The sequence below is a fragment of the Oryx dammah genome, unplaced genomic scaffold (genome assembly GCF_014754425.2).
Source record: "Oryx dammah isolate SB20612 unplaced genomic scaffold, SCBI_Odam_1.1 HiC_scaffold_21, whole genome shotgun sequence".
NCBI classification, from domain to species: domain Eukaryota; kingdom Metazoa; phylum Chordata; class Mammalia; order Artiodactyla; family Bovidae; genus Oryx; species Oryx dammah.
This window is the reverse complement of record NW_024070205.1, coordinates 43,247,468-43,515,881: the sequence shown is the minus strand read 5'-3', so window position 1 is coordinate 43,515,881 and position 268,414 is coordinate 43,247,468. Positions and strand designations below refer to the sequence as shown.

The following is a 268,414-nucleotide window of genomic DNA, read 5'->3' as shown; positions in this document are numbered from 1 at the left end:
CTCTCTCTCTCATGGCCTTGGAGATTTCTCTCTTTTCTCTCCTGGACTGTAGATGTCTGTCCCTCTCCCTCTCTCTGAGTCCTGGATTTCTTTCTCTCCCTCTCTATCTCTTCACTTTGGATAGCTTTCTTTCCTATGGAAATAAAAAGGATATTTAGGAAAATGAAGAACGCAAAGTCAAACAGTGTAAAAAAGATCATAAAACAGAACTGAAGTTGCTATCCTAATACTTACTGATATGGTATTAACTAAATAAAGCTTGTAATTCCTTCCCTTATTTAAGAAATTAGAGGACTTTCTTGGTGGTCCAGTGTTAAGAATCTGCCTGCTAATGCAGAGGACATGGGTTCAATCCTTGGTCCAGAAAGATTCACATGCTCTGAGGGTAACTAAGCCCATGCACCACAACTACTGAGCCTCCAAGCCTAGAGCCTGCACTCCACAAGTAAAGCCACCAAGTGAAAAGGTTGTGCCCCATAACTAGTGAGTAGGCCCCACGTGCTGCAACCAGAGAAAGCAGCAATGAAGACCCAGAGTAGAGAAAAATAAATAAATAAAATATTTAAAAAGACAGAAATTAGAACTAATGCAGCATGGAGTCAGTCACATCTATATCCGAACGTGCATACAACATCTAGACAGGAGCACAGTATGGCAGCAAGAAGGGCTTGCTGAGCAAGAAACCATGTGCACCTCTGAGTACTTCCTAACTTGAGGTTCCCCATCTACAAAATTTGGATGTAAGGCTAGATCAGTGGTTCACAAGCATTTTACTTTGTTTTCACCAAAACTTACAGTAATAACTATAATTTCCACCAAAACCAATACACACACACGCACACACACACACACACCCCACAACTGAAGAAAAGTTCTATCAAATAATTCTTATCCTCAGAATGTGCAGTGTACTGATATGTTACACTTTTGTAAAAGCAAATCACTATTCACAATTTAGAGTTCACAATCCACCAAAAGGCCTCAACCTCAGTTTCAGAAACAAAAGTCTCTTTCAGCTCTAAGGGTTTATGATTTCATACCACATAGAGCTTATATGATCTGGCCTCAGGCTACCTCTCAATGTTTCTGCTCTTTTCTCCTTCGCCCTCTCTGCTCCAATTTTATTGGCCTTCTTGCTCATCCCTGCAGGCTCCCACCTCAGAATCTTTACCCTTGGTATTCCCTCTGTCTCTTCTGCTCCACTGCTAGGATTACCAGGGTTCTCTAAGCATCACTGCATTCAGCTCTCTGCTCAAATGTTAGCAAGTGAGATAAGCTTCCCTGACCACCCACTAAATACCAGTAGAAATAATACTACCTTCTCCACTCCTTTTCCCATAATCTAATTTTTCAGAGCACTTATCAATAATTAACACTACATGTTTTTTTTTTTAATTGTGTGACTCTCTATCCCCAAATTTTAGCTCTATGAGGGCACAACTTTGCCAGACATTGCTACATCCTGAGCGCATAGAACACTATCTGGCAAATAATAGGAACTTAAAAATCATTTGAATGAGTTAATGAATCTACAGTTCTCTCTTAGAATAAAACAGCCTACCTTATGGCTCAGCTGATAAAGAATCTGCCTGCAATGTGGGAGACGTGGGTTTGATCCCTGCATTGGGAAGATGCCCTGGAGAAGAGAATGGCTATCCACTCCAGTATTTTGGCCCAAAGAATTCCATGGGGTCGCAAAGAGTCTAACACGACTTAGCAACTTTCACTTCACTGTTTTGAATTTGTTCAAATCCATGTCCACTGAGTCGGTAATACTATCTAACCATCTTATCCTCTGCTGTCCCTTTCTCCTTCTGCCTTCAATCTACCAAAGGGACTCGAAGGGAAAGAAATTCAATGGAAAGTTAACCTTTCTTCTTTTCTATCTTTGCAGAGCATTATTCTTCTTCCTTGAATGTCTGTACTTCTCTGCTCTCTACAGATTTTGATCTTCCTCCTCACACACAATTTCTATTTCTAAAGGACACTCTGAATTAGTTTAGACTTTTAAATGCCTTAAACAATGGAAAACATTATATAAACATCAGGCACTATCACTATTAAAATTGCAGCTGTGCAATGCTTTATCAGGAGCAGGTAAAGAATCCACCTACAAGGCAGAAGACCCAGGTTCAATCCTTTGATCAGCAAGAGCCCATAGAGAAGGAAATGGCAACCCACTCCAGTATTCTTGCTTGGGAAATCCCATGGACAGAAGAGCCTGACAGTCTATAGTCCATGGGATCACAAGAGTCAGACACGACTTAGTGACTAAACCACCAAGATGAAAAAAGGTGAAGAAGGGGAGGGGAACCAGAGTAACTGGAGGTGCTACTCTAGGTCGAGTAGACTAGGAAAGCTTCTCCTATGAGGTGTAAAGCTAACTAATCTTGTTTCTAATTGACACTCCTGCATACTGATTAGTCTCTCCTGTCTTCCTATGCTCAGTAGGTCTCTATCTCAACACCTGTCAATAACAACAAAAGTAATAAAAACAGCTAACATGTACTGGAAGCTTGCAATGGATAGAGCATTATGCTAAGCACTTTATCTCTTTTAATTGTAACAGTATCCCTATGAGGGAGCTAGTATTATTATCATGTTCATATTACAAATGAGGAAATTGAATTCTTCTTAATATTACAATGTTACCGTATATCATGTTTCTCTCTTCCCTGCCTTCCTTCTTCCTCCAAGACAGTGAGCTTCTTAAGAGAGAGATCTGGTCTAAATCATCTTTGTATCTCACATTTACAGCATGGAGCAGGAACCCAACAGTAGGGCAGAAGGATGAGTTCAAGAGGCTCTGCTCCACTTCTATATAACTACTTAGTAATTCAATTTTGGTTCTAAAAATGTTCTGATGATGCATGCCTGACCTATGTGTATAGCGAGAGACAAGATAAATTCTCAAGGTCATTACTAGATTTTAAAAGGAAATTCTGAGAAAAAGTGGGCTTCCCAGGTGACACTAGTGGTAAAGGAACCCACCTCCCAACGCAGGAGACGTAAGACACCCGGTTTCAGTTCCTGAGTTGGGAAGATCCCCTGGAGAAGGGAATGGCAACCCACTCCAGTATTCTTGCCTGAAGAATCCCATAGCCCTGGCGGGCTATGGTGTATAGCGTCGCAAAGAATTGGACACAATTGAAGCAGCCTCTCAAGCATGTACTGAGGAAAATTGAGCATGTTATTATAGGATCCATTCTCCCTTTGGAGATTAAATTTTTAATTATTTAATTATGAAAAACACTCAAATATCTAAGATGTACAAATATTCACCTTTCAGAGATTTGGGTACACACAGTAACACACTCAAGAAACTACTTAAAGAGCAAGATGGTTTACTAAAAATGATAGACCCATACTTGCCACTAGATGGAGGGATTTCCCATTTTTTCAAAGCCCTATTTCTGAGCCTCTTTAGCAAGAAACCGGAGAAGGAAATGGCAACCCACTCCAGTGTTCTTGCCTGGAGAATCTCAGGGACAGGGGAGCCTGGTGGGCTGCCGTCTCTGGGGTCGTACAGAGTCTGACACGACTGAAGCGACTTAGCAGCAGCAGTAGCAGCAAGAAACAGATTAGACCTGAAAAGGGCTCCTACATTTAGTTTCACAATCAAATCACTGCATAGTAAAATTTCAAGACTACCAGTAATAAAAGTACATGTTCCCAGCTAATCCATTTAAGTTGGACAGAAATTTATGGATCTCAAGATCTAATATTTGCTAAATACATATCATTCATGCTTAGCTGTCTCTTTCCCAAAAGTTTGTTGTTGTTTAGTTCCAAAGTTGTGTCTGACTCTTTCGCAACCCCATGGACTGTAACCCACCAGGCCCCTCTGTCCATGGGATTTCCCAGGCAAGAATACTGGAATGTGTTGCCATTTCCTACTCCAGGGGATCTTCCTGACCCAGGGATGGAACTCCTGTCTCCATGTCTTCTGCACTGCAGGGGGATTCTTTACCACTGAGCCACCAGGGAAGCCCCAAAAGTACATAAGAGCTATGAAACTGGATTAAGAACTATACCTGCCATCTTCCATTCCCTCCCTTTACCCTGACCTTTTACTATTTCTTAGGAAAATGAATCTATAACAGTAATTGAGGAAGATGCAATTTCATATATAAAAGGAAAAATTTTAAATATCCACAAAATTGAATAGTAACACCACAAAGCATGCCTCTGTACTATATCAAGTTAGAGGTTAAGAGAAATAGACACACTGGCACACTGCTGTGTGTGTGATAGTTGTTCAGTCATGTCTGACTCTTTTGCAACCCCATGGACTGTAGCCCTCCAGGTGCCTCCGTTCTTGGAATTCTCCAGGCAAGAATACTGGAGTGGGTAGCTATTCCTTTCTCCAGGGGATCTTCCCAACCCAGAGATCAAACCTGGGTCTGCTGCATTACATGCAGATTCTTTACCATCTGAGCCACCACGGAAGACCATGGCACACTGCTTGTAGAGTACAAATGGGTAATATTTGGAATTATCTTCTCTATTCTCTGTATACACAAAAGTAAATAAATTGATGACTCTACTATATTCTTTATCTTATCTTAAACAGCATGTATGGGAGACAACCTTAACTACAGTTGCCTATCTCTGCTTCATGAGATAAAGGTGGTTCTAAAATCTGAAACCTGAACCCAATTCTGCTACTAGAAGCTACAACAGTAACAAACCAGATGCAGATAACTTAATTGCAATGACCAGGAAGCCACACCAGTAAACAAGCTCCATCCTCAGTTGCTTATAGCAACCATCAGCTTTGATAGAGTACAGATGCCTGTGGCCAGACTGAACAGAGAAAGGACATCTGTTTCTTTTTCTAAAGGCCTACTCTTTCTCATAAAGGACTGACAGCAACTTACGTAAGAGAAAGATTTGGATGCAGAAACTTGAAAATTCTACTCTAGTCAATTTTATGCTTTCACTAAACTCAGAGTTTTTCCTGCCATACAATAAGATTGTCACTGATTCAAAGGAGGAAGAAAAAATCCCTTGAGATCTCAACTATCTTGCCATTTATAGTGTGTATTGCTCAAAGTATATTATATCTTGAACTTTGTGGATCATGACGTACAGTAAGAAATATATTCTACATCATAATGCAGTACACACAACACATACAGAATTTTTTGAAGTTTCATGAAAGCGACCCTTACATGCAATAAATACAGTTAAAGTCTACTTCATGTGTCTTCTTTTTTAATGTTGGCTACACACCACAAATTAATTTCATGACCCAATAATGGGTTACAACTATAGTTTGCAAAACACTGCTTCGTTCTTGTGGTTTACCCTTTGCCTACTTCTCTACTGGCATCTCATGCTATTCTCTACCGTACTCCCCTCACACCACTTCACAATCTAATTTCTATTCTTTGTTCACATTAAACCTTAAGGTCAGAGCTCAAAGCTCTTTTGATCAGTTGTTGGTACAGTCTAGAATCTTCCCTCAGATCACTGCACCGTAATATTCAGACTTGAAGACAAAAGTCACTGCCTCAGAGGAGCCTTCACTGATCACCCAATTTGAAACAGCCACCACACACACCTCCAGCCAGTGCAGAGAGTGCAGGGAGGAGTTCACTGCTCTTAGGGTTGTTGGAAAATCTGAATGGCAGACACCAAAAAACAGTATTTTGCAAATGTCACTTTTCATCTCCTTATGATACTGTACAGGCTTCCCTGGTGGCTCAATGATAAAGAATTCAACTGCATGCAGGAGACGCGGGTTCAATCCCTGAGTCAGGAATATTCCCTGGAAAAAGGAAATGGCAACCCACTCCAGTATTCTTGCCTGGGAAATCCCATGGACAGAGTAGTCTGGCGGGCTACTGAGCCCATGGGGTCGCAAAGAGCTGGCACAACTGAGTGTCTGAGCACCTACTTCAGCTGTCACAGAAAAGCTAAATAAAATAAATTTTGAGGAGAAATTACTGGATTTGGCACTTAAAAGGCCATTCAAAATTTAAGCAAGAACAACTTTATGATATCAGCAACCTCAGATATGCAGATGATACCACCCTAGTGGCAGAAAGCAAAGAGGAACTAAAGAGCCTCTTGATGAAGGTGAAAGAGGAGAGTGAAAAAGTTGTTGTAAAATTCAACATTCAAAAACTAAGATTGCGGCATCCAGTCCCATCACTTCATGGCAAATAGATGGGGAAAAATTGGAAAGAGTGGCAGATTTTATTTTCTTGGGCTCCAAAATCACTACAGAGGGTGACGACAGCCACAGAATTAAAACATGCTTGCTCCTTTGAAGAAAAACTATAACAAACCTAGACAACATATTAAGAAGCAGAGGCATCACTTTGCTAACAAAGGTTCATATAGTCAAAGCTATGGTTTTTCCAGTACTCATGTATAAATGTGAGAGTTGAAGCATAAAGAAGGCTGAATGTTGAAGAATCGATGGTTTTGAACTGTGGTGCTGGAAAAGACTCATGAGAATCCCTTGGACTGCAAGGAGATCAGACCAATCAATCCTAAAGGGAATCAGTCCTGAATATTCACTGGAAGGACTGATGCTGAAGCTGAAGCTCCAATACTTTGGACACTTGATGCAAAGAGCCAACTCACTGGAAAAGACCCTCATGCTGGGAAAGATTAAGGGCAGCAGAAGAGGGTGACAGAGGATGAGATGGTCAGATGGCATCACTGACTCAATACGCATGAGTTTGAGTAAACTCAGGGAGACACTGAAGGACAAGGAAGCCTGGCGTGCTGCAGTCCATGGGGTTGCAGAGTCAGACATGACTTAGTGACTGAACAACTTCACAAAGCTGTTAGAGAGGAATTCAGACAACAGAGTTTTGAGGATGCAAGTGAACAAGCAGAATTTGCTGAAAATGGAAGCAATATGCTTTCCAGCAGCTTACTGATAGGTGGGAAGAACAGATAAACACAAGATGGGGAATGGGCTTTTGTTTTATTTCATTTTCTTGAGATGTATGACTCAGACACTGAGGAGAAGGAAATGGAGAGGAAGAGGCTGAAAGTACAGGAAAGGAGAACGATAACCCGAAGCAAAAAGTCCTGTAAGGAGTGGGAGGAAATAAGATTTAGAGCAAAAATGAAAGCATTATCTTTCAACACCTGTTTCTATAAACTAGAAACAAAAGACCCAATGATGGGTAAAAAGAAATATCAATATATAGGTTGGAGACTTGGGGTTAAAGAAATTGACCATTAGACTCTGTCATCTGGTTGGAATGGAGGGAAAGGGGACAGGGTTTTTAAAAGTGAAGGTTTGGAAAGGAATCGGAATGAGGAGGACAGAGACAGACTGGGGTAATAAAATGGGTTGCTAAGTAGTAATGGAGAAAGAATGGGTAGTGGGAGAGTCTCTGACGTTAAGTTCATAAACTCATCTGACAATGGACATCCTTCTATCCTCCAGTTCCTTATTTGTAAATGTTTAAAATGTTTGGCCATTAAGTGAATACATTAGAACCCTGGTGTTTTCAAACATGTGACTGAATTAAAATCATCTATAGGCTTTTAAAAATTCAAATATGGAGCCCTATTCCTATTTATTCAGAATTTCTAGGGATGAAGCTCTAGCAAGTGCTGCTGCTGCTGCTGCTAAGTCGCTTCAGTCGTGTCCGACTCTGTGCAACCCCATAGACGGCAGCCCACCAGGCTCTCCCATCCCTGGGATTCTCTAGGCAAGAATACTGGAGTGGGTTGCCATTTCCTTCTCCAGTGCATGAAAATGAAAAGTCAAAGTGAAGTAGTTCAGTCGTGTCCGACTCTTAGTGACCCCATGGACTGCAGCCTACCAGGCTCCTCCGTCCATGGGATTTTCCAGGCAAGAGTACTGGAGTGGGGTGCCACTGCCTTCTCAGTGAATTTTCTATAAATGATCTCCAAGTGATCTTGAGGGGCATTCTTGTTAAAAAGCACAGAACTAGAAGGTAATCAACTGGCTAGAAGAGAACTAATGCAAAATACAGCTATTACTAAATGGCCCTTAGACAGGGTATGCGACAGTGGTTGACCACTCAAGAAAGCAAAGACTTCAGAATATAAGGATATTCAGATCAGTAATGAGAAAGTGGGGCTTCCCAGGTTGCGCTACTGTTAGAAGAACCTGCCTGCCAATGCAGGAGACTCGAGAGACATGGATTCGATCCCTGGGTGGGGAAGATCCCCTAGAAAAGGAAATAGCAACCCAGATCCAGTATTCTTGCCTGGGAAATTCCAGGAAAATCCCATAGACAGAGGAGCCTGGCGGGCTACAGTCCTTGGGGTCACTGAAGAGTCAGATACGACTGGGCGCGTACAGACACACACACACACACACACACACACGCCAATGAGAATGTAACATACACACCACAACACTGTTAAATGAAGCGCGTTAAGGTGAAGCTGAGAGCTTGGAGGAAAAAAAATGATTAAAAATAAAAACATTTTACACGTCTGTTCGAAACAATGTTTCACCTCAAACGGTTAGACTCAGCGTCTTACCCCTAAACTTTCTGTCACATTACTCTCAAGGCTTAGCAGTACGAAAGTGGGATTCATGATGCTACAAAAACCGGGAAAAACAAGAAAACTGCAGGGACGGCGCCCGGAAAGGGAGAAAAAGAAAACGAGGTGACGAGAGAAGGGACGCGAACTCCTCTCAGGACCCAGACGCCCCAGGACTTGGGACGCGACGTATACACGACCCCGGAGCCTTTCTTCTGGCCTCGCCTAGCACTCACCATAGCCTCAGGATCTTAGCACAAGGAAACAGGTATCTTTTCAACAGGAAGGAACCAACACCAACGCCGGGTTACTCCGGCAACAAAGCCCCGCCTACTGCCGGACTCTCGCCGGGGGGCCAGTGGCCCGCCCCTTCGTCTCTATTGGCTAGGAGTAAACCCACCTCCGCCCACTCAGTCGACAGTACTGCCTCTTCACTCCGTCGCCTAGGGTGACGGAACACCGCCTACCTCTTTCCCCGATCGTCACTTCCGTTTGGTTGACAGGTGACCGGAAGTTGAAGCTACTACGTGGCTAAGGTCCAAGTAATCTACATTTTTAAATAGGAGTTTATCCAGTTATCACTTACTGAAGTCTTACACCATATGTTCTATGTTACTTAAGTTTAAATGCATCGCAGAATGAGTTGACATTTTTCTTTTGGAAAATTTTCCGGAAACGAAACCCTGAGTAATCGGAAGTGATTATTTGTGAACCAGAAGCTTGATGTCACCAAGGCCTGGCCGGATCGGCTTCAGAATGCTAGAGGAGTGTCTGTCGTTAAACTAGTGAGATCTGGATGAAGAATCTGTAAAGTGAGGCCCCCTGCAATAGGAAGAGTAAGAATCTGAGAGGTAAGTCCCAGAACGGACTTGTGTAACTAAGGGGGAATTTTGGAAAGGGACGGCGGTACGAGTTGAAGTTTGGGTGTTGAGCCGCTTTGGATTTAGGGAAAGGTTGCCTGTTGTTCCAGAAAGGCTTGTACCGCCTTTAAGGCCATCCATACATTTCTGAAAGCATATACTATGCTATTTTAATTTTATTACAAAGAAATACAAATTAAGTTATGAATTTTTTTTGTCGCTTGTCAAACATCTGAAGAGAAGCTCCTCTATGATGTATTTAATGAACAGTGGGTGGTGGTGTTGGTGTTGGTGTTGTTAGAAGAAGCTCAGTCGTGTCCAACTCTGCGATCCCATGGACTGCAACCCGCCAGGCTCCTCTGTCCATGGAATTCTCCAGGAAAGAATACTGCCATTCCCTTCTCTGGGATTTAGTGAACAGAATAGTGTCAATGATGTCTCGTGAGGACTTAATTAGTTTAACTGCTTTTAAATTCCTGGTGTCCATCAGTGATACAAAAGCCCCTATGTTAACTATGGTACTATTTCTGAGCTAAATTTAAGGACACACATCTTATAATTTAGATTCTACTGGTGATAATTTAGAGTATACAGTGAAATTACCTCTAATTTTTTTAAGATATTTGGTAGCCGTACTATATTACCTTGTGAAAAGGGGCTTTAAGTGGCACTTCCAAGTGCAAGTTTACTAAATGCAGAAGCAAGTAGAATATCATAATATTAAAATTACAGGGACTTGGTGAATGTATTTATATGATACTGTTTTAATTCTTTCATTTTATACATTTTTAGGTTTTTCAGTAGAAGTCTTGGGGTACATTTTCATTGGTGAAAAACAATGACTACTCTTGAAAGCTTAGAAACCAAAGGTAAGTATTCTTCTTTTGGTGATAATTGTTTTTAAAACATGAAATTTATGATGATAAGATGAAGGAATGTTTCAGCCAGGGAACCAAACCCCAAAGAGCCCTTGGGAATCATCTGTGCTTCATATCTCTTCATGTTTGTTTTTTAATACAGGGTTTACACTTCAGCACTTCAGATATATGATTGAATATTAACATTGTTCAGTAGTATTTACTAGATGGCTACTGCTGTTAAACAGTAGTGAGAGCAAATTTTTACAGCTATGTTCTCTGTCCACTAGAAGATCAAGATTTAAGTAAATAAGAGCATACCTTTGTAAAGATTTAGGTAGATAGACAAACAACTGGCAGATACAGATAGAATACCTTTTTCTTATTGCATTGGTTAGGGATACTGAAAGAAAGTATCACAAACTGGTGACTTAAACAACAGAAGTTTATTGTCTCACAATTTTGGAGTCTGGTCGTCCAAGATCCGGGCTTCCCTGGTAGCTCAGCTGGTAAAGAATCACCTGCAGTGCAGGAGACCCCGGTTTGATTCCTGGGTTGGGAAGATCCTCTGGAGAAGGGATAGGCTACTCATTCCAATATTCTCATGCTTCCCTGGTGGCTCAGACAGTGAAGAATCTGCCCACATTGCAGGAGACCTGAGTTCGATCCCTGGATTGGGAGGATCCGCTGGAGGAGGGCATGGCAACCCACTCCAGTATTCTTGCCTGGAGAATCTCCATGGACAGAGGGGTCTGGTGGGCTACAGTCCATGGGGTAGCAGAGACTTGGAAACGACTGAGCAACTAAGCACAGCACAGCACAGTCCAAGATCACGGGCTTCTCTAGGCTCAGTGGTAGAGAATCTGCCTACCAATGCAGGAGACTCGGGTTTGATCCCTGGGTTGAGAAGATTCCCTTGGAGTAGGAAAAGGCAACCCACACATATTCTTTCTTGGAAAATCTCATGGACAGAGGAGCTTGGTGGGCTACAATCCATGGGGTCACCAAAGAGTTGGACATGATTTAATGACTAAGCATCAACAACAGCAAAGTCCAAGATCAGTGTGTTGGCAGAGCCATGCTACCTCTGCAGGCAGTAGAGAAGGATCTATTCCAGGCCTCTCTCCTAGTTTCTGGTGGCTTGCTGGGAATTTCTTGTATTGCGTGTCTTGCAGACACATCACCAGGATCTCTGCATTTTTGTTCATGTGGCATTTTCCCTGTGTGTGTATGTTTCTGTGTCCAAATTTATCCTTTTTTATAAGGACATCAATCATATTGGATTAGAAATGCACACTACTCCAGTATGAGCTCATCTTAACTAATTACATCTGCAAAGACTCTATTTCCAAATAAGGTCACATTCTGAGGTATGGGACAACATTATGAATATTTGGGGTGGGACAGAATTCAACTCAGAATACTTGCTAACTACATTAGTTACTTTTTAGTCCTGCTTTGCTTGTCCTTTGTAGAGCATTTCATGCTATTGCTCATTCCCACTTTTTGAAATTCTTTCTATGATTTCCATGAGTTCATCTTATTTTCCATCTACTGTGTGGCCCTTCACTGTCCAACTCAGTAGCGACATGTGGCTATTTGAATTTAAATTAATAGTTTCTTAAAAATTAAAAAAATTTTTAGGTTTTCGGTTTTTTTTCAAGTTTTCAGTCACACTGGCCACATTTAAGTGCTCAATAGTCACTTGTGACTGGTGGCTATTGTATTAGAAAGCACAGATGTAGAACATTTTCATCATTGTAGAAAGTCTTGTTGGACACCACTGCTCTGGCTGTAGTTGTTTGTGTTTTTTATTTGGCTGTGTTGGGTCTTCAGGGCTTTGCATCAGCTTTCTCTAGTTGCAGCGAGCAGGGGCTACTCTTTGTTGCAGGGCAGGGGCTTCTCATTACCGTGGCCTCTCTTGTTGTAGAGCACAGGTTCTAGGCGCGCAGGCTTCGGTCGGTGTGGTGCTCAGGCTCCCTGGTTGCCACCTGTGGATTCTAGGTGTGCCGGCTCTAGGGCGCAGGCTCAGTAGTTGTGATGCATAGGCTTAGTTGCTCTGGGATGTGTGGAATCTTCCCAGACCTGGGATCCAACCCATGTCCCCTGCTTTGACAGGCAGATTCTTATTTGCCACTGTGCCACCTGGTATGGCCTATAGTTTCTTTTTAATCCTCCTCTTCTTCTGGTTTACCTTTTCAATATTAATGTTTCTGAGCCCTCTTTCTCTTCTACTTTAACTGCTTTAATACTTATGACTTCCAAATCTATCTATAGCTTAGATCTCTTCTCTTGTGATTCAAACCTATACAGCCTACCGTCTACTATCTTCACTTAGACATGGATAAGTCTTAGCATGTCCCAAAGTGAGCCCCTCTGTTTCAGGTATTCTTGGTGGAGTGTAACTATTTTCTTTCTGGGGGGGATGGGGGGGGGAGGGCCAGGCGGGGTGGAGTGAGATGAGAAACTATTCTCTAGAAGTCAGTTTTGCAGCAAGCAGATCTCCAACAGCAAACTCTTTAAAGGGGGTTTAAATGTGTTTAGGAAGTGAAGATCATGCTAATAAATGTTTAATTGAATTCAGTTCAGCTGTGTGCAACAGCATTTCAGAATCACCAGAGGCTTTTTACAGTATTAGAATAAGCAACTTAGAAACTGAAATGAAAGTAATAAGCTGGGGATTAATGGGAAAAAGAGCAGTTAAATCGTAACTAATATGAAAGCAGTTAGGGTGATTCTTGGCAAAAAGAAAAGTTACATACGACATTATCATTTGTAATTAAAAGTCATTGCAAGGCCTCTGTGAAATTATTATTTGTTGTTACTTGTTTGTAATGAGGATTAGAGTTATAAAGCACTTTCACATACATTGTTTCATTTGATCTTAATTTTACAGTGAAGTAGATAATTCAGCTATTAGTCCTAATCCTATGTAATATCATGATAACTGTTATTAGTGAAGAAGAGTTACTTGTATCATGTGGCCTGAGAAAGGGTGAACTTATCATGGTTGACGTTTGTTGGTTGCTTGCATTTCCTATACCTGCCTCAGAAGAGAAGCAGGATTGGCTTAAGGAGACAGAACTTCCTCTCAGTGGACATTTGAGCAGTAGCCATCATGAGAGGGATGTGTCCTTGCTGCTAGGGCTGTTATTGAAAGGGAAACATTCAGTAAATAGGAAAAACTAGAAAATTAGAATTGGAATCCAAAACTTTTTCAGAGAGCAAAGTTGAAATTAAAAGTAAAGGGATTAAAGTCAGACAATTTAGTCTCACCTTCAAATAGGAAGGTCTGAGATGTTCAGATACTTTTAATTCCATAAATAGTCTAACTTTTAAGTCTAGGTCTGTAAAAGAATAGTTATTAGGTGAAAAAGGACTCCATGGGTAGATAAATTTGGGGAATGCTGGATTAAAGGAGAGATTATACTATCAGACCCCTCAGAGCCTTTAATATATTAATGTACATTGTGCAACTCCAAAGAGTTATAGTATGCAGCATTGCCCACACTTATTTGACCAGGGAACTCCTCATTTGTGGGGCCTATGACAGAAGGAATGTTTGGATTCCATGTCAGTACATGTGGGCCTAACTCTTAAATTCACTGCCTATAGTATATTTTTCTAATTAAATGGTAACCAAACTTTATTAGGTGATATTGGTGACATTTAAAAGAATATTAATTTAAAATCACCAAGTGATGATCCCTAATAACAGTTTTATAGCTGAACTGCATATGATCTGAAAAGTTTTTCAGATTATAAATGAGTAATTACTGATTTTGTGTAGTGGGAAAATATTCAGAAATTTTAAATAATTATTGGACGTTGAAATGAAATCTTCTAGGTGATGTGTTAATGTTAACATTGATGAACTTCAAAACACGTATTCCCCTTTTCTGCACCAAGTACCTTTAAAGTAAGCTGGTGCTACAAACTTTAGGAGGCAGTCCCTTCCCTAAAGATCTCTCAGCAATTTCATCTACAGGAGAAAAATACTCTTGTGTTTGCATTATTCTGAAAGCACTGTAGGATATAGGGGTTGTGGGGGTCATGGGGGTGAAGGTGTGTGCAAGTTAAATGGTTTGCCCAAGGTCATATAATAAGTGGCAGTAGAGACTTATGGCACCCCACTCCAGTACTCTTGCCTGGAAAATCCCATGGATGGAGGAGCCTAGAGGGCTGCAGTCCATGGGGTCCCAAAGAGTCAGACATGACTGAGCGACTTCACTTTCACTTTTGACTTTCATGCATTGGAGAAGGAAATGGCAACCCACTCCAGTGTTCTTGCCTGGAGAATCCCAGGGACAGGGGAGCCTGGTGGGCTGCCATCTATGGGTCGCACACAGTCAGACACAACTGAAGCGACTTAGCAGCAGCAGCAGCAGAGACTTAAGTTTTTGATTCAGAGTCCAGTATTCTTTCCCCTATACGATCCTGCTGACTTTGAGTATCTGTCTTCATAGATTGACAGTTTTATGAAAAAAGGAGAAACGTCTTTTTAATAACAAACTATAAAATGATGTTCTTTTGTTGCCAAAAACTTGGCCTCTGTTCACCAGTGCTGAATAGAAACATGAAGACAGAGCTTTGGAGGAGGAGCAAAGAGTAGCTTTGTTATTGGGTTGGCCAAGAGGTTCATTCGGGTTTTCCTATAAGATGTTGCGGAACCCAAGGAGCCTTTTGGGCAACCCAGTACTTTGCCAGGCAAAGAGGGCCACAGCAGGCTAATACTGTCCAGACTGTCCCTTTCCTGAGGGATGGCAAGGGGTCTTACAGTTTCAGAGTGGAAAATAGGGTTGTAAATAAGCATCAGGGCTGATATTGTCTTACATTCTTCTTTCCTCATGGAGACATTAATTAAGATCATTAGCACTGGCATCAGGTGGTTCTAGAACTGATTCCAATGGTCCTCAAGGTTATCATTGTATGACCTCCTTTCTGGAGTAAAGAATGCTCACAAAGGACAGGAGTATTTTCTTGACATCAGGTGCTTTCTAGACATCATGTGCTTTGTACAGCTTTAGCGAGAGGGCAGTCATTCTCGGGGTGCAATTAGGCAAGAAAGAGGGAGAGAACAAAACATCTGTAGGAGACAGGTTGAAGGGGCAGAAAGAATAAGGGCTATAACATAATAATGTGGGTGTCTCAACTAGTTTCTGCTACAGCAAATTTGCCTCAGTATTTTAGAGCAAGAGTTGGCAAATTAGGGATCTTAGGCCTTCTGAGAATATTTGCAATCAGTTTGATAATAGGGAACACTAACTTTGAATCCAACTTAAGCCTAGTGTTTATCCCAAATAAAAGGGCTTCCCAGGTGCCTGCCAGTGCAGGAAATGCCAGAGTTGAGGGTTCAATCTCTAGGTCAGGGAGATCCCTTGGAGTAGGGCATGGCACATTCCAGTATTCTTCCCTGGAAAATACCATGGGCAGAGGAGCCTGATGGCTACAGTCCATGGGGCCGCAAAGAGTTGGACATGACTGAGCATGCATGCAAACACACATCCCAAATAAAAAGAACTCTTTTCATTATTAGATCTATATTACAAAAAAACACACTTTTATTATTATAATTTGAATTTCATCATTAAAATTTTGTTTTTTCTCTTCATATATAAATGCCTATATAATATCCTTAATTTTGCCTCATGGTCCACAAACCCTAAAATATTTATTATCTGGCCTTCTATGGAAAAAGTTTGCCAGTCCCTGTTGTAGAATATTTGTTCTTTCCCTGCATGTTACCAATTTGGGAGAAAGGTAGAAAGAATGAGCCGTAAACCTTAGATATGTTTTCGTTCTTTGATAAATGATCACAAGTAGAAATTAATATTGATGTTGGTTCCCTTCAAAGAATGGAAAGGGGTTGATATTTTACTCAAACATTGCTCATAATTACAGAGCTTGTACAGTAGGTCGCTGTCCTCCCACCAGACTGAAGGTAATTGCTCTTGAATATGCCCTGGGTTGGGCCTAGTGCATATGTAATAAAGGCTTCTGTGGGTGTCACAGGAAAAGCAGAATTATGAAAGTAAGTTACCAGGGGAGAAAACATAAAGCCTTGGCTCCCCAACCTGTCTCCTTGCCTGTGCACATTAGCTAGAGGTATAGATGTTACAAAGAGGGAGCTGCCATGTGATACACCGTTCAGCTTTGGTTCTCACATATGCTTCAGTAAGTATAACAGTTTAAATAAAGTTAAGTGTAAACTGAGTTTGAACAAAGTTGATTAAATTTCTTGATTTATTTATTTATTTCTTGATTTTATAACATATTTTGTTTGAAAAGAGATTTCTGTTAATGTTTCTGTTAATTTCCATTAATGTTTCTTTGCCTTTTAAATTTAGCATTAACCATTTTGTGGTTTGTTCTTGAATCTTCATTACCTAAAATTCCAACTCAACAATGTTATGACTTGCTTAGAAATCATATTTAATCTTATTTCTTCAGGTTCAGTGGGCCTGAATGGTAGAGCTCTAGTGTCTTTTTGTGGTCTTTTAAATTATTAATCTGTAGTTAATTCGTGGTTCTACATTACTTCTTAAATGCCAGAATGTCCAAGTGACAAGATTAACTTTGCGCTAGGTACAGTTAGACAAACTTAAAACCAGATTTTGAGAGCATGGGAATAGGCCTTTATTTTTAAAACACTTCATTTTTGGGAATTGTCCTCCATGCTAATATGCATGAATTAACTACAAAACCCTTTCACTTTCTGAAGTATTCCTTTTTTCATCTGTTTGAAAGTAGAATCAGTCCTAAAGCCCAAGTGTCTTTGTTAACACTTAATACAGAAATGACAAATACTTTCAGTTCAGTTCAGTTGCTCAGTCGTGTCCAACTCTTTGTGACCCCATGAATTGCAGCACGCCAGGCCTCCCTGTCCATCACCAACTCCCAGAGTTCACTCAAATTCATGTCCATCAAGTCGGTGATGCCATCCAGCCATCTCATCCTCTGTCGTCCCCTTCTCCTCCTGCCCCCAATCCCTCCCAGCATCAGACTCTTTTCCAATAAGTCAACTCTTCGCATGAGGTGGCCAAAGTAATGGAGTTTCAGCTTTAGCATCATTCCTTCCAAAGAAATCCCAGGACTGATCTCCTTTAGGATGGACTGGTTGGATCTCCTTGCAGTCCAAGGGACCCTCAAGAGTCTTCTCCAACACCACAGTTCAAAAGCATCAATTCTTCAGCACTCCAGCTTTCTTCACAGTCCAACTCTCATCCATACACAACTACTGGAAAAACCATAGCCTTGACTAGATGGACCTTTGTTGGCAAAGTAATGTCTCTGCTTTTCAATATGCTATCTAGGTTGGTCATGACTTTTCCTTCCAAGGAGTAAGCGTCTTTTAATTTCATGGCTGCAGTCACCATCTGCAGTGATTTTGGAGCCCCCCAAAATAAAGTCTGACACTGTTTCCACTGTTTGCCCATCTACTTCCCATGAAGTGAGGGGACCAGATGTCATGATCTTAGTTTTCTGAATGTTGAGCTTTAAGCCAGCTTTTTCACTCTCCTCTTTTAGAGGCTTTTTAGTTCCTCTTCACTTTCTGCCATAAGGGTGGTGTCATCTGCATAGCTGAGGTTATTGATATCTCTCCCGGCAGTCTTGATTTCAGCTTGTGCTTCTTCCAGCCCAGCATTTCTCATGATGTACTCTGCATAGAAGTTAAATAAGCAGAGTGACAATATACAGCCTTGACGTACTTCTTTTCCTATTTGGAACCAGTCTGTTGTTCCATATCCAGTTCTAACTGTTGCTTCCTGACCTGCATATAGGTTTCTCAAGAGGCAGGTCAGGTGGTCTGGTATTCCCATCTCTTGAAGAATTTTCCACAGTTTATTGTGATCCACACAGTCAAAGGCTTTGGCATAGTCAATAAAGCATAAATAGATGTTTTTCTGGAACTCTCTTGCTTTTTCCATGATCCAGCGGATGTTGGCAATTTGATCTCTGGTTCCTCTGCCTTTTCTAAAACCAGCTTGAACATCAGGAAGTTCACGGTTCACGTATTGCTGAAGCCTGGCTTGGAGAATTTTGAGCATTACTTTATTAGCATGTGAGATGAGTAACTAATACTTTATTCTACTATAAAATATTTTATTAAATAGTACACCTTAATTATAGCTCAGATGTTATTCTACCTCTTGTCTAATGAGCATAACTTGGGATTCCCTGTCCATTACTACATACTTAAGAAAAACTCTACAAAAATATGTTAAATGAATAAATAGTTCTGGAGTATGGTGATATAACTTTGTAGAACTTTAGCGTAAAAGAATAAAAGGCAGCATTATGTTTTATCATATTAAGCTTTTTGTCCCCTTAATGATTAGCTCTGAAGTTTATCATTATCACCACTATTACGTGTGCTCATCCTTTTCCCCTTGTTACCATGCATTAATTGTTCCTCAGAGAGTCTTAGGTACAAGGCATTTTACCAAGAGTACGACGGTAAACACAAGGCACATAATCCCGCCCCTCATGGAACTTATATCCCAGTGGAAGGCAAAAACAGTATATTTCTAATTACACTGAACAAAATGTCAGTTAACCGTTTTGATAAATGGTAAAAAGAAAGGCATGGTCTTTGCTGTAGAAGCATATAATCTTGGAAGACTAGAGAAAAGCTTCCCTTGAACTGAGAGTTGAAAGGTGAGTAGGGAGGAGGAAGTTAGGAAGAATATTCCAATAAGAAATGTTTGCAGAGGAAGGCATCTGCTCCTATTGAGACACTAAAAGAAAACAAATAAGGCTGGAACTAGGATCTGAGGGAGTGAACCGCATAAAGTTGAGACCCAGGAGATGAGCAGGGAACTAGATCATCAAGGGCCCGTTAGGCCATGGTGAGGATCTTGGTCTTTCTTCTGAGAGTGATGGGAAATCATTCAAGGGCCCAGTGCAGATAAGATCTACATTTTTTTTAAGCTTGCTCTAACTGTTATATAAATTCTGTGGGCTTTTGCAACCTAACAGGGCTGTTAAAAGAGGCAGTAAGTTTAGACTGATAAGGTGCAATAGTTTGGTTTGTGGGAAGACCCAAAAATCTGCCTGCAATGCAGGAGACCCAGGTTCAGTCCCTGGGTCGGGAAGATCCTCTGGAGAAGGAAATGGCTACTCACTTCAGTATCCTTGCCTAGAGAATTTCATGGACAGAGGAGCCTAGTGAGGTACAGTCCATGGAGTCACAGAGTTGGACATGACCAAGGAGCTAATACAGTTTCCCAGACCAATTATCATCTTAGCTCTGGATTCATATTTGGATTGAAATCCTAGTTTGACACTGAAGATTTGGACAAGCTATTTAACCTTTCATTGCCTCTGTTTCTGTCTACAAAATGGGTACTATTGTGCAAAGTCATGAGACTTGTAAAACCAAATGATACTGATGCATCTGAAAGACTTAGTAGAACTGACTCCTTGGCACATAGTAAAGTAAATAAAAGCTAATTGTCATTACCATTCCTAGGTTTTGGCCTCCATTTTCTCAAATGTATTCTGGACTTGTAAAATGGCAGGAATCTCACTCATTGCTCACAGGAATGTTAGTGAATTTACTAATTCAGGAATTCCATGTCAGTTAGGTGTCATTCTAGCCATCTCTTCGAGGTTTGCAACATTTCCCATCCTCGCAGATCCTCAATTCTTTCTAAACTCTAAACCACTTATTTTCTTGAATCAATTAGTGAAAGTAGCCCTTTCTTAGGGACAGGTGACTAAGTGAAACTTCTTACACTGCTTAATTAGAAATAAGGTAAAATAGAAAAGAAACAATCTGTTCTTTGACTGGAGCAATGGTAGTATAGTAGTGAGCGTAGTTGCCTTCCAAATGCTATCTGAACTAAGGATGACTAGTTAGGTTTGGCTTATATGAGGGAAGATAATTTATTTCAGTTGAGCAAATGAGTAGACATGTGCATCATTGTATTAAGTGTTTCAGAGGAAGGGGGATAGGAGCTATCATTTATCTGCATTTACTTCTGTGCAAGATAGTTTCTACATTTGAAGGGGCAGTGTGTACAGTAGTCAAGGCCCTAATCTTTGGGATCAGGCTACCTAGAATTAAATTCTGCACCATCTACTTGGAAAAGACCCTGATGCTGGGAAGGATTGAAGGCAAAAGGAAAAGAGGGCAGCAGAGGATGAGATGGTTAGATAGCATCACTGACTCAATGGACATGTGTTTGAGCAAACTCCAAGAGATAGTGAAGGACAGGGAAGCCTGGCATGCTGCAGTCGATGGGGTCACAAAATATCAGATATGACTGAGCAACTGAATAACAACAACAATATTCTCTACTTACTAGCTGGGTGGTGTGACTGTGGGCAAGTTCCTGGACCTCTTTGTGCCTCATTTTCTTCATCTGTAAAGGAGAGCTAATTACACCTATCTCAAAGGGTGATTTTAAGAATTACTTATATGTAAAGTATTTAGAATAGTGTTTAGCATGTGCTAAGTCTTTATAAACATTGGTTATTTGTTACTTACCATTCTTTCATTGAAGACACAGGTAACCCTAGATGTACTGTTAAATCCATTTCATGGAGGCTAAAACTGAAGCTCAGATAATTTGCAGGGTTTTGTACAGGATTATACAGGAAGCAGTGGTGGAAATAGGACTAAGAACCAGATCTGGCTAATCCCAGAGTCCATGGCATTTCTCTAATGTCCTGCTCCTTCCATTTGTTTAGGGCATGGTGCCTCGCCACAGAGTGTTTATCAGACTTATTGGGAAAGTGACATTTAGCATATAATAAAACCCATAAATGATAATTATGGATCATGATTAAGATTCACACTGAGTAGTTGAGATAGTAAGTAGCATAGGCATTTAGAGTGTAAGCTAAAAGTTGGAAAATTTTAATGCAGAGTAGAGTTTAAGCTGGCTTTTTAAAGGGATAAGTTAGAATCACAGCAAGTGGTGGAAGAAGCCATCTAAGAGAATAAGAAATAGCAGAAACAGAGGCCTGATTAGAGGCCTAGGAGAGAGAGTAGTCCAGTTGGATAGTTTGTGAAGCATTCTTTGCTAAAAGTTCACAAACAGGTGAGTCTGTTCTAAGATAGACACTTTCAAATAGGTATATACATAGCCTACATTTATTTTTATATTTAACTAAGATTATTGAGTGTCCACAATGTGCCAGGCATTTGATCTTACTACAGTCTTTCTTACCACAACCTTGTAGCATATTTATTACATATTTGTTACTATCTCCACTTTTCAGATTAGGAACTTGAGATTCATAGAGAGTTACATTATTTACCTAGGATTATACTAGGAAGTAGGAGTTTCCTGGTGGCTCAGACGGAAAAACATCTGCCTACAATGTGGGAGACCTACAATGCGGGGTTCAATCCCTGGGTCGGGAAGATCTCCTGGAGAAGAAAATGGCACCCCACTCCCGTATTCTTGCCTGGAAAATCCCATGGACGGAGGAGCCTGGCAGGCTACAGTCCATGGGGTCGCAAAGAGTCGGACATGACTGAGCGACTTCACTTTCACTTTTATACTAGGAAGTGGGCTTCCCCGCTGGCTCAGCAGTAAGGAATCTGCCTGCAATGCAGGAGACACAGGAAACATGGGTTTGATCCCTGGGTCAGGAAGATCCCCTGGAGGGGGGCATGGCAACCCACTCCAGTATTCTCACTTGGAGAATCCCATGGACAGAGGAGTGTGGCGGGCTATAGTCCATGGGGTCGCAAAGAGTTGGACACGACTGAAGCAGCTGAGCACAGCACAGCACAGCATACTAGGAAGTAGAAGTGGGAACAAAATACCTTGATTCCAAATCTCTTGCAGTTTCTACCAAGAGAGGAACCATTTACTTAAGAAAGGTTTGAACCTATAAGACTTCGTTCATCCTTTGTTGACACAGGATTATTTTGAAATTTAATTTTTATTCGAAATTTTTTCTTTTTTTTTCAATGTCAGGAATTCTGAATGTAGGGTAAAGTATATCTTGGCATTTCCTGGCATTTCTTTTCAGCAAAGAGCTTATGTTTTGTTTTCCATCCTACAGTCATCCTTACTCCATCCCCAATCCGAGGAGCGGGAGATGGAATGGAAACTGAGGAGCCACCTAAATCTATTGAAGTTACTCCTGGAATCCAACCTATAACACATCACGTCCTTCAGAGTCCACGAAAGAAAGCAGTCCCATCAGAGAGCCCAGGAGTTCTTCAGCTAGGGAAGATTCTTGCTGAAAAAGCCGTGGAAGTCGAAGCTGTAAGAATATTAGTTCCAAAAGCCGCTATAACCCATAATATCCCCTACAAAAATGCAAAGGTTAAGTCTCTGGGACATCATAAAGGAGAACTCCTTGGCCAGCCAGAGGGAGTCATAGAACCCAGAAAGGAACTGTCCGAGGTAAAGAATACATTGGAAAAGCTGAAGAACTCTGAAAGGAGATTGCTACAGGACAAAGAAGGCCTTTCAAATCAGCTCAGAGTACAGTCAGAGGTAAGAACAGCCTTCATAGCTTTAATGACACTGGCTCTTTACACCTGGGCCTTCTAAACCTGCATGTTAGAATGAACATAGAGAATGTTATAAATATAGAATAAAATATATTTCCTCTTGGAATGTTCATTATAACTTGTCGTTACTCCAAAAGGCTTCCTCTTAAATTTCCCATTCTCTTAGTCCCTCTACTAGAATTAGTTTATACTGGGAACTTATATTCTAAACATGGTTGAAGATGACATGTAAGATACTTTGGACAATGTGAGGTACTTTGGACATTGTACAAGACCACCTGTAAGTTATTAAGGAAGTTATTACAGTTAAGAACTCACAGGCCAGCGATTAACGAAATCAACTAGTTAGTAATCCTTGCTTTAAGAATCCATAAATTCCAAGTATTTTTTCTATGTATAGATAATTCTTAGAATAAAGAAAATTGTGGAGTAAGCATTGGTATCTTCATTGTAAATTGTAAATTGGCAATGACCTATATTGCTTGATTTACTTTTGTTGTTGCTGTTCAGTCACTAAGCTGTGTCCAGTTCTTTGCAACCCCATGAACTGCAACACGCCAGGCCTCCTTGTTCATCACCATCTCCTAGAGCTTACTCAAACTCATGTCCATTGAGTCGGTGATGCCATCCAACCATCTCTTCCTCTGTCGCCCCCTTCTCTCCTGCCCTCAATCTTTCCCAGCATCAGGGTGTTTTCCAATGAGTTGGCTCTTCACATCAGGTGACTAACAGAGAAACAAAGTGAGGAGCGGTAAGGCAATATTTGCTAAAATGTAAAGTTTAAAGGCTATTAAAAAAAAGTTCATAGTCTTTAATCTTTACATCTTAGTAAATATTGCCTTACCACTGCCCACTTTGTTTCTGTTAGGTTATACATCTTTCTACTAGAGGTTAGTCTTTATAAGTGACACCATGGTTACTCTTACCCAAATATGTTTCTACTGTATTTAATAATATATTTTAAATAACTAATTTGAAATTAAAAAACTAGTACATATTTGTAAACATCTTAGAAAATACAGAAAAAAACAATGAAAATAGTATCACCTATAAATACCATCCAGCTATACATGCATAATTATACATATTGAGTTCATTTTTGCCTTGTAATTTACTTTTCTTAGTTGTTAATATTTTCCTATGTCTCAAGTTATTCTATTAAAATATCATTATTAATAGCAACAGTTTTTCAATGACTATACCACATACCAATACCTTTTACTGGACATTTGTTTCGTTTTTGATAACAATGTGAAGAACATGATTATAGACATCTTGAATTGCTTTATTTGCTTAAATTCTTAAAAATCCTAGGGCACAAAGAAACCAATTTTTATTTTATTTTTCTTTTTTAACAAGGGATGCCAAGCCTTTTTTTTTTTTCCTTTTTTTTTTTTTTTTTTTTATAATACTGTATTGGTTTTGCCATACATTGACATGAATCCAATTTTTAAATATTTTAAAAGATTTATAAAACACTGTCATACTTTTTAGCAAAATTTATTGGTTCAGTTTTTTAATTTTTTGCCTTTTTAAGTGTTGACAAGAGGCAGTTTGTAATTTTTATGATAATGATTTGTACTCTTAAGAGGCTCAAATTATAACCACATGGACTATAGATTAATACAGATATAGACATGGTATGTATATATTATGAAACTTAACTATTTGATATCACTTTTTGATATGTACTTGTAGTAATGGAGGTCCAAATTACATATGAAGCACAGTTTCTTTCCTGTTCATTTTGCTACACTGAACTCACTGGCATTATTTTGAACTTGTATTGGTCATGATTTCTTCCAGGTCAATCGTGAGTTAAAAAAGCTGCTGGTGGCTTCTGTTGGGGATGACCTTCAGTATCACTTTGAACGTGTAGCCCGTGAGAAAAATCAGCTTATTTTAGAAAATGAAGCCCTGGGTCGAAACATTGCTCAGCTTTCTGAACAGTTAGAACGGATGTCGATACAGTGTGATGTGTGGCGAAGTAAATTCCTCGCAAGCAGGTATTTTCTATTTTGTTTCCTAGTTTTTGCTCTGCCAGATTTGTTGACCCTCCTAATGCCAAAAAAAAAAAAAAAAAATGGATTGTAGTGTGAAAATTTCTGACTGAGATTGTCAGATTACCCCATACATTATTTAAGAGGTGGACTCTCCCTCCTCTGGATATGGTCATACAGTAAATAGTAATTCATTTCCTACTTTTTGCTCTGTCAGATTTGTTGACCCTTCTAATGCAAAAAAAAAAAAAAAAAAAACCACTGGATTGTAGTGTGAAAATTTCTGACTGAGATTGTCAAATTAACTCATACATGATTTAAGAGATGGACTTGCCCTCCTCTAGATGGTCATACAGTCTCCCTACATGGAAAAGTGCTAGCATAAAGCTACTCCCTCATTCCAGAATTCTGAGTTACTCTTCTGTAGTGGAAATCACTCTGACTACAATGTTTAAGATCAAAACAAAACTAAACTCGGATAGCTAATAAATATTTAAATTTTTAAAAGATTTTTCCCCACATTCTCTCTAAAAACTCACATATCATTGCCACTCCATAATGTCTTATTTTGTCTCTCAGACTCTGTTCTCATTGCTCATTTAAGTACATCATAATAGAGCTTCCCAACCTTTTTCTCTCCATGCACAAATAGAAAGCAATAATAATCTGCATGGCATACTGGAAGAGGCTGCCTCTCCAGTAGAGGTGAGAACTTTAGGCCCTTATAACCCCCAGGCCCATGAACACAACTGGTAGTTGGGAAGGTCTCTTATATGTTATGATTTTCTATTCATCCCCTCTTTCCAACTTTGAGTTACTGGAGAACAGAATCTGGGTATTATCCATCTGTGTATTCTCAGCATTTAGCTCGGTGCTTCACATATAATATAATAACATTGATTTAAATTTAATCATCTGGAGGTTTCTCACAAACACTAAAGGTTTCCAGTCTGTACCTTAAGAACCACTGATTGTAATGAATATATTTTTAGAAAGTTATTTCTTCATGTCTTAGTATCGGTGATACTTTCTAATAATTGATTACTCTTAAAATCCTTAATTTGTTTTCTAATTGTACTAATAAAGGATGTATTTGGAGAAATGAATTTACTGTTTATTGGCTTAGAATGAATAAGTTCATTTTTACTGAACAGCTTAAGAAGCAAATCATGCATGCATTTTACAGATTACTACAATATGTAACTTATTAAACATTCTGATCAATGTTAATAGTAATACTTTGAAGGCAATAATAGTGAAACCAAACTTTATTGATATTTTAGTTGATTTAATCTTTTAACATCAGAACTGTTTTCATTTTAAGGAATTCAGTGGTTACTCTGGTCTGAGACTTTAATTTTAGTTGTAAGATTTTTCAACTGAATAAAAATACTTTAAAATTTTGCTTCAGTTCTATCACTAGAGAATTGTTAAATACATTTTGCTACATCCAATCAGAAAACATGAAGCTGTTTTTTTTTTTTTAACCAAAAAGGAAACGAAATGGCTCTATATATGCTAATATGAAAAAAATCATCAAGGTAAATTATTAGGTGAAAAAGTGAACTACAGAAAAGTTTGTATCAGATAATTCCTTTTTGTAAATAAAATTAATATATTTATTTTTATACATACTTTTATGCTGATATACATATAAGTTACTTTTTCCTAGAAAAATATATTGGTTACTTTATTGATTCCTGATTATAAAAGGAGGGGCCGGGCTGCTGGACAAGAAGACTTTGTTTTCCCTTTATATAAACCTTTCTATATTTAATGTTTTTCTAATGTCAAAAGGTTAATGAGTGGTAGAAAAATAACTCTTGTTTTTTTCTAAAATTTTCTCTATTTGAGAACAATTAATGTTATTTGTCTTCCAAAACTTGATTAATCTAGAGTAAGACTGAAGTACATTCCAAAGTCACTGTACAGGAAAGTTAAAACACTGTTTTCTTTGTCATTTTGTAAACAGATATTTTAATTGTTATGCTTTTTATGCTATGTTATGCATTTTAAATATTATGCTTTTGAACTGTGGTGTTGGAGAAGAATCTTGAGAGTCCCTTGGATTGCAAGGAGATACAACCAGTCCATCCTAAAGGAAGTCAGTCCTGGGTGTTCATTGGAAGAACTGGTGTTGAAGCTGAAATTCCAATACTTTGGCCACCTCATGCGAAGAGTTGACCCATTTGAAAAGACTCTGATGCTGGGAAAGATTGAGAGCAGGAGGAGAAGGGGACAACAGAGGATGAGATGGTTGGATGGCATCACCGACTCAATGGACATGGGTTGGGTGGAGTCTGGGAGTTGGTGATGGACAGGGAGGCCTGGCGTGCTGCGGTTCATGGGGTCGCAAAGAGTCAAACACGACTGAGTGACTGAACTGACTGAACTGAAGTGAAGGTTTAAAAACTGAGAAGTAATTTGACAGTGGTAAATCTTTTTGTAAGTTTTTAAAAATGACAATCACAGAGGTAGTATATTAACTTTTTAACACTGTCTGAGAATTTATATGTAAGATTTTTATCTTTTCCAGGGTTATGGCAGATGAGTTAACCAACTCCAGAGCAGTTCTGCAGCGTCAGAACCGTGATGCACAGAGCGCTATACAAGATCTCCTGAGTGAACGGGAACAGTTTCGTCAGGAAATGATAGCTACGCAGAAGTATGGCCCTTGTTTACATTCTGAACCCTTCTACTTTCTCCTGCAATTTTTGTTATTGTTATAGTTCTTTCGTATTTCTACATTTATTAATTCACTCAGCATGTACTTTGAGTAGCATTTTAAAACAGCTGCCCAGGGAAAGGAGGAAGAATGAAAAAAACAGAAGACATGCTTCTTATATTCTTAATGGGGAAGAGATTAGTTATATCTATAGTGGAAGAAATTTTTGCATTTAAAAGTAGTTTTTGGTTACAGTTATAGCAGTTTTTTAGTTTTTGGTAGAAGCCAAAAAGTGAACTGGTCTTTACTTTGGAGGGAGATCTTTTTGAGAACTATTCTACAGTATGAGAGCTTAATTTTATGTCCATATGAATCAGAACTGTCAAAATTGAGAGTCTTCCTTAAAAACACTGTATGCTTTTATATAATTGATTTCTTACAAATTAAATAAGTAAAATTCAACAGAAAATTATAGAGGACATTAGAAGAATGAAAACACAAATATATCAAAATATCAGATTTTGTGGGAGGCAACTAAAGCAGTGTTTAGAGGGAATTAATAAAGCTATAGCTTTAAATGCTTATTGTAGGAAAGGGAAAAAAGGTCTCATCAATAAGCTAACCTTCCTTTTTTTCCTTTTCTTTCTTTATTTATTTTTATTTTACTTTACAATACTGTATTGGTTTTGCCATACATCAACATGAATCCTCCACGGGTGTACACGTGTTCCTTTTTAAGAAACAGAGCAAATTAAGCAGAAGGAAAGAAAGGATGAGAGCAGAAATAAATGAAATAGAAAACCAAACACTGATTGTTTGAAAGGATAGATTTACAAAACCTCCAGGCAGTACAATTAGGGGAAAAAGAAAAACAAAAGAAACACAGCATGAGAAGGAAAGGGGTACACTACAGAGTCTATAGTCATACGACAATAGGAGATGTTAAGAACAACTCTTTTCATGTAAGTTCAACAGCTTACATGGACAATCTACTTAAAAGACTCAGACTACTAGAATACTCAAGAACAGATAACCTGAATAACCCTGACCTATTAAAGCAATTTACTTTGTAGTTAAAAACCTTCTAATAAAGGAAACTCCAGGCCTACGTGGATCAACTGGTAAATACTAAAAAACATCTAAGGAAGAAATAAAACCCAATTTATACAAACTTTACTAGAAAATAAAAGAACAGTTTCTAGCTTATTTTATGAGGCCAGCATCATCTTGATACCAAAACTATACAGAGGTATTACAAGAAAACTGCAGGCCAATATCTATCTATAATGAATATAGATGCAAAAATCCTTAATAGAATTTTAGTGATTCAAATCCAACAATATATAAAAAGCTTTATACATTATGGCCATGGAGGTTTTACCCCAAGAATTATAGGTTGGTTTATCATTTAAAAATCAATCAATGAAATATAAAAAAAATATATATATACATACATATATGCACACACATAACATATATATACATATGCACATATGCATACACATACATATATATATACACCTACTATATAAGCATCTCAATAAATGCACAAATTAAGTAAGTAGTTCTATAATACTGCTGCTGCTAAGTCACTTCAGTCGTGTCCGACTCTTGTGACCCCATAGACGGCAGCCCACCAGGCTCCCCGTCCCTGGGATTCTCCAGGCAAGAACACTGGAGTGGGTTGCCATTTCCTTCTCCAATGCATGCAAGTGAAAAGTGAAAGTGAAGTCGCTCAGTTGTGTCCGACTCTTAGCAACCCCATAGACTGCAACCTACCAGGCTCCTCCGTCCATGGGATTTTCCAGGCAAGAGTACTACCTGAGTATATTTTACCTCTACTAAAATAAGAGAACCAAAAAGGTACTGTTTGTTGATTTCCAGATAACCATAAAATCAATTTAAGTGCTTTTGTAATTTACCAGACTTCCTGGTTTATTGAACTCTTGAGAGAAAGAGAAGAAACTATATGATTTCAGAAACATGTTTCTCAGCATTCTTGATTTTTATATTTTATCCTCTTACTAATGTTCACTGCTGTGTGTTGCTGCAGGTTGCTGGAAGAGCTCTTGGTCTCTTTGCAGTGGGGAAGGGAGCAAACTTACTATCCTAGCGGGCAACCTCACAGCACGGCAGAACTGGCATTAACAAATCACAAGTTGGCAAAAGCAGTAAATTCTCATCTTCTGGGAAATGTTGGCACTAATGGTCAAAAAAAGGTTCCATCAACAGTTGAATTCTGCAGTACTCCAGCAGAAAAAATGGCTGAAACGGTAAAATATTTCTCTTTTCATGATCTGTATAACCTCTAAGATCTGTATAACCTCTATATACATGTTATAATGAAAAGTGCTTGGCACTGGGAGTTAGGAAATATGGAATCAAAACTTGATCCTCATGTTAATGAGCTAGGAATCTTAGAGAAAATTATTTCCTCCTCTGAGCTTAATTTTCTCAAACTCTATTACTATACTCTGAGGAGAAAAAAGTGTAATTGTTTTTAAAGATGGCCATTCCTATCTTAGTTCAGCTGCTTGCCCTCTTGGTTTCTATACCCATCCAACTTGTACCTCAGATTCAGTATATGACTTTGGTTCCTCATTCACAGAACAAAAAGAGGGTAGAGGCAGAAAACTCCCTCCAGGTCCCAGCTTGGTCTCTCAAAGCCTAGCTATGTGGCCTCCAACCTTACATATATTTCTGTTACTGGAAAAGTGTCTCTTTGGCTCTCCAAAGCATAGCATATTCCCCCAGGCTCATCAGGCCTCTCACTAACAGGTACTTCTTCTGTTTACTCTTACCTTTTGACTTAAGAACATGTCCAAGTGTCTTCCATCTAAAAAGAAAACTGTTCCCTCTATCTTAAGTTCTCTACATATGGTCTTATCACCTTCCCTTCACAACCAAGAATCTGGAACAAGCAGTTCATATTTATTTCTACTTACATACCTCCCCTCCTCAACTCCTGCCATTGCTTATCTCAGTAGACTTCCGGCTCCACTGTCCTCAAAAAGGACTCGCATAAAGGCCATGAATATTTAAGTACTTTGTCACATTTTACTTGAACTCCCTCAGTTTCTGAAGCTGTCATACTCTCCCAATTCTTTGCTACTGCTGTGACTGTTCGTTCTCAGTATTTGGTGGGGGGAAGGGGAATCCTCTTCTTGTGCCCACTCTTAAGCCTTTCCTCATGTAGTTGACTTTCTGTATCATCTCGGGACTATCGTTAGCTAATCCCCATAGCTTTATGCTTGTGACTTCTTCAACTGAGACTTTTTTTTCTAGAATAAGACACATACCCAGCTGGACATCTCCATCAGTTCGTCCCATAGATAGCTAAAAATAGAACAACCTCTTGCTTTTGTATTTGTATTCCCATTCTAGGGGAAAAAAAAGTAAAAGAAAAATAACCTGTTTCTTCTCCTGTATTTCCTAGCTTAGTGAACTGTACCTACTACATTGGATGTTTTGAAGATTCCATAAAATAATACATATAAAGCCTATAGCCATTTTCAATATAGGTACAGTAATTTCTCAATAAATAGTAGCTATCATTTTTATTATTATATCCTTCATCCCCTAAACCTGTTGCCTTTATGAGTCCTGTCAGTTTCTTCTAATTTATTCCCTCTGCCAAGTTTAGACACCTGATTGCCAGGCTAGACTGTACAGTAGCCTCCTAACCAGTATCCCTCCCTTGCTTTTTTACTTACCTCCAGCCATCCTCTGCTGCCAGAGTGTTCTTTCAAAAATGTCAGTCGCATCATCTTGGTACCCGTGTTCAGAGGACTCCTAGTCTCCCTCGTTACTGAATCTGAATTATTTCATATTGTATAGAAGGCCTTTCATTAATCATTATTCCAGCTCCCCTTCCCTTGGATCACTTCCCAGCTCTGCCCACCCCCTGCACTTCACATCCCAGCTCTGCCCACCCCCTGCACTTCACATCCCAGCTGTGTTAACCACTTTGATTCCACAGACAGGCCACTGTATCTCATGCCTCTGTACATACTTTCCCTCTGCCTAGACGGCCTCCCAACAATCTCTCTTCTTGCCCAACCAATACACTGCCTTTAAGAATCAGCCTTCCCTGATTCCTTCAGGCAAACCTAGATTTTCCTTCCTCTAGGCTTCCAGTTCATCTTGTACATAAATCTAGTATAGCTCTTTATCATGGTACATTGCAGTTTGATTCTCTGCCTCCCAAACTGTAAGCTCTTCAAAGATGGGCACTATGTTTCCTCAAGTCTGGCACAATCCTTTATACATAGTAGGTGTTCAGCTATTTACTGAATGAATCAGTCCCTGAAACTAAACATTATCCAAAATTGTTTCTCCTTTTCTATTCTTTTTGTTGAGAAATTGTGTTGCTGCCCACTCGGTTGCTGCCAGTAGCGTCCGGTATAATTAACTACTTCTGATATCTTGAAACACTTGCTACCCTTGGCTGATGTAACCTTTCACCCTCCAGACTTTTCTCTTTTCTCTGACCATTCTATTTCACCATACAATGGTGGGTAGCCTCAGGGCTTGGTTTTGGTTTCCATCCTCTTCTTCCAGTCCTTTATCTACCATATTGTCTCACGGAACAAAACTGACAGTCCTCCTTCCTCAATGTCTCTTAGACCTTTCAGCCACATTGCTTCAAGATCAACCTTTCTTAGCTGAATTATTCCATTAAACTCCCTTTCTCTCTTATTCCCATTGTCTGCTTTGGTTCCCACCCCTTCTCTCATCTACCAGCTGTGTACAGAGTGATTGCTCTGAAAGGCACCCAGCTTAAAATCTTTATCACTTTCAGGCTAAAATCTGGAAACCTTTTATCCTATTGGTATCTCAGTCTCCTTTAACTGTATTCATTTGGCATTTTGTTTCTCTCTAAAGATACGTAATATAATTACAAATATAGAGAACAGGGTTACCTTTCTTATTTCCCCTTCTCAATTTATAAGCAGCTTTAAGATAAGCCCTTTATCTCTGTCCTTTAGCATCTAACCAAGCTCCATAAAAAGAAGAATATCAAAAACTAAATTGAAGAAGCAATAATCCTGTAGAAAAACAGAGGTATGGAAATGGAATGGTAGCTCTTAAATGATGCCAGGACATTTTTTAATTAGTTGTGGCTCCTTGGGTACATTGGTAACTTAGAAGGAAAAAATCCTGTTGGACAATATGAGAGCTAGGGAAACAGACATCTTGAGCCATTTCTGAATTGTTTTGACAAGCCTTACACAGAAGAGAAAGCTCCCTTCCACACTGCTTTTCCCAGTTTCTTTCTAATTCCACTGCCAATCTCCTTTGCACAGTAACTCATATTCATCATATGATGATGGTTGTCATTGTTTAGTTGCTAAGTTATGTCCAACTCTTTTGCGACCCTATGGACTGTAGCCCCCAAGGCTCCTCTGTCCATGACATTTCCCAGGCAAGAATACTGGAATAGGTTGCCATTTCCTTCTTCAGGGGATCTTCCTGACCCAGGGATCAAACCTACATCTCCTGCATTATAGGCAGGTTCTTTACTGCTAGGCCACCAGGGAAGCCCCATGAAGATGGTTAGGAGAATATGAAATGAGAAACAGGAGCTATGAGCCAGCCATGTTATCCTTGCCCTTAACCAGAGAATTTTTTTCAAACCAAGATTTCCTCTAGTTGTGGGTCTCAGAAAATGAAATGGAATAGAAAATTCAGAGCAGAAGAATTGAAAGTGTATGATGTCCATGAATCCAAGAAACAAAAACATGATTTTTAGCATAAAATATTGCATGTAAATTAGAAAAAAAAGAAAAGCCATTGATTTGACAAATAAATGATCAAAAACTTTGAAATACATTTCAATAGAAGAATAAAGGCAGAATTCCAGTTTCAAGCAGTTCAATGAAGGCCTGAAGGAGAAAGATAATAAGTATATTTTGATTAATGATAAAAATGAGTATCACTTATGATAAAATTGATATAACCATATCAATTTATTTTCTTCTATGTTTTCATATATTTTCATCAATATGCATGAGAACATTTATTTTTAAAAATAGGTAACCTAGGTAATATAACAACTAGACATCATTGTTAAATTTAGAGCTTTTTGAGAAAAAGCATAAGTTCTTGAGTCAAATTCATCACTCAGATCTTACTTTTTATGGTAGTTACATATTAATGAAATAGAACATATGAGTAGTTACATATTGGTAAGCCAAGGACTTCTGTAGTATATATGACATTACCTCTTATTTTCCTTAGGTTCTACGCATTTTGGATCCAGTTACATGTACAGAAAGCTCACCTGATAATCCATTTTCTGAGTCTTCACCAACCACCTTACTTGCTACAAAGAAAAATATTGGACGATTTCATCCCTATACAAGATATGAAAATATAACTTTCAATTGCTGCAATCACTGCCAGGGAGAACTTATTGCCCTTTAACAATCAATATGGTGGAGGCACACTACAGCCACTTGCTTTTTACCCAAGAGTCATTATTATTTGGGAGCTGGGGATCTTTGGATGCTAGAAGTATTATCACTTTCTATTTTAATAATATATATCCCCAAAGATGTTTCATGTACTGGACTCCAGATTACCCTTTCTTAATAAATACCTCAGAGTAAAGAAAAAAAATGAAACTGTATCGATATATATAAGTAGACAATACTTCCCAGGCATGTTAGGATGGTTTTTCCTAAAGGACTAGATTCTATACCTTTCTTTCAGGCCCTAATTTGTTATTTATCTTGCTATATATTTTACATAAACAGATTTAATTTCTGAACTCTAAAACAAGGATTGGCAGATTATAGCCTTGGGTCATATGCAGCCATACCCATTCATTCACTGTTGTCTATGGTTATGCTACAACAGCAGAATTGAGTAGATACAACAGGGTTTATATAACTAGCAAAGCCTAAAATATTTATTATCTGACTCTTTACAGGAAAAGTTTTCTGACCCTCACTCTAACACAAATTAGCTGCAAGGGTTGGGGAGGGAATGGGGTAAGGAGTGCTTTCTCTTTTTGGTGATTTTGGAGCAGAGTACAAAAGAGTCTTATTGAAATAACAGGTGGAGGAACTATTTTAAAAATAAATGCTAAATGTTAAAACAAATTTAAATATTTTACATCCACATTAACAAATGCTTGAGCAAAATCATTGTTCTTATTTTGGTTTTATGCCGGGGATTCTGTATTTTAAGTGGATATAACTGATCTACAGAAGAAACTTAACTATTGAGCTCAGTTTGGCAATTGCAGCACAATAGGAATATCCAATTTGATACTTATGAAATATAGCAGAGAAAGTATGATCTTTGGAGAACATTGCTCAAGCTCAAAAATGCAGTTCATCAATTGATTTTTATTATGTAACATGTTATTTATTTATGATGGGCCATCATAAAACACCTTTTTAGAGGCCTGTAAAAATGTCCACAAAAATGTTTATAACAAATTACCCTAATTGGTTTCTTTACCTATCAGTAAAGAAATCCTCAAAAGACAAATCTGATCAAGTAACAATATATTTTAATGTCAACTTAATGGGTTTTTTTTTTTTGGTCTGATTCATCCGAGTTGTACTTTCAAATGGGTGGCAATAAATTTCTTTACCTGCTTTAGTTTGAATATTGATTTTTTTCCCCTCCAGAATGATGTGCTTCAATTCTAGTTTATACTATTTACAACTTACTCTTCAGTCTGTCTTTTAAGTTTACATAGCATAAAACTCAGAAGAAAACATAGAGGAAAACCTTCATGACAGTGGATTTGGCAATGATTTCTTGGCTATGACACCAGAAGTACAGGCAACAAAAGAAAAAAATGGATGAATTAAACCTCATCAAAATTAAAACTTTCTGCATAGCAAAAGAAACACTCAACAAAATGAAAAGGCATCCTGAAAAATGAAGGAAAATATTCACAAGTCATGTATCAAGGGTCTACTGATGAGAATAAATGAAGGGCTGCAAATCAACAACCGAAAAAAAAAAAATCCAGTTTAAAAAAAATGGGCAAAATAATAGACATTTCTCCAAAAGAGATATACAAATGGCCAATAAGGACATCAAAAGATGATCAGCATCACTAATTATTAAGTAAATTCAAATTGCTGTCACTTCACACCCAGAATGGCTACTACCAACAAAGCAAAATAACAAGTACTGGCAAAGATGTGGAGAAACTGGAACCCTTGTGCATTGCTGGTGGGTGTGCATACAACTGCCATATGATCCAGGAATTCCACCTTGAGGTAGATACCCAGAAGAATTGAAAGCAGGGACTCAAAGGGACATTTGTATACCAATGTTCATAGCAGCATTATTCACAATAGCCAAAAAATAGTAACACGTGTCCTTTGATGGATGAATACATAAACAAAATGTTGTATATACATGCAGTGGAATATTATTCAGCTTAGAAGGAGTAAATTCTGATGCTACAGCATAGATGAACCTTTAAAACTCCATATTGAGATCCGACACAGAAGGACAAATAATGTATGATTCTACTTATATGAGGTACCTGAAGTGATTAATAGAAATAACAAGTAGAATAGTGGTTACCTGGGGTTAAGGGAAAGCAGAATGGAGAGTTTTTGTTTAGGTACAGAGTTTCAGTTTGGGAGGATGAAAAATCATAAAGACAAAGGGGTAATGGTTGAAAAACATGAATGTACTTAATGACACAATTACACATTTTTTAAAATGGTCAAAATGATAAATCTTAGGTTATATATATTTTACCACAATAAAAAAAATTCTATACATTCACTCTTATAACCACAAACTAGTGGCACACTTTGCAACTGTTGGTTAAAGAGTGTCAGTAATACTAACAATAGCTCGATAACAGTTAATCGAGCTAAACAAGAAAGAAAAAAAAAACAGACTTCATATTAACAACCTAAATACTATACCTGAAGGAACTAGAAAAGAAAAGCAAACAACCCAAAGCTAGCAGAAGGAAGACAATTGAAATTAGAGTGGAGAGAAAATAGAAAAATAGAGAATGAAAATCAAAAGCGGGTTCTGTGAAAAGATCCACAAAATTGGCAAACCTATAACCAGAGTGACAAAAAAAGTTGCAAATACCTAAACTCAGAAATGAGTGGGGGGACATTAGCAATCTCATTTAAATAAAGGAATAATTATATACCAACAAATAACCTGGATGAAATAGACAAATTCCTAGAAACACAATTTACCAAAACTGACTCAAGGAGAAATGGAAAATGTGAAAAGGTTTATGTATGAGTGTGCTTGGTCGCTCAGTTGTATCCAACTCTTTGGGATTCTATGGACCGTAACCCGCCAGGCTCCTCAGTCTGTGGGGATTCTGCAGGCAAGAAAACGAGTGGGTTGCCATGCCCTCCTCCAGGGGATCTTCCCAACCCAGGCATTGAACCCAGGTCTTCTGCATTGCAGGTGGATTCTTTACCATCTGAGTCACCAGGAAAAAGGCTTATAATGAGAGATTACATCAGTAATCAAAAACCTCCCAACACCAAGAGCTACAGATGTTGGATGATGATGATGTGTAAATTTAGGTTCATTAATTGCAACAAATGAACCACCTTGTGGGAGATGATGATAGGGGAGATTTTAAGGAGGGAGGAAGCAGGAGTTACATGGGAACTCTGTACTTTTTGCTCAGTTTCTCTATAAACCTAAAAGTGCTCTAAAAATCAAACTGTACTAAGAAACAAAAAACTCCCAACAAAGAAAAGTCCAGGGCCAGATAGTTTCACTGGTGACTTCTGCCAAAAATTTAAACAGTTAATAGCAATCCTCCCAAGAAAATAAAAGCAGAGGGAACACTTCATTCTATGAGGCCAGCATTACCTTGATACCAAAGCCAGACAAAGATCCTCCAAGAAAAGAATATTTAAAAAAAAAAAATCCTCTTAAAAATACAGATGAAAAATCCTCACAAAGTACTAGCAAACCAAATGGAATATCATAGAAAAGGGGATTTATATACCACCAAGAGGTATTTGTCTCAGGAATGGAAGGGTGCTTCAATATTAAGAAAGTCATGAATAGAACAAAGGAGAAAAAGCCCATTATCATTTCACTTGACACAAAAAGCATTTAATAAAATCCAACACACTTTCATGATGAAGTGAAGTGAAGTCGCTCAGTCGTGTCCGACTCTTTGCGACCCCACGGATTGTAGCCTACCAGGCTTCTCAGTCCATGGGATTTTCCAGGCAAGAGTACTGGAGTGGGGTGCCATTTCCTTCTCCAGGGGATCTTCCCAACCCAGGGATCGAACCCGGGTCTCCCGCATCGGAGGCAGACGCTTTACCCACTGAGCCACCAGGGAAGCCCACCCCATGATAAAAGCACTCAAAAAAAGTAATAGAAGAATAGAAATAAGTACAAGAGAGGAATAAGAATAGGACTTGACCTCAACTTTATAAAGGACATTTATGGAAAACCCACAGCTAACATCATGCATGTATGCATGCTATGTTGCTTCATGTCCGACTCTATATGACCCGATGGTCTGTAGCCCACCAGGCTCCTCTGTGGGATTCTCCAGGCAAGAATACTGGAGTGGGTTGCCATGCCTTCCTCCAGGGAATCTTCCTGACCCAGGGATCAAACCTGCATCTCATGACTCCTGTACTGGCAGGCGGGTTATCACTAGTGCCACCTGGGAAGGCCCAGCTAACACCATACTTAAGGCTAAAAGACTAAAAGCTTTCCTCCTAAGATCAAGAACAAGATAAGGATGCCCAGGCAGAGTGGAGTAGCAGTCAGAGATGTTCTGTTCTGAGAAGCAGCCAGTGGTGTGATGGTGCAAGCCATGGACCATTTACACCTGAGACAGACTATGGAAAAGCAAGCACTGGAGGTGGAAGTCCAAGTCAAACATAGAAGGACAGCCTCACTGAGCAACCAGGAGTGTCACCTGTACCTGAGGTAATCTCAGCAGCAGCAGCAACAAGTACCTGTGGTTGATTTCCAGGCAGAACTGAAACAAGCATTCTCAGCTGAGACACCAAGCAATGGTTAAAGCAATATTGGAACACCTGGGTGGCTGATTCCAAAAGAAACAATCAAATAAAACTGCCTTCTCTTAGGTCTTAAGGATCCCAAACCTTTGCCATGGGCATTGGAGTTGGTGGACTAGCAATCATGACTGTGGGAAGGAGCAGCAAGATGCGGCAGCACACTGACCATGGGACAGAATATATCCTGCAAGATGGCCGGACCTTCACTGGTACGTTTAAGACTTCTGACAAACATACGAACTTGACCCTCTATGATTGTGATGAGTTCAGGAGGATTGAGCCAAAGGATGTGAAACAGCCACAGCACGGAAAAAAGTGAGTTTGGGGTCAAGTGTTGCTCTGTGGGGAAACTTGGTTTCCATGACTCTGGAGGGAAAGATACTGGCATTGCTCAGGTACCTCTTGCTGGAGCTGCAGGAGGCCCTGGGGTTGGCAGGGCAGTTAGCGGAGATGTTTCAGCTGGTGTTCCAATTCCCTAGGTCCCTGCTGGAACAGCAGGCTCTGTCTGAGGGATTGAGGGGTCATCCCAACAGGTAGTGACCCCACAGGGAAGAGGCACAGTAGCCGCTGCTGCAGGTGCTGCTACTGCCAGCACTGCTGGAGCCCCAAGTAGTATCCACGAGGATGGGGGACTGCCCCTGCCGCCATCAGTTGGTCAAGCAACCCCACCTCCAGGAATTATGGCTCCTCCACCTGGTATGAGACCACCATGGGCCCACCACTTCCTTCCCCCTACTCAAGAGATATCAACAGGCATGCCCCCTCCAGGAATGAGGAACCCCCTTCACCAGGAATAAGAGGTTCACCTCCTCCAAGAAAGCATCTACTAAGACCTGAGGGTACTACTGATCCTTCTTAGTCACTTTTTTCCCACAATGAGTCTTGTGAAATATGTGGAGTGTTTGTGAACTTTTGTCTCCTTTGCTGCATTAACGAAAGTGAAAGTGTTAGTCGCTCAGTCATGTCCGACTCTGCAACCCCATGGACTATACCCTGCCAGGCTCCTCTGTCCATGGAATTCTCCAGCCAAGAATACTGGAGTGGGTTGCCACTCCCTTCTCCAGGGGAACCTCCCGACCCAGGGATTAAACCCGAGTCGCCTGCATTGCAGGCAGATTTTGTACCATCTGAGCCACCATGGAAGCCCTGCTACCTTAAGATCAACTAACAGACACACATGGGGAAAAAAATTATGTCCACTTTCACTACTCCTACTCTACATTATACTAGAAGTTTTAGCCAGAGGAGTCAGTCAAGAAAGATAAATAAAGGCATCCCATTCGGAAAGGAAAAATTAAAACTATCTCTATTTGCAGATGATATCTAGCCTACATGGGCATCCCTGGTGGCTTGGCCATAAAGAATCTGCATGCAATCCAAGAGATGTGGGTTCAGTCCCTGGGGCAGGAAGATCCCCTGGAGAAGTAAATGGCTACACACTCCAGTATTCTTGCCTGGGAAATTCCATGGACAGAGGAGCCTAGCGGGCTACCATCCATGTGGTCACAAGAATCAGACATGACTTAGCAACTAAACACCACCACCACCATCTATCCTATACAGAGAAAATTCAAAAGTTTTTCACCAAAAAATTTAGTACTAATAAACAAATTCAGCCATGTTTCAGGGTACAACATCAATATACACAAATCTGTTTGTGTTTCAAGTATAGAACACATAAAGAAAATTAAGAAAATTCCATTTGCAATAGAATCCAAAAGAATAAATATCTATGAATAAATTTAACAAAGCAGGTGAAAGACTTATCCACTGAAAACTATAAAACATTGCTGCACTAAATGAAAAGACATCCTGTGTTTATGGGTTAGAAGACAGTCTCATGATGGAGAAAGAAATGGCAACCCACTCCACTACTCTTGCCTGGAAAATTCCATGGATGGAGGAGCCTGGTAGGCTACAGTCCATGGGGTCAAAAAGAGTCGGACACGACTGAGCAACTTCACTTTCCTTCTTTCCCTAGTTCCTTTTGGAGAAGGGAGTGGCAACCCACTCCAGTGTTCTTGCCTGGAGAATCCCATGGACGGAGGGGCCTGGTGGGCCACAGTCTATGCGGTTGCAAACAGTCAGACACAACTAAGCAACTAACACACACACACACACAGTCTCATGAAGATGGCAATGCTACCTAAAGCAAATCACAGATTCACTGCAATCCTTATGAAAATTTCAGCAGCCTGTTTTGCAAAACTGTTGTGGAATACTTAAATGTCAAATTGGTTCTTATCATTAAAAATAAACATTAAACAACACAAGACTAGTTATAATGAAAAGTTAAATTGCCTGGTATATGCTCAAAGTGCTGTAATAAGCTGAAAAAGGATTGAATAATTCTGTTTTCTAATTTAGGGTCAAGTGATTAAGGTACAAATATCCACTTGTTAAGAACCCTGTCTTCTGAAGCTTTAAAAGAACTCCTACAGCAATTCTCCACTCTCCATCACACTTGTATGTTTGCCTTTGTCCTCCACTCCTCAAGTGCTCTTACACACATCAAAGATACTGTTTCCCCACATATGGAATTACAAATGTCTACCAAAGTATGTAGGCTTTATAGTAAAACTAAAAGAAAAAGACTATACTTTCAGGGATCATTTCTATAGTTTGTTACTAGAGAAGTTTCTCTGATCGTGTAGAGCACCCGAAACCACGAGGAGGAGGTGCAGTGTTCTCTCCTGAGCGTGAAGCCGGTCCTTGGTGCTGCTTCTGCAGCTGCCATTGGCCATTGATGATCGTTCTTCTCTTCTTTTGGGAGAGTAAGAGGGAGAGGACACCATCTGAGTGGTTTCGCAAAAAATAAATAAATAAATAAATAAAACTAAAAGAAAGAATTCTGCAACCATACAAATCTCAGAATCTGTGAGCAAACTGCTTACCTCTATAGTTTCTTCATCTGCAAAACAAGAATGACTAATAGGGTTGTTATAAGATCAAATTATTTATGTAAAGCATTTACGACAATACCAGGCACATTATGACTCTCAAGAGCTGTATGATTTTGTATAACATACCCAAAATAGTTATGCTTTTTGTTTTTTTAAAGAACATGTGGAAGTATGCCTAACCTATTGCTTAGCTTGCTACAGCTATTCAAAATTGACATAATTAGGACTGTATATGAGGCCTTGATCCAGACTTGTTTAAGAGGTCACTTCTCCTGCCTTATGAAATGTTCTACTGCAATTTTTTTAAATGATAATAGGAACTAAGAATAGGTACCTGTCCCTTTTTTGTGTTTGTTTCAGCTATAAATGTTAAAATAACTTAGAAGTAAAGGAATGTAGAGTTCATTTGTTCGATTTTTTGCATGGACTAAGATGGTATAACACATTACAATGCTGCAAGATAAGAAATTTATTTTGCTCTACTATTAAAGGAAATAAGATAAATTCACCATCAACACCATCAAAAGATAAGTAGCACTTCCATAATTTAGAGTATAACCAAAGCACACAGGCCATAAGAAATGATATCCAAAATTTTGAGGATAGCAGCTTCCAAATGAAGTATTTAATAAATACCTTCAGTTGTAATGATCAGTAAAACGGAAAGATTTGGCTTCTGACATATTATATAGGTGGCACTGTAACTGTTTAGACCGCTTTGCTTCTAGTCGGAGCTGTCTAGCTCTTTCTTTGACAGCTTGTTGCTCTGCTATTTTTTCTATCTGTTTTCTTCTTAGCCATCTGTAGAGAGACACATAATCAGATCTGGTATCAGCCTGGATATATCTTCACACTATAAAGTTATTACTATAGACAATTACAGGAAATTGGACTTCTTTATATTGAAATGCTCTGGTCACAACACAAATTAGTATTAACTGAAAAATTTCATTCTTATACCAAAGGCTCACACTAGGAAAGCATGGTAACATTTACAATCAAATATTTGAAATAAAGTTTGTCTTATAATGAAACTGCCAACTAAAAAACTTTTTAAAGTGATTTACAAACTATTTTACATGTGGCATACATAGGTCATATGTAAAATGAATTTTAAACCTTTTTTAAAATATGATTTTCTAAACAACTAAGTATTTGACTGGTTCCATATGATTTATTTAGCAGCATGCAGAAATGCTGCTTTGCTATTCTTGGTAGAGAAATCACAGAGTTCTTGCTTTTCAGTAAATAAAATTATTCTTCCTTAAAATGGAAAAATAAGCCTAAGAAGAAAAAACATCAAAAAAGGTGAAGGGAAAGGCCACATTCTAACAAATTTAAGTCTATAAAGCTTGCTTAGGTTAAATAACATTAAAAATAACTATATATATTACCTCTCTGGTATGAAAGTGCATATGTGGTATGTGCATGTGTGTATATATGTTTTCAGAAATAAATCCAAACAACTAAATGACTGCACTAGCATAAAAGGGACTTAAGAAACCTCTAATCCAATGTTATATGGTCTTGAATTGGATAGTAGTTTGAGCAAGTTAACTGCAGTCCCTTAGGGGTCAACTGGGAAAGGAAAGAAAGAGGCAAAGAAACTAAGAAAGAGAAAGATAGCAGAAAAGAAAGAAATGAACTTCAAACAATGGATTAAATTTCCACTCCCTTTCCCAAGTCTTGCTGGCAAAATTATGAAGCCAGATCTGTTTCCTCAGAATAAGCCAGGTATTACACCCTTACCCAGGCAACTGAAAGGAGACTGGGTTTGCCTTCAATTACCAAAATAGGTTTCTAAATCCTCTTTTCATCTGGTCTGTACAGATCTTCCTCTTCTTTACAGAAAAAATACTTACTGGTTAAGTGCAACTCTTTATTCAGTTTTCTGAGGACTAAGTAGGAGAAGCTGTAACCAATCTTGGGCCCACTTCTCCAAGCAATGAACAAATCAATCAATGGGAGGCTATCAAAAGTTATCACACTGGTGCCATTAAGAAATAGTTTTAGTATTAAAACATATCTTGAAAGAATGGTATAGATATTACACAAAGCATGGAGTTAAAGAATTTTCTCACATATTTTTAAAACTATGGCTTTAAAACTGTATAGGTATATAATGTAAGGGATTAATTTTTTTTAAGTTCTATTGACTATATAATTGTCTAAATTGCCCCTGAGGAGGGGAAACACCCTTCTTTTGACTTACTGTTTAAAGGCTCTGTCACGGCCTTCTGTTCCTTTAAGGAAGACTAAGCACTCCTCTTGCTTTCGCAGTTCTTCTGTCTTTCTTTCTTTCAGTTGTTCTTCATGCTTTTTTTTAAGCCATAATCGAAAAGCTTGCTGTGGATCTCTGTTTTCCTGCTGTTCACAAAAGTAAGTTTTGCTTAATTTGAAGAAATGAAAACTACTTTTTAAGGCCCTGCCAATAGGACCCTATAAGAATACATGTCCTATTCACAATTGTTCATAATAATACCAGTCTCATTACTTGCACTCTTAGCATCCAAACCCAATATATGACCTCTGAATCAACACTCACTGCCCTCTGGCTTCTTTCAAAAGTCTTACTGAGGTAATCAATAAATGGAGAATGTCAAGATGCAGTGATTAGCAAACTTTTCAAAACTGAGCCCTTTGACAATTAAAATAATTTTGCACACCAACACAAGCATATAAAGTCAGTATGAGTGACGTATTGGTATCAATTACTGAAGGAAGCTCCATTGGAATTGAAAATCAATGACCCAACATTTGTGTTATTCAACCTTTCTTTTAAATTCTTCTTTCATTTTTAAGAGCATCTGCCAAGCCTATATGCAATTATTACTATGGAACATGGCAATAAGGATTTTCAACCATAACAATTTTTTCATAAGGATAACTGCCATGAGGATTTTGTCATAAGAACGGGCTAGTGGGAATAGCTTATTGTATGGTTCTTCAAACTTTATGATGGATACAATCCTCAAGGACTTTTCAAAAGCTGAAAGAGCTCTTATTTGGGAGAGTAAAGAGAGCAAAGGGAAAGATTTTGGGGCTCTTCAGCCTTGGAAAAAGTATGATTCATTATATGGATGCCTGGCTAGAATACAAAAGGAAAAGATGCATTCATTTAATACTTTTGCCACATCTGAGTTCTGTGATAGCTCCTACACCTTGCATTTTCCTTTATCTGTAGCCCACACTGCCAAGTATGCTCCAGTCTAATTTATTTAATTTATATAACCTAGAATCTTTGGTGTATAATGCAGAACTTTGTGAAGAGGTCCTATGGACCTACAAGACCATTGCTGAACACCTGAAAGTTTGGGAGTATCTGGAGATTACTAAAAAGTGTTCAATCTGCAACTATAGATTAAAAGAGTTAGGAATGCAGGGACAGACAGGATTGATGGATATCACTGTTCATCTATTCATTCAACAGATATTCACAGAGCATCTACTACATACAGCATCTACCTGTACAGAGCTACTGCTGCTGCTGCTGCTGCTGCTGCTGCGTCACTTCAGTCATGTCCGACTATGCACCAAAGGTGGGGGGGGGGGGGGAAACAAGGCTCCCTTTCTCATACATTCTATACCTGCACTGTATGATACATAGCCACTAGTCGCAAGTAACTACTTAAATAAAATTAGAAATTCAGTATCTCGGTCACATTAGCTACATTTTAAGTACTTAACAGTCATATTATGACCAGTGGCCACTTTACTGGACAGTGTAGATACAGTGTTACCATCGTCACAGAAAATTGTATTGGGCAGTGTTGTTCAAGATAAGATGAAATATAGGATTGATTGACTGTTATGTCAGGTTCAAAAGAAAAGTATGGTAAGGAAAGACAGTAATAATGGGAGATGTGAGGAGAAAGGAATAAACTCCTAGGAACATAATATCTACCAAGGCTGAATCAGGAAGAACAGAAAATGTGAACAGGTTGATTACTAGTAATGAAACTGAATAATCAAAAATCTCCCCTAAAACAAAAGTCCAAGACCAGATGGCTTCTAGAAAATCTAAAGAAGAATTAATACTGATCATTCTCAAACTCTTCCAATAAACAGAAGAGGAGAGGACACTTCCAATCCATTTTAAGAGGCCTGATTACTGTCATACCAAAGCCAGACAAAGACAATACAAGAAAACAAAATTAGAGGCTGATATACTTGATGAATTCTTTAAATGTAAAAATACTCAACAAACTATCAGAAAAGCTAATTCAGCAGTATATTAAAAAAGATCATACATCAATGATCAAGTGGGATTTTATAGAGATGCTAGGATGGTTCAAATCTACAAATCAGTGTTCTACACATTAACAAAGTGAAAGATAAAAATCATATGATGATCTAAATAGATGCAAAAAAAGCATTTGACAAAATATATATTTTCATGATAAAAATTCTCAAAAATTGGGTACAGAGAGAATATACCTAAATATAATAAAGATTATATATCACAAGTCCACAGCTAACATCATACTATCAGGGGCAAGATAAGAATCCCCATTCTCACTACTTTTATTCAACACATACTTGAAGTCCCAGCTGGAGCAATCAGACAAGAAAAAGAAATAAAAGGCATTTGAATTAGAAAAAAAGAAGTGAAATTGCTCTATTTGCACATTACATATTATTATTATATTCAGAAACCCTAGAGACTTTACCCCTCCCCACAAAAAAAAAAAAAAACAGAACTAATAAACCATTCAGTAAAGCTGCAGGATACAAAATCAATATATAAAAATCAACTGTGTTTCAATACACTAAAAACAAACTATCTGAAAGAGAATTAACAGGGCCTTTTAAAATAGCATAAAAGAAGAATGAAATAGATACCTAGGAATAAATTTAACCAAGGAGGTGAAAGACTATATGCTGAAAGCATAAAGACGAAAGAAACTGAAGAAGATACAAATGAATGGAAAGATACTCCATGACCATGGACTAGAAAAACTAATATTGTTAAAATGTCCATACTATCTAAAAATTGTCCATGCAATCTAAAATTCATTACATAAAAAGTTCCAGTGGAATTTTTCACAAAATTGAAAAAAAACTCCTAAAATCTGCATAAGATCCAAACCTCCAATGTAACCCTGAGAAAGAACAACAAAGCTGGAAGCATCTCACTTCCTGATTTTAATCTATATTATAAAGCTGAAACAATCAAATAGTATATTAATAGTACTGGCATGAGAATAGACACATAGATCAATGGAAGATAATAGAGAGCACAGAAATCAACCCATGCATATACTGTCAATTATTTTCAACAAAGAAACCAACAATAACAATGAGGAAGGAACAGTCTCTTCAATAAATGGAATTAGGAAAACTGAATTGCTACACATAAAAATTACCTCATTTCCTTTTCTCTTAACATACTGGATAGAACTCCCAGAATGAAATTATTTATTATATAAGGGAGACTTACCTGTCTCTGACTTTAATGAGTATACCTATAGTATTTCCTAAGGTAGTATTTATCCTGTAATCCACATTTTATTAGAAAAAATTAAAAATAAATGCTAGTCAATACAAGTTATACTTTTTCTATATCTTTCAAGATAAACAAATTTTTTTTATTTACCTATTTGTACTAAATATATTAATAGATTTGTTATTATTGGTCCATAATTTCCTTCCTAAAATAAACTATACTTGGTTATAGCATGCTATTATTTTACTATACAGTTGCAGTCAAATTTCTCAATATTTTCTCTTTTAGTTCATGGTTTCAGGTTTACTACCCGAAAAGATATTGTCCATCCCAAGATTATAAAAGCTAAATTTCTATAAATAGAATAACAAATAATGTAAAAGTACATCATTTTGTTAGTCAAGGAAAACATATTTACAGACATAATAGACAAGGATTAAAATCTGTACTGCCTGCAATACAAGAGACCCTGATTCAAATACTGGGTCAGGAAGACCCCCTGGAGAAGGGATAGGCTATCCACTCCAGTATTCTTGGGCTTCCCTGGTGGCTTGGTTAGTAAAGAATCCGCCTGCAACGTGGGAGACCTGGACTCCATCCCTGGGTTGGGAAGATCCCCTGGAGGAGGGCATGGCAACCCACTCCAATTTTTTTTCCTGGAGAATCCCCATGGACAGAGGAGCCTGATGGGCTATAGTCCACGAGGTCACAGAGTCGGACATGACTGAGCAACTAAGCACAAGAAAAATAAAACTGATAAAAAAGAAAAGACTACAAATAGGAAATTCACAGAAAACACATGCTCATATACATTCATATATATTAATAATTTGAAAAAAATAAACTACATACAATGTTAGACACAATATATTAAACATTCGCTCTTACATACTGCTGGCTGCTGCTAAGTCGCTTCAGTCGTGTCCGACTCTGTGCGACCCCACAGACGGCAGAGCCTGGTGGGGGGCTCCCCACCAGGCTCCCCCGTCCCTGGGATTCTCCAGGCAAGAACACTGGAGTGGGTTGCCATTTCCTTCTCCAATGCATGAACGTGAAAAGTCAAAGTGAAGTCGCTCAGTCATGTCCGACTCTTAGCAACCCCATGGACTGCAGCCTACCAGGCTCCTCCATCCATGGATTTTCCAGGCAAAAGTACTGGAGTGGGGTGCCATTGCCTTCTCCATACATACTGCTGGAAGGACTATGAATTGATACAAGCTTTTAGGAGACTAACTTTGCATATTTAACCACAACTTTCATTCTGGATATCCAATAAGTCATAAATTTCCAAGAAACCCTCTTATAGAATATTGATGTTCTCCTATAGAATTTACATGTTCACAACAGCCCTGTTAATTAATAGAGCAATATTAGAATCAATCTAAATATCTACAAATGAGGAAATGGTTCAATAAATTGTTACGTCTGAAAGTAGAATATCATGCAGCTATTTGAAAAGAGATCTAAATACAATGATCTAGAAATACGTCCTTGATGAATGAGTGAAAAAAATCTAACCATATAATACACTTTTAGCAGATAAACATGTAAATAAAAATAAAAGCTAGAAGGATTTACAGTACACTGTTAAAAGCAGTTACCACTAGGAGATGAGCCTGGAAGGGGTTAGGATTGAATTTTCAATTTTCAGTTTATATACATTTTTTAAATAGTAGGGATATAGATGACTTTTTTACTTTCTCATGGGTTTTTTGTATATTTCAAATTTTTAAAAAAATAATATGATGGCTTTGTTAGTTTTCACATAAGATTCCTATATATCTACTCTTAAGTGAGACCAATCTGTAGAGATTTTGTGTGCATTGTCCTATTTAAATATCAAAGTTATATATCTTGAAAAAAATGAATTGGTAGCTTTCCTTTTTTCTGTGCTTTAACTGTTTGAATAAAATAAGAATCATTTGATTTTTACAAGGCTTCTTAGAATTTAATTATGTAATAAAGTCATCTGCATGTTGCATCTTTTGCAAGGGTAGTTCCTGGACCACTTTTTCTACTTCAGGCTTTTAGTCTGATAGTCAGACTCCCTTCTGTATGAACTTATTTTTCATGAAGAAGGATTGCTTACTCTACTGTTCATGTCTTCAATCTGCTTTGCTCGCTGAATTCTCCTCATTTCTTGGACCTGCTCTCTCTTCTTTTGCAACCATGCTTTAAATACCATGTCGTTCTCTTTTTTCTTTTCTTTTTCTTCTTCTATTTTCTTTTCATCTTCCTGGGGGAAAGAATATCCAAACACACTAATGAAAAATTAATAAAATTATATATGTTATCAAAGTAGAGAGATATATTTTGATGTCTGACATTAGAATTCCCAGCCTCTAAAAATTTCCATCTGTAAATTGGGCCTCCCTAAAGAAAACAGGGCCTCCAATTTTCTTAGGGAAAAAAAGGAAGACTTCAGATAAATTGTAGAGGTAAAGTCTATAATTACATAAATCTACACTATGCAACATGCTGTTCAAGAATTTCTTGGATCTCTCCTTAACTTCCTAGTTTATTCTTTGTATTTAACTCCTCAAAAACCACAGCTATGCAAAAGACTGCCCCCAAAACACACACATACACACACACACTCTCTCTCACTCTACAAGCATGAATATGGTGTCTACAGAAGCACTATAAATGCCTTAAACATTTTTAGATGATTGTTAAATTTGTTAATTGTGACACATGACATTGTGATTATGAAACCAGTGCTATAATCATTTTCTTTCTGAAGTATACAATCATCTCTGAAGTGTACAAGTGAGCAATGATTGGATGTCTAGGACTTGCTTTGAAAAAAACTTCAGCCAAAAAAGGAAGAGATGAAGCAAATCAGCCAAAATCTCAATGACTCTTGAATCTGGGTAATGGAGACATAAGGGTTAACTGTACCTTCATATGTGTTGGAGATTTTTTATCATACTGTTTAAAAATATTTTCAACTAGTGTACATTGATAAAGTAACATTTTTGCTATCAGAAAAAATATTTAAACAGTTAACTATAAGAACAAAATGAATTTTTTTAACTGAATTATTAAAGTGATGTTATAAAAGAGAGTTACTTAAACTTTAAGGGAGGTATTTACTTAAACCAGTTATGAAGAGCTATAAAACAGTAACTGGGAACAATGCAGCATGTCTTAGTGGAAATATCACCATGGTAGAAGTGAAGAGATCTGAGTAACAATCATACTGCCATCATACTATGTTAATTTGGGCAAACCATTTAACTCTGTATTCTCATCTATAAAATGAAGTTGTATTAACAAGCTCATAAGTCTCTTTCAATACTAAAATTTTAGCATGGAAATAAATTGAATGATAGAATCCATGCTTAAACTGTTTTCAAATAATGAATTCAGAGTTCTTTCCACATGTTTTGACAGTATAGCAAGCCCTTTTTGATAGAATAAAATGTAGAAGGAAAAATTCTATACAATTAATAGCATAAAATGTCTTTTTAAACACTTGTTACCATTTTCTAAGCCCTTATAATGGAGCTTACATAATATGTGAATTTACTAAGTTTTATATTTTATATTTATTTTAGCTCCCTTTTACCAAAGGATTTGGGATGCCTTGCATGAATAATTGTAGGACAATTATTTTTCCAGACAGGACATCTGGATTAAACAGATGATATTAGCCAAAGCACAGACACTGCAGTTGCCAAAGAGAACAGTGAGTTGATACACTTAGTGTAGAGAGATGGAGTAGAGCAGCCCTATTTGCCCCTAGGAAATATTTTGCAGGGCATCAAAAAGGAAAGCCTTCTCCTGAAACCAGCTGAAAATATTTTAAAGTCTTAGCACTTAAAGACCATGCCCTGAGCTAGTACATAACCAAAGTGAAACTTAGTTATGAGGATCCTGACATGAGAAAAGTATATCCCAAAACAGTGTGTGACACCCAAAAAAGAGGATCAACGAACTATCCATTAGTCATACCCATTAAAGATTACCATTAGTTCATTAGTGAAAAAGACACTGACATTATATAAAACCTCTATATAACTTCTACAGAAATATATACAGAAGCACACATGTAAACATGTGTGTGTGTATGCAGCAAACAAGTAGTTCAGTTATTCTCAACAAATTCTTTTATATTATCACGCAGTTCTGAGTTAACAGATCCTTTTACATACCTATCATATACCTGAACCAAGGAAGCTGAGTCTGACAGAGCTCAGATTTCAGTAGCCAACTAAGCTAAATTTTACTAAATATGCATCCTTTCAGATTTCCTGCCTAAAAGTGTGCTATAGGTTACCTGTTCTTGGTAACTTCATTTCTTAATCTTTTTCTGCTAATTTGAGTTCCTGATTTAAATGCCAGAAATTTCCATTGATCATTTCCTACATAAGTGGAAAACAGACCACTTATCAACTTCTCAACATGACAGGAAAACTGGGATTTTGACTTTGCTACAAACAAGTCACGGGACTTTGGTAAAGTTATTTAAATTATCTGGACGAGTTTTTCACCTATGAAATAATCTTTTAAGGTTTCTTATGTTCTATTAACTGTGATTCTTTTGCCGTTAGGTATTTACAGTTAGACATTTTATGTGGTTCAGCTTAATGCTATCTGGTATTCAGTAAAACAGAGAATCAGGGCACTGATTTATGTAGTTCAGAGAAAATTCCCCAGTTTTAGTACTTAGAATTTTCAATTATAAAACACTTTTATTCTCTTTAGTAGCAACCCCCCCTCAAAATAATAATAATTTTGGATTTGGTAGGGCATCTTGGAGACATTTCAGTTAGGTTATTATGCTCTATTCTTAATTAAAATGAAAATCCCTGAAATCAAGAAAATGTAGTGTTGATAACAATCTCTAAGAGGAACAGAGGAGTTTTATTCCAGCCACACTGAGGACTATTGCCCAGGAGACACAAATTCAAGAAGCACCTGGATTGTGTTCCACAGCATTACAAAATAGGGGAGGCATTATATAGGCAAAAAATGCAAATCACATAAGTTGTTTGTCAGGAATTAGGATTGAAGCTAGCAAGCAATAAGGGTGCTTCTTAAGCAAGGATTGGCTGGTATCTGAAATGGTTAAGAAACTACAAGGAGAGGCCTTGAGACCATAAAGTTGAAGCTGGCAGATGGTATTTCAAAGATATACTTGAGTTTGACACAGTTCAGAAAATTCAGGTTCTCAGTGATACAGGAACACATCTGAAACCATATCCACAATGGCCACCCAGCTCCATTCTGGATGCCTGAACCACAGTTTTTTATCTTGTCAGAACAAAGAACATGAAATATCAAATATGACAGGGGTACATTCCTTCAAGGTTTCAGAAGAGACAGATTAACATGTACACAGGAAGTCAGTATGGCCTTGGTGTCTGGGAAGGGAAGCTCATCTTCAAAGGAGAACTAGCATGAGTGTCATGGGAAGGTGGGGAGCATTTATCCTATCTCCAAGGAGGCATTCTAAACAATCTGGTAAATATTCTTTTTTTTTTCCCCCAATGGTGAAAGCAGAGGTACATAGTATGTTTGGCAGGCTGTTCAAATAGATAGGCTGTTCTAGTCAGCATAAAAGGCTTCCCAGGTAGTGCATAATGTTCAAGACAAATCATGTATAAGCCAGAATTCCCTGTACCTCAATATGTGAAACTTTCTTCCATCCAGTAGTCCTGGAAGATATATGAAATATACACACATCCATACACACACACCAGAGAATTATAATCTAATTCCTTTGTTGGCTTCTAAACCCCAACAAATTTGTGCCTTCATTTTTTTCATCTGACATCTGATTTTCACCTATCTCATATCAAAATTAGGCTTTCCTGATAGCTCAGCTGGTAAAGAATCCACCTGCAATGCAGGAGACCCTGGTTTGGGGGTTGGGAAGATCCCCTAGAGAAGGGATAGGTTACCCACTCCAGTATTCATGGGCTTCCCTGGTGGCTCCGATGGTAAAGAATCCACCTGCAATGTGGGAGACCTGCGTTCGATTCCTAGGTTGGGAAGACGCCCTGGAGAAGGGCATGGCAACCCACTCCAGTATTCTTGCCTGGAGAACCCCATGGACCGAGGAGCCTGGCGGGCTACAGCCCAAGGGGTTGCAGAGTCAGATACAACTGAGCGATGAAGCACAGCACAGCATATCAAGATTATTTTCAGGAGTCACTTAACTTCTCTGAGCCTCACCTTTAAAAGGAAAGGATCAGATGAAACCATCGCTGAGATCTCCTCTAGCTCTAACACAAGTCATTCATTACTATGCTTTTGTGATCTTCACAAGAAATGACCAGGGTAATCAGGGTGCTTGTTCCCTAAATACAGATTGTTAACACTTAACCACTTAATTTAACAACAGGAAAAAACAAGCAAGTACATGTATCCAATCATTTGAAGAACCATGTCAATTCTTACTGGATTTATGAAACACAGAAACATATTCTACTTTCAATATAATGCCCACTTGTGCTCTCACCTCTTTCTTCAGCTTCTCTCTCTTTTGTTCTAGTCGTTTTTTCAGTTCTTTCTGTCGAGGAGAGAGACAGAATGTTGAGGTCGCTAGAGACACATCTGCAGACTGGGTCCTACGGTTAGATTTTCCGTTCCCCTTACTTCGATCTGAGCTGGCAGCAGAGCTTGGGTAAGTCTTGGGGTTGGGTGGTGGCTGAGGGATGTAAGTCAGTGGCTCTTCTGTTGAGGAGGGAGCAAGAGCATGTACTTTGGCTACTGGCTCTTCTCTCTTGACTCCACTGACAGACGAATTGGGAGATCTGGGTAAAAACTGCTGAGGTTCACCTTCTGTACTATTAGCACTATTAATGGGGGGCAAAACCCCCTGACTCTTAATGTCCTGTAAATTCACAAGTTCAAACTTTCCATCTCTCTCCATTAGGATTTTCCTATCCTTGTTTTCTTCACAGTTTCCATCAGTAAGTGACAGGATCACATTTTCTTGTCCAAATTCATTGGAAATACATAACTGAGACAGTTTTCCAGACACATTACTTTCATAATTTTTGTAAGTATCACTGTCTTCCAGAGGAGGAACTTCTAAATCAACTAATTTGTCCTTGAATTTAAGTTTGCGTTCCCTTTTATCATTCACTGGTTCTTGATTTTGTAGAAGTCTGTTGGCTTGTATAATTTTCTCCATAATATATCTCCTTACTTCCTCATCCTCTTCCTCCTCCAGGTCTTGATGGCTTTCTAGCTTGGATTCTTGCAAAGAGTTTTCACTATCTGAATCTGATATGGGGTCCAAAGGTTGAATACTTGGTACAGAAATAAAGTCATTTCTTCTTGGTGAAACCTCATCCTTCAGAGATTTATCAGGATCAGAAAGCTGCTTGGTGTGTTCTATTTCTGTTTCATCCACTTTTAAGTCTTGGTTAATATTCTCTTCATTCCCACAAGCCATCTAGAAAAAGAGAGATGAGATTCATTTTCAGTAAAAATCGAGACTCTTTGTCCATTCATATGTAGACAATCCAAAATGGATGTTCATGCTCGTAATTTATTTTATGAATGGGAAAAGTTACATGCTTCCTGCTCATATTTCACTCATAGTTTTCTAATTCATATTTTACTTCCCCCAAGAGAAAAAGCAAAAAAATTGGGGAAAAATTTACATCTGAATTTGATGTTGCTAAGTACTAGAGTGATTACTTTTTTTAAAGATTCCATGCCAATGTATAAAAGTGTAACTACAAACAGTACAATATTAATATCCCGCCCTCTATAAAATGTTCCTTTTACATTTTCAGAAGAATATACTTTTAAATGTTTTCTCCTTGTAATATTTGTACTTTTTCAAAAAGATATCTTTCTCCCCAGGACCATTACAAGGTCACAGCCTTTGGTCAAGTCCTTATCATTCTGAGTTTCCTATGATCTTTTCAAATTATTACTGCTGCTATTTTCTGCATGATCTATACCCAAATTCCAAGTCAATTTTTACCTCTGGATCAGATTTTCCCTCCTCAATTATATTCAGAGGCTCCAGTAATCTATGTTAAACACCATTATATAACTTGGTCTTACTTTTTTTAAAAAAATGTAATTCCACATGAACCATGAACCAGTATTTTCACAAAACCCTGCTCCACATCTACTAAGTAATGGCTATTATGTCCTGCTCTCATCAACCCCTTAAAATTCCCTTCCTCTTTTACTAGCTTAGTCACCAATTCTAACAGCCTCTTCTTCCTAACCTGGACAACACTGCTGTATGTCCAATAAGCAAATCAACGTGGCCCCCTAAAATGACTATCAAGTAACTAAAATTAAACTAAGATCTCTGCATTGTAATTGTTCTTTTTAGCCTTATTTTATTCTCTGGTTCATTTCTACAGTATCTGTTTTCAAATTCTCCTTTAGCTTTTACTTCTTTTTAAAACCCACTACAATACAATCTTCCCCTAACCTTCACCCCTGTTTCTCTGTCATCCATTTTTTCCTACCAGCCTCAAAGGAAAAAGTGATTTTAATAATCCACTGGAATGAACAAGATTCATTAGAGCACTGTGTTTTAACCACTGCTGTATCCACAGCACCTAGAATAGCCTCTGACACATGGCCAAGTGATCACTGCTTTATAATGAATGAATAAGCAATAAGGCAATGAATTATCATTATAATTTCTCTAATTCTTTAACCTTGTGCTGTGGATCTCATACCCTTCTAGTCATGAGACCTTGGTTCAGCATTATTGCTCTGGTATCTCTTCCTCTGGGCTTCCTTGGTGGCTCAGATGGTAAAGAATCGCCTGCAATGTGACAGACCTGGGTTGGATCCCGGGCTGGGAAGATCCCCTGGAGAAGGGAATGGCTACCCACTCCAGTATTCTGGCCTGGAGAACTCCATGGTCAGAGGAGCCTGGCGGGCTACAGTTCATGGAGTCGCAAAGAAGAGGATATGACTGAGCGACTTTCACTTTCACTTTTCTTTCATCTCTTCCTCTACTCATTCTGATTATTTTTCTGTTAAAGATGCATAAAACCGCCATGTAAAAGCCATCTTAGAAAAGTCTTCACTTTTGACTCTGTTGCCTTTTCCAAATGTTATCTATCTCATCTGTCTTCTCCACTGCATAAGAAAGCAAGATAGAACCAAGAGAGAGTTGTGATAAAAAAAACCTGCAGCCTTCATTTCCCTGTAGTCTTTTCCTTAACCCTCTTAAAACTGGCTCCTGCTGTAAATACTTTGATCAACATCCCTCTCAAGTCACCTATCTTATCCCAGTCTTGGTCCTTTTCTTCATTACTTCCCTATTTATTGACACTAATTACATTATGTATAATAGTTATATATTTTAATAAAATTATATATAATTAGTGTCAATAGGAGCTTCTCTGATGGCTCAAATGGTAAAGATGATCCCCTGGAGAAGGGAATGGCTACCCACTCCAGTATCCTTGCCTGGAGAAGTCCATGAAGAGAGGAGCCTGGCGGGCTGCAGACACAACTGAGCAAGTAACACTTTCACTTTCTTTCATTTTCAGTGTCAATACATATGCATATATATACACTCATATATAGATATACATACACACTGTATATAAGTAAAAAGAGACAGAACTTTCTATAATTCAGAAACTAGTTCATTTTCCTAGATAGCCCTATTACATGTCTGATAAATAGTACAGAATCATGATTAATGGATCCACTTTTTTCTACATATATTCCTGTGTCTCAGTCTTTGACCTTTATTTTTTTTCTGTATATTCATTCCCCTAAAATTCACTCTTAATGTTTCAAATATTAGCTGAAAGACCATGTTTTTGAGGATTTGCTTTATTTTTCATGTATATTGAAAGTAAATCCCCTGATTTTACCCAAGTTCACATAAAGTAGAAATTAGTTGTATTTGCTTTTTACTTCTGATGCAACAAATTGTATTATTGAATTACATAAATTATAATTTTATTTTTAATTATGATTTCAGCTTTAAGTGCTAATTTAATCACTGTTCTCTCACTAACCCTATGCTTTATGACACAACATTTAAACTCTATATGCTTCAATTTTTTCATGTCTAAAATAGGAATAATGCTACTCATTCTATGTATATCAAAGGAATTTTGTAGGGTTTAAATGAGATAATACATGTGAAAACTCCTCAAGAACTACAAAACACTTTGTTAATATGATTACTACAAATGCTGCTGGCAATTTATATGTACCTCCATTATGCTGGCACTGCTTTTTTCTTTTTCATTAATCAACCACTCCAGGTCCTTTTCAAAGTCATCTTCATATTCTCCACTGTCTTTTGAATCAGTATCTTTATTTTCATTCATTTTCTGTTTGTTAAAGAATAATGCTGTAAGATTAAAAGAGATAAGGTATTACATCATGTCCACTTTAGGGGCAGTATGGAGTGTGAAGATTAATGCTAAAGGTAAGATAATTAACACATAGAAACACAAATTATGGGATGTTCAGAATAAACATATCAGTATATCCTAAAAGAGAGACTTACAAAGGCCAGACATTTTCCAGGAATACCACTCCTAATAACCATTGCATCTCCCCCCAGTTCCTGTCAGCCTAATATACAAGGAGATTTAAAAAGGCAGACATAAGACTATCTGAGTATCAGAGAAGGATTTTCCACATCCCCTGCCAATCATTAAAACTCCTTGTCCAGGTCTGAGCTGATGAATCAACAGCTTTTTAGTCTCACTCACACACATTTTCCTATATTCAAATTAAAATGATTATATTAATTGTTATCCTCAGTTTCTCAATCTTTCTGGTAATTTATTCAGTGTAATTATAATTTCTGATCTGAGAGGTTTTTTTAACTATGTAACAATTGACCCTTAGTTATGGTATAAGCTAATTTCCACAGAAGTCAAACTGCTGTCAATTCAAAATAAAATATTTTTTTATATAAAAAACAAACTGTGATACCTACTACTATCTGGAAGGCAGTGACAATAAATAATATCAGGTGAAAGTTAATAAATGTTTGTGAAAATGGTATATAATTTAGTCATTTTTAAGAAAACAAACCATACAATTATCTGAAAATTGAGGTCAGTTCCAAGCCCTAATTTATTGGCCCATAATATTTCAAATGAAAGATGCATTTCAATCTTTACATATAACATGTCTTTGTGTGTGTGAGCATACTATGTATGTATGTGAATATACAATACAATGTTAACAAACCTATTTGTTGAATACCTACAACATGTCTCTAAAAATTATAAAATATGCTCTTGAGCCCTGATACAGAAGACAAATGTAAGTCAAATACACACATTCCAAACGTAGACAAAACATAAACTGAAAATGTAGGTAAGTGGAACAAAGGTATAAAAGGACTGTGGAAGGAAGAATAAAAAAGCAACTAAGTTTAAAATTGGAAATATCAAGGAAAGTTGAGATGTGTTTTGAATATTGAGTATAAGAGTTCATCATCTACTCCAGACAAGAGAACAGTCTGAAAAAGAACAAACATAAAAGTGCATGGAATTTCCCAGTATGACCTGAACATAAATGTGCCCCTGGAGAAGGTTCTAAAAGGAGACAGAAGGGGTCAGTTTGATGTCATATTATCTTTTCAAAAAGAAAAAGCGTGAGGGAAAATTGTTTATGTATATCTAATTGTCATAAAATAGTCAAAGGTAGAAATATACAGCAATAATCTGCATACTTTCCACTACTGACTTAAACAAAAACAAAAAGAGCAATGCTCGGTAAATATACATAGAATTTTAGGTCCAATTTCAAAAGAACTGTAGAAATATGATTTGCAGGGCCCCAAACACCTGGGACCCTGTTTCTAAACCTGCCTTTTCTTGCTCTAACACCAAGATTAAGTTACCTAAAAACTTCTGTGGAAGTAGAAAGTACAGATGTCAAGAACACATGAAATCTAGGCATATTTTTAAAGACATAAAATGAGAGGTATTATGTTTGATTTGATAAATATCCACAAGATTTTTGTGGTCATTAGCTTCACTTCTTCCAAAAAGTTTGACCAGACCACCTAACCAGGTACCAATTTTACTAAAGCAAGATTTCTATTTTTTCAATCAAATGATAATGAAAGCATGTGGGAGACCATCTTTCCACTAGCTATACCAGCACTAGCTAAAAGAAGAGATAAGGGTTTTCAGTACTAAGTGTGATATAAGTTAAAAGAATGAGACAATTCAAAAAGACACAGGCACCCCAATGTTCACAGCAGCACTCTTTACGATAGCCAAAACATGGAAGCAACCTAAGTATCCATCAAGAGATGAATGGATAAAGATGTGGCACATATATACAGTGGAATACTACTCTGCCACCCAAAGTAAGAATGAAATAAAGCCATTTGCAGCAACACGGATGGATCTAAAGATTATCTTACTAGGTGAAGTAAACCAGAAAGAGAAAGAAATACCATATGATATCACTTATATGTGTAATCTAAAGTATGACACAAATGAACTTATTTACAAAACAGAAACATAGAGACAGAGAAAACAAACATATGGTTTCTAAAGGGGAAAGGGGGTGGGGAGATAATTAAGAGTTTGGGATTAGCAGACACATACTACTATATATAAAACAGATAAACAAGGCCCTACTGCATAGCACAAGGAACTATATTCAATGTCCTGCGATAAACTAGAATGAAAAAGAATATAAATGTGTATGTATTTATGTTTGTGTATATATGTGTGTGTGTGTGTGTATCACCTTGCTGTACACCAGAAACTAACTCAACACTGTAAATCAAGAATACTTCAATCTAAAAAATTATGAGAACAAAAACAAATGGGCTCTAAGACTGAGACTTGGCTAAAGAACAGATAACACAAAGCTCTGTATCCAGTTTTCTACAGTTTAGAGAACAAAAGAAACTGGAACACATTCAGAGGTTGGTAAACCAGGAGAAAAAGGGATAAAAGACAAGGAGAAGGGACAAAGGCAGGTTATGAGGATAAAATGCCTTAAAGCCAGATTCTGAGGACTACTTGAAAACCCTAGGAATGTTAGCCTAAAGAAGACAAATCCCCTAAAGAAGAGTCATGACAACTGCTTTACAATATTTAAATAGTCATTATGTGAAGGAGGGTTGGACTTGCATAATTTCCAACAGTAAGACCAGTACCAAGGACTAGAAACTCAGGGGCAAATTTTGGCATAATTTACAGTTTCAAACTTGTCCTGAAGTGAAGTGAGCTGCATTCTCTGTTGATCAAATGTTTATATATAGCTCAGAAGGTGATCATAGCATGTTTTAAAGGGAGACTGAAGCTTTAGAAAAAGAGGTGAGCTAGATGGCCCTTACGGAGAAGGCAATGACACCCCACTCCAGTACTCTTGCCGGGAAAACCCCATGGATGGAAGGGCCTGGTAGGCTGCAGTCCATGGGGTTGCAAAGAGTCAGACAAGACTGAGTGACTTCACTTTCACTTTTCACTTTCCTGCATTGGAGAAGGAAATGGCAACCCACTCCAGTGTTCTTGCCTGGAGAATCCCAGGGACGGGGGAGCCTGATGGGCTGCCGTCTATGGGGTTGCACAGAGTTGGACACGACTGAAGCAACTTAGCAGCAGCAGCAGATGACCTTTAAGGTTTATTTTAACCTTTATTATAAGATGCAAATTAGCAAACAACTGCCAACTATGAAATGCAAGAGAATGTTCAAACAAATGTAGAGTACCATCGTAATGCTTAATCTAAAATAAATGATCTCAAACTGGGGCTCTGTAATAACTAGAGGGGTAGGAATGGGCAGGAGGTAAGAGGGAGATTTGAGAGGGAGGGGACATATGTACACCTATAGTTAATTCATACTGATATATGACAGAAATCAAACCAATATTGTAAACCAATCAATGAAAAATAAATATTTTTAAAAGTCAAAAATAAAATAAATGATCATTGTCTGGATAACTAAATTCAAGACTTAAAATTCTATTTCACTTAAATGTCACCTTTACCCTGCAGAGTTCTTAATATTACTTCTCCTTAATGCTCAAGACAAAGTTAGTTTTAGGTACACTGAATATTAATTATTCAACCACATAATTATAATTATTTCTACTGTATTAGTTGTACTGTAATTCTATTTATTTCTTTTCAGCTAAAAAATAGGAAATAGACTTTCTTAAAAGACTCAAAGTAATGCTTCAATAATTCATAAATCAGAGGTTGAGAGTAATAATATTTTGAAGTGATCTGAAGAAAACAAATCTGTATTCCAGAGTGAGTTTATCATTGCCTGAGCTTCTCTAGTGGCTCAGTGATAAAGAATCCACCTGCCAATGCAGAAGACTTGGGTTTGATCCTTTGACTAGGACGATCTGCTGGAGGAAGAAATGACAATTCATTTCAGTTTTCTCACCTGGGAAATCCTATGGACAGAGAAGGCATGAAGGCTGTAGTCTACTGGGTTGCAAACACAACTTAGAGACTAAACAACAAGCCACAAGAAGACAGGCTAAATCATGCAAGCTGTTGTGTTTACGTACCTAACCATTCAAAGTAAGGGTGTCATGAATGATGTTTAGTTCAGTCGCTCAGTCGTGTCCTAGACTAAAACTCACTGTAACCCAAAACACTTACATAAATAAAACTTTTTTCACAGTCACAAATGCCTTAGGATAATATGCTTCATTTTCTGATCAGAAATCTGGAAATTTATTAGTTTAAGATGTTTAAGTCACATAACAAATTGTTAGAATAAGAATTCTACAGAACTCAACAGTGCTTTTCCTTAGTTTTATTAAAACATGGTCTCAACTATAAATAAATGGTTGCCTGAAAACTTTAGTAAATATGTGTTATTATTTACAAAGTATCTCACAACCATGTGAAAACTCAAATTCAAAACTAAAACACAGAATCATCAAAATAAATAAAAATCAAATAATTATAAATTAAACACATTAGGTTATTATGAAATTAAACTATTATGCTGTAATTTAAAAGAAAAAAGCCATAGTTGAAGTGACTCAGGGAAGTAAATGAAATTCACCAAACAAGAAGGGCCATCCCTTCCCTATAACTTCAAAAAAGTCATGGCTGGTTCCCAGTAAACAAAGAACATATATCATAAACTCGCGTTACCAAGTCCCTTAAGCCTTTTTCAAATGCGTCACAGGATAATCAGTCCCCTTCACTTCTTTTAATCTTCATCCCCACGGTACTGGTCATACGGTACACAATCAACATTCTGGAACAAAAATACATCTCACACAAACTGAATCATATTCAGTTTCATACACAAACTAACACATATTCCTTATGAGTTTCACACATTCAATGTGTATCATCAGCAAAATTCTATATACCTGTTTTAGGCCAGAACAACCCCCTTAATAGGGAACTGAAGCAAGAGACAGAAATTAATTCCCTCCTCCTATGTGTCTGCTAAATCCCATGTGGGTATGTGACTGCAGATCTTTTGAAAGAAAGTGAAAGTGAAGTCACTCAGTCGTGTCCAACTCTTTGCATCCCCATGGACTGCAGCTCACCAGGCTCCTCCGTCCACGGGATTCTCCAGGCAAGAATACTGGAGTGGGTTGCCATTGAGTCTTAAGTCCATGTGTTAGTCGCTCAGTGGTGTCCAACTCTTGGCCACCCCATGGACTGTAGCCCTCCACGCTCCTCTGTCCGGTGGAATTCTCCAACCAAGAATAAAGGAATGAGAAGCCATTCCTTCTCCTGGGGATCTTCCCAACCCTGGGATGAAACCCGGGTCTCCTTAACTGCAGGCGGATTCTTCACCGTCTGAGCCACCAGCGAAGCCCAACTAGGTCCACAAATACACACAATTTTTGAAACTTTCTTTCAGGATTCAAAAAACTAAATCATAGTTTAATTCATTGACTCCTGTCTTATACTATTTTAAGCTCAAAATCTAAGAAAATGGGAGGAACGTCAAATAGAACTCCTTTATCATATAAAATAAGTACTTAAGCAAAAGCGAACCCATAACATCTCGAGACCATATGGCCCATTCTTCTACATCCGGCCAAGACTGTGATCCCATGAGTATATTTTTTAAGTCATAATAATCTGCAAAATAGTATGATGATAAGTAATATTTTACAAACATCTGTGGTAATTTTCATTTCTATACGGGGTCCCAAGGTACCACCAACTAACTCAATGTCTTAGCCTCTTCATGGAAGCTAACATTTCAAGAGCGACTGTTTTTTCCTCCCAGGGATGAGGCGAAAGACTATGACAAAAATTAGAAATGAAGCTACCCTCCGAGGGGCTTCCTTCAAACAAAGCTAAACAAGGAGAAACTGCCAGGCTTCCGGGCCAGAGCCGAGCTCTGTGGACCCCAGACTCAGAGGATGAGGAGCCAACACAAAATCTCACTCGCTGCTCTACCCACCCAGCTGTCCCAGACGATTATCTCTTTACCCTCCCTCCCTCCGTAAATATCCCTGCATCATCCTTCCCTTCGCTCCCTCTATATCCCCTCCTGCCTGTGTAAGACGCAGCGGCTGGAGTCACAAAAATGGCCGGGGGCGTGCGCCTCTCCTCCTCTTTTTAAGCTCTGACAACGAGGCGAGGGAAACCCCAGCACCTCAGCCGCAGCGGCCAGGACCCGGCTGCCATGGCAACGGCGCGTCTCCCTGTCCTTCATCCGGGCCTCTCAGTACATGGGCGCAGTGGGCCTGCGCAGGCGCAGGACAAAGCCGAAGAACACCTGTCTCTACAGGCGGTCCTGAAGGTGCGGGCAAACGACGTGTGTGGCTGCGGTTTCCTGGGAAACGACCAAGAAATCCACGCCTCACCCGCAAGTTTCACAGGTTTTAGTAAGAATTGGGAGGAAGGTTATTCTTGTTTATGAGTTTTCCCAGGTTTTAGCTGTCTCTTGCGGAGTATGTATTCTGTTAAGTTCTAGAAATATACTGTATATTTTCTTCACTGTTAATGTCCAAAAGTAGTTTCACTCGTTGATAAGCACGTTAATTAGTTACCAGTTTTTTTTACCCTAAGATTCTCCATCCAATTAAAACAAAACATTTACAACTAGAGATTATCATACTAAGTGAAATAAGTCACAAAGAGAAAGGCAAATACCACGATATCACATATATGTGGGATCTAAAATATGGCGCAAATGGACATACCTAAAAAACAGAAACAGACCCACAGAATTAGAGAACAGGCCCATGGTTGCCAAGGAGGGGTGGGATGGGAGAGGAAAGGATTGGGAGTTTGGGATTAGCAGATGTAAACTATTACATAGAGGATGGATAATAAGATCCTAATGTATAGCACAGGAAACTATATTCAATTTCCTGTAATAAACCACAAGTGAAAAACAATATTCAAAAAAAGAGTACATCCATATGTGTAAACGAGTCACTTTGCTATACAGCAGAGATTGGCACAACACTGTAAATCAATTATATTTCAATGAAAAATTAAAAGAGAGTGAATGGTCCAAGAGAATGGTCAAAGGAAATAGGATGTTTGTTTCCACTCTCAAGCATGTCAAAACGGTCATCTAGAATTTTCCAGATCCTTAAACGTCCTCCTTAAAGGTCATCTTTATGTATAAGAAAGGAGCAAGATGATTTTTAGATTGAGGTGACAAATGGCAAGATTTAAGGATTTGTCCCTTCCATGCCAGAAGTAACACAGAGAAAAGTGAAAATATTTCCTCAGTACAATATATTCAGATTATTGGTTTTTATTATTAGGATTTCTGTCATTTGGTATAATGGAGAGCATCTTTTCTCCAAAGAGGAGCAGTATAAAATTGAATTTTTAAGTTTTCTCCAAACTGTACAGTAGACTAAGTTCAAAAAAATTAAGATGAATTGCAATAGTAAGCACACCTCCTAGCTACAGTGTAGAATGTATGGTTGTAATAACCTAATGTTTCTTCTGCTGCAGGACTTTGGTCTTAAGCCAAACACTTGAAAAAGACAAAAAAATATATAAAATTATCAACTGTTGAATGTCAAAGGAATTTTAGTCAGATCTCCTTTAGTGAACATGAAATTACTTCCTAAGCTAAAGTGGACCTTTTAGGTTTCTGAATTCCTAGTCAAATGTTTTTCGCACTGACCCTTCTAAATATTTTAAATATTTTTGCAAGTATTAGTAAAATAGTACCATTGTTTATAATAGACAAAAAGCAGAAACAACCCAAATAGCCAACAAATGATGAGTGGACAAATTAAGTGTAGTATATCCATACCATGGAATATTTTAGCAGTAAAAAGGAATGAAGTACTGATAAACATTACAACATAATGCACCTTGAAAATGTTACCGAATTGGTCATTCGTACCTGTGCTGAGAGAATAGATATTCAGTGTTAGCACCAAAAGAATAAAAATAACTATGGGAGGTAATAGGTATTTAATTGACTATTGTAATCATCTATATTTATAAATTACATATACTATAATCACATTATGCACATTAAAATTGTATAACTCAACTATATATAATTGTTATTTATAAATTATACCTAGTGAATCTGAAAAAATAAAGTCCTCTTTTCTCTTCTCTTGGATATGAGCCCTCTTGCACTATCAGTGACTATACAGGAAGGAGAATTTAGGAAATATAAGAACAGAGTAGTTTAGGTAAAACCTGGTACAAAAAGAAGACATTTTCTGCTATCATATAGATGGACTCTATATGCTATTCAAAGTCTGAAAATGTTAAATGTCAATAAATGTATTTTAGTTATAAGGAGCAGAAATGTGTGTTTGAAATTAATGACTCATCAAAGACAATGGGATTTTATAAATAGAGATCACTGTATATATGCATAGGGCCATGTGTTTTTCCTCTTGACTGGTTAATTTAATACTAATTATAAATTTTGAATGCTCACTCTGAAAAAAGATCCAAGAAATAGATAAAACTCCAGTTTTCTGTCTTTATTCATTACACATGATATAGAAAAAACTACACAATATGAGGAAGAGACCAAAGTAGAGTAACTCTCTTTCAATAAATAAAAACTTTGAAGGAATCCTTTGACTTAGAAAAGTATTTATTTAAGTAACTAAGAAGAGATTAAATAAGTGCCAAGAATTAAGAAGATATGACTATACATGTGTTCTATAAAACTGATCAAAGGAATATATTTTATAGATAATATTCAGATTCTGCATAGAGTCACAATATTCTAAATAATTTCAACAAATAATTATTACTTATATGGCAGACACTATTCTAATACTTGGGATATATCAATGAATTATAATATACATATATTATATACCATAATTATATATTATAGTCAGAGTTCCACCTAGCTCAGACTCCTTGAACCCAGTTGCCAAAAAGAAAAGTGCAAACATCTCAGAGTCATTTGCCTTACTTTATTCTAATAAGTTCAGATCTCTGAGTTCCCAGGCCCAGAAATTAGAATGTTATCATTCGAAAGAAAGGGAAAAAGAAGAGGTAAAATATTTTAGTATTTTTCTGAGTTTTGTATATACATATTCCATTTTTAAGGCTCAATTATTTATAGAGCACAGAAGCTTTATAATACTAATGTTTAACACACATATATTTAAAATCAACACCTTAACGTCTAGGTCTTTTGTAAATTTTAAAAACTATTTTATAATATAGGGAATCCTCATTTTAGGAAGTCAAAAACTCACTGCCTTCATAGAGCTCACATTCTAACAGGGAGAAAAGACAATAAATAACAAACATACTAAATAAGTAAATCATATTTGTCTTAGAAAGTGAGAAATGATATATAAAGCATAAAGCAAAAAAGAGAATTAGAAGTGTGGGGCTAGGTTGTAGTAATAGGTTGGCTGTTTCAAAAGATGTATTCAAGTTAAGCCTTACTGAAGTGACATTTGATACTTTTAATATAATTATACACATTTTATGTATAATAATATCAATTATATATGTATATTATAGTTATAATAAAAATAGAGCAACTGCCAAAATAAATCAAGACATTCTTTCTGTAAAGGGCTATTAGGGTGTGTCAAACTAAAGGATGGAGGGCCTGACTTTGCTTATGTCCCTTAGCAGCAGGACAATCCCTTTTCAGGGTGTATGCCAGCAATAAGTACATTCCTTAAACACAAAAAGTTATTTACGCTATAATTATTTTTGTTTGTTCAGCAGATTTGTTCAGCACTTGTTTCATGTGTTCAACCCTCTGAGTGCGTGTACAGCCCCATATAGGCAGAAGTTTAAGGAACCTCCTGCTGTAAGGCTCTAGCTTACTCAGTGCATGGTTTGTTGTTGTTTTAGTTGCTCAGCGGTGTCCAATTCTTTTGTGACCCCATAGACTGTAGCCCACAAGGCTCCTCTGTCACGGAATTCTCCAGGCAAGAATACTGGAGTGGGTTGCCATTTCCTTCTCCAGGGCATCTTCCTAAGCCAGGGATCAAACCCACATCTCCTGCAATGGCAGGCAGATTCTGTACCACTAAGCCACCTAGGAGTACCAAAAAACTATATTCCAATAAAATTTAAAAAAAAAAAAAGAAAGAAATCATGTGTTCCTCAAGAAAAACCTATTGTCCTGGCATTTATTTTTAATTTCTTTGGTGGGATTTTTAGTAGGAGTAGTCAGTGAGGAAAGGGACAAGTCAAGGTATAGACAGGTTCTTTATGGCTGTTCAGATTTTCTTGAGAATAATAATGTTTTAAAACTATAAAACAATGACTCAATTCTTGCAGCTTTTTCTCTTCACCTATACCTGGTGTAGGTTTCTCTTCACCTTTACCTGCTATAACCCTTATGGCAGAAAGTGAAGAGGAACTAAAAAGCCTCTTGATGAAAGTGAAAGAGGAGAGTGAAAAAGTTGGCTCAAAGCTCAACATTCAGAAAACTAAGATCATAGCATCTGATCCCATCACTTCATGGGAAATAGATGGGGAAACAGTGCAAACAGTGTCAGACTTTATTTTGGGAGGCTCCAAATTCACTGCAGATGGTGATTGCGGCCATGAAATTAAAAGACGCTTACTCCTTGGAAGAAAAGTTAGGACCAACCTAGATAGCATATTCAAAAGCAGAGACATTACTTTGCCAACAAAGGTCCATCTAGTCAAGGCTATGGTTTTTCCAGTGGTCATGTATGGATGTGAGAGTTGGACTGTGAAGAAAGCTGAGTGCCGAAGAATTGATGCTTTTGAACTGTGGTGTTGGAGAAGACTCTCGAGAGTCCCTTGGACTGCGAGGAGATCCAAGCAGTCTATTCTGAAGGAGATCAGCCCTGGGATTTCTTTGGAGGGAATGATGCTGAAGCTGAAACTCCAGTACTTTGGCCACCTCATGCGAAGAGTTGACTCATTGGAAAAGACTGTGATGCTGGGAGGGATTAGGGGCAGGAGGAGAAGGGGACGACAGAGGATGAGATGGCTGGATGGCATCACCAACTCGAGGGACATGAGTTTGGGTGAACTCCGGGAGTTGGTGATGGACAGGGAGGCCTGGCGTGCTGCGATTCATGGGGTCACAGAGTCGGACACAACTGAGCAACTGAATGAACTGATACGTAGTGAATGTCTCCTGCTTTAAAGTGACAATCTAATAGCAGTGGAGGCTATCTCTATTTCTTCTCTGGGATTGGCAATATTGTTAAAGCTCATTATAAAACTTGGCTGTGCAAAAGTACCTTTGGCATTAACTGGGAATGAACTCATCTTGTTTTCTGAATAGATGTAAATAGTGAATGACTCCCAAGAATATACATAGCCACACCTAGAGGTTCATGTCAGCAAGCAAATGTAAATCAGACCATACCCCTCTCTGACTTTCCAGTGCTATTAGAATAATATTCAAATTCCTTACCTTACTTCCCATGTTCTGAATAATTGGGCCCGTTCTTACTCCTATAACCTCACCCCCTACCACTTTGCTGTTCATTCATGATACACCAAGCTCCCTGTTCGCTTCTCTGTTCCTCAAACATGTGACCCTCTTTTCCATTTTTGCTTTTTCCTCTGCCTGGAATGCTCTTCCTTGGATATTTGCGTTGCTAACTCCTTCTCATCATTTATGTAAGAGTGGACATCCTTGCCTTGTTCTTGATTTTAGGGGGACAAGTGTCCCAATTTCTCACCGTTAAGTATGATGTTAAGTGTAGCTTTTCTGTAAATGTTCTTTATCAAGTTGAGGGAATTCCCCTCTATTCTTAGTTTAGTGAAAATTTTTGTTTTAGTTTTGTGTTTAAACATGAATGGCTGTTGGATTTTTCACTTTCCATTAGAGTTCTTAACATAGTGACCATAGTTAAAGGCCCAGTCTGCTAACTCCAGTTAACAGTTAACTCTCTCAAGCTGGGCCTAGTCCTGTTGCTCTCTTTGTTTTTTCAAACTGTGCTTTTTCTTGACTTTTATCATGACTTGTTGAAAACCAGACATGATATATTAGATAATAGGGACTGAAGTAAATAGGCTTTTAGCTTGAGATTTTATGTCAATATGACTAGAATGTAATTGAGCCGTGTGTAGTGTTTTCAGTAGCTACAGGTGTCACGTCCTTTTTCTCTCTCTAGTTTTTGGGCTAAGAACTCCTCAGAGGGACTGTGTGTCTTCTATATCCTTCAGTTGTAAAATCACTGTTGTTATTATTCCAGTTGAAATTCACTGGGATTTCCAGGGAGCACTCCGTCCAAGTGCTCAGTCTGTAAATACTGTTCTCGCGCTTAAGGTCTACTTTCGTCAGCACTCCCAGAACATGGCAGATAGGTCCTCACAAGATTTTTGGCATCCTGCAAGGAATGATGGTCAAGTCATGCAGTTTGTTAGAATAAGAAGGTGGTGGTGGTGTGGACAGGAGTAGATGAACTGTATCAAACAGATGAATAAGTTTAGAGGTTTTCAACAAATATTAGACAGGACTGCGCACAGGAAAGCAGCATACTGATTACCAAACATGTTTGAAATGTCCTGGGCAGCAGCCCACCAACCCCCTTAGCAGTCCTTCACCTCGGTTTCCGGTTTCCCTCACGCCGGGGTTTGGGGTTGTGCTTTTCAGAGGACTTTCAGAAAACTGTCAAGTGCGGCACACAGCCTGATCTTTCCAAAGCCCTACCTCCCTCTCCCACGGTGGTGGCGGAGTTGGAGCACCGTTTCTATAAGAGAGAGTGCGAAAACTTGGCATGGGTCGCAGCGCACGAGAAGGCGGCAGGCTGTAAAGGGCAGGCACTCAGGGCTCAGTAAGAGGAGGGAGCAAGGAAGTGCGCCCGCTCCGCCCACCGCAGGCCCGCCTCCAGTCTAGGGCTGGAGGAGTGAGGAGCGCGGGGGCCCACCGCTCGGCTCCAACCCCACAGTCACTCAGCCAGCCATTCCAACAGAGCCCCCCGGCCGACCCACCCTACAGCAGCTGTGCCCTGCCTGGCATCCTTCCACCCCTGAAGTCAGTCTTCCGAGTCAGGACTGCACCTTCTTATCCTTACAGACCCGCTGGGGTGCAGGGGTGGAAATGACGGTTAGTTTGCAGTGTAGGGTGGGAATCAGAATCCTATCCCGAATAACTACAATAGTGTGATGGTTTCTGCCATATAGCAACATGAATCAGCAAAGTTTAGGGGCAACTTTAATAAAATCTTATTAAAGTGAAAAAAAAAAAAAATACTACCCCGGCTTCTCCACTTCAAAGACATGTGACCTTGGGTAGGTTATCTGCCATTCCAGATGATGAAAGTGAAAGTGGAGAGTGAAAAAGTTGGCTCAAAGCTCAACATTCAGAAAACTAAGATCATAGCATCTGATCCCATCACTTCATGGGAAATAGATGGGGAAACAGTGCAAACAGTGTCAGACTTTATTTTGGGAGGCTCCAAGTTCACTGCAGATGGTGATTGCGGCCATGAAATTAAAAGACGCTTACTCCTTGGAAGAAAAGTTAGGACCAACCTAGATAGCATATTCAAAAGCAGAGACATTACTTTGCCAACAAAGGTCCATCTAGTCAAGGCTATGGTTTTTCCAGTGGTCATGTATGGATGTGAGAGTTGGACTGTGAAGAAAGCTGAGTGCCGAAGAATTGATGCTTTTGAACTGTGGTGTTGGAGAAGACTCTTGAGAGTCCCTTGGACTGCAAGGAGATCCAAGCAGTCTATTCTGAAGGAGATCAGCCCTGGGATTTCTTTGGAGGGAATGATGCTGAAGCTGAAACTCCAGTACTTTGGCCACCTCATGCGAAGAGTTGACTCATTGGAAAAGACTGTGATGCTGGGAGAGATTGGGGGCAGGAGGAGAAGGAGACGACCGAGGATGAGATGGCTGGATGGCATCACTGACTCGATGGACGTGAGTCTGAGTGAACTCCGGGAGTTGGTGATGGACAGGGAGGCCTGGCGTGCTGCGATTCATGGGGTCGCAGAGTCGGACACAACTGAGTGACTGAACTGAACCATTCCAGAATGTTCATAACCGCAAGGCAGTCTTGTTTTTTCCCTCTGCTGTGGATCATAAAAGCCTTCCTCACCTACACCTAGTGGACCCAAAATAGCAGTCCAACTAGCAATTTTAGGTAGTATCTTCAACTGCTGCCAGATTAAATTTCTAAAGACAAGCTTAATCATTACTCCCTGATTCCTTCTGCAATTAATGAACATTAGAAAGTGACCCCCAAACTGCCCTGTCCTGCTCTCTATATTCCTTGCTGACTGTACACACACTTTCTGACTTTCAGACCTTTACTTATGCCTCTTTGTCCACTATAGTCCGTTCCTCTTTCTAAATTTCCTTTAAGATTCTGGCCATGCTGCATGACTAACTTTTCAAATGTCACCTCCTTCTGGAAGTCATACATTATTTCCCCAGTGGACTTACAGTTTTTGAGATCCAAGCCTCTTTAAATCATTGATACCTGACACACTAACTTGTGTTGCAGTTGGGCCTCTCTGTCATGCTTTCTATCAATACTTACCTTTTCTTATCACACATTTTAAGTTCTTTGAGATCCAGAGTCATGACATTTTCGTTGTATCCCCAGAACTTTCTAAAATATACATTAAAAATAAGAGGGAGTGTTTAGCTTTCTAAACAAAAATTTTACCTCAAATTATACTTTCTTATTTCAAATGAAATAGATTACATATTTATAACTTGCTATTAAACACATGAATTTAAAAAGCAGTACCGTTTAAAACCTAATAGCTTTAATAGTATCTCACAAAATATATTCCAGAATTTTTCTTACAAAATTTGTATTACTAGAAATTATTATTTTAATAACCTTCAATTCAATAACATTTGGTAATAACAGAAATCAAATAGAGCATCTAAAGCCCTTAGAACATTATTCAGCACAATCATAAATAGTAAACACTATCTAATAATGAGCTATCATTACATTATTGTTGACATAATTCATCTAAGTAATTAAATGTTGTTGTCGTTCAGTCCCTTGGTTGTGTCCGACCTTTTGTGACTCCATGGACTGCAGCACGCCAGGCTTCTCTGTCCTTTACCATCTCCTGGAGTGTGTTCAAACTCATGTCCATTGAGTCAGTGATACCATCCAACCATCTTGTCCTCTGTTGTCCCCTTCTCCTCCTGCCTTCAATCTTTCCCAGCATCAGGGTCTTTTCTAATGAGTTGGCTCTTTGCATCAGGTGGCCAAAGCATTGGACATTTAGCTTCAGCATCAGTCCTTCTAATGAATATCCAGAATTGATTTCCTTTAGGATTGACTGGTTTGATCTTGCATTCCAAGGGACTCTCAATAGTCTTCTCCAACACCACAGTTCAAAACCATCAATTCTTTGGCACTCAGCCTTCTTTATGGTCCAACTCTCACATTCATACATGATTACTGGAAAAACCATAGCTTTGACTAGACAGACTTTTGTCAGCAAAGTAATGTCTCTGCTTTTTAATATGCTGTCTGTCATAACTTTTCTTCCAAGGAGAAAGTCTTTTAATTTTGTAGCTGCAGTCACCATCTGTGGTGTTTTTGGAGCCCACGAAAATAAAAGTCTGTCACTGTTTCCCTGTCTATTTCCCATGAAGTGATAGGACCAGATGCCATGATCTTACTTTTCTGAATGTTGAGTTTTAAGCCAACTTTTCCACTCTCCTCTTTTACTTTCAACAAGAGGCCCTTTAGTTCCCCTTCACTTTCTGCCATTAAGGGTGGTGTATCTGCATATGTGAGGTTATTGATATTTTTCCTGGCAATCTTGATTCCAGCTTGTGCTTCATCCAGCCCAGTGTTTCTCATGATGTACTCTGCATATAATTTAAATAAGCAGGATGACAATATAAACCCTTGACGTACTCCTTTCCCAATTTGGAACCAGTCCATTGTTCCATGTCTGGTTCTAACTGTTGCTTCTTGATCTACATACAGGTTTCGCAGGAGGCAGGTAAGGTGGTCTGGTATTCTGATCTCTTTAAGAATTTTACAGTTTGTTGTGACCCACACAAAGGGTTTAGTGTAGTCAATGAAGCAGGAGTATATGTTTATCCGGAATTCTCTTGCTTTTCCTATGCTCCAGCAGATGTTGGCAATTTAATCTCTGGTTCCTCTGCCTTTTCTAATCCCAGCTTGAACATCTGGAAGTTCTCGGCTGATGTACTGTTGAAGCCTGGCTTGGAGAATTTTGAGCATTACTTTGCTAACATGCAAAATGAGTGCAATTGTGTGGTAGTTTAAACATTCTTTGGCATTGCCTTTCTTTGGGATTGGAATGAAAACTGATCCCAATGAAATGGAATTCCAGCTGAGCTATTTCAAACCCTAAAAGATGATCTGTTAAAGTGCTACACTAAATATACCAGCAGATATGGAAAACTCACTAGTGGCTCCAGGTCTGGAAAAGGTGAGTTTTCCAGTCCCAAAGAAGGGCAATGTCAAAGTAATTAAATAAAACTTGACCAAAAAATGAGAGTGTTTAAAAGCCTCCTATCATTTTTATTTTGAAATATTCCAAAAGAACTTTCATTTGAGAGTGCAATTTTGAGACTGATTGTTGTTCAGCCACTAAGTCGTGTCTGACACTTTGTGTCCCCATGGCCTGCAGCACATCAGACTTCCCTGTCTACCATCTCCTGGAGCTTGCTCAAACTCATGTCCATTGAGTCGGTGATGCCCTCCAACCACTTCATCCTCTGTTACTCCCCTCTCCTGCCCTCAATCTTTCCCAGCATCAGAGTCTTTTCCAGTGGTCGGCTCATTTGAAACCGACAGCTAAAACTAATTGTTAATAGAGAATGAGGGGGAAGGGAACTGATTTCTCACGTGACAGGTGCTTTCTCGTATGTTCTTTCATTTCTTCATGACAGTCTTATGAGGTAAGTATCATCCCCACTTACTGATGAGGAAACTGAAGCTCAGGACTTCCCTGGTGGTCCAGCGGCTAAGGCTCCATGCTCTCAATGAAGGGGGCCCAGGTTCAACCCCTGATCAGGGAACTGGATCTCACATGCCACAACTAAGAATTGGCATACCGATCCCATATGCTGCAACTAAAGTTCCTGCATGCCAGAACAAAGACCAGACACAGCCAAGTAAGTAAAAAGAAATATTAAAAAAAATAAACTGAAGCTCCAGACTAACTTCCCTAATGAATCAGAGCTTTGAATGGCAAACTCAGTATTCTGAAGCCCCTTCTATCAGCATTACTTAATGAAAAAAGTAGAAGAATTACTAATACCACCACAGGATGCTTTTTCCAGAATCAAAAGAGATGATGTTCACAAATGCCTTTCCAAACTAAAGCATGTTATATAAATGTAAAGTACTAACTACACATGCATGCCTACTCAGTTGCTCACTCCTGCATGTCTGACTGTCATGAACTGCAGCCTGCCAGGCTCCTCTGTCCATGGACTTTTCCAGATGAGAATACTGCAGTGAGTTGCCATTTCTTTCTCCAGGGGATCTTCCCAACCCAGGGAAGATCTTCCTGTGTCTCTTCCATCTCCTATATTTGCAGGTGGGCTCGTTACCACTGTGCCATCTGGGAAGCCCTAGGATTCCATAAGAAGTAAGACAAATAGATATCCAATTTCTATCATTTGAGCACAATGCCTTGAATAAAGCATCCAGTGGACTAGACATCATTGACAGGCATTTTAATCTTAATGCTTTAATGTACTTTTTTAAAAATAGCATTTATTTAGCTTTTGTACTGGCAGGTGGTTACGTTGAGTCCATCACATATCATTTGTATAATTCAGTGTTCATGGGGCACAAACACAAGATGTGTTTTGCAACAAAAGACAAAAATAAGGTGTGGTTCTTGCTCAGATACATAAGATATGCTATAAGGACAGAAAATTTTATCTTTAAAAAGTTTTTTGCATGAAAAATTTCCAAGTCTCTGGTGATAATCAATAAAATGCCTTAATGAAGGTTTTGCAATGGGAACTAATGAGAAAGTACACATTCAAATACTATTAGAAAAGACTGGTTTGGTTTGTTGGGTAAAATGAACAAAGCAATTCTCAACTGATGGCAAGAAGATGCTTCCGTGGGTACCAGAACATTTGGGGCTATAACCAAAAGACCATGATTTTTTTAAAACAAGATGGCACCTTCTACCTTTGATTCAATTTCATTTCATTTATCTGAAAAATTCAGTTAACACTGAAGGGAACGTTGGTCTTTTTAGTTTCTAAATGGGAGAATGCTTTTAAAAATATAAGAGGTACTAACATGAAGACCAAGAAAAATAAACAGTATAATGTGGTGCTAGAATAAAAATTGGGAAAACAACAAAAATCAGAGGGAAGAGTCAAAGGTAAAGACCAGCACTTCCCTGGTGGTCCAGTCGTTAAGACTCCACCTGCCAATGCAGGGGCCATGGATTCAGCCCCTGGTCCAGGAAGATCCCACATGCTGAGGGACAACTAAGCCGTGTGTCACAACCACTAAGCCCATGCTCAAGAGATGGCAAGCCACAACTACTGAAGCCCGCAAGCTCTAGGGCCCATGCTCTCCACGCTAGAGAAAGCCTGCATGTAGCAACAAAGACATAAAAATAAATATTTTAAACAAGGAAAAATATACTGTAAAATATTTATTTAATAAAAAATAATTGTATAATCTATACAGGATTGAATAAAAAGTAGAACAAATTATTTGCACTTCTTTCCAAAACTGCATACAGTACAACTTGCAAATTGGGTTCAGCATTCTACAAATAGTACCACACACACCAAGATATGAACTTATTATTGTCTTAAATAAATAAAGGCTCTGATTGTATACAACAAACTGTGACTTAAATTCCAGGGAAATACTGCTTTAGTTACATGAATAATTTGATTGTACCACAGTCTATTTAAAAAATTAAATTCCTCAAACATCATTTTTCTACTTGTTTCTGAGTACACATTCCCTATGTAGCAAAATAAAACAAAGACAAAATACAAAATTAGAGGCTGCTGTTTATGTTATCACTTCCTTTTTCCTTCCTTAGCTAGTGCTCTTCTCCTTTCTTTTATTCACAAAGGAAGGTGACTGGAAAATGACTTATTCTTATCCTCATTCATTTGCTTCTAGAATTCTTGCTTACATAAATGAATATGTCAGTTTTGGAATCTTGACATTACTATTCAGTATTTACCTATGTCATTCTAAAAAAGTTGACCTAGTTTTTTTTGTTTTTTTTTTAAGATAAGGCAACAAAATTGGCTTTAAAATAGTTATGTCTCACATATGCTAGCAGTCACTTGGTAGACTAATTTCCCGATTAAATGTACACAGAATAACATTTTTCAAGTAACTTGGAAATGCAATCAATAGCAATTCTTATTTTAAGCAGATATTTAAGATGATCCACCTTTAGAAACAAAGGCAAATTTAATATACAAAATGCAGGAACCAAGTCCATCCTAGTTCCTGTCCCACCAAAATAAAGAGGCTCAGTTTGTGAAAAAGACCTTGGAATAACCCAACAGTTAATGACACCTTTATCTTGGATAAGAAGGACAAATAATATAAATGCCATAAATGGAGATGAAGTTATTTTAAAAAGACTTTCCCATTTTATTTTGGAGATAAAAGGGAATGCAGATACAAAATGGACTAGTTATGCGTTTAGCCCACTTAGTAACTTTTCATCATAGATTTAATAGTCCTTCATACCGAAGAATAAAAGACAAGTAAACCTACCTTAAGTTTTCTGATTAGGTCACTTATATTATTAGTAGGCCTCAAAAGTTGCCTTATTTTTTAACTAAATTAGCTTCTCTGGGAAGCATATGAATAATGTAAAAATATACTTCTAAGAAAAATCAACACAAACACACAACAATCAAGATGGGCACTGAGAGTATTTACACAATGAATTTTTAAAAATAACTCAGAATTAACACATATTCTTTATAGAACACCAAACCAGGGCAAATGTTGTCATCTGTAGAAACAAATGCACATCAGTAACACGGACATGAGAACTAAGTTGAACAGAGGCAGATGCTATTAGAACACTACTAAGATTCTGACTGTAACATCCTGTGGCCCATGAAGCCCTGGTCCCAACAGGCCAAGCATCTGGCTAATCAGACACAGAAGTAGAATACTTGACCTATGAAACACCAAACTCACTTGTGAGCACGTGTACATTACCATGTGCTGCCTGACTGCTCTTGATTCTTGGTTTTCAAAAGCAAGTTCACTTTTGAAGCAGGAAAAACACATTCTTAAATTGGCTCTCATAAGTATTCCAGGAAGTACACTTCATTTCTCAACTGTTATTGTTACTCTGAAGACAAGGTATAGTCAACTGGCTGCTTTGAAGCCATGAAATGCATACTCATAAATATGTGTCTACACTTTAAAAAATTAAATACAGCCGGTTACAGCCGTTGTGCAGAATTCTTGCAATATGAAGCTCATTTGCAGTATGTTATGAGGGGGTCACTTGAGAACTTGATTCTGGATCTTCTTGCTTTCTATATTTCTTCATAATACTGACCGTACCATTAGCCAGGAAAACTACAGCGATGAGTGCAAAGTAACCAGCGTAGATGAAGAACTAAAGAGAAGGGAAGAAGTAATTTACAGAATTATCCACTGGAAGGTCAGCTCTTTTATTACATATATGTGAACAGACTCTATAATTAAAGATATGTTCAGTTTCTCAATACAATTTCAAAAAACACTGTGTGCTTACACAATGTGCCAGGTACTGAGGATAGAGAAAGGCAGGACAGCATGGCGACACTGGAGCCTGACTGCCTCGGTGCCAATCCTGACTACCCACTTACCGACTGTGTGGCCTGGATGGAGAGACTCAGTGTCTGAGCCTCCACTTCATTTAAAACCCATTTTGTAATTCATAATATATCCTGATTACAGAGTTGTTGGGAAGGAACAGGATTCTGTATGTAAATGCTTATTAACACAATGCTAATACTGTTAATATTACTGATTTTCATTTTTGTTGCTGTTATAACTGAATCCTGGTCTCTACCCTCAAGCCAACTAACTCAAGCTGATGAGGCCAAATTCTGAAGATCAAGAATTTCCACTCTTTCCCAGAAGAGGGCAGTAGAAGGTCAACTATATTCCATTGTAAGATAACTTTTTATAAGAATCTTCTCTAAGCCATTTTTTAATGTGATTATATGATTTATCAATATCATCATTTTCTTATTAAAATAACTTACTAAATACTGATAAGCTGGTTCATGGGTCCAGTAAGCATGCCACTCTAACCCTCTCTGCGTGCATGCTAAGTCGCTTCAGTTGTGTCTGACCCTTCGCGACCCCATGGACTGTAGCCCACCAGGCTCCTCTGTTCATGGGGTTCTCCAGGCAAGAACACTGGAGTGGGTTGCCAATTCCTTCTCCAGGGGATCTTCCTGACCCAGGGATCGAACTCACTTAAGTCTCCTGCACTGGCAGGCAGGTTCTTTACCACTAGCACCACCTGGGAAGCCTAACCCTCTGAGCCAAGTCCTTTAAAATGTGGATACATTTTCCTATAGGAAATCGGTTAATTAATCATGGCAGTCATGAGTTTGAGCACAGCCCACAAAATTATTATTCCACACATTTAAACCCACCACTTCTATAGCAAGATGACAAGCACTTATTCTTCTACCCTCCATCCCAAATGAAAGGACTTAACCCTTGAGAGGTCTTCCCAACATTTTTATTGCAGGCAGTAACTAGGAAACACATAAGTAATAATTACTTAAAAGACAGTAATAAGCTCCCATTCCTCTGCTCTATCCACCTTTCCCCCGCCCTTTTCTAAGCCAGCATGATGCAGAGGGAGATGTGTAGACTTTTGAGTCAGATGTTGCTTTGAATCCTGGTTCTGCCATACTATTATTGACCGTAACCTTAAACAACACATCTCGCAGATTCATTTTCTTGACGTCTAATCCTGATAGCAACCCTGCAAAATTCTATATCAAGTACCTGGCACACAGAAGGCACTCAGCACACATTATCTACTGTATCTCTTTTAGATCTCCTCGGTAAAAACAAAGTTAATTAACATGTCAGCTCTTTGTATTCTAGGAAAACTAATACGTAAGTGGGAAGAACAATGGAGACAGAATCTTTTGAGCTGAGATGAGTTGGGGTAGGCACTTTTTGATTCAATTGCCCATTTTGCTAAAGTACATCCCAAGCCCTATTTACAACTCACAATGAATGAAGCCATATACAACTATACAATTCCAGAGTGAATAAACATATTCACACTGTCTCTGGGTGTTTGTGCAGGTGTTTTCTCAATAGGTCATGTGTAATCCTAGTCATCAATAGCAAGTCATTACCTTGGTATCTGGGTGGGGGGTGTTTAAAGAAGGGAGGAGACTCAGAGAGCACTCAAGTGAAGCAGGCATCTCAAACATAGGATACAGTATTCCAGGCACAGAATTAAAAATGGAGGGAAATAATGGGTGAGGAAGCAGAAGGTCTGGGTCTTCAACACTACCTCTCAGCTCTGCAAGGCTGGATAATCACACTCAGAAACGTTCTAGGGCCTCATCAAAGAGATGATGGTTTCAGCATCCTCCTGATAGAAAGGAACTAAAGGTGGGGGATAACTGAAGGAAGGAAAGAACATTTTTACTTTCGATTTTCTATCTGTCTCTATTGTTTGAATTTGTTTCCCTGAAGCATGCTCCACTTCTGTTACCCTGATCAACCCATAACATCTTCAGTACTGAAACAGACCTTACCTGAGTGGTAATTTCCAAGCCAAGGCCACTGGCATCTACCACAATGAGAGTGAGCAGAGTCTGCAGTGCTAGGGCAATGAAAGTATTTACACCGAACACTAGGGCATAGCGCTCCATGCTGAGGTTTGCAGCAATCTGAAAACTTAAAAAATAAATAAAAAGAATGCAAAGATAAGAATTACTTCAAGAATAGTTACATTTTTTATTTCAAATGTGAAGAGTAGCCCCTAGTCTTCTACTGTCAATTCCCTTCCCAACCAAGTGAAGAGTATTCTTTTGCTAAATGATGTAAACCTCATGCAAATGTCTGAAAACAGCAGAAACATGAACAAGGAAATAAATGGAACTTGCCTAAATGCTTCCTCAAAAGAAAAACTGATAATGCACTTATGGTATAATGCTTCCTCCCATTTGCCCTTGAACCAGAAATTTAATTTGTAAAGAAACCAAGAAGTTAATCCTGTTACAGCTCTTCTGATGCTGCTTTGAATCGTAATACATACGTTGCTATTGTGATGAGTAACATGTAGATGATTCTGAAGACAACGTAGGATGCGTAGCACACCCAAATGTTACCCACAGTGTCCATGATATATACTGCAGCAGCAATCAGGAGAGAAAAGAGAGACAATGTCAATTCTCCCCAAGTGGACCAGGATATTTTTATGTAACCAACTGCAAACACTGCAACAGCACCTACAAAACAAAAACAGAAAAGTAATTACTCATTTTGCTAAACAAGTGCTATTTCACTAAAAGAAAAATTCACCTTAGATTATGACATTTTAAGCTCTTTAAATTTATAACCAGGGTAGTTCAAGATTATGGAGGCCCTTGAAAGTTAGGCAGAGATTTTTGGACCTGATGGAATAAATAGTATGAGGCCATGGAGAGATGATGACTGAATTAGGGCAGTGGGTAATGAGATGGAAAAGGAGGACATAGAACCAGGGGTGCTGCTAAGGGAAAGCTACTGAGGTGGCTGCAGAGGCAAGAGTCACAAAGAACCATCCTGCCTGTAGCCTGGCAACATGGCAGGAAGGTTCGTCTCTCCTCCCATCTGAGGGGCAGTTTATCACGTGGTCAAAAGACGATGATGAGGATAATGAGAGCTAAATGGTATGGAGTGCTTTCTAAGTGCTGGTCACAGTTAAAAGTGTTCACAGAAGTCCTTTATGATCTTCTAAGACCTATGAGGTGGATCAACAAATTAGAATGGAACAATAGATGCTAATGGCCAAAGACAGGCTCTGAGTTCAAACCTTGACTTTACCACTGACCATCTATATGACCTAAGGCAAGTGATTAACATATCTTTCAACAGCTTCCTTAATTGGAAAATGGGGGTAATAACTGCAACAAAGGAATTCTGTGAGGACGGTGTTAATATACATAAAGTCTTCAGAACGGCACCTGCAACACAACATATACTAGCTACTATTGTTAGAAAGTACTGAACAGTGCTGCTTAAAGCTTCACACATGGCCAAAGCACGCAGTAAATCAGAGATAAAGGAAACTTGGGTAACAAAACAATTTACAGGATCCTTACATTAGGTTTCCCAAAGGTTATAAAGAATTCAAGCATGATACAGGATGCTCGGGGCTGGTGCACTGGGATGACCCAGAGGGATGGTATGGGGAGGGAGGTGGGAGGGGGTTCAGGATGGGGAACACGTGTACACCAGTGGCGGATTAAAAAAAATGCTGATGTATGCCCAAACCAATACAATACTGTAAAGTAATTAGCCTCCAATTAAAATAAATAAATTTATATTAAAAAAAAAGAATTCAAGTTTGTTAGTCATAGTACTCCCAGAACGTACACTTCTGAACTGTCATCCTAAATGATAAAATCAGAGCTCAAAGTAAACCATTCTTTGAGGTTACTTCAAATTTGAGAGGGGAGAAAAATTCTGATCATGGTCAACTAAACTACCAGAGGACTCTCCCCACCCAACCTACCCTACCGCCCAGCACTGCTTACCCAGTAAGGTTGAAACGGCCTCCACACCGCCGTTATAGATAGCAGCATGGCGGGAAGGCATCACCTGCTCCCACAGGCCCTGTGCGTAGTTAATGACTTGAAAATAGCCGCAGGTGGAGAGGGCCCACCACACAGACCAGCAGAGCAGAGGGCGAGAAGAGTAGCACACCAGGAAATCATTCCACAGGACCTTCAGCACAAGGAGATGGTCTGGCTTGGATTCCTACCAAGAAAAAGGGAAGAAAGCAACTGGACAGAAAGTTGTTGTGTAGAATCAATTTTCTATTCAGCAGACTTTTTTCTGTTTCCTTGAGAAAACCAACTGCTTCTTTCATATATGTTGTTGTTCAATTGCTTAGCTGTGTCTGACTCTTTGCAACCGCATGGATTACAGCATGCCAGGCTTCCCTGTCCTTCACTACCTCCCTGACTCTGCTCAAACTCATGTCTATATGTGTTTATATGTGTGTGTGTGTGTGTGTGTGTGTGTGTGAACTTCTCAGCAATTACATTTATTCCCTCTTGGGAGAAAAATATATTTTGCTTTAAATGTTCTATATACATTAGTACCTCCAGCAAATGATACATTGTTTACAAAATGAAGGTAGAAAGATGATCAGAGACTGGAGACATCAGTCAAAGGGAGATGACATTCCACATCTTCCCACACAGAGGCAACCAGCATTAAGAACAAACAATAATTAGTAATCCCAGTAGGCTACGTGCATGGGGTGGCAAAGAGTCAGACATGACTGAAGTGACTTAGCATCCACCAGTAAGTCACTGTTCAGGTAGAGTTCATGAATGAGAACCTATCAGATTCACTGAAAGATAATGGTTAAAACACAAGTCTTAGGAAAAAATAAACCAAAATATTAGCAGCAGTGCTCTCTCGGTGAGGGGGTAATCAGTGATTTTAATTTTCTCCCTTGTTTTTCTCCCCAGTATTTTTTACAGGAAACATTACTATAATAATGAGGTAACAAAGCTATTATGCATGTAACTGAGTCAATCAAAACATGACTGAGCTGTGTTCCATTATCCCTGGACTATGTCAAGAAGTCAGTGTGAGAGTCCAGACACCATATTCAAATATGCAATACAGTATTACTAACTACAGTCACCATGCTGTACATTACATCCCCACAACTTATTTATAACTAGAACTCAGTACATTTCGACTCCCCTTTACCCATTTTGTTTTTTTCCATACAAACTTTTGGGCCAACTCCAATCATATCAAAGGTCAGTCTACCAAAAGTTGCCGTTAAGTTCGGAACCTTGCTCAGAACATAGGAAATTTTGCAGCTAACACAGGAAGGCAAAAGGAGAGAATCCAGAGACCAAGAGGAAGCTACCTATGAAACAGCATTCAAGAGGAAGGATGTGTGACCGAGGCGCGTCACAGACTATTTACATGGATGGCAGCAGCATGCGTCAGGCCGCGAGCGGGCTAGAGGCCATGTCTTGCACATGCTACTGCTGCTGCTCAGTCTCGACAGCTGTGTCCACCTCTCTGCGACCCCAGGTACTGTAGCCTGCCAGGCTCCCCTGTCCATGGGATTTTCTCAGCAAGAATACTGGACTAGGCAATTAGGGTTGTCATCCCCTCCTCTAGGGGGCCTTCCTGACCCAGGAATTGAACCCGCATCTCCTGTGTCTCCTGCACTGCAGGCGGATCCTTTACCACTGAGCCACCAGGGAGGCCAGTCTTGAACATGAAACTTCCTTTATTTTAAAAAATTCAGGTATAACGGACCTTTGACATTGTATTAGTTTTGGGTGTGTAACAAAATGATTCTGTATTTGTACACATTGTGAAATGATCACCGCAATAAGTATAGTCAACATCTGTCACCATATATAGCTGTAATTTTTTTCTTGTGATGAGAATTTTGAGATCTAGCAACTTTCAATTAAACAATACAGTATTACTTACTATAATCACCATGCTGTACCTTACATCCTCACAACTTAGTCACAACTGGGACTTAGAACATTTTGACTCCCCTTTCTTTACCCATTTGCTTATCCCCTAGCCCCTGCCTCTGGCGACCACCAATCTATTCTCTGTATTTATGAGCTTGAGGTTTTTTTGTTTTGTTTTTAGTTTCCAAATATAAATGAGATCATATGATATTGGGTTGGCCAAAAGTTTGTTCAGATTTTTCCATACAAACTTTTTGCCCAACGCAGTATTTTTGTGTGTCTTACTTCACTTAGCGTCCATCCATGTCCATCCACGCTGTTGCAAACAGCAAGACCTCATTTGTTTTTCTGTGGCTGTATAATGTTCCCGTGTATATATATATGTGAGTCTACCACATTTTCTTTACCCATTCATCCACTGTTGGACACTTAGGTTGTATTCACATCTTGGCTATTATAAACAGTGCTGCAATGAACTGGTAGGTGTATCTTTTGGAGTTAGTGTTTCCATTTTCTTTGGGTATGTAGGCAGGAGTAGAACTGTTGGATCTTGTGGGTAGCTCGAGTTTTAATTTTTTGAGGAACTTCCACACAGTTTTTCACAGTGACAGCCCCAATTTACATTTCCACTCACAGTGCAAAAAGAATTCCTTTTCTCCATACCCACACATTTCTTATTTTTTTGAAAATAGCCATCCTAACAGGTGTGAGGTGATAGCTCCTTGTGGTTTTGCTTTGCATTCCCCTGATTAGTGAGTGACTTAAGTACTTTTCATAAGTACCTGCTGACCATCCAAACATCTTTGGAAAAATGTCTATTCAGATCTTCTGCCCATTTTTAAATTGGATTCTTTTTTTTTGCTCTTGAGTTGTATGAGTTCTTTATATATTTTGGATATGAACCCCTTATCAAACATGATTTGCAGATATTTTCTCCCATTCAATAGCTTGTCATTTGGTTGATGCTTTTCTTTGGCATGCAGAAGCTTTTTAGTGTGATGCTGTCCCACTTACTTTTTGCTTTTGTTGTCAAATTAAAAAAAAAAAATCATTGCCAAGACAGATGTCAAGTTTACCACCTATGTTTTCTTCTAAGCATTCTTATGGTTTCAGGTTTTATATTCAACTATAAGCCATTTTATGTTAATTTCTGTGTAGCCCCTTCTCTTTAAACAGAACCTTTTAATAGTTATAGTTAAGTGTTTACAATATCAAGTTAAATAATTACTCTTTTCTTAGCTCAGTCATATCTGCAGAAGATTTGTCTATAATCAAACAAGGATGGAAATTTTCGAGAATAAGTCTTCTGATAAGTGCTTTTGAAGGACACAATTCTAATTCTTGCTATCAACAGTGAACAATTTTGTTTTTTATGAAAGGAAGACTATTTCCTCAGCTATTGATATTTCACTATCCAAAATGGTAAAAATGTATACAATGAGGGACAGATAAAAGTACACCTGGTTTCAAGGGAAAGGAACCAAATATATATCATGGAAGAATGTTTGAGACAGACTTTGGGAGACACAAGATTAGAATAGTGCAATACTGATGAACAACATTCAAAGGAAACAAGAACAAAAGGACAGAAGAAGGCACTTTTGAGGTGTGTTTATGAGTCAGCAATGATAGAGTTCTCTTCCAACAGAAAAGGCTTCTGGGACACACTTTCCTGCTCTGGCCTGCTGTGCACTTATCCTAGGAATATTCATGCTTGGCTCAGTCTAGTATCTCATAGAGCCCTAGTTCATAAGCCTGAAAGTGAAGCACTGGAAACCTGTTAAGAGTTGGCCCAGAGATCTGCCTTTGGCTACTCTTTTTCAGGGGGAATGACACCTATCTGAGTTTCAAGGGCATTAAGCTGCAAAAGGGAGGGGGTACAACCATATACGACTACACACCCTCCCCTCCATCCCAACTCAGACGTATCTTGGCAGGGGTCCAACTGAAGACAATCAGAGGGAAAGGTTGTGACCACAAATGAGGGGGAAAAAGTAGAAAAGGTCAAGAGACAGACTCTGTCCTTCACACAAGTCTCTCTCTGATTCCGGCTTTTAGCACTCAGGGCTAACCCGGTGGGAAAGGCAAAGTCCTGTCCAACACAAACTTCCCACCAGTCATCTTCACCACTATGGTTTCAATTCTTTGGATTCTGAAAGCTATTCTGACTTGAAAAAACATAGAAAGATGAGTACTATATTAACAATGAGTAAAAAACCAAAGTTATAAAACATGTAGACTATACTTTTGTTTGCTATAAAATGTATATATACAACAGCAATGTTTAGAAAGGGCAATAAAATATTAACATTAATAACAATAATATTAATATTAAATATTAATCTTTGCACCCAGCAGTTCAGATGACTTCCTTTTATGTAGCTTTCTGTATTGTTTACTTAAAAATTAAGTATGAATCTTCTAAATAAAATCAGTATAGAGATTTTCTTTTTCATCTTAAAATGATGTTTATTAGCCATATATTTTAAGAGATGACTATTGAAATTAAGTAAATAAAGGCCATCTTCTCCCTAAAATGCTAAGATAACCTCACCAGAATAAGGACCATGAAATATTTCATAGATCTGCCTATTCACACCATCCCTCAGCTCAATTTTCACTTATCACATAGGCATCTTTTTTTTTTTTTGGCTGCACCACATGGTTTGTGGGATCTCAGTTCTCCAACCAGGGTTTGAATATGGGCCACAACAGCGAAAACCAAGAATCCTAACCACTAAGCAACCAGGGAACTCCCCTTGGATCATCTAGTTTCAGATTTTATTTGAAGGTTTTGATGCCTTTTTTTTAAGCTTGAGAAGTTACTTCTCTGCAACAGGGGAGTCTCTACTGTAGTGGTTAGGAGTCAACTAGGTCTAGGGTTGGAGAAGGAAATGGCAACCCACTCGTGTTCTTGCCTGGAGAATCCCAGGGACGGGGGAGCCTGGTGGGCTGCCGTCTGTGGGGTCACACAGTCGGACACGACTGAAGCGACTTAGCAGCAGCAGCAGCAGCAGGTCTGGGGTGGACATTTTGACTGCTACTTTCTAGGTGCCTTTGGGTAAGATACTTAATGTAAGCTTCTGATCCCTCATCTGTAAAAGGATGACAGTGACACTTTTTTTTTTAATTGAAGGATAATTGCTTTACAGAATTTGTTGTTTTCTGTCAAACCTCAACATGAATCAGCCATAGGTATACATGTATCCCCTCCCTTTTGAACCTCCCTCCCATTTTCCTCCCCATTCCACCCCCTAGGTTGATAAAGAGAGCCCCCGTTTGAGTTTCCTAAGACATACAGCAAATTCTCGTTGGCTATCTATTTTACACATAATGTAAATTTCCATATTACTCTCTCTCCATACATGTCACCCTCTCCTCCCCTCTCCCCATGTCCATAAGTCTGTTCTCTATGTCTGTTTCTCCATTGCTGCCCTGCAAATAAATTCTTTGGTACCATTTTTTCTAGGGCTTCCCTCACAGCTCAGTTGGTAAAGAATCCGCCTGCAATGCAGAAGACCCCGGTTTAATTCTTAGGTAGGGAAGATCTGCTGGAGAAGTCATAGGCTACCCACTCCAGTATTCTTGGGCTTCCCTTGTGGCTCAGCTGGTAAAGAATCCGCCTGTAATGCAGGAGACCTGGGTTCAATCCCTGAGTTGGGAAGATCCCCTGAAGAAGGAACAGCTACCCACGCCAGTATCCTGGCCTGGAGAATTCCATGGACTGTATAGTCCATGGGGTCACAAAGAGTTGGACACAACTGAGAGACCTTCACTTTCACTTTTCCAGATTTCGTATACATGTGTTAGAATATGGTATTTAACTTTCTCTTTCTGACTTACTTCACTCTGTATAATAGGTTCTAGGTTCATCCACCTTATTAGTACTGACTCAAATGCGTTCCTTTTTATGGGTAATCAGTTCAGTTCAGTTCAATCGCTCAGTCGTGTCCGACTCTTTGCGACCCCATGAATCGCAGCACGCCAGGCCTCCCTGTCCATCACCAACTCCCGGAGTTCACTCAGAGTCGCGTCCATCGAGTCAGTGACGCCATCCAGCCATCTCATCCTTGGTCATTCCCTTCTCCTCCTGCCTCCAATCCCTCCCAGCATCAGGGTCTTTTCCAATGAGTCAACTCTTCACATGAGGTGGCCAACAGTCCATTGTATATATCTACCACCACTTTCTTTATCCATTCATCTGTCGATGGACATCTAGGTTGCTTCCTTGTTCTAGCTATTGTAAATAGTGCTGCAATGAACAATGGGATACATGTGTCTTTTTCAATTTTGGTTTACCCAGGGTATATGCCTAGGAGTGGGATTGCTGGGTCATATAGTGTTTTATTCCTAGTTTTTTAAGGAATCTCCACACCATCTTCCATAATGGCTGTGTCAATTTACATTCCCACCAACAGTGCAAGAATGTTCCCTTTTCTCCACATCCTCTCCAGCATCTCTTGTTTGTAAACTTTTTGATGATGGCCATTCTGACTGGTGTGAGGGGATATCTCACACCACACACATTTCTTTATCCATTCATCTGCCAATGGACATCTAGGTTGTTTATTGTAATAGCTAGATGTGTAACAACTAGATATCTCAGAACACACCTCACACATTGTAGTTTTGATCTGCATTTCTATAATAATGAGTGAAGTTGAGCACCTTTTCATGTGTTTGTTAGCTATCTGTATGTCTTCTTTGGAGAAATGTCTGTTGAGGTCTTTTTCCCGCTTTTTGATTGGGTTGTTTTTCTGGTATTGAGTTGTATGAGTCGCTTGTATATTTTGGAAATTAATCCTCTGTCAGTTGTTTCATTTACTAATATTTTCTCCCATTCTGAGGGTTGTCTTTTCACCTTGCTTATAGCTTCCTTTCCTGTGCAAAAGCTTTTAAGTTTAATCAGGTCTCACTTGTTTACTTTGTTTTTATTTCCATTATTCTATGAGGTGGGTCAGAGAGGATCTTCTTTTAATTTCTATCATTGAGTGTTCTATATTTTCCTCTAAGAGTTTTATAGTTACTGGTCTTATATTTAGATCTTTAATCCATTTTGAGTTTATCTTTGTGTATGGTGTTAGGAAGTCTTCTAATTTCATTCTTTTACACGTAGTTGTTCACTTTTCCCAGCACCATTTATTGAAGAGGCTGTCTTTGCTTCATTGTATATTATTGCCTCCTTTGTCAAACATAAGGTACCCGTAGGTGTACGGGTTTATTTCTGGGCTTTCTATCTTGTTCCATTGGTCTATATTTCTGTTTTTGTGCCAGCACCATACTGTCTTGATGAGTGTAGCTATATAGTATAATCTGAAGTCAGGAAGGTTGATTCCTCCAGCTCCATTCTTCTTTCTCAAGACTGCTTTGGCTATTTGGGGTCTTTTGTGTTTCCATATGAATTCTGTAATTTTTTTGTTCTAGTTCTGTGAAAAACGCTATGGGTAATTTGATAGGGACTGCATTGAATCTGTAGATTGGATTTGGTAGTATAGTCATTTTCAAAATATTGATTTTTGCTGCCCAGGAACATGGAATATCTCTCCCTCTGTTTATGTCATCTTTGATTCTTTCATCAGTGTCTTATAATTTTCTGTGTACAGTTCTTTTCTCTCCTTAGGTAAATTTATTCCTAGATATTTTATTCTGTTTGTTGCAATGGTGAATGGGACTGACTCCTTAATTTTTCTGATTTTTTCATTGTTAGTATATAGAAATGCAAATGATTTCTGTGTATTGCTTTTATATCCTGCAAGTTTGCTAAATTCACTGATTAGCTCTAGTAATTTCCTGATACTATCTTTAAGGTTTTCTATGGACAGTATCATGTCATCTGCAAACAGTGAGAGCTTTACTTCTTTTCCGATTTGGATTCCTGTTCTTTTTTTTCTCTGATTGCTGTAGCCAGGACTTCCAGAACTATGTAGTGGTGAAAGTGGACACTCTTAGGGGGATCGTAGGGGGAATGCTTTCAGTTTTCCACCACTGAGAATAATGTTTGCTGTAGGCTTATCATATATGGCCTTTACTATGTTGAGGTAGGTTCCTTCCATGCCCACTTTTTTGAAGAGTTTTAATCATAAATGGGTGCTGAATTTTGTCAAAGGCTTTTTCTGCATCTATTGAGATGATGATATGATTTTTATCTTGCAATTTGTTAATATGGCATATCACACTGATTGATTTGCACATATTGAAGAATCCTTGCAACCCTGGAATAAACCCAAATTGATCATCGTGTATAAGCTTTTTGATGTGTTGATGAATTCTATTTGTTAAAATTCTGTTGAGGATTTTTGCATCTATGTTCATCAGTGACACTGACCTGTAATTTTCTTTGTGTTGTCTTTGGTTTTGATATCATAGTGATGGTGGCCTCGTAGAATGAGTTTGGAAGTGTTCCTTCCTCTGCAATTTTTTGAAAGAGTTTTAACAGGCATAGGCTCTTCTTGAAATGTTTGACAGGATTCTCCATCTGGTCCGGAGCTTTTGTTTTTTGGGAGATGTTTGTTCACAGCTTCCATTTCAGTGCTTGTAATTGGGTTGTTCAAAATTTCTATTGCTTCCTATCTCAGTCTTGGAAGATTGAACTTTTCTAAGAATCTGTCCATTTCTTCCAGGTTATCCATTTTATTGCCATAGAGCTGTTCATGGACCACAGCTTAATTCAATGCAATTAAGCCATGCCGTGTGGGGCCACCCAAGACAGTCGGGTCATGGCGGAGACGTCTGACAGAATGTGGTCCACTGGAGAAGGGAATGGCAAACCACTTCAGTATTCTTGCCTTGAGAACCCCATGAACAGTATGAAAAGGCAAAAAGATAGGATACTGAAAGAGGAACTCCCCAGGTTGGTAGGTGCCCAATATGCTACTGGACATCAGTGAAGAAATAACTCCAGAAAGAATGAAGGGATGGAGCCAAAGCAAAAACAATACCCAGTTGTGGATGTGACTGGTCATAGAAGCAAGGTTTGATGCTGTAAAAAGCAATATTGCATAGGAACCTGGAATGTCAGGTCCATGAATCAAGGCAAATTGGAAGTGGTCAAACAGGAGATGACAAGAGTGAACACTGATGTTCTAGGAATCAGCAAACTAAGATGGATTGGAATGGGTGAATTTAATTCAAATGACCATTATATCTACTACTGTGGGCAGGAATCCCTTAGAAGAAATGGAGTAGCCACCATGGTCAACAGAAGAGTCCAAAATGCAGTACTTGGATGCAATCTCAAAAATGACAGAATGATCTCTGTTCATTTCCAAGGCAAACCATTCAATATCACGGTAATCCAAGTCTATGCCTCAACCAGTAACACTGAAGAGGCTGAAGTTGAACAGTTCTATGAAGACCTACAAGACCTTCTAGAACTAACACCCAAAATAGATGTCCTTTGCATTATAGGGGACTGGAATGCAAAAGTAGGAAGTCAAGACATACCTGGAGAAACAGGCAAATTTGGCCTTGGACTACAGAATGAGGTAGGGCAAAGGCTAATAGAGTTCTGCCAAGAGAATGCACTGGTCATAGCAAACACCCTCTTCTAACAACCCAAGAGAAGACTCTACACATGGACATCACCACATGGTCAACACCGAAATCAGACTGATTATATTCGTTGCAGCCAAAGATGGAGCAGCTCTATACAGTCAGCAAAAACAAGACCAGGAGCTGACTGTGGCTCAGATCATGAACTCCTTATTGCCAAATCCAGACTGAAGTTGAAGAAAGTGGAGAAAACCACTAGACCATTCAGGTATGACCTAAATCAAATCTGTTATGACTATACAATGGAAGTGAAAAATAGATTTAAGAGATTAGATCCGATAAACAGACTGCCTGATGAACTATGGATGGAGGTTCATGACATTGTTCAGGAGATAGGAATCATCCCTAAGAAAAAGAAATGCAAAAAAGCAAAATGGCTGTCTAAGGAGGACTTACAAATAGCTGTGAAAAGAAGGGAAGCAAAAAGCAAAGGAGAAAAGGAAAGATACACCCGTTTGAACGAAGAGTTCCAAAGAATAGCAAGGAGAGATAAGAATGCCTTCTTTAGCAATCAGTGCAAAGAAATAGAGGAAAACAACAGAATGGGAAAAACTAGATATCCCTTCAAGAAAATCAGAGATACCAAGGGTACATTTTATGCAAAGATGGGCTTAATAAAGGACAGAAATGGTAGGGACCTAACAGAAGCAGAAGATATTAAGAATAGGTGGCAAGAATACACAGAAGAACTGTATAAAAAAGATCTTGGCAACCCGGATAATCACGATGGTGTGATCACTCACCTAGAGCCAGACATCCTGGAATGTGAAGTCAAGTGGGCCTTACAAAGCATCACTATGAACAAAGCTAGTGGAGGTGATAGAATTCCAGTGGAGCTATTTCAAATCCTGAAAGATGATGCTGTGAAAGTGCTGCACTCAATATGCCAGCAAATTTGACCACAGGACTGGAAAAGGGCAGTTTTCATTCCAATCCCAAAGAAAGGCAATGCCAAAGAATGCTCAAACTACCACACAATTGCACTCATCTCACACGCTAGTAAAATAATGCTTTAAATTCTCCAAGCCAGGCCTCAGCAATACGTGAACCGTGAACTCCCTGATGTACAAGCTGGTTTTAGAAAAGGCAGAGGAACCAGAGATCAAATTGCCAACATCTGCTGGATCATGGAAAAAGCAAGAGAGTTCCAGAAAAACATCTATTTCTGCTTTATTGACTATGCCAAAGACTTTGTGTGCATCACAATAAACTGTGGAAAATTCTGAAAGAGATGGGAAATCTGTATGCAGGTCAGGAAGCAACAGTTAGAACTGGACATGGAACAACAGACTGGTTCCAAATAGGAAAAGGAGTACGTCAGGCTGTATATTGTCACCCTGCTTATTTAACTTCTATGCAGAGTACATCATGAGAAATGCTGGGCTGGAAGAAGCACAAGCTGGAATCAAGACTGCTGGGAGAAATATCAATAACCTCAGATATGCAGATGACACCACCCTTATGGCAGAAAGTGAAGAGGAACTAAAAAGCCTCTTGATGAAAGTGAAAGAGGAGAGTGAAAAAGTTGGTTTAAAGCTCAACATTCAGAAAATGAAGATCATGGCATCCGGTCCCATCACTTTATGGGAAATAGATGGGGAAACAGTGGAAACAGTGTCAGACTTTATTTTTTTGGGCTCCAAAATCACTGCAGATGGTGATTGCAGCCATGAAATTAAAAGACACTTACAAAAAATAATAATAATAAATAAATAAAAGACACTTACTCCTTGGAAGGAAAGTTATGACCAACCTAGATAGCATATTCAAAAGCAGAGATGTTACTTTGCCAACAAAGGTCTGTTTAGTCAAGGCTATGGTTTTTCCAGTGGTCATGTATGGATGTGAGAGTTGGACTGTGAAGAAAGCAGAGCGCTGAAGAATTGATGCTTTTGAACTGTGGTGTTGGAGAAGACTCTTGAGAGTCTCTTGGACTGCAAGGAGATCCAACCAGTCCATTCTAAAGGAGATCAGCCCTGGGATTTCTTTGGAAGGAATGATGCTGAAGCTGAAGCTCCAGTACTTTGGCCACCTCATGCGAAGAGTTGACTCATTGGAAAAGATTCTGATGCTGGGAGGGATGATTGGAGTCAGGAGGAGAAGGGGACGACAAAGAATGAGATGGCTGGATGGCATCACCGACTCAATGGACATGAGTTTGAGTGAACTCCGGGAGTTGGTGATGGACAGGGAAGCCTGTTGTGTTGCAATTCATGGGGTTGCAAAGAGTCGGACACGACTGAGCGACTGAACTGAACTGAACTAAACGATCACTATGGGCTTCCCTGATAGCTCAGTTGGTAAAGAATCCACCTGCAATGCAGGAGACCCCAGTTCAATTCCTGGATTGAGATGATCTGCTGGAGAAGGGATAGGCTACTCACTTCAGTATTCTTGGGCTTCCCTTGTGGCTCAGCTGGTAAAGAATCTGCCTGCAATGCAGGATACCTGGGTTCAATCCGTGGGTTGGGAAGATCCCTTGGAAAAGGGAAAGGCTAACCTCTCCAGTATTCTGGCCTGGAGAATTCCACGGACTATACTGTCCATGGGGTCACAAAGAGTCAGACAGGACTGAGTGACTTTCACGTTCACTATCACTGTTCTGAATTCTTTTTCAGGTAGTTTGCCTATTTCCTCTTCATTTATTTGGATTTCTGTGTTTCTAGTTTGTTCCTTCATTTGTGCAGTATTTCTCTGCCTTCTCATTTTTTTTTTTAAACTTATTGTGTTTGAGGTCTCCTTTTCCCAGGATTCAGGGTTGAATTCTTTCTTCCTTTTGGTTTCTGCCCTCCTAAGTTTGGCCCAGTGGTTTGTGTAAGCTTTGTATAGGATGAGATTTGTGCTGAGTTTTGTTGTTGTTGTTGTGTTGTTTTTCCTCTGATGGGCAAGGCTGAGTGAGGTGGTAATCCTGTCTGCTGATGGTTCAGTTTGTAGTTTTGTTTTGTTTGTTGTTTGGATGAGGTGTCCTGCACAGGGTGCTACTGGTGGTTGGGTGATGCCAGGTCTTATATTCTGGTGGTTTCCTTTGTGTGAGTTCTATTTGATACCCCTAGGGTTAGTTCTCCAGTACTCTTGCTTGGAAAATCCACGGATAGAGGAGCCTGGTGTGCTGTAGTCCATGGGGTCGCTAAGAGTCGGACACAACTGAGCGACTTCACTTTCACTTTTCACTTTCAGGCATCGGAGAAGGAAATGGCAACCCACTCCAGTGTTCTTGCCTGGAGAATCCCAGGGACGGCAGAGCCTGGTGAGCTGCCATCTATGGGGTCGCACAGAGTCGGACACGACTGAAGCGACTTAGTAGCAGCAGCAGCAGCAGGGTTAGTTCTCTGGGAGTCTAGGTTCTTGGAGTCAGTGTTCCCACTCCAAAGGCTCAGGGCTTGATCTCTGGTCAGGAACGAAGATTCCACAAGTGGTTTGTTATGGCATTAAATGAGATTAAAACAAATACCTCAAAACAAGAAACCAAAGATTAACCCCAGACAAATGGCAGTTACAAAATCAGGCAAATAATAATGGAGTATACACATATACATATACACCCATAAGCAAATCAAAACAGTCCAACAAAAGAAAAGTACAATAGATTGACCCAGTGAACAAAGGAAACCAAAAATTATATCTACCAGTTAAGACCAAAACTAACTAAAGCACAACTGGAAAACAAAACTAAGGCAAGGTGCCAAGCAGAGAATAAAGCAAAGAAAACAAAACTAACAAATATTTTGAGAGGAAAGGAAAGAAAGAAAAGAATAGATATGCAAAGTTAAATATAGGTAGATATACATTAAAGATTAACTGCAAAGGGAAAATAACAGTAGGAAAAACAAAGGAATAAATGTAGAAAAAATAATAATAGGCTTAAAAAAATTAATAAAAGAAAAAAAGAAGAAAAACAAAAAAAACCAAAACTCTACAGGAATGCAAAAGCCCAATGTACAGGCAGAGGTTTATAAGAACAATAAAAACTATGACAGAAAAAAAGAAAAAATATTCAAAAGCTCAATTAGATTTCATAGTGTCAATAAAATCAACAACTACAATGGGGGGCAGGGGGTGGGGAGGGAGGAAAAGAAAAAAGAAAAAAATCCAAAGGAAACTACAGAACAAGTGAATAATAAATTTTTTGCTTGAGTCACTGCTGTCAGGGTCCTTTCTCTTGCTGGGAGTCAACAGTCCACCTCCCCTCCCTAGGATGCCCTCCAACACTGTGCTGGTGGTCTCTGTACCTGCTGTGGGAACAGCTCAGATTCTAATCTGGTCCTACTCCTGTGTGTTCTTGCCTCCACACACAACTGTCAGAACCAGTGTGTTTTTCTTTGTGGGAGCTCATGATGTGCTTTTATATAAGGGCTTCCCTGGTGACTCAGACGGTAAAGCGTCTGCCTGCAATGCGGGAGACCCGGGTTCAATTCCTGGGTTGGGAAGATCCCCTGGAGAAGGCAATGGCACCCCACTCCAGTACACTTGCCTGGAAAATCCCATGGACGGAGGAGCCTGACAGGCTACAGTCCGTGGGGTCGCAAAGAGTCGGACGCGACTGAGCGACTTCACTAGACATAGTCTGCCTAGCTGATGGTGTGGATTGAATCTGCAGCTTGTATAGCCTGTGGGAAGGTTTTGGGTCTTCTTCCTTAGCCACACTGCCCCTGGGTTTCAAGTGTGGTTTTATTTCCACCTCTGCATGTGGGTAGTCCACTGGGGTTTGCTCCTGAGGCTGCCCTGGAGGACTTGGGTCTGCCCCAGTGAGGGCCAGATGTGGAGGTGGTGCAGCTCCTTGGGTCACAGGGGTTCTGGCAGCACCAGGTACTCAGGGGAGTTGGTAGCTATGGCAGCAGAAAATATAGTGCTCTAGAAGGGTATGGCAACCAGTATTGGCCAATACACTCCAGTATTCTGAGCTGGAGAACGCCCCTGACAGAGAAGTCTGGCAGGCCACAGTACACAGGGTTGCAAAGAATTGGACACGACCGAAGCAACCCAGCATGCACAGACACCAGACCTTTTTTGCCTGTGGCAGCTCTGCCCCAGTGAGGGTTGAGCGTGAAGGTGGCACAGCTGCTTGGGTTGCAGGGACCCTGGCGGCACCAAGTGCAGGGATATGGACTGCCTCAGCCGTAGGAGTTAGGGCCCTACCAGAGTCTTTTTTCAAGCCTCTGGTAGCTGGCAATCAGGAGGCCTCTTTGGCTAGTCTTTCTCCATAGCTCCGCCCGTTCAGGCACTTAGAGGGCTCCCTTGCCTGTGTTCAGTTTGTCAGGCACATAGTGGGTCCCCCCTGGCTGGGGTCCTACTCTGTAGATTGGTGTATCAGTCATTTAAAGGAGCAACCTGGGTGGGGTCCTGCTCTGTAGTTCAGTGTGTCAGGCATTTGACTGGCCAGCCTCTCTATTGTTCAACTGCCAATGCTGGCATGTGCGGAGAGAGAGGCTATGGTGATGGCTCCACCCACTACGCATGACTCAGCAGTACTGCCTTGATTCCATGGCTGCCTGACTTTCCTCCACAGGCATTTTCCACCATAATCTCCTCCTTCACATCTCCTTGGTCTGTCTCTCCACAGTCAACAGCAGCCCTCGCCCTGGGATTGCTCCACAATCCCTATACTCCAGCTCCTACCTGCTGTGCCTTCTAGGGGACCTGCGTCCCTGCCCGGGGTATGTATGGCTGTGGCAAGGACTGTCTAATTCTCATTCCATTTGTATGTGTATGTGTGTGTGTGTGTGTGTTAGTTGCTCAGTCGTGTCCGAATCTTTGCAACTCCATGGACTATAGCCCGCCAGGCTCCTCTGTCCATGGAATTTTACAGGCAAGGATACTTGAGTGGGTTGTCATTTTCTTCTCCAGGGGATCTTCCCAACCAGGGATTGAACCCAGGTATCCTGCACTACAAGCAGATGCTTTACTATCTGAGCTACTAGGGAAGTCCTCATTCCATTTAGGCTGCCACAGATCAGCTGTTTCACTCTCAATCTTAAATGTTTCACGTTTGACTCAATTGCCCCTTTGTGGGGATCAGACCCCTGCTTCAGTTCCCTCACCCACTGAGGGCAGGTCCAGTCCTACCAACACTCCTGCTTTTCTCCCTAGTTCCTTTGTCCTACCAAGTTTTGTGTGGTTCTATATACTCTTTTCCGTGGGTCAGGTACTTCTGTCCACTCTCAGCTGATGTTCTGCATGCACTTCTGTGTCTAAGGGTGTATTCCTGATGTATCCATGGAGAGAGATGTACTCCATGTCCACCCTACTTCTCTGCCATCTTGTCTCTCTGACACATTTATCACAGTTTTAGAAACAGTAATTTTAATAAGAATGAGATAGTGAATCTGAGGTTTGGGGCACAGTATCTGGTACCCACATCAAAATATATGGGAGCTAAGATCAGCAGCATACTTGTCTACACTCAGATGAGGAAAATTCCCAAATCTTAAGGGTTTTTTTTAACTGTAAAATGGAAATTAATGCTTACTTCAACAGGTTATTGCCTAGATAAGTATTATTCAGTATGTAACAAGTGCTCAGTAAATGTTGGTTTCCTTTATATTGTTTATCATGACTCACTAATGCAATCAACAAATAGTCCTCAGTCAGTCCAGTCGCTCAGTCGTGTCCGATTCTTTGCGACCCCATGAACCGTAGCACTCCCTGTCCATCACCAACTTCCAGAGTCCACCCAAACTCATGTCCATTGAGTCGGTGATGCCATCCAACCATCTCATCCTCTGTCGTCCCCTTCTCCTCCTGCCCTCAATCTTTCCCAGTATCAAGGTCTTTTCAAATGAGTCAGCTCTTCACATCAGGTGGCCAAAGTACTGGAGTTTCAGCTTCAACGTCAGTCCTTCCAATGAACACCCAGGACTGATCTCCTTTAGGATGCACTGGTTGGATCTCCTTGCAGTCCAAGGGACTCTCAAGAGTCTTCTCCAACATCACAGTTCAAAAGCATCAATTCTTCAGTGCTCAGCTTTCTTTATAGTCCAACTCTCACATCCATACATGACTACTGGAAAAACCATAGCCTTGACTAGATGGACCTTTGTGGACAAAGTAATGTCTCTGCTTTTGAATATGCTATCTAGGTTGGTTATAACTTTCCTTCCAAGGAGTAAGCATCTTTTAATTTCATGGCTGCAATCATCATCTGCAGTGATCTTGGAGCTCAAAAATATAAAGTCAGCTGAGTGCCCACAATCTGTCTGTCAATGTTCTAGACATTGTCACACTGGTGACAGAAAAGGAAAGTTCCTGAAATTTACAGTGGAGTAAGGGAGATAGATGATAAATATACACATACAAGAGACCTTACAGTAGGAATACTATAGAAAGACAGTAAACAGGGAATGGGCTAGCAAGCGACTTTGGTATGCAGAAGCAATGATTGCTAAGAATGTTAGATGGCTTTCTAAAAAGCGGATGTCTGAGTTGAGACCTGAGTGACATAAAAGAACCAGCCATGGAAATCAGAGTGAAAGGCAGTCCTGACTGAGAGAACCGCCTGAATGAAATTCTGAGGTGAGAAAAGCTTGATGTGTTTCAGCCCAATTAAGAGATAAGGTCAGAGGGGTTGGCAAGGAACCAAACTGTATGAGGTCTTATAGGCCATGATGAGAATTGGATTTTCTTCTACATCCAATATGAAAATGTGGATGAAGATAATTAGGGTTTAATGCCTAAACTATAAAGATTTAAGACAAGGGCTGACGATTCCAATTAAATTACTTCTATGGTATTAACTATGTATCCCTACATATAGGAGCTGGACAAAAAGAAGTTGTTCATGGTACGCCTGAGAAGCAGAAGAAAAATGACAGAGTGCCTTCACATCAACCAGCTCACAAAACACAGGATTCTAGAGTCACGGAGAGCTTCACGATCATCGGCTTAACATTCTCTGCATTTAGGGATAGCCTAACTCAGTTAAAGAAAAATAATTTGTGAATCAGAACCAGTACCAGACCCTCATAACTCTTTTTATAAAGCCCAGAATACCAGGGATAACTAATTCAAAGGGAATTTATAGCCCCACAAATAAATATCTTGGTGAAGGTACAAATCTGTTCTTGATTATTCATATCTAATGATAAAGATAATAATAAAAATTACTATATATTGATTGAAGTGAAGTCGCTCAGTTGTGTCCGACTCTTTGCGACCCCGCGGACTATAGACTACCAAGCTCCTCTGTCCATGGGATTCTCCAGGCAAGAATACTGGAGTGGGTTGCCATTTCCTTTTCCAGGGGATCTTCCCGACTCAGGGATCGAACCCAGGTCTCCTGCATTGCAGGCAGACGCTTTACCCCGAGTCACCTACTGAGTTACCTACTTACAAATACTAACTTGAAACCTCTACATGGATTTATTTAATACTTGAAATAGCCCTATGAGGTAAGTATATGAACAAAGGAACTAACAGCCACAAAGAATTAAGAAACCTGCCCAAGATCACCCTGCTGCTAAGTACCAGTACTGCAGACTGCCCTTCTTCCTCAAAATCTGCTACACTGTGCTGTGCTGCAACAGATAATATTGAGTATACACTGAAAATATTTATTTTGCTTCTGTCACTGTTTTACAGAACTCAAACACACATGCACACACAGCACACAGATACACACAGAATTCTTCCTAACAGTAAAATGCGTCACTCTACAAATAGAAGTATTGCAGTATTAATAGTTCCCAATCTTTATCTCTAAAATGAAAAGGTGATGTGATCTAAAGTCCCTTTGACATGCTCTAATTGTTCTATGACTTGTGGTTAGAATCACTTCTAACTCTAAAATTTTATAATTCTTCAGCGTGTCAAGTACTGACATCTTGCATATCTACCAATAATAAATATCAAGGTGGTCTAAGACATAATTTTTTAAACCTTAGATTTCAAGTGACTGCTGCTGCTGCTGAGTCGCTTCAGTCATGTCCGACTCTTCGCAACCTTATGGACTGTAGCCTGCCAGGCTCCTCTTTTCATAGGATTCTCCAGGCAAGAATAGTGCAGTGAGTTGTCATTTCCTTCTCCATGGGATCTTCCTGACCCAGGGATCGAATACATGTCTCTTACATTTTCTGCACTAGCATACAGGTTGTTTACCACCTAGCACCACCTGGGATGCTAGTCATTAGTAGGTAATGAAATCAATTTAGTGAGCAGTGATCACATTATAAAAAACAAATGGAATGTCAGACAACCATTGTGCTATAAAACTTTTGTTTCATGGATGACTTTGAAGGGTTCAAGACTTTTGTGGAGGAAGTAACTGCAGATGTGGTGGAAGTAGCAAGAAAACTATAATTAGAAATGAAACCTTAAGTTGTAAATGAAATTTCATAATAAACTTAAATGGATAAAAGCAAAGAAACTTGTTTCTTGAGGTGGACTCTACTCCTGGTAAAGATGCTGTGAAGACTGCTGACGTGACACCAAGGGGTCTAGAATATGACATACACTTAGTTCAGAAAGCAGGGTTTAAGAGGATTGACTCCAATTTTCAAAGAAGTTCTACTATGAGTAAAATGCTATCAAACAGCATTGGTGCTGCAGATAAATCATTCCCGAAGGAAGTCAATCAAGTGGCAAACTTCACTGCTGTCTTATTTGAAGCAATTGCCACAGTGACCTCTACCTTCAGCAACCATCACCCTGATCAGTCAGCAGCCATTAACATTAAGGCAAGACCCTCCACCAGCAAAAGGATTACAACTCACTGAAGGCGCAGATGATGGTTGGCATTTTTTTTAGCAATAATGTAATTTAAAATTTAGGCATGTATATTTTTTACACATAATGCTACTGCACACTTAGACTACAGTATAGCATAAAAATAACTTTTATATGCATTGTGAAACCAAAAAAATTGTGTGACTTTGTTTTATTATGTGATATTTGCTTTATTTCAGTGGTCGGGAACCAAACCTGCAATATCTTTGAGTTATGACTGCACTGCACATAATTTTCAGCAGAGAAGAAGAAGATAAGCTCCTATTCTTAAATACTTTCGACTTCATTTCTGGAAGTAGACATTCATGATTTACTGGCATCATTTCACCTATTCATTTAGACAACATATTCTGAGAGGCTTTCTTTATATACCAAGTTCTGAAGACAGAAAGTTGAAGAAGAGACAGACATTTCTGTGGCTTCTAAGATATCTCCAACATGAGCAATATATGGAATCAGTTTGACCTAAGAGGTTATTCACTCCAGAGGAGCCCGGTAGGCTATATAGTTCATAGGGTCGCAAAGAGTTAGACACAACTGAGCAACTAACACACGTTCCAAAGGAAAATACATTTTTCATCCCTCATACAAATCAATGTTATCTTGAATGAATAAATGGAAGCAATGAAGCAATTTGAGATAAAACCAGAATCCAAATGAACTGTTGGGTTTCCATCTGTTTTTTACCACTGGTCTAGCCCCAGAGTAGCAACCACAAGGCACTAAAGGCTGTGCTTACCTGTTCCTCCACTGGTGGCTCCTCCGGATTTAGAGGGATTTTTGATTCAACGTCCTCCCACTGTGGAAGGTGGTTAGAAGCTGCGGTGTCAGTAGCAACGCCACCATTGTGTACCTTGATGCCATTTGTCCCTTGGCAGGAGGGAGGAACGTGGTGAAAGAAAAGGCTCTTCTGTGGCATAGGCAGAAACCAGGCCACAGCGAAGGCCACAGAAACACAGGTGAGAGAGATGACATTCAGGCTGAACAGGGACCAGGATGCCACTGAGACGAGGATCTGCCCCAGGACAGAGCCCACTGTGAAGCCCACCAAGGTGGCACTTCGACAGTAGCTCGTAACTTTCTGGTACATGCTCAGGTCTACCACACTGTAGATGTAGGAGTAGTAGGCAATTTCAGTGGCAGTGGCGATGCCATAGAAGAATTCCAAGAACTGAATGGCCAGCAGTCCCTGGGCATAGAGCAGCATGAACCACGTAACAATAAGGCTGAGTCCCTGGAGCAGAATGACAGGCTTATAGCGGAGGTAGTCTGTGGCAAGGAACACTGGAAACAGCAGCACCAGGTAAGAGTAAGTCCATACTGGATATATTTCATTGAAGACCTGGTAGAAAAAGGATAAAACCCTGTTAGTGACCTCACACAAACTGGAATATTCATAACAATTTATTCTTATAAAACAATCTACCATAACCTCAAAGATCTCATTCTTTGCAAACAAAGAAATTTCATCAACAATTCTGAGAACTGTTTGGAATTCACTTCCCTGTTTCCATCCCATCATCTCTTCTTAATATCTTCCCTATTCATCGAGGCCTAGTTCAATGCCTTCCTCATCCTGGAAGACTTGGTTACAGTTGATTGTATTTGTAACCCAACATCCAAAGCTCTCTCTTGACACTGCTTTCTACGTGTCACTCTCTTCAATTACCTCATAGCACTGCTTCTTAACCATGGTTACATATCTCCCAAGGAGCTTTAAAAATTTTGGATGCCTAGCCACAGGCATTTTTTCAAAACTTCCCAGGAGATTTTAACATGAGCCAGAGTTTAGAACCACTGTTTTATAGGTTCTTTCAGGGTGGCCTTGACTTTCATTTGCACAGCCTGCATACTGCTTGGAAGATATTTGGCTAAATAAATGCTCTGGAAAAAAACAAATGTTTTGGAATCATCATCAGTTCTTACTTTCAGCCACAGAATGAGGAACATAGATTCTACTGACTGATTAGGTTTTTCTGTTATTAAGTTTCACTTCTTTGGGGTAACAGGAATAGATCAAGAAAGTAACTCTGTCCTACAGTCTTAACAGAGTAACAATCTATGGATGAAACATCATAAGCAACTCTGGTGCCTTTCTTTTTGCGTGTCTATGATATTAAAAAAAAAAAAGGTTTTATTTTCTTTTTCATTAATTTTTCATTGGAAGACAGTAGAAATAATTTTTAAACCAAATAGACAGGTTGAAGTTTAGTTCCATCATTTGCTTTATGATTTTACGTTGATTTTTTTTTTTTTAATTCCCTTTAGCCATCTCCATCATCAGTAAAAGAGAAGGAAAACCTATGCCATAGGGTTGTTTGTTACAAGGGCTAAATGAGAGAATACATGTAAGTCACTTACTCCACCATCTTTTCATAGGTCTAAAGACTTAAGGACTGAAGCTGAAACACAGACCACTTGAGACAATATGCATTAAACTAATTGATTTAAGACTCCAGTCTTCAAATAAGAATCACTGTAGGTAGGAGACGTTTTCCTCTTCTTACACCTACCCCAGAGCTTAGCAAATTCCTGGGGGCTTAATAATAAGTCAGTTTCTAAGTGATCATTAAGTTTAGATCAGTGGCCTCAGTTTTTAAGTGCTTTCTGAAAGGTAGTCCTGCTAACAGGCTAAATACTTTGTGATGGAGCGATATAACCCTCTGCTTTTTTTAATTCTCACGTATACCTCAGTTCACCCAAGTGTAACATGGACTAATCGTTTTAAAGTTTTAGAGGAACAATATAGTAAAAAATTATTATAAAATATTTGCCAATGTGGAGAACAACTATAAAAGGAAAACATAATCTGAGATACATTCCAGACTTGATTTCTGGTTGGCTGAGCATCAAAAGTGATTCATCTACGGAGATTACTCAGCCACAAAAAGGAATGAAGTCAGCTGAACAGAGGTGGAGGAAACTAGAGTTTGTTATATGGAGTGAAATAAGTCAGAAAGAGAAAAACAAACATTGTATATTAATGCATATATATGGAATCTAGAAAAAGAGTACTGATGAACCTATTTTCAGGGCAGAAGCAGAGATGCAGAAGTAGAGGACGGACTTGTGGAAAGAAGAGCAGGGAAAGGAGAGGATGGGATGAACTGAACCAGTATCAGTGAAACAAAAACACGACCATGTGTAAAATAGCTAGGGGGAAGTTGCTGTGTAACACAGGGAGCTCAGACCAGTGGTCTGTGATGGCCCCAAGGGGTGGGGTGAGGTAGGAGGGAGGTTCAAGAGGGAGTGGATATATGTATACTTACGGCTGATTCACCGTGTTGTATGGCAGAAACCAACACACATTGTAAAGCAATTATCCTCCAATTAACAGTAAATTTGAAAAAAATTGGAAAAGTGATTGATCTAATAGCCTCACCTTCATGAATTCTGGTCTAATTTCTGTTTCTAAATCATTTAGCAACCTCCATTTACCAGGAAACTTTCTTGTGACTGAACATATACATAAAAAGAATAACTGAGAACGGCAGAAATGATTCCAATTCACAAGTGTAGTAATTTTAGCAAACGAGGAGCAAAGTGCACTTGGCTGACATAGCAGAGGGTCAGACACTTCTCAGTAGAAAAGCAGAGCAGTTAAGGGCAACCTTGAGATGAAAGTCCTGAAGAGTGACGGCATCCCTACAGACTTTGCACAGGTGTGTTCCATTAGCAAATTCCCACTTCTTTTCAGCCTACAGTTTTAGATATTCTCCCATAGTTTTCTTAAATGTGAAACTGCCTCCTTTGGTTGACTGCATGTTTCTCCACCTTCACATTTTCCGTTTATATTTATGAGTCTAATTCCACTCCTAATACAAAAACCACAATTTAGATAATGAAGATGAGGAAAGGCAATGCCAAGCAGGAACAAAAATAAGGCAAGCAGGGGGAAAAAGACCAGATGTGTTCTCTTTAAGTTATTCTAAATAAGAAACCAGAATTTACTCCTAGGAGAGACATCAACCCAAGTGGACAGCCTCTTCCATGGTATTATCAGCAGTATAACAGAGCATCTGTTACACATTATGCTAGTCACCTCACCTGTATGACCTCGTTTCATCCAAACAAGGCTAAGAGGTAATTGCTTTTATCATCTCTATCTTACAACCAAAGTAACTAGGCCTTAAGTGAATTGCCCAAAATTATCCCAGCAAGTCACTGGCAGAGGAAGAACCTGACCTGGATATTCTGAATCCACCACATTCAGACGCCCCATTTCTTCAATCAGAAAACTGCTTTTGATTATCTACTATGTTCCCCCCTTACTTCTAATGCCGACAGCACCTTTTCCAACCTGTATAGGGGTGCTTTTATGGGGCTTTCAAGAAGAAAGAAGACCAAACAACCTACAGAGCTTAGCCACTGGGTCTCCAAAAGTCTCCAAAAGAGGATCCCTTCTCAGGATAGTTAGGGAGTCTGGGATGGACATGTACACACTGCTATATTTAAAATGGATAATCAACAAGGACCTACTGTAAAGCGCAGAGAATTCTTGCTCAAAGCTATGTGGTAGCCTGGATGGGAGGGGGGTTTAGAGGAGAATGGATATGTGTATATGTATGGCTGAGTCCCTTCTCTGTTCACCTGAAATTATCACAACACTGTTAATCGGCTATACCCCAATACAAAATAAAAAGCTAATAATAAAAAAAAGAAGATCCTTTCTCTCTCAACGCCTCCAAGAAGCCGTGGTACCAGGAAATAACTTCTCTGATGTATACCTTCCCTTCAGGAAACTTCCTACATGCAAAAATGTACAGATTACAGAGATTACTTTCTATCTCATTGCCCATTCTTGGACAACACCCTCTTATCTCAGGTAACATCTGCCTTTCAAGAAAAGGGAATTGATTTTATTCTAAAGTGTCTTTCACAGATCTTTGGATCAGAGCTTGTTTATGCTTTCTTCTGAGACACAAACAGTTAAGGAAAAACATGTTTAGTTTTAAACTCTAATTCAGCTTTAGACTTTCAGAATCAAGTTTAATTTAGACTACTATTTAATAAGCACTTATTTGCACAATACTATTTCCGAACTGTATGAAGATTACAAAAACAAACAGACAAAAAAAGAATAAAATGAAGCCTCAGTTCTCCAGGAGTTCTGAACCTAGTGAAGAATATATACACACAAATTATTGATGAGGGAGAATAGGAAATACGGGGTTGCTTCTTTGAACTGGACCTTGAAGGATGAGAAAATCAGAGGCCAACAGAAAGATATCAAAAGTTCTGTAGAAGATTATCCCAAGCAGAGATCACATCTTTGAGTACCAGCCAGTAGATGAGAGAATGGATATGCTGGATTTATGACTATAAGATTAACATGGATGGAGTTTGGGCACATATTAATGAAGGCAAGAGGAAGAAAGATGGAGTAGGAGATAAGGGTGTTAAGAAGTAAGAGCCAAATTCTGTAAGGCTCTGAATAGTAAGTACAGTAGTTTTAATATATTAAATCAAATGCTTTAAAAACATCAAAGAGGGACTTCTCTGGTGGTCCAGTGGCCAAGACTCTACGCTCCCAACATGGGGGGCCCAGGTTCAATCCCTGGTCAGGGAAACCACATGCCACAACTAAGACCCAGTGCAGCCAAATAAATAAAATAGCCTGCCAGGCTCTTCTATCCAGGATTTTCCAGTCAAGAATACTGGAGCAGGTTGCCATTTCCTGCTCCAGGGGATCTTCCCCCATCCAGGGATGGACCCCCATCTCCTGCAGTGGCAGGCAGATTCTTTACTGCTGAGCCACTGGCAAAGTCCCAAAGAATAGTACTGAATGTCAAATCCCATGCTGAAAAAGGTGAGAGGATAAAAAAGTTTTTGGTGGTAAAGAGCTCTAGAGCTCTATTTTATTAAAAGTTGGCTTTTAACTACTGAAATACAAATTTTAACCTATCTAAAATTTATAAAGTGATATAGGTTAACGGTTTTCCTGTAATCTAAGGAAGAAATCCTTTGAGAATGGAAAGAGGAAATTCTGTCCTTTTTCTCCTCCTTTTGTCTTTGGACCTGTTAACAATAGCTCTAAGATTTGGCCCTTCTAAAGTCTCCTGGAGGAAATATAAAATATAAAATTCAACACAAATATTACTAACCGTGATATGACATTCACTTTCCTTAAAAAAAAATCATATAATATTAAGTAAATAAATAACTGTCCAGAGGTGAAAAACAAGCACTCAGTTAGGAAGGAGAACAAGTTGTGCTGTTTATTTCAGTTATTAGAGATTTTAAAAATCTAGGATTCCAGAGAGTCTGGACAGAGCTATACTGTGCCTGGCCAACAGGACAGAATCAGCCACAATTCTGAGGTTCTCAGAGACAAATGACATCCTTTTCCAGACCTCTAGATTCCTCTTTAAACCCCGCCCTCTTCCTCCACTAATCTGCAGCAACAGAAGCATGCTCTGTTTTCGTTACACATTCAGCGAATATTTCCTGGGCCTGGCACCCCTGCTTTATTGCACTACACCGCTCCGCCCCCCCCAACATATTTCATTTGCCCTAGGAAGATTTGTGATAATCAGGGCACATGATGGCGCGTCACATAGCAATTCTGCCCAGGGCACTTGTACCAAACAGACTGGCTTTCAGACAGCAACACTGCAAGCATGTTCCCCCTACCACCACGGTGCCTCTCTTTCAGGCAAGGTGCAGATCACATGGCAGGTCACATAAAATTTTAATTGTAAACAGCTCAAAAGTAGTTATCATTTCTGCTTCAGAGGTCAGGCCTCAGATTCAGTGTTGTTTGGGGTGTTCTATTAATAGAATCATTCTATTTAAGGAAGTCATGTTCCCTCTTTTAGAATCATTCTGTTCACAGGAGTTGGCCCTTTCCACTGCATTACTGTTTTTAACCAATATTCTAATTCAAACAGGCAATGAGTAACTGTTACAGTTCCTAGCAGGCCATAAGACTGAGAAATAAAGCTGAAGTTGGCTAAAAGTTAATGCTACTTGCTAGCTGCAAGGCAATATGAGAAACTCAAAATGAAATCCTCAACCCAGGGTTCAAGGCCAGAATTTCAATTCCCTTGTTAAGTGCCCTTGAAAATGGAAGAGCAATGCAACAACAAATTGGAACATATGTAATTACATCCTGCTCTGACCTGTTATGCAGGGGTATTCAAAAGAGGTGACCAGTAATCACTGTGAAGAGTAAGGTTTAAATGGGAGGACTTCACTGGGAGCAACTGGGGCAGGGAGGCAGGGTGAGAGGAGTGGACATTGGAAAAAAGGGACAGCTAACATCTGCACTCAGCTTTCACCCTTTTGATGTTCCAGAAAGGAATACCAGATCTCAGCTTCCATGCTTTGTAGTATTCAAGGAAGTGGATGCTGAATCTGCTTTATTTGGGTTGTATGGGAGTAACTTCAATTTAATTCCTTTTCCAGTTAAGGTCTTTCTTTTTCAAGTAACAGATGTTGAGATTGACATACACTTATGAAGAGTTGAGCACATTTTTTGAGGCACACAATGCACTTCTAAAGTACTTATAAATTCTTCTAGGGAAAATCAGTCAGCAAGACGTTCTTGATCATGGACTATGTAATCTCAATTACTCTGAACATCGCGGGCAGAACAGAAGGAGCAAAACTAACATCCGTGAAGCAACAATTCACAATGCACGAAAAACTATAATTAAATGACAACTGTGTGATACCATCTAAATATCTGCTTTTATCACAGAGAGGTGGCGGGGGCCGGGGGGGGGGGGAGTGAGGCGTTTCCTTGGACACAGTCTCACCCAATAAAAATCAAGACAAGATGATGGTTCTTGTTCTGTACACTTCTTGAGCACGATCATCCGTCAAGGGTAAACAATGTAAGGAAGGGGAAGAAGAAGGTACAGGAGGTAAAGGGGAAGGTCCTTTCAGAAAGCAGGAGTCACTCGGCATGTGGCTCCTTACTTTCAGGCAGCAAATATTTATTTAAACCTTTATCATGTCCAAAGTACAGCTTGCTGTTTTCGCTTTTTCTCCCAAATATTCTCTCCACTCCTCTCCCCCGCCCGCAAGATGGATCAGGTGGAGCAGAGAGGGGTTACTGCAACATCAACACACCGCCCGAAGCACACGTGCACTGGGGCTCCCAAACGCCGAACCGCGCTCCGAGTCCTTCACCTTTAAGACCTGCCCTTCCAATCCGACCGAGGACAGAAACACAGCGTGAATTAAGGCAGCGCCCAACACGGAACCGCCTTCCAACTGGGAAAAGTCAGCAATCTCTGTCCAGAACGGCTCCCCGCGGCTCCAGCGACTTTCTTCCTCCGCCTTTCCTCACCTGTGTCCCCTCCGCCCCGCTCTCACCGATTTCCTCACGTCTCGGCCGGTCCGCGCCCCGCGCCGGCCAAGCCACCGCCAGCCAGCCGCGCTTACCTCCCTCTCCGTCAGGTTCTTGTCCGGCCCCAGCAGGTAAGGGGTCAGGAAGGGTTCGGACGGCCTGAGGCTGGCAAAGAAGCCGTAGGCACAGAGCAGCGCGGTGGGCAAGAACCAGCACTCGCGTGGGACCCGAGATGTGCGCAGGAGCATGGTGGCCGCCGCCGCCCGCCGGGACACCGGGCCGGGCACGACCATCCGGGGGGCGGGGACACGGCCCCTTCCTTCTTTTCCTTCCTGCCAGCTAGAGTGAGGCTGAAGCGCTGCCCCCAGCGCAGGCACCTGCAATTGTAAATGGCGCCTCCTCCCGGCAGGGGCAGGAGTTCTGGGATAGTCGCCTCCCACCGCAGCGCGTCCCAGGCTTTCCCAGCGTCTGGAGGCACACGTGCCACAGCCCTCCAGCAGCGCTGCCGAAAACTAGCCACGCCCTCCGCCACCGCCTCCCTGACGAGAACCAATCGGAGAGGACGCCTGACAGTGGCTTCTCTCCCATTGGTCGGTGGCTCACAACATGCGAACCAGCGTAGGCGGCGGCGGCGGGCGCGAGACCGCTGACGTCCTCTGGCTCAGGGGCGGAGGACGTGTATGACCTTGGTGAGAACGCGGTGATGAGAGGGGCGGGGGCGCACTGCTCAAGCGGAACACCCTCCGCCCATGCTGGAGGTCGGCTAGTGCATCCGCGGTGCTGCCCCTCACAGGTCACGAATGCTCGGAGTGGGTCTCATCCCCAGTTAGCGTCTCATTCTTAACCACGATCCCTCTTAGAACGTCCGTTCAGATTCTCTTTCCCAGGTGGCCAGCACCAGTCAAAGATTTAACCTTGGGTTCCGGCTCTTAAACTGTATTCATCTACAGTTAAAAAAAAAAAAAAAGTCCGGTGTCTAAGAGTTCTGAGGCTTTGAACAAGAGCCTGAGCAGGAAAAAGCAGATAAAATACTGTGAAAAGAATGAAAGAGCCAGTCACTTAAAGAGAAAGATATCCTGGAATCCTAATTTGAAAGCGTTTTGGCTTTATTTAGTTACAATTTGTAAGCGGAATACAATGGAAGCAAACAAAGCTGTAAGTATAGCCAGTATTTAAAACATAAGGAGGAAATCCCGAGTCATTATAGCAATCACGAATTATGATCGGTCTCTTTATTTAAAAAACCACAGCGGAGGTCTTGGCATAGCTTTCAAGGACAAAGCGTGTCAAGAATCCGCAATGCTTTCTTTCATTTCTCTCTCTAAGCCTTTTTCTGCCTGACTCAGCTTGACTGTATCCCAATCCTCCTACTGCAGGCCAGCCGCACCGTTTAAAGCAATTTTCCCTGTGCTGTATTTACAGAGTAACAGATCCTACCAGAAGCTCAGAGAAAATATTTTTTAACTCTGTTTTGCATAATGTATGTTAGACCTATTTAGCCCAGTTTTCCTCCTGAGTCAGCAAATGACAATTTCTGCAAAAAGAATACTTTTTGCAGTAGCCACAAAAGTAACTCTACTAAATGAAACAACGTACTAGTAAAGGGAAAGGAGATTTTTTCCTAAAACTGCACAAGTGAATGCACCAAAGTACGTGAGTTGATCGGTTGCTGAAGAAATGCAGTTGTTGTTATACATCTATCAGTCGTGATAGCCACTGTTTAAGTCACTCAGTAGTGTCCGACTCTTTGTGACCCCATGGTCTGTAGCCTACCAGGCTCTTTCAAGGCAAGAATACTGGAGTGGGTTGCCATTTCCTTCTCCAGGAGATCTTCCTGACCCAGGGATTGAACCCAGGTCTCCCGCATTGTAGGCGGACACTTTACCTGCTGAACCACCAGGGAAGTCATACATCTATCAGTGGGTCTCAAAGTGTGGTCCAGGAAGCCCTAGGGAACCTTGCCATCATTCCAGAATTCCACAGGGTTAAACTACTTTTGCAATAATACTAAGATTTTATTTCCTTTTGCACTCTGAAGACTACATGATGTGTGATGTCATTGTCACTCAATAGGCCAAGAGAATATGTTTGTATATTTTTCTGTTTAAAAACTTTCCAGATTTAATTCTAATATGGGAACTATCAGCAGGTATACATTTGTGCTCTGTGTTCTAAGTCACTTCAGTCATGACCAACTCTTTGTGACCTTATGGACTGTGGCCCTCCAGGCTCTTCTGTCCATGGGATTCCCCAGGCAAGAATACTGGAGTGGGTTGCCATGCCCTCCTCCAGGGGATTTTCCCTACCCAAGGAGGGAACCCTCCTCTCTTATGTCTCTTGTATTAGCAGGCAGCTTCTTTACCGCTAGTGCCATCTGGGAAGCCTATCAGTAGGTATAACCCACAAAGTTTAGTCTTTCAGTTCAGTTCAGTCAATCAGTCATGTCCAACTCTTTGTGACCCCATGAACCACAGCACTCCAGGCTCCCCTGCCTATCACCAACCCCCGGAGTTCATCCAAACCCATGTCCATCCAGTCGATGATGCCATCCAACTATCTCATCCTCTGTTGTCCCCTTCTCCTCCTGCCCTCAATCTTTCCCCACATCAGGGTCTTTTCAAATGAGTCAGCTCTTCACATCAGGTGGCCAAAGTATTGGAGTTTCAGCCTCAACATCAGTCCTTCCAATGAACACCCAGGACTGATCTCCTTTAGGATGGACTGGTTGGATCTCCTTGCAGTCCAAGAGACTCTCAGGAGTCTTCTCCAACACCACAGTTCAAAAGCATCACTTCTTCAGCTCTCAGCTTTCTTTATAGTCCAACTCTCACATCCATACATGACCACTGGGAAAACCATAGCCTTAACTAGATGGACCTTTGTTGGCAGAGTAATTTATCTCTGTTTTTTAATATGCTGTCTAGGTTAGTCTTTAAAAACTTCAGTAATAGGCAACTTCAGGCCAAAAAAGTAAGAACTACATAATACAATTATCTAGTCCCCTGAATTCCAGCCACAGTATCTGCCTTTCATTTTGATTACAGAGGGAACATCAGTGGTCCTCTTGGCAATTGCTTCACATTTACATTCAGTGCTTCGGTAGAAGAGAAAGAAAGAGAAAAACAAATGAGAGGCTTCAGAAGGAGAAGCCCACCTATTAAGAACAGCTTTCCATCCCTTCCCTGAGTCTTGGAGACCTGAGTTGTGTTCATCTATAAATCATTAGTCCTGAAATTTTTCCTTGGTATAAATCACTTAGGCAATGTTGGGCATTAACAAGTAATTGTTCTTGAATTAGTAGAAACTGTTTCATTATTTTTCTCTAAGAGATCATGACAAAATTGTAAGAATGACCCCCAGCAAGCTGGCCCTTGTATAATCCACACCCCTTTGAGTGGGGGGTGGAACTGGTGAAGTTAACCAGACAATACAACTGTTACCTTGTACGGCCCACCTGAGAGTAACCAGCTGGGCCCAGTCTAATCACAGGCACCCTTTAAAAGCAGAGACTTGTCTCCAGTACTTTGGCCACCTCATGCGAAGAGTTAACTCATTGGAAGACTCTGATGCTGGGAGGGATTGGGGGCAGGAGGAGAAGGGGACGACAGAGGATGAGATAGCTGGATGGTATCACCGACTCGATGGACGTGAGTCTGAGTGAACTCTGGGAGTTGGTGATGGACAGGGAGGCCTGGCGTGCTGCCATTCATGGGGTCACAAAGAGTCGGACAAAACTAAACAACTGAACTGAACTGTCTCCTGTTTGAAGTAAGAGAAAGATATGCCACGCTGTTTTTGGAGGGGGTTATGTGCCAAGGCACCCTGTGGCAGTTGAGACTGACTCTTGGCTGAGAGCCAGCAAGGAACTGGGGATTTCAGTCCCACAATCAGGAGGAACTGAATCTGGCTACAAACAAGCCTGAAAATGGATTCTTTCTCTGAGCTTCCAGATGAGAGCCCAGCCAACACTTCAATTTCTTCCTGTCAAGCTTGAAGTAGAGAAACCACCCAAGACCCCTAGAATTCTGATCTACAGAACTGTGAGCTATATTGTTATTTTAATTTTGTTACACTGCTAAATTTGTAGTGATTTGTTTTATAGCACTAGGAAACTAATGCAGAGGTAAATAGAATACATTTTTTAAATTGAGGTAATGTTCACGTAATACAAGATGACCCAGTAACTGTACTTAAGTGTACAACTCTGGTATTAGTACATTCACAGTGTTGGGCAACCATCACCTCTAGTTCTAAGACATTTCACCACCTTAAAGGAAACTTGTAGCCCTTAAGTATCACTCCCTATTCTTCCCTCCCCCTAGCCCCTAACAAACACTAATATGCTTTCTGTCTATGGACATATTAACTGTTGTGGATGTTTCACATAAAAGGAATCATACAATATGTGAGTTTTGGTTTCTGCTTTCCTTCATTTGGGGCTTCCCTGGTGGCTCAGACGGTAAAGCGTTTGCCTGTAATGCAGGAGACTCAGGTTCCATCCCTGGGTTGGAAAGATCCCCTGGAGAAGGAAATGGCAATCCACTCCAGTATTCTTGCCTCGGAAATCCCATGGATGGAGGAGCCTGGTAGGCTACAGTCCATCTGATTGCAAAGAGTCGGACATGACTGAGCGACTTCACTTCCCTCATTTAGTGTAACATTTTCAAGGTTCATTGACACATGAATCATGTATCAGTACTCCATTCTTTCTATAGCTGAAAAATATTCCACTTTATATATAGAACACATTGTTTATCCATTCATCGATTGATAGGTTTTCTGGTTGTTTTCCTTTTTCTGGCTATGTGAATAGTGCTGCTATGAACATTTATGTGTAAGTGTTTGAATACCTGGTTTTAATTCTTTTGGGTACTTAGGAATGAAATTGCCAGATCACCTAATGATTCTATGTTTAACTGTTTAAGGAATGACCAGACTGTTTTCCTTAGACCCTATACCATTTAACATTCCCACTAGCAATGTGTGAGAATCCCAATTACTCCACATCTTTGGCCAGCACTTGTTATTTTCTTTCTTTCAAATGTCCATCCTAGGGGTGTGAAATGGTGTCTCGTGACTGTGATTTGCGTTTCCCTAATATGACTAGTGATATTGAGCATCTTTTCATGTGTCTGTTAGCTGTTTGTATAGCTTCTTTGGAGCAAGGTCAATTCAAATCTTTTGCCCTCTTTATAATTGGATTGTTTATCTTTTTGTTCTTGAGTCATAAGAGGGTTTTTTTATATATTCTGAAAAGTAGAGCCTTGTAAGATATGATATGCAAATCTTTTGCTCATTCTGTTGATATAAATAGAATATTGAGAGACATTTTTTTCTCTATTCAGATGGTCTCCAACTTCATAATGGGTCAGCTTAATGGTTTTTCAACTTTATGATGGCATTCTGTAGAAGTCGTACTTGGAATTTTGAATTTTGAATTTTGAGCTTTTCTGCAGCTAGTGTTGGCTTCCCTGGTGGCTCAGTCGTAAAGGGTATGCCTGCCAACCCTGGGTCAGGAAGATCCCCTGGAGAAGGAAATGACAACCCACTCCAGTATTCTTGCCTGGGAAATCCCATGGACAGAGGAGCCTGGCGGACTACAGTCCATGGAGTTGCAAAGAGTCAGACACCATTTAGCGAGTGAACAAGAACAAGGGGCTCACATGGTGTGGTTCTCTCTTGTGATGCTAGGAAGCTGCTGCAGCCAGAGCCCCAAGTCAGCCAGGTACTCATGAGGGTAACTAGCCAACACACTTACAGCCATTCCATACCCAGACAACCATTCTGTTTTTCATTTTCAGTAAGCATTTAATAAATTATATGAGATATTCAACACTTTTATTATAAAATAGGCCTTGTGTTAAATGATTTTGCCCAATTGTAGGATAAAATCAGTGTTCTGAACATGTTTAAAGTTGGCTAGGATAAGCAGTGATGTTTGGTAGATGTATTAAATGCATTTTTAACTTAAGATATTTTCAACTTACAATAGGTTTATTGAGATGGCCCCATTGTGTAAGCTAGGAAGATCTAAGAATGAGGGAATGTGTGTTTTGCAAAAGTAGAATTATATTATGTACCCTTTTGAATCTTGCCTTTTCTCAGGAATAATTCATGGAAAACATTCCATGTAATAAGGTTAAGCTTTAATTTTTCTAATATTCCATTGTGTGGGTGTATTAAAATTTATTCAACCATTCCCTTTTATGATCATTTACTCTGTTTTTAGTTTTTTTTGGTCACTGCCAAACAATGCTGCAATTAACATCCTTGTACAATATGTGTTTGTATATTGTTTTCATTTTATGGAATTTATTCCTAGGAGTAGGATAACTCCTAAATCAGAGTTACATATTTTTAGTAGACATTGTTCAGTCACTTTCTATAAAAGCTATAATAACTTACAATTTTAGTAGGTACATATGAGAGTATTCTTTTTGCATTGGGTGCTTGCCAACAACAGGTATAATCAGGCTTAAAAATGTTTGCTAGTCTGATAGGTGAAAATCATTGGTTCTCAATCTTTATTGATTTTGCCACACCCCCACCGCCAGGACTTTTGGCAGAGTCTGGAGATATTTTTGATTGTCAGTCAAGGTTGAGGGTTGGTGCTACTGGCTTATAGTGGGCAGAGCCAGGGATTCTGCCAAAATCCTGGAATACTCAAGGCAGCCCCCACAACAAAGAGTTATCCAGCCTACAATGCCAATTGTACCAAGACTGAGAAACCCTGGTATAAAGTGATGCCGCATTTTGTCTTCAATTTGAAAATCTTTACAGATGAATTTAAGTACCTTTCCATATGTTTGTCAGGTATTTGGATTTACTCTTCTGTAAATTACGAGAGATCCAACCAGTCCATTCTGAAGGAGATCAACCCTGGGATTTCTTTGGAAGGAATGATGCTAAAGCTGAAACTCCAGTACTTTGGCCACCTCATGCGAAGAGTTGACTCATTGGAAAAGACTCTGATGCTGGGAGGGGTTGGGGGCAGGAGGAGAAGGGGACGACCGAGGATGAGATGGCTGGATGGCATCACTGACTCGATGAACGCGAGTCTGGGTGAACTCTGGGAGTTGGTGATGGACAGGGAGGCCTGGTGAGCATGGGGTCACAAAGAGTCGGACACGACTGAGCTACTGAACTGAACTGAACTGTACTTTGTTCATTTTTCTTTTGATTGTTTATTCCTCTCGTCAATTTATGAGAGCGTGTTGTTTTATAAGGGCTTTATTTGTCCTCTCATTGAAGATATTGTTTTTTAAAAGTATTTCTTATTGACTTGACGTAAAACGAGGTGTGAACCAATGATCAGACATATTATGACCTTGGGTAGGAAAATAACCATAAAAATATCCCTTTTGCCCAAGTTAATTGATGTATGGCAAAACCAATACAATACTGTAAAGTAAAAAAAAAAAAAAAATTTATAACCTTAATGCAATTACAGTTAGAATCCAAACTATTCAATTAAGAATCCAAAATGATTTTAAAGTTCATGTAAAATAATAAATGTACAGGAATAGCTAGTAAAATTTTGTAAAAGGCTAGTAAGGAGGTACTTGCCTAAACAGATATCAGAACATACTTTAAAGGTTCTAGAAGCAGATCAATTTGGTAATATAATTGAAATAGAGAAATACATAAGTGAAATAGACTAGAAAATCCAGAAATAGGGTTTATTATATGTGAAATTTTAATTGATAATTATTTTGTTCCATTAAATAAAAAAAGATAAATAATTCAACAAATTTTACCAGCAAAACTGTCGATTCGTATGAAAGAAATTAGATTTGAGGAAATTTTATACCATATGTAAAAATGAATTTCAGATATAGACATTTAAATTTAAGTAATAATAATCCTCCCCTCAAATCTATGAAGGCTGCATGTATACTCTAGGAGATAAGGAAGCCCCTTAAGAATATAAGTGCACTAGTATAAAAAATAAACTACAAAAAATAGACAGGGGATGATAAAATGATTTTACTTATTAACCTGACCTTATTGAGGAGATTGTTGGACTGAAAACAGAAACCTTTTTGTCTTAATCTTCTGTTTCTCTGGCACAGTATCTGACTATCTGACTACTTGAAGGAACCTGATGAATCTTGGTGAATGAATGGCTCTCGAAGGATTACTAATTCTAATCCTTTAGTGACCCATTTAAAAACCCTCAAGGATAGCCTCCTAGAAAGTAGGGATCTACAAAGCATGAGCGAGTCAAACATTTATAACCTATGGTGTGGCGTATAGAACTTTAGAGCAAAAGCAAGGATTATATCAGCTTGCCTATTCCAGAGGAAGACTCCAGATTACAGAGAAATTAAGAGATGTGATGTGATGAAATTGGAAACACGTCTGATGACCCAATTTGAACTTTGTTCTACGATAGAAATAATGATGTACTTCAGAAAAACATAATCATAGACTATTAATTTTGGAAATAATATCAAAACTGAGGCCAAGAAATGTAAATCAGTCTACCAAGATCACTAAGAGAATTAGCAGCAAACTCAAAACGTTCTTTGGTTGTGCAGGCTAACTGTCCAGTGTTAATCCTCCTTGCCATGTAGCCTTTTATGTTCTCTATTTAATATTTCCTTACTTTTCAATATAATGTACCATAAATCACTTCTTCTTGAAAGCAGGGTGTTGAAATGCCTTTCAAACGTACGTTCTCCAACTTATATTCTTACTTCATTCCTTTAAGTATGATATGTACAAATAGACATTTTCCTCGGTTTATAAGTGGGAACCCTGAGTGACAGGGAATCTCAGTCCTTCCGAGTCATGTTTATTCCAACAAGAGTTTATTAGGAGTCTACTGTCGGGCTTCCCTGATGGTTCGGTGGTGAAGAATCCACCTGCCAATGCAGGAGACACGGATTCAGTCCCTAACCCAGGAAGATCCCCCATCCTGTGGGGTAACTAAACTTATGCACCACAGCTACTGAAGCCTGCACTCTGGAACCCAGGAACTGCACCTGCCAAGCCCGTGTGCCACAACTCCTGAGGCTGGCGTGCCTAGAGCCCGTGCTCCACGACAGGCAAAGCCGCTGCAGCAACCAGCCCACAGCTCAGACCAGCCGCGACTAGAGAGTGGCCCCTGCTCACCACCGCTATAGGAAAGCCCATGCAGGGACAAAGACCCAACACAGCCAAAACTAAATAAACTTTTTTCTTTCAAAAAAAAGTGCCTCTGGGTCAAGCATTGTCCTTGGTGCCATTAAAAATAATCATAAAACAACCCCAACCTTGAAGTCTCATATGATGGATCAGCAGTGAATCATCAAGCCCCATTCTAGGCCGTACCCTTGAAATACCTGTAAGCTGATGACCTGTGTCACAAACAGAAGCATGTTGTGTCCTGACAGTAATCATTGAATGACTATACTGTGCTATCCAGTGAAAGGTCAGCTCAGCCCACAAGTGACTCTTCTGCCTCTTACATACTTGACCCAGAATTTTGTATACAGTCATCAAGACATCACCCTACAGCTCAGCCATGCCTTGGAGCAGCCCTTCCAGAGGGCTGCCTACTCATCAGCCAGTTCTGTCTGTGTGGGCAGGAATGCGGTACCACACAGGTGAGGTGCTGCCATACAAGCAGGGCCCTTTGGGATGGTGCTTGAGGTTTGCCCAGTATATCCTTGGTGAAAACATGCCCCCCTCCTGCCTTTTCCTGTCTTCTGCTACCCTTTGAGATCCAAACTGAAACACCTCCCTCACTCCTTCATCTTAAATTCTTTCCTGTGTGAAAAGTTAGTACACCCTCTGAGTTATGGTTAACAATAGGTTAACCATAACTCAGATTATTAAAGCACCATTTTCATCCTCTGGCTTGCATTTATTTGATTGTAGTTTTCTTGTCTCTAGTCTCTCCCTAGCAAAGTCAGTTTCCATACTACAGTCAGAATAATTTTCCTGGAATCAGTTATTACCCTTGTCCTTAACTCTGTTTAAGAATTTTGAGTGTTTACTGAATAAAGCCCCAAATTCTTATTTTTGACTTTTGCTGACTTTTCTAGTCTCAGTCCTCACTGCTGGCCCTGCACTCCTATGTTCAATTACAAGTAGCTCACCAGTTTCTCAAGATGCTGCTCAGATATCGTATCTTCTCCATCACTACAACTCTAGTCCAAGCCATGACCATTTCTTCTCTGAGACACTATACTAGACTTCTAGCTTGTTTTCCTGACCTTGGTCTTCCCTAAATTGTAGTCTGTTTGCAGCGGCAGCCAGAGTGATATTCCTAAGTCTATATCAAGTTGTACCATTTTTCAACTCAAACCTCTCCAGTATTTTCCCATTTCACCTGGAATTAAATCCTAAGTTTTTACTATGGCCTGGAAAGCCCTGCCTGATTTGCTCACTCCACTTCAGTATACTTCTGTTCTCCTCTCCTGTGACTCTCTAACTTCCCACTCGGGGCCAGCCACACTGGCTTCCTCATTGTTTCTTGTATGTACCGAGCATGCTCCCACCTCAGGACCCTTGCATTTTCTGTGCCCTCTGCCTGAAACAGCCTCTTTCTAGTTACTTGCGTGGTACCCTCTCTCTGCTTTCAGCTTTCTGCCTGATTATCACCTTATCCTACTTAAAACAGCATGTGTCTCATCCTGACACCTCTCTTTCCCTCTACCCTGATTTACTCATCCCCATTTGTAGTAGTATGTAATTGTTCGCTTGCATATTTTCTGGAGCCCTAGAATGAGAGCTCCATAAAAGAAGTGACTTTTTGTTTGTTGCACTACAACATTGCCTGGCAACAGTAGGATTGTAATTAATATTTGTTGAATGAATGAATGAATGAATTATTAAAATTTCAGTTTCTCTCTGCACACTTCCCTAACAGTCCAGGTTACTTGTTTTATTCTCTGTAGCATTGGAGCTATGTATATATCTCTGTTATAGCTATCACATTTTTATCATGACTTTTTACCTCTTACTCCTTACTAGTCTATAAAATCCTCAAAGATAGATGTCTTACTTATCTACGTATAATTCCTGGTACCCAGCACTAATTTGGTGCAAATGTATAGGATTAATGAAGGTGGGAGAAGCAGGATGATACAGCTATATTGGAGATTCTAGGGTGCAAATATATTAATCCCATCTTCTGGAGGCTGGGACTAAATGCTAGCATTTACTTTAATATAAATGCCCAAGGCAAAAAATGTGAGAACAGTCTCCTTCCAGTCTACCATTATATCCCAAATCTGTCTTCCTAAGAACTTTTGGCTTTTGTTGGCTCTCCAAAAATGGCTTGGATGGTGATTACACCTGAAGCCTTGAAAACAAATTAATGTGTAAGAGTTCTGACATGAAGGTCATGTTACAAATACCAGTCACCTGTGGAATTCAATCAGAAAAATGAAATTGATGGTCTTAGGAATGAGACTGTTATCTATCACCCAGCTGACTGGGATGAGTCTGTGGACCTCATACATACTCTAGGAGCCAATTTAAGGATACGATTTACTGTTGTAGCAAGCAGCACTGTTTAAGGAGTTGGAAATCCTGAGTTTTAATTCAGGTTTTTCTGTCAGCAGGGTTCATGACTTTGGATTAGTGGCTGCCCTGACACGTCTTAGATGAGGATTGGGACTGGATGAACCACAAAAGCTTTTCCAAGCTGTAAAAATCTATCAGTTGATTCAGCCAGGACGTTGTACCCAAGTGGCTATACCCAGTGGGATAAACCGAGTCTGGGAAAGGAATGTATTCTCTCTCAACATTGATGACTTTGCATAGGGAGGTATAATAAAAGAATCTGATACTTGGCAGAGGTTGGAGATAGGCCTCAAATCCCATTTTCCCTCCTGTTTCTACATAACTGCCTTCCCCAAACTTATGGCAGCTAGACTCCCACTAAGATGGAAGAGGAAGAGTGAGGGGAGGGGTGGGATGCCCCTCTGGCAGGGTTTAAGCAATATATGTAGCTGCTGCTGCTGCTAAGTCACTTCAGTCATGTCCAACTCTGTGCAGCCCCATAGATGGCAGCCCAGCAGGCTCCCCCATCCCTGGGATTCTCCAGGCAAGAACACTGGAGTGGGTTGCCATTTCCTTCTCCAATGCATGAAAGTGAAGTCACTCAGTCGTGTCCAACAGTTAGCGACCCCATGGACTGCAGCCCACCAGGCTCCTTCATCCATGGGATTTTCCAGGCAAGAGTGCTGGAGTGGGGTGCCATCGCCTTCTCTGATGTGTAGCTGAGAAGAGCTTAATGAGACTGCAAACCTGTCAGTACTGTGGTGGTGTCTTAGCTCTGCTCTTGGGTTTTTCTCTGAGAATTGGGATTAATGTGGCCCAGTGTGCAGGGTGTGCCCTTTGGAAGTTCCCTTGAGGTTCCAGAGATTGCAAGAGGCACAGTGGGAGCAGACAGTCGCTTGTGAAGTGGCAACCTTGAAAGTCCCCTCTGTGACTCAGCTGAAGAGCCTCTTTGCCTCAGACAGACCAGACAGAATGGATTTCACCTGAGGCCAGAGCGGCCTAGCCTATTTAACCAAGCTATGTGGTGAAATAATTAACTTTCTGATATACTTTTATCTTTTTAAAAGAATGCATAGAACATTTAAAGAAAAATGTTATCAGTCCTGTTTTATGAAAGCATGTAGCCTCTTAGGGCAACCTCCAAAAACAACATTCACCATCATATGTGAGTGAGTCATAAGTTAGGAAATTCTGAATGAGCTGAAATAAGGGTGTGTTGGTTTCTCTCACCCAATATTCATCATGGCAACATACTTGACCAAGGAGTAGATGAAATGCTTTATAAGCTTCTCATGGCCATGGAGTCAGTCCATATCTATGAAAATGTTTCTGATGTGTCACTCACTCTCCTCTCTGCCTCTCTACAATGTATAAACACAAGCAAACACACAATCACACACACTTTCTCTCCTCTCATTTAGTTATATATTCTCCATGTGGTTTGGTGAGATATTTTAAAGTACTCTCTAATGGCAAAGGGCTCAAAACATTTTATGTAAAGTATACCCAGACAGAAGAGATTACTCTTAATCTGAATACTAGGATTTCCTGTCCAGATTCTCTCCTATCCCTGAATCCTTCCTATTCTGAGGCCAAGGATTCTTGGCTGGAATCTTTACTAACAGAGAGGACATTGTCAGTTATCGGTAAGCTATCCAGGTACAGGGAAGGTGACAGCTCAAACCACAGGTACTTCTGTTAGGCCTGGCCATGTCCTGCCTGGTAAATGATTTCTGGTAGATATATATATAGATATATATAGATATATATATGTATGACTTCTCTCATCAACTGTGGGTTTCTTTTGTGATCAGAAACTGAATGTGGTCTTTATCTTTGTATTCCATGTGTTTATTCTGGTGTTTTGAGCATAGGAGTTGTACAATAGAGGCTTGTTGGTGGACTAGACCTCACAAGTTACATTTCAAATCTTCATTAATACTTTTGTACTGTGTATATACAAGTATTATAACATCACATATTGCTGAATCAGTTTATGCTTATGGCCCACTTCCTCTTTTATGATGTAAACATCTATTTTGATCTCAGACAAAGCCACCTTTAGAGTCTGTTAAGAATCATAAGATCAAAAAGGGCTGTTTCTGTATTGGCATTTGAATGCCCTTTCAGGAGAATAATTCATTCATGCTGTTACCTATAACTAAGACCAATTTACATTTCTGACCTCACCTCTCCAGTTCTCTACCTGCAATCTAGAACAGAAGCTCTTGAAAGACAAGCAAGGACCCACAGATTCAGGATATTGTGTCTGGAGATTGACCGAGAACTCTGTGCCTTAATACTTTATTCTGGCAGGGGATGGTTTGGTGGAGAGTATTTTGATGTGCTCCCAGCAGTGAGGATAGGGGCTTCATACAAGATAGAGAAATGCAAGAAACTTGTGAGCAGCTGGTCGTTCTGATCCCTTACCTCTCCACTCCTACCCTACCTGAAATCTGGTAGGGTTATCAGATCAAATCACCTGGCTTATTATATGAAGAGGGTGGAGGGGAATTGCATCAGACAGGCTTTGAGTGTAGGGCCCAGCCCTCACTGCATGTTTTGGCAACCTTGCCCAAGGTACCGTCCCCTTCTCTAAAGCTCAGTTTTCCCAAGTAAAATGTAAATAGTAATACCTGCTTCTTACAGTGGCTGGGAGGGTTAAATAAGGTTAGATATGATAAATGCTTTGCACAGTGCTTGGTACAGAATTGATTGAAAAACTGAGATCTGTTATTTTATAAATACCATTGTGATTCAGCTTCCAAATACTTAAGAGAGACCTGGGCACAGAGTGGAAGCTCTTTGAAAGCTTGTCCAGGCCCAGATGCAGATTACGTTTTCTAATTTAGTTTTTATTTATTCTATAAAAGGTTGGAGTATATTTTGTGAGCTGAGGGAAAAAGATTCAGAGTTTTAAAACATCTTAATTTTTTGGAGGTATAATTTTCATCCAGTAAAAATCATCCATTTTTAACCAACAAGGACTATATAGTACAGGGGACTCTGCTCGAAGTTATATGGCAACCTGGATGGGAAGGGAGTTTGGAGGAGAATGGATACATATATATGTATGGCTGAGTCCCTTTGCTCTTCACTTTAAACTATCACAGCATTGTTAATTGGCTACACCCCAAATCAAAATTAAGTGTTTTAAAAAATCATCCATTTAAAATGTATTGTTCAATAAAATTTGACATCTTATAATCATCACTGTGAGATTCAGAGGTTTCTGAAAGAGGCTTCTGAGGTGGAGGACCTGCCGGGTCTAAAACTGAAATGCAAGGTTGACTAAAAAAAGGGAGCATTTTTTCCTCCTCAGAGAAGGAGGTAGGGTGGATAGAAATGGAAAAAAAAAAAATAGGCAGTGGGTAGAAGTAGAAACAGGGCTTCCCAGGTGACCCAGGGAAGTAAAGAATCCACCTGCCAACCAAGAGACCCAGGTTCGATTCCTGGGTCAGGAAGATCCTCTGTTAAAGGAAATGGCAGCCCACTCCAGTCTTCTTCCTGGGAAATCCCACGGACAGAAGGCAGAGTCCTAGAGTGGCAGGCTAGAGTCCACGGGGTTGCAAAGAGTTGGATAAAACTTAGTGACTAAACAGCAGAAGTGGGAATGACGTTGAAAGCACTGCCTAATGTTATCTGTTTCTCCTGTGTAGGAGGAGGCTAGGTATGTGTTGAGATAAAGGTGAACAGGAATGAGACAGGTTCTACTGCAGAGTATGGAAGTTCTGAAATAGCTTACGTGGGGAGTAACTGACAAGGGACATGTATGGAGGTGGCCCAGCTCAGCATGTCTGACTGTGAGAACCAGCCTGCGGTGGCCATGGAGAATGCAGGGCTGGACTAATCCCAGGTTGGGGATTTCTCAGGGCATGGAGACAAGGGGTAGAGAAGATGAGATTGTTCTGAGGGTTGTAAGTAAGGCTGATGAACGGTGGTACATGCTGCTTAGAGAAGGAAGTGAAGTAACGAGGGATTTGAGATGCAGGAGATAGTGGAGGGGTTGAGAACTGGAGGCCTCGATGGAATCTCATATTTGGTGGGGTAGAAGTTTACAAGATGCACAAGGGGTTGCTGGCTGGCTGGGTTAGACATTCCACAGGAGGACCTGTTCTAAGAGATTCAGGTTCAGGTTATGCGCACAGGAGTTAGCTGAGGAAGTAGAGGGGAATCAAAGTTATCTGGACAATTGGCAGAAGACACACACCAAAAAGACTGCTTAGCACTAAGTGCTTTTAGAAAGCACTAGCAGTGTTTACTGGCAAGAACTTTTCTCCAGAGACTTTGGGAGTATGATATATTGTACATTGTACCCTAACACCTGTACTTCCAAAGGCTTTTAGCACCCTATTGCTACCACCCACTTATATGAATACCTGCAATTGCATTTAAATTAGTCTTTCTCTGAATATCCTTGCTCTGTTCTCAATACAGCAGCCAGAAAGAGTCTTTTAAAGCCTAATTCACATCTTAACACTTTTCTGTTCAAAATTCCCAAGTAATTTCCCATCTTATTCAGCAAAGATGTCCAAGGGCTTTCTAGACCTACATGCCATGACCTCCCTACCCCCACCTCCTTGCTCATTTGGCTTCAGTTTCATTGGTTTCCTTGCTATTCCTGGACCACCTCTTGCATGCTTTTATTGCAGAATATTTGCACTCACTGTTCTTTCTGCCTGCTAATTTTTCCTCCATATGTCTGTGTTTACTTCTTAACCTCCTTTTGGTCTTTGCTTAAATTTCACCTCACTCTAGGGCCTTACCTGGCCACCCTATTTCATATTGATCTTACCCCTTCTACAAACACCTTGTTCACTCCTCTGATTTATTTTTCCTTTAGGACTTCTTGTCTGCCATCCTGTATGTTTTTCTTATTGTTTATTGCCTTCTCCTTCAACATGAGAGTAGCCACCATTAGAGTAGTAATTTTGTCTGTTTTGTTCTCTTTGGTACTTAGAACAGTGCTTGCAACTTTAATATGAATTGACTGAACAGATCTGCTCTTAAGAGATTCAGTTTTCATTGAATGCAATCTTAGATAGACAAAGGAGAAAGAAACATGATTAAAAGGTCTTTTTCTCTGGAAAAAACTAAGAGAGAAAAAAGAGACTAAAAAGCTACTGTTTATTACCAGATCCTTTATAGTCCAAAGTCAGATCAAAGGTCAGAGAAAGAAAATAAGGGAGTAGGATAAGATTTTTAAAAATCAACTGGAAGTTTTGCATGCTAAGGATATATTCTAGGAAAAGCCTACAGTTGAATTTAAAATCCCTCCACATCTATACAAATTTAGATGGTAAGAAGCATCATTAGAAAGTGTATTTTTTAAAAGTGTAATATTAGGTTTAAGTGGCCAGTACTTTATTACCTTTTCATAGTATCAGTTTTTTACTACTGCTGAACAAATTAACACAGATTTAATGGATCAAAACAACAAAACTTTATTATCATATAGTTCATATCAGAAGTCCAAAATGAATGTTACTGGGCCAGAATCAAGGTATTGGCAGGGCTCACTTCCTTATGGAGTCTCTAGGGGAGAATCAGTTTCCTTAGTTGGCCAGTACTTTAAAGGGGGCTAAACATAGGCTGACAAGATGCTCTTGGTAAAGTAGATGATAAAAATGTTTACTTCAAATGAAGTTTTCTTAATATGAAAAAGGGAAAGATACATCTTGTGAATTTTGGGAAAAAAATAGGGTGAATAAAGTGTTAGAGAAACAGGGTATGTGTTGGACAGGAAAATGAGGGAAGGTAGTTAAATATAAACCTGGGTTTATTTGCAAAGCTTTGATCTTGATAAATGGTACCCTCTTAAAACAAATACCTCTCCAGGGAGCTCATGACATATTTGTTTCAAAATCTAGGCTATAGTCCAAATGATTTCAAATTCTAGGAGAAATTGTTGGTTTTGAATCCATTGTACTGGGTGTTAATATAACACATCAGAAAATATTGTCAGCTATTAAGAAGAGGTCAATATATAATTGCTCAAACCAGGCCTTAATAACTAGAAATTTATAAATAAGTCTGTTAGTCTTTGAATTCTATAAATGATTAACAAATAAATATTTGTTTAACTGAATTAGAAGACTTTAAACATGGTCTGTTCTTTTTCAAGAAAGGCTATTATTTGAAATGATTAATCTGTACTAAACAGATTATGTCTATACTTATGTTTGAATGTTGATGTGTTTGCCATAGGTATTCTGTGAGCTGGATGAAGGTGCTCTAGTCCAAAATTATAGGAAAAAATTAGACCAGTGCAAATAATTTTCCCAGTTTATAGTTTTTCTCCCATTAACTTTAATTTCAGTGTCAAAAAAGGTACTCTTTGGGACATTTTTCAGGGACACTGAGTTGTATAGCTGATAAGTCTTTTCTTTTTACATTGGCTATTTACAGACTTCATGGTACACCTAAGCACCACCCATAGCAAAGTGAATGGCTTTATGGTATGCATTCCTATACTGTTGATGATTATACCTCTGTTTTGGCTTTCTCTCCTACTTCTAACATATGCTATCTAGTAGTATTTTGTTTTAAACAGTCATAAATCTTTTGGAAGAACAAGACAAGAGATATATAAGTCCATTCATATGTATATAAAATTATGTTTTATATAATATAATGTTTAATATATATGTTTTATGTAATATATATTATATATGCATTATATAAATTATGTTTAGTTGTTTGAATTTTATTTTTTCACTAAGAGCATGGTGCTGTCCAATTATGTTGCCTCCTGAACAAGTATGAGAATCTTTGATTTAGTGTATTAGCTGATAGGAGAGGAGAGAAGATTCTTTATAATGTCTGGAAGATATCAAACTATACATTCATCACTAGCTGATAATTTTTTAAAGACCTATTTGGTTCATTACAGAAAAGTATAGTCTTCATAATACATACTACAATCTAACCATTCTATGAGCTGACTGACCATTCTTCCTAGTTTAGCCTCTGGCACAACTTATTTACAACTCCCTTTTTCAAGGCTTCTTCACTAACAACCAATTCATTTTTTTTCTTGTAAATTTTTACTTAGTTCTGCTTTTAAAATTACTGTGGATAATTAACAGTAATTTTAAGCCCCATAGCAGGCCTGTGGACTCAGGATGTAAACTACTGTTAAATAGTCTCTATCTCTGTGAGGAGCATAATTAGGTCAGTTAAGTCCACAGATGAAAGTCAACTCAAGCTGTTCAATTCTTTGTTTAATTAAGGATAATTAAGGCTTGACTTCTGTGTGAATGGGCTTGCCTGGTGACTCAGAGGGTATAGAATCTGCCTGCAGTGTGGGAGACCCAGGTTCAATCTCTGGGTTGGGAAGATCACCTGGAGAAGGGCATGGCAACCCACTCCCAGTCTTCTTGTCTGGAGAATCCCATGGACTGAGGAGCTGGGCATACTACAGTCCATGGGGTTAAGTTGGTAACAACTGAGCAACTAACACTTTCACCTTTCTTTCTGTGAGAATGTCTTCAGAACTCTGGCTAGGAATAGTTGAACCAGACAGTCATTTTATTTGCCGTGTCCTACTGCTTTTACTGCCTCTAGTTCATAAGCCCATTAGAATTTGGGAGAATTAAGCATTCAGAATTTCCCATAAAATAACTCTCTATTAGAAAAACAAAAACTAAAAAATCCTGCACAATAAAAACAGTGGCTTGGAACCCTCAGATATTTTAAAACATATATTAGTCCAATTGCCCTAGGGCATATGTCAATTATAGAACCAAAATCCACTGCCCCGTGACTTGCTCCTTTTTGACCCCTCCAGAGAAATAAATGGTGAAATATTCATGGCTCTTTGGAGCATCCAAACTATTTGATGAATGCTTTTTCCCTGAGTTTTGCCAAATGGTCCTGAACTCAAAATAGGATGATTATTCAAAGTTATTCTAAAAAGAGACATGCAGTTTGTAATTTCTTTTAAGAATCTGAAAAACCCTGGAAAATTAATTCTGTATTTTCCCCTGGCCCTTGCATATTTGTGATATGCTCATGGCCCCTCTTTTCTAATTCTCAATTAAAATAATTCATCATGTTTTGGATATTATCTGTTAATTTCCTCTTCTGAGTCATGATTCTACTGCAAGTCATTTAACTCCTTTCAGTAGCAACCAGTTATGATAAAGCAACCAGTAGACTATGTTATGTCAGTGAAAAAAGCACTATATAGCAAAGGTTGTGATTTTATCTCAATGACTTCAAACAGAAGTCTGTGATTTTATCTCAATGACTTCAAACTTTAAACATAAATTATTTCAAAATAAGAGGGGCTTCAGTATTTTTACATAGCATCAGATACAACCCAAACATCTCACTGATCCCCAAATGAGTATATTTCAAATCAATTAATAGTCCTTATTAATCAATATTCATATCTACCTGTCTGGGGGGGATGAATCAAACATTATAATTTCCATTTTATGAAAGAGAAACTAGACTGAAAAAGAAGTTGGGTATCTGATCATCTGGTTTCTGGTTTCAGCTCTGACATAAACTAAACATAGTATCAGGCAGGTTGTCAAAACTTTGTGACCTTAATTTTTTTCATATATAGGATGACAAAGCTTGACCTCATGCTCTATTCTCATCTCTTCCTCTATCACTCCTATTATTTTCTTGCCCCTATTATACTTTGGTAGATTGGAAGAGATCCTGCCCATTCCTAGAGGGACCTAAGAATAACTACATAATTTGTGGGGCCCATTGCAAAATGAAACTGTGAGACTTCTTGTTAAAAAATTGTTAAGGAAAAAAAGTATTAAGAATTTCAAGAGGGTGACCACAGAGCATTAAACTAAACACAGGGCCCTTCTGGACATAGAGACTCTTTGTAACTGAATAGATCATTTTACACCCCTGAGGCTGGTCCTGAAGAGACCAAAGGAAATTTTCCTTCTCATTTTGACAGTCTTTTGCTCTTAGTGCTTCCCTAATGACTCAGATAGTAAAGAGACTGCCTGCAATGCAAGAGACCCAGGTTAGATCTCTCGGTTGGGAAGATCCCCTGGAGGAGGAACTGGCAACCCACTCCAGTATTCTTACCTGGAGAATCCAATGGACAGAGGAGCCTATTGGGCTGCGGTCCTGGGGTCACAAAGAGCTGGATATGACTGAGCAATTAACACTTTCATTTTTGCTCTTAACAGAATGAAAGCAAGAGAAATTTTGGTGGAACAGTGACATGAATCATGAAAGAGAAGCAATAACCCCATTATTAGAAAGACAGTGTTTTAGATTGACCAAGGTGGCAAGATAGGGGGCTCCAGACTCTCCTTCCTCCCATAGATTCACTGAATAAACAATTTCACATGGGTCCATTTCCCTTGAGAGAAATATAGAAAAAAATTGAGTGACCCCTACATATTGGGTCACTGAGAAAATACCCACATCGAAATGGGTAGGAAGGGCTGAGAAACATATTCACTGCAGAGCCCACCCCCAAAATAGTGCCTTTCAATCAGGAGAGACGCCCCCCCACCACCTGCCAATTCTCAGTTCTCCCTGTGAGCAAAGGTTTGGATCACACACCTAGTGCCCCAACTTTTGCAACTGCCACTGAGGAATAGGAATGCCCAAATCACCTAGCTGAGAGAGTCAGTGGAGTTCAGCATTTCCCAGGTCCCACAGGATCTTAGCAAACAGAGAAGGAGTGGTTAAAGGGGTCATGAACACTCCCTGTGGTGACACCCCAGGGTCAGTGCAAAGGGAGCAGTCAGAACCTCCCATCTCCCAGTTTCTGCCAGAAGGGGTTTCACTGCATACTTCTCCAGCTGCTGCCTGAGGGTCCAGCTTCTAATCAGCCTGGATATGGATGCTATCTGGGATCCCAAAAGCCTAAAAGAGCTGGTGGGTATTTCCTTGACATTCTTACTCTGGCTCACAACAACAACAACAAAAACCAAGTCACCAGCTTCTCCTTTGAAATTTGTGCCCCAACTTTGGAAACTGCCACTTGAGAAGTGTGTCCTCAAATCACACGGCTCTGATATCCAACAGGGCTTGACAGTCAGAGTCCCATAGGACCATAATAAAATTAAAAGAGCAGTTTTCTAACAGGCAGGCAAGCACTTTTTGTTGGTATTCCCTCTCAAGGCCCAGCGCAGAGAGAACAGGCAAAAACATTCATCTCCTAGTTTCTTCTAGGAGGGATTTGGGTGTATACTTTCTCAGATGCTATTTGAGGTTCTGGCTTCTAATCAGCCTGCCTGTGGAAGCTGACTGGGGTCCTCCCAGGAGCCTGAAAGAGCTGGTGGGCATGTCCTCTGCTATCTCACCAAGTCTCCAGCTTCTCTCTGGAAGAAACATACCCACCCATGTAGCACACCAAATATTATGGCTGCCCCGTGAGGGACTGGCTCCCAAGGCACCGAGCTCTGGATACTGATTTGGCTTGGCAGTTATGAGTCCCCCAGTACCAAGAAAATGAAGAGGTAGTTCTACATGGGTGCACAGATACTACAAGAGACTATTCCCTCTGGCTCAGCAGACTGAGTAGGCAAAAACACCCATTTCCAGGTTTCTCCCCGATAGGTCTATACTGCATATCTAATGTCTTGACTTTCAAGTTGTTGCTTGAAAGTCATGCTTCCAATTATCCTCTGTCAATGAAAGTGAAAGAGGAGATTGAAAAAGCTGGCTTAAAACTCAATATTCAGAAAACGAAGATCATGGCATCTGGTCCCATCACTTCATGGGATGGGGAAACAATGGAAACAGTGAGAGACTTTATTTTGGGGGGCTCCAAAATCACTGCAAATGGTGACTGCAGCCATGAAATTAAAAGACCCTTGCTCCTTGGAAGAAAAGCTATGACCAACCTAGACAGCATATTAAAAAGCAGAGCTATTACCTTGCTAACAAAGGTCTGTCTAGTCAAAGCTATGGTTTTTCCAGTAGTCATGTATGGATGTGAGAGTTGGATTATAAAGAAAGCTGAGTGCCGAAGAATTGATGCTTTTGAACTGTAGTGTTGGTGAAGATTCTTGAGAGTTTCTTGGACTGTAAGGAGATCCAGCCAGTCCATCCTAAAGGAAATCAGACCTGAAAATTCAATGGAAGGACTGATGTTAAAGATGAAACTCCAATACTTTGGCCACCTCATGCGGAGTTGACTCATTGGAAAAGACCCTGATCCTGGGGAAGATTGAAGGCGAGAAGAGAAGGGGACAGCAGAGGATGAGATGGTTGAATGGCATCACTGACTCGATGGACATGAGTTTGAGTAAGCTCCAGGAGTTGGTGATGGGTAGGGAAGCCTGGCATGGCATGCTGCAGTCCGTGGGTCGCAAAGAATCGGACACAGCTGAGCGACTGAACTGATTTGAACTGAGAGCTGATAGGTAAGGCAGTTAGTAGTCCTCTGGGACCCTAAACAGCCATGTGGGCATTTCCCACTGCCTTTGGGACAATGACAGGTCTTAGTACCCAGCAATCTACTGGGAGCACTAGGAACAAAGAAAGTGGCTTGGTCAATCACAAAAGTTTAAGAGGCAACCAGGAGCTCAGGCTAGGCTGACTCATGAGGTTCATGTCCTACAGGAGGCAGTCTGGCAAGACTGGAGAGGTGGCTGTTTTATCTGATACACAGAAACAAATGCAAAGAATCAAGAAAAAAAATAAGTGAGAAAATATATTCCAAACAGAAGAACAAGATAAATATCCAGAAACTGACCAGATGGCATCACAGTTAAATTCTACCACATTAGAATTAATACCAATCCTTCTCAAATCCTTCCCAAAAATTGAAGAAGGAACATTCCGAACTTATATTACAAGGCAAACATTACACTTATACTGAAGCCAGATAGGGATACAAAAGAAAATTAGAGGCTAATATCCTTGATGAACACAGATATAAAAATGCTCACCAAAATTTTCATAAACTTAACAGTACATTAAAAGGATCATACACTATCATCATGTGGGATTTATCCCTGGTTCAACATTTGTGAATCAAAATATGATATACCACATTACAAAAATTAGTGATAAAAATCATATCTCAATAGATGCATAAAAAGCATTTGACAAAATTCAATATACTTTCATGATAAAACGGATTCCCTGGTGGCTCAGACAGTAAAGAATCGGCCTTCAATTCAGGAGACTGGGATTCAGTCCGGATGATTCCCTGAAGAAGGAAATGGCAATCCACTTGGGTTTTCTTGCCTGGGAATTCCATGGACAGGGGAGCCTGGTGGGCTACAGTTCACGGGGTCACAAAGAGTTGGACATGACTGAGCAACTTTCACATTCATGATAAAAACTCTCAAGTTAGGTATAGATGAAATGTACCCCAGCATAATAATAGCATATCTGACAAGCCCACAACTAACATACTCAATGGTGAAAAACTGAAAGCTTTTCCCGAAGATCAGAAACAAGAAATGGATGCCTATGTTCACCATTTCTGTTCAACACGAGGAAGTTATAGCTGGAGCAATTATGCAAGGGAAAAAGAGGCATTCAGATCTGAAAGGAAGAAGTAAAAGTATTTGGAGATGATATTATATTTAGAAAATCCTAAAGGCTCGACTAAAAAGCCATTGGAATTAGTAAATAAGTTTAACAAAATTACAGGATACAAGATCATTATACAAAAACTAATTGCATTTCTGTACACTGGACTGCAAGGAGATCCAACCAATCCATTCTGAAGGAGATCAGCCCTGGGATTTCTTTGGAAGGAATTATGCTAAAGCTGAAACTCCAGTACTTTGGCCACCTCATGCGAAGAGTTGACTCATTGGCAAAGACTCTGATCCTGGGAGGGATTGGGGGCAAGAGAAGGGGACAACAGAGGATGAGATGGCTGGATGGCATCACCTACTCGATGGTCGTGAGTCTGAGTGAACTCCGGGAGTTGGTGATGGACAGGGAGGCTTGGTGTGCTGCGATTCATGGGGTCGCAAAGAGTCGGACACGACTGAGCAACTGAACTGAACTGAACACTGACCTGTTCTCTGTACAATGAACTACTGAAAAGAGAAATTAAGAAAACAATCCCACCTATAACAGAACCAAAAAACTAAAATACTTAGGAATAAACTCACTCAAGTAAGTGAAAGAGCTGTACACTGGAAAGTATAAAACATTGAGAAAAGAAATCAAAGACAATTAAATTGAGAGATATTTTCTATCATGGATTGTAAGAATGTATATTGTTAGAATGTTTATATTATGCAAAGCAATCTACACATTCAGTGCAATTCCTTTCAAAATTCCAATGGCTTTTTTTCACAGAAATATAAAAAGCAATCCTAAAATTTCTACAGATCCACAAAAGCCAATGAATTGCTATAGCAATCTTGAACACAAAGAGCAGAGGTGGAGGCATCACACTTCCTGATTTCAACTATGTCATAAAGCTGTAGTAATCAAAACAGTGGGTACTGCCCAGGTGGCTCAGTGGTAAAGAATCTGCCTGCCAACACACAAACCACAGGAGACAGGGATTTGATCCCTGGGTTGGGAAGATCCCCTGGAGGAGGGAGTGGCAACTCACTCCAGCAGTTTTGCTGGGATAATCCCATGGACACAGGAGTCTGGGCAGCTATAGTCCATGGGGTCGCAAAGAGTTGGACTTGACTTAGCAACTGAGCATACGTACACACACAGTCGAAACAGTATGGAATTGGCATAAAGACAGACACATAGACCAATGGAATAGAATTAAAGCCAAGATAAACCCATGAATATATATGATCAGTTAATTTTTTACAAAAGCACCAAAAATATCCAATGGGGAAAGGATAGTCTCTTTAATAAATGGTGTGAAAACTTGATATCCACATGCATAGGAATGAAATTGGACCTCTATTTTACATCATGCACAAAAATCAATTTAACATGTATTAAAGACTTTAATGTTAGACCTGAAATCATGAAACTTCTAAAATAAAATACATAGGATAGCTCCTTGACGTTTGCCTTGGTAATGACTTTTCTAGATATGACAGCCAAAGCACAGGCAGCAGAAGCAAAAGTAAACAAATAGAATTTACAAAAGTGAAAGTTCTGTACAGCAAAGGAAATCAACAAAGTGCAAAAGAAATCTATGAAACCATGCTTGGGGCTGGTACACGGGGATGACCCAGAGAGATGTTGTGGGGAGGGGGGTGGGAGGGGGGTTCATGTTTGGGAACGCATGTACACCCATGGTGAATTCATGTCAATGTATGACAAAACCAATACAGAATTGTAAAGTAAAATAAAATAAAAATAAATCTATGAAACCAGAGAAAATGTTTGCAAACCACACAATCAATAAGAGATTAATATCCTAAATATTTACAGAACTCATAGAACTCAAGAACAAAAACACCAAATAACTGAATTTAAAAATAGGCAAAGACCTGAATATAGTCCTTTTTCAAAGATGACATATAGATGGTCAACGGGTATATTAAAAGATACTCAGTGTCACTAATCACCATGAAAATGCATCTCAAAACCATAATGAGGTATCACCTTACACCTATTAAAATGACTATTATCAAAAAGATAAGAAATAACAAGTGTTGGTGAGGATGTAGAGAAAGGGAACCCTTATACACTGTTGCTAGGAATGTAAGTTGGTATAGCCACTTACATAATAGTATGGAAAACAGTATGGAGATTCCTCAAAAAATTAGAAACAGAACTACCATATGATTCAGCAACCCCACTTCTGAGTATATGTCCAAAGGAAAGAAAACCACTAGCTTGAAGACAGAGCTGCACTTCCACGTTCATTACAGCATTTTCACAAAATCCGAGATATAGGAATAATCTAAGTATCTATAGATGGATAAATGGAAAAAGGAAGTGTGGTCTGTATTCACAATGGGGTATTATTCAGCCATGAAAAGAATAAAATCTTGTCATTTGTGACAACATGGATGAATCTGGAAGGTATCATTCTAAGTGAAATAAGCTAGACAGAGAAAGACAAGTACTGCAAGGTATTACTTACACGTGGAATCCTTTAAAAAAGTCAAGCTTATAGAAATGAGTAGAATGGTTGTTGCCAGGGGCTTGCTGGTAGAGGAAATAGGAAGAGGATGATAAAAGGTACAAATTTACTGTTAAGATGATTAAATTCTGAGGAGCATCAGTATAGCATGGTGACTACAGTCAATAACATTGTGTTGTATAATTGAAATTTGTCAAGATGGATCATCAAAAAAGCAAGGGAGTTCCAGAAAAACATCTATTTCTGCTTTATTGACTATGCCAAAGCCTTTGACTGTGTGGATCACAATAAACTGTGGAAAATTCTTCAAGAGATGGGAATACCAGACCACCTGACCTGCCTCTTGAGAAACCTATATGCAAGTCAGGAAGCAACAGTTAGAACTGGACATGGAACAACAGACTGGTTCTGAATAGGAAAAGGAGTACATCAAGGCTGTATATTGTCACCCTGCTTATTTAACTTCTATGCAGAGTACATCATGAGAAATGCTGGGCTAGAAGAAGCACAAGCTGGAATCAAGATTGCTGGGAGAACTATCAATAACCTCAGCTATACAGATGACACCACCCTTATGGCAGAAAGTGAAGAGGAACTAAAAAGCCTCTTGATGAAAGTGAAAGAGGAGAGTGAAAAAGTTGGCTTAAAGCTCAACATTCAGAAAACAAAGATCATGGCATCTGGTCCCATCACCTCATGGGAAATAGACAGGGAAACAGTGGAAACAGTGTCAGATTTATTTTGGGGGGCTCCAACATCACTTCAGATGGTGATTGCAGCCATGAAATTAAAAGATGCTCTCTCCTTGGAAGGAAAGTTATGACCAACCTAGACAGCATATTCAAAAGCAGAGACATTACTTTGCCAACAAAGGTCCGTCTAGTCAAGGCTATGTATGGTTTTCCCAGTGGTCATGTATGGATGTGAGAGTTGGACTGTGAAGAAAGCTGAGTGCCAAAGAATTGATGCTTTTGAACTGTAGTGCTGGAGAAGACTCTTGCAAGTCCCTTGGACTGCAAGGAGATCCAACCAATGCATTCTAAAGGAGACCAGTCCTGGGTGTTCATTGGAAGGACTGATGCTGAGGCTGAAACTCCAATACTCTGGCCACCTCATGGGAAGAGTTAACTCATTGGAAAAGAATCTGATGCTGGGAGGGATTGGGGGCAGGAGGAGAAGTGACAACAGAGGATGAGATGACTGGATGGCATCACCAACTTGATACACATGAGTTTGGGTGAACTCCAGGCAGGAATTGGTGATGGACAGGGAAGCCTGGCGTGCTGCTATTCATGGGGTCACAAAGAGTCGGACATGACTGAGCAACTGAACTGAACTGAAGATTAGATCTTCAGTATTCTCTTTAAAAAAAAAAAAAGTAACTGTGAGGTGGTGGGGATGTTAATTAACTTGGTGGTGGGCATCCTTTTACAATGCACACATATAGCGAACCAATATATACACTTTAAATATATTTCTGTTTTATTTTTCAATTATGCCTCAAAAATGAAAATTTTTAAACATAAAAATGAAAGTCAATGTTTTGTGGATGTTTGAAGCTTTTGAATATATTCATAATGCTCACCCCAGTCAAAGGGGCAATAGGTAACTCTGAGAGTTAGTATCTGAAGAGGCTCCCAATGACTTACATCTCCTAGAAACACCTTTGTGTTGTGACATCCTACATTGAATCTAGACTGGCCTGTGACTTGATGTGAATGAGTAGAATACAGCAGTAGTGAGGCTGTGCCATTCTGGGCTTAGCTTTAAAAGGACTGGCAGCTTCTGCTTCCTACCTCTTGAACTCTTGCTTTGGGGAGCCTCTATCATGGTATAAGAAGTCTAGCTCAAGTGTTGGAGGCACCAAGTGAACAGACCATGTGGATAAGCCATGTAATGAGAGAATCTGAAACTACTTGGAGAGGGACAATGAACCAGCTGTCCCAACACTGAGTTCAGTCTCCTGATGACTAGAGACCCCAAATAAAGTTAACTGTGCCCAGTCAGCCTACAGAATCAGGAGCAATAATAAATCTGTGACTGTGTTAGGCACTAAGTTTTGGGGTGGTTTGTTCCACTAAAATAGATAGCCTCACCAGTGATTCTCTCTCATGTGACTTAGAGGCTACCAGAAGGTTACCCAGTCTCACAGTATCTGTAAAACCATGAGATGCCAAGTTCCCAAGGAAGGGAGTGGTTGAAAGGGGAAGGGAAAGGAGGAGGAGAAAGGGAGAAGTAGAGGCTGGGGCCATAAGGAGAAGGGCACTGAGAGAGAATTTCAGCTGTTTGCCTGGAGCCAGGTCTAGCAGGAACAGCTGCATTTGGGCCAAGAATTCCGGTGATCTGTTTGATGGGTATTTGCCTTTCTTTAGGGGAGACTGGTTCCAAGTAGAAAAAGGAGTACGTCAAGGCTGTATATTGTCACCCTGCCTATTTAACTTATATGCAGAATACATCATGAGAAATGCTGGACTGGAAGAAACACAAGCTGGAATCAAGATTGCTGGGAGAACTATCAAGAACCTCAGATATGCAGATGACACCACCCTTATGGCAGAAAGTGAAGAGGAACTAAAAAGCCTCTTGATGAAAGTGAAAGAGGAGAGTGAAAACGTTGGCTTAATGGTCAACATTCAGAAAATGAAGATCATGGCATCTGGTCCCATCACTTCATGGGAAATAGATGGGGAAACAGTGGAAACAGTGTCAGACTTTATTTTGGGGGGCTCCAAAATCACTTCACATGGTGATTGCAGCCATGAAATTAAAAGACGCTTATTCCTTGGAAGGAAAGTTATGACCAACCTAGATAGCATATTGAAAAGCAGAGACATTACTTTGGCAAAAAAAGGTCCGTCTAGTCAAGGCTATGGTTTTTCCAGTGGTCATGTATGGATGTGAGAGTTGGACTGTGAAGAAAGCTGAGTGCCAAAGAATTGATGCTTTTGAACTGTGGTGTTGGAGAAGACTCTTGAGAGTCCCTTGGACTTCAAGGAGATGCAACCAGTCCATTCTGAAGGAGATCAACCCTGGAATTTCTTTGGAGGAAATGATGCTAAAGGTGAAACTCCAGTACTCTGGCCACCTCATGCGAAGAGGTGACTCATTGGAAAAGAATCTGATGCTGGGAGGGATTGGGGGCAGGAGGAGAAGGGGATGACAGAGGATGAGATGGCTGGATGGCATCACGGACTCAATGGACGTGAATCTGAGTGAACTCCGGGAGTTGGTGATGGACAGGGAGGCCTGGCGTGCTGCAATTCATGGGGTCGCAAAGAGTCAGACACGACTGAGCGACTGAACTGAACTGAACTAAACTGAGGGGAGCCTATGTTTGAAACAGTGTGCCATGTATTTAATAGTACCAGCTAGAATGCAATTAAGGTTACACGCTCAGCCACCCCATGTTTACTTTAGATCTGTCCTATTAATCATCCCTAACCCTGAACATCAATGTATGCAGTCAGTCCCAAGGGAAACCAGGCCAGAGTCACAAGTCTGGCGGGACCGCTGAAAACATGCTTACTTATATCTTTACTCTTGCAGGGTCAGAACAATCATTGGCATGTCAGTAAGACAGGGCATTTTAAATACTTGTTCTTTCACGCAGTAAGATTTTTTTTTCCTCCATTGTCAAAATAAGCAAAACATTTAGAAATACTGTTTTTTTCCCTATACTCTTAAATCATAGCTCTTTTAAGGGAAAATGTAGGAATGAAAGTTATCCGGGTTTATGAGTGGTTTAAGGAAGTAATACTTCTTTTATTAATGTGTATAGCATTTAAGAAAACTATAATGAAGAATGTTAATCATATGAATATTACTTTATATAGAATTTTTAATCAGTGAAATAAAAGCCTTTTCTTGTTGGTTCTTGGTGTTTTCCTATCTATATTCAAATTAATGCAGAAATAATAGTCATCATTTTACTTAGTGGTTATCAGGAGTTATAACATAAAGGTTTCACATATAAAATTTTATTCTCTAATAGAAAAAGAGAAATAATGGAAATTTTTTTAATACTTAAAATAGCTACAAAATGCATTGCCCACTCTGAGTGGTTTGATATTGTTAAGTCCCTCCTATCTTTTAAAAGATTCAATTCTAGTAAATATCACAGCCAAAGAGTTCCAAACGAAGTGCAATACTCTGATTCCATGTTTTAGGAATGATGCGTATAAACCTGGAGATGATTGGTGGGTTGAAAAAGTTCTTCACATGTCCTCTGACATTATTATTTCCTTCGAAAATCTGAAAGCAAAATATGAGAAACTCTTTAATGATTGCATAATGGGTATGGAAATCTTATAACTGAAACTAACATAATATTGTACATCAACTGTATTTCAGTTTAAAAAAATCTTACAGGTAACTTTTTGTCTTTTTTAGTTCAAACTGTGGATATCAATGAACACATACAACTTATCACAAAGATGATCCTCAATCAATTATGAAATCTCACTCCAGACATGCCTCTTTAGGGATATCACCTCTCCAATGATCTGAGTTGAAATAGGAAAAAATAAAGAAATCTGATATGGTGCTGTGAAGCAACCACAAATACATCTCCACCTTTAGCCTCCTTGTAGTTATGTGACTTTGAGCAAATTACTTATAGACTTTGATTTTCTGTTTTTTCCTCATTGGCCAAATGGAGATAATAGATTTTACCTAGTAGAAGTTGTTGTGAAGATTTTAAGAGCATGTCAACATATGACAAGTGTTTATTAAGTACCAGATAATAAGCATAAAAATGCAGGGTTGCATTTTATTTTAAATGTTAGTAATAGCTAATGATTATGGTTAGTTATTACTAACATTTAAAATAAAATGCAATCACACATTTTTATGTATTAATATCCTTTCTGTCATATGCCCTACATCCTCAACTAAACTGAGTTTGAGGTGTGCTTTTGTCATTCCCAGAAAGTTCCCCAAGATGTACACACATCAGAGACTGAGTCACTATTAGTTTATCAAAATGATGCTTACCCTACTATGAGAACATCCTGATACAGTGAGAAATAAACCAATCCAACCGAAACAAACCGGGGGTTTAGAGAGAGAAAGAGAGATTCAAACCCATTAACTAAGATAAGGGCCGGGTCCATGATGAGCATCCAGTAAACATCCATCCCCTACTCCTGTGTTCCCTCTCCTACTGGTTTCAGCCCAGTTCCCTTTCCTGGAATATTCGGTTCATCTCCTTAGCTTTGCCTCTAGTAAGATTTTAAATCCACATAGCCAGGAATTTAAGAGTGTGATGGAGTAGTTCATCTTGCAAGAAATTAATCTCCTCGTGGGGAAGGATAACAATTGTTTTCTGCTTAGTAACAGTATAGCACAGAAAGGAATATGGCCATAGGTATTTGATCAGACGTGAGTAACAAGTATAACTAAGCTAATGCTAAGATGGTAGGTTTTCTGCTGCTGCTAAGTCACTTCAGTCGTGTCTGACCCTTAGCGACCCCATGGACTGCAGCCCACCAGGCTCCTCCGTCCATGGGATTTTCCAGGCAACAGTGCCAATGCTAATATGGTAGGTTTTCTAGACCCCTGTTATAGATTGTACGTTTGTGTCCTTCCAAAATTCATGTCTTCAAACCCTCATTCTCAATGAGATGATATTAGCAGGTGAGGCCTTTGAAAGGTGATTAGGACTAGGAATGGGGGTAGGGCCTTCATGGCATCTCCCTCTGCGTGTGCACACACCGAGGAAGGCCGTAGGAGGGCACAACAAGGAAGACTGCCCTCACCAAAAACCTGCCCGTGGTGGCACCCTGATCTAGGATTCTAGCCTCCAGAACTGTGTGAAATAAGTGCTTTTTGTTTGTCACCCAGGCTGTGGTAATTCATTACACAGCCCAAGCAGGCTGAGAAGACCCTTTCTTTCACCCTCTTCCTCAATCAGAGACAGTTAAACTTCACACCATTCCCAGTTGTTCTCATTATTTTGCAGGTGGCTCAGCCAAAACAGAAAGATAGTATACATGGTCCCTGTCCCAAGACCAGGTCCAGGACTTAGAAGATGTGAGGAGTGATGCACATCAATGCACACTTATCAAATACAAGAGCTATTTGCAAATCTGAGGTATTGTTCTCATCACAGCAGTTTTCAAATTGTTTTCTTTTTGCCAAGATCTCCCTGTACCTTGTCCACCATTGAGGCTTTCTCCCTGTAAGGTTTCCAGTCCATTCCCTGGTCACTGTAGTGGATGGTGTAGCTCTTCACGTACATTTCAGAGGACAGAGACTTGCAACCTTGTGTTACAATCGCAGTTATCTTCTTAATTTTGAGCAGATCAATTTGTAACCACTGATTGTTGTTGTTTGCCTATGAACATGATTAGAACAATGGGTAAGACACAGGTTAAAACCTTTGCTTTTTTTTAGATCGAGATACTCAGAAATGCATTGAGGTCAAAGGATTTCTTTTCTGTTTCATCCCTGAGAATTCCCTTTCTCCTAGAATCCTCCCCTGTTCCTTCTCATTTATCATCAGCATGTTTAGAAACTTCTGGAATATTTTACCCATTGGACAATAGTTATTTGTTTACTTGTATTCTTTACTCTTTGAGGGCAGGGACTTAGCTTTGTTTCCAGGTACTAAACACAATGTATGACACACAGATGGAGCTCAAAAAATAAATATATTTTATCTGAGGAAAAAAGTCAATTGCTAAATTATCTAAATATTTTTCTCTTAAGCAAGTTGGTTTAAAATACTATGATGGTATAGTATAAAATGCATTGCAGTATACATTAAGTGCAAATACTGTTTGATTCCCCTTATACGAGATGCCTAGAATGGTCAAAGTCATAGAGTCAGAAAGTATATTGATAGATGCCAGGGGCCATAGGGTGAGGAGGCGTGGGGAAGAGAAATAGGGAATTAGTGTTTAATGGGGACAGAATTTCAGTCTAAGAAGGTGAAAAATTTGGGAGCTGGATGATGGTGAGAGTTGCACAACTATGTGAATGTACTTAGTTCACTGAACTGCACAGTTAAATATGGCTTAAAATAGTACGCTTTATATTATGCAACTTTTACCACAATGAAAAGAAAAGAATTAAATACTATGATGATATTATTGACATTATTTGGGAAAGAACTAGATAGTATACTTTCTCTTACTTATTTTAGAAAAGCTCCAGTTTTCTTTCCATTGCTAATGTCAAATGTCAATAGGAGAAGAGGTCCAATTTCTTCTTTTCTGATATTTCAAATAAACATGTTATTTGAGAGACTTGATAAAGCTACACCCAGAGCTGGACATGCCATAGTAGTTGTCTTGTCTCTGGCCTAAACAAAATGCCTAATCACATGTTTGGCATTAGGTGCTTAGAGAAAGAGGATCAGAAAGACTAATTGAGTTTTGGAATAACTTGAGATTAATTTTCATCTTTGGGAGATTTATCCTGGCCCATAGTCTCATTTGGGCTTCCCTAGTGGCTCAGTCGGAGAAGGCAATGGCACCCCACTACAGTACTCTTGCCTGGAAAAGCCCATGGACAGAGGAGCCTGGTAGGCTGCAGTCCATGGGGTTGCACAGAGTCGGACACAACTGAGTGACTTCACTTTCACTTTTCACTTTCATGCCTTGGAGAAGGAAATGGCAACCCACTCCAGTGTTCTTGCCTGGAGAATCCCATGGGCAGAGGAGCCTGGTGGGCTGTAATCCATGGGGTCTCAAAGAGTCAGACACGACTTAGCAACTAAACAACAATGTAGTATTCAATTCTATATGAAATAACCAATATATATTTTCTCAACATCACTCATATATATATGGCTGTATGTGTATACACATATGCTACAATCACATGTTACTGTATTTTTAAAGCAAATTAATTAAATGTACTGTATTAGATAATTTGGACTAATTTTGTAACACCCTGTAGTGACATCTGCTGGTGTTTTAGTGTGTCTTCAAGGTTGTGTAGAATTGATGCTTTTGAACTGTGGAGTTGGAGAAGACTCTTGAGAGTCCCTTGGACTGCAAGGACATCCAACCAGTCCATTCTAAAGGATATCAGTCCTGGCTGTTCTTTGGAAGGAATGATCCTAAAGCTGAAACTCCAATACTTTGGCCACTTCATGCGAGGAGTTGACTCACTGGAAAAGAGTCTGATGCTGGGAGGGATTGGGGGCAGGAGGAGAAGGGGACGACAGAGGATGAGATGGCTGGATGGCATCACCTACTCGATGGACGTGAGTTTGCGTGAACTCCAGGAGTTGGTGAAAGACAGGGAGGGCTGGCGTGCTGCAATTCATGGGGTCACAAAGAGTCGGACACGACTGAGCGACTGAACTGAACTGAAGGTTGTGTGAATGATACAGCATGCATATAGGTAACTAGAAGATTTTTGTAGGTATATATCTTTTTGTCTCTACCATAGAACAGATAGAGACACTTGTGCACATACTTGCACATGCCTGGTTTAGACTTTCAGCCTCTCTAAAGGAGCTCTATAAAAGACATTTTATACTAATTGAAGGTTAAGTGAAACAAATAGTTCTGACCTAAAATCCCCTGGCTGCCTTGCATGGCATGTGGGATCTTAGTTCCCTAACCAGAGGTCAAACGCATGCATCTGCAGGGAAAGTACAGAGTGCTTATCACTGGACTGCCAGGGAATGATTATTTTTTATTATCTTATTTATATTATAAGGCTTTTCTGGTAGCTCAGCTGGTAAAGAATCCGCCTGCATTGCAGGAGACCCCAGTTCAATTCCTGGGTCAGGAAGATCTGCTGGAGAAGGGATAGGCTACCCACTCCAGTATTCTTGAGTTTCCCTTGTGGCTCAGCTGGTAAAGAATCTTCCTGCAATGTGGGAGACCTGGGTTTGATCCCTGGGTTGGGAAGATCTCCTGGAGTAAGGGAACAGCTACCCACTCCAGTATTCTGGCCTGGAGAATTGCACTATACAGTCCATGGGGTCGCAGAGTCAGACCTGACTGAGTGACTTTCACTTCACTATTTATATTATAGAAATTAAATAAAAATATTATACAACACTGTCACTTTTATTACTATAATTTCTGTGGGTCTCAGTTCTCCCCTTTTGCACAATTGCAAAATGAGTACTTGGGTTGCTTCAGATGGTACAAGGACCACAGATCTGTTTATTTGGAGAGTGGGATTCCTGATTCTGCCACCAGGCTAAACTAAAATTATTTAACTTCCTTTGTGGCTAGACTTGGCTACAATCCAGAGTCACAGACTACAACCCATAGAGTCACACAGTTGGACACGACAGAAGCAACTTAGCATGGATGCGTGTGTTTAGACCTAAAAGGAAACTCTGGGCCAGATGCTTTGTAAAAACCCCTTGCCTTTCTAACATTCTGTGACTCTGTAGTAGTTGAGAAATGAATTTCAGGGCACAGACATTGGTCCCCGAGACTATCCAAATGGAGTCTGTGCTAAGTCTCTTCAGTGCATCTGACTCTTTGTGACTCCATCGACTATAGCCCACCAGGCTCCTCTATCCATGAGATTCTCCAGGCAAGAATACTGAAGTGGGTTGCCATGCCCTCCTCCAGGGGATCTTCCCAACCCAGGGATCAAACTTCCATCTCTTATGTCTCCTGCATTGGCAAGTGGATTCTTTACCTCTAGCGCCACCTAGGAAGCCCTAAGATGGGGTCCAAACTCTTGTTTACTCCACTTGCACCATACAACTCCCTTTTCCTTTCTGGTGGCCTAATTTAAGATTAGGACACGGAATTCTACAGAGAGTCCAGGGAACTGGAGTGTAGCTTTCTTAAGAGAGGGGCTTTCCTGAGCTATCAACTGATAGCTTAGTTGATAAAGAATCTGCCTACAATGCAGGAGACCCAGGTTCAATTCCTGGGTCAGGAAGATCCACTGGAAAAGGGATAGGCTACCACTCCAGTATTCTTGGGCTTCCCTTGTGGCTCAGCTGGTAAAGAATTTTTCTGCAACACAGGAGACCTGGGTTCGATCCCTGTGTTGGGAAGATCCCCTGGAGAAGGGAAAAGGCTCCAGTATTCTTGCCTGGAGAATTCCATGGACTGTATAGTTGGACATGACTGGGCGACTTTCACTTTCTTAAGAGAGCGTTGCTGATGCTGCTGCTGCTAAGTCACTTCAGTCGTGTCCGACTCTGTGCGACCTCGTAGACGGCAGCCCACCAGGCTCCCCTGTCCCTGGGATTCTCCAGGCAAGAACACTGGAGTGGGTTGCCATTTCCTTCTCCAATGCATGAAAGTGAAAAGTGAAAGTGAAAGTGACATCGTGTCCGACTCCTAGTGACCCCATGGACGGCAGCCTACCAGGCTCCTCCATCCATGGGATTTTCCAGGCAAGAGTACTGGAGTGGGTTGCCATTGCCTTCTCCAAGAGAGAGCGTTAGGTGGATAGAAAATAGGGAACTTGGCTTATGTTGATTGACTGGACTGTTCTGATTTCTTATGGCTTTCTGATTTTCCAGGTCAGTTGAAGAATGAAATAAATATGAGTCAATATTAATAGTTACCCTAGAACTAAGTTACCTTAATTACTCAATGGGCTAACATCTAGGGCATATAACTCTCTGTGAGGTGTTTATAAAACTTAGATCACAGATTTAAAAACCTGGTTTGGCAGCATTTTATCATGTCACCAATGTAAAGGAATGTTACACAGTTCTGAAAAAACAGGAACAAAAAATTTAAATGACACTCTTAAGAAAATAGAGGATAATGCTAGATTGTGGAGGGAACCAAAGAAGAGAAGATGATACAAATCTAAATCATTTACTGATAATGTAAGTTGTCTCATCAGGAGCTGGCAAAATACAGCCCAAGGCCCAGTCTGGCCTCCTGCCTGTTTTTGTAAAGTTTTATTGGAACACAGCCATGCTTATTCATTTACATATTGTTGATGACTGCTTCCTGCAACAGTGGTAGAGTTGAGTAATTATGACAGAGAATGTATGACTCACAAAGCCTAAAATATTATCTGGCCCTCTGCAGAAAAGTTTTGCCCACCCCTAGTCTAAATCAAGACCACAGAGACGATAACTTCTCTCTGAGCTAAAACTGTCAACACAACACACATCCTAGTTTTCAGACATAGGATCATACTCTGTAGAAACAAGGGAGGATCTTCTGGCTTCCCAGGTTCCCATGTTCCCTGGAGTGAGGGCCTATGCTTTCTTCAGAAAGACTAAGAGAACTCCATTCACAGGGGACAGTTTACCTTAGCTTGCCAGGCATTTACACGGCCCTGGGCATTAAGACGAGCAAGGAAGGGTCCCCAGTAATTTCCCCACCAAGACTTTTTAAACGAAGAAGCAGTGATTTGCTTGTTTTCTATCTTTCCACTTTCCATACCCAGCGGTGTGGAGCATCCTGTCAAGAGAAAAGTAATGTGATTATTTACACACCACCGATACTCCTTTGTGATATTTTGTACTTCAGCGGAGACAAATAATATTACTGCTAAGTAACAACAAAACAACCATCACAGCAATGTTTTCCGTCTATACATGTATTACTTAATGCTCTTAAATAGCTCCATTTTACAAATGAAAAAACAAGCACAGCAAGAAAAAGAAACTTGACTAAAGTAACACTGGTGAAAGAATCAGAAACTAGATTTGAGCCCAGGCAGTCTGACATCAAATGCCATGTTCTAAACATCTAAACTCATTTCCCTCCTTCAGAGAATCATGGAAACTTTGGTCTCTGCTTTCAGGTAGACCATATTCCTAAGTTCAGTTCAGTTCAGTCGCTCAGTCGTGTCCGACTCTTTGCGACCCCATGAATTGCAGCACGCCAGGCCTCCCTGTCCATCACCATCTCCCGGAGTTCACTCAGACTCACATCCATCGAGTCAGTGATGCCATCCAGCCATCTCATCCTTTGTCGTCCCCTTCTCCTCCTGCCCCCAATCCCTCCCAGCATCAGAGTCTTTTCCAATGAGTCAACTCTTCGCATGAGGTGGCCAAAGTACTGGAGCTTCAGCTTTAGCATCATTCCTTCCAAAGAAATCCTAGGGCTGATCTCCTTCAGAATGGACTGGTTGGATCTCCTTGCAGTCCAAGGGACTCTCAAGAGTCTTCTCCAACACCACAGTTCAAAAGCATCAATTCTTCGGCGCTCAGCCTTCTTCATAGTCCAACTCTCACATCCATACATGACCACAGGAAAAACCGTAGCCTTGACTAGACGGACCTTAGTCAGCAAAGTAATGTCTCTGCTTTTGAATATACTATCTAGGTTGGTCATCACTTTTCTTCCAAGGAGTAAAACATCCATGTATATACGTGAAAGTGAAAGTGTTAGTTGCTCAGTCATGTCCTACCCTTCACCCATTGGACTGTAGCCTGCCAGGCTCCTCTGTCCGTGGGATTCTCCAGGCAAGAATACTGCAGTGGCTAACCATTCCCTTCTCCAGAAAATCCGAACCCAGGGATCAAACCCGGGTCTCCTACATTGCAGGCTGTTTCTTTACCATCTGAGCCACCCAGGAAGCCCCTATGTATATAAGTATCACAGAGACAAGACACTTTGTTCTTGCTAGTAAATCATGTAGACATTTTCTTGAAGTGATACCTTACTTTCTCCAAGAAAAAAGAGGCTTAAAAGATACTAATTCAAAAGATACTAGTTCATAGATACTAATTCTATAAACATCAAGAAAGTGAAGAGATCTTAAAATTAATGCTTCTTGTATAGAAAATGGAGGTTTTAAACAGACTAGCATTGTTGAATGTCACACTTTAGGGTAGCCTGACTCTATAACCTGAACAAATGACCAGTTCACATCATATACCATATGGAAAGAAAAAAAAAATGACTTAAAGAGCTGTTTCAGGGCTTCCCACGTGGCTCAGTGGCAAAGAATCTGCCTGCTAATGCAGGAGACATGGGTTTGATCCCTGGGTTGGGAAGATCCCCCTGGAGGGGGAAATGGCAATCCACTCCAGTATTCTTGCCTGGAAAATTCCATGGACCAAGGAGCCTGATGGGCAGTTCATGGGGTCGTAAAGAGTCAGACACAACTGAGCATGCACACGCTCTACTATGGAGCTGTTTCAAGTTTTCCTGCTTATACAAAATTTGCATTTTATGTGGAGGATGTTCTATACCATGGTTATCTGGGCATGGGTAAAATGCCCTTTCCATATCCCTCATGAATATCAAGAGTTTATTGTACTATTATCTGCTTTGATAAGAAACTGATTCCAAGGTTCAGTTAGTTTCTCCACTGTGAGCTGTACTTTTTTCCTCTACCCTGAGAGAAGGTGCTGTACCTTCCCAGTAGGTGTGCTGCAGCAAGTTTTAGGTATGTTTGTATATTGATCTCCCTCCTCCCTCAGCCCTTGAGCAACTTGGTGGTGCCTGGATCAGCCAAGCCCAGGGTGGTCTGTTTCATTCTTTTACTGCGGACTGTGAGACTAAGGTTATATTCTATATATGCTTTGAAGTAAAAAATGTTGGAAAGTACCACTTTAAGAGAGAAGAATAGTTGATGAGAACCTTAAACATCTTATTATATATAGAAGAATTTTATTATTGCCATTTATGATTGCCTAGATTTATATATACCACAGGTCACATTACATCCCCTGAAAAACTGAAACTTACTTAGAAAAGGCTTGGATACCTACCTAGAATGTGAAACAGAATACAGAGTTCAACCAAGGTTTCAGGAAGTTGGGAAGCAGATTTAGTTCTCAAAAACAATTATTGAATACCTAATATATGTCCGTAATGTTGCAAGACACTTTTATTATATTAAAGTCTGAATGACTAGTTGGAAGGCTTTTAGAAGGGTCAAACCCAGTTTGACTCTCAATTCTTATTGAAAGTGGGCTGGTGGAGGTCATGCTTTGCTAGGGTCCTTCTTTGGAGGGTCAGAGCAATGTCCATATGGTCCAAACATTGTTCAGAGAAATGGTGCCTGCCCTCTGGCTGCTAGAATCAGTCTCAGTCTAGATCATTTCTTGAATGGAACCTGTGTTTCACAGAGGTTTTTCTAAGAGTCTTAGTAATTGGAGAAAACTAAAAATTCTACTCATTCTCCCATATGCCCCAAATCTTGATTTGATGAATAGCAGTGAAAAAATGTCCATGGCGTCGCAAAGAGTTGGACACTACTGAGAGACTGAACTGAACTGAGCAAGAAAATAATGCATCTGTGTTCCTTACCATTAACCTCACAACCTTGCAGTTCCAATCGAAGAGCAGGTTTGTTATAGGATCTAGTTGGAGAGATCCTAATGTATCTAGCCACAACAGGTGGGTCAATCTGATTCTCTTTGATTGTAGAAGCATCTGAGTTGCCACCAAAATACTAGAGGAAAAGAGGAAATTTTAGTTATGTAACAATTATCTATAGAGTGATTTTATAATAAAATTTTCATCCAATTTAATATTGTAATATTACGTTTTCAGGTAGCCTGAGTCAAATTAATTTGATCTTAGAAGATAATTGGGAAGACTTCTACTTCAGGAAGATAGTATAGATGAATTTTGCCCTGTTCCTCCTGCTGAGTACAACTGAAAACATAGAAAGACTCTGAAAGGTGGAGAAGAGAAGGCAGACTGGCTAGGGTTCTCAGGACCCAAGGATCAACACGGTGTCAGTCCCCTGGGTTTTCTTTTTACCTCATATACAGACTTATAAGTAAGGAAGCCCGGAATCAGGAGCCACCAATAGGTACAGACAAACATACAAACAAAAACAAAATAAACAGCAAAAGCATTTTTTCTCTGGCCTCAGGACCAGGAAAAGGCAGTCTAGCAAGACTGAAAACTTGTAGGCAACAATTGTTCTACTTTAAGCCACATACCATAGGTTAGAAAACACTGTGTCCCCTTCCCTACCAACAGCTGCAAAGGCCAGATGGGGAACCTAGACTCCCATGCTCATGAGACTGTAACGAGGCACCCCAACACTGTCACTGGAGTTGTGTCAGAGAAAACAAAATAGAGACCCTGGATTTCCATCTCTTCTATCTTATAATAAGGCTCTCACTCTTGTAGTGTCAGTGGAGACCATTCCATCCCTACTTATTTGCAAGGAGGAGAGGGGTCCCAGCTCACGTGTCAACAGAGGAGGCCAAGTGGAGAATGGACTGTGACCTCTACCTGGCAGTAAAGAGGCTGTGTCCCATCCCCCTTCCCTGGCAGAGCAGTGTCAGAAAGAGCCAAGGAAGATCAAAGATAAGAGCAGATATCAGTAGCATTGAAAACAGAAAAGCAATAGATGAGAGCAATCAAACAAAGGGCCAGTTCTTTTAAAAGACTAAAGAAAATTGGCAAATCTGTAGTAAGACTGATAAAGCAAAAAAGAGAAGAGATTCATGTTACCAATATCATAAATGAAATAGGCAACATCACTACAGACCCTACACAAATCAAAAGGACAGTAAGGGAATAATACAAATAACCTGTACATGTATATTTAACAACTTAGAAGATAGGACTCAATTGACTGAGAAAACACAAACTATCCCAATTCACCCAAAATGAAATAGATAATCTGAATAACATGTAACTATTTAAAAAAATGAATTCGTAACTTAAAAAGTCCCAGAAAAGAAATCTCCAGGACCACGTGGCTTTTACTGGTGAATTATACCAAAAGTTTAAAGAATTAACATCAATACTAGATAATCTCTTCCAGAAAATAGAAGAGCATACCTAATTTATGTTATGAAACTAGTATTATTCTCACATTAAAACAAAAGGACAGTAGAAACAAAACTATACACAGATAACCCTCACAAACATAGATGCAAAAATCTTCAAGCTATGGACTTTAATCTGTGTACTCTCTGCAATACTGATTGCTAAGACTCATAATTTAAGGTTTTCATGATCTATTCTAAGGTTATGGTGCAAATGATTTATTATAAGAAATGGCTAAATGATGACATAGAAGATAGTAAAATAGTAAACGATTTACAGAAAAAAAAATGAAAGTGATTCAAGGTTATTAGTATAATAATGGTGGACTGATCCTTGTATTCAGATAGCTTTCTTTGGAGAGAGGGGGTAGGGAGGAGGGGAAGGATTGGGGTTGAAATAATTGGGTCATTGGGAATAACCCAGTGAGAAGATCCTTTGGAAGATCCAACAAGGGAACATCACTCCTCGGGCATGGCAGCAAAAAGAAAAGAAAAGAAACATGAGAATCACTACCTCACAGCATTGCTCGTATTAACAATACTATGTCCTTCACTTGGGGCTTCCTTCAGTTACACTGAACTAAAGAACAAAATAAAATGTGAGAGCAAAATCAAAAATTGGTGGTCCAGTTTTAGCATGGGCTCTTTAAGGCACACAACCAGATATTCTGCTATATATCATCTGCCAATCTGAGAAGTTTGGATACTTAGTTTGATGATAAAGAGATTTTTCTTGCAAGTTTTATGGAGTTTTGAAATTTTAGAAGTTAAGGTTATTTTTTTAGTTTATAATATACAAACACATCACTTTACCACTTTTCTTCATAAAACACTACCAATGCCGTTTGTATTTATAACACCCAAAGGTATTTTTTAAAAAGATATAGTAACCCTAGGCTTGGGAAGAAACAGCAGTGCCCACAAACCATCACATTCTTTGTGCTGTTGCCTTTGAAGATCCGCCAGTTTTTCTGATCAGAGCTGTAAGCCACACAGAACTCGGTGGTGTAGTAGGGCTTCAGGTAGTGTTTGGCGCCCTGGGTCTGGATCCCTGTGAGCAGGACTTCCTTTTGCATGTCTACCTGCAATATAGCAAAGCCATTGAGCAGAACTATCCTTGTCAACAAGTCACACACACACTGCCTGAAGTCACTGTACAGCTAACTTTCTTTAGAACAAAATAACAGCAAACAAACTAATAAAATGGCTAGGTGCAATCCATATTTGAACACAGGATACCTGGATTTGAACCCAAACTCAACCAGAAACTAGTTGTGTGTGACATTGGGAAGTTAGTTAATCCCTCCACATCTTAGTTTTTTTCATCTATAAAACTGGATATTGCTAGAACTAACGTCACAGGTTGCGAGTATGTAAAGTACTTAGAATGCTGCTTAGCACCTAGTAATTGCCATTTCCCCTAACAGCATTGCAAGAACAACAAGAAGAAATTATTAAACCACTGTCATTTTTATTATTACAATAGTAGTAACTATTATCAGGTTGGGGTTTCCCAGGTGGCTCAGGCAAGGCAGGAGCCAGAGGTTCGATCCCTTGGTCGGGAAGACCCCTAGAGGAGGAAATGGCTCTCCACTCCAGTATTCTTGCCTGGAGAATCCCATGGACAGAGGAGCCTGGTGGGCTACAGTTCATGGGGTTGCAAAGAGTCGGACATGACTGAGCAGGCGTGCATTATCAGGTTAGTAAGACATACCTGGATCCAAGGTTGAGGGTTAAATTCTGTTGAAAGTTTTTCTGCGATCCAAGCATTGTATGATCCACCATTGTTTAATCTTGCTAATTTGGGTTCCCAATAACCTAAATACAAAGGAAGAAAATAATTTATTCAGAATTAAAAGGAACATCCAACTAGCAATTTCTCAAGTGAATTTAGTCCCAGTGGAAAATCAGATCTCTAAAGGAACGTCTGTTTTAGTTAGGAAACCAGGCAATGGAAACGGGCCTCAGCTACTAAGTCAGTCCCTGATGATGAAATCTTGGTTCCAGGCCTGTGCCTGGACAGCTGTCAACCACCACCCACCCCCTTTTCTTGAATATAGGTCATGTTTATTTTTTCTCAGTTATGCTCATGTGGTTTCTGCTGAGTGTGCCTGCCTAACAGAAAGATGTGGGGCAGATTTATGGGAGCCTCATGATCCTTTCCCCCTGGAGGAGGAAATGGCAACCTACCCCAGTATTCTCCAGTCCATGGAGAATCCCATGGACAGAGAGAGGGCTATAGTCCATAGGGTCGCAAAGAGTTGGACACGACTGAACAAACTTAGCTTGTACACACGCATGATCCTTTACATTTGACCTCTTGAACTTGGCAAGAGTTTGAAGGCAAAGAGAGGAAATTGAGTTCGTGATGCACAGTGGGTGAACAAAAAATTTCTTGAATAGATGAATGGTTGGCAGAGCAAAGGGGTCTATTAATGGGAACTATATTATGTTGCCTGTAAGACCCTGTGGTTCTGGCTGGAATATTACACAGTTTAGTCCCATTGACACCTTTACAGTCTATAAAAGAATCAGTGATGAGTAAATTCTGCTTAGAAAATACACATAACAAAGTAAAGTTCCATGGCTAGAGATTATATCTCCGGTGGATCATTAATTAGATATTTTACTGCTCTCTTACTATCAAAATGTGGTAGAAAAAAGCCTTGAGAGGAGGAATGATCCATGGAGGAAGAGTCATCACGTATGGTTTTGCAGGCTGTATACAGCACAACTGTAGGAGGTCCCTTTCACAGGCTATGATGCTACTACTTACCCCAAAACTCAGAAGCCTGGATCTGTGAGTCAGCTATCAGGCCAGTGCTTAGTCCCATTGGCATCTTACATTCTACAAGAAATAGAACAATGAATAAACTTTGCTTAGAAAGCACATATAACAAAGTAAAATCTCCGTGGCTAAAGATATACCTCTTCTGGGTCAGTAATTAGTTGTTTTCACCTATCTGTGTGGCAGCTGACTTAAATATGTCTGATCATAAAATCATAAATGTACTGGCAAGACTGATATTTAATAGAAATGAAAATTAATGACACCTTAGTGGGAAACAACTTATCCATAAGTGCAAATAGTTTTTAAATTGATTTCCATCTTTTTGTATCTTAAAATAAGCCATTTTACAATATTAAGTACTACCCTTCATAAGACTGTGTTCTCAAAAGTTGACCTGAAAGTTACAATGTTATTTATGTCCTGAACAAAGAAGGGAATGCTAGCCACTGAGCTATTTGGATGTTGACACAGTGCTTGGTACTCAACAGGTGCTTAATAAGTGCTGGCTAGCTGGCTGGCTGAATTAGTGGATGGACAGATGGAAACTGTGTTTCTTGAATACCAAAATGCCAAGTTCAGTGACTATCTTGGTCATAGCTGAATTCCTGATATCTTTCCCTTCCTCTACTTTAGAAGTCTGGAGAATTTCTCACATGTGCTTTCCCATGGTTCACGAATCACGAACGAGGATGCTTTATTTCGCTTCAGCAAATGAGAGGAATGCCTTTGGTTTGAACCATTTAGTTTAAGATTCCTGGCGGACTGATGTTTGCAGTATAGTCAGACTCTAGGTCAGAATAAAAGCAATTACTGCTACAGATCATGCCTCTGTTATGTCAGAGTTCTCAGAGTTGAATATTTCCAACCTAAAACTTGGTGATATTCTAGGAACAGGTACTTTTCTGCTAAAACAAAAAATAATGTGGCTCTTGGATGATACCTCTGTCTATGATGAGAAATGGTGTCTGCATCCCTGCTCTCTGAATTTCTCCAACTTCTGTGTCTAGGAGCCACCAGCCAGGTTTTGATGCCTTCATTTCAAGAGTTTTAAATGAACCTAAAATAAAAGGCAACATTGCATACCCAAAGATTAACAGGCTAACACTGGTTGACTCCTATCAAAGAATCCTAAAATCTCTGCATAGCAAGTGATTTAGAACATAACTTGAGTTAGCCGTTTCTCTTTAGACAGTATTACAGGTGTATCAAAACAAACAACAACACACACACACACTCACTAAAAACAAATTGCCCTGGGACCTTAAAAAATCTCCATTACCCCTTACAAAAAGAAATTTTTCATTTATCTAAATATCATGTTACAAGTTAACCTATACATAATGCAGCTCATCAAAGCAACCTTGAATGATAATCACTGGGCCTCACAAATATTGTACATGTTTCCTTCTCTTCATTTTTCTAGTTTTTCTTTTTTATATGAGAAAATAAAAATAAAACATCCTTCCCTCATGTTTCATTTTTTCTATGAAGTTTACATTTTAGATAGAGGTGTACAAACATTGTTTCAGAAGAGCACTGAAAGAATGAAATCTCTGAAACCTCTGATTATTCATACTGGTATTTAACATTTCCTACCACCAGTTAATACTTATATTCTATCGACTATGATTTGTGACCATTTCCTAGATGAATAAAAAGTAATAGCTGATGGCCATCCTCCTCAGACACACTAAAAAAAGATCTCCAGCCTTCTACTCTCTAATGCACGTGTTAGGTGTGAAGATGTAAGTGGGCCAGTTCCCTGACCCACTTCTCCCAGGCTTGTGGAAGGGATAACTGATCTGGTAATACTTGGTGAGAAGTTAGAACCCTTTCTGTCCCTGATTTTAATAGAGTGGCTTCTGATAGCTTTGTTAATGAGAAACTGGTGTGTTGCAAACAGAATCCCCTTTTCCCCCGTGAGCAAGAGTGCTAAGTTGCTTCAGTTGTTCTTTCTGTAGTGTCCTATTGGGGTGTGTCAAACTAAAGGCTGAAGGGCCTGAGCTTGCTAATCACCCTTAGCAGCAGGACAATCCCATTTTCAGGTTGTATGCCAGCAATAAGTACATTCCTTCTTCCAAACACAAAAAACGACATACACTATAATGATTGTTGTTTGTTCAGCAGATTTGTTCAGCACTTGTTTCGTGTGTTCAACCCTTCTGAGTGTGTGCGCAGCCCCACATAGGCAGAAATTTCAAGGAACCTCCTGCTGTGAAGCTCTAGCTTACTCAGTGTGTGATTTGTTGTTGTTTTAGTCGCTCTGCTGCTGCTGCTGCTAAGTCGCTTCCGTTGTGTCCGACTCTGTGCGACCCCATAGTCGGCAGCCCACCAGGCTCCCCCGTCCCTGGGATTCTCCAGGCAAGAACACTGGAGTGGGTTGCCATTTCCTTCTCCAATTTTAGTCGCTCAGTCTTGTCCAATTCTTTTGTGACCCCATGGACTGTAGCCCACAAGGCTCCTCTGTCATGGAATTCTCCAGGCAAGAATACTGGAGTGGGTTGCCATGCCCTCCTCCAGGGGATCTTCCCAGCCCAGGGATCAAACCCATGTATCCTGCATTGGTAGGCGGGTTCTTTACCACTTGCGCCACCTGGGGAGTCTCTCTTCCCCCATCCTTAACCACATCGGGCCTGTTTGGACTAGTGTGCCTACTTCTGAGGCTGATTCACGCAGCAACTTCCCCACTCAAAATCCTGTAAAGGAATTGCCTTGACTAGCTTCTCAGATACCATTTGTGGAAGGTAGGCAGCTTATTAAAAATGCAGACTGCTGTGCTCCTGCCCAAGTTCCACTAGATCAAAGCATCTGCATTTTAACCAGCTTTGTAAGTTTTTATTATGCCTATACAGTTTGAGGATCAATGGCATCAAACACACTCCTACTCACACACCTACAATACACACCTACAAGCAATTCACTGGGACATAAAAATCATTTTTGATGGTTGTAGTTTGTTTAAACCTAGTCATTATTTTGCATATGAAAAGATTTAAATACCTTTATTATTCTTTGGCTTTTATAATCATTTAAAAATATATTCTTCACTTCATAAGTGAGTTTAAGATTCAGATTTCGACAGCCCAAAGATATCAGGGTGATAAGACTGAGGAGTAGAATTCAAGAACACTGAAATCCTGGTTCGTCTCTGATTTCTGCCCAACAGAATGTTTCAGATGCCTGATCCTTGTGGGATTCATTTTGTAATCTGCTTAAGACCTGGCCTGCTTGACACATAATGGCTTGGAAGAACGTGCACTAGACATAGCACCTCTGTAGAACCAAGCTGGTCTGGAGATTTAGTCTGTGCTGTGCTGCAAACAGTGCAGACACTGGCTGAGTCTTCTGTACTCTGCATGCAGTTTTGGAATATAGCTTTGCTCACGATCCATGTCAGAGCTCATGCCTGACTGCTTTGGAAGGAGATACACAAAGAGAGAATGGGAGAGAGTTACAGATGCTAAGTTACAGCCTTGCCATTTGTTACTGGGACCTTTTTCCATTGCCAAGAATTTTACCAGGCATAAGGGGCCAGACCCCTAACTGGTGCTGTTGAGTGCCGTTTTCTAGCAAGGTCTGGCCATGAAAGTGAACCACGTGAATGTCTCGGGAGCCGCCTAAGTTCAGCAGGTGCAACCTCACCCACTCTTGCTCGTACATTCTCAGGCCGGGCAAGTTGTAGATCATCCCATTGATGGCTGAAAGGACAGAAAGTTGCAGTCAATTAGAAATCTGTGTCTACCAGGAGAGAGGCTGGTAAGGAAATATAGGGCCTCCCACTCACCACCCATCTTCTTTATTACTCTCATGCCTACCCACCCTCAACCCTGCCCAGGCGTGGTAAGGGACCTCCTACAGTTCCTAACATCAGTGAGAGACTGAAACAGAACCACTTCTCCTCCTCACACCAGCCTGCGGCAGAAGTGTGGGTGAGTCCCCTTTCAAAGCAGTTTATCACTCTTTTCCTCAAATTTACATGTTTCCTGTTCTGTGCTTTATCCATTTATTCTTTATATTTATAATATGAATTCTCCTGGGCTACTTAAAAAGATAAGGACTAATTTGGGCAGATAAGTGCACTGTAGTCTTTAGAGAAAAGAAGGTAAGTAAGGGGATGTGCAGTGTATCACCCTAAGGCCTCTGAAATTCAGAAAGAGTTCCAGGCAAAGTTAGAAAGTTGTACTTTATCTTTGTTGGACCCACCAACCTTAGAGATTCATGTTTATCCTCTCATTTGTCTGAGTGCTCCTCTGCCCCTTTCCCAGCTGGGATGTCCAGGGTTCTCAGACTTTATCAACTCTCCCCTTACTGAAGTGTGTATGTTTTTATGCATCTGATAAACCTGGTCATCTTAAAAAAGAATACATATAAAATTTTAATGATAAAGCTTAGGGCCACCTTGCACTTAACTGGGACTGAAGTGAGGGAAGTTTTGTTGGTGGTGATAGCTGTTATTATTTATTCTTCTAAAGTTAAAGGAACTATTGTGGAATTTCAGGAACCAAGCAAATAAATTTTTGGAAGGAGAAGAGTTGAGATCATTTTGGCCCCCTTAAAATTATATCCGGTATGAGAGCACCTGTCTACATCCTCATAACATCAGCCTCACCTCCTCATCTTAGTTTCAGTGAATAGATCTCCTAAAAATAAAGGTTATCTCCAGCAGTTATTAGGTCAAACCATTACATTAGGATAGAGAAGAAAAGATGCTCAAAGTATCAAGTGCTCAATAAACATTTGCTGAATTTAGCTGAGTGATAGAGTTCATTCATTCATTTATTAATTCAACACACATTTACTTAGTGCATACTGCAGAGGCCAGGCATAGGTGGTCTGCTTATCAAATACCCTGATAAGTTCGACAGTGGAAGATTACCAAATTACAGCAATTTAGATGACATTACATTTAAAACTAAAATTAAACAGGATGCATTTTAGTCTTTCCTTGAATAATCAGGAAGCAGGGCCTCGAGGGTACTCAGCAGGTAAAGGACATAACCACGAGACAGTCTGTCTGCTTCTGCAGTCTGTGCTTTCCCACTGGGTTGAGAGGTTTTCAGAGGATGTGCTTCCTACCTTGAGACCAAACACCTTGGGCTGAAAGGCCTAGAGAAGGTAGGAGAAGAGAAAAGAAAGCTCTGCCTGGAGTCTCTTGGTCAGCTCTCAATCGACTCTATTCTAGACTGCATAATAGAATTTTTTAAACTTGTGTGATAAGCAGAGTCCAGAGGGTGGGATTTTGGAGTAGATTGTAAATTATATTGTTTTCTTACAGGTAAAATCAGATTGAATTCTACAATTGTATAAGTTTAATTAGGAAAAATAAGCTAAAAAGGGGTAGCCTAAGTATGTAAATGGGATGGGAGAGGGAGCATAGACCAGCTTAGCCTTGATGACTGGATAGGAGAGGTGGCAGTGAATTGATTATTGCTTATAATGTCTTTTTTTTTTTTTAATTCTTGAAGCAATAGCAACTTTCTTCTTTCCTATTACATTGAATGACTGACCCATCACCCAAAGCACAGGACCTTCCTAATCAGAAATCTCATAGCAATCACCTCTATTCATCAAACTCTGAAAACAGGATCTTCATTTGTTTTCTAATTCCTACATTCTTTAGAAATTTAGGATTTCTAAATCCTAATTACTTAGGATATTGTTGTTTACCATATCCTAAATTCTGCCTTTCCCTAAAACTGTAATTCCACTGCCAATTTACTGACTAAATTCCTAAATGGATTTCAGAGTAAATATACTTTTCCCTCTTTTCCCACCCAAATGCTGTCTTGGCACTCTTCCTCCATTACCTGGCTACCCAGTTTCCTAAATCACTTTTTCTCACATTCTTTGTGTTCCACCTGTGAACTGCTGAGAGTTACAAATATGACAGTCATTCTTATTTTGGAAGTATGTGTGGGCGATCACTTCTACATAAATAATTGATCCCTTAGAGATCAAGAAACAGATTTATTAACTGTTTAATTGCAGAACAATACTAATTCCTTTCCAGTTTGTGTTACCAGCTGAAGCCCAGTGACTTTTTGTTGTTTGGTTTGGGTTTGGTTTTCAGCAGCCTTGTGTGCTGTCTTTCAGATTTTGTCTGCTCTCTTTCACCTACACTGTCACCTGCCGGGTAACATCAGCCTAGTAGACATTTAAGGATCTGGTTTTAGTTAGAGCTCCTGTTTCCACAGAAGCATCTTATATCTGATTTTGAGAAGACCTGTGGGCAGGAATCACTGTCACCCAGTAAGTTGGTTCAGAGATGAGATCAAAGTCAGAAGAAAATACCATGAAACTCATGGGAGTTTTTTACTTCTGAGGATGCATGTCTCCAAGACTTTGTCGGCTTCTTGTCATAATACCAGCTCTTCTTTTCATCAAAGACCATAAAAAGTAGGACAAATTCTCTCATGTCCACAGGCATGTTGGTCTCCTTATGAAGTGTCCCTTTCCGGCAGATCAGAAGAGGCCCTATCAAGCCTGAATGGATATCTTTTTCCTGGAAGACAGTAAGAGCAGACAGCACACATTCACGGTTTCTCACGATTTTCTTTGCTCTTCTGACAATCACAGATCCTATTGAAAAGGAGACCTTCTCGGAGGCTCTGGAAAGATTATAAATGAATTATTGCTTAATAAACCTGGATATTTATTGTCTTCATTCTGTGATGCTCATATTGCCTTCCTCTGATTAATCCCTTATTTCAACATGGTAGTAATGATAATTATGGTGATGATAATGATAGGGATACTATTATAAATACTATTTATTGAGCATCTGTTAGGTTAAATATTTTCCCTGTAGTATCTTATTTAATTCTGACAATAATCCTATATGGTAAAAAATAAATTCATTGATTGAACAAATGTTACCAAGTGCCTACTCTACATGCTATGTACGGTTGCCTCCTTTTTAACTCTGGGAACTGTGGCTGAGAGAGATCAAGTAACTTTCCTAGGGCTACACAGTAAGTAATAGGACAGAAATTGAAATCTAAGTCTATGCTCTCTCTACCACCATCAAAATAGGGGAATCTTGAATTTATAGTTCTTTTATTTTAAAAAAAGAAAAAGCAGGAGAAAGCTAATGCTTGTTCAAGGAAACTGCAGATAAACATCTTCCTCCGTAAAGCAGTCACTCTAACTGGGGCTAACCATTTAAGTAATCCTTCCTCCTTTCCACTGAACAAATGCTTCTCACTGTCTTCTGAAGATCTGCATGGAGAGTCCCTGGTTTTGGCAGCAGTTGACTGTGGACCCTGATCCTTACACATGCCTCATGTAAAGCAGGACAGATATTTACTAAGAAATCGTGACATTCCATTTGATGGACTCAACTTAGAGGAACAACAAAAATTTTCAATGGCTGTGCTTACTGGGTTCACTGCTGAGTAGTAGGCCCAAGCCCGACAGGCAGACCCAGGGTTTTCTGGCCCGGATCGCGTAGTGGCGTGCCATACATAGGTATAAGTGCTATTGGGCTGAATAGCATTGTCTTCCTTAAACCATTCAGGAGAGTCATCTTCATAAGTCTTTCCTTCTGATGATTTTTCATAGGAAAGCCCATGGGGATGAAGAGAATATGGTCTGGATGCTAAATTTTTAAAACGAACCTAAAAAGAAAGGAATGATTCACAAATGTATTTAAGCTTAATAAAGCCCAACCCCCCAGATGTCAGCATTATGGGCTAAACTGGATGGCTATTCAATTGAATCTAAGATATATTGAATGCTTAGAATTGCAAAGTAATTTTTGTGTATTATTTAATCTAATTTTACAACCATCCAATGAGATAGGGCCCATGTAGTTTTCTCCAGAAACACCAAAATAGGTTTGTTTTTAGGCTCAAAGATTATCTACAAATGAAATGATAAAGATAGGTGCTACAGATCTGAAAATGAATGAGGCTTTGGTTTTACTCACAATAAGATTTTAAGCTACTGGTGTAAAGAGATATACACATGTGAATTCCAGTTAAAAATATGGAGACAAAAGGTACTGTAAACAAAGTATGGATGGGATTTGGTGGGAATGCCTGGGAGGAGCAATTCAGTTGAATATTTAGGAGAGCTTGGGAGAATTAAAGAAAATTTCTTCAGAGAGATGGAATTGGCCTATATAGAATGAACAGGAACTTGGCAGGGGAAGAAATAAAATTGTGAGATCATTCTTTTTTTTTTTTGAAGAGTGGAAAGTGAGTTGGTAAGCAGTCTTGAAAAGAAATGTAGTTATTTGTTAATTTTAGAAAATAAGTAAGTCACCTATAGCTTTCTTGCCACTTCCATCTCTACAGCCCTCTGGTGCTTGTGGAAATTCCTCCGATGATCTTATCAATGCTCGAAAGATAACTTACTTGTATAACATCATCCACTTCAGCTCTAATGACTGGACCAAGTATGCCAAGATGTTCTTCATACTCCCCCTGAGGATCAAGTTTGGTAAAAGTGCTATCAAGGTACTTTCGGAAAACTACTTTCTTGTATACGGTGTCCTCTGGAACATCATCAGTGTCTTCACTGAAATGAAAGTAATAGCATTTGTTTAAAAGAACAAATTAAAAACCATTCAAAGAATTGAGGAAATTCTCTGTTTCTGAACATAGCATCTAGTATAAACAAGATATTTGAAAATATTTAATGAACAAATGAATTAAAATATAAGTGACTAAAATCATAAGCCAGTAAATATCATTTAGCTCCCATCTCACATATTGTTTTTAAGCATATTCTCCTATGACCCTTTAGACTGGATCAAATCTCTCTCTAACACTCCCTAAATTTCTACAAAGTTACTGTAGTATATATAGTAAATCTGTAGTATTCTTATAGTGTTTCTATAGTATATATAGTAAATTATATATTATTTATTTGTGAGATTATCTATTAAAATCTGACTCTACCATTAGAGTGAAAACCCCATGAGATCAGGGACTGTGCTTAGCTTGCTTATAATTTTTATTTCCAGTGCCTAGCAAGGTACCTGGCAAATAGTAAGCAGATATTTATTTTATGTATTAATGAATAAGGCTTCCCAGGTGGCTCAGCAGTAAAGAATCTGCCTGCCAATGCAGGAGAAGGGGCTGGATCCCTGGGTTGGGAGGATCTGCTGGAGGAGGAAATGGCAACCCACTCCAATATTCTTGCCTGGAAAATTCCATGGACAGAGGAGCTTAGTGGGCTACAGTCCATGGGGTCGCAAAGAGTCAAGCACAACTTAGTGACTAAACAACAACTCCAATTAATGAATGACAAATATAATCAGATATCAACATAGCAGATTTTAATTTTAAAAGAAGATAAAGTCATGCAATGGAATAGTGCCAGTGTTTGGGACAGGCAGATGATAACGGTCAGTTGATTTAGAGGGTCACCTCTGTAAAGGCCACTGGATGGGTGGGTGTTTTATATTCTGAAAGTAGCCACTCTCCCCACATTTGCTTTTGCTAAATCACATCATTCTGTATGTGGTTCACCAGCTCAGTCTGGGGCTAGAGCATATCAGATTTTCCTACTGAATATTACATTTCCCTAGAGTCTGGGTGGTTTAGTCACTAAGTTGTATTCAACTCTTGCGACCTCACAGATAGAGGAGCTTGACAGGCTACAGTCCATAGTATTCTCCAGACAAAAATACTGGAATGGGTTGCCATTTCCTTCTCCAAGAGTCTGGGAAACAGGCCAGAAGCTCACCCGTGAATCTCATAGTATTTGTTATACAATACAAGCCATTATTAGAGAATGCCATTCTGCCTACTTTCTAGTCTTGCTATACTAGTAATCCCATGCTTCCAGACTCTAAGCATGGTATACAGTCCCCTAGAACATACATGAATGTGTGTGCTAAGTTGTTTCAGTCATGTCTGACTCTTTGTGACCCGATGGACTGTGGCTGGCCAGGCTCCTCTGTCCATGGGATACTCCCAGGCGACACGCATGAGGTTTTGAAGGAACTGGTTTCATCTCTTTACACTCTAGAAAACCTTACTCCCTCAGGAACTTGCTTAGCAATCCCCAGATAAACTAGTTATTCTCATATAGTAAAGGGTGTTACAGTTAAATAGGAAGTCACAGGAGAAAGTCTCTTAAACTCTGAGTTTTAATATGGAAATGCCAGGCACCAGATTAATGAAATAATTTCTCTGAATCACACCATGTGTTGTGTTTGCTTACTCTAGTTGCACTTTGATTTTAATTTATTAGGGTAACAGCTAGCTTTTGTGAAAGCTATGAGCTATATTTAGACAGTGTAAATATGGCCATCAGCTACCATGTCATCAGCTATACCCAAGAATTTGTAGTTGCTTTTTGTACCCCTTTCTCTTCTTTCTCTGTCTTGTCATCCCAGAATACAGAACCCAGTCCAATGTGGTCTTCCATAATTGTGCAAATTAAAATGAAAACTAACTTTAAAAAATACGTCAATCCATTAAAAACTCTCTGTTTTAAGTCAGTCCACTCACAAAATTGCATCAACTCCTTCAACTCTACGGTTGAAAAGTGGCTAGAACCCTAAAATGTTAGAGCTGAAGCGGATCTTGGGACCCACTTTGTGTAACTCCTTGTTAAAAAGACTGCAAATATCCCAATCAACTAGGAGTGGCTTAAAACTTTTGAAGGGTTTCTCACTGCTCTTGGTAAAACATCAAAATTCTTCCCAGGGCCCACAAAGCCTAGTAGTATCTTATCTCTACAGAGCTAGCCAAATACTTTCTTAGCACACACCCTCATCTTGAGCTCCAGCTATAGAGGCCTTTAGTCTCAGGGCTTCCTCCTTCCCCAGGGCTTTCATCATGATGTTTTCTCTGTCTAGAATGCTCTCCCCTCTTCACTTTCTGTTCATTTTCAGATCTCAACTCAAATGTCACTTTTCCAGTCAGACTTCCCACTTCTCATATCACCATCGATCACCTTTCCTTATTGGTCTTCATCATGGTTAATTTTTTTACACTTATTTATATGAGTGCTTGGTTTATATCTACCTGCCCAACTAGACACAAGTTCCATCAGAGCAGGAATCATTTGCGTTTATATTCTCTTTTACCGTCTCAGCACTTAGCACAATGCCTAGGAGAGAATAAGCCCTCATTAAGGAGTTATTGGACTTCCCAGGTGGCACTAGTGGTAAAGAACCTGCTCGTCAATGTAGGAGACATAAGAGATGCAAGTTCAATTCCTGGGTCGGGGAGATCCCTCGGAGGAGAGCATGGCAACCCACTCCAGTATTCTTGCCTAGGGAATTCCATGGAGAGAGGAACCTGGAGGGCTACAGTCCATGGGGTCATAAAGAATCAGACACGACTGAGCACACACACACACAAAGAATTATTAACTGAGTGATGCTATAAACCAAGTTAAAATAAAAGTTCCAATCAAGATGAATCATAATCTAATGAATGGCTCAATCGAGGGTATAAACTTGCTTTTTGCTTCTAAGCTACTTTATACCCTTGACCTCTGCAACTGGAATCACATGGAATCTGACTTAATCTTCACCAAGACGGTATATACTTCATACTGATCAGTTAACAATTTAAAAATATTTTTGTTAAGTAATGGCAAAAAGAGATTTCTACATCACAAATTTAGATTTGAAGCCAACTTCAGTGAAATCATATTGATTATCCTATAGCTATTGGTAAGTCGCTTCCCAGGTGGTGCTAGTGGTAAAGAATCTGCCTAGCAAAACAGGAGACACAGGAGATGCAGTTTCAATCCCTAGGTGGGGAAGACCCCTGGAGGAAGAAATGGCAACCCATTCCAGTATTCTGCCTAGGAAATCCCATGAACAGAGAGCCTGGCAGGCTATAGTCCATGGGATCACAAAGAGTCAGACATGACTCAGCAACTACATAACAACAACATTGATAGATTGGGCTCTGCACTGGAGCAAGAAAGAGGAGGGTGCTGATTTAAATACAGCATATCAAAGACTTCTCACAGCAGTGGCTCTTGTGTTGTCCAGATGTCACCTGAAGTGGAAAAGCTTATCTTGAAATTGACAATGGAAACAGTATAAGCCAAGTTGCACTATATAGGGGAACTAAATTATACTTAGCACGATTTGTCCAAAATCATCTTCTTAGACTGCTGTAATTACTTTTTTTAGCATTAGTGGAAAAAAATGAGAATATAAGAACTGGTCAAACCTTTGCACAAATTTTGAATAATCCCAGGATATTTCTTCAGCTGCAATGTAATAATTTTTTCTGTTTCCATTGTTGCTGCGGAGGTACCATGCTGCAATGTTGTCAGGATTTCTGGAGGAGCTGATATCTGTCCTAAGATCAGTTTGGTAAGGGTCATTATAGGCTACAAATTCAAATTCACCATAGTCTTCTTCACTGCTCTCTTCCTTCTTCCCTGGAATAATTTCAATATAATCTCCATCATCTCTACTGAGGCCTACTACAACCAGTGGATTAAATTCTTCTGGCATAAAAGTGTTATTTAGTGTGGAGTCTGGTGGAGGAGATGGCATCTGACCAATATCTGCATAAGGGAAAGTCTGACCAAATTCTGGAAGAGACAATGACGGACTTGATTCAGAAGTGTGGGATGTCTGATCAAGATCTGGAGGAGGTGATGTCTGCTTGAGATCAAGCTGGCCAAGGTCTGGAGAGAGAGACTCCTGGCTGAAGTCTGGAGAGAGGGCCGTCTGGCCAAGGTCTGGAGAGAGAGGCTCCTGGCTGAGGTCTGGAGAGAGGGCCGTCTGGCCAAGGTCTGGAGAGAGAGACTCCTGGCTGAGGTCTGGAGAGAGGGCCGTCTGGCCAAGGTCTGGAGAGAGAGGCTCCTGGCTGAGGTCTGGAGAGAGGGCCGTCTGGCCAGGGTCTGGAGAGAGAGGCTCCTGGCCGAGGTCTGGGGAAAGGGCCATCTGGCCAAGGTCTGGGGAGATGGATGGTTGACTGAGGTCTAGAGAGGTAGCTGTCTGCCAGACTTCAGGATCCAAGGAAGGGAAAATTGGACTCACATCGGTAGGGATGGCCTTGTTTCTTAGGTCATAGTTGGGTATCTGGCTGGGCTGTGTGGGAGGAGATGTGTTACTGTGGGCTGTAGTCGAATGTGTTGGATCAGAGTCTTGAATAGGGAATGTTTGATAGTGTTCCTCTGGGCTCACTGTCGGATAAAGATCTGGAGGGGAGCTAGTCTGACTGGTGTCATTTGGTGAGGTCTGGTCATGATCAGGAAGTGAGGCTGCAAGGCTAAGATTCATAGAGGGGAATGTCTGATTGAGGTCTATGGAAAGAGATGTTTCATTGGACGCATGGAGTAACAATGAATGATTATGTCTTCTGTCTGAAAATGAGGCATTGACCTCTCCTCTCAGAGAGTGAAAACTCCTTGGAGATAGAGAAACATGGTATGCAGGCGTCTCTTCCTTTTTCTTTCTTCGTGTCCTAATTAATGGAAGGCCTTCCTTCAATCTACTATTTCTTCTATCCTGTCTGTCTTGTAGAGGTTTACGTCTAGTTACCAAAAATGTTGGGTGGCCACTCTGCTTTCCATGACTGTTTTTGAAAGGGATGTTTGCTCCCCAAGTCCTTGAGGCATTCTGGGGGCTGTTTGGCAACTTATTAACAGTCTTGTTTTCATTAGCATCTTGGATTATTTCATAACTGCCTTTCTCAGAAACTAAATGCCATTCTCCATTCAGAATCTTAGATGGATTCTTTTGTTGTAAGAGTAACAGATCACTGGGAATGTCCTCCCAGGGCCCCATTCTGGAAGAAGAAGAGTTGTCTTGGCTTAAACGTGTCCTGGTTTTATGTGCTGGGGATTCCATCTGGGAGAACCTATGCTTTGCTGCTCGGCCTCTTCCTACCTGGAATCTTTGATGTTTGGCAGGTTTTTGATTTTTGAATCCTGTGCCAAATGGAAGTAGGCTTATCCCTGTGACATCTGAGAGTGGAAGATCTTCTCTATGGTCTTCAGAATAAGGGCTGGAATGCTCTGCCATGGGAGGGTTGAGAGCTGAGTTCTCATCTAAGCCAGCGTGTTCCAGCGGGGGACCAGCCGCAGGGGCTTCCAGGTGCAGAAGAGTTTTCAGAGGTTCTGCAAAGTTGTTGGCAATAAGCCTGCTAACATGACTTGGGAAAGAAGAATTTGAACCACGATCTCTGTTGGCCCTTGGAGGAATGAATTCAGAGTCTTTCTCCAGAGCTAGGGCAGTAAGATTGAGCTCATCTTTCTCCTGATTCAGTGATGAATTTCTGAATGACCTAAGACCTAGTATTGAAGCCAGTTCTTCCTGGTAATCAGAGTCAGCATCATTTTCATCTTTGATTTCTGAAGAATCATGCATTTTCCTTGTAGTCATGGCTGTAGATCCTGAAGGTTCATATATAATCTCATAGGAGTCATCATCATCATTCCGGATACACTTAGCATCCCTGAACCTCAGCCGTAGTTTTCTGCTTCTTGGATTGGAATTCATGGTGGTTAACATCCAAGTTCCTACAAAAGAGAAACAAACAGAATAGAGAACTCTGAGGACAGAAAAAGATATTTAAAACCCTATGGCCCATTGTAGCAGATAATTTCCAGTGAACTTTCATCAGGGATACTGTGGTCTGTGGACCGCAATTGATCTGTGAACTGCTGGTTACTGTTCCACAGTGACATAAGGAATGAAATCGAGAGGAAAGGGTATAGGAAACCTTTTTGCAATCTGACATTTCCATGACATCCAACCGTGTGATCAGCACATTGATCTCATTTGACAGAATATGGACCCAAAATATTGGTCGGTGCAGATTAGGGAGAAAAACCTTTCAGCACAAATAGTTTGAGAGTCCCTGTTTTAGAATATGTTCAAAAAGAGATGAATCAAGAATGAAACGTGCGTGTATGCTAAATCACTTCAGTCATGTCCGACTCTGGGATGCTATGGACTACAGCCTGCCAGGTTCCTCTGTCCATGGAACTCTTCAGGCAAGAATACTTGAGTGGGTTGCCATGCCCTTGGGGGATCTTCCCAACTCAGGGATCAAACCCAGGTCTCTTATGTCTCCTGCACTGGCAGGCGAGTTCTTTACCACTGAGCCACCTGGGAAGCCCAAGAAGGAAGTGGTCTTTGAATATCAAAGCTCTTGTGAGTTGCACATTTTGTTAGAGAGCTGAAGTTAGGTGAAAGATGATGAAATAAGAAACATCTTATTGTTTCCCAAGAAATAAGAAACATCTAGATATTTCTAAGGAATAAATAATTCAAGTGGATCCAGGACAATACTGAATCTCTTTGAAATGGTATGCGATTTCCTGGCAAACCTTCCATAGATATAACATGTTGATTGTCTACTGAGTCCTAGGCACTTGGTGCATATTACAAAGAATGTCAGAGCAATTCTGTAAAGTGTTATTGTTCTGTTTTTCAGATTAATAAACTGAGGCTCAGTGAGGTGGAGTAACTTGTCCAAGGTTAAACAGATATCAAATGGCAGAGCAGGTTTTGCCTGGATCTAATGAACTCCAAAGCCCATGACAGCTATTGTGAAGCCCACCTCTAAGGCACTATATTGGATTATCGCTAGCCCTAGTGTGGGATGGCTGTCTTAAAAAGCTGAAAAAGGCATTTGGTAAAAGAAATGTGCTGTGGCTGAATGCTCACACTTTCTCCTCAAAGTCATGCCTGATCCTTTTATTGTTTTTATCTGTGCTTCTCACTTAGCCCAGAGAAGGATAAATGAAATGCACATAAAGAACTGGACCCATTTGGGTAATCAATTCCCCCAACAGAAATCATGAATAGTATTGAAAGGAAAGCCCACCAGGAATCAGAGAGAGAAGCCCAGGAAGCATGGTAGTCTGAAGAGCTGCAGCAGACCAGGCAGAGCAGAGGAGCCCCTCTAAATATCCAAGTCTTACCAACATTATCCATTGTGACAGTAACGGATTCCCCCTGCATGGGGAAAAGGGTCAAGGTGTCCTCGTGCCTCTTTCCATAGATGAATGAGTGCCCAGTGAAGTGAATGGTCAAAAGGTCATTCTGGGTTCCCACACTGCAGAAGTGCCACTGGACGGTGTCATCAAAGCAGAACCCTAGTGTGGGTATACTCTCAGGCACATAGCCATTAATAGCTGAAAGAGTGAAATCTGTTAAAACATCAGGCCTATACCAACAAAAGGGACTGTGGCTAATGATAACCCAGTGATACTCTGGTTGTGTCTTAGTGATTATATGGGATAAGCTTTACCAGATTGAACATCAAACACAGACTTTTCCAATGAGAACTTATTCTTTAAAGTTAGCCAAGGGAGAAAGGTCAGGATAAAAACAAAGCCTTTCATTCACACTGATTTATTCATTCATTTGTTAAGTGTATATTTTATACTCTAGGTCTGCTTTCAAAGATATTCTGAGGGTCAATTTAGAATATTATCTAGAGTAATTTTACCTGGAGAAAAAGCATAATATAAGAAAATTCTTGAAGCATTAGTTATTGAATACAAGTGAAGTGAAGTGAAGTGAAGTGAATTCGCTCAGTCGTGTCCGACTCTTTGCAACCCCATGGACTGTAGCCCACCAGGCTCCTCCCTCCATGGGATTCTCCAGGCAAGAGTACTGGAGTGGGTTGCCATTTCCTTCTCCAGGGGATCTTCCCGACCCAGGGATCGAACCCAGGTCTCCTGCATTCCAGGCAGACGCTTTAACCTCTGGGCCACCAGGGAAAAAACAAAGCATATTTAGCATATTTTGCAGTTTTTATTACTCCATCTTAGCATTCATATAATCTCTAGTTTGCATTCAGCTATCAAGTTCAGACATTTTCATTCTCTTTCAATGGGATACATTTTGGGGCAGTATCAGTATTTACTTATATACTAAGCATGTTAATAAAATCACAGATGATTTCTATGAGGTCAGGGTCTATGTCTGCCAGGGTTACCACTATAACCCTCATCCTAGTATAATGCCTGGCACTAGTGAGCACTTAAATACTTATCACATAGCTAACCTAATATGTTTTTACTTTGCACCTGATTCTGGAAGCTTTTCTAAATGGTCTATAGCTGCACTAATATGGTAGCCACTAGCCACTAGTGACTATTGGGTACTTGAAATATGGATAATCTGGATTGAGACGTGCTGTGAGTATAAAATACACACTGGATTTCCAAGACTTAGCAAGAAATAAAGTAAATCTCTTTAATTTTAATATTGATTATATGTTTAAATGATAATATTTACAATATATTAAATAAAATATATTACTAAAACAAACTTCACCTTTCTCCCTTTAATGTTAACATGTCTACTAGAAAATTTTAAATTGTATTTATGGCTCATATATAATTTCAAATGGACAGCACTGGTCTAGAACTATGACAGGTTTGCTGCCAAAATGAAATTAAGCTAAAAAAGCTGAGGCTGACTCCCTGTTCAGAGTTAATTTCCTGGTAACTGCCAGTTCTAATAATCGTCAACTGTCAGTCATCTGAAATTATATGAACAGACTGTGGAGAAATTGTCCTCCTTTCTGTGATTACTTATGAGAGAAAATGAGCTCAGTGACTCCCAGCTCTGAGGAAAGGGACCCTGACCCTTGCGGAGAAGTTTGCTTCCAGCTGGCTCAGTGAAATTTCTCCTAGACTTCCCATAGCAGTGGCTTTGAGCATGGACTTTAAAATTACAAAAAAGCCTGCTGAATCTTGGCTCAGATTATTCTTTCTGTTCTGTGCTTCTTACTGCTCACTTCAAACCTCTTCACGGATTGGCTTTCTAAGACTCCTGGCTCCCTGTTTGCATTTTGCTTAGTTTGATTTGACAGTCTAGCTTTAGATCATTTACCTTGTCTCTGCCCTGGGCATAAAGACTGTTCACCTTGCACCCAGTCTAAAATCCTCAGATACCTCTGACCAAGGCCTCTTCCCTCACCCACCCCCACCCTTCACCCTGTTCTTCCCGGCTCAGAGCATGTGTTCATGCACATGTGCTCATGCACCCACAAACACACAAACACAGACACGCACACAAAGACACACACACACACACATTTGAAGCAAGAAACCAACAGGGTGTCAAAGGATAACAAGCATTGACCTCCTGCTATAAAAAGTTTTCTTTATCACCCAGTAATTTCATCACCAAATTCCTGGACTGGAAGTGAGACTAAGAGGTGAGTGGATTCTAATTCACACCTCTGCCTCTTGATACAGTCACACTTCAGCCATGGGAATAAAAAACTGATGGACAAAAAGAATGCTCCGACTTACTACTCATGATGTTTGACTCATAAAACTTGGGGTCATCACGTTTCACCTTCTCAGGATTTTCACAAAACTTGTAGATGTTGTCTTCAATGTACCAGCTCTTGTTCTCATCAAACACAGCAAACACAGCCTGCTGCTCAATGTCTGCTGCCCTCTGGAGGATAAAAGTGCTGTGTTCAGCGATTAGCATCCTAGCCTATGGATTACCTACAACACTGAGTTCTCAGAAACCAAAGGCACACAGGTCTCGGGGCCCGTGGAGCCACAAATTCAGACATCTGTGGACCCATTGTAAACAAAGCCCTGCGAGAGTCACTTTTACCAGGCGATGTCTCACTGAGCCCTGAAACAGCTCTGCAAAAATTTTAGGAAGGAATAACACTGTTTTGATGAAAGGAAAAAATAAAGAGAAACTAAGTGACTTATCATGTAGCCAGTATGGACAGATCTGGAATTTGAAACAAACAAAAAGTACTGTTATAGCACTGTAGACTTGTGTTCTCCAGTAGAGTCCATATAAGACTTATCTAAGAAATAAATAAGACAATAAAGTAACTAAAGGAATAAGCCTTGTTATATTCACGCTAAAGAGGGACTACTAAATATTCTCTGTTCTTCAGAAGCAAAAGCCCCGTTATTTAACAAGGAGAACTACTCTATTCCCATCAGAAGTTCTCAATTTCTGAAAGGTTACTTCAGAGACAAAATACCTGTATGCCTCGTTTATCCAAGGATCTGCTCTTACAAATTAGAAGAAGCCCTATCAGTCCAGAAGCAAGGTCCCTTGTGACGTCCACATTACTGTAGTATGGTCTTGTTAAGCACTGAGCATCGTTTTCTGTGGGTTCATCGGATTCTAGGATGTTCCACTTATAAGTGTAGGTTTCCCCTGGTTGAACTGCTCTGATCATGGTGTTGCTGCCTAAAAGAAAATATATTCAAAATTGGTTTTGATTTTCAAAATTATTTCATGAAGAAAATAAATAAGTAAAAAATGAATGAGTAATTTAAAATAATTGAGCTCTCAATAGAATCAGTGTTGAGAAAGGGATATTCTCTTTATATTAAGCTCCATTTGATAGAATTCTGAATTGTTGTTGCTGTTTAGTCTCTAAGTCATATGCAACTCTTTTACGACCCCATGCCCACCAGGCTCTTCCGACCATGGGATTTTCCAGGCAACAATACTGGAGTAGGTTGCCATTTCCTCCTCCAGTGGATTTTCCTGACACAGGGATTGAACCTGTGTCTCCTGAGGCTCCTGCATTGGCAGGCGCATTCTTTACCACTGAGCCTCCTGGGAGATGTCCAGAACTCTGGATCAGTCAGTTCAGTCAGTTCAGTCGCTCAGTCATGTCCGGCTCTTTGAGACCCCATGAATCACAGCATGCCAGGCCTCCCTGTCCATCACCAATTCCTGGAGTTCACCCAAACTCATGTGCATCGAGTCGGTGATGCAATCCAGCCATCTCATCCTCTGTCATCCCCTTCTCCTCCTGCCCCCAATCTCTCCCAGCATCAGGGTCTTTTCCAATGAGTCAACTCTTCACATGAGGTGGCCAAAGTATTGGAGTTTCAGCATTAGTCCTTCCAACGAATACCCAGGACTGATCTCCTTTAGGATGGACTGGTTGGATCTCCTTGCAGTCCAAAGGACTCTCAAGAGTCTTCTCCAACACCACAGTTCAAAAGCATCAATTCTTCGGCTCTCAGCTTTCTTTATAGTCCAACTCTCACATCCATATATGCCCACTGGAAAAACCTGACTAGACGGACCTTTGTGGACAAAGTAACATCTCTGCTTTTGAATATACTATCTAGGTTGGTCATAACTTTTCTTCCAAGGCGTAAGCGTCTTTTAATTTCATGGCTGCAGTCACCATCTGCAGTGATTTTGGAGCCCCCCAAAATAAAGTCTGACACTGTTTCACTGTTTCCTCATCTAATTCCATGAAATGATGGGACCAGATGCCATGATCTTCGTTTTCTGAATGTTGAGCTTTAAGCCAACTTTTTCACTCTCCTCTTTCACTTTCATCAAGAGGCTTTTTAGTTCCTCTTCACTTTCTGCCATAAGGGTGGTGTCATCTACATATCTGAGGTTATTGATATTTCTCCTGGCAATCTTGATTCCAGCTTGTGCTTCTTCCAGCCCAGCATTTCTCATGATGTACTCTGCATAGAAGTTAAATAAACAGGGTGACAATATACAACCTTGATATACTCCTTTTCCTATTTGGAACCAGTCTGTTGTTCCATATCCAGTTCTAACTGTTGCTTCCTGACCGGCATATAGGTTTCTCAAGAGGCAGGTCAGGTGGTCTGGTATTCCCATCTCTTTCAGAATTTTCCATGTTTTATTCTGGATAGCTTGTAGCTATTAGATATTGGTCCACTTGAGGCTGCTTATTACACTAACAAAGGACATCATACTTTGTAGTCATCAGAATAAACAAAATCTCTGAAGTGAGCAGTGTTTGGTTGTGATGCTGAGGATACCCCTACATGTATACTGGGGCTTCCCAGGCGGCACTAGGGGTAAAGAACCTGCCTGTCAATGCAGGGGACACAGGAGACACGGGTTCCATCCCTGGGTCGGGAAGATCCCCTGAAGGAGGGCATGAAAACCCACTCCAGTATTTTTGCCTAGAGAATCCCATGAACAGAGGAGCCTGGCAGGCTATAGTCATTAGGGTCACAAGGAGTCTCAGACACTGAAGCAACTTAGCAGACACACTACATGTATACTATCTGATGGTACAAGTTATACTAACAGGCAAGAAGGACAGTAGGACTAAATATGACAGTCTCTCAGAGGTCAGTATTTCATTCAGTAGACGTGAAAGATTCACACCTGAGGTTGAGGAAGAGTTGACTTCATCGTCATAAGGAGAGAAGGTCACACCGTGAGGGTAAATGCTGTAGGTGCGGCTGGCCATATTTTTGAACACGATCTATAAAATTAATTCAAATCCATTATTTCAGGATTTAAGGTCAATCATGAGAACAGACAATGCTAGCTTTGCATATTTACTTGTGGGATGGTGCGTATGTGTGTGTGTGTCTTTATGTGAATGCAAACTAATAACTGTGTATGTGAGGGGCAACCTCTCCCCATCATCTGACAGAGGCATTTGAGAGAGTTCCACTTACACAGTAAGGTGGAAAATGGAAAGAGAAGTCTGACCTTAGAAGTGACATTTTCCTCATGGTACATCACCCTCTCCAAGTTGAGCCCCATCTCCCTTTCCCTGTCCTTTTGGCTTGGACCACATCTGCCTTCGAATCTGCTCCTTCCCTTCTCCAGTCTGCCAGATCCCCCAAACCCTTGTCCTTGATGCCATCTTCTTCTTTCTTTAATATTTATTTATTATTTACATGGCTGCACCAGCTCTTAGATGGGGCATGTAGGATCTTCAATCTTCTAGATATACAGAGTCTTATAACTGTAGCATTCAAACTCTCAGTTGTGGCACATGGACTCTAGTTCCCTGACCAGGGATCGAACCCGGGTCCCCTGCACTGGAAGTGCAGAGTCGTAGCTACTGGCTACCAGGGAAGTCCCTCAAAAAACATCTTCTTGATGGGGCATAGCAAATAGCCAGACCTTGAATTTCCAATGAGGCATCTTTATACTTTCTAAGAGCTCCTAAAAGGGATCAGAAATGAGGGAAGGAAGAGAGAAACAGGAGAAAGGTGGCTTTCTGCCCTTTGGTTATTATTATTTTTTAATGAACAGAATTGGCTTTGTCTGCAGATATGGCTCAGACGGTAAAGCATCTGTCTACAATGTGGGAGACCCAGGTTCGATCCTTGGGTCAGGAAGATCCCCTGGAGAAGGAAATGGCAATCCACTCCAGTACTACTGCCTGGAAAATCCCATGGACAGAGGAGCTTGGTAGGCTACAGTCCATGGGGTCACAAAGAGTCAGACACGACTGAGCAACTTCACTCATCCTTAGTTCATTTCCATGAAGAGATGAAGGAAGCAGCTTCATCACACAGAAGTCCTAATTAACCTCCCCTATCTAAAAAAACAACATTAATCTTATCTTCTAGTTGGTTGCTTGCCAAAGCATTTGGGTCATCCTTAATCGGCAGATTATATTCATCCTCGAATCTAGCCAAAGATTGCAACTTTTAATTCTCTGCTGTCTAGTTCTTACCAAAAGATAAGGTGATGACATGATACAACATGTAAAGAAATCAGCCTGAGGAACACTCAGTGTTCCTGGCACATATCAAAGTTTACATTCATCAGAGACCAATCATCAGAGAACTACATGCTTAGACCACATTGATGAATTGTTTTCATTCAATTTGGTTATGTTCTCAGCTATAATGAGAAACATTTTTAAAAGCTATGCAACTTTTAGGAAGTGGAAGAAGATGGCCGAGGAGTACAGGGAGATCATCTGCCCCCCCCCCAACAAATACATCAGAAACTCATGAAAATATGGAACAACTCTTACCAAGTAACCTCTAAATGATAGCAGAAGACCCCGAGGCCTCCAAAAAGAAATCAAACCAATATTGTAAAGAATCATCAATCAATTAAAAACCAATATAATTAAATAAAAAGTATGCAGCTTTTAAATTTATCATACCAGTTGTAGATGGGTCAAGGATTCCATCTGCCACATCACACAGCATGCTCTTTTTAAGCATCCATAGGATAACTTTCTCTAAGTCTCAATAACAGGGGAAATTGTACTTCTTTTATGACTACTGTGAATCTTGACTGACCTATTTACCTGTTTATTTTGGCTGCTAGAAAGCCTAGGACAAAATTTGCAGACATTATAGGAGCATACGGTATGTATTTCATCATACTTATCCTTGGCTTTATTTTCTTTCTCCCCACATTATCCTTCACCCCAGTTACATCAGCTCCTTGGTTTATTACTTTATAATCTGATCAACTATTTTAGATGATTTGTATTATGAGATAGGCTATAATACACCTGAATATGAAAAAGAATTAAAACCACATTTGAATTAAAAATTACATGGACACGTTAAAAAAAATAAATAACCAGTACTTATCATCTGTTTTTCACTATTCAAGTTCTTCCATGGTTCTGTATTTCTGTGACTTACTTTCAGTGTGTCTCTGACCTGGGCTCTGATAATAGGGCCCAAGATCCCATCTCCTTCGCTACTGGGATCCTCCAGGCGTTTGGTGAAGGAGTCATCTTGGTACTGTTTGTAGACAACCTTCTTATAATGTTTTCCAATTCGGTTTGAGAAATTATCCAAATGCAGAGATCTGTATTTTCTTAAAGTGAAATAAAGTTCAAAAGATTAAATAGTTTTCTCAAGTAGAGACCCCAGTAGGATGGGAGAAACCCTTATGTTTAGAAGTTCTGCACTTGAATTAGATAAAATGCTAGTTTTCTCGGGGCGGGGGCGCGCCCGGGGGGCAGGGAGGGAAACCTTAGTGTGATTTGCAAAGTCCTGATATCTTCTCTCTAGTTGGAAAACTAGAAACCTCTGATCTGTCTCCTCCACCATTGATAAAGTCATAATCTTGGTTAGAAGCAGCTACTTACATTTTCCTATCTCTCCGGTTTCTAGAGTAGCTATCTCTGAAAGGTCTACTTGGATGAAAGGATAAGATACACTATGAATTTTTCTTAGGTATCACTTAATTTATAGTATCCTGTTGGCTTTCCTATGGACTCCCATGGTGGCTAAGAATTTCAGTGATAAAGAATCTGCCTGCCAATGAAGGGGATGTGGATTTGATGCCTGGGTTGGGAAGATCCCCTGGAGAAAAATGGCAACCCACCCCAGTATTCTTGTCTGGAAAATTCCACAGTCAGAGGAGCCTGGAGGGCTACAGTCCATAGGGTTGCAAAAGAGTCAGACACAACTTAGTGACTAAAACAACAAGCAATTGGCTTTCCAGGTATTTCTCCATCTCTAAAAGAACACATTCCCACTCTGGGAAGTTTCTACTGTCTTTATTAAACATAGTTCTGTACTGTTGGGCTATCCCTTCCACCATCCACCCAATCCCGGTGCCAACTGAAAACCAACTGCCTTCACCTGTCTTCTGTAGCTACTGCAATAAATGATTTAGGGGAGGTAACATGAACTACTTTCCCCCTTGGTCCTTTTTATTGCCTTTGCTTGTAAAGGCAGAGTTCCATAATAGAGTTTATCCATTTTATGGATTTATTCTATACAATAAAAAGCACTGATTGCTGCTACAGAGCAATCTGGATTTTTTTTTTTTTCTTAACCCCACTTCCCTAACTCTTCCTGCATTTTCTAAATACTCATCTGTATTCATTTCAAGTAGACAATTCCAGAGCATCTTTATGCAAATATGACTTGCAGATATAACTATTCTTATCCTCTCATGCCTCTAACAAAAGGGAGCTATTTGCATATTCTGTACCATACCTTGAATTTTTTGTTGCATTTTCTGGCTTTATTGAAATATAACCGACAAATGTATGTATCTGAGATTTACAACATAATGATTTGTATATGAGTATATGAGTTACCACAATCAAGCTAATAACCACTTCTGTCACCTCACCTAGTTGCTTATCTTTTTTAATTTTGATAACACTTAAGATCTACTGTCAACAAATTTCAAGAATATTATACAATGTTATTAACTATGGTGTTACTAACTGTAGTTAATATATTATGCTCTATATTAGGTCTCCAGAGCTCATTCATTTTAAAACTGAAAATTGGTATGCTTTGATCAACTTCTCCCATTCCCCCTACCCTCTCAGCCCCTGGCAACCACCACTATACTCTCTGCTTCTATGAGTTCAACTTTAGATTCCACATATGTCATTCTGTGTCTGTAATATTTCACTTAGCCTAATGTCCTGCAGGTTCATCCATATTATTGCTCATGGCAGGATTTCCTTCTTTTGTAAGGCTGAATAATATTCAATTATTACACATATAATTGTAACATACATACACATAGATATCTCCACTGATAGGCACTTAGGTTGTTTCCATGTTTAAGCTGTCATGATTAGCACTGCAGTGGACATGGAAATACAGGCATCTCCTCGATAGTATATGCTACATTTCCTTTGGATATATACCCAGAAGTGAGATTGCAGGATCATACGGTAATTCTATTTTTAATTTTTTGAGGAAGTTCCTTACTATTTACCACAAGTAAAAGTGTTAGTCACTCAGTTGTGTCTAACTCTTTACAACCCCATGGGCTTCCAGGTTCTTCTGTCCATGGGGATTCTCCAGGCAAGAATACTGAAGTGGGTTGCCATTCCCTTCTCCAGGGGATCTTCTTGACCCAGGGATTGAACCTAGGTCTCCTGCATTACAGGCAGTTTCTTTACTGTCTGAGCCACCAGGGAAGCCTGCTTTCCATAAAGGCTGCACGAATTTGTATTTTCATCAACAGAATACAAGGATTCCCTTTTCTCTGTACCCTCATCAACACTTGTTACCTCTTTTGCGTGCTAGTCATCCTCACAGGTGTGAGGTGATATCTCATCAAGGATATGATTTTTCCCTGATGATTCGTGATGCTGGACACCTTTTTATATACCTATTGGCCATTTCTATGTTTTCTGTAGGGAAAATGTCAGTTTAAGTACTTTGCCCATTTTTTAATCAGGCTATTTTCATTTGTTTATTTTGCCATTGAATTACATGAGTTCCTTTTATAGTGGAAAAACCTGAATAAACTTTTTGGCCAACCCAGTATTTTGGCTATTAACCTGTTATCAGATACATGGTTTGCTGATATTTTCTCCCATTCTGTTGGTTACCTTTTCATTTTGTTGTTTCTTTTGCAGAAGTTTTTCAGTTTGATGTAGCTCCGCTTGTTTATTTTTGCTTTTGTTACCTGTGCTTTTGGTGTCATAGCCAAAAAAATCATTGCTGAGACCACTGGCAAAGAGCTTCTTTGTTTTGTTTTCTTCCAGGGGTTTTATGGTTTCAGATATTATATTTAAGTTTTTAATTTATTTTTACTTAGCTTTTGTATATGTTGTATGTAATGAGCTAAGGGTCTAATTTTATTCTTTTGCATGTGAATATCCAGTTTTCCCAGCATCATTTGTTGAAGAGACTATCCTTTCCCCATTATGTATGTTTAGTGCCCTTGTCAAAGATTAATTGACTGTACATCTATATATTTATTCTGAGTCCTTGCTTCTGTTCATTTGGTCCATGGGTCTGTTTTTATGACATTATTTTTCTGTTTGATAACTATAGCTTTGTGATAGAGTTTGAAATCAGGAGGTGTGATCATAGTTTATGATCATTTCAATGTGGTATTGAATTCAGTTTACTAATATTTTGATAACTTGACATTTATGTTCATCAAGGATATTGGCCTGTAATTTTTTTCTTATAATGTCCTTATCTAGCTTTGGTATAAGAGTAATGCTGGCCTTGTAAAATAAGTTTGGAAATGTTCCCTACTCTTTAATATTTGGAAAGAGTTTGAGGATTCATGTATGATATACTTGTGAAGCCATCTGGCTCTGGGCTTCTTTTATTTCAAGGTTTTTGATTACTGATTCGATCTTCTTACTTGTTGATCTGTTCAGGTTTTCTGTTTCTTTTTGATTCAGTCTTGGTAGAGTGCATGTTTCTAGGACCGTTTTCCCTTTCTGCTACTTATCCAATTTGTTGGCATATATTGTTTGTAGTAGTCTCTTGTGTTCCTTTGTATTTCTGTGGTGTCCCCTTGTTGGGGGATACAAGTAGGGGAATCTGCTCTTCTACCATCTTGTTCCCTTGACTTATTAATTTAAAAATATCTCTTGGAGAACTTTTTGTATTAGTAGAGAGAGAATGTTTGCATCCTTTTTAAAACAGATGCCTAGTATTCCATTGTGTGAATACACTCATACATTCCTATTGAGGGACATTATAGGCTGTTTCAGGGCTTCCCTGGTAGCTCAGATGGTAAAGAATCTGCCTGCAATGCAGGAGACCCAGGTTCAATCTCTGGGTCTGGAAGATTCCCTGGAGGAGGAAATGGAAACGCACTCCAGTATTCTTGCCTGGGAAATCCCATGGAAGGAGGATCTTGGTGGGCTACAGTCCATGGGGTCACAAAGAGTCAGACACGACTGAGCAACTTTCACTTTCATAGGTTGTTTCCAAGCCTTTGCTACTACTAACAGTGCAGCTGTGACCATCCTGTACATACTTCATTTCACCTGTAAGCAAATATATGAATCTATATAGTAAATTCCCAGAGTGGGATTGCTGGGTCAAAAGATATATGCATTTGTAATTTTAATACATACCGCCAAATTATCTTCTAGAATGGTTTTCCAGTTCACTCTTTCACCAGTAACACATGATAGAGCTTGTTTCCTAGAGTCTTGCTACTAGATTATATCATCTGAACTTGTGAGTCTGATGATAGGTGAAAAACAGTATTCCACAGAAGTTTATTAATAATTTGCATATCTCTCTTGAGTGAGCTTGAGTGTTTTTCAAGTGTTTAAGAGCTATTTGAATTTCTAATTTTCTTAATCCAGCTCTCCCATTTCCTAATCTCTAAAATAAATAAGAGCTGTTTCTAATTGTGGAGTTAAAGCTCTTAGAAAGGTTTACTACACTGCTTGACAATAGGAAGCATTCAACAAGTGGTAGCTGCTATTATTATTGTTGTTGTTCCTAGGACTATAGTTATTATCATGCTGAGTTCTCTTGGTGAGTATGGAGTAATTTCAGTTTGACTTGAAAATGAAATCCAATACACGTATTTCCTTGAAAGTTGTCAACTCATGACATTTCACCCTATGGATCCAGGACCCTATGAGTCTAGGGCACTATAGACCACGTCGTGAACATTTGCATAGTAGTAAGAACCCCTCCAAACTCACCTGTCCATGTTTGCTGGTATTATAGGTGCATAGTCCCAAATGACTTCCTCTGCAGCAATGAAGTATTCCCACCTCTTAATGTGCCGCCTCTGGTCTCGAGTTAGTTTCCTAGGATTTCTGGTTTTCTTTGCACAGTTTTTAATGTCTATGTAAGCCTGCATCCCAGCTGAGTTAGAACATAAGGAAAATGGAAGAATTTGAGAGAAGAAATAAAGGCTGATAGAAATGCAAATCTTTTATATAAATTTGTGGAAGTTTTCAGTAAGAACAGTGAATATAGTACTTAGAAAACTTTTGAACATTTTGGTTTGAAACTATTTTAGTACAGTGAGGAAGGCAAGAATAAAAAGCAAAGGAAAGAGAGAGGATGGGTTAGGGGGAAAAAATTGGAAAGGTTTTCTTTGTACTTCTCAAGGGAGAAAAATTTTGTGTAATTTCCAGACTCTTTTTATTATTATTATTATTTTTACTTTATAATATTGTATTGGTTTTGCCATACATCTTAAAACTTTATGACTTAGATCTTGTCAATTTCTCATTTTTCCTATCATCTGTAAAATTAAGATAATATTAATACTAATATATACTGTATGAAATTGTAAAAAGACAAAAGTACCTAAACTCAGTAATGTTAGTTTTATTATTTCATTGTTATTTGGGACTCTATCTTCCAGGAATATTGTGACAATTCATTATTTCAAATATAATTTTGACCGCTCAGTTTGAACAAAAACTGAAATGATCCCAGAAGTGTCTCTTTCGTGTATGTCTTGCTTTTATACACATTATTTTGGTAACACAATGATTTCCTATAGTGATATTTACTTTTATGTACAGGAACCTTCCTCCTAACAGTTTTAAAGCAACAATGTGCAATAGAGCATTATTTTGTTTACCTGATAGCATATAACAACCTAAGTTGATTTTTTTTCCCACCAGAATTCACTGATGTCCTTTAAAATCTTCAGCTGGTTAGATTCTGCTTTGTGCTCATCTTGTTATGAAAGACAGTCTTTTCATGTTAAAACTTTTTCACTATCCATAACTTGGTCTTTCTATAAATTTACAGAAGTTTGACTGGAATACCCCAAGAAAGAATATCTGCACATATGTTCTTGTTTCCTTCCTCTTTTCTCCTTTCAAGGAAGTAGAGATCTTGTTGGCTTTTGCATCATTTTAAAAAATCTTTGTCAATTTTTCTAGTTCCTTCATCCCCAACTAACAAATTATAAGTCTAAGAGCAAAGTATCTAAATTTTGTTTCTGAGGACCAAGAAATGTTATGTCTGGAGCGTGGGCAGCTTGTACGGAGAAAGAAGAATGAGAGAGTTAGTACCTAGATAGGAAGAAAGAAGGATCCTGCATTCATAAGCAAGACTTGTGGAAGAATTTCTTGCCTTGAAAATGTTTGGGGATGAGAGAAGCTATGGTCCACCTTCCCTCAGGGCTCACGGTCATGTTTGCAGTTGTGGACGTGGCGCTGACTAGAGTGATGGCTGAGATCTTACGACGGTTCTGCTCCAGGACCTGACCGTTGAAATGGATGGAGAACAGTTCTGGCCCAGAGCTCATTCCAATCAGATGCCAGCTGATGTGGTCATGGGCACAGACTGTTATATCTGAGGGAGAGATGGGGGCCAATACAGGTCATCAGCAGCCTGTGATAAAAGAATTCACTCACCAGATACGTTTTGAGCATCTGCTTTGCATCAGGCCTTATGCAAGATTCTGGGGGTATAAAACATTCCCACTACGGTACCTTCCCTAGAAAAGCAGACATCTGAGTTATGAACAAACAAGCAGTCACAACTCACTGCAATAAGTGGCACTAGGAGCCCAGAGATGGAGGATGTTAGCTCAGAAACACAGGGACTGCTAAGATCCAAAGAGAGAGGCAAGTAGGTGACCAACACTTCTGGTTTACCAAGGACAGAGGGATTCCCAGAATACAGAACTTTCAATTTTAGAATTGAGAAAGTCCTGGGCAAGCTTGAGTAGTTGGTCACTCTACAACCAACCTGGGCTCAGCTGGAGTTGCCAGAGCCTCCAATAGGGCTGAGTTTAAGGGGCAAACCTCCAATAGGGCTGAGTTTAGGGGTCAAGTTTAAGTGAAGATACTTTAAGGAGTTTATACTGTTTCTTTGGGCTTCCAAAGTGGTGCTTAGTAGTGGTAAAGAACCCGCCTGCCAATGCAGGAGACGTAAGGGATGGAAGTTTGATCCCTGGGTTGGGAAGATCCCCTGGAGCAGGGCACAGCAACCCATTCCAGTACTCTTGCCTGGAAAATACCATGGACAGAGGAGCCTGGTGGGCTACAGTCCATGGGGTCACAAAGAGTCAGACACGACTGAAGTGACTTAGCAAGCATGCACTGTTTCTTTACCCACTGATTGATTATTTTAATGACAAGGCAATGAGTTACTCTGTGGGTTATAGGATCTCCTTAATATGCAGTGGGTAAATCCTCATTATACTGGGTCATTGGGAGCGTTTCATGGATGGAGTAATGAGAACTGAGTACAAAAGCTGTTTGGCTCCTTCTTTGCTCCCACAGTGACCGTGAAAATGCTAATTTGCTCTGCAGGAGATTCCAACCTTGGCTTCTATCCTTGGCTTGGGTTTTAAATTTCAGGTCTATAATCACTTGATATTAGATTGTGGGGCCATGATTCAGTCCCTCACATAAAGAGGGGCTGAGGGCTTGTCTGTTTTAGACCATTGTAACAAGACCATTTCCTGGTATCATGGGTGAGAACAAGAAGCTGGAAGGTAGGAGGCTTTGGTGGAGGAATTTATCTGTCTCAAATCAATGCTCATATTGGTTTGAGCCTTTTATACATCTGTGCTGGCATTTATCATCGTTTTTCAATTTGTACTGCTCCATAAGGCAGTTTAACAAGCATTAACTTTTCTGTTTCTACTAATGACATTTCCCTATGTTGCCCTTCTTAACCCCAACTACTCTGTCTTTTTCAACTATAAGTTCTTAAGTTCTATGCCCACATAGAGTTATTAATTGCTATTTTTTTCATATGGGTTACTTTGGCTTCTCTGCATTTGCACAGACAATTTACTCTTCCAGGACACAGATACAGTTTCTCTTTTTACCACTCCCTTTAAGGCCCATAGTACTAGACATGCTATGTTATCTGTAAAAAAACATTCTTGAGTACCCTCTGCACCGGGATAGATGATTAACCCATTTTTGTAAGAAAGTACATTGAGACAGTTAACTGCCAAAAAACCCCACACTAAGGTAGAGAAGTGAGCAAGGTGTGAGGTCAGATGTGCTCAGTTAACTAAGTTTAAACTCTGAATCAAAACCCAGAGTCACATGAGTATAAAGACCGGACTGGGAAGATGGAATCAAATGAAATGGAACACAATTTAAAAGCAATATCCAGACCTCAACTCTTGACAAGTTTTATTTTTAGTAAGAGAAGCCATTTGTGATTTTCAGATATAGAGAGTAGCTTCTGAGAAGCTTAGTGCTTTGAAACATAGTTTATTTAATAAAGTAATATGTTCACTTCTCCCATTTTTCCTCCACAGGATCTTTGATTCTAGGTCATTTCTATCAGAGAGAAGCAGAGGTGGTTTAGATGAGGGTCAACTTTTTTTCTCTTAACAATAGTTATAATTTTGCTTTTTCATAAGAGTCTACATGCAAATGAAGAGAAAAATATCCCAGATGTCATTGAATATTACTCATTCATCATCTTTTGCAATGCTGGTAGTATGTTCATATACTGGATATTTCTCCTAGTCTCCTAGTCATCTTCACTGTGTCTTCATTGCATCACTTTTCCTGCTAGGGATTGACCTTGAGTTCTGTCCTCTAAGGCTTCCTCTCTGGAGGAAGGTATGGTCACCGTGCAGCAGGAACCACACAATTCACTGAAGAAGACCAAGGTGATATCCTGGAGGTCTTCTTGGAAATGCAGGTGAAACCTGCTCAGAGCATGATATCTAGTAAGATCACATGCTTCTCTTAGCTTCTAATTTGTCTGTTGTACTTGCTAGTTTTTTTTGTTTGCTTTTTTTTGTTGTTTTTAAATAGGATGATAAAATCTTGAGAACTGCTAAACTAGATTACATGACCTTTCAGATCAGAAGTTAAAAAAAATAGTATAGTCAACTTCCCTAGGGCCTTAGCGAAACAATGGGACCAATGCTTCAACTAGTTTTTCAACACAGTCTGTGTATTACCTGGTATCGTCCCATTCACATAGCCATTGACTGTGTACATTAAGGATGATGTCTGGTTCCAGCTTTTACTTTCATCAAACACAGCAAACATCAGTACATGTTGCTTGTCAAACATTTTCTGCATTCCATCCTCGGTTAGGGCGCCTGTGAAAAAAGACATAGTTTTAATAACATCCAAGTCAGAAGACTCTAGCTATTCCTAGATGGCAGTGTTTTAGATAAGCAGCCAATCATACCGATGTCTACTGTGAGACATTCTTATAAAAAATAGCACCTATCAAGTAATAATGATTGAACGCTTATTAAAATCCTGGTACCACCTGTTTCCTCTGACATCTGATAGCCTTGAGGAATGGGACTTTAAAGGTAAATTTGATCTGACACAGAGAGAAAACATTTGATGACTGTCAAGACTTTATAAAGTAGCCATTTCTTCCAGTGTCAATAAATCAATATATAGGTCCCATAGCTCATCTGGTAAAAGCATCACACTCTAAGTTTAATAGAGCCATCTTGCTAGTATCTGTAATGAGACATAGAGAATTGGTTGAGAGGGTCAAGATTAATCTATTCTCATGAGGGAAAAAAATGCAGCTGATAATAAAATGAAATAAGAGACTTTTATAAGTTTAAAATCTTTTTCAGTGTCATCACAGTATCTTCTGTATACCAGGCAATGAAAATATATATTTGCATACTGAATAAATGAATTAGGAATGTTATATAGGTTTGGTATGTGTATATGGATAGACAGATGCTGAATCCATCATATTGTTTTCCACAGTGAAATTTGTTGTGGTTGTTTATTTTAATAAAATAAAATGGGATGGGATAAATTCTTTGGGGTAAAATAATCCAGCTTACTCCTTAAGAAGCCCAGCCAATGAAATTTCTTATAAAGTCAATTGAGTGTGTTCGAAACCTACCACCCAAAGTGTTCAGCTTGTTTACAAGAAAGAAACTTAGAGTTTTGTGTATTTATAGACCAAATTACCAACCCAAACCTCAGGTATATTAATTGAAATTCTTTCCAAGGACTCTCAGCAGAGTATATAGGCTGCTGTATACTTTCAAAAAGGGTTGGCCTTGAGGTAAATGTTACAGATCATATGGGCATGGCAGCAGAACATACTCTCAGACAAAGATTTACTTGGGAGAGACTCCCTGGACCAAGATGAAGGAAGGATTGAAGAAAGAGAAGATTCCACCCTTCCAATACCAGTGTCAAACAATGATCTGGTTTCTGCACCCTTCTCTTAATTTATGAAAAGATCCCAAGGCACTTTCCAACCTCATTTCATGACAGTGCTCCTTACCAGTCCAACATCTTTGTTGTCATTGAATTTTTTTTTACCTTTCTTACAAATAAGCAGAGGTCCAATCAGTCCAGAGTTGAAGTCCTCTACCAGATTTACATAGGAGTAATAGATGTGTGTGAGGCAGGGAGGGTCATCGTGGGTGGGCCCACTGTCCTCACTGATACTCCACTCATAGGTATATTCTTGGCCTGGAGCTACAGCATCATCCTTCTTCTCCACAGGGAGTGTGTGGTCAGAGTAAGACGCACCTGGAGAAGTAAAAGCCATGAGAACATCTGAAGAGTTTCTGAGACTTTTTCACTACTCTCAAATCTGCAGGAACATAAGCTTTCAATGAAGGTGTTTGTGCCTTTCTATAGTAAACCTTCATTATGTGGAAAGATTCACTTAGATCCACTTCTCTGTCTGTGTAATTATAAAAACTCTGAGTCTATGGTGATCTGAAGTGAACAAGAAGTGTTACTTGTACATTATTTAAAGGTTAGCAAGTTAATTTTCCAGTGTGTCTAAATAATTATTATTTAAATTTAATCAAAGAAGTAAGCTTTGATCAGGAAATCATCACAGAATATGAGGATGGGCTGTGTCTTCTCTATGATTCTTGACAAGACAGCCAATATTTTTAAAATTCTTAAAGTTTTTGTTGAAGTATAGTTGATTTATAATGCTATGTTAGTTTCTAGTGAATAGAAAAATGATTCTGTTACATATGTATGTCTTTTAAAATATTATTTCCCATTATAGTTTATTAAGGATATTGAAAATAGTTATCTGTGCTATACAGTAGGACCTTGTTGTCATATTCATTTTATATATAGTAGTTTGTATCTCGGAGAAGGCAATGGCACCCCACTCCAGTACTCTTGCCTGGAAAATCCCATGGATGGAGGAGCCTGGTAGGCTGCAGTCCATGGGGTCGCTAAGAGTCGGGCATGACTGAGTGACTTCACTTTCACTTTTCACTTTCACGCATTGGAGAAGGAAATGGCACCCCACTCCAGTGTTCTTGCCTGGAGAATCCCAGGGACGGGGGAGCCTTGTGGGCTGCCGTCTATGGGGTTGCACAGAGTCAGACATGACTGAAGCAACTTGGCAACAGTTTGTATCTGCTAACCCCAAACTCTTAATTTATTGTTCTCCCACCCTCTTTCCCCTTTGGTTACCATAAGCTTGTTTTCTGTCTGTGAGTCTATTTTGTAAAAATGTTCATTTGCATCATATTTTAGATTTTCACATACAAGTAATATCATATTTGTCTTTCTCTGTTTGACTTACTTCACTTAGTATGATAATCTCTAGGTTCATCCATGTTTCTGCTGATGACCTTCTTTCATTCTTTTTTATGGCTGAGCAGTATTCTATTGTATGTATGTATAGATAGATAGATGTATATATACCACATCTTTATCCATTCTGTCAGTGGACATTTAGATTGCTTCCATGGCTTGGGTATTGCAAATAGTGCCTCTATGAATATTAGGGTACATGTATCTTTTCAAATTAGAGTTTTATCTGGATATATGTCCAAAGTAGGATTGCTGTATCATATGGCAACTCTATTTTTAGTTTTTTGAGGAACCTCTGTGCTCTGTTTCATAGTGGCTGCACCGTCTACACTGCCACCAACAGTGTAGGTGGGTTCCCTTTTCTCTAAACCCTCTCTAGCATTTGTTAGTTGTAAACTTTTTGATAATGGCCACTTTGACCTGGGTGAGGTGATAGCTCATTGAAGTTTTGATTTGCATTTCTCTGATAATTAGTGATGTTAAGCACCTTTTCATGTGCCTATTGGCCACTTGTACATTTTCTTTGGAAAAATGTCTATTTAGGTCTGCCCGTTTTTTGACTTTCTTTTTTTTTTTTTTTGTCATTGAGTTGTATGAGCTGTCTATACATTTTGGAGATTGCAGATATTTTTGCAAATATTTTCTCCCAGTCCATAAGTAAGATATACTCAGTCGCCTGTTAGCATGGGTTGTAAGTACATTCACATCTACTTATATACTGTTTCACTCTGTGTTTCATGTCTTCTTTCCGATTGATGCCACTCTGAGCCCTTTTATCTCATCTCTACCATCTGATTATCCCAATTCTTTCCCCGGAGTCTCAGAGTCTAGCAGTCGAGTTGTTCTTGTGATTATGAAATGCATCTACCGTCTGAAGTTTACATGCTTTACTTCAGTCCTTTGTGTACCTAGAAGGCCCACCAGTAAGACTTTCATGTGTATTCAACGTTCCATACTGGTGGGAGATGGGGGAGGATATAGAAATGGTCTTCCTTATTGAAGAAAGGGAACTGTGATGCTCAAGAGTAAAAGCAGAGCAGAGGTTGGGTGGCGTTTTCAGCAACAAAAGGAAGATGTGGCTAGAGATGGAGCAACTGAGGACAGGAAGGGCAGAGGTAGATGTCAGACAACAAGAGGGAAGAGCAGTTTCTTCTGAGGAATTCCTCATTTAATTAGGTGACAGTTTCACATCATCGACTGGTACCAGAATTTCTCTTTGGGATTTAGTTATCTTTGTTTAGTACAACAGTCAATAAATACCTTGAGGTGGAAGGTAAGACCATTAGAGTGTAAATGTGAGTAGAAATTAAGGATCAGAGAAAAGGGCTAAAATGTTTAACATGATGGAGCAAAAGGCCAATGGAAACTACTCTAACTGAAATGACTGCACTTTGGGAAAACAAATGGTTAATTTCTTTTCTTCCCCTCCCCCTTTCCTGTTCCTTTTCTTCTCCTCTTTATTCCTTCTCCCTTCTCTCTCCCTCACGCTTTCATCATCTTTACCAAGGTATAAATTACAAACAATGCAATTCACCAATTTTAAGTACAATATTTGCTAAATTTGGATAAATATGTACAGTTCTATAGCTACCATCACCATGGAGGTCCAGAACAATTCCATTACTCCAAGAAGTTTCCATGTACCATTTGTAGTCAACACCTTCCCCTACTCTCTAGACACAGGCAACTGCTGATTTGCTTTCTGTCTCTATGTTTTGCTTTCCTCGTGTGAATTTGCATGGAATCAGCATATATTTGGGCTCGCCAGATGGGTGTGGGAAACAGCATCTGTGCTCATCAGCAGTGGGACATTCAGCTGCTGCAGGAGCATGTACTGCTGTACCATGTGAGCTTCTAAGCATGGAAATCATAAGATAGAAGAGTTGAGTAGTTATATCTAGATTTACTGACCCGCTCTCCATAGGACGCCATTCAATGTATGAAAGACAATGCAAGCAAATGAAATAATATCATAGTCATGATTTCATTTGCCTTAGAGATAAGAAATAAAGATGTACTTTAATACCCTCAGAAGCTGCCAGTTATTGTTGATGATTAAACTTATGTCATGGGGGGGGGGGGAGACTAGTTGTGGATGGACCATAAAGTCTTTTGAAGACAGGAAACTGAATCAGTTACTATAAGCTCAACACAAATCCAACTGTGTCAACTCATTCCATCAAACTTTAAAGGGTTTTGTCTTACCCACAGGATAAAGACTGTGTTGCTAAGGCAGCTGAAATCATTCATGAGTTTACCCAGTCTGCCTATCCAGTATCATCTTCCTTTATACCTCTCTGTTGTGCATATTTTATAATCCACAGCAATGTACTATCTCTAAAATATACTCCAAGTTTGCACTTTCTCTGTGTCTCTCTACAGCCATCACTGTAGGACAAGTCTAGACTTGAGAATTAGCCTGTTAACTGGTCACTGGGATTCTGGCATAAGAAGAACCCCACAGTCTATTTCCCAGCCTGTACACAGAAGGATCCCTTAAAACCACAGATCTTACTTTGCCATGCTCCTGCTTAAAATCCTGACAGTGACCTCTTATTTCTCAAAATCCCTAACAGCAACCACAGGTCCATTTATCATCTAGCCCTTCTCTCCATTCTCAACATATGTGACTTTTCTCCTTGTTTACTGTGTATCAGTCACACTCGAACCATCTTTTAGTTTCCCAGACATGCCAAATCATGTCCTAGCTCAGAATCTTTGCAGATATTATTCCCTTTGCCTAAAATGTTCTTCCTCCCTTTCTTTCTTTGGATAAATGTGTGCTTATCCTTCAGATGTCAACTTAAATGTAAGCTTGCTTCTTCCTTGATTTCTGATTGTACTGTGTCTTTTCTTTCTTTTATAGCACTCATTACAATTTATAATTAAATATATGTATAATTATATGATTAATTTCTTTTTTCTAATAAATAATAATTAACTGTACCATGCACATTTCTATCACTAGAATATGAACAATTCAAAGACAGGTGCTGGATTACTTCTTTTAGTATCTCTGATGCTTTTACAGTACCTGGCATGGAGAAGATGCTCAATGAACGTATTGAACTCTTAAGATTTAAGGTTCCTATGGGCTAGAAGCAAGATCATCAAGTCTAAGCTCAGGTGTATATCTGTTAGAATTGCATAGTGTTAAATCAGATATCAACTTGAACTATATGGAGATATTATGTAAGAATCTGGATTGCTCATTTCTGTTAAAGAATAGAGACTTCCTGGTAGCTCAGCTGGTAAAGAATCCACCTGCAATGCAGAAGACCCCAGTTTGATTCATGGGTCAGGAAGATCCACTGGAGAAGGGATAGGCTACCCACTCCAGTATTCTTGGGCTTCCCTGGTGGCTCAGCTGGTAAAGAATCCACCTGCAATGTGGGAGACCTGGGTTTTATCCATGGGTTGGGAAGATCCCTGGAGAAGGGATAACAACAAATAAAACCTAGAGATCAAGGTGACAGTGGGACAAATTTATGCATAGAATTTGGCTGGATCTGAGTCCTGGCTGCCCCCTGCAGCTGGACACTGGCTATCTGATCACCAGTCTCTACTGGACTCAGTTTTTCATTGAATTTCCTTCCTGGCTGCTGTTGGCATCTATGTTTGTGACCCTTGTGCTAGTGAAAAGCTTAACATAGGACTCTTGTATCTTTTGCCCCCACTCCCCACAAAGGATATCCTTTTGACACTGATAACCAATATTTAATAGGTTGAACTTTCATTCTGTTGATAAAAAGGATGTGAGTGTGAAAATTATCAAGAGTTGAGAAATGTTAAAAGCTGAAATAGCTTCCTGTGAGTAATCATATTATTCCAGCCTAAAGCCAAAAGAAAAAAAGACTTTATGGGGAAGAGTCTCTGCTAACAAACACAATGAACTACCTCTGGAAAGTTGCAAAACAGCTTTGGTAACAGAGCACAACCAGGACTGATAAGGAGATTTGCCATCTCAGGTCAAACTTTGTCTATTGACCGGAATTTGCATGGCAAGTTGTTGACTGACGCTATGTTGAATCAAGCATGATGACCCTTATTCAATGCTTCATGCTTTGTGACCTCATGAAGTGAAAAAATGAAGTTTCTGGACATAATGCTTCCACTGTTCCAACTGTGATTCTACTGTATGAATTTCTGTAGTGGAAAATGGCATTCATAAGCTCTCAAAAGGATAAAATGTGATATTGTTTGTAGGGTGAGAGAGAACTTTTGAAGTTTTTCCTTTCTTTCTCTGGATAAACATATTTCAAACTTCAGATATCAACCTATATTTCAGCTTATTCATTCCATGATCTCTGATATATATCATATAATTTCACAAATACTTAATTAAAATTGTGATGATACTATAATTAAAATACTTGTGAAATTATATGATTAATGGTATCATCTCCCTGCTAGGTTATGGGAGAAAATACATGAGTTTAGGAGCTAGACTTGAAATATCTTGGTTGCACCACTTGCTGTCTGAATTTGGGGAAATTGCAGCCTTAGTTTTCTCATTCATAACTTAAGATAATGTAATCATTTTGTAGCAATAATAGTTCATTGTTGATGGGTTCTGAGGACTGAAAAGTACATGCAAAATATCTGGCACTTAACCAGTCTTATGGCAACCTGTGCTAATGTTTTCGAATTTTGGTTATGTCCTTTCTCAGCTATTTTTTTTTAAATTGGAGGATAACTGCTTTACAATATTGTGTTGGATGCTGCTGTACGTGAATCAGTCATAATTATACATATATTCTCTCCCTCTTGAGCCTCCCATCCCACTCCTGCTGCTGCTGCTAAGTCATTCCAGTCGTGTCTGACTCTGTGCGACCCCACAGATGGCAGCCCACCAGGCTCCCCTGTCCTTGGGATCCTCCAGGCAAGAACACTGGAGTGGGTTGCCATTTCCTTCTCCGATGCATGAAAGTGAAAAGTGAAAGTGAAGTTGCTCAGTCGTGTCTGACCCTCAGAGACCCCATGGACTGCAGCCTTCCAGGCTCCTCCATCCATGGGATTTTCCAGGCAAGAGTACTGGAGTGGGGTGCCATTGCCTTCTCCACATCCCACTCCTAGGCATTTTTTAAATTGACATTGCCTCTTCTATTTTTGAAGAAATGAACTTTGTACTTCTGATACAATTTATCTTGTGTTCTTAAAGTCTCTTAATATATTAATCAGCAAATTTAGTAAGTTTCAGAGCAAGCAGAAAATAACATGTAGTCTTTACTTTCTAATCTGGTCCTCAGTTTCTCAGTTTAGTTCAGTGATGATTGTTATCATAAACATCTATGTCCCAGGCTCTGGGTTAGGTGCCAGGGCACAAACATAAAGAAGCTCCTTGGGACCCTAAGGAGCTCACAGCCTAGTTAATAGCAGACTACAAGCAAGTGCCCTGATTGTGTTGGATTTCATTTCTAGGTTTCTTCTAGGGCCACTTCAATGGAGAAGCCATGATCAGAACACCATGATCAGATAAGTTCATCCCTAATGAGACCAATCACAAAATTATCTAAGAATCACTGAAGAGGTTCCAACACATGCTAGATATAGCAGTGTAACTGATTATCCAACAATATCAAACTTAATTTTAAATGGTCAGGGTTTCATATCTAAGTTTATTTGAACACATGGTGGTTTTTAATGTCTGCCTTGTTGACCAGAGTAAATTACCGAAAATTTCAGATTCACTTGTTAGTTAAACACAGGATAAATTTCAAGTAACTGAATGAATGATTACAAGGTGAAATATGGGCATCTTGAAACAAATCTGTATATAGGAATAGATCCTGTAATTAAACTGAGTGAGGATTACTCATGTGATAGTTTGGGGATAATTTTTCACTGCTTTAATTCTTTTCACTTTAAAGTATTTTATTTTACTTTTCATCTAGAATAAAACAAGCAAGTTGTATCTTTGATTTTTGTAAGGTATATAACATGACATATGAAATAGAAATGGCTATATAAAGGAAGCATTTATGAAATATATTTTTGGCAAATCTGACTTTGACTTTGTAATCAAAAAGTTTAAAACTCTTAACCAAAAGGAGGAGAACTATCCAACAAAGACTATTAGGCTAGAGGACAAAAAGTCCTTGTTCAGCTTCCTGCTAGAATAAATTCTTTACACAAGGGTGACCTTTTATTTTATAGTTTTCTCAATTCTGTTCATTTTCTGCTCCGTCTATAGTCAGCTTTGTGATTACACTTGTCATGATGAATTAATTATTTGCCAAGAGACTCTCAGGATTTTTTTTTTCCAAATGTAAAATAGTGTGTACAAGCTTTGGAAAAGTGAAGTTACATAAAGGGCCACTTTGGTCACCCACTAGGGAGCTTTTCCTCTCCATTTAATAAACTCAGTGAACTGTCCGGTGTGCACTTAAATATTCAGAACATTCTTTTAGAGACTACAATTTAGGCACTGAGCAAATTAGAGTGCTGATGTTTTGTAAAGAGCCTGATTTCATTGCACAGGGCCTGCAAGTCTTTTGAAGGAGAAAGACTTGCACGCTTGTCACATTTTTTAGACTTACAAGAATTATTATCAATATGTTAGCCCTTACAATTTGTTTCAGGTATTTACTATATACTCAAAGAAGCATCTGCAGGAGGCCAAAACATCCAGAGCAAAGTGAAAAATGTAATTGACTGCATTATGTCAAGCATTGGAATGTTTTGAAAAATTTGAGAAGACTAAGTTTTCACACAGAGAATTTGGCAACACTTAGATGCAAAGAACAATCTCTGGTGGAAAAGTTGCTTACTTGTTTATGTATTATTTGAGGAATTAGCTTACCAACAGATAGCTGAATATTATAGAACTCATTTTGTTGTGTAGTATTGACAGTGCAACTCACACTTTTAAATTGTGAGAATATAAGTCAACGAATAATATTAATATTCCCTCAGAAACAAACCGTTAAAGGGAACTGTCCAAAACAGTTTCAGAAATCTTACTGGACAAAAAAATTTGCTCAAGGGTGTAGCACTGTGATCAAACAGTTCAGCACGTACTAGCTACAGAATTTTTGAGATTTTAGCCTCAGATTGAAATTCTTTTAGTGATAAAAAGTTTAAAATCAGGTACAGTTGCAGATATTAATATTTTATTTACTGGTTTAAACACATATTCCTATCAAATACATTTCTAAAAGAAATGTTCTTGTAAGTATTTTTATAAATCACAATTTATCCTGTCAAAAGAGCTGTCCATCCTTGCCCTACGTAACTTTGTACACCTGGGGAGGGCATGCAACTGGAAGTAAGTTGAAAACACCATGATACAACTTGGCTTTTATGTCACATGCCATCAGTTTGTGGAGGAAAGGCCATCATGAGACTTCCACACTAAATACAGTAACGTCTTTCCCGGCCTGGACTCATATTTCCAGTCATCTCCTAACTAAAGCATAGTCTAGAATTTAAAAAAGCAACAAAGTTCCAGGACAACCAAAATAAATGTAACAAAATCCATGAATGAAAGCTCAGGGTCTTTATCTGTGACAATACCATAGATAATGGGCTTCCCTTGTGGCTCAGCTGGTAAAGAATCCGCCTACAATGCGGGAGACCTGGGTTCGATCCCTGGGTTGGGAAGATCCCCTGGAGAGGGGAAAGGCTACCCACTCCAGTATTCTGGCCTGGAGAATTCCATGGACTGTATAGTCCATGGGGTGGCAAAGAGTCAGATACAACTGAGCGACTTTCACTCACCTCACCATAGACAATGTAGATCTTCATTTCGAGTCTGTTTACTCTTAGACTACACAAAATTCTAACATTGTGAATATTTGTAAAATCTCATAGTAGATTGGAAGTAATGGTTTAGGAAGGGATTAGAATTTTACTCGTCATCTTCTGTTTTAAAAAAGTCTGGGAAAGTATAACATTTAGAAAAAGTTCTATCCAAAGTGATTTTTAAAAGTATCTTAACACTTAAAGTAAACCTCAAACTATCTGGAAAATGTTATTACTCAAAACAATTCATTCCTTATGTACTCTGGATAACTGAAGTCTTCTGTGCGATTTTAGTTCCTTTTGTCATCTGAATTCTATTGACAATTTTATTTCATTTGCGTAGAAATAAAATGATGAACACAATGTGCCAAAAACTTGACATATACTGTGACTAATCCTTGCAATAACTTTAGTTGGGAGGAATTGCTACCTCCTTTTATAGAAATGAAACTGAGGCTTAGCGATAAAGGCAATTGCCTAGTCAAATTTAGGGTTCAAATCCAGGGGTCATTCTGGCTCTAAAGCCAGCATTCTTTCCATGGCTATCTTTTTCTTCTAGCTAATGTCAGTAGGTCTCCAAATCTTTGGTGGGGCTCAAGGATTAATTTCCAGATAAAGAAGATTGCTGTCTAGGTTGGATCATTCACTGGTTAGCCCAAACAACCACAAAGGCTGTTTTAGTCTTCTCTTAAGCCATTTATATTGTTTCAACCTCCCACCATTCATCTCTCAAGTATCTACCTCTGAGATAAGGGAATCTGGATTCTCTTGTAGTTGACTCAGCATATGGTTAATTTATTTCCACTCCTGAGAAAATAGTACAAACCACAGAAGGAGGCTACAAGACGTAGGGTAAGTGTCAGACATGAAAAAGGAGAGGTTTTATTCTAACAGAGGACACAATAAAATAGAAGGCTTGCCTTTTTATTTTTTACCACAAAGGACAGACCAATCTTTTTAGTCTGTTTACTAGATTTGTATCCCATCTCCAAGATAAAATTGGACTTTGCCCATTAATCTGTGTTTACCTTTCTCAGATTCATGAAACCAGGGGCAATAACCAAGAGACCAATGGAAGTGGTGGGAACATTCTAAAACAACTGCTCATAAATTATTCTGGCAGGAGGGGAGTGCAGGGACAAATAAATAGTAAAGAAAGAGGGATAATGTTGCAAGGTTCATTCTCTGTGCAAACAGCTTAGGTGGAGTACAAAGTCTGTTAACACTTAACTCCTCCCACATCTGAAATAGAACCTTTCTGGAACGTTTTGAGGGTTCTCCCCTTGTGCATGGCATTGCCAAATTCCTGATGCAGTCATTTGGAATACTTATAAGTAGGTGAAATTCTTCTTCACTATGTCATTATGCCATTACAAGCTACCTCACCCAGAGTTTTGCAAAGTGGCTAAGATGCCTGAAATTTCAGTTAATGCTTCATTGTTTTTCCTCAAGCCAAAGATGAAGTGATATTGCTAATGGTCCTGGGGAGGTTAGTTCATTGACATTACCAGGATGAGTTTGATAGCAATTTACATAGGAAATAATAAATAAAAAGTCCCTTTCCAATCCATATGTGTTGTGTGCTTAGTCACTCAGTCCTGTCCGACTCTTTGTGACCCCACAGACTGTAGCCTGCCAGGATCCTCTGTCCATGGAAATTCTCCAGGCAAGAATACTGGAGTGAGTTTCCATGCCCTGTTCCAGGGGATCTTCCCAACCCAGGGATTGAACCCAGGTCTCCCACATTGCAGACAGATTCTTTGCCATCTGAGTCATCAGGGAAGCCCAAGAATACTGGAGTTGGTAGCCTATCCCTTCTCCAAGGGATCTTTCTGACCCAGGGATCAAACCAGGTCCCCAGCATTGCGGGCAGATTCTTTACCCTCTGAGCCACCAGGGAAGCTCTCTAATCGTATACTGTCAGGTAAATATTAAGTTATTTGAACATATTTCAAATAACATTTTTAATCAAGATAAAATTGACATTATAACATTATAATTTAAAGACATTTTAATTGAATTACTTTTATCATTGTAAAACTATCAAGTGCTTATTATTTGTTAATATTTATCAAGTGCTCATTTTATATACAGGACTTCCCAGGTGGCCTGGAGAAGGAAATGGCAACCCACTCCAGTATTCTTGCCTGGAAAATCCCATAAAGGAGGAACCTGGCAACCTACAGTCCATGGGTTCTCAAAGAGCTGGATACGACTGAGCAACTTCACTTTCTTTCACTTTCTCAGGTGATGCCAGTGGTAAAGAACCTGCCTGCCAATATCCAGTCCCTCGGTGGGGAAGGTCTCCTGGAGGAGCGCGTGGCAATCCACTCCAGAATTCTTGCCTGGAGAATATGCAAGGCATTGTTCTGATATTTCTTGACCACAAACCTATATGAGATATGATTACAATCCCCATTTTACAGATGAGAGAGACGAGGCACAAAGAGGTAGAGTTACTTGCCAAAAGTCACACAGCTAATAAATGTCTGAGCCAGAATTTGTACGGGGTGTCTAGTTCCAGACCTACATTGTAAACTACTCTCCTACTTAGTTCTTCTCTTCAAAGGTATAATGGCTGGCATACATGGGGAAAAGATTTGTGAATCATGAAAAGTTAAAATTTATTTTTAAATGGTGTTATACCAACATCTATTATAGTATGGATAATTTTCTTACATCAGTCCCTAACAGAACTCTACTCTGCTTATTGTGGTCTGAACATTAACGTAATGGAAATAATCAGAACAATATCAGCAATAGGTACTTACCATTCTGTAGCTGAAGTGGTCCCTTTAATCTCCACCATATCCATGATCTTCACCATCACTGTCATCATTAACCGGGGACTTACCAGGTTCCAGGGAATCATATTTAGTACATTACCTAAATGATCTCATTTGTTCCTCAGAACTATCTTATGGAATAAGTATAACCATTCCCATTTTATAGATGAGAAAACTGAAGCTTAGAGATGCTATCCTCATAGAATCAGAAATTGTAAAGCTGGAATTTGAACCTAAGAATGCCTCTAAAGTTTATGTTCTTAACCACTTCAGTATGTCCAAAATTTCGATACTACATCTATGACCATCATCACCACCGAATATCACTTATTAGATGCCACCTATGTGCTAGGGTAGCCCTGTGTCAGTCCAGCCCTATGTCACTGTTTCAAACTATGGCTCATGGACCAAATCCAGCCAGCTGCCTATTTTTTATAAATAAAATTTTATTGGGACACAGCCATGCACATCCATTTACATATTGTCTGTGGCCGCTTTTGTACTAAATGGTAGAGTTGAGTAGTTGCAACATAGATTCTATGACTCTCAAAGCCCAAAGTATTTACTGGAACCCCTGCCTTAACCCATCTTGCAATATTATTATTCTCATTTTGCAGAGGAACATATTGGAGTTCATAAAGATTAGATAACCTGCCCATCCAACTATTCAAAAACAAAACATAGCAAAAAAACTGAGGTCTAGATGACTCCAGAATTTTTTCACTTTCTCCTCTGAAATAAAAAAGGCATAATTTTTATTATTACCAGTTATAGGAAAGGAGATTTCTCTTAACTTAATTCACAATATGGTTCAAAAGGTTTGACACTGGTGGTAAAAGAGTTGTACATTTTCCCATGTCAGAAGGATATAATGTTAAATTCCTCTTACCTTCTGAGAATTTACTGTACTTAATTCCTTGAGGATGGATGCTTAAGGGCTTGTGTGCTTTATTCTTAAAGTGAACTTTCATGATGTCTCCAACTTCAGCGTACAAAGTAGGCCCAAGGAGTCCTATGAATACAAGGATTTAAAATATGTCTGTATTCAGGATTACTAAGACAGAGCTGCTCGGAGAAGGCAATGGCACCCCACTCCAATACTCTTGCCTGGAAAATCCCATGGACGGAGGAGCCTGGAAGGCTGCAGTCCATGGGATCGCGAAGAGTCGGACATGACTGAGCGACTTCCCTTTCACTTTCCACTTTCCTGCATTGGAGAAGGAAATGGCAACCCACTCCAGTGTTCTTGCCTGGAGAACCCTGGGGACGTGGGAGCCTGGTGGGCTGCTGTCTCTGGGGTTGCACAGAGTTGGACACGACTGAAGCGACTTAGCAGCAGCCGCAGCAGCAAGACAGAGCTGCTAAGCAAGAAAAGATGCAGAAAACCCCCCAGGTGATTGCTGTCATTCCTCTCAGTCTTGAGGCTGACGAGCTTATCTTCAATCTAGAAGGCTTTCCCAGCTCATTACCTCTGTATCCCATGCAGGCAGATAAGGATGGGAAGGTAGAAATACCTGGCTTGGGCCCAAAGCCAGTTAAAAAAATAGAAGAAATAGTTCTGATCATGTCCACCCCATTCTGATTCACTGTCATTCCTGGAGAGACTGCCATCTTGGGTCAAGAAAGGGTGAGGTGAGAGAAGGCGCCTGACTACTTCAGATCTCTCTGAGGTGGTGAAGTCAGGGAGCAGAACCGACCATTCTCTGGCCCTGAGGCAAGTTCAGAGTCCCGAGGCAGGAGTGAGCTTGATGTATCCAAAGAACAGACCATCGGTGTGGCCAGAGTGAGAAAAGTTAGGGTCACCCACTATGGGCCATGGTAGGGACTTTGGATTTTCTTCTAAGTGAAATGGAAAATCACTGAGCTTTGTGCAGCAGAGAGACATGGTCTCATATGTTTTAAAGTTAATCCTACATGTACACACCGCTATATTTAAAATGGATAACCAACAAAGACCTACTGTATAGCATAGGGAACTCTGCTCAATATTATGTGGCAGCTTGGGTGGGAGAGGAGTTTGGGGGAGAATGAATACACATTTATGTATGGCTGAGTCCTTTTGCTCTCCACTTGAAACTATTGCAACATTGTTAATTTGCTATACCCCAGTACAAAATAAAAAGTATTTTTTTTTTAAAGTTCATCCTAAAAAAAAAAAAAAAATCGCAAGAAAGATTTGTCCTAGCTGCTGGGTAGAAAATATTCTTTGTAGTGACAACAGGGGACACAAACCAGGTGGAATAGACTAGAGATAATGCTGTGCTGGGCCAGCATATGCAGCAGTGAAGCAGGGAGAAGAGGTTAGATTCTGGACATTTTGACAGTAGAGCCAGCAAATTTGTTGAGGGGTTAGATGTAGCCATTGAGAGAGAGAAGTCAAGGGTGATCCTAAGGGTTTTGATCTAAGCAACTGGATAAGTGATGTTAGCAGTTACTTAGATGGGGAGCACAGCAGGGACAGCAGATTGAGGTGCAGAAATCAACAGTGAGGCTTCTCTTACTACATGCCAGGGGCTGTGCTAGGTCCTAGGGACACATGGATAAATATGCGACTGTCCTTGTCCTTAAGGAGCTCACAGGCTCGTTTGGAGGTAGACATATGGTAGGAGCTACTGCTGAGATATGGGCAAAATGCTACAGGAGAAGAAAGGATGAAGGACCAACTCTGTCTGTGGAATTAGGGGAAGAGTTGATATGTGACTCAGCTTTCTGAAGAGTCACATGTTACAGTTTCCCAAAGTGTAATCCTTGGATGTTTCTGCATCAAGAATCAGCGAGGGCTGAACTAAAAGGCAGATTCTCAAGTAAGTACTCTCTCAGCCCCAGTGAACCTGAGTCTCTCTGGAGGTGGGGTCCGGGAATCTGCATTTTGGAGGTGTGCTCCTGAGTTGATTCTGATGTCCTTCAAAGCTTGAAGACTTGTTGCCAAAAGCCCTTTTTCAGACAGTTGATTGCTCTCACTTCCAAGCCATCCATAAGCTCTCGTGGGGTTGGCTTCTGCCCATTAGGGATCACGGGAGCAGGAGAAGGAAGTTACAGTAGTCGTGGAATTCGACCAGCATTTGTTTACCATGGAGATAACTGTAATTGTCCCTCTTGATATATTGAAGCATTCTAAGTCTTTGCATTAAACCTTCCAGCAGATCTTTAAGGTTGTTATTAAGATACTTATTTTACAGATGAAGAAACTGAACCTCAGAGAATCTAAATATCTCAGCCAGTACTATACAGCTAATTAGAGGCAGAGCCATAATTTAACCTTAAATCTGTCTGACTCTAAATGCTAAGCTTTTAACCACCTCTTTTTATTGCACCTTGTAGTTATTCATTCTTTTAAGAAATATTGAATGCTCACATTATCCTAGGTGTCAGAATTGGAATGGTGAGTAAAACAGATGTACCCCCTGCCTTCAAAGACAATAGAAGGCAAGACAGATTTTAACAAATGGTCACACAAGTATTTAATTGCAAACTGTGGTTCATATTATGAAAGAAAAGAATAGGATTCTCTGCAGGGCATTTGACAGGGGCTTCTAGGTTATTCTTAGAGGCAGGAAGGGGATCCGAGTTGGAAAATGCTTCCCTGAGGAAGTGAGGTATTAAGATATAAATGTTGTTACTTTCTCAAGGCCCTGTTTTCTGAAGACTGTTCTGTCTTACCCTTTCCTTGTGTGCTCTTTCTCCTGCCCTTAAGACAGATATCTTGGCTGACACGTCAGCCTCGATAGGTGGTGTTCTGCACGCAGAACAAACTTCCTTATCTTCAAAGCCTTACTATATGACTCCCTTGTCCAAAAAGGGGACTTTATAAATATACACTCAGCATTTTCTTGGAGAAATGCTCTTTAATGAGCTGTCTACATACACTGTCTCTTATAATCCTGTGTAGTTGTGAAAATTAATTCAATACGACACCACCACAGTGAGGAGTTAACTGAAGCCCAAAGGCAAAGAGGCAAAGAGATGGACAAGAGCAGTCCAGGGAGTGAGACTAGCATGTACAAAGGCATTGAGGTGCAGCACACTTGGCCTATTCAGAGAACTGGCAGATAGGCACGGGAAGGCAGAGCTTTGTAGGTAAGAGAGAAAGGCAGAAAGTGAGGCCAAAGGCATGATCAGAGGCCTCATCACACAGGGCCTTGTAGACCTCTCAGAGTTTTGCCTCTTAATAGTATCTGGAAGCAGGGGTGCAACATGGACCAGTGACCAGCTGCATTTGTGAGAAACCAGAGTGAAGGTTGAGAGTTAAACATGGAAGGCTCCAGGAGAGAGATGTTGGTAGCTTAGTTCAAAGTTAGGACAATGGAGATGATAAGGAGAGAACATATTAGAGAGCTGTTTAGATCACACTGTCAGGATTTGATGGGTTGCATGTAGAGTAGGGGGTGAGGGAGATCAAGGAGCCATGGATGGCTGCTGAGGTTCTGGTTTGGAGGGCTGGGTGGATGAGAAGGCCATTTCCTGAAACAGAGGACACTGTGGCAGAGTTTTGTTTGGGGGAGCGGGTGGGGGGGTGTAGTAGGCAGGATAATGCCCTCCCACATCCTAATCCCTGGGACCTGTAAATATGCTATCTTATATGGCAGAATAGATTCTGTGGGTGTGATTAAGTTAAGGAAGTTGAGATGGGGAAGGTTTCTTGGATTATCCAGGTGGGCCCAACGTAATCATAAAGGTCCTCAGAAAAGAGAAGCAGGAGTATCTGAGTTAGCAACTAGAAGATGCTACCTGCTGGCTTTGAAGAAGGCGGAAGGGGCCATGAGCCCATGGAAGCAGGTGGCTTCTATCAGTAGTAAAGGGAAAAGGCAAGGAAATAATTCTCCCAGAAGCCTCCAGAAGGAACAGAGGTCTTCAAACACCTTGATTTTAACTCAGTGAAACTCATTTGGACTTCTGGCCTCAAGAATTTTAAGATAACAAATTTGTGTTGTTTTAAACCACTAAGTTTGTGGTAATTTGTTACAGCAATGATAGGAAACTAATTTTCCCTTAGCAATGAGAAAATGATCTTTGAGACAGTCATCCTATGTTTCCACCCACTGTTGTCTTATTCCACTCCCTGAGCTCCAAGTTCTAGAGTTTACACTGACCTTGTGCCAGAAGCTTTTTGTTTGTGTTTTTATGTTAGTTCTGCATAGGACCATGGGGTCCACAGAGCTGAATCCTCCTCTGAGAGATAGTTACAAAGCCTGGGAAGCGGGTGGGAAGAGTGGCGTGTCCAAGGTCAGTCAGTGATTGGTGGCATTGCTAGGACTAGAACTCAGGTCTCTAGACTCTTGAACCAAAGCTTTCTTTTACCACCTTCTGCAGGGCAGGTCAGCTCCCTCACTTTCCTGGAACAATCCCCATGTATGCACTGTTCTTCACTCCTGGCCATAGCTGACTCCACTGACTGACCCCTCTGTTCTGGCTGATACTCTCAGGCCTAGCTCCCAACAGAAGCCCCCACTGGTTACTCCCACCTGCCCAGAATGCCCATGAGCCAAGTCAGGTGCTGACTGCTGTCACATGGTCCAGTGCAATTTGTTACCCTGGATGTCTTGCTCGGTTGATTTGTTTGTTGGCATCACATGGCTGCACATGCCCGATGCCCAGAATAAGTCTTCTAAGTTATTTAACCTCTTACTGCAATGAGTGGTTAGGAATATTTGTTTAGCCTCCCTATCTACTTCTTCAGAATTAAAGCAAAACAAAGGGGTATTTTTATAAATGCAAACCAAATACCTTCATGCATGGAGGCAAACACGGCTGAATGTTGTTTGAGCTGCCATTTAGATCCTCCATAAACCAGATGGCCTAAGGCCTTCTCTGCCTTTTCTTTGGTGCCCAGTGTCAAATTGGGGGAAAGAGTGGCCTGTCTTGAGATTGCAGGAAGGTAGCACAACCTGTACCCAATTTCATGCAGTTTTGGAATGAAAACTGCAGGAGGTAAGCTAACCCAATCCCTTGCTCTCAGGTGAATAATGTGTTGCAGAACGCAGGGCAGCCCATTGTTGCTACTATTATAAAACTCCTTTGGGGACAAACATTTCATAATCCTTCTTGAAAATACAGAGACTCAAAACTAGTCATATAAAGCCCCAGACAGGATTCCTAAAAATGAGCCCGGCCCCTCCACCTGTCCATGTGTCTATAAACCTCACTGCAGAGGCATCTCTTCAAAATTCCTGTCCAGTAGCTTGACCCCACAAAAACTTCTGGGCTCATGCTACAGAAATACAGCACATGGCTAGAATCATACCCACCAGATGAGTGGAGCAGGAAATAAGGGAAAGATACAGAGAACACAGAACTAGGCAATGGAATGGGGAAGCCCATGCAGTCAATGGCAGTGTTCACACAGATCTTATTAAAAATCCGAGACTTTTCGTTTACACTAGATTTTCCCTCTTGTATCCACTATTAGTGGAGAAGGAAATGGCAACCCACTCCAGTATTCTTGCCTGGGAAATCCCATGGACAGAGGAGCCTGGCGGGCTATAGTCGATGGGGTCACAAAAGAGTTGGACATGGCTTAGCAACTAAACAGTCTTCCCTGGTGGCTCAGATGGTAAAAGCATCTGCCTGCAATGCGGGAGACCTGGGTTTGATCCCTGAGTTGGGAAGATCTCCTGGAGAAGAAAACGGCAACCCACTCCAGTACTCTTGCCTGGAAAATCCCACGGACAGAGGAGCCTGGTAGGCTGTAGTCCATGGGGTCGCAAAAAGTCGGACACGACTGACCAACTTCACTTTCACTTTCACTTTAGCAACTAAACAACAACAGGCAACTCTTATAGGGATATAGAGGTGAATAAGATACAACTCCTGTGCTCCAGGGGTTCATAATTAAGCAACTTTGGGCTTTCAGGAAGAGGTTACATAAAAAATAGATATTAAAATTGCTCAGAATTCACATAAAACAAATATTAGATATACAAGTGTTGACAGAAAAGTAATGTTTTAAGTGTCCTAGGCTTAAACATAAATCAGCTATCAAGCTCTACTTCTAATGAGATTGAATCAGGAAATCACTACAAAATTAATCATCTCAAAGGATTTAGACCACAGTATTCTCCTCTTCAAAAATAATCAGTGCCTACACATTGGGCTTCCCTGGTGGCTCAGAGGTTAAAGCGTCTGCCTAGAATGCAGGAGACCCGGGGTTTGATCCCTGGGTCGGGAAGATCCCCTGGAGAAGGAAATGGCAACCCACTCCAGTACTCTTGCCTGGAGAATCCCATGGAGGGAGGAGCCTGGTAAGCTACAGTCCATGGGGTCACAAAGAGTCAGACACGACTGAGCGACTTCACTTCCTTTCACTTTTCACACATCACCTAAAAGACAACCTCCTGTCTGGCACTGGTCCTTCTACCCGTTACTGCACTCAGCAAGTAGCTAACAAAGCATAGACAAATCAGTTCACTTGGCAAAAGCCACAAAAAAGAGAACTCTGAATATCTGCCCAATTTCTCTTTTTCCAGGCATAATGAGTATGTTTCCCAGCTCGTTTTCCCTTACCCACCTGCAATTTAATTTCATTAAATAGTTCTTAAGTATTTATTGTACATACTAAGCTTAAAGCTGGATCTATTAAAAAAAAAAATTACAGAGTCTATAGAGGACAGAAGATTCTTTAAGTTCCTGCCCCAAAACTACAAGCAATTTTTAGTAAACTTATTAATAAAAGGTTGCTTACCTAGTCCCCCCCCAGCCAGTTCCCCCGTGAGAGCAGTATCTCTTCTACCTCAGGCCGATCCAGCCCAGCTTTGAATCCCATCACTTCCTGTTTCTTCTGAGTCTGGTTCTTACAGTTATTCTCCCTCAGATGTTTTATCCTCTCCTTTTCTTTAGGATTCTTCCCTTGGGCACTTAGATATTTTAAGTCACTGTCATTCTTTTTTAAAATAAAACTCTTGGACTTCCCTGGTGGTTCTATGGCTAAGACTCTGCGCTGCCAATGCACGCGGCCTCGGTTCAATTTCTGGTCAGGGAACTAGATCCACCGTGCCGCAACTAAGATCTCGTATGCTGCAAAGAAGATCAAAGAGCCCTCGTGCCACACCTAGGACCCAATGCAGCCAAATAAGTAAATTAAAGATAAAATAAAACTCTTAAAATATCCTTAAACCTCTCATTTCCTCCCGGAACTACCCTATCTCTCCTCCCATTTGGAGCCAAGTTTCAGGAAAGAATTATCTATGTAAGTTCCTCCTACTTCCATTTCCTTATATTCCAGTCACTTCCATTCGATTTCTGTCACCAGAGGAAGTGGCGCCAGGGACACCAGGTAATGACAGAGTTTCGAGAAGGGAGAGCATTACATGTCCTAGTAATGCTAAGTGGGAAAATAAATGGACAGCACCCAGTGGTCTGGTACCTCGAGGTCATTATTGTTGTCTTCAGTGTCTCAGTTGTTTCTGACTCTTTGTGACCCCACGGACTGTAGCCCTCCAGGCTCTTCTGTCCATGGAGTTTCCCAGGAAAGAACACTGGAGTGAGTTGCCATTTCCTTCTCCAGGGGATCTTCCTGCACCAGGGATCAAACCTACATTTCCTCATTGGCAGGCAAGTTCTTTACTGCTGAACCATGGGCGAAGTCCCATCTCCGAGGTCATGGATGCCCTTTTTCTAGAGTAATTTCATATGATAGAGAATGAAATGCACCAATCACACAGGAAGTTGGTAGTAAAAGAGGGAAGAAAAGGCAGGCAGAGTCAAGGGCAGACTTTTTTTTTCTTCTAGATGGTGGTTAACCTGGACAGAAGTTGTGTCCTGTTTGATTTTTGAGGATTTTTGACAGAAGGGAAGGCTCCAGTTAGGAAAAATTGAACATGAAGAGAGATCTAAAGAGGAGGCATGACAGGATGCAGTGAATAAAAGATGTAGAAGGCTCAGTCTGAGGAAAATGACAGGTCTTCACCTGGTTGGGGGTGGGGGGAGTGAAGTGAAGTCTCTCCGTCGTGTCTAACTCTTTGCGACCCCATGGACTGTAGCCTACTGGGCTCCTCCATCTATGGGATTTTCCAGGCAAGAATACTGGAGTGGGCTGCCATTTCCTTCTCCAGAGGATCTTCCCGATCCAGGGATTGGATCCGGGTTCCCCGCAGGATAGGCAGACGCTTTACCGTCTGAGTATATGTGAATTATCAACTAGGGGACCTAACTGGAGGACGTTGTCTCTTAATGGCCTTTATCATTCCTGTGGACTATGTTACCATATTCACCACATTTGAGATCCCAGAAACCCATTCAGCCTACTTAATTGAAAAAGAGTTGAGGAAAAGAAGACATTTTCCTTTAAAAATTATAGCTATTATGTATATCACACTAAATAAAAAAGAGATGGGAAGGATAGATGCAAAAAAAAAATCAGCCATATACAGTTCCTTTAAATGAATTTTGGGACCCAGCAAATAATCATTTGCTAAAGTTCATTTGTGCTCATTAAACTAGACCTTAAGCTCCACGAAGGCAGGAGATGCATTTGTCTTGACCACCATGACATCCATAGTGCCTATTTCAATGCCCAGCCCACAGTAGGTGCTCTTTAATAGTTTGCTAGATGAATGAATAAAAATTCAAACACTTAAAAGTTGTGTTTAGCTTTTTAAAATCAATGTTAAAAACAGTTGTCTTCATAGGCATGTGACCCATGAAATTGCGCAGGGCCCCATGCTCAGGAGGGCCCCCAGCTTGGCTTAATGCTTTGTTGTTACTGTTTTGAAATTCTCAATACTATGAATAAGAGCCCTACAAATTATGTAGTCACACTGGTTAAAAACAACAAAAACACATTTCTATAAAATATCACTAAATGTATATTTTAGATATATGTGAATATCAAATTAGCCATAGAGTTTTATCTTTAAAATTTAAAAATATATTTCAGGCTTACCTGAAGTTCTGGATTGTGGTTTTTCTTTCTGAAAATATGCTTCATACTCCCTGTAGACAATTTTCTTAAAGGAGGTTTCAAAAGGTTTCGAACTGGAAATAAAATACATTTGAAAGGCTTTATATGACATATACTCACAGTACAACAAAATAGATCTCTCATGTCCTCAAACCTTTACTAGAAATAACACTATTTTTTAACTGCATTTCAGAAACCCCAGGTCTTATAAATATGAACAATAAGTGAAGTTAATAAAATAATTATTGATGTCTTCAAGAATATCCTATTGTGATAACCATTCTTCCACAAATTTAGCTTGCATTAACCAACCCTATTACTCAGATCAAACTTCTAAAAAAGAATCCAAACTTTAGGCTTATATTTTAAATGATTAAAGATATGGCCAAATTCCTTATGAATAAATATGTGAGCTGCTTTTCAACTCTTCATTCATATACAGTTTTAAGCTGCTGGTGTTAGTTGCTCAGTCGTGTCTGACTCTGTGACCCCATGGACTGTAGCCCAGCAGGCTGCTCTGTCCATGGAATTCTCTAGACAAAAGTACTGGAGTGGTGTGCCATTCTCTTCTCCAGGATTCTTCTCAACCCAGGGATTGAACCTGCATCTCCTGCGTTGCAGGCAGACTGTTTACCGCCTGAGCCACCAGGGAAGCCCAAGCTGCTGGAGAACACTGTTAAAAGCTGTTGATTTAATGGACTCTTTCTTGCTCAGAAGTTGAAGATGGCTAATGGAGTCAAAGCCCTGGGATTCATATAGGAAACAAACAAATGACAAAACTAAGTTTAAGTAACTTGCCTGAGGAGAAACAGTTGATAATGGCAAAACCAAGATTCAAAAACTACTGTCCAATCGGTCATCCCTGGTATCTGTGGGGGGTATAGTTTATTTAAAACTGCAGATGTTCAAGTCCCTTCTATAAAAGTACAGTTAGCCGGCTGTACCTGCAGCTTTCATATCCACAGATGCACAGGGCCAGTTGTTTCCATGGTTAAGAACTCAGAGAGGAAAGCAGAGAGAGTACTGGGATAATATCCATCCTTTCCTTCTGTGTCTCTAAAGATGGACACATCATTCCCATCCTTGTCTTAAACTCAAAGGTAAAAGGAAAGATAATAGTAGTAGTGTTAGTTGCTCAGCCATCTCTGACTCTTTGCAACCCCATGGACTGCAGCTCACCAGGCCCCTCTGTCCATGTGATTCCCCAGTCAAGAATACTGGAGTGGATAGCCGTTCCCTGCTCCAGGGGATTTTTCCAGCCCAGGGATCAAACCCAGATCTCCTGCATTGCTGGCAGATTCTTTACCATCTGAGCGACCAGGGGAGCCCAAAAGGAAAGATAATTGGGGGAAATTTCTTACAGATGTGTAAACCAGTTGCCCACATTGGCTTTGTTATGCTTCCTAATCCAGACAGTGGCCCAGTATAATTAGGTCGTAACAGAGAAAGATACTAATCACATTTGCTATGATGTTTATGTAGCACAGAGGCTAAGAAAACTTTTTTTATGTTCAGAGTGTCTGGGTTTGAATCCTGTATCTAGCCCTTGTTACCTGTATAACCTTGAAAAGTTTATTTAATCCATTTTTGCCTCTGTTTCTGTAATTGTGAGCTGGGACCACCAGTAAAACCTCCTTCAAGGATTATTACAAGTTTTAAATAAACTGATACCTACAAAGGGTTTAGAGCTGGCACATTGCAAATATTCAACGCATGTTAGCTAGTAATATCTTAAAAGCGTAATTAAAGTTGATTTTTCACTTTCAAGTTTTCCCAGCAAGCAGAAAAATCTGTAATTTTAGTAGTTCTCATAATTTTAAAATGTGGGATACAAGAACTGTGTTAATATTTGAAGGCAGAGTTTAAAGAGGCACGCATAAGTATTTTTGGAAAGGCTAGCTATAGAAGGTGGTAAGTTCTCAGTCACTGGAAGCATTCAAGTAGAAACTAGACAATTATTTACTAATTGCTTTGGGTGCTTTGAGTTTGGGAAAAAGTAGGAAGTTAAAACATGCAAGTTGAAAATTAATTAAATGACCTCTTAAGAGTTTATAGAGCCCAAGAACCCTAGGATTGTATGTTAGTGTCCATAATGTGGAGGTCCTTTTTCTTGGAAGGGTGAAACTGAAACATGTTTCCTATCCCTAACCATAGATCTGTAAATACAGGAGTACAGGTGACAGTATAAACTCTTTACTAAGAAAAATCAGTCTTTTATGTAATTTTAATAGAGGTGTGCTTCCTACTATGTTTCCCTGTGTATATTGTGTGTGCATACTGAGGTATATTTATTTTTAATTTGAACAACTGAATTGCTATTGGAAAATAATCAGTCTGAGCAGAAAGTTAAAGATGAATTCAAACAATATGCATGATGAATTTTCCATTTATGAGAATTCTTTAAAGATGATTTATTCATAATAAAATCATATAAAGCTTAAACCCTTGACAGACCAATATACATCTATTTTTTTAATATCTGTTACTATATGCATGCAAGTGATTGAACATATTTCCTTAGGGAAATTTTCAAAAATATTCACTTTAGCTCCAGAGCAAGAATAAAAGATATATTTCACCACTAAAAGGCACTGCCCTGCCAATATTACATGGAATAAGGAAAGATTTTTGCTTGGTGCTAAAATACACTTTAGAAAAGGATGGATGTTGATTTCTTTATAGTGAGTATCATTAGCTCTCAGTGTAGGACAATTCAAAATAAGTTCTTAGTTTAAGCAGCCAGATATACAGGTTTAATTTTTCACATAGATGTACTAGACCAACACAATACTGTAAAGCAATTATCCTTCAATTAAAAATAAATAAAATTTTAAAAAAGAAGTACTAGAAAGAAATGACATGATTTGAGGTTTAAAAAATAGTGACCGTTGATCTGGATTATCACTGTTTGGTTTTGACTCAATAATTGATACCAGAGGAGTAACTGTTCCCAGAATTCTGGAAACTCAATCACAGAGTGAGAGGATAGGATGACCAATCACGGCTTCTTTGGAGAACTCACCATGTAAATCAGGGTGTTGCCCTATGTGATTCTGCCTCCTCCAATATTCAGCTTGTTATTGCCCTATGTGATTCTGCCTTCAATATTCAACTTGTTATTCTCATTGTTAATTGCAGAAGAAAGAATAAACTCCCAAGTATAAGCAGGCATAAGCATGACATAGGAAAGCCAGCATCCAAGCTAGTGTTCTACCCATGAGCAGGAAAATAGATGTTGGAAAGACTATTTCTTTGGGGGTTTTTGTTAGTATCACCTCTCTAAGGGTGTGGGTGTGACCTAGATTATCACCTTGAAATACAATATTTTAAATGATTTGTTTTTAAGAGGGACTTACTACTACAAGACCAAGCTGCCACATCCTCCAAAATAATCCAGTTACAGAGAAAAGATTTTGAAAGGGTTAATGTTATGCACTAAAAGGCTTAAAACATCACAATACTTTCCTGGCAGATTGCTTTGGTTTCGAAATTGTAAAAGAGGAACACATCTTTCACAATCATTTAAACTGTGATGCTAAGTTAAAAAAAAAAAAAACTTAGTTACACTAAGAGGTTTACTATTCAGAGAAATACTGAGTAGAACCTGTGATTTGTTTAATTTCTGGGAAATCTTATTTCTAATCTTTCAGTTAGGAAAAGAGTTTGCAACTCAGATACAGTTTTATTATTTAACCCTTGTCTTAGTTACATAGGCTTTTTAATAGTGACTCTTATCAAAATAGCCAGAGTAGACCATATCCCAGGGACTGATAAAGAATGAGAGAAGAATGAAGAGTCACGTGAAACAGAACAAAAGGTAAAAGAAAAACAATGTTGCATTTTTATGAATTGATGATGTTTTGAAAGTCATTTATAAAAGGCAACAAAAGTTTGGCAGTTGTTACTGAATAATCTGTTTATAATAAAGTTACAAGGTACACATCTTTAGTTTTAGAAGATGAAGCTAAGTGCATATAGAATAAATAGTATGTACCTAGAAGTTTTGTATCCGACTCTTTTGAGACCGGATGGACTATAGTCCACCAGGCTCCTCTGTCCATGGGATTTCCCAAGCAAGAATACCGGAGTGGGATGCCATTTGCTTCTTCAGAGGATTTTCCCAACCCAGGGATCGAAACCAAGTCTCCTGCATTGCAGGAAGATTCTTCACCGTCTGAGCCACCAGGGAAGCCCTTCCTAAAAATACTAAACTACTAAAAATCTGGAACAGGAGTTTGCAGCAAGGGCTAATGAAGAGGTAGGTGCCTGGTGCTTTTGAATCAATCAATATATTAAACCAACAATCAATGATGCTAACTAAATTATATCAACAACAAGCTCTTGAAAGCAGTATCTAGCCAAACAATATTTTCTGTAACCACTGTATTATTTATGAGAGGCAAAATGAACACCCACCAATTTTATTCATTAAACCCTCCTATTAATTGTATTTACCTATCTGAAGTTAAACACACACACACACACACACACACACACACACAGCAATGGAATTGCAAAAGGAATGTTCTCTAAAAGAAATAGATTATCCTTCCCGGAGAAGCCCATACAGACACCCCACCTGCCTTACCTAAGGTGTGTGGACTCGGGTTGGTAGTTCCATCTGATGCTCTGAGCAGCTACGTAGAACTGCCTTAGCCTCGCTGCTTCAGCCCCTAGGTTCCCCCAGCCTGCCCAGCTGGTGCCTAGGACCACGAGGACCCAGAAGCCAGGGCAAGCGAGGAACATGGTTCCTTTCCTTCTCTTGCCTGCCGCCGCCACCCCGGGGGTGGATAGGGCTGCCTCTGCGAGGCTGTCGGCGGTCTGAGCTGCAGTGAGCTCCCAGAGGCTGCGGGTGGCAGTGTCCTCCTCCTCGTCAACTCCCCCAGGCGCCGCTGATGACTATAGCCCGGGCTGTCCCCACCTCCTCAGACCTTTCTAGGCTGAGGGTTGGCTAGGTCACTGCCCCAGATGACAGGAGGTATTAGGAAGAGCCAGAGAGTTAGTGACTGTTTTACCACGGGTGAAGGAAATGCGGTGATCGGAGGTTCTATCAGCCAGGGCAGTACTCGGATTCATGAGAGGGAGTAAAACTGTCTCTCACACTTCCATCTGCTCAGCCCACTGCCCAGGAACCCCTCACCAGCCCCAGCCACCAAAAAAGCTGTCTAGGGCAGAGTTCACACTTGCCAGACCGTCTGCAGTTCCCATCGTGGTGGGACCCAAAATCCTTAACCACACTACTTTCCTTCTAATCTGAGGAAGAGGGCATTATGCCCTGTTACTGGGCACAGATATACCGTATTTTCAGGTGGTGAGGAAGCAAGGGGGTGATCACATGAATGGGGCCTGATGGCCTGGCTCACTTTACTAACTTCTACCCATGTACAGTTCTGTCTTGATTCAATATTGTGTTAGTTTCAGCTGTACAGCAAAGTGATACATATATGGGTTTCCCAGGTGGCTCAGCAGTTAAGAATCCGTCTGCCAATGCAGCAGATGCAGCTTCAATCCCTGGGTGGGGAAGATCCCCTGGAGAAGGAAAATGGCAACCCACTCTAGTAACTAATTTCCATGCCTGGGAAATTCCACAGACAGAGGAGCCTAGCAGGCTACAGTCCATAGGGTCAGAGTCAGATACAAGTTAGTGACTAAACAACAGCATAAATGTATATAATCTTTTTTAGATTCTTTTCCATTATAGTTTGTTATAAACTATTGAGTATGGTTCCCTGTGCTATACAGTAGGTCCTTGTTGTTTATCTATTTTATACATGGTTAGTGTATATATTTTAATCCCAAATTCCTCATTTATCCCTCCCCTCTCCCCCTTTGGTATTCATTGTTTGATTTCTGGGTCTGGGGGTCTGTTTCTGTTTTTGTAAATAAGTTCATTTGTGCCTTTTTTTTTTTTTTTTAAGATTCTACATGTAAGTGATATCATATGCCATCTGTCTTTGTCTTGCACAGTTCTATGTTGATAAGCACCTGTGGCCACCTAAGGCAGAGACAAAAAAGAGGGTTTAAAGAGTTTCACTGGGAGAATCAGACCAGATTTCAATCCCACTTAGTAGCTGTGTTCCCTTGGATAAGTTACACAACCTCTCTGATCTCAGGTTGGACATCAGGAGAATAAAGATGATAATAATAATTTTCCCCAATAGGGTGGTTGGGAGGATAAAGGAACACTGTGAAGTATGTAATTTCTAGCAGTTGGAAAGCACACAGCACATGTTGTTACTATGATTATATCTTTTCTGCCTCCAGGGCTCCTTACATATTTCAGAGGATCTGGCTGTTTCTCATGGCTTTAAGATATGATTTTGCTATGTATAGAGAATCTGAGAATTATCTTGTCTGAAGCATCATTATGACTTACCCCGGGCTCCCTGCATCTACTTGCCTCCAAGCTTCTACGACTTGTCTCAGGGGCTTCCCTGGTGGCTCAGTGGTAAAAAATCCGCCTGTCAATGCAGGAGACGTGGGTTCAATCCCTGGGTTGGGAAGATCCCCTGGAGAAGGAAATGGCAACCCACTCCAGTATTCTTGCCTGGAAAGTCCCATGGACAGAGGATTTGTTGCAATAGTTCTCAATAAATGGTAATCTAGCACCTCCCATGGGATCTTCATGATGTCAGGCTCCTCAACAACCTCTGTCTTTGCTTCTTGGCTGACATTATTTGATCTACTAAGAATGCCATTCTCTTACTCTTCACTGTCCACTCTGTAAATTCCAATCAGAGTCTCACCTATCTCCTTGATTCTGGGACAAACTGACTTTTCCATTTTATGAATTCCTACCACACTCTTCAAATAACATACTTATTACTCTCGGTCACTTTGTATTGGTGTCTCTTGTGTCCCCAATTACATTATCAGCTATTGAAGAACAGGAATGGTGCCATATCCTTTTTCCTCTATAATATCAGTGCTTTACAAAGCTGGTAAGCCATCAGAATTCCCTGGGGGGGATTTTTACAAAATATAGATTCTGACTCAGGACACAGGGCTGATAATCATCCTCCTATAATACTGAGCCTAAGTAAGTAAGTGTTAGTCGCTCAGTTGTGGCTGACTCTTTGCCACCCTGTGTACTGCAGCCCACCAGGCTCCTCTGTCCATGAGATTTTCCAGACAATGATACTGGAGTGGGTTGCCATTTCCTTCTCTAGGGGATCTTCCCGACCCAGGGATCGGACCCGGGCCTCCTGCACTGCAGGCAGATTCTTTACCAACTGAGCTATAAGGGAAGCCCTAATACTGAGCCTAGTGATCAGCATAAAGTGAGCAGTCAGAGGTGCTGGGGGCACTTTCTTGTGAGTGAAAACTTTTAAAAGCAGTGTGTCCCTAAATCTCGAGGTTACTACCAAAATTCTTGCAAAACCTTGTAACCTTTAGTTAGACTGTTTCACCATTTTTATTTGCGTGTTTTATTTGCATTTTTATTTGCATGTTTACCTAGTCTGTGTGACATGTTCATTGCCTCACTTTTCACAGAAAGGACAGCTATATTGTTTGGCTCTGTAATTTTTGTATCAGTTTCAGATAAGTACTGTGTAACTTTTAATAACATATTTATTAAATATGTGAATCAAAGAATGGGTAAAACACATTCAGGTGATGAAGACGTTTCTGCTTCTCTAATTTTCTTCTGTGTGTTTAGGGTGGTGGTAAGATACATATTTGCCGATTCTAGTCTCGAGTTTGTAATTGGGACAACCGTGATTGTGTATTACATTAATGTCAACAAAGTGATGGATACAGACTTTATTCAGCAAAATATCAAACACTAGAACATGGCGTTTAGGGAATCCTTTTAACTAGACATTCAAGGATTGGTCTCTGGGTCCTCTGGGGGAGAGTGACAGTGGAGGGAAGGTCTACAGTGACGTGTACCTTCCTGTCTGGAGCACCAGTCTTCTGTGGTGTCTGCAGCCTCTGGTGCCATCCAGAGGCCTCTCTTGGAGCTTCAAGGAAGTCCAAAAGGCTTCACCAACAGTAAGCACTGAAGACCCAGGAAATCCTATAGAAATTCCCTCAAGTCAGAGACATCTCCTGCCTTCCAACAAAGTAGAGGAGAACCTCCTCCAGTCCAAAAATAAAGAGGCATTTTTATTTTTCCAGTCTGGTCTTCTGCTGAGTCAGATGCTCTGGATTCTAGCTAATTAGTACCGCAAGTGACAGCTAGGCCAAAGCCCACACACCATCGCAGAAAGACTCAGTCCCAGCTTCTGAGGCTTGTGTTGGAGGAAGAGGAAATGGAGCAGGAAGGGGTGGTGGGTGGAGAACTGGGGCTTGTGGTCCAGTCCTTCTGCTCTGGTGTAGAACCAATCTAAAGGAAATTCCATGTCCTTTATTCACAAGTATTTACAGAAAACTGCAGCAAATACTTAACAGTTATAATCAAGTCTTTTCGGGAAAGCTGATGTTCAAAAATAGGATCCTGTGGGGGTTGGTTGAGGTCACCAAGACAAGGACAGGTCACTGAAAATGACAGCAAAAATTAAAATTATTGTATTTTCCTGAAAAAGATCAAAGAAAGCTCTCATCATATGTACCCTCTACAGCTTTGTATAATCTTTTTCTAGATTCCAGATAGTCTGTCATCTAGGCTATTTAGGAAACTTAATCACTCACTGAGCTTTTTGGGAGAAAGAAGGGATTATCATATATGGTATATATGATATTATATGATAATATAACATTATATGATAATATGGTATTATTTTTGATAATTATATGATAATATCATATTATTTTTGTTTCCCCAGCAGGTTGCATAGGGAACTGGCTCCATAAAGTTCATAAAATTTTTCTAGTTGTTATGATTTCTGGTGATCAAGCAAGGCTACAGTATCAGTACCATCTAGCAGCCAGTAATGGGAATGTCATACATCCTGAAATAAGTTATGTCTAATTAGAACATTTATATCCTGGAGTAAATGGAAATCCTCCTATATACTCACTTTCTATCGTCAGTCTTCTGCTATACCTGTCTCCTACTGCCAACACAATTTCCTGCATAGTTTGAACTTTAATACACGCTTAAAGTGTAACTCCCGATTATATAAAGAAAAGGCAAGCTTTATATTTTTCCTTTTCCTACTGTCTATTTCCTTCAAAAATACCTCCATAGGCAACTTACCTTAAGGGCTTGGGTCAAATGCAGCATTTGTAAAAACTCCGTATGTTCCTAGGTGGCTAAAGAACAGAAACACAAAGATGAACCTGCCATATGACGCTTTGTCCTTGACCCCCAGTCCTTCACATAGTTCATCCAGAGACCATGAAACACCACCCACCCCTGAAATTCTCTGATTTTAGAGGGAAAGAAGAGGAAAAATCAAAGAGATTTTCAAGATCCCAATTAACTGTTCTGGGTAATTTTCTTTGCACTTCATACCCAAGGTATTCATACTGAATACCTGCTCTGACCCCTGCTGTAGCCTCTTCCCAGTGAGAGGAAATCCTTTTAAAATTCTATCCTTAATACTTGATCATATGGCAATAGTTTTCAAAGAATGGTAGTACTGCTCCCTATAGCAATTTCTAAAAATTTTCATAATGAGCAAGACTTATTATTGACATTTAGGCAGGGGCTAAGGATGCTGGATGTCCTAAAATGCCCAAGGCACAAAAGAATTGTCTTATACACTCCACACAACTTTAGAAAAGCTACTCAACATTCCTGGAGGTGAAAAATCTCTGAGCCTAGAACTGAATGGCTTTACATATAAATGTTAAGTTTGTGTGTGTATCTTTTAAAATGCAATTACCATCTGAATTAAGAGAAGATGATAACAGGTTTTCCAGCTCTTCGCCAGAATAATTCATCATTTTAAGAAATCAGGTTGGTGTTGACAACACTTCTGATACTGTTTGACTCACTAATAGAATATTCCTGTCAGTTGACCTTTATGACTGTTGCCTTCATAGTGATTCTACTTGAAGGAAGGTACAAGTATCTGATGGATGACCTCATACATAGCACCTGCTAGTGTGGTGCCCCAGTTCCAGTGTGTTATTTCTATGTCTCTTTCCCTTGTATCTTGTGTTTCTCCTTTATATTATCATTAGGGCACCTAGTGATTTTTTAAAAATATTATATATTGCTGGGACATATTACTGGTAAATTTTGCTTCAGAATTAGTCTAGGGGATGTTGCCAAAGATTGTTTGATAAAAGGCATGTCTGTATAGTCATTCTGCCATACAGTGAATTAATAATTCGTAGAGTGAATTAAAAAGTCAAACTAGCAAAACTTAACCATAAAACATTTCCATCTTACCTTTGAGGGTTCAAGGGGCTTTTTCCATCATCTGAAATAAGCAAGAAGACACAGACGATTGGTTTAAAAGAAGAAAAATGAGATAAGGGGAAAGGTCATCAGCAATAGGGATTATTGGAGTAAGTCAGCAGACTGATTTCCAGGAGGGCTTATTATAAGAGATTTATTGGGAACAATCCCTCCCTGACATGTGGGACCTGTTTTAGGCTAAATTAAACATTCAGCAGTATGCAATTCCAGAGTCCATTCATCTTTCTTCTCTTCCCTTTCTCTAACAACCTGTCCTCCTACCTCTGGTCCCTGACTTCATCCCCTTGGCTACTCTTGGTGTTGTTGAGACCATCGGTTCTCAAAACCCATTTCTTTGGCACTTGAGGCCCTCTATGTTTGCATTCCGTCCATACTCTCTTAATCATTAAGATGATTGGTGGTGGTTTAGTCACTAAGCCGTGTGCGACTGTTGCGACCCCATTTACTGTAGCCTGTTAGAGTCCTCTGTCTATGGGATTTTCCAGGCAAGAATACTGGAGTGGGTTGCCATTTCTTTGTCCAAGGGATCTTCCCAACCCAGGAATCCAATCCGGGTCTCCTGCATTGCAGACAGATTCTTTACCAACTGAGCTTGGGCAAGCTAATTGCATAAACAAACCCAAACCAACATAACAGTGGGTGTTTTCCTTCCCTGATCATATACACTATCGAGGGCCTCCTGTCATAATCCAGACACTGAACTCTGATCGTGGAAACTTTAAACATGGCAGCATGTCTGTCAATCATCCCATGGGTAGATAAAAAGGGGAAAGGATCTCATGCCTAAACACATTTAGAAAATATTAGGTGAAATGAAAAAGAACAAGTGAAATGAAAAAGAACATGTGAAATGAAAAAGAACACGCCTTTATTACAAGGCGTGATTGAGCTTTCAGTGTGATAATGAGGGTGCACTCTGAATTTGCAGGAAAGGGACATAGTATGCAGGCTTTTCCTAGTATTTGAACTTGGAATCCTGGAAAGTTTAAAATCAAATTGGGACAGATCAGAACATTCCATCCCCACAAATGAATTTTTTTATTATATAGATATTAGAGGCTGGGTGGTGGCTGATTCCTCTCCATAGTTTAGAGGGTTCACTGGAAATATCTCAAAACTAAAGAAAGAATTTGGGGAAGATGCAGGAACAGGATTCTTACATGGTGATGGAGATTAGGATCAGGGTCTTAGGAGCTCTTGCCTCTGCCTTCTGGATTAGGTTAAGCAGGCACAGATGTTGCATGGAGGGACTGGTTGTAGATTTTTGGTCTTTAAGCAGAGTTACTGTTTATCTGTTGTCCTGTTCACTCACTCACAGGAGAGTATATGAAGGAGCTTTGGAAAATCAGCCTAATGCGATGGCTTTGTGAAGGGAGAGAGCGTGAGAATAGGGAACAAGGAGTTCTTCTGAGCAGTGAGGAATAGGTATTGAAATTTCAATTCCAGGAGAGTGCTGGCAGGCGCTTTTAACATAGCCACTTTCTGTCCCTGGATTTGAGCATTCTTGACCCCTTTGATACCCCCAGTTTCATGAGGAAAGATGAGCAGCCTCATTAGCTTATTTGAAGAGGCTTCTTTATGTCAGAAAGAGACAAATACCATATTATATCACTTAAATGTGAAATCTAAAATATCGTACAAATGAACTTATCTACAAAACAGACTCACAGACATAGAAAACAAATTTGTGATTGCCAAGGGGGAGGATGGGAGGATAAGGGATGAACTGGGAATTTGGGGTTGGTAGCTGCCAACTATTACATATAAATGAATAAACAACGTCCTACTGTATAGAATAGAAAACTGTATCCAATCTCTTGGGATAAGCCATAATGGAAAAGGATATTTAAAAAAGAATGTATATATGTTTAAAAATGAGTCACTTAGCTGTATAGCTGTATAGATTGGCACAACATTGTAAATCAACTGTACTTCAATTTACAAAAAAGAAGAGGCTTCTCAACTTACGGACAGGTTGAGCATCTCAGGCAGACAGACAATGAAAGGATGTTTGAACTCTTAAGGGAGGGTTCTCTTTTTTTATTCCTAGGCTACAGCTATCTTTTGATGAACAATCAGAGAAACACAGTTTCCCTTACAGAAAATCTTCATCCATTTGGGTCACTTTCTTGCTTCAATCCTGAATTAGCTCTACAAGTTTTCATGAGCACATATGCATCTCTTAGCTTTCATACCAAGTCATTACTAAAGCAGCAGCTCTTTTACACTTCCAGCTTTGTTTTTCACTTCCTCCACTAGTGTGTTGTTGTTTTTTTTTTTTTTTTCCAATTCAGGTGCAGTGAACTATTGAACATAGCATTTTCCGTTATTTCGCCCTTTTAGGTCTTGTAACATGCCATTTTCTCTGCTGTAATTCTATTTTGACTTTTTCCTTTGGCAAAATCCATCCCTCTTAGTCTTCAAAGTTAAACTTAAAAGAGCCTTTTCTGCCCTATCAATCTGGGTGGGACCCTTCTATTTTGTATTCCAAGAGTAGTCAGGTAGCATTTTTGCCCTGATGCACTTGATACACTCCAGTATTAGCACTGATTTAACTTGTCCAAGTCACCTACTGAATTATACATTCCTTAAGATCAAGCACCATCATTCTGGGTTACACTACCTAATCAGCTGACCAATAAATGGCTATTGTGTGAAAGAATGAATGAATGAAGTATAACTCCTTTCTAGTTAGTTTTGGCAATAACTAAGGTTACCTAGACCAGAAGCCCCTAAGTGTCAGTATGCACACTGGCCTCATAAAATCTTAGTAGCTGGAGTTAGGGTAGGGAGGAACTTTTAAAAAATTCAGACTTCCAGGCCCATCTCCAGATCTCCATTATATGAGGATCTGTGTTTTCTTTTTTTTTTCTTTTTCTCCCTAAATTTGACTCTGATGGGAGTTGGTTCTCAAGACCACTTAACTTGGCTTTGTTTTTTTTTAATGCAAATGTTTTCAGACATGAACTACTGAAGTTGTGCTTTCACTGCCTTGCCCCAAATCACATGAAAGAAGAAAATGAGGAGAATACTGTTTCCAATTTACCTTTTTGTCTGCGACGCCTTCTTAGCAGAGCCAGGAGTATCGAACTCGTCACTAAGCCTGTTGTACCAGCTGCTGCTCCACCGACATAAGTCAGGGCTTCCTGGACAGTCAGTGGCCCTGCTGGAAAACAAACACACACACACGTGTGAGCCATAAGAAGTGTTTTGTGCAGAAGACCATCATTCCCCCAGAAGGGCCCCAACAACGCTAAGGTGTGAGATCAATTAAGTCCTCCAAGGTCCTGGCAATGCTAACAACCCAGCACAAAAGGCCTGGAAGTCGTAAGTCACTCCAACAGAATGGGACACAAGCAGGACTTGATTTTCTTCCTAATGCTTAAATATCAAACATAATTTCCAAGGAGTCAAGGTACGGACTCAATAAATGGAATTAGATGATTAAATGGCAGTTTGGACAAACAAAATAAACTGGGTAATTTGAGGGGGAAGGTAATTGAAGATTCATTTTTATGACAGAAAGTTGTTACAACAAGCTACTAGAGGGGGAAAAATGGAAGGGAATGAAATAAACCTTACAAGCAGAGCTTGATTAAGGAAGACATATGACATGACTGAGTGACTGAACTGAACTGGACTGAACTGAACTGAACTGAACTGATGGTATTTGGGGGAGGTATATGGTAAACAAAGGTCTTCTGAGATAATGAGTTAGGATTCTTCATTAAATAACCTTCAGTTTAAAACATCTTGAAACTTCAAGATATATTAGGTTGGCCAAGAAGTTCATTTGGGTATTTCTGTAAGATCTTATGGAAAAACCCAACTGGACTTGTTGGCCAATTCAATACTATACAAAGATTATAAGGAAATGAGAGGATTCATTTCGCATTGAAAAAGTAGTGGTGATTGTTTACACAGAGTCACTAAATTTGATTCCCACTGCACTGCATAAGATTCAGAGATTCTGTTTGATTCATTGTGAAACAATTATTAAATGCAGGGGAAACCCAGTGATAAAAAGTGAGACCACTGTTAAGAAACACACAGAGGAGAAAAACTGATTTCATTATTTTCCATATCAAAGCGACTTCCTAACCTGTGTAAGACATATACCTTGGCAGGTTGGCATGGTCGTTGACCACTGACCATTCTCTTGGCATGCTGTTCTTTCTGAGCCATTAAGTAATTGACCCTCTGGGCAATGGAAGCTGCAGGTTGATCCATAGCTGAAATTTCCCCAAGGGTTGGAGCAGTTCATCACTATTGGCTCAGTGACAGGTAGCTTGGAGCATTTGACAGCTGCAGAAGAAAAAAGAACGTAGGAAAAGCGAACATACAGAATGAACATAAAAGAGATCATGGGTTTCACATGAAACATGGCTAGGGTTGCCCATAGATGTGGTGGAATACAAAAGATCAGAAAGAACAGGAGCTGTTTTTGACATTCCCACAAGTTCTTCCAACATCAAACGTACTGAGATGTACACTCAAAGAATGATAGCCAAAGAACCAAGGAGGGCACGAAGTGGCGATTCAGTAAATAAACTTCCAGGGGACTGATCAGTCTTGCCCACAAAAATACTGTTTATAGAATTTTGCTTCTCAAAAATACTGTTGTCCTAAATATTATTATTACTACCACTGGCAGTTAACTTCCATGTCAGCACATATTTCTTGAGATAACAATTGTTCAGCATACCTGGCCTCTGAAAGTTTGAAAGAAGTAGAGACCACTATTCTCTTTAAACTGTTTTTCAGGGCATTTCAGGATACTCTCCCAAATTTGTGTACAGAAAATGAAATTTAACTCAAAGTTAACTCAGGAAACTGAACTTAACAAATGTTGTTGGGCAATACTGACATTTGCAAAGCACTCTTCTGTGCTTCTTAGGGAATACAGCGAAGACACACAGTGCTTCATGCATGGGGTATAGGTCTTCAAGAGATAACATTCATAATTTATCTTTTTAATTGGGTTCCAGTTATGAAATATGGAAAGTTTACAAGGCCACATCCTTAATAGAATTGTACCTTGTAACTCACAACTCATATGGCTGGTTTCATGTTCAGCCTGCTAAGGCTCTAACACATTTTGTCATTTGCATATGTTTCCTCCTTTAGGAGTACCAGAGCATTAGCTTGTGATGAAGGGGGAACACGATATGCCTGTTGCTCATTACTTCTAATTGGGATTGGTGTGGGTTTCATGGAGGAGCTGACACTTGAAGTGGTCACTGGCATTGGATAGGATTTTGACAGGCATGGACAATGCCTAGCATGCTAGAAGATAGCATCGGAGCTGCCTGCTATGTTTCACCTTACCTCTGCACGTGGGAGCTACTGCTGTCCATTGTCTGGAAGGTCTGCATTGAAGCGCACTCTCTCCCATGAGTGTGAATCCAGCTTTGCATCCAAAGTGGCAAGTGGTATTCAAACCAAAGTTCCTCAGATGATGCTGACAGGACATTGTTCCCTGGTTTGGAGCGATGAGGGATGGGCATCGCACCCCTGGAGCAGGAACTGATACTGTGTCCACTGTGAAAAGAAAATGTTTCAATTTACAGAGCTCCCAACTAAGAGGAGCACAACAGAGTTCAGACTGACATACAGTAACTGTCTTCTGGTCCTTTCATAATCAGGGAGGTTCTAGCAGTAGCTCCTTAAGGAAGTTAAGGAAAACTATTAAAATCAGGTATGGAAAACCAGGAGATTTCCTGGTGGCTCAGCGGTAAAGAATCTGCCTGCAATGCAGGAGATACGGGTTCCATCCCTGGTGCGGGAAGATCCCCTGGAGAATGAAATGGTATCCACTCCAGTATTCTTGCATACAAATTCCCATGAACAGAAGAACCTGGCAGGCTACGATCCATGAGGTCGCAAAAGAGTCAGACAAAACCTAGCAACTAAACCATCCACCACAATAGAAAACCAGATGAAAACAATTATCTAAAATTGCTCTTGAAGAGATGATTCTCCTGGCCAGAAGAATTTGGGGAGAGGATGTCAATGTTACTTATATTAAGAAGAAAACCACCCCCCCAAAAAAAAACCCCAGAATAATGGGTGTAGAAATATGAAAAATCAGCAAAATATGCATAGACCAATTGCTTTCCCATTGCTGCTTTATTGGGAGGTGTTCATTATCTTCAGGCCAAAGGTCAACATGAAATGTGAAGTGAGGAAGATGCCACTGGCTCTGTCGTTAACTTGCCACATGGCAGAGAGATGACAACTGACCTCTCCCCCCTTCAGTTCCTTGATTTGAAACATTTGACCAGTAACTCCACCCCTAGTGCTCTGCTGGTGATGAAGAAATGGAAACCATTCAATGGACCCAACAAAGCTCTTTGAGAAAAAGAGCCAAAATTATGAAAGAAAATTTGTGCTTAAAAATCAGTATATCTTTTATTCACAAATATGAAAATGTCCTGCCACTCCTTATATATTTTTTAAATCCATAGGCTATGTTTCCTGTATCCCAATAGATAACCCACTTCATGACAGAAGTGAAACCTTCACAATAATAATAATAATATTATGTGTACCTGTCACATAGTAAGAGTGTATGTAAGTATTTGTTATTTTTGTTGAGGAAATTTCTAGAAGAAGGGCTGTCTTGCAAGGATACAAGGCATGTATCTTTCACCTTTGCAGGTTGGTGGGGGTGCTGTCCATCTCCCGGAAGCTGTGCACTCAACATGGTTGGACCCCTCCAGCTTCAAGCCCTCGTTACAGGAGAAATGGCAGATGGAGCCAACGATGAATTCTCCACGAGTGTCAGGACAGTCCAGGCTTCCCTGCTCAGGGGCAGATAGTTCCGGACACTTGCTGGCTGGAGAATCAAATCAAGAATGTCACAATCTCCAAATTGATCTGGAAACCCTGTTTTGCACCAAATTAATTCATTCACATTTTCAACAAATTGCACTACCACTGTGTTTTGCTAGGTAGCAGACATTTCACAACAAACACAAGTCATGAAGTGCAGAGGGCAGGGGGAAGGATGGTGGGTTTGCAAAGAGGAGTATAGGGAGAAATTCTAAAAATGAAGGAGACAAGGGTTTAAGCAGTCAGACTCAAGAATTCACCATCTCATCCTCTTTTCTCTAAACCTTTTGCTTCAGAGACCTTGTGGCCTCCCTGACTCTCACTATCCTCTTTGTATAAGGGCAGTCCAAGGTTTCATTTCCATCCTTCCTTCTGCCTGAAACTCCTTCCAGTTAGATATCCTGCTGTCTCCACAAATTCAGCACATCTACACCTGCAATGATCATGTTCTGTCATAAACTACTATTCCTTCCATTTGGATCCCCAGGCTTTCTTTTTTGGGCACAGGTAAGTGCAAAACCTCCTGGTCAAGCTAGGATATTCCCTGGGATTTCCCTTAACTGACCTCATGTGTTCTTGCCTCTGGGCCTTGGCTCCCACTACCCTAAATTTCTTTCAATTTTCACTGAATAAAATCCCCAGCCATCCTCTGGGATCCAATCAAACACAGCCTTTCTAAAGCCTCTTCTGATCACTGCAGCCTGAAGTCTTCTCCTCTGAACACATCAGTGTTTCTGTTTGAACTCTCATGCTATCATATCACATGTCAACTCTTCCCTCTTCTCCTGGATGGAAAGCTCCTAAACCTGAGAATCATAAATCTTTGTGTCTCCCACGATCAACCATATGCCAAGTGTATGAGTAAATGAATTTACTGTTTCCCTCAAAAACTACTTTTATAAATTTATTGAAGTTACATATTTATCTTAGGATCATGTCTTTCTCTCAGTGACATTCTCTGACATGAGACTATTATTTATCTACAAATATTGGGTTATTGGAGCTTTCCTGGTAGCTCAGCTGGTAAAGAATCTGCCTGGAATGCAGGAGACCCCAGTTTGATTCCTGAGTTGGGAAGATCCCCTGGAGAAGGGATAGGCTACCCACTCCAGTATTCTTGGGCTTCCCTGGTGGCTCAGCTGGAAAAGAATCCACCTGCAATGCCAGAGACCTCGGTTCGATCCCTGGGTTGGGAAGATCCCCTGGAGAAGGAAACGGCTACCCACTCCAGTATTCTGACCTGGAGAGTTCCATGGACTGTAGAGTCCATGGGGTCTCAAAGAGTTGAACACGACTGAGCAACTTTCACTCACGTTGGGTTATTGCCTAAATCCAAGGCTATCTGAAAGCAATGCCTTGGTCAGATAAAGCTCATTTAGCTTAGCTGTTTTGTATTAAAAAAAAAAAAAAAACTCTCGAAGCCCTGTGCAATGCCTCATGGAAAAGTATTGGTTTTTACATGATGGCCCACGTTTTTTTGGAGTGGGCTGTTCACTGAAAGACTGTGGATCCTGATTGTGTGAAACCATTCAGATAGCCAAAGTAACATACTTAATTTCAGTTTAGAACTATGAAATTTTTGAGTAATTAATGAATCCATGCCTGGCAGATCAATTCTGTTTATTAAACATTTATTATCTATTGGTATAAGTCATAGATATTAAATCATTTATGAACATTTTCCCTCAAATAGCTTTTTCAGAATCTCCCAGAAAATACATAATGCCAGCTATTCCTCAAACAAAAGTGCCTAAAGCAGAGTAGAGGGGTCTAAAAATATTTGTTAAAAGAATGAACGTTAGTAAGCACAATTTAATTCGGATGCATTCTGACAAGTGTTTTTACATGATATGAAAAGAAACAAGAGGAGTTCCTGTTTTTAAAAATTGACTTAAATGACCCCTAGCATACAAAGAGAATTCCACAGCATTAAATCTACTTGGGGGATATGCTTTGGTCTCAGTTCTATGAGTCTTTTTCTGCCAAGGTTATAAACACAGCCTTTTGTGTCTAGGAAATTTTCTGAACCCTCTTCTGTAAACATAAACCTTGTTGAATCAAAGGCCCCTAAGAAGGATTTGACTCACTTGCACAAGGAAGCCTGGTTTCCGGTCTGAGGGGCAGACTTGATGAGGTACGTGGAAGCCTATTCCAGATCTGGCAAGTGGTGGGCACTCAGCAATCAGGGGCTGAATTAAATCTGAGGAAGTTGGTGGAGTGAAGGGGCCTTGTGCAGAGGTAGAGGAAGAGATTTTTACCAAGGGATGACCTCTCTGGGTAACAACAAAAAGAAGTCATATTCTTGAGCCTACTCTAAAACTTTATTAAAAACTGACTTAGTACAAGAAGAATAGGAAACGGATAAGAGCTGCTTTTATCACCATACTTAATGCTCTGTTTTCATGGACTTCAAAGCAGTGCTGTCTATTGAAACAGTCTTCACTGATGTTTTCTGTGATTGGTGATGTAGGTGAACGTGATGGCGTGTGAATTCATGAAATTAGTGGGTTCACTGCCATGCTATCATCAACTGATAAAATGTTGCTTTATATTATTTTAATTTTAATGAATTCTTTGTCTCTGTGTATTATTATTATTATTTTTTAGCTTGAGTCAAATGTAGTTTTGTCATGAAATTTTTGGAAAGAAAAAATAGTGTACATAATAAATTTCATTGAGTTGGTGGTTCTAAACTCAAACTTTGAAAATGAAGACTGAGAATCTTCACAGAGTCAGATAAAGCTTGGAGGAGTGGAGAAATGAAATAGAGACATGAGCCAGGCCGGAGCTTAGAGGGCACCAGTCTGCTGTATTTTAGATCTTGGATGAGCAGGGGTGTGGCAGAAGGACAGCGCTAGGATTGGGACTCCAAACCAGGACCCACACCTCCCCATCAAGGTAAGGTTGGTCATTAGGAGTCAGGTCCAGCAGTTGAACAGGGTCTCCAGAGAGTCAATTACAACGTGATTGAGGGAACAGTCATCATATCAGGATAGTGGCCCAACAGCCAGGAATGTAGGGAACAGAGCAACCAGATGGGAGCAACTCAGTACCGTTTATGTTCAGGGAAAGGAATTCAGGTCCTGGTGGGTAAAGGCAAGGGGGAAGATTAGGAAATGCAGGCGGACCTCAAGTCCTAGAGAGCCCAGGAAACTGACATTCTAACAGAAAGGGAAATATCTGTGGACTCACTCAGAAAACTGGAGCCCCATTTTGCACCATGAGACTATGCTCCCCTTGACACACCACCCCCATGTACTTGGTAGCCCTCAATCCCCTCTGATAGAGTCCGGGACTCTGCAGAACACCATGTGAAAATCAGAGTTCACTGCTGAAAGTTTCAAAATTCATGGACTCAGGCATATGGGAAAAGAAGAGGAACTCTCTGCCTAAATCTAGAGCCTAAATCTGGAGAATGAGATAGAAACACAGGTCCAAAAGCCAGAGCTAACTATCAGGTTCAGAGCAGGTTGGCAATTCCAAAGCCCATAGCTCACTAAATCTGCTGCCCATGGTCAAGTTTGGTTTTAGACGCTGGGCAGGGCCAGGCCAGAAATGTCACCTCTTGTGGAGAAAAGGAGGTAGAAAAGAGTCAGGAGGAATGGGGGCTTCAGAGATCACAGATTTAACAACCATGTTGATTGCAATGTATGATTTAAAACTTTCATGAGAAAAACAAAAACAAAAAACTTCAGTGAGGTATTTCTTATATCTCAGGGTTTTCTTTTTTTTTTTTTTTTTAATTTTTTAGCCTTAAAACAGAATGTGGAAAAATAGAACTCATGATAAACACCCATGGAATAAACAAATAAGTGATTGAGAAATCTGTGATGAAGCACAAGCCCTAAAGATATCAGCTATCGAAGTCCTAGATTCCTTGGATGGCTTGTAGCGGGTTTTGTTTTGTTTTGTTTTTTTTGACAATAGATGATAGCATTTTGGACTTCCCAGGTGGTACAGTGGTAAAGAATCTGCCTGCCGATGCAGGATACACAAGATACATGTATTAGATCCCTGGGCTGGGAAGATCTCTTAGAGGAGGAAATGGCAACCCACTCCAGTATTCTTGCCTGGAAAATTCCGTGGACAGAGACCCATGGACAAAGGAGCCTAGCAGGCTACAGTCCATGGAGTCACAAAGTCAGACAAGACAGCACACGTGCACGTACAGTAGTGTTTTACGTGCTTTAGCCTACAGAATCCTTGTCCAGGGGAAGAGCCTCAGAGGTGTCCTTGTCCACTCCTCTCCTTTTGGAATTGAGAATATCAGGGTGTGGCATGATCTTCTATGTGACTCCATAACTTCAGGGAAGAGCACTACAAGTCTTTGGATATTAATTTAGTGCTCATTCCACAAGAAGGAATAAGAATGAGTATTTAGCTCTTTTCACTAATAGATTTTTAGAAACATACTCACTCATTTGATCACTCATCTAAAGTTCATTTTAGAACAACTGCTACTGCAGTTGCCGCTGCAACTAGACAAGAGCAGTGGAATTTACGAATGACTATCACTGCAGATGGTGACTGCAGCCATGAAATTAAAAGACGCTTGCTCCTTGGAAGAAAAGTTATGACCAACCTAGACAGCATATTAAAAAGCATAGACATTACTTTGCCAACAAAGGTCCATTTAGTCAAAGCTATGATTTATCCAGTAGTCATGTATGGTTGTGAGAGCTGGACCATAAAGAAGGCTGAGTGCCAAAGAATTGATGCTTTTGAACTGTGATATTGGAGAAGGCTCTTGAGAGTTCCTTGGACTCCAAGGAGATCCAACCTGTTAATCCTAAAGGAAATCAGTCCTGAATATTCACTGGAAGGACTGATGTTGAAGCTGAAACTCCAATACTTTGACCACCTGATGCGAGGAACTGACTCATTTGAAAAGACCCTGATGCTGGGAAAGATTGAAGGCAGGAGGAGAAGGGGACAACAGAGGATGAGATGGTTGGATGGCATCACTGACGCGATAGACATGAGTTTGATAGGCTCTGGGAGTTGGTGATGGACAGGGAGGCCTGGTATGCTGCAGTCTGTGGGGTCGCAGAGTCTAACAGGACTGAGCGACTGAACTGAACTGAGCTGAGCTGACCTGGGATTTAGAAACTGGCCACTGGGTGGCAGTGTAGTGCAGAGGTAAAAGCTCTAGTCCTGTAATAGGCTAAACCTGGGTTTGAATCCTAACTGCACACTTTGTAGCTAAGATGTAGCACACACATCTTTGCCAGCTATTTATCTTCTCAAGCCTCATTTCTTCATCTTTAAAACAGAGATAATGATAACCATGTTAAGGATTGTGTGTATTGAATGCAAAAATGCAAATGTAATTGCTTGTACTTACGCAAACAATAAAAATTAGCTATTATTGCTGGTTTTATTATTCCTGACTATAATACATGGAATAATAGAACAAAAGAACCAAAAAATGGTGACTTTTTTTTTCCTTTGAGAATATTGCTTTTATTCTGGGTTTCATATGTTACAGGTAAAAAAATACTGTATACTTGCTTATTCCTGCAACTTAAATTGTGTAATGACTGTTTTTTTTACTTTATTTATTTTTAATTGGAAGACAGTTGTTTTACAATGTTGTGTTGGTTTCTGCCACACATGAATCAGCCATAGGTATACTTATGTCCCCTCCTTCTTGAGCCTGCCTCCCGTCTACCACCCCATCCTAGCCCTCTAGGTTGTCACAGAGCAAAATGATGATGTTTGAAAGTAAACATGAGCTGTAAATGCATCAGTTTGCAAACTTCTACTTTAGAGCACACTATGTCTGGTGGCTCAGATGGTAAAGAATCTGTCTGCAATGCAGAAGACCCGGGTTCAAGCCCTTGGTTGGGAAGATCCCCTGGAAAAGGGAACAGCTACCCACTTCAGTATTCTTCACTGGAGAATCCCCATAGACAGAGGAGCCTGGCAGACTACAGTCCATGCGGTCACAAAGGGTCAGACGCAACTGAGCGATTAACAGTTTCACTTTCATATACCAGATAGGTGTCAGCCAGATGTTTCAGGGGAATCATAGATAAGATCCAGCCATTGCCTTTGAGGATCCACTAATTCATTGTCAATAAGGCTTGGGTTTGAATAAATTTAACCAGCAAATGAGAAGATTCAGTTCAACAGATACTTGTCACACACCTACATTTTTTTTCTGTCTAGCTGCTGCAGGACATGCAAAGGTGAAGTTGGGACAGTCCCTGCCCTCGGGGAGCTTGTAATCCATATGGAACTGGAGCAAGGAGAGGCTATACACAAATCATTAGACTGAGATCCTCGAGGGGCTGGGATGGAATCACACCCACTCTGAGGTAAGCTCAGTGTCTGGGGCTTAGCAATGCTCAGTGAAGGAGGATGTCGGAATGAATAAGAGTGTAGTATGAAAATTCTTTATAATGAAGTAAAAGTCCCAGTGACATAGCTGAGCTTCATCACTAATAGTATGAATTTCCATCAATTACCTAATCTCTGAGCCTCTATTTTCTCATCCATAAAATGGCGATAATATTGCCTGTCCTCATTATTTCAGGATTGTGATAAACATCAAACATCACAGTGACACTGAAATACATTATGGAACTATGACATGGTTAAAGTTATGGTTACAAGAATACTCGAGGTGGGGAAGCTTTTGGTCTAGATTGTTATGCCTTGAAGAGAAGGCTTTCTTTAGCTTGAGGTTTACATGAACTCGTGATGATGCTCCATTCTATACTGTTACCTGAGAGGCCATAAGAAAGGGTAAACCCATGGTCCTACCTTCACATGTTGGTGGGGAACCCGTCCAGTGTCCAGATGGAGTACAGTCCAGTCTTTCTGGTCCGGATAAAGAGAATCCCTCATGACATGTGAACCAGCATGTGGACTTATAACTGGAACCTCCAAGAGGTTGGACACAAGTCTTTTCTCCATTCTGAGGGTTTGGCAGAGGTGCGCAGGTAACAGCTAGCGTGGGCATAGCCAAGGAGGAGAGAGGAGATTGTTTTAGAACACAGCCACTTAAATCAGTGTGTGTGTGTATGTGTGTGTCCTTAACAGACCAGTGCAGTACTGGGTTAGAACAACTGTTTAAATTTCATGATACTAGTCACCAGTTAGACGTCCTGAATGTGTGAAACGGCAGCTGACAGTGGGTTGGTATTCTGAAACGCTTACCCCGAAAGAGATTTAAAAGAGCTTTAGGGGTGATTTAAAAGGATGCTGGCACTTTGTTGGGAAAGATGGAGATGGTGATGCAGCTCATGTTAGTTACCCCTGGACGAGAGTGGGAGTGACTGCTTCCTTGACACTTTCTTCAGAGGTAGACCCAATAACCTTGCCAGAAAACAGTGACAAGTGATTGGAAATGGGGAAAGGGAGTAAAATACTTTCTCCCCTTCCAAAAGTTCCTTCCCCCAACCAAGTGATGAACTCTGGGTCCAAAACTTGCCTCTGTTACTCACTAGCAGTGCATCTCTGGACAATAAACATACTGAACCTCAGTTGTTTCATCTATGAAATGGGAAAAATAACAATCTTTGCTTTGCAGAGAACCTCAAATTTATTATTATATAAAATAATAAGTTAACAAAATATAGGCAAAAATTAAATTAAAAAATCATGACACAAAGTAGGCAAATAATGTAACTGGCCGTCTGCAAATGCTCTTTCCACCAGTCTCATCCTATAGTGACCAGCAGCAAATGACTCTACCTGTCTACTTACAAAAAATGGTCAATAAGATATAACAGTTCTTTGCCACAGTTTATCCATGTGGAGTTTGTGGTGCTAGAGGATTTGATTTGGTTAGAGATCATGCTCTGTGACTTTCGGCCAGTCCCTTAACCTCTCTGAATTTCCATATGTTTATTCACCTTTAAAATGCGGATAATTAATAACATTACATAGTTCTCAGGATTTTTATGGAGAAGGCAATGGCAACCCACTCCAGTACTCTTGCCTGGAAAATCCCATGGATGGAGGAGCCTGGTAGGCTGCAGTCCATGGGGTCGCTAAGAGTTGGACATGACTGAGCGACTTCACTTTCACTTTTCACTGTCATGCATTGGAGAAGGAATTGGCAACCCACTCCAGTGTTCTTGCCTGGAGAATCCCAGGGAGAGGGGAGCCTGGTGGGCTGCCATCTATGGGGTCGCACAGAGTCGGACATGACTGAAGTGACTTAGCAGCAGGATTTTTATAAGGTTCAAAATTGAAAACACTATGTATGCAAATGTTAATGGCTGCCAAGATATCCCTCAGCCAATTAATGAAATAAAACTCAATTAAACACACTAGCTTTTTAAAAAATGAATACATGGTTTAAGGTGTTTCTTCTTCATTCTTTGGCCTGATTGGGTCGTTGTGTGTCTTTAGACCAGAGACAGTGGTAGTGTGGATGAACCAGGGCTGTGTTTCAGCCACAGATTTGAACTGCTTGAGGCTTTGTGAGCATTTTCTGCATCTGTCTCTTCCCTTCTCTCCAGCTACATCCCCCATCTCATCCATTTGTCCAAAGACCTGGTATTTTCCACCGCTTGAAAAGTCTTTCTGTATTCAGTGTGGGCGTGAGGAGAGGGGAGAGGAGACAAGTCAAGAAGGACAAGTGTGGTGCGATGAGTGTTGGTGCATGAGTCTGTTTGCTGCTCTTTTGTAACTTTGCCTTCTGATAGCTGGGGTGGGAAGGTGTGTGTGGGGGTGTGGCATTGGAAAAGGAAACTGATAACACATTTGGGGCACATTACAACAGCTAGTAGGTTGCAAGCCTCATGGTACCTTCCTGCCCAGACCACATTTGGGTATTTCACATGATGCTCGCTCAGCAGCAAGAGGAGAAAGTTCAGTCAGAGTAAACAAAGAACTAAAAGCGGAAGGGAACTAGAAGGTCACAGGAAGCCGTGGTGAGTGTCAGCCTCCCTCCTGTGAAACACCCACAGGCAGGCCAGTATGGAGCAATGAACTGTAATCTGTGCCCTGCACAGCCCAAGGCTGTCGGAAAGGTGCTGTGCACTGGAACGCCCTCAGGGACTCCCAAGTTCTTCCCTACAGTCGTGTGGACTTTGTAGTGTATCCAGGCTTCAGCGTAGCCAGGGTGAGAGCTGAGGGGCCAAGGTCACAAGCCTCAGCCTGGTCTCTGCAGACCCAGCTGGGAAGGTGGGCTCAGCCTTAGCCCCCGGGACTTGCCAGGCTCGCTTGTGTCTGGGGATAAAGACCATGCAGCTCTGTTGAGCTGGTCAGCCCCTTTATTCATTCATTTGTTCACTCTGTGTTGACCTAACTTAATAGCAGTGTGCGTGTATGTGTGCTTGTGTGTGCTTATGTGTGACCTGAATAGCAAGTGGTTTCCTTTTTATTAAAAACATGTATCTGTCTGCTTTTACTCATGTTGAAAGTGGGCACAAAGTGAAAAGCAAAGGCAAACAATGCAGAATTGTCTAGTATTTTACCTACCTAATTTTATTATTAAGCTTATATATGCCTCATAAAAATACTAATTGTGTGGAGGGGAAAGTGGGAAAACATTGGAGGAATTTATACAATAATGGAGAAAGATAACCAGTGTCTATTTTAGGGTGGGGTATTTGGGGGACAGTATGTAAGAAGATTTTTTTGTTTATTTATTTTTCTAGAGCTTTTATAAATACAAATGTTATCTTTTAAAGGTAAGTAATGTTAGTCGCTCAGTCATGCCCAACTCTTTGTGACCCCATGGACTATAGCCCACCAGGCTCCTCTGTCTCTGAGATTTTCCAGGCAAGGATACTGGAGTGGGTTACCATTTCCTTTTCCAGGGGATCTTCCCAACCCAGGGATCGAACCCAGGTCTCCTGCACTGCAGGCAGATTCTTTACCTACTGAGCTACAAAAGAAGCTTTTAAAAATACAAATGTTATCTTTTAAAGATAGCGTTTGCCATAAATATAAGTAAATAATTGGATAGAAAAAGGAATAGGGAGTATAAAAAGTATACATCTATCTTTCAATTTCCAAACCCAGATGATCAGAACCAGTTCTATTTCACTCAATAACTGGCTTTATTTTATATCAGGTGAAATGCAGACATATATGATTATAGTGAATAGGTACTTTTTTTTCCTTCTGAGAATCCTGTGACTTTGCATGTGTAGATTAGTTTCTTTCTGTTTTCATCACTCTTCACTTTACTCTAAGTGGGTTCCTCCAGTCTTGTTTGCAGCCAGGCACCTGTAAATGCTGCCCCTCCCCTTCTCCTATTAAACCCATGTGCTACCTACCATTCCACCACTACACTCTGTGTTTCCTAGGATTCAAGTGCCAGATTACCCTTGGAACAACATCATGGGACTGTCTTTTTCCCTGGCCTTGTTTCCAGCGACTGTCTGTAGCCAAGTGAGAACAGCGAACCCAGTTCATGATAGGGGCCTTCAGCCCACTCCCTGTCCTGCTGTTGGACATCCTGTCGCTTGTGGTATCTGCCAGCCCTTCAAGGCCTCTGCACGTGGGATCCCCATGTGACCTGATAACAAGGGCTTCCTGATGATAGTGTTTATTCATTTTCTAGTCCATTTCAAGCTTCTGTCCCCTAGACAGTTACTACCTTTTAAACATAGCTTTTTAAAATAACTCTACAATTTGTTTCCAAGACACTGGAAAGAGTTCATCCTACCTTGGCATTCTGGAAAAGGGGCATCCCAGTTCCCAGTATCCAGGCATTGCAGCACACTTGCTCCCACCAGGAATGAACCTTCATCGCAGGTGAAGCTACAGGTCGACTGGTACCTAAAGTCACCAAAGGGATGCGAGCAGTTCACCCGGGCCTTGTTTGAGGTCGGAAGATCCTGGCACTGCAATGCTAAGGAGGGAGGAAGTAGGGAGTGAGGAAGGAGTAATACACAAGTACTCATTGATTCCCACCCCTTAACTCTTTCTAATGCCGACAGGAAGGATCTCTGAATTGGGCATGTTTAACCAGGAGGATGAGAAAAGTATCATATAGTCACAATGCCAGTTGAATGACTTTATGAGGATATGCTGAGTCATTGTTAAGCATTTGATAATATGCATCCATTGTTTTAAAAATATTGTAATTTTGGACCCAAGAATCGATGCTAAGTATGTAATAAGATGCATATCAAAAATCATTTTGGAGAAATTTTATCATATCATTTGTGAGAGCAAATACTGAAAACAAACATAAATACCACTAAATTTTTATCATTTATCCTAAGTGAAAGTCACTCAGTCATGTCTGACTCTTTGTGACCCCATGAACTATACAGTCCATGGAATTCTCCAGACCAGAATACTGGAGTGGGTAGCCTGTCCCTTCTCCAGGGGATCTCCCCAACCCAGGGATCAAACCCAGGTCTCCCGCATTGCAGGTGGATTCTTTACCAGCTAAGCCACCAGAGAAGCCCTTTTTTTATCATATGTGAGAGCAAAATATTGAAAACAAACATAACTGCCACTAGTTAGAGGCTGAAAATTAACTATGGTGGAGCCATGAAAGGAATATGATCTACTGCACCTTGAAAAGATATGAGAGGTGTCTCAATGTACAATGTCAGGTGAAAAAGCAGAATAAAAATTGTATGTACACTATGATCTCAGTCATATGAAGTCGATGGCTTTAAATGGAGAGAACACATGCATTTTATACATAAGTCTTTTCTCATCTTTAAAATGGGAGCAATAATTTTAACAACCTCATGGAGTTAAACTAAAATGCTCAATAAATATTATATATTGCTATTATTACTAATAGTAGTAGTAGCAGCAGCAGTAGTATCAGTAGTAGTCATGGTCTTAAAATCGTTATAGCCATGCGTCAGATGCTGACCCAGCCTGTCAGAGTGGAGAACGCTAGGAAGGCCTATCAAGGGAGTTACTGAAACCATGTAACTGGATGCTTCAGAGAATAAGCCAGTTTTCTATTATCTGCCTGCAGACAAGAATGGCTCCAGTGACCCCTTAAGAACCCCTCCCTTTTTTTTAATAGCCCATACAAATTTCCCCACTATTTGATTTTAAAAGGTTAAGTGTGGGATAGGAGTTTTGAGAAAGTCTGACTCTGAATGTGGATGTCATCTGTGATATATGTGACTAGTTGGAACCTTCACCGCTTTATCTCAGTAATCAGTTCTTTACTGAGAGCTCATTGCATGTCAAACATAATACGAAATAACACTTTAATTAAAGACAAGGTTGGAGTATTCAACCTTATATTTTAAAGATACCTATCCAACTAAGAATACAAGTGATTACACTTCTTGAGTACTTAAGAACCATAATGTGTTTATTTGTTCGTTTGCTTGTTCAATCGCTAAGACGTGTCTGGCTCTTTCAACTCAATGTTGAAACCCATCAGGCTCCTCTGTCCATGGGGTCCACCACGCAAGGACACTGGAGTAGGTTGCCATTTCCTTCTCCAGGGCGTCCCCCCGAATCAGGGATTGAACACCCCCCATCTCCTGAACTGCAGGCTGACTCTCCACCACTGAGCCACCTGGGGATCCCAGTTTGCTTATTATTGTGTATTACATAATGACAGAATGAACTTATCTCTGGTTTTGAAAGAATGAGCAGTATGGTATGACTGTCTCTGCTCTACTTTTTAATGTAGATATTGAGCATTAGATATATTTTAGTAAAATTATCTCTAGAAATATTTTACTGCTTTGCCACATTATTATTACTTATGTGCAGGAGCAGTCTGGTGCCAAAGGACATGCCTCTTGACCAGATAAAGAAAAATTCTAGAAACAAGTGGAAACAAGAAACTTTAGCTAATGCATTTTCATCCCTTTAGATTTTAACCTGGCTTGTTCATTAAAAATAGATGGGACAAAATCAACAAACATATATTTGATAACCCCTCCCCTTTTAAGCATGTCGCAGTGCTCTCTGCGTCTTTGTCTCTCAGACAATAGATCCCATTCCCCTTCCTAAGCCTCACCATCATGGTGCGTAGTGACCTAGTCCTCTACTGCCTCACTTTTTTTTTTTTCCATTTTTTAACTGTAGTAAAATACACATTGCATAAAACCTATCTTTTACCAGTGAACCATTTCTAAGTGTACAGTCCAGAAGTATTAAGTATTTTCATAGTTTTGTGCAACCATCAACACCATCCATCTCCAAAACATTCTTCATCTCCAACTGAAACTCTGTATTCATTAAACAGTAACTACTATACCCACTCCCTCCAGTCCCCAGCAACAACCATTTTAATACTTTTTGTCTCATTGATTTTGACTACTCTAAGTACCTCCCATATGTGGAATCATTGAGTACTTGTCTTGGTGACTGGCTTACTACCCTCAGCTTAATGTCCTTGAATTCATCCACATTGTAGCATTGTCAGAAAAGTGAAAGTGTTAGTCACTCAGTCGTGTCCAACTCTTTGTGACCCCATGGACTGTAGCCCGCCAGGCTCCTCTGTCCATGGGATTCTCCAGGCAAGAATACTGGAGTGGGTTGCCATTCCCTTCTCCAGGGAATCCCTACCCAAGGATTGAACCTGAGTCTCCCGCATTGCAGGCAGATTCTTTACCATCTAAACTACCAGGGAAACCAGAGTCTCCTTCCATTTTAAGGCTGAATAATATTCCATTGTATGGATACATCATACTTTTCCTTATCCATTCATCTGTGTGGGACACTTGGGCTTCTTCCATATTTTAACCATTATAAATAGTGCTGCTATGAACATAGGTGTATACATCTCTCTTCAAGACCTTGCTTTCAAACCACTGCCCCATTTTAAAATCAGGGTATACTTCGACCCAGGAAATTCACATAAATTGCTTGGGATCTCACATAAGATGCTATTAATAGTATTTCACTTCTGGGACATAAATTCTGTGTGGGGTTCCTCCTTGTAAAAGAACATAATCCTAGTGGCTTCCCTATTTTGTTCTTCAAGAGCCAAATATTGAGAACAGGAGCTATTTAAAGGAGATGATTTTCTAAAATCAGATCAGAGACATATGATTTACAAAGTAATGTTATTATATCATTTTACCTACATTTATGAAGCTCGTGCAGCTTTAAGCTTGCATTTACACACTTTAATCCACAACCACTAGTGAGGTGGGTAGGTAAGGCAAATATTAGTACTTTTACGTTGCAGGCGACACTGAGTTTCAGAGAGACCAAGAGCTTGTTGTCAGGACATGACGGAACTGGACTAAGTCTTGTCATTACTCTGGCACTGTACCAGCTGTTCCTCATGTATCATCCCTCTGTCTCAACCCCCTCTCCTTCATGCTAACTCACCACATCTGTGTTGATCAATGTAGCTCTCAGCTTGCATTTCAGGATGCTGTAATGAACATGTCCCCAAGACTGCCTTCACCCACTACTGCATCTGAGTGCCCAGCACAAAGGGTCTGGCACAGGATAGATGCTCAGTGAACGTTTGAGCAATAACTGAATGACAGAACTAAATGTAGATGCTGATGCCTGTAATAAGCCGAAAGGCACGGAAGCAGCATGATGATGTCACAGTATACCTTGACAGACTGGGGCTGGCGCTGTCCACTCTCCCGAATCAGCACATCGAACTGTGTCAGCTCCTCTCAGCGTGAAACCCTCAGAACAATGAAAGCTACAGCTGGTGTTGTACTGAAATGCTCTCGAAGACGGGGAGCAATCCATGCTTCCATGGACAGGACTCTCCAGGGGCTCACAGGCAATGGCTAAATGGAAATAGTGATTGTCAGAAACTGGGCAGTGGAAGGGCTCAATTCTTTTGCGGAAGAGCCCCTCAAGAGATCGTGCATCTTTTTGACTCACATTTTCAGTATATTCAGAACCCCAAATCATCCTTTTTCCAAATGGGGAATCTTCCTGGAGCACCTTCCCTTCCCCTCCCCTTCTTTGCCTGGATTTCTCACCTGCCCTTCAAGTCTCAGCTTACACTACACTCTGCTTAAGAAACCTTCCCTGCTCATCCCAGCTTGGGGTAGAACCCCTTCCAGCATGCTCCCACAGCCCCTGTGCTTGAGCTGTTCATGCCCAATTATAACTCTGCCCCTTAGACTGCAGTCTCCTTGTGGCTGATGTCAGTCATCCAGAGTTGTATCCCAGAGCCTGGCAGTGTTTGGGACATTGAAGATACTCTTTTAATATTCATTGGAAATATTTGTGAAAATTGTATCTGTACAGAGGAGATATAGCCAGACTGAACTTTTAAGGAAAAAGCTAAAACAACATAGCTTATTGTTGACACTCTAATACCAAGCCCAATAAAAGGATTATAAATGAGCCTTGTTTCTGGAACACAGGATGTCATCCTAAACAGACTTCGGTTGCCAAGTGAGTGTGCAGCCCAAGGTCAGTTCCTGAGCATAATTAAGTCCCAAGTGACCTCAGTTCTGATAAAGGCTGATTTCCTCATGCTCTTCCTTGACAAAGAATTTCATCTCCAGAATATTCCTGGAGTTTTTCAGAATACAAAGACTGCACACAGTGACCTTAGACCTCTAGGTTTTACAGAATCAGGGTTTTTAAGTTCCAAAGATCCTCTAGCGTTTCTCTCTAACTTTGCAGATTAAAAGTGAGGTTTAGAAATTTTAAGTGACATCCCTAAGGTCTCACAGTAGACAGTAATAGAACTGGGCTTATAATTCAGGTCTTCCAGGAATTCACTTATCCAGTATTTAATTTCCTGCTATGCTATTCCCCATTTTTGCTTGATAAGATGCGATTGGTGTGAGGTGTGAGGCAGTTGCACAGAACGCAGTTTTGTGGTATTAGATACCTGCCTTGGATTGTATCACAGCCTCTCTTTCAGTGCTGTGTTCCTCTGATCCTTTGTTAAAGACTGCCACCAGGGACTGTGATGAACAATCTGTCTGTGTGTCCTGATAGCCAGTGTTCTGACTCTGTCTGAAGTATAGCAAGGACACTGACCCACAGCTTCTAGACACCGGTGAGGCAGGCAGGGAAAAAAGAGGCAGAAACAAAGGCTCTCTGCGAGGTACTTTATACATACTATTTAATTGCATACTTTTTATATGCTTCATCCTTATTAAAGCTCCTTGAAATTCATAGTTCATTTCACAGAAGCTCCTTACAATTCATAGCTCATTTTACAGAGGAGAAAACCATCCCTCCTGGGGGCTGAACAACTCATTTCAGAATCAGAGCCTGGAAAAGATCATACTGATATTAAAAGCCCTTGATCCTCCCCACTGTGTCATGACTCCTTGCCTAAATAGACAGCATGAACTTATACTTCCCAGTGGACTAGGGGCTGCTGATGAAAAAATCCTACCTTGAAGGCTGGCAAGGGTAGGGTCCCCCAGCCAGGGCCAAGACAGCAGTTTGTCCTTGCCCCTCACTCGATGGCAAGGTTTGCATTCAAATTTGCAGCTAGAGCCACTGCAAGGGAAATGAGGGGATGGACATAGTCCAGGATTCCTTTGGTAGGGGCTTCCAGGAACTCACACTGCATAGCTGGCCAGAATCACCGAGGCCATAGAGAAAGGTACTGAGGAAGGAGAAGAACCATGCTCACAGCTGGGAGAGCAATGGTGAAACCATCTCTGGAAATCTAAGTGGAGCTAGGAATCTGTAAGGGTCAGGGGATCCTAATGATGTTTGTCCAGACTTGTAGAACCAAGCTTCAGGAGGACCTAAATATCTTTAAAATAAAAGTTTCTTTCAAGACTCCTTTATCCTCTAACCCCTTTACTGCTAGAAACCTCTCCTGGTAGTTCTTCTAGCATCTACTTACAGATGGAGATGTCTCCATTCCATCTGAGGTGAAATTTATGAATGAGCTCATTCTGAAATTACTTGAGGGCAGGGAGTTTTGGGGAGAGGAGGACTTCTAAATTTTGTTTACAGTCAATAGTAAAATCAGCCTCTTTTTCTTCTAGAGCCTGACACTCCTTTCCTATCCCAGATGAACCCAGTCTAGCTGTGTGTGTGTGTGTGTGTGTGTGTGTGTGTGTGTATGTGTTAGTCGCTCAGTCATGTTGCTTGACATGACTGAGTCTCTTGACTCTTTGCAATGCCATGGACTGTAGCCCATCAGATTCCTCTATCCATGAAATTTTCTAGGCAGAAATACTGGAGCGGGTAGCTTCTCCCTTCTCCAGGGGATCTTCCAAACCCAGGGATCAAACCTGGGTCTCTTGCACTGCAAGTGTATTCTTTACTATCTGAGCCACCACGGAAGCCCCAGTCTAGCTGAGTGGTAGGTCAAAGGAGAGTCAAGTTGTGATTCAGGCTGGTTTCATCTGTGCTCCCAGCAAGAACCAGGTGCAGTGGACATTATACATACCCAACCTCTTGGAACTCACCTTTACACACCGGAGTTGGGGCTGTCCACACCCCCAAGGCTGTGCAGTGCACTACCTCTGGTCCAACTAATGTGAATCCCTCTTCGCAGCTGAAGCTGCAGCTGGACTGGTGATGGAATGCTTTTGTGGAATGGAAACAGCTCATGCTTCCTTGCTCCGGAGACTTCAGAGCCGGGCACTGGACAGCTAAAAACAACCACAGAGCAATAGCATGAAGCCTGGTGTCCTGCCCAGCACCTTGGAAACCTTAGGATGCTGCAACAGCTGTGTGTGTGTGTGTGTGTGTGTGTGTGTGTGCATGCCCTCAGTCATGTCCACCTCTTTGTGACCCCATGGGTGCTCCTCTGTCCAAGGAATTTTCCAGGCAAGAATACTGGAGCAGGGTGTCATTTCCTATGCCAATGGATCTTCCTAACCCAGGGGTCGAATCTGTTGTGTCTTTTTCATCTTCTGCATTGGCAGGCGGGTTCTTTAACCACAGCACCACCTAGGAAGCCAGCAATAGCTGTCTACATCTTCCCGAAGTGTTAGGCAAGGTGCTGAACTTGGTTGGTAAAATGGTACTTTCAGTAGCTGTTTGGAAAGACCCAAACATCCTTGCTCTGTTTACTTTTTAAAGAAGCAAGGTGAAATTCTCAAATTAATAACACCCAACCCTTGAATCATTATTGTATCTGTTCACTTTGCAATGAACAAAGGGACAGGGACCTTTTTGTAACGCTTTTGCATGAGAATCAAGAATTAAACTCCCTCACTCCTCAGATGAAAATTAAAACTAGTGTGACTCTGGTTGATGGGCAATAGTAATAAGCACAATGTCCCATTTAGTGTAGGTCTTCTTGTTTTTCAAATGGAGAAAGCCTCTTGTCCCCTCTGAAATTCTAGTTGTCAATGAGGATGGAAAAGAATTGGGTGTACATACCTACACACTGTGGGGGTGAATTCGTCCAGATTCCAGAAGCCAGACACTCCAGCTCCCTAGGTCCGTTCAGTGCGTACCCTTCAGTGCAGTGGAAGCTGCACTGTGAGTTGAAAGAGAAGTTTCCAAGAGGGTGGCTGCAGTTCATGTGCACATTTTGAGGAAGGTCAAATTTGCCACACTCTCTGACTGTAAGGACAAAATATTGATTTCCTTCTTTGCATACTGAAACACAATGTCAGGTTTGCTAAAAGCTGAGACTGTTTGTATAACCCATCTGAATCAATCTCCCTGGGCTTCTAACCTAACCTGTTCATCTTTACTTTTTTCCTTTGTATTAATTTGTTTTGTTTGCTTAGTCGCTCAGTCATGTTCGACTCTTTTGCAACCCCATGAACTATATTCTGCCAGGCTCCTCTGTTCATGGAATTTTCCAGGCAAGAATACTGGAGTGGGCTACCGTTTCCTTCCTGACCCAGGGATTGAACCCGCGTCTCCTGCATTGGCAGGTGGATTTTTTTACCACTGAGCCACCTGGGAAGCTCTTGTATTGGTTGCATCCTGGGAAATGATCATATTTTCACTGGTGTTTATTCCCAGCAAACAAAATTAGCCTGAAAGAGTTCTCTTTGTTTTACTGCCCTTACATTTTCCCTTTTAAATTTTGAAATTTTAGGAGGACGTGTTCACTCTAAAAATAAAGTAGTTTAACCCCGAGTGTGTGACTGGCCAGTTTGAGTGGGGCAGACTGACAGATGGTAAAGAGAGGACCTAGGACTAGCCTGTACCCACTGGAGAGCCTCCAACATGACAATTTACTTCCTGGCTTCACCTCTAGCAAAAGACCATGGACCACGTTGCTATCAACAAAATAAGGGGCTCACCGTATTCACACTCCTGTCCATAGAATCCAGGGTAACAGGAGCAGGTGTAGTTCCCAATGGTCTCAATGCACTCTCCTTGCTTGCTGCAGGACATGTCCTGGCAGGAGGCTGCATGGATACAGAAGGGTCAGAATTACAGGCATTCCTAGGAGGTACAAAGAAAAGCTGGTTTCTTATTCCAAGTCTTAGCCTCACTTGGGTAACCTCGAGCTAGCCAGACAACAGAAAACCACAGCCTCCCCCGGAGAGCCAGCCTGTTCCCTGTGAAGCGTGCCGTAGGAGCCTGCTGGAGCATTGCTTGGCTTCTATTTTTTAAATTTTTGATTAGAGGATAGTTGCTTTACAATGTTGCGTTGGTTTCTACCATACAGCAGTGTGAATTGGCCATAAGTATACCTGTGTCCCCTCCCTCCTGAGCCTCCCTGCCATGCCCCACCACCCCACCGCATCCCACCCCTCTAGGTTGTTAAAGAGCACTGGGCTGAGCTCCCTGTATCATACAGCAACCTCCCACCAGCTACCTATTTTACATATGGAAATGTATATGTTGCAGTGCTACTCTCTCAATTAGTCGCCGCGCCCCCCCCCCCACCGCCACAACCCCACTGTATCCACAAGTCTGCATCTCTATTCCTGCCCTTACTGGTTCATCAGTACTGCCTGACTTCTGTTTTAGGCTGTATTTAATGTGGCCTAAAGAGAGGTTGCCATTTGGGGACACAGAGGGACAAATGGAGCTACCAGTACATGGGTAGACAGAGAAGCTCCTCTGTGTGGTACAAAACAGGCTGTGGCTCTTATAACCAGTCACATTCATAAAGTTGTATTGTTATGGAAGCTCCTATGACAGATATCACAGCATGGAGGCTAGGAACTAGATGAGGGGTGACAGGGGTCACACTTACATAATCAGAACCCATGCCCCACCCCCTACTATTATGTGACCTCAAGCAAGTTCCTTATTTGAGTCCAACCTGTCCAAAGTTAGGGCCAAAGCCTTTCCACTTTTTGCCTGCGTTAAGTCTATGCCCAGCACCACATGGCAGAGGAGTTGAATGAGATGTTTACGACCTACTCATGATCAAAGACAAATGACCTTATAGGGAGTTGTGTCATAGGTCTGAATATATGAGATTTAGGTGGTACAGAGCACAACTGGCCTGCCAGGCCCTCCTCCCTAAGTCTATGCCACTCGGATGACAGAATGAAGAAGGACAGAGTTTCCTTCCTTCAAGAGACTCTTTGAGGGCATAGGCGCTGTGCACCTGTGGTGGATTCGTATTAGAAATGATACTACAAAAGCACGGAGTGTCTTTGTTGATGAGGTCATAGCTGGGAACAGGTCTGTGGCTAGGCTGTTTTCTGGTAGTGTTTCCTAAGCCTGGCCACACACTTGTCCACACTGGGGTCTATCACAAGAGGAAATCCGTATGTCACATAGAGGGTTGTGGTGTTTGATCTCTATGTTCCCTCTCAACTCTCAGACACTGTAGCTCTCTAAGCTGTGCAAGATTCTACAGCAGTAAGTTCCCATGGCAGCCAGTGAGTTTGATGAAGCTGCACTGAACCACTGGGAAGCATCTCAAGTAACGAGAAGATGCAGAAGGGACTTCCCTGGTGGACCAGTGGTTTAAGACTGTGCTTGCAGTGCAAGGGGCCTGGTTTTGATCCCTAGTCAGAGAGCTAGATCCCTCATGCCCTAGCTAAAAGATTCTGCATCCCACATTTAAGACACCATTCAGCCAAATAAAAACTAATGACAGAGAGAGAAGATGCAGAATGCAACAATAGCGCCTAGGTAGAAGTTTGGGCCATGTTTTCCCTCCTATTCACCTTGACCTACCAGTGCCCTACAGTGACACCTGCCTGCCCTATGCTCTTGAAACATAAAAGTTTTGTTCTGACTGTAGCTTCCTCAGGCTCTCAGAACTCTAGGAATGGAAAAACAGCCAGGTTCTGTATTCTACTCCATGTCAGGGTTTCCAGGCACATTAGTAACTTATATACTTCTTGGACCTCCAGGAAAGAACATAATGGCGATTCAATGAATCATTCTTTTTTTTTTTTTTTTTTGGACACCTTGTTCTGAGGTCTACCCAATCATTTAGGGAATTATTCAACTTAGTTCTCTTGTTGCAGGGTAGCATATGTATCTATTTCTCATCTATCTCCCACTGAGAACTGATGGTTCCCTCCATGCTTTACTTCTTGGATGGAAAAATAGCAGTGATAGTGGCTGCCTAGAGTATTGTGTTAGTAGAGATGGAGGCCAACTGTGTTCAGGTGAAATGGTATCAATTAGTGACATCTGCCATCGTCGCAGGCTAGACAGTGGCATTGTTCCATATCATTCATGCCAGTAATGTTCAATCTCTGTTCTTACTTGTAAGTTTTTGCAAGTTTTTTTGAGGAAGACTATCTTCCAGATATGGATGCTGAAGTTCGAATAGGGAGGGGAAGCAGTGGCATACTGCAACATCCTCGTGGCAGCCAAGACAGTCTGATCAGAGTGGGTTTAGGGAGCTAAAGCCCAGGAAAAGTAGGGAGCTGACTAGGAGATCAGTAGGATGAGCTCGCATTCTGGTAATGTCCATCTTGAATAAAAAACAGGCCATTGTTTTCTTTGTTAATATAATAATAAATAAGTTACTTATAAAATGAGATCTGGCTACATGACAATGCGTATATGGTCGTGTTTCCCCTTGGCTAGAAGGCTGTGCGAGGAAAGGGAGAAAGTACAGGGAATACTCTATACTCTGTGTCCTGTTCCATTACTGTGGAGGGCTTCTGAGGGGAGGTGTTTATAATCTAACATAATTTAGAATATACACAGCAGAAGGTGCGTCTGGTAGATCATTTATTGAGGAAGAAGCTTCAGAGTACTCAAGACTCTCTTGCCCAGGGCAACCCATACTCTCCCTGGCTGTAGTGTTCCTGTGCTATCCAAGGCAGGGGATGGGAAGTCACTCCATCAGAGAGATGGAGTCAGTTCTGGCATGAAGTGTGTGACTACCGGAAGGCCAAGCTTTCACACATGTCTGCTCACTCTGGAGCCTGGACAGAAGAGGATCAAATATATTCACAGGATCTCACCTTCAGTTACCTCTTAGCTTTCCTTACCTCTCACTTCCTACCAAAGTCAAATAGACCCGGAGATATGCTGTTGTTGGAGGGAATCAGTAAAGCATTGTCATCCTTGGTTATGTTCTCAAATTGTCTCCCAAGAATGTCAAGCCAAGGGTATGGTCACATATGTGGCTAAAAATACCACCTTGGAGTCAATGTGAATTTGAAACTGGCTCCATCATCAAGGGGACTTCCCTCGTAGCTTAGTTAGTAAAGACTCTGCCTGCAGTGCAGGAGACCCAAGTTCAATTCCTGGGTCAGAAAGATCCCCTGGAGAAGGAAATGGCAACCCACTCCAGTGTTCTTGCCTAGAGAATCCCATGGACAGAGGAGCCTGGCAGGCTACAGTCCATGGGGTCGCAAGAGTCGGACATGACTTAGTGACTAAACACCTCCCCCTCAACATCAAGGAACTTAGAACCTTAGGCAGATTCCTGAATAGCTCTGAGCCTTTCCCTCATCGGCTAAAGGAGAGTTGTATCTGGAGCTGATTGGTGAGGTTTTCATGAGGAATAAACACAGTAAATACTAAGTGGACTAATGACATAAACGAATAATGCTTGGAACATACTGATGATCTGTAGGTATTAGTTCCAACTGTATCTCCTAGAGACAAGGCCAAATTCTCTCTCAAACTATACAGTCTCTTATTCTAGGGCCCAGTGATGCTGAAAAGCTCTGGGCATAAATTTTAGGAGACCAAAACTTCCTGAGCATCTATTTTGGCCATTATAAACTATAAGGGTGGACCGAATGATATTAAAATTTCCTTCTGGCTTCAAAAGGCCAGTTTTGTCTAATTCTGATCTTATATTCTTCAAGATGCTCAATAATGCTGCTTCACTGACAGTTCACTCTTTGTTCCCAAGTCCCTGACTTTGAGACTCAATGTTATTGACTCGGGGGCTATATTAATGAACCAGGGAAGGCATTTTTTTTTTTAAAACAGGTAGATTTTAGAGTCAAGAAGCCCCTACCTCTATAGCAGAGTGCTCGCTTTCTTTTCCCGCAGGGCTCATCATTCCACTTGCCGGGGGCTGACGGACTCTTGATGTAGATCTCCACACAGTCCTGGTTGTTCTTCTTGTTGTTAGGCTCGTTGTCAGCCCAGTTCTCAGCCTCCTTAGTGAGAGTCTTCTTGGTTCCCACCCAGGTCCATTTATTGTCGATCTTTCGAATACCAATCCAGTAGTAAGAGTTGTAGTAAGGTATGGTCTCATTGAGATAAGCAATCTCATTTTTATTCTGGATGGCCACTAAATCCGTGTAGTACTTCTGGCAGAAAGCCCGGGAATAATTCCATGAATATGGTTTATCGCTGTAGTGGTAGGTCCATGCTGATACTTCTTTCTGGTTCATTAGCTCTAAGTAAAGGAGAGTGAGGATCAAGTTAGCGTCCCTAATGAGAAAGAGGTTGTGAGCATAAGTATACTTCTGTATAGTCAGGTGAGTCTGACTAGACGAGAAATACCAAAAGCATGATCCTTTTATGTCTAATCTAGTTGTTTTTAGGAAAAAAGAGTGGTTTCCATCTTTTAGTTAAAAGTGTTGATACACTTTAAGTCAGAATAAGAAAATGTACTCTTCTAGATGGAGAAGGCAATGGCACCCCACTCCAGTACTCTTGCCTGAAAAATCCCATGGATGGAGGAGCCTGGTAGGCTGCAGTCCATGGGGTCGCTAGGAGTCAGACACGACTGAGCGACTTCCCTTTCACTTTTCACTTTCATGCATTGGAGAAGGAAATGACAACCCACTCCAGTGTTCTTGCCTGGAGAATCCCAGGGAGTGGGGAGCCTGGTGGGCTGCCGTCTATGGGGTTGCACAGAGTCGGACACGCCTGAAGCGACTTAGCAACAGCAGCAGTAGATTTGTGGACACAGTGGAGGAAGGAGAAGGTGGGACGAATTGAGAGAGTAGCATTGAAACATATTCATTTGTATGTATAAAATAGATTGCTAGTGAAGTTTCTGTATAACACAGGGAGTTCAGCTCAGTGCTCTGTGATGATGTAGAGGTGTGGGAGGGGAGGGGTGGGAAGGAGGTTCAAGGTGGGGGAGGATATATGTATATTTATGACTGGTTCACATTGTTGATTGGCAGAAACCAATACAACATTGTAAAGCAACTATCCTCCAATTAAAAATAAATTTTAAAAAAAGAATAAGAAAGTGTCCTCTCCTGAGGATCTTTGGTATTAATAGTAAAGATTTGGAATCACAAAGTACTGGCGTTGAAAGGGATCTTAGGGGCCTTCTAACCTTCTCCTTTTAGAAATGGAGGGGATGTTAAATACTTTGCCCAAGCCCAAGTGAAAGTGAAAGTGAAGTCACTCAGTCGTGTTCGACTCTTTGCGACCCCATGTAGCCTACCAGACTCCTCCATCCATGGGATCTTCCAGGCAAGAGTACTGGAGTGGGTTGCCATTTAAATGACATGTCAAATGTCTTGATGGCTGCCTCATATCTTCAGGTACTACCTCTTCACGTGGGAAATAAGATGCTTTATGATCTGGAGCCTACCTGCTAGTCCAGCCTCATCACCCACCAGAGTTACTTTTCTTTAGCAAAAACAGAAGTCACCCACTTCCATGCCTTTGCACATGCTCTTCCTTCTCCTCTGGCTCCCCTTTTCTGCTTAGGCTGGGTAAACTTTTCCTCCACCTATTTTCCATGACTCCTCCAGGAGGGCTTGGTGTTCCTTCTTCCAGGCACCCTGTCTCTATCTGCTCCTCCCTCACTGCCAGGTGTTGTAACATCTGTTTGTATGACATGGGCCACACCTGCTAGACTGTGAATCCTAATAGGGGTCTCTTTTTACCTCTGGATTCTTAACACCAAGCAAAGAGCTTGGCACTAATCAGGCATTCCCTGCATACTTGTTGAGTAAAAACACCAGGTTTGTGGCAGAGGCTCATGGTATCTCCTGGGTTGCAATTTTACACTCATCCTACTACTCTGGGCTGTTTCCCTTTGATAAATTACTCTACTTCCTCCATCTCTGCTTATTCACTTGTTAAAATAGCACGTAAAACAGGCCTTTAAAAGAAATGTTTATGAAATCAAATGAAATAAAGAATGTGCCCTTCCAAAGTATAAAGAGGGTTAGGACACAAAGTAGTGTTAACCTAGCCAGTGGGAGCTCACCCCCACCAGAAGAGGCCAGTTCCCAAGTGAAGAGGTGCACAGGGTAAGCAATCTGGCCTGGAAATGGCTCTTTTTCCTGTTTATGAGGCCTTACTCCTAATCAACCCTCTCCTCAGCTGCCCACATGAGAGTTGGTTCTGTTTGCCTTCCCTCATAGGCACCTTTATGGCATTGTTTTGCTATAAGACTTTATTCTGATATCACCAGGGCTAGATTCTGACTTGCATAGAATTTTGCTTTCAGAATCCCCTTCCTCAGTAATAAAATTAAAACTTTTATAACTGCATTGGTTTAAAGATGAACATATTAGTATTACACATGAAAACATTTTCTTTGGCCTAGAGGAAAATTATTTCTAAAGAAATTATAGCATTTTTGTGGCTCTCTAAAAGTAATGCAGGCCTGTGTCTATTGAGTCGAATGCATAAATTGCCTGTAGGTGTATTTTTGTATGTTCTCCCTGAAGCCTTTTCTACCAATATGGTGGTGTTGGGTGCATTTCCCCCCGTCCAGGAATTCTGGGCTTGGACAGTTTTCCCATGCCTCACAACTGGCTACCATCCTTAACTTTGCCCATTTGGAGAAGTTACCCTAGTCTCTGAGGACCAGGTGAAAGGTTAGCATAAAGTTTACCGAAGATCAGGACACTGAAGCAAAGGAGTTGGACAGATCTGAAGACCACTCTCTGAAATCTCCAGTTCCAGATGGCTTTGGGGCAGCTGGCCTGAAACAAGAAAACTTCCTTTTAGTGTCCACGTGCAATCAATGTGGCCAACCACTTCTACTTAATAAGGATGGTCTTGAGTGACCTGTCTGTTTCCATTAGTGGGTGGCTCAAGCCTTCTGCTCTATTTTTATTTCTCGCTACTCTGCTTAAGACCTCCCCTAGTTGAAGATTGCATCAAGGCTCAGAACAGACTTAATTGCTCATTCATTCAACCAATATTTATTGAATAACAACTTGGTGCCACTAGGATTTTCTTTTATGATGTATTTTGTAGTACTATGTTAAAAATGTTATCTTTATTATTATGCAATAATCTCCCTTTAAAAACTGGTATGCCATACTCAAGAATAATAGGAAGTCTCACAAAACCTCCCTGACCCACAGTTGTCTGGCCTGTGCTTTGATGCACAGAACATCAATTAATTATGCTGCACTATGCCAACTATTCTGTATTATTGATCTATGTTTTCTTCCTTTACTATTTTAATATATGTCTATAATATTATTCAATGCTTAATGCATGTATGTAGACATATATAATTTTTTATTAGTAAATGAATAATAAACTTATTCACCTTGAATCTATAGCAAGGATGACTTCTCATAACCTCCCTTATGTTGGGATTTCATCAAATCTATTAACATGTTTGAAGTGTTTTTGACAGTGTGGATCACAGCAAACTGTGGAAAATTCTTAAAAAGATGGGAATACCAGATCACCTGACCTGCCTCCTGAGAAATCTGTATGCAGGTCAAGAAGCAACAGTTAGAACTGGACATGGGACAACAGACTGGTTCCAAATCGGGAAAGGGGAATGTCAAGGCTGCATATTGTCACCCTGCTTATTTAACTTACATATAGAGTGCATCACACAAAATGCCAGGCTGGATGAAGCACAGGCTGGAATCAAGATTGGTGGGGAAATATCAATAACCTCACATATGCAGATGACACCACCCTTATGGCAGAAAGCAAAGAACTAAAGAGCCTCTTGATGAAAGTGAAAGAGGAGAGTGAAAAAGTTGGCTTAAAGCTCAACATTCAGAAAACTAAGATCATGGCATCTGGTCCCATCACTTCATGGCAAATAGATGGGGAAACAGTGGAAACAGTGTCAGACTTTATTTTTCTGGGCTCCAAAATCACTGTAGATGGTGACTGAAGCTATGAAATTAAAAAGAGCTTGCTCCTTGGAAGAAAAGCTATGACCAACCTAGACAGCATATTAAAAAGCAGAGACATTACTTTACCAGCAAAGGTCCACCTAGCCAAAGCTATGGTTTTTCTGGTAGTCATGTATGGATGTGAGAGTTGGATCATAAAGAAAGCTGAGTGCCGAAGAATTGATGCTTTTGAACTGTGGTGTTGGAGAAGACTCTTGAGAGTCCCGTGGACTGCAAGGAGATCCAATCAGTCCATCCTAAAGGAGATCAGTCCTGAATATTCATTGGAAGGACTGATGCTGAAGCTGAAACCCCAATACTCTGGCCACTTGATGCAAAGAACTGACTCACTGAAAAAGACCCTGATGCTGGGAAAGATTGAGGGCAGGAGGACAAAGGGACAACAGAGGATGAGATGGCTGGATGGCATCACCGACTCGATGGACATGAGTTTGGGTGAGCTCTGGGAGTTGGTGATGGACAGGGAAGCCTGCCGTGCTGTGATTCATGGGGTCGCAAAGAGTTGGACAGGACTGAGCGACTGAACTGAACTGAACTGAAAGTGTTTTTAGACAAATAAGTTCTGGAGTTGCTCACCTAGCACCCTCCTGTTACACATGAGAATACTGAAGGTTGGTAGTGTTGAAAGCAACACACGGAAAATGACAGAAGCAGAGCCTAACTTTGAAACAAGAACTTTTTTACTTTTCTAAATCTCCAGGTTTTCAAACCCACCCTGAGTTTCTGTTGTAGATGATGGAATATGTGACATGCCCGAGCCTGGTTGCCACATCTGTGCTCATCCAGAGCCACCCCAGCAAAACCACCAACATAAAAATCATGTATTTGTTTTCTACTGAAGCTATGCTGCTCTTCCAGCCAGACTGCTACCTGAAACCCTTCCTAGATAGAAATTCTCAATTGCCACAGTCGGGCTCCAGAGATGGATGATGTAGGGTCTATGGGGTAAATGGTGGTTGCGGTGGTAGCGTGTGTGTGTGTGTGTGTGCACAGTGTATATGTACTGTTGACTCCAACCAGACCAGATAGTGTGGAACATGTAACACAAATCAGTGCAAATCTTCCAGACAGTGGAGTTATCTTTGTATAAGAAGCCTGGCACTTTTCTATCTAGAGTTTCTGAATATTGGCTTTGATAAGCAGACATGCTTTGTCTTCTTACTAGAATGCTAATCAACTGGCCGCTGCAGGACCTACTATCACATGTTGAGAGTATCATAATGTTATGATTTATGGTGCTGTTTCTTTGCATAGGAAGTATGGCGATAATCCCCTTAGTAGGAACTTAATCCCACAGAGGTCTCTGTGGATTATATTGTATCACCAGTTATTGTTACACCACTTTCAATTCAGTACCCAGTGAGTGTCATGCCAGGAGCTATAGCAGCAATCTTCAAACCAGAATGAGCCTGGCTTCCCAAGGGGTACATAAGCAGGGAGAATTTAAATAAATCTCTGTTCAGATTCCCAACTTTATCTTCAACATGTACACTTCCCTAAAACCAATCTGCCTACAAATGTATCTACTTCTTCCATTTTACAAAAGAAATCACACCTTTTGTAACCTGACTCTTACTAATCATTAGGCCTGGTCTCTGTATGTAAAAAACATCCGGTATGCCAAACAGAAACCATCCAAAGTATTGGTGTAGATCTGACAACTTGAATGCTTCAAATGATAGTGAAACAAATCATTTTCATATCAAGGAGTTTTCCATTTCTCTCTTTTCATTAACTTGATTGGGACATGAAACTTGGAAGGAGTTCAAAGAATTGAGAGACATCATTATAAGAAGCTTCCATGTACTTATTCAAATGAATAAAGGTCCTTAATGTTTAATAAAGTCCTTACAAAATGAAATATAGGAATAGAATTGATGGTGAACTTGTTTGATTATATCAATAAATAATATTCACACAAGGTTACATGGATAGGGAAAAAGCCCCTCTCCTTATGTAGAGATGTGTCTTCAATACCATTTTAAATATGGAAGTTTAAGTTACTTATTAAAACTTACAGTATGTTTATGCTATTTTTAAATTGTGCACTAAAAGTAATTGTCTTGCTAACTTGATCAAAAAGGAAAACATTTAACACATAGAGATTTATGATTTCGTAAAATTGAATCTTTTACATTTCAACTTAATCATATTTTTATTTATATAAAAATATATGATATAGTTATCAATAAAAAAGCTTAAAATGTATTAGGTTAAAATTCTGTTATAGGAAATGAAATAGAAATAGGTATTAAAGAACAGACAACAAAAAAGAAAAAAATATTAACTTCCCTATTATTAGGAACTAGTTTGTGTTTTTTTTTAAGTGATAAGTGTTATCAGATCACTGTGGTATTTTATTCCATTGGATAAACTCTAGGAAATGATGTAACATTTATTGTGAAAGGCCAATTTTTAGAATTCACTGGAAATTCCATCTTTTATTTTAAAACATGATTAAAAATTTAGCTCTCCACTTAGAAGGGTTCAAGAGGTTATATAATTTTCTAGGATTTTGATGGGGGGCAAGTACAGAAGCAAAAATATTGTTGGTGAAGAGCACAGTAACGTAGCTAATGAGAGTCAATATTTGCCTTTGAATCTGCTGGCTTTTTCCCAGGTAGACCAGAGGGTCATAGTGTTTATCATCCAGGGCCTGCTCTTCCTGTGCCCCGAGAAAGTGGTTTTCTTCCAAGAGAGTATTTCTACAGGTTTCTCTGGCTTTGGGGCCAGCTCAAGGAAGAGTGTTGGAATAGTGAGCCAGTGAGGCTCCTACCCCCATCTCCATTTCCAAGTCCACCCACTGTCCCAGCAGAACCATTTTATGTCTTAAGTTGTTTGTGTAAACTTTTCAATATGATTTGGTTTAGCAAAATAGAGACAGAGAGAGAGAAAGAGAGTGTGTGCTGGTTTTAAACTTTTTGAGATTTTAGAGGGCTGGCAATTGCTTCTGATTAAGACACAACACCTGAGAAAGGAAAATGCAAGTCATTGCGTGTCTCCCGCTTCAATCTGACCGTCCTTTTCTGTGTTCTAAAATCAGGATTATACCAAGAATCACCTCTCATTCTATAAGAGCGGCAGGAGACTGTAAGGATGACTACCAAGTCAATTAAGCATTTCTCCAGCCTTCTATAGCAAGTCTGGGGCTACCGTCACTGCCTACCACTGAGACTCAGTGAGTTCAGATGACCTGCCGATGCTTGCTCCCTGGAATGTATGTTGGCTTAACACAGTGATTCTTTTTTTTCCTCCTACATTTAATTTTTATTTTATCTTGAAATATAGTTGATTTATAATATTGTGTTAGTTTCAAGTGTACAGCAAAGTGATTCAGTTATGGATATACATATATCCCTTCTTTTTCAGATTCTTTTCCCATATAGGTCATTACGGAGTACTGAGTAGAGTTCCCTGCACTATACACTAGGTCTTTGTTGGTTATCCTTTTTATATGTATAAAGCACAGTGATTCTTATTCTCACGGAACTCATGAACTCCTTTGAAAGTCTGATAAAAGCCATAATCAGGATTCTTTTTTAAAAATTGCACTTGCAACTTTTCAGACAATTTCAGAATCATCTCTATGATATCTGTAAGACGGCTCCTTGACTCATTGGCAACTGACAAGCATTTGGTGTGTGGGTGTGGAAGATGAATGATGCTTAAAAGCCCTCCTTTGAGCAATCATTTTCCTCTGAAACTTCCTTGGGGTGAGGAAGCTTTCTCACATTTGTCCCTACTTTCATTGTCACCTTTAGGACAAGGCAGCGCTAGATCTAGGATGGTGAAGAGTTAAGGGCTCTGTCTTGGTGTCTGTGCCTAAACAAGTGCTGAAACACCAGGAAATACCTCCTGAGGAGAAGCAGCCGTGTGCTCTGTTCATTTTTATTTTAATATTCTTTGGCAGCCTACATCAAACCGGAAGTCACTGGGAAAGAGTCTGAGCCCGGGTTACTGGAATAACATCCTGTGCCTGTGTAAGCCTTCATGAAAGCTGCTTTCCACTGTGCTTGTCTTTAATTTTACTTTCCAAAGAATTAAAAGTGAGTGTGGGGTGAAGAGAGAGGCAGAGACAAAGTAGAAGGGGCAGGAAGTCTTTCCCCTCAACCTTTGCATAGAGTTTTTAGATGCCAGTAGTAATCCCATGTCTCCCAGCACGCCGGGTGGCTGACAAAGTTAGCAGGAAAGGTACCGCAGAAAGGTGATTCTGTTCTCCTGCCTATGTTGTAGACCACAGCCTTGCACTTTAGAGGCAGAACCTTCAGTGTCTCTCCCTAGAGCCCCTGTCTTCTGCTTAGGTCCTGTCTGATTCTTCTCCTTCCTCTACATTTCAGTTTTATTAATTTCTTGCCTCCTCTTTCTTCCTCAACTCTTAGTCCCCTCCAAAACTGCTCCTGCTCACTTTACCACTGACATCCCAATGACCAAACCCAATGCAGTCTTTCCATCATTATCTTCCTTGATCATTCTGTAGCAATAAATATTACTACTTCCTTTTGCTTAAAATGCTTCCCTGGTTCTTCTCTTGCTTCTATTCTGACATCTTAAGTGATTGTTCTCAGTCTTTTCCTGAATCCACGTCAAATCTGCCTTCACTTGCAGAGACAGAGATTATCCTGGGTTCCTGTCTCCAGGACCCTCTTCTCATCAGTCTTTTGCTTTCCTGAGGCCTCCTTATGGTCATCTGCATGTCAGTGGCTCTCCGTCAGCATCTCCACCCCTGACTTTCCCCCTGAGCGTGAAGTCTGCAATCCAAATGCAGAAGAAACCTATCTGCACTCAGCTGGAGGGAGCAGCTGGCAGAGCCATCTAAGGACAAGGGCTATGACTTACATCTGAACCCCAGCCATAGTAGAGAACAGATGCTTACTGCTTAATAAATGTGTTACAGAGGGCTCCCCTGGTGGCTCAGTGGTAAAGAATCTGCCTGCCAATGCAGGGATTGAACTAGGAAGATCCCACATGCCACGGAGCAACTAAACCTGTGTACTGCAATTATCGAGCCTGTGGTCTTGAGCCTGGGAATCACAACAAGATGAGTCACCACAATGACAACCTGTGCACTGCAGCAAAGAGTAGCCCCCTCTCCCTCACCTGCTCTCTGCAACTAGAGAAAAACCTGCACAACAATGAAGACCCAGCACAACCTTAAATAAATAAATAAAATGGTATTAAAAATAGGTTACAGATGAATAAATGAACGAATAAGTGAAAAAATAGCAAGGGAATGACTGAAAGTAAAATGGAAGCATGCTGAATGGAAAAATGTTGGGAAAATGTGATAATTATAATTAAATACAATAGGGTTACAGCAGTGATTATATCAAATTTAAAAGTGTATTGTATGGGAGGTGGGAGGGAGTTTCAAGAGAGAGGGGACATATGTACACCTATGGCTAATTCATATTGATATATGGCAGAAATCAAACCAATATTGTAAAGAAGTCCTCCTTCAATTAAAAAAAAAAAAGTGTGGTTAGATAGAGTATGAGAAGGCTGTACAAAAAAATATGTTCTAGGCACTTTGTCTCATTCTCTTGGAGTGTTAGAGAAACAAGGGCATGATGGCTCACGTCCCATGTGAGAGAACAGAGGAGCAGGACTCACTCACTGAACTCCACGTGGGTGGCTTTGGGGCCAGCTCAGGGAAGTGTGTTGCGACAGTGGCCAGTGGAAGAGAGAGAATTCAGGACCTACCATAGCTGGTGTGTCTCGAGAAAGCCTGGAGAAACATCAGATAGCAGCAGCTCTTAGAAGAGGGAGAGGAGACAGCAAATTCCATGTTAACTTTCTGGAGTGGGTGTGTCCCTTTGAAAGGCTCCCGCACCAAAGAGGGCTTATATAAAGCATGCATGTTCTTATTATTAACAGTATCCCTGACCCAAGCCCCACAACCTACTTGCCCACAGAGACCCTCAAGTCCTCCATCAAGTAGGACCAGGGAAGGAAGACCAAGGATCCCTTCACATCAATCTGCCATCAAACCCAATGGACTTTACCTTCTGGTGAGATACCTGGCCATTCTCCAGATTTCCACTTTACTGCTGCTGCACTAATTCAGACATTATCACTTCTTTCCCGGACCAGAGAAATCATCTTCCCCTTGATCTCTTCTTCTCAAGTTTACCCATCTCCAGTTCTTTATCTCTCATGCCATCAGAATGATATTCCTAACACAAAATCTGATCATATTGCTTCACTACTTAAAGTCCATCAGATGTTTCTATTCCCTGAACAAATTCTTAAGATGACACTTCGAGGCTCTTCAAGATGAGGCTTCTTCTTATTTATCTAGTCTCATCTCCTGCCATTACTCCTCAATTACCCCTCTCCTCCACCACAATTCTACCATGCATTTATAACAAGACATCTTGTACTTTTCAGAATACACTGTATGTTCCCTATGTTCTTTTTATGCCCAGAGCACCCTCTCCCTCTGTGGGTGCCCAGCTCTAGTAGACCAGGAATCTCCTCTTTAAAGGAGCCTTCCCCATACTAACCTCTTCCTCCCCACACCAAGATAGGCATGTCCTTGTATTGCCTGTGTTCTTTCCCAAAACTTATTTCAATAACTATCGATTTATTAAGTGCCTACAATGTGTCGGGTACTGTTCCAGGCAATGGTATTAAAATGATTAAAAAGATACAGTTCCTGTCCTCATGAAATGTACATTCTATGGAAGACAGACAATGAAGCAAACACGAATACATATACAACAGTACTGAACAATTTAACATAAAAAACAGAAGATAGTGAAAAGGGGTAGTTAGAGAATTAAAGCCAGGTTATGTGATAGAGTGACAGGGTAGTGATGTTAGACAGGAGGGAGGTCAGGGAAGACCTCTCTAAAAAGGTGACATTTAGACTGAGAGCAGAATGACCAGAAGAAAGCAGAGAGAAACAGGAGGAAGAGCATTAAAGATAGAAGGAAATGCTAATACAGAGGCTTTAAAGTGGAAGGAAAGTGTGGAGTGTTCAAAGGACAGGAAGAAAGCAGTGCAGCTGGAATGGAATGAACAAGGGGAAGCAAAGGATGAGATGGTGCCGGGGACAGATCACTCTGGGCTTTGGCAACCAAAACAAGGAGATGAAATTTTTGTTCTAAGTGCAAGTCAAGTGGGGGCAGCAAGCAGATTTTAAGAGAGGGAGTGATGTGGTCTGATTGCTGCTGAAAATTGGGAAGTCCTGGGGGTTAGTTGAAAAGCAGTTGGTTCATGGCCAAATCGTGTGAGTCAGAAATACTGGTTGCAGAAGGAATCCAACTGCCAGGGTTTTGAACAGAGAAGCATCCTGAATAGACGGTGTTTCTCTCTCTCTCTTTGTAAAAATTTGTGTTAATATCTGTAGACTTTCAAACTGAAAATGTAATAAGTCTGTGCTCAGTCTCTGAGTCATGTTTGACTCTTTGTGACCCCATGGACTTCAGCCCACCAGGCTCCTCTGTCCCTGGGATTTCCCAGGATTTTCCCTTCTCCAGCAAGTCTACAGGTGATTTTAAATGAATTATTTATCTTCAACATTTATTTACATGTATTTCTAGCATACTGCTAGGTAAATGGTGGGGCACCAAATGAATATTTGCAAATGTTGGGTATTATAATATCTACAAAATCAGTTTGTTTTGTCTTAGAAATTTCCTATGAGAAGGAAAGAAAATTAAAGAGGGTCAATAGGAATGCAAAGGCGGTAGGAAGATAGGAGAGTCATTGAGAAGATAGAATTATGAAACTTCTTGGCAGAGTAGAGATTTTCTAGGTAGTACAGCTGATCATATAATTTCCCTTAAGTTTCTGGGTGGTGGTGGTAATATAGTATAGCTTTTAGTGGCCATAGCCTAAAGGCAGAAAATGAAACAGTCAAACAAAGAGATCTAAAAGCCAAATAACCAATAAAAATAAAGACAGGAAGGAACCCAGGACATCAAAACTAAGAATCAAAGCATATGTATATATTTAAATCAGACTCCTGATCACCATTATATAGGGTGAAATATTAATATTAAAAATAAAGTAGCATAATTAAAAGATTTTAAGTCATCTGGACCATCACTGAACTATATCTCTAAAATATAAAGGATTCATTTTGTATATTTGACTTTATAAAATTTCTATTTTGCTTTTCAATCAGAGAAATGAATTACTTAGAAAACAATGTAATAAATGCCATTTATGAAACACCATATGCTACCCTCTAGGGTCAGGTCTAGGGTCTTTTCCCAGGGCTGCCTGTTTGAGCAGTAAGTCACTTTGATATTTGGGGGTTTGATTAACAAGTTTCCACTTACAAAATTCTGAAACTGAACTTTCTAAGACCTAGCAGCCAGCCCAGGAGAATGTGAACCATTTATTTATGTTTTGAAAAATAGGTAATGAGAGGAAGAGTAAGAACTAGTTAACAGACATAAAATGGTTAAAAGGCATAGATGGAAGTGAACCCAGACCTCCTCTTTAGCCCACTGATACTCTAACACTGGCATAATTTAACTGTAAGTTCCCCAGTTAGAGCTCCCACATTCTGAGATCCATCTGGTTGAAAACGCACCAGCAGATAAACCTTAATATGTTTCTTCACCTCCTAGGGTTAATTGAAGCCATTCTGAACTTGAAGTTGAATTTACATGCAGAGTTTGGTGTTCCCGAATCCCAAGAGACAAATGTGCTCCAGGGTAAAGAAAGAGGTCTTGTCTCTGGAATGTTTAAAACAATTCCAGGGCTGGAGTTCTTAGCACTTCATTGCAGAGTCTAGTTCCAAGAAGCCAATGGAGAAACTTCTGAGCTTAAAACACAGGAGGTGAGAGGATGGGCTTCTTAGACATGGAAGTTTGGGGACCCCCTGCAGTTATCCATAAAGCTCAGTGTTTATGTGGATGTCTGGCATTTCATCTGGGAAAGGATTTGCACCTTTCTTCAGAATCTCAAAGAACTCCATGATTTAACATTCCTCTAAAAGGAGGATCCCAGGGAAAATAGATGGAAGAAAAAAATAACTGTTTGTTTAGGTTGACCAATTCAGGAAAAATATGCAAGAGATAAAGAGATAAAAGAAATCTACATTCTTACATCACTGGAGTTCACACTCAGAACAGACTCAAACTCCTTCCTCTTCTTTTCATCATTCTTTTATTGCTGTTCAACCCAACCTGGAAAATCCTCACTAAAGTGTTTGAAAATTGTTCTATAGTAAAGCAAAGAAATGGGGGTGAAGTGAATATAAGCACTACTTTCTTCTGGTATTCCATAGAAAGGGGCTCAAAAACAGGGACAGTCTGCTTCCTCTCTAGCCACAGACTAAAGGATTTTAGACCCTAGGACTGTATGAGATACACCTCATAAGTCAAGGGTAAAACTATGTGTTTGCGCCTTATTTAATGAGTTCAAGAATGCCCTTTTCCTTGGATCTTTCCTGGATTTCAGATCCTACAAAATCCCAAGATCTTCTCTTTCTCATAACAATAATAGCTAACATCTGCCAACTCACAACTATGTGCCAGGCTCAGACCTACTTGTTTTTCAGCTTATTTAATTCCCACAGTGATGCTACAAAGTAAAGTACTATTATTCTGTCCATTTTACAGATGAGAAAACTGAGTCACTAGCAGGACTGAGAGTTGTGGCAGAAACAGAAACTGTGTGGCTAGTCCACATCAGTCCTAGCAGACTCCTAGGGTACAGAAAAAGAAATGGGAGAGCTGGGATGAGAAACCATTTGACTGTAGTCTTATACCAGGGCACTTACTCAGCCTTACATTCAACCCAGACAGAGAAACAATCCTGGAGAAGAGTTGAGGGTTAACCAGGAGAGTCCCTATAAGCCCTGCTAGGAAAGACAGTAGCTGTGGAGCAAGAGGACAGAAATTCAGATCCAGACCACATCCAGTCCAACAGTACACCTTAGGTCAAACCTAAGCTTCTCTGGAAGGCGCAGCATCTTCATTTGTAACATGGACATAGCAACTCAAAAGGATGCTGGGAGGGTCAAAGTGGGCAGCAGGTTTTGAAATTCTTACAAACTCCATGGGGCTACTCAATGTAAAAATCCATAACTACTGCTAGTCCACATTTTAGGAATCCTTATCTGCCTGCCTCAACCCCAAACCTCTTCCACCCAACCACTTCCCGTAGCAAAAAGAAATGAACTTACCATCTCTCTTGTGACACGGCTGGCTTTCTGCTGTCTGTCCAGCCCCAACTTCTTATAATCTTGCTGGCACCCCTCAGCCGTCAGGCTGTTTAGAAAAGCACTTCCTATTCACTTTCCTGAAAGTCACCACAGCCCTTCCCACGAAGTTAGAATGTTGATAATATGGGAGCGATGTTGGCAACTTAGAAATAACAGTCACTGAGGAAGGGGGAGGAAGGGGGGTACAGACTTCCATGGGAGGTGGTCCGAAGACAGACGGGGGCAAGTGTGAATCACTCCTGGACATTCCAGGGTGGGTAGTGCAACAATCATACCCACGTTCCCCAGTGGTCAGGTTTCCTTGATATGACCTGTGATAAGCTACTCCAATTTAAGGTCATATATCGGAAAACACACTTGATCTTAATCATTAATGTAAATTTTCCAGTTACAGTAAAATCTCAGTGAATGTTTTCTATTCCAGAAGCTTTCTGAGCAAAAATAGTTACCAAAAAAAAAAAAAAAAAATTAGGTGGAAAAGGGAAAGCCACTGAGGGTTTTCTGGCATCTGGAGGGATTGTTAGAGTTTTGGAGTAAGATATAAAACAGACATGGGTCATTATTAGAAGGGAACTTCTGCTTCTTAAATGAGAAAAAAATATGTGAAAATGGTTAGTGTTGGACAAGTAAAAGACTATGTAGCAGAGTGGTTAAGACTTGGGCTCTTTGAGTCAACTGCCTGAGACCCCTCTTGGCTGCATGTGTGGCTGTCCTCTAGGCAAAAATGCTTAAACTCTCTATGCCTCTTTTTTTTTTTTTTTTAACTGTGAAATAGAATGGTAATAGAACTTACCTTACAGAGTTGTTATGTGATTAAATGAGTTGATATGTGGAGTGTTTGAAACAATAACTAGCCCACAGTTGGCACTCAATGAATATAGGCTATTATTACTTTTCAGATATGCCATCAGACAGTAAAACCAAGTATCAAGCATTTAGTGTCAAGTCAGAAAACCGTAACTCCAGTTACGGAATTCAGTTGTGCAGTAGTGGGTGTTATTTTTCATTCACTACATGATTATTATGTAGTATATTATTATTATACTACATGGGGCTTCCCTGGTAGCTCAGATGGTAAAGAGTCTGCCTGCAGTTTGGGAAACCCAGGTTCGATCCTTGGGTCAGGAAGATCCCCGGGAGAAGGAAATGGCAACCCACTCCAGTACTCTTGCCTGGAAAATCCCATGGATGGTGGAACCTGGTAGGCTACAGTCTATGGGGTCGCAAAGAATTGGACACGACTGAGCGACTTCACTTCACTTCACTTCACATGATTATTACAACTTGTAAGTAGGCATCTCATGGACTGATTGAAAGTGGAATAAAATGGAAAAATCTGGAAGTCCAAAGATAAAGATGATTTAAGGATCTTGGAGCTGCATTTGAACTTAGGAGTTTGGAATGAAGAGGAAATGATTAACACATGGTAGAAATAGAAAGCCTAGTAAAGGAGGCAGTGATGGAGGAATGGAAGCAGGGGAACAAGGGATGTTGAGAGATAGGAAAGCACAGGGATCTTTGAGCAGCGTGATGCAAGGGTTCAGAGCCAGACTGCCTGGCTCCATCACCAACAATCTGTGAGACCTGAGGAGGTATTTTCCTCCTGTAACTCAGTTCCCTCAGCTATACTAACAAATAAGGATAACAGTCACCGGTCATCATCACCACACGGAATTGTTTGGACAGTTAAATGGATTTACACTTGAAGTGCTCAAAACAATACCTGGCACAGTGCAAGTGCAGTGCATGCGTTCACTATTTTTTTCCTAAGATTTGCCTTGCCTTCCTCCTATTCTTATTTTTACACTCTAGACTCTCTTTTTGATATTGCTTCACTTAAAAACATTTCTCAGAAGAATATGAGGGAAGACACTAGATAAACTCTAGGTTCTATCAACAATATGTTTTAAGTGGGATAATGTTAAATTGTAAGGCGTGTGAGGGAAGTAGAAAAGAATTCCAAGGAATAGGAATGGAAGGAAAATACCATTGACTGTTTAAAAGCTGTTTAAACTGAAACCATTTGCTCAAATGGATTTAGTCTAGTAGAAAAATCTATATTGTTTCTAATTAGGTGGCCACTAAAAACATGATGATTCTAATATAATCTGATTAATAGTATTTCTTCTATGTTCCATACATATTTTCTCATCTTGTATTGTACTAGAAATTCCCAAAGGATGGGACCTCTTTTTATATTAGTCTTGCTTCTCCTGTAGTATCTAGCAGAGAACAATCAGACACCCAACAAATACTTGTTGATTCATTGATTAGATCTATGACTCTGGGTAGACGCAATAAAAGTGTCCCCTTCATCTTCCTCTCTAATTTCTGTTTATATTATTTCAGTGATGTGTTTATATACACAATAAATAGTTGAACTGTCCTGGTGGAACAGTGGATAAGAATTTGCCTGCCAAGGCAGGAGACACAGGTTCAATCCCTGATCCGGGGAGATTCCACATGCTGCCAAGCAACTAAGCCTGTGTACCACAACTACTGAGCCTGCACTCTAGAGACTGTGCTCTGAAACAAGAGAAACCGCTGTGATGAGAATTGCTACAAATAGAGAAAGCCCGTGCAAAGTAACAAAGACCCAGCACAGCCATAAAATTAAAAAAAAAAAAAAACCTCAAATCCTGGATACATCAGGAACACACCTTAAGACACAGAAGTGCATGCAGGACACCAGCTGAGAGCAGACAGGAGTACCTGACCAGCAGAAAAGAATATATAGACCCATGCAAAACTCGAGATCAAGCCCTGAGCCTTTGGAGTGGGAGCACCGACTCCAACACCCTAGACTACCAGAGAACTAACCCTAGGGAGTATCAAATAGTGAGAATTCACACAAAGGAAACCTCTTGAATACAAGACGTGGCATCACCCAACCACCAATAGCACCCTGTGCAGGACACTGCATCTAAACAACAAACAGACCAAAACACAAACCCAATCATCAGCAGACAGGATTACCACCTCACTCAGCCTTGCCCTTCAGAGGAAAGACAAACAAACAGAAACAGAAACGCTCAGCATAAATCTCACCCTAGACAAAGCTTACACAAACCACTGGACCAACCTTAGAGGGCAGAAACTAAAAGGAAGAAAGAATTCAGCCTTGAAGCCTGGGAATAAGAGACCTAAAACACAATAAGTTTAAAAAAAAAAAAAGTGAAAAGGCAGAGAAATACTACACAAATGAAGGAACAAACTAGAAACACAGAAGTCCAAATAAATGAAGAGGAAATAGGCAAACTACCTGAAAAAGAATTCAGAATAATGATAGTAAAGATCATCAAAAACCTTGAAAACAAAATGGAGAGAATGCAAGGATCAATTAACAAAGACAAAAAGAATTAAAGAATAAACATACAGAGACAAATAACACAATTACTGAAATTAAAAATACTCTAGAAGGAATCAGTAGCAGAATATCTGAAGCAGAAGAATGAATCATTGAGCTGGAAGATAAAATAGTGGAAGTGACTTCTGAAGAGCAGAATAAAGTAAAATGAATAAAGTAAAAAGAACTGAGGATAGTCTCAGAGACCTCTGGCACAATATCAAAGGCACCAATATTTGAATTATAGGAATCCAGAAGAAGATGAGAAAAAGAAAGGGAATGAGAAAATATTTGAAGAGATTATAGTTGAAAATTTCCCCAACATGGAAAAGGAAATAGTCAATCAAGTCCAAGAGGCACAAAGAGTCCCATACAGGATAAGCCCAAGGAGAAACACACCAAGACACATACTAATCAAACTAACAAAGTCTAAATACAAGGAAAGAATATTAAAAGCAGCAAGGGAGAAGCAACAAGTAACATTCAAGGGAAATCCCATACACTTAACAGCTGATCTTTCAGCAGAAACTCTGCAGGCCAGAAGGGAATGACAGGATATATTTAAAGTACTGAAAGGGAAAAAATCTACAACCAAGATTACTGTACCTGGCAAAGACCTCATTCAAAATTGATGGAGAAATCAAAAGCTTTTCAGACAAGCAAAAGTTGAGAGAATTCAGTACCATCACACCAGCTTTACAACAAATGTTAAAGGGACTTATATAGTCAAGAAATACAAGAGAAGAAAATAGATCTACAAAATCAACCCCAAACAATGAAGAAAATGGCAATAGGAACAGATATATAAATAATTACTTTAAATATAAATGGACTAAATGCTGCAACCAAAAGATACAGACTGGCTGAATGGATACAAAAACAAGACCCATATATATGCTGTCTACAAGAAACCCACTTCAGACCTCAAGACACATATATAGACTGAAAGTGAGAGGATGGAAAAAGATATTCCATGAAAATG

General features: G+C 40.1%; 6 protein-coding genes, 3 non-coding genes and 2 pseudogenes across 13 annotated transcripts in view; 5 read left to right on the top strand and 6 right to left on the bottom strand.

The window, feature by feature from the left end:
• The window catches only part of NME7 (NME/NM23 family member 7), a 238,487-nt gene extending 229,639 nt beyond the window's left edge, over window positions 1-8,848 (bottom strand). Inside the window, exon 1 of one of the 2 annotated variants that reach the window (XM_040263560.1) lies at window positions 8,730-8,848. In XM_040263560.1, the coding sequence (XP_040119494.1) occupies window positions 8,730-8,732 (3 nt within the window). In that variant the 5' untranslated portion in view covers window positions 8,733-8,848. Of the gene's footprint in view, window positions 1-8,463; window positions 8,591-8,729 lie in introns of those variants that run through there. The other variant, XM_040263561.1, reaches the window with a different exon arrangement.
• Window positions 8,849-8,988: 140 nt separating this feature from the next.
• On the top strand, window positions 8,989-34,970 carry BLZF1 (basic leucine zipper nuclear factor 1). The gene is made up of 7 exons (XM_040263562.1): window positions 8,989-9,344; window positions 10,146-10,222; window positions 22,235-22,674; window positions 24,498-24,697; window positions 27,228-27,356; window positions 29,410-29,629; window positions 33,597-34,970. Exons 2-7 carry the CDS (start codon window positions 10,192-10,194, stop codon window positions 33,780-33,782), a joined length of 1,206 nt encoding a protein of 401 aa, XP_040119496.1. The 5' UTR covers window positions 8,989-9,344; window positions 10,146-10,191; the 3' UTR covers window positions 33,783-34,970.
• A 2,635-nt stretch (window positions 34,971-37,605) lies between these two features.
• TRNAR-CCG lies at window positions 37,606-37,677 on the bottom strand. Its single transcript has one exon. It is a non-coding gene; the product is annotated as a tRNA-Arg (tRNA).
• Window positions 37,678-38,151: 474 nt separating this feature from the next.
• LOC120880277 lies at window positions 38,152-38,373 on the top strand (annotated as a pseudogene).
• Window positions 38,374-38,445: 72 nt separating this feature from the next.
• LOC120879850 lies at window positions 38,446-39,230 on the top strand (annotated as a pseudogene).
• Window positions 39,231-40,961: 1,731 nt separating this feature from the next.
• Window positions 40,962-41,175, top strand: LOC120880697. Its single transcript, XR_005725099.1, has one exon. It is a non-coding gene; the product is annotated as a small nucleolar RNA U3 (small nucleolar RNA).
• A 553-nt stretch (window positions 41,176-41,728) lies between these two features.
• Window positions 41,729-58,406, bottom strand: CCDC181 (coiled-coil domain containing 181). 2 transcript variants are annotated; one of them, XM_040263557.1, is made up of 5 exons: window positions 56,896-58,406; window positions 53,190-54,131; window positions 48,810-48,956; window positions 43,487-43,641; window positions 41,729-42,075 (listed from the first exon to the last, which is right to left on the bottom strand). In XM_040263557.1, the coding sequence occupies exons 1-5, from the start codon at window positions 57,010-57,012 to the stop codon at window positions 41,913-41,915; spliced, it is 1,524 nt and encodes a 507-aa protein (XP_040119491.1). In that variant the 5' UTR covers window positions 57,013-58,406; the 3' UTR covers window positions 41,729-41,912. The 2 variants fall into 2 exon arrangements, with proteins under 2 accessions (XP_040119491.1, XP_040119492.1); XM_040263558.1 differs by having other exon boundaries at window positions 43,487-43,638.
• An 18,416-nt stretch (window positions 58,407-76,822) lies between these two features.
• SLC19A2 (solute carrier family 19 member 2) lies at window positions 76,823-109,766 on the bottom strand. Its single transcript, XM_040263556.1, has 6 exons — window positions 109,373-109,766; window positions 101,721-102,323; window positions 81,785-82,007; window positions 80,302-80,494; window positions 79,799-79,940; window positions 76,823-77,634 (listed from the first exon to the last, which is right to left on the bottom strand). The coding sequence occupies exons 1-6, from the start codon at window positions 109,568-109,570 to the stop codon at window positions 77,506-77,508; spliced, it is 1,488 nt and encodes a 495-aa protein (XP_040119490.1). The 5' UTR covers window positions 109,571-109,766; the 3' UTR covers window positions 76,823-77,505.
• Window positions 106,478-106,550, top strand: TRNAG-CCC. Its single transcript has one exon. It is a non-coding gene; the product is annotated as a tRNA-Gly (tRNA).
• Window positions 109,767-139,372: 29,606 nt separating the features above from the next.
• F5 (coagulation factor V) lies at window positions 139,373-214,365 on the bottom strand. The gene is made up of 25 exons (XM_040263552.1): window positions 214,077-214,365; window positions 209,471-209,562; window positions 200,483-200,605; window positions 187,814-188,026; window positions 186,460-186,603; window positions 183,648-183,869; window positions 182,252-182,417; window positions 177,498-177,675; window positions 175,252-175,351; window positions 173,108-173,319; window positions 172,401-172,551; window positions 170,052-170,264; window positions 166,337-168,641; window positions 162,545-162,707; window positions 161,567-161,803; window positions 160,479-160,689; window positions 157,706-157,885; window positions 155,128-155,244; window positions 154,173-154,244; window positions 153,111-153,214; window positions 152,323-152,478; window positions 149,913-150,057; window positions 146,956-147,107; window positions 141,899-142,081; window positions 139,373-139,998 (listed from the first exon to the last, which is right to left on the bottom strand). Exons 1-25 carry the CDS (start codon window positions 214,232-214,234, stop codon window positions 139,852-139,854), a joined length of 6,144 nt encoding a protein of 2,047 aa, XP_040119486.1. The 5' UTR covers window positions 214,235-214,365; the 3' UTR covers window positions 139,373-139,851.
• Window positions 214,366-217,237: 2,872 nt separating this feature from the next.
• On the bottom strand, window positions 217,238-264,143 carry LOC120880273 (selectin P). Of its 3 annotated transcripts, none has more exons than XM_040263553.1 (16): window positions 264,048-264,143; window positions 252,625-252,715; window positions 249,823-250,209; window positions 245,720-245,827; window positions 244,839-245,024; window positions 243,917-244,102; window positions 241,118-241,303; window positions 237,271-237,456; window positions 233,406-233,591; window positions 226,456-226,641; window positions 225,132-225,344; window positions 223,923-224,108; window positions 222,850-222,969; window positions 219,774-219,804; window positions 218,631-218,686; window positions 217,238-218,007 (listed from the first exon to the last, which is right to left on the bottom strand). In XM_040263553.1, the coding sequence occupies exons 1-15, from the start codon at window positions 264,048-264,050 to the stop codon at window positions 218,632-218,634; spliced, it is 2,310 nt and encodes a 769-aa protein (XP_040119487.1). In that variant the 5' UTR covers window positions 264,051-264,143; the 3' UTR covers window positions 217,238-218,007; window position 218,631. The 3 variants fall into 3 exon arrangements, with proteins under 3 accessions (XP_040119487.1, XP_040119488.1, XP_040119489.1); XM_040263554.1 differs by having other exon boundaries at window positions 217,238-217,969; XM_040263555.1 differs by lacking the exon at window positions 241,118-241,303 and having other exon boundaries at window positions 217,238-217,969.
• Between the last annotated feature and the right edge of the window lie 4,271 nt (window positions 264,144-268,414).

Excerpts from the sequence above, each read along its gene's own strand:
- BLZF1 (XM_040263562.1), top strand. The coding sequence starts at position 10,192 with ATGACTACTCTTGAAAGCTTAGAAACCAAAG. Across the intron at positions 10,223-22,234 it reads TGAAAGCTTAGAAACCAAAG|TCATCCTTACTCCATCCCCA; the intron begins GTAAGTATTCTT and ends TCCATCCTACAG. Across the intron at positions 24,698-27,227 it reads AGTAAATTCCTCGCAAGCAG|GGTTATGGCAGATGAGTTAA; the intron begins GTATTTTCTATT and ends TATCTTTTCCAG.
- CCDC181 (XM_040263557.1), bottom strand. The coding sequence starts at position 57,012 with ATGAATGAAAATAAAGATACTGATTCAAAAGACAGTGGAGAATATGAA. Across the intron at positions 54,132-56,895 it reads GCAGTGCCAGCATAATGGAG|ATGGCTTGTGGGAATGAAGA; the intron begins GTACATATAAAT and ends CTCTTTTTCTAG. Across the intron at positions 48,957-53,189 it reads GAGAGAAGCTGAAGAAAGAG|GAAGATGAAAAGAAAATAGA; the intron begins GTGAGAGCACAA and ends TCTTTCCCCCAG.
- SLC19A2 (XM_040263556.1), bottom strand. The coding sequence starts at position 109,570 with ATGGTCGTGCCCGGCCCGGTGTCCCGGCGGGCGGCGGCGGCCACCATG. Across the intron at positions 80,495-81,784 it reads GGCCGTTTCAACCTTACTGG|GTGCTGTTGCAGTGTTTGCA; the intron begins GTAAGCAGTGCT and ends TTTGTTTTGTAG. Across the intron at positions 79,941-80,301 it reads TTACTCATCACAATAGCAAC|TTTTCAGATTGCTGCAAACC; the intron begins GTATGTATTACG and ends TTATTTTTTAAG.
- F5 (XM_040263552.1), bottom strand. The coding sequence starts at position 214,234 with ATGTTCCTCGCTTGCCCTGGCTTCTGGGTCCTCGTGGTCCTAGGCACC. Across the intron at positions 160,690-161,566 it reads ACTACTCAGCAGTGAACCCA|GAAAAAGATATCCATTCAGG; the intron begins GTAAGCACAGCC and ends ACTGTCTTCCAG. Across the intron at positions 152,479-153,110 it reads ACCCTCAACCTTGGATCCAG|GTAGACATGCAAAAGGAAGT; the intron begins GTATGTCTTACT and ends GCTATATTGCAG.
- LOC120880273 (XM_040263553.1), bottom strand. Across the intron at positions 245,828-249,822 it reads GCGAGCACTCTGCTATAGAG|CCTCCTGCCAGGACATGTCC; the intron begins GTAGGGGCTTCT and ends GTATCCATGCAG. Across the intron at positions 222,970-223,922 it reads GACCATGCCAACCTGCCAAG|CAGGGCCACTGACTGTCCAG; the intron begins GTATATGTCTTA and ends TTTGTTTTCCAG.